The sequence below is a fragment of the Platalea leucorodia genome (assembly GCF_965183815.1).
Source record: "Platalea leucorodia genome assembly, chromosome: 9".
Taxonomy (NCBI): domain Eukaryota; kingdom Metazoa; phylum Chordata; class Aves; order Pelecaniformes; family Threskiornithidae; genus Platalea; species Platalea leucorodia.
Window position 1 is genome coordinate 3,166,597 of NC_138831.1, and position 249,180 is coordinate 3,415,776.

General features: G+C 51.0%; 3 protein-coding genes across 6 annotated transcripts in view; all 3 read left to right on the top strand.

Annotated features, from left to right (window-relative positions):
* The first annotated feature begins 551 nt into the window (after nucleotides 1-551).
* Nucleotides 552-18,753, top strand: TPRA1 (transmembrane protein adipocyte associated 1). 2 transcript variants are annotated; one of them, XM_082321808.1, is made up of 11 exons: nucleotides 552-641; nucleotides 5,212-5,414; nucleotides 5,567-5,699; nucleotides 8,217-8,303; nucleotides 9,929-10,001; nucleotides 11,028-11,107; nucleotides 12,302-12,412; nucleotides 12,836-12,896; nucleotides 13,947-14,049; nucleotides 14,684-14,764; nucleotides 15,852-18,752. In XM_082321808.1, the coding sequence occupies exons 2-11, from the start codon at nucleotides 5,224-5,226 to the stop codon at nucleotides 16,084-16,086; spliced, it is 1,155 nt and encodes a 384-aa protein (XP_082177934.1). In that variant the 5' UTR covers nucleotides 552-641; nucleotides 5,212-5,223; the 3' UTR covers nucleotides 16,087-18,752. The 2 variants fall into 2 exon arrangements, with proteins under 2 accessions (XP_082177934.1, XP_082177935.1); XM_082321809.1 differs by having other exon boundaries at nucleotides 577-641; nucleotides 5,215-5,414; nucleotides 15,852-18,753.
* CHCHD6 (coiled-coil-helix-coiled-coil-helix domain containing 6) lies at nucleotides 15,998-136,600 on the top strand. Of its 3 annotated transcripts, none has more exons than XM_082321810.1 (12): nucleotides 15,998-16,087; nucleotides 19,610-19,785; nucleotides 20,465-20,539; nucleotides 20,664-20,732; nucleotides 21,369-21,553; nucleotides 24,026-24,155; nucleotides 25,363-25,432; nucleotides 27,632-27,776; nucleotides 61,951-62,034; nucleotides 82,946-83,016; nucleotides 98,881-99,016; nucleotides 136,060-136,600. In XM_082321810.1, exons 5-12 carry the CDS (start codon nucleotides 21,464-21,466, stop codon nucleotides 136,081-136,083), a joined length of 750 nt encoding a protein of 249 aa, XP_082177936.1. In that variant the 5' UTR covers nucleotides 15,998-16,087; nucleotides 19,610-19,785; nucleotides 20,465-20,539; nucleotides 20,664-20,732; nucleotides 21,369-21,463; the 3' UTR covers nucleotides 136,084-136,600. The 3 variants fall into 3 exon arrangements, with proteins under 3 accessions (XP_082177936.1, XP_082177937.1, XP_082177938.1); XM_082321811.1 differs by lacking the exon at nucleotides 136,060-136,600 and adding an exon at nucleotides 119,490-119,734; XM_082321812.1 differs by lacking the exons at nucleotides 82,946-83,016; nucleotides 98,881-99,016; nucleotides 136,060-136,600 and adding an exon at nucleotides 64,512-66,719.
* A 41,571-nt stretch (nucleotides 136,601-178,171) lies between these two features.
* PLXNA1 (plexin A1) overlaps nucleotides 178,172-249,180 on the top strand; it is a gene marked incomplete at its 5' end in the record, with an annotated part of 105,299 nt that continues 34,290 nt past the window's right edge. Inside the window, 11 exons of the mRNA XM_082321352.1 lie at nucleotides 178,172-179,374; nucleotides 185,777-185,959; nucleotides 215,543-215,683; nucleotides 217,830-217,930; nucleotides 218,402-218,525; nucleotides 220,636-220,789; nucleotides 221,404-221,503; nucleotides 230,799-230,913; nucleotides 237,021-237,221; nucleotides 246,550-246,646; nucleotides 247,021-247,211. Of these exons, the coding sequence (XP_082177478.1) occupies nucleotides 178,172-179,374; nucleotides 185,777-185,959; nucleotides 215,543-215,683; nucleotides 217,830-217,930; nucleotides 218,402-218,525; nucleotides 220,636-220,789; nucleotides 221,404-221,503; nucleotides 230,799-230,913; nucleotides 237,021-237,221; nucleotides 246,550-246,646; nucleotides 247,021-247,211 (2,610 nt within the window). The remainder of the gene's footprint in view (nucleotides 179,375-185,776; nucleotides 185,960-215,542; nucleotides 215,684-217,829; nucleotides 217,931-218,401; nucleotides 218,526-220,635; nucleotides 220,790-221,403; nucleotides 221,504-230,798; nucleotides 230,914-237,020; nucleotides 237,222-246,549; nucleotides 246,647-247,020; nucleotides 247,212-249,180) is intronic.

The following is a 249,180-nucleotide window of genomic DNA, read 5'->3' on the forward strand; positions in this document are numbered from 1 at the left end:
GGGGCTGGAGCGTGGCCAGAGCAGGGCAGCGAGGCTGGGGCAGGGGCTGGAGCACAAGGCTGGGGAGGAGCGGCTGGGGGAGCTGGGGGGGCTCAGCCTGGAGAAGAGGAGGCTGAGGGGAGCCCTCATCGCGCTCTGCAACGGCCTGAAAGGAGGCTGGAGCCGGGGGGGTCGGTCTCTGCTCCCCAGGAACAAGCGATGGGACGAGAGGGAACGGCCTCAAGCTGCGCCAGGGCAGGGTTGGGTTGGGTATTGGGAAAAACTTCTCCCCCGACAAGGCAGTCAGGCCCCGGCACAGGCTCCTTTAAAGCGCGGCCGGCCCGCGCCCCGAGTCCCGCCTCCCGCCCCTTCCCATTGGCTCGCGCCGCTATTTCTTGTGGCCTCGCTGACAGCCCCTCTCTGCGCTGGTCCCTGATTGGCCCGAGCGGCACCGCTCTCGGGGACCCTCTCTCAATAGCGCCGCCAGGCCCACTCGAACAGGCGTCGGTCCCTCGGCTCTGGCGGCGCGGCGCTCTGCTGGTGCCGGTCTTCAGCGACGCTCCCTGGCTGAGGGGAGCGGCGGGGTCGGGGCCTGGGATGGCGGGGCTGGGCCCCCGCCGGTGAGCGCCGTCGCCGGGGAGGCAGGGCCGGGCCCGCGGCGGGTAGGAACGGGGCCGGCGCCGGGCGGGGGGCTTGCGGGGAGGGGGGCTTGCGGGGAGGGGGGCTTAGGGGAGGGGCGCTTAGGGGAGGGGCGGCGGGGCCTGCCCCGGCCGCAGGGCCTGGCTGCGGCGGGGGCCGCGGCCCTCTGAGGTGAGCGGCGGGGCGGGACGAGGCCCCGCGGGGGTCGCCGGGCTCCGGGCGCGGTGAGGGGGGAGCCTGGAGGCGCCCGCCGGGCTCTGGCAGCCCGCGCCTCGCTCCCCAGCCGCCGCCCTTTGCAGACGGGGAGGCCGGCAGGAGAAAAGCTTCGCGCCTTGCCTGGCCCTTCGGCTGCGGGCGGCGTCGGCTCGGAGGTTCCCGGTGACCCGGGCGGACCCCGCTGCCGGCTGGGCTTCTGCCCTGCCCTTTGCAGGCCTCCTGTTGCAGCGGGGAGCCCTCCTGTGGCCCCAGCGTCCGGGGCACCTTTGCCTGGCATAAAGGGTAGAAAGTAACTCAAGATTTTCCCCAGCTCTCTGGTTCCTTTAGCAGCCCGTAAATCAGACACTGCTTCCTTGCCAGCATAGAGTGAAGTGGCCGCATACTGCTACTTCGCTTCACTTGCCGCCCTCTTGCTTGTTGTCTGTGCACCTGCCTTCTAGCGGAGAAAAAAAACCAAACCCAAAACAAAACAGCAAAAAAACTGAGGTTACTTATTTCTGAAAGACATCCCTGAACTGGGGATGCTCTGTCTGATGGTTTTGGTTTGTTGTCGGTACTTCTGCTTTCGGTATTTTTCTTTGGCTGTTTTTAGCATTGCAGTTCCTTTCTTTTTCGGTTTAGTTCAGAATGAGATGTGAGAATGAAACGTGGAGAAAAGAGAGGTCCTTGGTCACTGGTGGAAAATCGCTGCCCTGTGAGTTCCAGGGGCGAAATGCGAAATGCCACTGTGGTGATCAGGAGTGACGTTTGAAGAGCCATCTTAAAAAGGAAGAGAAGAAAAAACCCGTGGCTTTTATTTTTATTTTTTATTTTGTTTCTTCTTAAGCATTTAAGTTGTTGAAGTAACGGTTGTATTTACGCAGGGATCTGGACAGTGCAGTTTTTTCTTGCACAACTACGGTGTTTTAAGGAGAAATCTTAACCCTAGCATGACCTGTACTTGCAAGATTTTCTGGTACTGTTTTCAGAAAGGAGGAAAACTTTCATTTTTTTATTGGAGCTGAAACTCTGGTTGTGTATAATTCACCTTTATGTGGTTGGGCTTTGAGAGAACAGGGAATTGCCAGTGATTTGTGCCCCGAATTTCACTGGGCTCTGATACGGTTATGGTGCCGTGAATCAAGAAACAACATCTCCTCGGTGAGAGGGGATCATTTTCCCTGAAGGTGCAGCTGAGCCTTCCCCTGCACTCTGCCACAGCAACCTGCGAGTCCTGTGGATGTGCTTGATCTGGATGCAACTTGGGAGTCCGGCACCTGGACAGAGGAATAGACCTCAGCCAAGTCAGGGTGACTTCAGCTGTAGTGTAGCAAACCATTTTATTTTGTTTTCTGGTGTATGGTAAATAGAGCTGCCTGCTAGAAGAAAAAGGGAGACCAGGACTGCGGCACTGGTTTCCTCTGATGTGGCTACGGGGTGACTTTACCCGCATGGTGTAGGTTGGGCTGGCTGAAGCGAACGGCCCCGTGGAGGCGGGGTGCGGTGAGCGATCTCTTGGATATGCTCAGCTGACTGGATTTATTTTGGACTAGACAGGGCAAGGGTTTGGACAGTGTGCTGTAAGGAGCAGTGTTGCTGGGGATGAGGAAGCCTAGCCGGATCCTTGCCATCAGGTCCTGGTCCTGTTGCCGCGGAATTTTTGCTGGTGATTTCGACAGGAACCGGACCGTTTTCCACATCCTTGCTGTAGGCCTTAGTTATTAGAAAAGCATGGGGATCGTGCTGTCTGGCTGATGGCTTTGGTTGCCCTTTCTTATCATGTTGGACGTTCTGTTGCTCTGTCTTTGTGTATGCTTCATCTTGGGAGGAAGAATACGATACTAATACCAGGCCGTAGCGAGCAGCCTGGCTGAGAGGTAAGCTTGATTCTGCTTTGCCCTTTGAAACCTCGTGACTGGAGCTCTGCTACGTGTGGCCAACTCCTCTCCTTATCAGCAGCTCGCTGCTGTTGCGTGATAGTGGTGGCTTCTAGGGAAAAAGAATGGAGTCTGTTTGTTCTTCTTATAAGAAAGATGTTTTTCCTATGTAATTCTTTCACAGCTTTATACTTGAGCTCTTGTCAGTGTGACAGGCAGATCGAATTCTTTATCCCAGAAGAGATATTAGGAGGGTGTGATGGTTTGCAGTTGATGATGTTATTCTGCCTATGCTCTGTGAGGTTTTTTCCTCTACTCTTTCTCAGCTTTTTTAAAAATTAGGTAGAATTTTTTCTGTATTGGCAAATGTGAACATACTTGTCCTTGCTGCTGCTGAGATGCAGTGGTGTTTCAGAGGATGAGAATGGAGCAAACTTATTAACAGAAAATCATTCTCAACGGTGTCAATTGAGAGAAGTGAGAAGCTGGAGGGAAGAGAGGTAAGTCTGGGATATGAAGGTTGTTTGCCGGAACCTCTACTAGAACTAGGATTTTTTGGCACGGATTTTGCCATCTCAGCACAAAGTTGATCTTTCCAGGTCTGCATGTGTTTATTTAACGTGAATGTCCCTTGTCCAGCACAGCATACAGCAGTGGCAAAAGAAAATTCCCAGCTCAGTGAGTACCTGTCAGCGTGGATGAATCAGAGGGGGGGTTTGTTAGCTGAGGGTGTTAGCTCTTACCCTCTCAGCCTCTGGAGAGAAAGAAGAGCCTGTGGCTGACAGTCTCGAGTGGTTTGTGGGGAAGGTGCTACCGAACTCTAAAAGCTCAACAGATGACACAGGGCTGTGCTGATTCTTTCCAACTTGTGAGTCACCCAGAACCTCGCAAGGAAAATACTTTGAGTCCTGTCAGGGAGGCTGGCAGCTTTTGCTGTGCCAGCCAGGGCTAAAGTCAAACAGGCAGATTTTTTTTTTGTGTGAATCCTGGATTAACTATATCACACAGACCGCTAGAGCACTGTCTCTGGTGATGTGCATCTTTAAGATGCCAGTTGATAAGAGACTTTTGTTTTGAATCTGTGTGTTGTCTGTGATGACTTCTTTGGGGAATGCCAGGAGAGATGGTAGGACCTTGTGTTTGTTTGCATTCAGCTTGTAGCTAGTCAGGTGCCTTAAGCGGTGGGAGTTGCTGTTTTAGGGTGGGAAGAGGAGAGGATTTGCACAAGGTGAAACATCAAATGAGGAGCAGGCTTAGTAAGATAAATCAGGTCAAAACTCTAGTATATAGTAAATCCTGATCTAAAGTACTGTGTGCCATAGTCCACTTAAGCTTCCAAGGCGATCGTAGAACCAACAGAGGAATAAACTGCTGCTGTTGTTTCTGCCAAAGCCACGGGCATGGGCATGAAGCACGTGGAGTTTTATGGATGGCAGAGCAGAGTTTCCCGTTAACTTCTGGAGGGACAGTTAATTTCGCAGCAGTGTAGGGCCTGGGGGATGGACAGATGGCGGAAAACGTGTGAATGTTCTCTTGGGGAAGGCAGTACAAAAAAGTTTCATCAGGGGAATGGGAGGTTCTATCTTCTCATCTTTCTGAGAGGCAGGAGAGGTGCAAGGTAGAGCAGACAGAAGAGCTGAGCGCCATGACTCTTCTGGTTCTGACCATAGCTCTCTGCCTCCCGAGAGTTTGACCTTTGGAAACCCATTAGACAGGACTGCGTCTGGTTCTGGATTTGTAAACTACCAGTGATGATGCTGATCTGTGTCTGAGAAGGGCAATGCAATTGAGACTGGTGGATGTAAAGAAGCTGGAGGACTTTATGCTAACAGGGTTTTAGGTGCTGTATTTTCACAGTGTTACTGTTGTGCTTAAAATAAGAATAGTTCTGGTGTCTTGCAGAGGGTCAGAAGAAAAACGCTGAATCTTGGCTTTTGCCAGTGTTGGTTTTGGAAGATAAGAGTCGGTACAGTCCCTTTAGGTAAAAGTATGTGAGGCTTTCCCTGCTCTCAGGCTGGGGGGGTTGGTAACAGCAACAGGTTTTAGGCAGGGGCCTTCACATTTTCTTTGCAATAGCTGAAACCAAATAATTGACTGTAACTAGAGCTAGAATGATAATTAATGTTCTGGTACAGCAGGGTTTCTGTCTCCAGGTTTCCTGTCTCTGATGATGCCATGTATTGCTGCTCAGTCTTGATTTCTTCTATGAATCTGCCAAAGCTCAAAAACCCACAAAGTTTAATCCAGCATAGCATTACACTGTTTTGAAGGTGCTTGTTACTCTGATACAAGATAGTGTTTTTGTTCTGTCCACCCTAATGGCTGTGTGCAGAGTAAGGGCAGGTGGCATTTCGTTGTGTAATACCGTCTTCAGATGATGGTAATTTGCTGTAACAAGCAGGAGGCAGTTGTGCAGGGGCCTAATGGCAGGGATGTGTTTTTTAGCTGTGACTCACAACTGATTTAATGTTGCTTTTTGTCTCTGCTGTGGTTGTCTTGCGCTGTGTTTGACCTGGACCAGAAGGCAGGCAGGATGTTCCAGTCCATGATGTCTGTGATGAGATTATCTGTGTCTGACAACGTCACACATTCGACTGCCCTGGTGACAGCACCGGATAACGTGACAACTTTGTCCCCGACAACAACGCAGGCGGTCAATGACACCAACATCACTGTGCCGCACAAGTGCCTGTTGTTGCTCTATGAGGACATTGGGAAGTCCAGGTGAGACGGAGGAAGGGGGACCACGGTCTGACCCTGGGCTGGGGGAAAGAGCTTGCTTTCTCAGCGTTTGGTTGAGAAGGGACTGGGGCTGGTGCCTTCCCTTCTAGATGCTGAAGAACAGGGAAAAAACCTGGTTTATTTACTTTTTGCAGAGTCCGCTACTGGGATCTTCTGCTCCTGGTTCCCAATGTGCTTTTCTTTATGTTTCTTCTCTGGAAGCTGCCCTCTGCCAGGGCCAAAATCCGGGTCACTTCCAGCCCAATCTTCACTACGTTCTACATACTAGTGAGTACCGCTCTGTGCTTTCGAACTGATGAGTGAGTGGCTTTTTATTACCGCTCATGAACAATATCACTGAACTAATGGAGAGAGAGCCTAGACCAGATCTCACAGGGATAAAATCTATTATTTTTAGTTGAAGGTGTACTACAAGAAGTAGACACAGATATTTTTTTTTTCACTGTTTGAATTCTGCTTTTCACAGATTCTGGGACTGTATCTGCTGGATTTGAATGGATTTTGTTCTCCTGTGGTGATTTTTTTTTTTCTTTTCCCTTTTTCTTCTCTTGTTGCTTTGTTGTCTTGGAATCTAGTATCTTACACTTTCCTTGCTCTGTGCAGTAAGTAGCACGTGACACAAAACCAGCTTCTCACCGAGGAACTGAAGGTGAAACACTGGGGAATAATTTGTGTTGAAAAGCTTGGTCATCTGCTGTAGAAGATGGTGATGTGACAGCATTTTGCTTAGCCTGGGAATATAGAAACCCAACCCTGTTAGTTTCTTTCCCATCCTATCAAAGTGGCTGCTGACTTGATGATGTTCTTGATACTTCTTAAGGTGGAAACAGAATGTATAGGCAGTACAGTTACAGTTCTCAGACTTCTAAGGTCTTGTCTGTTCTCCTCTCCCCAGTTTAAAAAGGCACAGGCAACTCTTGATCACATTAAGGTAGTCTCTTTAGTAATCTCTGAACACTATACCTATTAACTGTGATACTGCTCACAGGGCATGGTAAATGCAGCTAAGGACCTGGCTGAATTTGTTTGAAAATATCATTCAGAAGCTTTATCATAGGTGCTTTTTGAGATCCTGGCTTGCCTCAGTGCGTAGCATCATATGCTTGCTCTTCCTCAGTGAGATTAGTACAGATTGTAGAAGTAAATGTGTGTTTGAATTGGGTTAGGTGGCAGGTGTCCTTCTTTGGGCTGTGTATGGGTGCTGGCATGGCAAAACCCAAGAAGCATAGAAACCAAATCTGAGCTAGTAGCCTCAGCTGAATCTTTGGTGGGAAGTCTTGTTAGCTCTTTCAGGCCTGGAGGCTTGTGCACAGTTTTGGATAACCAGGTACACACACGAACGCTCCGAACTTTTAAAAATATTACCAGCCATTTCCAGTCTGGATTTAAATCTTCCTTTATGCTTCCAGTAATGCACATGACTCAGTAAGAAGTTCATGCCAAGGGCTTTGAAAAGCAAAACTCCTGAGAAACGAAAGGGAAGAAAAAAGTGAACTGACTTTATGCTGTTTACTTTCTCAAAATGAAATGAGAAGCAGAAAGTGATGAAACGGCCTTAGAGGAAAACGCTTTCTCTCGTTTTGATCTTCTGGAGTGTGTTATTGGGAAATGAGGATGCAAGTGTGTTCTGTGAGGATTTCCTTTCAAACGGCTGTTTGTCACGTCTTGAAGGAAAGCTTTCTTGTGGAGTCAGTGATTAAAGCTAAGTTAATAGATTGGGAAAAGTCTCTGCCTACTTAGAGAGGAAGCAAAAAGGGTGTGTTTTCCTCTCCAATGAGCTGTTGCTGCTCCAGAACACTTATCTTCAGGGGCCCTTTTTTGTTGGTGTCTTGTCCCAGAGTTTTCCACCCCAGGAGGAATGTTGTAGTATTCTTCTTTCGTGCCATTTGCATCCCTTCTTTTTCTAAGGAGGAAACACTCATAGGTGGCTTATTGGTCATTTCCGTTCTTCAGCCACCTTAGAATCAGCTTGAACTCTTTTCACTCTCTAACAGATTTAGCTGTCTCATACCTACATCGCTAGAATTAGCCTGTGACTCGGAGAATTTTAGCTGGAAAAATCTGCTTTCTTAGAGGATAAGCCTGCACAGTGGAGGGTAGGTATATCCAACTGAGCTCTTAATTGCATAGTACGGCTATGACAGCACAGGCGTTGGTAAATTGGCCTTGCTGAGCTCCATGCTGCCATGCTTAAATGGTACACGAGCTGACTTGGGCTATCCCTATGTTGCGCTGTGCAGCAGGGTAAGATGTTTTAAAGCTGTTGGCTGCAGCTGACCTTTTTCCTCTCTGTTCCTGAGCATTGCCAGTGTTGAGCGAGAGAACTGCAGATTTTAGTTTTATCGGAGATCTGAAGTGTGGTAGTCGGCATCGAGTGGCTTCTGTTATCTGATGTGATTGGTTTATTCAGTCATACCACGCACTTGATCTTGTAATTGGGAGGGATATGGGCTTTGTCTGTTTTTTCTCCTCTGCTGTCCCAGTGGACTGAGGGGTGGGAAGACTGGTTGCCTGTAAAGATACTGTTGTAAAGAGTGGATGAGACTTCTTCAGAGCTGTTTAATCTGACAGTTGAGGAAATTTGTTCCTTCCTAAATTCTAAGCCAGTACTCTTTCGTCTAACAGGCCTGAGGAATCTTCTTTGGCAAATTAGCTCTAGTCTGCTACAGGCAATCCTTAGTAGGCTTGAAAGCTGACCTGGAAATGGTATTCCAAAAGTGTTTCTGGTCACTACTGTATATGTGCCTTTTGACATGAGCTCACTTTTGGTATCTTTCTGTGCAGGTATTTGTGGTGGCTTTAGTTGGTATTGCCCGTGCTGTTGTCTCCATGACTGTGAGTGCCTCTGATGCTGCCACAGTTGCTGATAAGGTAGGTACGATGCTGATTTCAGAGGCTCTGCTTTGTGTAGTTCTGATCACAGCAATCTGCTACAGCTTCCCTTTAATGTGCATACAAGAATGTTGTTTTTTTGCAGTACTCATAGCTGTGTGTACTATGGAATCCTGTTCTGATAGCTGTATCTAAATGATCACAACATCCAGGGCTGTAAAACAATGGACTTCCTAAAATAGATGCGCAAATAGTGGAAGCAAAACTTCCCCGTTGCAGGTGTGGAATGACTCTGCTTTGAAAGAGCTAAACGTTCAGATACCTTTAGTGGATAGGCAAGACCTGGTCTTTGTTACTCTTGCAATATTTGAGTGGCTCTTTGAAAAATATTTAATTATTTTGTATTGAAAGCAAACAAACCCAAATTCCCTTTGGAGACTGACATCTGAAGGTCCTTGCAGCCGCTCTGAGCACCAGGCTCACCCTTAGCAAACAGGAAATAGCTTTGTGCGTGCTGTTCCGTTATAGTCATTTGACTTGCAGCGGAATATTACCTAAACCAAAAAGCTCTGTAACTCTTGAGGTCTTAGAGGACCAAGAGCCACCCACAGAGTACAGGTCTTCTGGCTTTATTCTCTGGGATCAGTGTGGTTCTTTTGCTTTTCCCTTTAACGTTACCTGTCAAAGCATTGTAATGCTCTGCTTGTTCTGAGTGGCTGGATGTTTGTAGCATTTTCATTCAGCTCTGTTGAATAGATGTAGGTCCAGGACTTGAATAATGGAGAAGAGGTGAGAAGGTGCTTTTCAGCTCTGTTGGTGTTGCTGCTAAGTGCACCTTGCTGGGAAGTCATGCAGTAAGAGGGATACTCTGTCAGTTTTTCCTGTAAACACATGTTCTATCCTGTTATGCTTATTTTGTTTTTTCTCATATACACACACACACTGTGTATTTTCTGAGATTAGAAGTGCCTCATCAAATGCCTCTCAAAATATCGTGCCTCTTCAAGAGGGAGTACCGTTCAGTGTTCAGAGGAAAAGGATTAATAAGCCAGAACCTGGGTTCTTGTTCTAGGTTTGGTGCTGATTTATTGCGTGAGTACCTGGAAAGTTGCCTCACCTGCTGGTTTTTTGGTCTTGTTTCACCAAATAAGACATGGGAATGAAAATGACAAGCTGGAAGTGGGAGGGCTTTAGAGTTGAATATGCTTTAGATTTAGGGATCAGCAGCTTTGGAGGAGTGCAGAATACTGAGTTTGTTCAGTCATAACTGTACTGCAGAATCCAGTGCTTTAAGAACTGGCCGTGTTTAATATTATACTTTTGAGGTCTTCTCGGGTTTGTGCTCCTTGGGAGTACAGCAGAAAGAACACATCCAAGAGAAGTGACAGATCCTCAGGTGTGGTGAACCGTGGCCACTTCCTCTCTCCGTAGGCATGCTATTTGCTTGCTCCCACACAACTGCTCTGTTTCACAGGTATGGACAGGGCTTGGAATAAACATGTAATTAGTATCCCTACAAAGCATGAGGAAGGTTTGTGGAAATGACCTGCTCCATTCAGAGGCTGCCATCCCCTGGAGCAGAGAGTGTGAGTTTTGCTTTATTAACTTACAACTGGTTCCTGGCTCTGTCTAATCATGTTTGTCTGGTTTCTGTTATCCCTCAGATCCTGTGGGAGATCACAAGGTTCTTCCTTCTGGCGATTGAACTGAGTGTGGTGATTCTAGGCCTTGCCTTTGGTATGTGTCAGGAGGTTTTTGAGTGCTTTGAATGTTTCCTATTCCCTTTCTTTTCACAGAGGCTGCATCTGTAAGTTTGTGGAGATGCTGATTCTATAAAGTGAAGGAGCTCTAGAATAAAGACAAAGGACAAATTGGGTAGTTTTAGTTAGAAATGGCTGAAAGGCTGATTATATTTACAGATCTATGGCTTGTGCAATTTCAGGGTTTATATGTGCTTTTTGTCCTGCATGCATGTGGTTAAGGAGCATACAGCTTAGGTGAAGATGACTTATGCAAAGATCAACAGTCTGATCTTTGCTTCAACCCCATTTTATTTAAGATGGTTCCTTTGAGGGTCCTTCTGTCCCCTCCTTGGTTGGTCTGATTCCATCCTGGCTTCATTCAGATGCTTTAGCTGTACCTGCAATCTGTAACTCTACTTTTTTCAGTTGTACAAGTGAAAATGCTGTTTGGAGCACCTTTTCCTGTGGGTCAGAGGTAGAGGGGAGGGCTTGGTAGGTGTCACTGTGTCTGCTAGTGGGACATCTGAGCACTAGCTCTTTCATCTTTTGAGGACTCAGAATAATTTAGGTTGGAAGGAGCTTTTGGAGATTGTCTGCTCCAGCATATTCCAGTGCAGATTTCTCTAAATTATGCGAGCCCTTCTCCCCTGCTCTAACCCAGTCTCCCATCAACTTTTTTTCCTGAGAAGAAACTTTACAACATCTCAGTGTACAAGATACTGGAGTCATTCCTGACTTTTTTTTTTTTTTTGTAACCCCAGTGGAAGGACTTAGTTGCTGTCTCTATGTTAGTGTGGGCAGCAAGAAAGCAAGTTAAAACCTGTTGTTTTGTAAGTACTATTTTGTCTGTGAAAGGCTCAGCTCTAAACAGGGAAGCGGTTTCTAGCAGTTAAGTGAGATTTAACCTTCCCTTGAAGGCTTCTGGAAATACAAATATTCTGCTGTATTGGTTTTGGAGAGAACTGATTTTTACCAAGGCTGGCATCACATCCTGAGTCACTTCTGTATTCCTTAATTCCAGGTCACCTGGAGAGCAAGTCGAGCGTGAAACGTGTTCTGGCAATCACTACCGTTCTGTCTCTGGCATATTCTGTCACCCAGGTGAGTACATTGGAACAGAAGAATTAGTCTTTGCAAAAGAGGGGACGTTGTTTGGAGTTGGGCAGTTAGGTGTGGGACTTCTATCTGGAAAGTGGCAGCTTTGCTCTTTGGATGAGGTTTTGGGAGAAGACTGGATGCCTCTGGCAATGTGTGAGGATCCCCAGAGCATACACCAGACTGTATCTCCTTGTCCTCTTTATGGCATGAAAGGCTCAGCCAAGGTGAAGAAATGAGGTGAGGTTTAAATGGATTGCTTTGTTTAGTGAATCTTGGAACAGGAGTAAGAGGTTTTTCATACCTGAGCCACAAGTTCTGAATCTAGCCTCAAGCGACATGAAGAGTAGATGGAGAGACCTGGGGTGTGCTTGCCAGATAAGGGCAGTGCAGTGGGCCTCTTGTCTCCCGACTCTGAGAGCTGAGAGCTCTTGCTTCCCTTCAAACTAGCAGCTGGCTTGCTAGCTCAGTTTATTAGCTGTGTCTCCGTCTCTCTGAACAATGCCCTGTGTGTCTGGGTTTATTCTTCTCCTTGGTATGTAAGTGGTCAGCCCTGTGTCTCTATACTTGGGGAAGCGCCAGAATAACACACAGATCTTTGTTCTGTGACCAGGCTCTTGCTCGCGGAGGCAGCGAGCTGATGATTACCACATGATAAAGCTGGAGGAGCCTCATTAAATATCAAGTGTTGGAGCTATATCTGGGTTCAGTAGTGCTTACAAGCACTTTTCTCTCTCCGCTGTCTGTAAGGTAGCTTCTGTTCATACCATTTTTCAGGAATTCAAGTGAATAGGACAGCATCCTTTCCCAACTCTCGCACAAGTGTGAGCTTTTATATTCTGGATGTTTCAGCAGGAGAGGTCTACTTTAGAGACGGAAGTAGACTGAGAGCTCCATTTCAAACAGACAACTGCTTGCATCCCCTATCCCTTCATGCAGTCTCTCTTCCGGAATGTCATTGATGCCGGTTTCCTTCAGATGCAGATTCCTGCCACTTTTTTCCCCTCACTTCTTGTCTTCAGTTTCTTCCTCTTTTTCTGTGTGAGCTTAACTTGGTCAAAGCAGAGCAATGGTTGGGTCTTAGGTGGCAGGGACAGCTGTTGTCTGAACTTCTTTAAACACAGTCTCCCTTGTCCAGATGCCCACTCTAGTGAGGATGCTGCCTAGAACAGAATCACGTTGGTGTCACTTCTCTCCTAGGGCACCCTGGAAATCCTGTACCCTGATGCCCACCTCTCAGCAGAAGACTTCAACATCTATGGCCATGGAGGGAGACACTTTTGGCTTGCCAGCTCCTGTTTCTTCTTTCTGGTAAGTACTGGGCATGTGTTACGCACTCTGATAGCTTCTTTGTATTTTCTAAATAGGGCAAGGAGGATGATTTGTGTATGATAAGGCCCTCGTCCCCCTCCTGCCTGATACCGTGCAGCATTGGTGCTTCTCGTGTGGCGGGAAAGCTGAAGCAATAAAGATGTGGTGGGAGCAGCGTAAGCTGTGGCAGCTGAATTCCAGCGGATCTCAGGTGTCCTTCGCTCCCTTGCTTCTCAGTGACCAGCCTCTTTGTGCTGGAGGGGGTGAGGTGGGGCCTTCACATCTGCACCGGGTTTAATGTCAGGGGTCTGTGCCCCTGTCCCGAGACACCTCGGGAGCGTGTGACACCACACACATCCCTGCAAAGATTGTGGAGTTCAGTTGCCAAGCAGCCGTGGAACAATTAGTTCTTTGTCTCAACAGGTCTATTCCTTGGTGGTGATTCTTCCAAAAACTCCTCTGAAAGACCGGATTTCTTTGCCCTGTAAGTGACTGTAGTGTGTTCCATAGTATAGATGGAGATGGTGCCAGGATAAAACACAGATAGGAGTAAGAGGTTCCTGTACCTGGTTGTGCTGCAGATACATCCCACTGTCCTGGGGTACAGTTACAGGGCAAAGGACTGATTAGTTATCCCTGGAAAAAGAGTATGTTCTGCCTTTTGGAGAGCAGAATAAGAGCAATTACATTGCTACTTCAGTAGCTAAACAATTACATTAAGAAAACAAGATTTACTGCCGAGTTAATGGTACAGATGTAATGTAAGTATATAATCTTCAGAGAGCCGTAAGAAATGGCTTCTTAACAATAGCTTCCTATGAAATGGATGTATGATGTTGAAGTGTACATGCTGGTTGGCCCCTGGGAAAGAAAGGCTAATTGGGAGCAGCTTAATAATTTTTATCTGGGCACTTCCTTTATTAAGATGCTCCTCTGTTTTTTCTTTTTGTTGCAGAATATCTGCAGCTCTTGAATAGGGAGGGAAGCTGTTACTAAGATGTTTGCGTTGGGCTGTTCTCTCTAAGTGGTGTTGGCATCTCTGTGGGTACCCTGAGGGAGTGGGTATGTGTGGCATGTGCCACACACCGGTGGGCCTGGGCCTGATCCGCCTGGTGTCCAGCACACCCTGCTGCTCCTGTCCAGGCCTCCTGAGCACTTTTGTTAGTGCTGTACGTCAGAAGGGCACAGATTCTGCTTCCGCTGTGGGGGTTTTGTTTGTTTTTCTTGCGTTCAGTTACGTGACTGAACCTGGGTTCCAGGTGCTTGCCTATAAAATCCTTGCATGTGTTGCCATGACCATGTGTTTTCAAAACCCATCGTGTGTGTGTATACACGTGCAGGAGGGTATGGCTTGTCCACTGTGCCTCTGCCAATCCTGCCAGCATGGGACAGGAAAATGCAGTCTTAATTCTTCAGTTCTTAAACAGACAAGATGGTGAGATGCTTCTGTTGTTTGCCATCTCCATCAAACAGCTTTGCACTGGGCTGGGGCTTATGAGGTTGAGCTTCATCTTTGTCCACGTCTCTTCCACAGCGAGGAAGAGTTTTTATGTTTATGCTGGAATCCTGGCATTGCTGAACCTGGTGCAGGGCCTGGGCAGTGCCCTCCTCTGCGTGGATATCATAGAAGGACTGTGGTATGTATGCTGGGGGAGGAGGCCTGCAGCCCAGTTTCTCATGTTGCGTTTGAGTGTCCTTCAACACTGCCTCTCCCAAGACACCAAACTTGTGGTGTGTTCCTGAGAAGGCACAAAGCTGTTGGTTCTGGTTTGTGCCAGAAGACCCCTGAGTGGTCAGGAAACTCACAGCGGGGAGGTCTGGGGAGCTGCATGCTCTGCAGTGGTCTTGAGGTGGGGAGTGAGAGTAATAGTTTGAATCCACTGATGCCTGGCCGTTGGCTCATGTTTCATAGGTAATAAGGGAGGAAATAGGCTGTTGGCTAGAAACAGCATGGAGATACCCTTCTTCATGTCTGGAGTCTCGTTCTGCAGGGATCAGTGTCACTTCTGTAGGTCAAGATTAGGAGCACTGAGACTGTGCTCTTGGTCAGACCTTGGGTCTTGGCATGGTTCCCTCAGCAGTGACGCGTGTTGATGGCCACGTCTGTTACTTTGCATCAGTTTCAGTTTGTTTAGCACAAGACTTTTCTTGTCCTCTGCTTGGACACTCGGGAGGCGAATCGGATCATTCTGGAGGGGATGCGACTGGTGTTACCCAGCTGTATTGTGCTCGAGTGCTGAATTCCTTCATGTTCCCTTTTGCCATTGACAGCTGTGTTGATGCTACCACGTTCCTCTACTTCAGCTTCTTTGCACCTCTCATCTATGTGGCATTCCTGAAAGGCTTCTTTGGGTGAGTAGCCAGGAACAGGAGTTTAGAGGGTATATATTGTCATTTAATTGTTTTGCACTCACGTTCTCCCTGTCGGTAGAATAAAGGCAGCGACTAGAATGCCAGTTAGGGAACCAGTTTTTAATTTCTGGCCTTGAAGTTTTTCTTGGGTGACCCAGGGCTGCTCACTTCTGTCGAAGACTCCTTTGTATGCAAAGTAGAGCTGGTAGCTATATTCCTCTCAAACATTTATGAGGATCACTTCTTCAGTGGCTGCATCCTGTTTAGTACAGGAAATTTTTCCACTGAAGTTGTTAACTAAAAGATTAGTGAGAGGTTGAGTCCCGGAAGGCTAAATGGTCTCCTGGGTGGGTTTTGGGATAGGTTTGTAGAAAGGATTGAGGGGTTAGGTAACTTTTTGGTTGAGGACTCCTCTGCAATGGGCCCAAAAGTCCCCAGTTAAAAGCACTCGGGAGTGCCATTCCTGGGTCGGGGTTGCCGCCGTGTGGCCACTCAGAGGAGATGCAGCTTGGTAGGAAAACCCGAGTGTTTTAGTGTAGGCTTTAGCTTTTCTTGTCCATAAGCAAGAAACAGCAGGCTTTAAAATAACTAAGAACATGAAGTACTCCTAAAATATCAAAATGTGCCTCTGCTGCCTTCTGAAATCAGAAGGGAACAGTGTCTGGAGTTAGAGATGGAAGCTGCTGATCCACAAGTGTTTGTATTTTGGTTTTCCTGATGCGCACAGATGAAACTTGAGGTGGACTCCTGTCCTGTTGGTGCCAGTAACCAGGCTGCCGGGGAGTCCGGTGGTGTTTGGATGCCTTTGCCCTCAGTAATTCAGAACTCCCAAAGACGAGAACACCTTTCCCACACTAGAGTCAGGATTCTGCTGTTTTTATTTCTCTTTGGTGACTTAGTCCAAAGGTTACATTTAGCATTAATTTATGGCAATTACTCTGCTAAGTATATTTCGGGACTGCAAGCTCGTGTGAAGAGTTTTTAGGGTCTGAATACCCAATTTCTTAGTGCTGCTGAGTTTGTTACGGATAAGCGGCTGTGATACTACATTGCTTAAACATGTATTTTAAATCTTTAATCACTCCAGGTCTGAACCGAAGATCCTTTTCTCATACAAATGTCAGGTGGATGAACCCGAGGACGTGGATGTGCACCTACCCCACCCTTATGCTGTTGCCAAGAAGGAGGGAATGGATTCTGGCTTCTACTCGAGCACGCAGATTGACACCACAGCCTACCTGGATGACGTGGCCTCTATGCCGTATCACGTGGGCAGCATCAACAGCATGGACAGTGACCGCTGGAAAGCCATCAATGCCTAAGGCAGGGCTACCTGCTTCACTCGATGCCTCATTCTTTTCCTTCCAAACTCCCTGATACCACAGCTGTTAGGATATCCATTGGAGATCTGTCCTCGGCTATCTGCCGTGGCTTTCCTCTCTTCCTTAGGATTTCTGAAACCTATTCTGGAATGAAGTTGGCAGCCCAAATCCTGTTGGAAAGAACATTTTCTGTCGCTACCTGAGAACAATGTAGAACAGTTTTGTTCATAAACCTGTAAACACTGAACCTTCCTGATCCTCCGTGTTCCAGATGTGAATATGACCCAGAAGACAGGCCTGACCGGCACCTCTGCCTTTGCAATGACTGAAAGCACTTGTCTGCCAATTAGAGGAATGGCGTTTAGCGATGAGGGTGTTGATTTGACTGCTATGTTGTACATATATAGAAGGAGTTTGGTGGTTGAAACCAAAGAGGGTCTTCCTGGGCTTTTTCAAGCAGCATGGTTGCCTGGGTCTTGTTGTAATGCAACAGCATAGGTGGTGATAGTGCTTGAAGAGGGAAGCTGGTCAGCTGGGCTCGTCTCTGGTTTCAGCTAATGCTGATGAAAATAATGAGTTGCAGTTGCTAGGGGTTAAAAGGAGTGTTCTGAGTGTGTGGGAAGAGAGGTGTGAAGAGGAATGAACTGGTCTTTGTGCCCTGGGAGCATTTTGCAGGGCTAGTAGCTAGCGGCATGGATGTGAACTGACTGAACAACAGGGAGACAGAAGGACAGACAGTGCCGCTGTCTGGCTGAGCTGAAGTAGCTGTGAAACAGTCTATGGAGGCTGTGCTACTGTGTGTCTGAACTCACGGGGAAATCTAAGTAACAACACTGAATCAGGGCTGAGTTTCAAGAATAAAACCTGTGAGGTAGGTGCATTTTCCATCTGCACCCTGCTTCGTGGCTCTGGCAGGGTCTTAGAGAGTGCTGTGAAGGAGGAAGCTGACTCTGCAGATGAAGGCTCCAGAGATGTTCAGGTGCTTGAGGCAGAGCAGAAGCCCATGATGAGTCTGAACTGTCAGCATTTAGTGACTGGAAACTCTCAAACACTGTAGGTGGGCTAGAATCAAGCTGGCTGCTGTTCTAAGTTGGAGGCAAGTGGGAGATGGATGTGTTTCTCTGACAGTGTCCTTCTCTCATGTTGCAGTTAAGATCCCCAGACTTCTGCTGGTCTGAATAGGTTTTATGGCTCGATATGTTGAAAATACTTAGGTGCATGTGGAGCGTGGTTCATTTAAAGACTATCTGGAACTTCTTATTAACCTCTTCCATGCCAGAGAAGGGACTACTGTTGTCTGAGCTGTCTAGCATGCAGTTTCAAGACATTGTGTTCCAATCCAGGGACTGCTCAGCTGAAAGCTGCATCAGGCTGGTTTCTGGGACATACTGTGCTCTCCAAGGATAACGAGGTGTATTCCTCTAGCTTTGGGGGTGCCTTCCTACCTGAGTCCTCCAGGTAGGTGGAGATCTGCTATAAGCAGTAGCAAGTTTCCATTCGAGACGGTAGAAGGAGGGAATTTGAAATGTTTGAGGACTGTGTGAATCTCTTGCCCCAACTCACTGCTTTTCCGGAAGAACATTGAGGGAAGAGTTTCTGGGAAATTGTCATGCAGGGTGCAGCGTGGAGGTGTTAGTTTGGATTGTGAGCAGGTAGGGGAAAGCATTTGCTACCAGGTGTTCCCACCATAGGGAAAGAAAGTTTGGGTAAGAACACAAAGTTTGTATTGGTTGCCAAAACTATGCAGGCCTTTTTGCTTATCTTTTTTGTTAATGAGCAATGCAGCCTCTCTGTTCTGCCTGTGGACTTTGCCCTGCAGGCCTCTAAGTAGCACTGGCACCTTGAAAACAAACAGGCCCCCCCCCCCACTTTTATTTACTTTTGAGGAAAAAAGGCTTCTGTTGGTCTATGTGTGAGGGCTGAATTGTCTCATGTAGGTCAACAAACAGCCTTTCACGTTTCCCCTCCGTGCAGTGACTACGTAAGGGCTGGAGAAGCAACTGGCTACGCCAGCCCTTGCCGCGTTAGAGAAGCGTTCCACGCTCCTCCCGTCACTTGCTGTGAAGCGGCCTGAGCCACGCTTGCTTGCTTACTCTAGAAGAGATGAATGATGTGGTGCCTGAATTGCCCTGCTCCTAAAGCTGCTTACAACACTGATCCCGAGCTGCTGTTAGAAAGTGTGGGGAAACCTGCAAAGCTCCCCTGGAGTTGGTGGGCCTTGGACAGAGCTGAGAGATATGAAGGTCTTAAAGCAGTTGAGAAATAAAGGAGCAACTGCTTTTCGGTCCCAAGGAGTATTTGCTGACTCTCAGCACCCTGCCTGAGAGGACTTATCTGCCCTCCTTGGTGACGTGAAGAGCAGGATATGAATTTGCCTTTTTATCGCTGAATTCAGTGCTGAAGGATCACCTGTGCAGGTGGTTGACGTGTCCATCCTGTCCTTCGCTGGCAGGACTCCAGCATTTCTGGAGTGTCCCACGTTCTGCTGCTGAGGAGCTTCTGCGCTAGGTCATGGACTGACCTTCCTCCTGTTGTATTTTTATGTATATATAATGCTTTGGGCCATATTCAAAATGGTCCTTGAGCAGAAGTGTGTTATGCGTGGGGGGGTAAAAAGAGAGAAAATATAGAATAAATGTATATTTTTGTTTGTAAAATAAAGAAATAAAATTAAGTTTGGCATAAATGGTCATACTTTCTTTCTCAAATCATCCATATTATGGAGAAAAAATAATTTTCAGATTTGTTTTTTAAATCCCTGAACACATATGGCAGATAATAATGGAATAACGTGATGTCCTTTTGTCAGAGATGGATTTTTTCCTTCTTGGAAGGCTGTTACTAGGACAGCTGATGACTGTGCAGGGAGTGGACTCCAGGTCTAAATAACTGTCGGTGAAGCTGTTGACTCTTCCCTCGGTAACTAGATCTTGCTGTTCCTGGGCATGCTTTGCATCAGGGTCTGTGCTATAGGATATCTTTCGCTGTTGCTTGGGAAAAGGCTGATGTGGAAGTTGGAATTGACTCTTGCTTATCTCTTTTTCTGGGCTTTGAAATGAACCCTGTGTGTCAGGACTAATTTTCTGGCTGCAGGCAGGATGTGCTAGCTGCTGCGTAACAGCTCAGCGTGCTGGCGGTAGTCAGCACCCGTCAGGGTGACTTGGGCGGGGGTGTACAGGCTGCGGAAGGGGGTGAGCTTCGTCTCTGCCTTGGGACTGGGTCGTGCCCTTGTACAACAAAACCTTTCCGAGCTCCTTCCAGGCTCCCTGCAGAAAACTGGGGATTGCCCCAGGAGATGCTACCGCTGGAGTTAACTCTGATGACATCCTGCGTAGGTGGAGAGGCGTTTGAGTTGCTGTACAGTTCCTCCACCATTATCACGACTGCTTCCACATCGGTGGCCCGCAGGCAGTGGGTCCTGCTGGGCACCCTTAGGCTCTTGGCGATCCCAGGAAGGCACGGCTGTAGGTGCGGTGTGTGGTTTAGTTTGTCTTTGCTCACTCTCCCTCCTGGATCTTTGCAGATGATGCCTGGATCAGGCACCTGGCTGGAGTTACACCTGAAATGTAACACCTGGCTGGAGTTACACCTGAAAAAGGCCTCAGGAAGGATGACGGGAATAACCAAAGTTATGGCAAGACTTCTGGTGGAGTAATTACATGGTTGAGAGCTCGCCAGCCTGGAAGAGCAACGGCGCAGGTCAGTGAAACCTTGAGAGGACAGAGGCGGCGAATAAGGAATGACTGTTTGCGGGCTTTTTCAGTACAAAAACTGGGTGCCATCAAATGAAGCGAGCAGGTGGCAGATGAGAAATGCGCAAGCGGCTGGTGAGAGCGTTCTGGGAGGAATCACGGTTTGACTTCAGCCAGACCTTTGCTCTTGCACAGTGTTTCCATACTGCAGTGCAAACAGCAGACGGTACTGCGATGCAGTGCCCTTGTCTTGAGAACTTGAGCGATGGGCCGAGTCCCCAGTGTATGAGGTGTTGCACAAATAACAAAAATATTCCTGCTTCCAGGACCACGCCGTAGAAGAGGCCTGGATATCTTGGGGGGCAGAGACTCCTAGGTGCTCCCTTAAAGCTGGCCAGAGTCCCACTGCTGAGTCAAAGCCGCGCTTGCCACATTAACTGCAGTGAAGAATAAGCATTAAACAGTTAAAACTGCTCTGATGCGCTACTAAGGAGTAGATAAGTAGTGTGTCGATACTAAGGCTTCGTTAACTGGCTGGTTACAAATGCACAAAGTTGTCTAGGTCATCACGTGGCCTGTATTTCTGGGAATGCAGATGCTTTGTTTGGAAAAGAGCCTTCAAAGCTGCTGTTTCTCGGTCCGGTGGTTGTGTGTTACAGATATTCTTTCTCTTTCCCTTGGTTTAGGCTGTGGATTGCCCGTGCCTGGCGATGGGGACTGTATCCGCGATGGCCTGACCGAGGTGGGACCCGGCACGGCAGGTAACGGCACAGTCTTGCTGGGACAGGGTGGCTGAAAGGAGCGGAGAGGTTAATTCTGCCCACAGAGCAGCTGCTGTAAAACTGACTACGAGTCGTAGACTGCAATTTTGGCTTTAATCACCAGAGAAATGTGAGCTGACGTGTCGGGGTGGTGAGCTTCCTCAAGGAGCATGGAGAAACCGTGTGTGCGAAGGTGGGGTTCCTGGTGGGGCGAGGGGGATGCCCTCGCTTTGCTGCGATGGGGGCTGCTTTGTCTCGATGCTGCCGAGGGAAAATTCCCTGGACGTCCCTGGGGGCTCCTCGGCCGTGAACCCTCCGCGCCCGACGTCTGGGTGGTTCCTCAGCCTTGGCGCTAGGAGATAAGCTTCGTGCCTCCCCTCTTATTTTCTGTGTGGGAAGGGGTGGTTTGGTTTTCTTCCTTCCATGATTTTGACGCAGTGAAGACCCGCTGCGAGCGGGGTGTATCGCGGTGGGAGCTGAGGGGGCGGTTGGGTCCTGCGTTCAAAGCCAAGGTGTGGAGGACGGGCACAGCCCTCGGCGTGGGAGGGCAGGAGGAAGCCGAGCGAGGCCAAAGGCTGGAAACCGAGCCCGGAGACGCTCTGGTGCCGCCATGGCTGTGTGGCGGGGCGGGGATGAAGAGGTGACCGGCCCCGGAGCACCGCTGTCTCCGGGGCCGCCTCAGGCCGCCCGCGCCCTTGGCACCGCGGCCCGCGCAGCCGCCGCCGGCAGACTACAGCCCCCAGCCTGCACCGCGGCTGGCCGCCAGCACCGCGCCGCGCTATTGGCCGTCCCGGAGCCGGCCGCCAATGGGAAGCGGGTATGTTGGCAGGTGGCGGAAGGGGGAGAGACGCTCTTCGCAGCCGCAGCCCGGTGTGAGTGGGGGGCGCGGCGGGGAGAGGCGTCCCCAGCGGCCGCCCCGCCGGCATGGGGGGCAGCGAGAGCAGCCACGGCGGCAGGAAGGTCTCCTTCGGGCTGGATGAGCGGGAGCAAGTCCGGGTGCTGCAGGGCATCAGGGTGAGGCGGCCCGCGGGTGTTCTGGGGCCGGGTGAGGGAGGCGGGGAGGCTGCGGGGGACGGGGGTGCTGGAGGGCGGGGAGCTGGGCCGAGGAAGGCCCTGCTGGGCTGGCCCTGGAGCTCGGGCAGGGGGGTCGGGGGATGCGGTACAGGGCTGGAAGGGCTGAGTGAGGAAAACCAGCAAGGAAGAGGGGAGGGAAAAAAAACGTGGAAGGCTGAAGGAGTAGGGGGTTGGAGAGGCGATGGGATGGCTGGAGAGTGGTGGGAAAGAGGGCCGAGCGCCTGAGCATGGCTTTTCTTGGGTGCTGACATGCCAGCCCTTTATCTCCCCTTCCGAACTCTGCTCTCGCCCCTCTTTCCTTCCTCGCTGCTTAATGACCCCATCTTAGAATCATTAAGGTTGGAAAGGACGTCTGAGATCGAGTCCAGCCTGTCAGCCTAACTGCCTGGTCCACTTCTGAACCGTGTCCCTAAGCACCACATCCACACGGTTTTTGAACACTTCCAGGGACTGTGATCGCACCACTGCCCCGGGCAGCCTGTGCCAGGGCCTGACCACTCTCGCCGTGAACAAATTTTTCCTAATATCTAATCTAAACCTCCCCTGGCGCAACTTGAGCCCATTTCCCCTTGTCCCATCACTTCTTACTTGGGAGAAGAGACCGACGAGATCTTGCCCCTGCCTTGTGCTTTGCAAGCAGTTTGATGCTCAAGACCCTGCGTGGCTCTGAGGGCATCCAAGAGGAGACACCTCTGCCCTTATTAATGATACCAAGAGCCTTGGCAAAGCACCGCTGTCTGATCATGCAGGGACATAAGAGGTTGTGGGGATTAGTGAGGATTAGGGGTGTTTCTAGGAGGGGCAGTGGGAAGCTGCTTGAACTTTGATCGGACATCTGCATATATGTGTTGTGAAAACAAGCCCTGGAGAGTGGTAATGGTATCATTAAGGAACATTTCTTCCCCATCAAGATTTCTCTCCCTATTTTTCATCGGTTATTTAAGGTTTTTTTTTTTTTATTACTACCATCATTTTTATTGCTGTTGCTTCTTCATGCTTTTATCTGCTTTTCCCCTAAGATTCGTCTGAAATGAGCTTGTAGAGTGAGTTTTGCTGTGGTTACTTATTTTTCATCCCATTTTGACTAATTATTTGACAAAAATTAACTAAGATTGTGCCAATCTCCTTTTTAAAGTGTTTGACAGAGGTAAGGTCATTCTTGCCTGATTTCTCTTTACAGGATGTAGGTGGGGGCCCCTTGAGGACTCACCGTCACCTGCCATAGATGCAATGTGTTTGATGCTTTAATTTAGTCAGCTGCTCCATCAGCTGGATGCTGATGGAACCAATGTGTGTTTGTTGTTACTGGTGTGCTTATGACCTCCAGGAGCTCAAGATGAAGATGCCCTGTGTATCTTATGACAGCTGATTAGGTTAAATGAGCTGTGGTCTTTGTAGGCCTTTCTGTTTGACTTCCTGAAGTAAAAGTTTCTCTTTTCCTTTTGTTTGTTTGTTTGTTTGTTTTGTGAAATGAAATAATCATTCCCCACTCTAATTACCAAAGAGGTTATTTGCTTTTTGCAGCTATGTATATAAAAGTAGTTCCACTGAGCCTGCTCTTAACTAAGTCTGGCTTTTTACAGGTTTGTGTTTTTAAAAACCAGTTCCCATAAACAGGGATTTGGCATGATAACAATGTATAATGTCAAAAACACTGTTAAATTGGATAGCAGTGGCACAGCTGAAGATGTGTCTTCTACTGTGACAAACGTAGGTGGGGAAATGGCCTCATTTCATTTTGTTCTGGAGCCAGAACAGTCAGCACAAACCTCTGACCTTGGGAAGAAGGGATCGATCTTGACGGTGCTGTGAGAAGCCCCTTGGACTGAAGTGCCAGAAAACTTTGAGTTACCTTTTCTTTCTTTTCCATGGCTTTGGACCCAAGTAAGGGAGTGAGAATGAAGTTGAGATTGCAAAACTGTTTGCAGCCTTATGTGAATGAGAGGGCTGTGCAGCTGTTCTCCGCTGTATGATTTGTAATGCTTCTGCCATGCTGAGCTGGGTTAGCAAGCATGGGGGGAGAAGGAGGACAGATGGACGGACTTAGTCTGCTTTAGTTCCTTTCCTTCCACTTCTGGTAAATACGTCCCTACTCAAGGGACTGGCTTGTTTAGCAGTGCCCTCCACCTTCCTTAGTATTTGTGGAAGATTCATTCTTACTGTCCAGTGAAGCCTTTAGGGTCAGTAGATTGGAGGTTTTATCACTTACTGATAGAGTATGGGTTTTTTAAATGTAAAGTCAACGTACAGATGTTGACCACCTGGATTTGAAGGACGGTGGCATTGAAATGAGGTAACTGGCAATACTTTTGCAGTAGCATGGAAACTAACAGATGGGGAGATTTTATCCTCAAATACATATGTATTAAGAGTTGACTTGGTTAATTTCTTTCCCGTGTATGTGTGTTTCAGCTCTCTGAAGATGTAGTGAACAGAATGAAAGAATCTCCTCAAAGTAAAAGGGACAACCAGAGATCGCCCCGTGCATCTGATGGCACAGCTCCACCTTCACCAGCTGCAGAAGGGAAACCTAAATCTCCAGGTACTGTCAGTCCCTCTCAGGTCTACGGACTTTTGACACACTTCTCAGCAGCGCTGCCACTGGATGTTATGTAGTATGCCTGTATCTTGTCAAGACTACCTTGTGAGAGGAGCTCTTTGATTAGCCTGTAACACTTTTATGGGTGTAGATATCAGCATAATTGAGTGCCTCGGATGTTACAGTCCTGTCACATCCTCTTTATGCTTCTGAAAGGTAGCCATGTCACCTGGCAGTTGGAGAAGTTAAAATGCTATGGTTTTAGTTCTGTCGCTGTGTGACCTTAAGTAAGACAACTTGTTTTTCTAGATCCTTTCCTTCATCTTTGCGATACCACCCTTCCCAGATACTTCAATGAACTTGCATCGCTTTCTGAATGTTTCTAGGATTTCAGATGAACGTGCAATAAGCAAGGCAGAAATTTTTTGTTTTATCTTTCATTCCTGGCAAGCTGACTTGTTGTGTCCTTTCCATGCACAGGGAGTATATTGTGGATGGGTGGGGGAAATACTGCTTTTTGTTTTTTTGGAATTAAGCTCGTAGGGAAGGATAGGCTGACTAAGCACAGCTTGCCAAGTGGCTGGTGAGAACTTGGTTTCTGAGTTTATCTTTACAGGTCAGAAAACTACTTGGTTTCTCTTGGTTCGCAAATATACTATGTTGATATATGTTATCAGTGGGGATTTGTTTAAGGCATCCAGACTAACATGAAGTTAGGGGGCCAGACTTTCGCTGTTAAAGATTTGTTTGCTGTTGGCCTATATCTTTCCTGAAAGTGGATTCAGGCTTATGGATGGCCTAAGCTCCATCAAATAATTTCATCTCCACTTGTGAGATCCCTTGTAATTACCAGGAAAACCAGGATAGGAGATCAATGGGAAGACTTAATGGAACTACAGGAAGGAAACGGAAAGTAGGACTAAAACCATGCTTACGTTTCAGTATAAACCAGGGGTTTGAGGTGTTAACATCTTTACTGAGAATTTTCTGTAGCGTGCCTTGTTGAAGACGATGCTGTCAGTGTCTCTTTCATGAATTCAAACTCCATTCATCAAACTTAAATTTTCTTGAGACTTTTTTAGGTATATTGTCTTTTTCTTTTGATGAGCTAACACGTATGAAATACTCTCCTCTTCTCGAATAACTTATGATGTGATGAAGGACTGTGTTTTGTACTATAGTTGCCACAGGTTTCTGTTCTTCTTTCTAGGAATCCAGCCACCAATGGCAAGTGACTCTGGTCAGAAGTCTTCTGCTGCAGAGCAGGATCTGTACAGGAGGTGAGGTGAAGTCCTTGAAAAAGACAATAGTTTAGCTCCTTTTGGACTATATATGTATATATGTGTTTTACTTCAGCCTGAGTGCAGTGACTGTATATTTTAATGCCTGAGAATCCCCTTTGAAGCCTTGTTCAGTTAAGGGCCATGGAACACTTTTTTTAGGGAAGCCTGTCCGTTAGCCAAAAAGAGCAATTGGGGGAGCTGCGGGCAATTGGAATGGTGTTTGGAGAGACAGGGATGACCAATGTAAAGAGCTGGTAACTACGCAAAACTTAAGTGTGATGAGCATTGCAAGACCAATAGAGCATAACCTTGAGTACAGTTGCCTTTTGTGGGACAAGTGAAGGAGTCTGTGCCTGATACTTCCCTTAGGGATTTTTGGAATCTCAAACATGGTGATGGGTTTAATTCAGTTTATACCTAAACTAATCAGATCCATCTTATGTATCTGATTCCATTCCTCCTTCTTTTCCTAGACTGGACATAATGCCTGTCAGCCAGTATAGAGTGCTATGAATTTTTCATCCAAGGTTATTTTATTCATTAAGATAGAAATACTGTGAAGATGGGGTAAGGGTGGAAAAATTGCAGAAGAAAACTGTCCTCTTTGTCAGAACCACAGCAGTCTCCTCCTAGTTCTCGGCATTGCAAGGCAGTGAGAACTTCAGTTCTGTGTAACTCAGTAGCTTTCTGTTACAAAACTGCTGGCCTGATCTTAAAGATGGTGTGTTCTTAAAGATGCTGTAGAGATCAGTCTTTTCCTGTTAACAATGAAAAGTGGTCTCTGTGTGTGGTGGTTTTTTTAGTATTACAACTGACTGGCCAAACTTGTTGAAGCAAAACCCTGTTGCATCAATCCCACTGCCCTTAGGAAAGCCAGAGATGCAACCAAGGAAGTCTCTGGAAAGCTGGTTTGCTTTCTTGGGGACTGTGGAATTGAAATTGCTGGCATTTTTCAGTGCTGAGCTGCCAAACTGCATCCCAACTACCTGATCTGGGAAAGGGGAGGTAGAGGCAGAAACGCAGCAGAAAGGTAAGCAGGGAAGACAAGAAAGGGAGGAGCAGCCCGTATTCATGTGGCTCAACTGTGAAACCAGAACCAGACCTGGATGGGCTGAAATGCCCCCGGAGAAAGTTTGTGGATGACACCAAGTTGAGGGGGTGGCCACTGCTCTGTGGAGGGCAACATTGCCACTCAGAGGGACCTCGGCAAGCTAGAGGCATGGGAGGAGAGAGGCTGAGGGAACTGCGATGGCTTAGCCTGGAGAAGAGGGGGCATCTAACTGTTGTTTTCAACTTCCTAAAATAGTAAAATAGAGACAGTGACAGACTGTTCTGAGAGGTACGCACTGAAAGGGCAAGAGACAAGGGACACAAATCACAGCAAGGAAATTCTGCCTGGGTATTGGGGCAGGGAGGGTGGCAGAAAACCCCAGTCAGTGAGTGCAGTGAAGCACTGGAACAGGTTCACAGGAAGGATGTAGAATCTCCACAGCTGGAGGTCATCAGAGGTTGACTGGAGAAGGCCCTGATCTAACCCTGAAGTTAGTTCTCCTTTGAGCAGGAGGCTGGAACAGATGACCTTCAAAGGTTCCACCTAACCTAATTTATTCTGTTATTCACTTCATGTTAATCTCGCTTTGCTTGCACGTGGGGTTTCCAGGGCTCAAATTGGACAAAGTTTCCTTCATGGCAATCTAAGATTCAGGTGTCCAGTGACCTGACAAGGCTGCTTCTCTCAGTGCTGTTGCTGCATGCATATTTTATGTGATTTTCTTTCCCTAGTAGAGCAGAAGAGCAGTATTGTCAGACAGGCTAACCCCTTTTATTACTGTACATCCCTTGATCTTTTCCAAAGCAGTGTCTATTTATCTAGCTAACTACTTCCTATTCTCACTGTTTTCAGGTGATAATTAAGCACTTCATAGAGCTAAATATAACTGAAGTATAAGCTTATATGGTGCTAAGTCTACAGTTGTTGCCAGAGCTGTACCTCACTGAAGCTGCAGGTCATGTTTAAAGATTGTTGGACTTTTGAATTCCTGCTGATAATGGAGGGGCTGTGAGCAGACTTTGAGTCAAATAGATTATGGATTTGTGTTTCGGCTCTAGGCAGGGATAGTCCATGCTAAGCCATGACCTCTGTTGCCAGAAGTCTGCTGATCACCTTCTCTCTGTTTGCCTTTGGCACTCGTACAGGTATGAGCGAGAACAGGCACTGGTCCAAGAGGAGTTGCTCCGGCTGGCCAAGAGAGAAAGGGAAGCAGCCAGCGAGGCCTTGAATACCGCCCTTCAGCGGGAAAGGAACAACACTAACGAAGAGAGGCAGAGAGCGGCCCAGCTGGTGAGTAACAAAAAACTCCAGTATGTTTCCATACAGTACAGGCTAAAATCTCTCTGCTTGAGAGGATTCGTTAAATGTCACTTGTGTGATGAACTTAAGAACTTTAATTTGGGCTGAAGCATGCATCACCTCCCACCTCATCACTTAAGCTTGGCTTACAGTGTAGCTGGCAAGCTAGACTTGCAGCATGTCATGTGGTGATGCTAAGGCCGAGCTTCCAGGGAAAGGCATAAGCAACGACTGTGCTGGGAACAGCTTTACCTGTGGCAGGTCAGTGTGGTGTGTCTATATGGGGTCGTTGTCTGAGCTAGAGAGAGCTCTTTTAAACTCTCAAGTGTATGAAATGAGTGTTTCAATATATACAGGATCAGATTCAGCTGATCTGATCTATCCTGAAACTTTGCTCTGTTTTTCTAAAGTATAATTGTGCAAATACCCAAATTAATAAAAAGTAATAATGAGTTCTGTTGTTTGAGTCTTTTAGGATGCTGGTAACAGAAGAACTGTTACAAAAGCGTCAAGTATTGTAACGTTTTGAAGAAGGCTTAAGATTGATTTTTAGGGACCAGGAAGCATAAACTCCTTTTGTACAGACCACTGACTCCCAAACCAATCTGTTCTTGCCCAGTAGGCAGACTTATTTTTGGGGATTTCTTGCTGCAGCCTTCGCTATGAGTCAGGCACCTCGGTGTTGCTGAGGTGACCCCTTGGGACATGGTCATACCAGTGCTGAGGCGAGCAGCGATGGAGGCAGAAGTGCAGTGAGATGGGACTGAGCAGAGCAAAAGGCTTATTTCACTACAGTAGTTTAGGGTTGTCATTGGTCCTTAATATTCACATGATACTATTTTATATTGTTTTCTTTTAAATACTAGCATTGTTATGGCAATCGTGTGCTGCCTGTAAACAATGCAGAGTTTGCCACTTCTTCCGACCTGCGGTGGTACGAGGTGTCAGGGTGGGACTGTGCTTGCCACAGTGAGCTCGAATTGCTCGCTCGTTTAGACTGTGATGTTGAAGCTGTTTATTGAGAAAATGAGACTCATGGTAGTTCTTGCCTGGTACATGCTGAAAGGATGGTCTAGGGAGAGGACAGACTTGAGTAATGATCGTCTTTATTGTGTTTCTTCCATCCTACTGATCTGTTGCATCCACTTGATTTAACTGGACAACCTTTCCACGAGCATGTTTTTTCTATATGTTGAATGCTAACAGGCATGGCTTACCCAGGCATGTGACTTGGCTGTGAAGCGTTTTGAGGTTATAATATGGAGGTATTTTAGGGGGCTGAATAAATGAGGTTTATGTAAGAATGGCCATAGTGGTTCAGCCAGAAGGTCTGTCTAGCGATAGCCCATCTCTGATGGTGATCCATAGCAGCTGCTTATGGAGAGCATGAGAACAGAGCAGGTGTGTAGCAGCATTTCCCACCTGTGTGCCCTCGCAACTTCTGCCATTCTGGGGTTTAGGGGCTGCTTCGACAAGAAGTGTTTTCACCTTGGTGGTTAACAGCCCTTGATGAAATTGTCTTCTATGAAAGTGTCCATTTGTGTTTTTAGACCCATTTGTGCTTTTTGACTCCATGGTATTGTTTGCCTGGGGTAGGATTGGTAGGTCTCTGAGATTGCTCTCCTGGATATCGCTTGTGAACGGCTGCTGTGTCATAGGAAATTTCCTCGTGGCAGATTGTACCCTAACCGCAGGAAGTTGCATGATTGCTGAGCTTTAGAGTAGTGATGTCTGAGGCAGGTGACTGCCGTTCCTCTGCATAGGACATCTGGGTCAGCAGATGCAGTATTAACTCTCTTTCCACTAGAAAGAGAATATTCTCTTTATGAATGCAATTAACAGACTTCTGCAAAGAGGGTGGGGAAGAAGCTGGTGGATTTATTGTCCAATCTAAAGATGCGGTCCGCCTCAGAAGTAGAGCCCTGCCCTCCTGCAGTGAGGCGCAGAGTAATCCTGGAGAAATATGACTAGCGAGTCAGGCAATATTTGTGAAGTGTAAAGAGGGCACCTCTAAAATGAGTTGGGACCTGACCTCTAACATACAAAAGCTGTTCTGTTATCTGAATTAGCTTTTAATCCTGCAGTGTCACATACCCAGATATTGCATACTTGATGCTCTGCAAAAATCTGATCAGGCTCTCCTTGTGTAACCCATAAAAGAATAAATAGTGACCATGGGGTGTTAGCTCAGAACGTGGTGCAAGAAAGAGAAGCTGTTAAATTTCATTGCTCTTTAACTATCTCTTGATCAGTCATAAATTTAAGATCCTTAAAAATGGAATAGTCTAGCCTGTCCTTGCAAAGATGAGGTCAAAGCTATTGTCTGTTGGCTTCTAGGTGTCTTCCTAAGCAGGAACTGTTTTTGCCAGCCGTTTAAATTACTGGGATCCTTATCAGACTTGCTATATCTCAGCTATAGTTTCCTTTTGGGCATGGTTACCTTATTGTGGTTGTCTCAATCCTACTCAAATCATATATGTCCTTTGTCTTCCAGTATTGTTTTCTTCCTTTATTTGGAATAGGGCTTGAATGTTTCTTGCTCACTCTTCTGCTTTTTTGCCCTAGCACATGAGGCAAATAATGGGTGTGAGCTGCTCTTTCATCTCCTCTGTCTCAGTCTTCTCTTTCAGGTGGAAGATAGTAGTGGAACTCTAGGTACCTAGTGGTAGTCCAGGTGCAGATGGCGCTGGAAATTATCTGCTTAAACTTGTAAGGGAATAACTTTCAGGGTAGTTGTTGTTGTGACCTACTAGGGAAGCCAGAGAAAAATGGGGCAACTCCTATAAAAGAAATAACAAATGAATAATTTGCTTCTAGTAGCACTTAATTTAGTAAAAATTGAAAATTATGCCATGTATAATTAGGAAGGCTTGGGTTTTTTGTTCTTTTTTTTTTAATATTTGCAGCCGCCCTGTGCCCTTAACATATCAATAGTTTGGGGATTAGTAGCTTTCTCTTGTACAGTTGTCTCCAGTAGTGCTGCAATATTCTCCTTTAACCTTACCACTTGTAGGCCATAAATCCAAATATGATAGCTGTATTTTGAAATGATTTAATTTTGATTGTGCTGAACGTCGCTTGTCATTTAATCTGTTCTTTAGGTTTTCATTCACTGACTTTTATTATTGGCAGTATTGCTGTGAAGCACTTCTTCAGTCTTTTATATAATGCACGTTCCTGAAGAGAGCATGGACTACAGCTGACCTTTGATAAGGAACTTGCTGTCAGCTCCTGGGGCCATTACTTCAGCGTTTATGTGGTAGGGTGCAGATTAAAACTTTTTTTTTTGTGTGTTTTTTGTTGCTTTTTTTCCTTGAAGTGGTGCAATGGTTACAAGAGAGATTTAGAGTTAAGTACCTGGTTCCTGTTCTATATTTTTGTCTTGATCTTTCCTTTTTTTTTTTTTTTAAGACTTTGAACAAGGTACTTGGCTTCTAGATACCTTAGGTTTTGAGTAAAACTCCTTGAAGTTTTAGTTCAAGAAGCAAAACAGCTCTGTAAGTAGAAACACTGCAGCATTCACTTCCCTCTTTGAGTGAATATGGCTTTTGATTAACCATGTGGGACCGGCTCAAATGGAAGCAGTCTGCTAAGCTGCTGCAGAAGAACTCTCACCAATTTGTATTAGAAAATGTTTTGTTTGTTTGTACAGCACTGCAGGATCATGGTGCTGACTGGACTCTGAATAATTTAATGCTGTGGGTACTTACAATACAACAAGGATTATATGTACAGTACTTCACAGCAGGGCCTAGGGTGTTTAATGCTTGTAGCATGCCTTAAGTCTCATGTGAAATATCCAAGAATTAATACAGCTATCTTTAAATCCTTTTTTATTTCTAGCATGAGGACCTTCCAAAGTTGTCATAGTGAAGTTATTTAATTGCTTCACTGTGTTGTGAATAGTCTCACCTTTCCCCTATATCAGCAATCTTTCCGTTTGCCTTTCCAATTATTCAAAACTTCCTCTCTCAACTTCTCAGTTCCTCTGGCTTGCTTGCTTTCTCCTTCTTACCAGCGAAAGAAACTTTGCAAGCAAAGCTGCTCTTTTTTTTCTCCTTTCTGCTTTTGTAATCTCCTAAGGCTGTGCCGCATGTGCGGCATATGCATCATGAGCCTCTTGGAGCCAGTGACTCCTTGCCTGATGGTTTTTGCTGAAACCTTTGAAACAAATCAATGTGGAATGGGGATGGAGAAAAGCAGAAGGGGGAGAATAAACGCGATTAAGCGAAGACATCTCATTACTACTCTAGAAAGGGAGGATTATAACTTATAAAATAGGAGGATCTCATTTAGGGGCCATGTGCGCCTGTGTTATCAGGACAGAAGGAGAGCAAATAGAATAAATGAAATTAATACTTTGAAAAGAAGCATTACCCGGATTTGAGAATTGAACTAATATGATTTGTGCAAAGCCCTGAAGTTCTTATCTCCCCATTTAATACCCCTAGGATAATGGCTTTGTCAGAGTTATTGACCAAAAGTCATCGTCTTCCTTCCCACTTTGAAAGAATGAATTCAGAAATGGGGTGATGGTAGGACAAACTTTGCACCATAATTAGCTTTTTCAGACAAGACTGATGGGCACTGGTTGCTGCATGAAAACAGACTGGACACAGAATTCCTAAGTTGCTGGGAAAGTGTTTCTCCAGCTGTCGATGATGGACAGCTCACCATTGCCCAGTGTTTCTAGTCGCACCTTGCTCACTGGCTTGCTGGATGGCAACCTCTGCTTTCTGGTAGCCCCAGCATCGCACCGTTGTGATTAGTGTGGCGCAGAATACGAGTGTGGGAGGAAATACGAGGATTTAAGGTTTGTCCCATCTCTGGCTGTCCAGTAGCTGATTACAATTGGTCATAGGCTGTTGGATTCTTTTAGGATGATTTCTTGCCCCAAAATAATCTTTTTGTTCTTCGGAGCCTCTCATCTCCCTTGTTGATTGAAGAGAGAAGGGCTGAGGGAAGAACGCGTGGTGGGGAATGCCTTTGATCAGGGCAGTGGGTTTTGATATTGGTGTCATCTTGTGAATGCGGGATTCTGAACTCCCGGGCTTTGCCTGTGGCATGCCCTGGACACTTCCACCCTTGGCTTACTGCATATTGGTCTGCTGACATTTTAACTGGTAAGTTTTTTGTCTCCAGTTCAAAGAACGGGGAGGTTAAATTGTTTACTATTTCTGAAAGCAGCATGAACAGCCCATTCATAGATTGATACAATGGAGAATTTTGGTGGTAGCAGGGGAGTGATTGTGGACTAGTGTTTTCTTTTTGGCCCTGTAGGGGTGGAGGAGTGATCCGACTGGCCCCTTCATGGGAAGGTTTCTTTAGGTTTCTGGTCATTGATGAAGCTTCAAGGCAATCTTGCCTACATTTTTTGCTGTGAATTGCCCGCTGTTGTTGAGCAGTATCAGCTGTAGATGCAGCTGAGCTGGTACTGAAGATGGTTTTAAAAACGGTGCTGAACATGATTTAGTTTTGTTAAGGCTTTCATTCACTTTGTGATAAGCTGGGGATCAGCTTCATCCTGGCTGATTAACGATAGGTAAGCATCTCTAGATTAGACTGGGTTTTTGTTGTGCGTAATCTCGTATCGTGGTGACAAGCTGGAGTGACCGGCTGGGGTCCAGTAGCAGCGTGGTGTTTGAAACTGTGACAGCGTGGGGCCGTCAGCGAAGTGAGCCTGCTGTTTTTGAGGTCAGGCCTCTACTGCCAAAACTTGTCACTTTTTCCTCCTTATTTATTTGAGTTGATGTAATGAAAGGTATTGTCTCTGAGCTTTGCGTTATGGTTTGGATACTGTGCACATCAGGGCCGGTTTTGTAGGTCCTGCTTGCTCTGCAGCTAAAATGTAGCACACTGAGCTAAAACCCTTCTCTTTTTCAAGTTGCAAGCCTGTGTGTAGGAAATCGGCTGGTTCTGGGAGGAGACATTGCTAATGCAAATCTTGGGTTTTAGTGTTTAGTGGTTCTTTAATTTCTGTAAATGTTGCTTGATTCAAGTTTTTTGTGGGTGAAACAGAAAACATGGATTTCAATCGGGAAGTATGGAGGCTTGTTTTAAATAATAGTGCAAAATGAGGAAAAAGCCCATTCAGTTATTTTTCTTCAAGTTTGACTTTCATTGATGTTACAGTGATTAGAAACAAGTATGTACATGTGTTTACTAAAGGAATGACACCATTTTTTTTTTTTCAGATTGATTTTTGTTTTCTTTAGAAAATGACTGGGGCCGTTAGTTACTGGAACATGAATTCCTGTGGGGGCAGTGCCTCCTGGTGAGCATTGTTCCCTGCAGTTTGGCTATCTGCAGAACATCCACATACTGTGTGTCAAACCCTCACGTACCTACTCCTCGTGCATGCAAAACCAGCTAGGGAACTCCGACTAGGTCAGCAGGAGCGGCATTATCTTGGGCTAGAAGTTGCAATGCAGTTGTTTTCGATTGCTTTCACTAATTGAATAAAACTGCCTTTTAAATGCATTGATACAAATGGAAAGATGTGTATTTTGGTTTAAGCCGTAATGATTTATTACAAAATGTTGCAAGCTATTGATAGGGGGCTTTAAATAGCTAGGCTGAGTAGCTTCAGACCTTGTTCCTTCTATCCTTCTCATTCTTGCTGTCTGAGCCAAGACATACTTTTCTAGACTTTCCTTTGAAGAAAATGTTTTAATGTGTGGAGTCTTTAAAGTTAGTGGTCTGTTATTCTACAGTCTCTGGCCACAACATCCCTCCTTTTCCCCCCCAGTTGGGTTTCTCTGTGGCTGCTACCTTCTACTATAGAAATGGGTGCATTTCTGCAGTGAAGGAATTACTTCTTTTTATGAAACCATTAAACATTTAAGGGATCCCTATAGAAAGTAATCTTGCAGTATTAAATGGTGGACTTTGGAAAGGTTTGCATTAACTTTTAGCTTGGCATGGTGAGGATCTACATGTCTTCTGCCTCCAGCAAGCTAATGACTTCTGGTCTCTGGAGCAGCAGTGAGATCTAAATTTAACTAGAGCAATTTTGGAGAATGCGTACTACAATGAACCCAGAAAGTAAAAACAAAGCCAAACCAAAAGAAAACCTCCTCTTTCTCCATCTTCTCTTGAGGGAAGGCAAAGCTGTTACCTGGCTAAGGATAAGATGCTGCGTATGTACTCCTTATTTTCCCTGCTACTGCTGCTATGATTTGTCAGACATCTATAGCATTTTTTAACAACTTCCAATTTCTGCAGCTAGTCTTTTATCTCCTGACTGAAGGTTAATTTGTGTTTGGAGAGTTTTTGCAGATTTCAGCAGCTGATGGTCGTCTGAGCTTCTCATTTTTGTAGTCTCTTGGGCTAAGGGACCTTATCACAAGGTTGGCCTCTTTTTAAATCCTACAGCTGCAACAAATTGAAGTTGTCTGTGGTGCTGCCTGCTTCCCCTGTCTTGCCTTCAATTCTCCTGTGCCCATATTTCACACTTTTTTTTTTTGTCTACCAAGTTCATATAATCCACAGAAACTTCTTCCAGATTCATTTGTCCTGACTTAGGGTTACTGTAAAGCCATTCCATCATTTAAGAAGCAAAAGATAAGATTAGCCTTCCTTTTCCCCTATCTATAACTACAAAATATTCAATTCATAAAGAAATAAGAGAATAATATGTTGATATTTTTCCAGGAATGGTCCAGCAAAGCTGGACTGCATCTTTTTTTACTGCCAGACTACTGTGGAGTAGCAGAATTCTGTTCTAATTTTGCAGCTAATTTTGGGGGCACAAGCAACAGAGACTTGGTAGTGCATCAGGGGGTTTCAGTAGGCTTTCCTTTCCCACGAGCCAGTATTGGTCAAGTCCGGTATGGTTTGTGGTATGAGATTGTCCTAGGCATGAAGGCTGAGAGTGTTATAAGAATGTAGTTCCCACTATTTGAATCTTGAATCAGTGATCCTTGATCACTGAAAATTTTCTTGATGTTTCTAACTGGAAAGTGTTACTTAAAAAGGGAGCAACATTGATTTAAAAGGCCTAATATAATAGCTAGGAAATAAGTTTGCACTAAGTGAAACACTTCGATTGCTCTTGCACTCTCAGATGACGGGCATGCGAGGTAGGTGACCTGCCACTGGATGTCATTTCCGTCTATTCCCTAAACGCCATGAAAACGAGCTTTGGTGCTTCTGCCACCTTTCCTTGGAACCTTAACGCGTACGTCTTGACGCGATCCTCGTTGGCGACAGAGGGGTGGTGAAGAAGATAGCTGAGATGGGCAGAGTGTTCTGCACCGGCGGCGTGGTGTGAGAGAGAAACGGTGCAGGGTTCTTTCTGGGTCTCAATAAGAGAGGCTGACAAGTGGCTTGGTAAAATGGCTGTTTTAATAAGAATAAAGAGAGGAGTATGGATAGCAAGTAAATCTTAAGTCCTTCCAGATGCAGGGATCCCTGCTTTCATGAGCGTTGGACAGACCCTGGGTGGATTTTCCCATGGCATGCTGTGCAGATGGAGAGGTTCCTCCTTTTTCGTCATTTGAGCAATTATATTCTTACAAGAAAACAACTCTGTTCATAAAGGATGTTCACGTGAGAACATCTTGTTGCTCTTTTAGATAAAGGCAAAGTCCCACGGGGGCTGGTACCACGGGGCAGCTGCCTGCAGGCTCCTCTGCTCCCATGCCGAGGAATCCGGGCAGCACGAGGCAGGCCCGAAGGCCGCGCTGCATCTGTATGTGCCGCACCGCGCAGGGCCGGCCTGCGCCTGCTCAGCTTAACTGCTCTGTGGATTGCCGCCTCCTTGATGCGCAGCGGTCTCCCGGTCAGGGTCACTACATTCCACCCCTTCATCCACGTACAGTTTACCTTTCTCAAAGAGAGGCAAGTTACAGATGATATTAGCAAGCTGTTCAGCTAGTAGGAGGTTCCTGATGGGCTGGAATGTTACCTGTGATAACGGGATAACACCCGTCAGCACACAGCACGGACCGGCACGGGGTATTCCAGCGGGTTCCCATACAGCAGCTGCTGATGGTTAACATATGGGCTTCTCAAGCCCCGAGTACCGAGCCCAACAGAGCAGACGTGTCCTGTTCAAGAGCACGTTTCCTCAAATACAATGTCTTCCACAGGTCTCCCGATACAAATAGCTTTGTTGGGTTGTGCTGGAAGATGAAGCTGAGTCTACATGGTATGATGGGAGAAATCAAAATAAGCACTGATGTTATTTCTTTATTTCTCACCTTAAAGAAAAGTTAAAGCAAGCTGATACAAAGAGTAAATTTCACTGAGGCTTTTTCCAGTTTATTTATACCTTCTGCTACAGTTGGGCATCCTCAAACCTGCTTCTATTTGCTGATGAAGTTTTATTTTCATTCTTGTTTGCTTCCCTCTCCCTCCTTCTTTCTCCCTTTGTCTTTTTACTTTCCCAAAACTGCAGGACGGTTTGCTCCTGCCGCCTCTCCTCGTTGGTGGCGTTATCAGGCACGCGTGCAGCGGGTGAGATTGCAAACGCCACCGTTCTCCGGGATTCTAAGCATCAGACAATGTTTTACACGGCGTCCCATTCTCTAGCTGGCTGGTTGGACATGATGTTGGTACCTTATCTTCACGCTGACACACACTGGACATTAATAGAAATACATTGCTGAGGCACATGTGTGGAATTTCAAGCAGCCTTTCTAGCTGTGCTTTAGATAGTCTATTGTGTGCTTAACCTCTTGGAAGAGGTTTTGATGAGAAACGCATAATGTTAACTCTTGGGCAGCTGGGTGGACTTAGAGTTTCTTATTACAGTCAGCATAATATCTGCCTAATTGCATGCTGCTTGTGTATTTTGGAGTTTCAGCAGTTTTAAACCTATCTTTCCATGAGCAATATTCCTCTTTCCTAATGCATATTTTTAGGGAAGAAATAGCTATGTGTTGCATGTGGGGAGGAGGTAGGAAATACGTGCTTCAGAGGGAAGGGAGCTGCCAGCACCCTTGTTTAGCTTTGTCTGAAGTCTGTCCCTGTATTATTTTTGGCTCTACAATTGCCTTACATCAAACTGAAAAAATGACCTGGATGCAACTGCTGCTATTTGCCAGGAATTCCTTCTGCTTTTGGAGCACATCAGAATTTTTATTGTTTCCTTTGTACTATATAGGTATACTTTCTCGGCTTGTTTGTTATGACCATCTGCAATTATCTATATTATTTATGAGCACTGAGTATAACATGATGGAAAGTAGCTTCTTAAAAGGGACTGTACTAAGGGAGAGGAAATGAGCTGATGACTTTTTTATTTTATTTTTTTTATTTTAGACAATGCAAATAGAACACCTGCAAGCTTATGAGGGAGGGAAGGAATTAGAGGGTTAGCTGGCTTTCTTTTTCCTGTCTGTGTGTTACATTGGGGGTTTGGAGCCTTTTTAGCCTCAAAGACTTTGTGATAATGGGCAAACTTGAAGGATGATGCAGTAGGAGTCGAGAGTAAAAATTGATCAAGCGCAGATAGAGCAGGGCTATGTATAATTACTGTCCAAAAGAAAAAAGCTCCATAGTTTAATACCTACTTGAATAGTACATTAGACTAAGGATACATTTGTTAAATAACCAGTGCTCTTCCAATTAGGGCTGAGAGCTTGCCACGCACATTCACTGGATCTTCAGCCTAATGCTTTTGCCATGGAAAAAGTGGTTCACTGTCTAGCAGATGACTTCGAGCCCCTTTTTTTTTCTAAACACATAGGCTCGTATCTCTGCTCTCTCCTTTTCCTTTCTCTCCAGCCTCTGAGCAGAATAGGTTTGTTCCTCAGTATTCATCTTGCTATAGCTGTAATTGGCACTGTCGAGCTGAAACTGGGACTCACCTCTGTAGCTTCCAAACTTCCAATACACAAATGGTTCCTTACAAAAGCTGTTCTCTTCCCAGCTGAGGACCTGAGCAATCAGTCATTTTTGTATTTTCATATGATATGCTCTTCTAGTTTACCAGCTAAATGTGGAAAAAGGGGGATTGGCAGTAAGGGTATGTGTTTGGGTTTTGTTTTTTGCTTTTTTTTAAACCAAACCAACAAAACCCCTCCCAACAGCCAAACAACCAACCACCACAAAACAAAACAGCACCCTAAAAAACCAAACCAATCCCCCCCAAACCACCAGCAACAAAAACTTACATCAGCTGCAAATAAGCTTCCATGTTTCTTAAATCCCCTTCCCTAATTTTTCAGGGTAAAAGAATTTTGTTTCAAGTACAAAACTTGAAAAAGCATGAAAGCTTTAAACCGCAAAGCAAACTAAAATTTTAAAGATAATGAATGTCAGTCCAGCCTATAGTTTTCTATCATTTAAAAAGTTGCCCCCCCAGCCAGCATGCATTTTCCTGGTCAAGGCTCAGCGTTTTGCAGTGTAATTTTTCTATGCTTTGTGCTGCTGAAGGTTATCATAGGGTTCTATTAAAAACCTACTTGCCTGTGATTTCTTGTTATACAGCGACCTGCAAAAAGAGGTGGTTCTCTGTGGTCAAGTAAGAACTCGACACTGTTCCTTTACTGGTAACAGAACTGGGATGCGTCAACACCTTCTCCCATCTGATGACTGTTCAGAAACCAGCTCTCGGGTCATTCTGCCCTTGTTCCAAATCATGATGAAGGTCTAAATGCAGTCTTGAAGCTGTTGCCAGCCACTTGTGTTTTCTTTTCTTTAGAACAGTTTAGAAGTAGTTCATCAAATTTTATGCATCTGGGGTAAAAATAAGAGTTCTCATTGTAGTTAATCGAGATAGAGTATCAGTTTGTGCCCAAATGAAGTGGGGACCATTAGCCGTGCTCCTGCTCCAATAATGTCATTCTGCCATAGTGGGCTTATTTTCTAAGGTTAATAAGGAATGTGTTAAGGCACCCGGAGGGAGAGGAGCTCTAATGGTCTTAACTGCCACTCTGCTCTGCGTAGATGGGACTAGTGGGGTTGATAAATACTTTGCTGCCTCAGGCCTTGCTCATGTGGGCTGCTCCCTTAGGAAAGAAAATAGTTCAAGGGGTACCATGGGCGTTCCTCAGTGGGATTGAAGCGGCTGGACAGAAGAGATTTCCTCCAGCATAGTCTCACTAACATGAATTTTAGTCCCTTTTAATTTCAGTGTTTTGCTGTCAAGTATCTCGGTGGGCAGGTAATGGTAGATGACAGATTTTTCTGACTACATGCATGTGCAAGCACAGGCAAAACTTTGCCTTGTTGTTTGCACACATGTTTAGAAGTTACATCTGCTTTCTGCACAAGAAATATGTCTTACTGGGCATTCTTAAGCGGCAATAAAAATTCACATCTTTGTAAGAGTGAATAATAAACTTCCATATAATTAGACTAATTTCGTACTGTTGCTCATTGGCCAGCAGATGTTGCTGTTGAGCTTGCTTAGGCTTCGCTGTAGACTTCAGCAAGTCATTTGCCTATTTTAAGAGCTATGATGCAGACTGATTTGGAACTAAGTTTCCTGCTTGATAATTCATGTCATCTACTGGTAAGTCAATATACTGTCCAGAGACTTAAGGTACATCTTGTGCACACATGTGTGTAAATAAATGATATTAGAATGTCTTTTTTGCATTATTTTTTTCGCTTCATTACCAACTCTGAATTCTTATGAAACTTTCCGCTTTGATTAGCAATGCAGTTTTGATTTGCTTGTTTTTTTTAAAATTATTTTTGAGGGAGGGAGTTTGTTGGCTTTTCAAGTGAGCCTTTAAAATGTGATGGTGCAAATGGAGTCTATTATACAATCCATAAACAGCATGTCCTCATTAATACCCCTTTGAATTTAGAATCTGGGAAAGTCTATTACCTGCCTCATGTGCAGAATCTGGGAGATTAATTATGTATCTTATTTGGGGTCAAAACCACCGCTCAGCCCGGCGGCTGCTCTGTGTATTGGTCTTGCAGACTCTCTGCTCTGCTCCTCAGTTCTCTGGGACGTGATTTTAGCTGTAGACCTCTTATTTTGGAGCTAAAGATTTTTAACGTGCATCTCGGTCGCATGCCAGCGATGATGCCTTCACTGAGTTCATACTTTTTTCCTGCTGTGTGGAGAGCACTTGCAAGGCGGCAGTGAGTATTTCCTGAGGGTGGCAGTGAAGGGACACCCATGAAGACTCCTCTCCGGGGGCGGACTGGGATCTGCTGAGCCCTCAAATTGCTTGCATGCCAATGAAATGTCTAAGTTTTATGCTTATTTGTTTTCATTCTGGCTATAGTTTCTCCAGGAGTTACTGTAATATTTTTCAGGATGAGTTTACCCTAAGTTTTTGAAGTTCATTGGTTGCTATAGAAATATATCATTTGGAGTTGTGAGGCCTGACATCATTTACGAACTGGAGATGTATGTTGAGTCAGCCTGCTTCTATCTTTCATTTTCTTGCCATGTTTCTGGGGGCTCGCTTTCGTGCTTAAATGCAAGGATGTAGCAGCTTGTGACGTTGCTGTGTATTCAGGCTGCTGAGGGGAGGACAAGGTTGTCGTGAAGACAGTGCAGGTTTCCACACAAATGATGCGGTTTGTTCTCAGCCACCTCAGATTTCTCTTTGGTCTTCAGCTCTCTAGTTGGTTTATAGTAGTGCTTCTTGGAGGGGTAGGTAACTGCTGCTGAGAGCAAGTTTCGTTTTGGAAGCGGTGAGAGGAGAGCGGCAGATGCTGTCCTAATGACATCTCATGCTTGCTATCAAAACTGATGTTGCTGCCTCCATTCCTCAGGTCCTCTTTAAGATTCGCTGTTTGGACCTACACCCTAGCCTTCTAATTAGATACTACCTACAAAACCTGGTCTGTAAAAATTGACTACAATATCTGTGTGCCTTTGACTATCTGCAGACTATGTAGACTGTCTAAGGAAGCCTGTACTGAAAAAACACTGATGGTTTTTTCAAAATTCAGCAGATGTTTGAGATGTATATGCAGTGCTTTTCTGAAGCCAGTATCTCAGGCCAGCCTTCACTGATATTGTAAGTTTCTGACTGATCTGAGTGATTTGGAGTTTAAAACATAAAGATGATCTAGCTGGCCTTGGACGAAATGAATTATTGCTCTGAGGGCAGAATCTTCTCTTGAGGGAGAAGTTGGTGGTCGGCTGGAATCCCTGCAGATTTTTAGGGGAGGAGATTTGTGTCTTTTCATCTGTTTTCAAGAAGGAGAAACAAGAGTTATAAAAACCACTTAAAGGTTCAGTTAAGATTTATTCTGGCTGCATAACTGCCTCCCATAATAACTTTAATATGCATCATCCTGAAACTCCTAATTGGCCCTAGTGTTGGCAGGGCTTTCAGACCCAGCAGAATCTCCAATGTTCAGCAGCTTTTAGGAAGGAATGTAGCCAGAGAAGCACAAAAGATGAAATGGCTGCCTTATAAATTCTGACCGACCTTGAGACTCCTTGTTTTAACAAGCAGGAGGACGCTGTTGAGAGCCGTCTAGGCCAGCGCGGTGGTGGGAGTGTGCGTAGGTGCGCGGTTGTTGAGGCAGGAGGAGAAGATGGGGGAGGACCTCGTGGGCTTGGTGGGAGGAGGTGGTTTTGTTGTCGGCCGTGTACCTACGTATCTTGTTTCTGTTGTTGGTTGGAGTCTTGTCTGTACTGAAGCTGATTAAACATCTTTTTTTTTTTTTTCCCTGATGATGGCTTGTGGGGGTGGGCTATGGAAGATCTGTGGGTTGAATTAATCCATCAGAGCTGGTATCTTTATTTAGGAAATGATCCCAGTCAGTTGTTCCTCTCTACTTAGTGACTGACTGGTACCTGTGTGGGTGCTCGTCAGATGGATCAGAGCCTGACTGACCGGGAGGCTGCGATGTTCTTTAGCTTCTCCTCTGCTCCCCGCCGTGCCGGGGCGGGAGGTGGAAGCCTGCCAGGCTGGTGCGGCGTCGCATCGTTTTTGTGAATGACTGAGGACTGTCATTCTCGCTCTCCTGGGCTGTCAGTTGGGCGCCTTTTGCAGACCCTAAATTCCCTTTAAAACAAAACATTTGGCTTAGTTTATTTCATTCCATTAAGTAATTTCACTGCTAATGCATAATTATCTACAGCAGTGACACTCGTCTATGCTTTAATTATTGCAAAGCTGCACAATTCCCACTCCCCCCTGCCTGGAAGTTGTCACTTGTGCAGGGTGGTTTTGCAGAGATAAGTGTGTAATACACGGCAGTGCTTTGGGTCTCACACAATACTCAGGCAGTTGCTGATTGCTAAATGTAGGCAATAGAAGAGTCAAGGATTTTGGTCTCTGTCTTCTATTAGTGGCTCTTATCCAGGTGGAGTGAGAGACGTTGGGAAGGAAAAAGCTTATCGAAACTTCATAATACGGGCTGGAAGATAGATGTGAGCAAGTGCTGATTGGAGGCATTAAACTTACAGGTGTTGGGAAAATTTGGAAGCATGAGTATTTGTTTTTCTTCTAAAGAAATGTAGGAAATGAAGCATCTGTGATCCTGGGCAGCAGCTGAGGAGCCCTGGTTGTGTTTGAGAGAGATTCATTGTATTTCTTTCTGTTGTTTTTTTGTTTTTTTCTTCTCCCCTCTCCGTTTGTTACCAACTCTGGTTTTGGTAAACACCCTCTCTGAGTGCAGAAGAGCCCAGTAAAAGTCTTTGATCCAGCCAGTCATTATGAGGAAATACAACTGAGTTACAGGGTATTTACTCCTAGGTTGGGAGAAGATACGTACTCGAGTGAAATAGCTGCTATTTCTCAACACCGCACTCTTGTTTGTTAGGGGGTGGCTTTGTTAATGGAGCACAAGGTCAGTCCTAGCTGAATAGAGAGCATGGGGCAACGTGATACCTGTGTCGTTGGAAGGTAAAGGTCTGTTTGGGAATAAAATGTTCTTTAAGAGATTTCTAAAACCTTGCAAAATCTGAATGAGGAAAAAGCTGGAGGGGGCTCATAATTGTGCTTGTCTGGTTTCACAAAGCTGAGAGAAGCGGGTTGTAGACACCTCATTTAACTTGCAATGATGCACTGAGGTTTGTGGATGAAGAACATCTGGAGCATGTGTCAAAAAGATAGCAAATCTTGAGAGGGACCTGATAGAAATGAGGACAGTATGAGGAAGCAAAGCCTGTTTATTATCTTATAATAGATGGAAATGAGGCCGTTTATTGGTGTTATCTGCTGGCGGAGACGTTCTGCCAACTACCTTTGTCTGGAACTCTGACCAAGACGTGCAATACGTAATTGTGTTCCAGCTTCCATCCTGACTTAATGCTTAGGATTGAAATTACTCTCTTTCACGTACAAAAGCATTGAATTCTTTTCCCGTATTGTTATGATGAAGGCAATTTCTGGTTGCTGACTGTCAGGAATGAGGAAGGGAGGATTATATAGCTTGTGTTACAACACGCGTCCTCAGTCCCTACCTATCTGCTGCACTTGGCTGGCAGCGCTGGCACATGTTGGAGCAAGATTTCTTTGCCCTAGAAGTACGTTGTGTGTTTTCCTTGGCCCAAGGACATAGCCTTAAGTATGTCACTTGAAGACCTCACAGCTTGCTGAGCTCTAAATCTTTCCATCAATCCCATACTTATTTTCTATGGTATTTATCACCATAGTGTTACTTTCCAGATAAGAGGACTGGCATAATATGGAGGTCAGTTTGATGGCTCTCAGGAAAGGATGTTATATTAAGAATTGTACTTCCTGCGGGAGGTTATATACTCACCCCACAGTAATTTAGTCTCAGAACTTTCTTTCTGGGAACCTGAACACCATTGACAAATTTCCAAATGTCTCTTCTCTAAATACTATTGGTTGAAATACCTTTCACATCTGGCAATGGATGCTCACATAGAAAGACTTTAAAGTGGCAAAACTAATACCCAGAACAATTGCTTGAGTTTTTGGTTTTGTTTAAAGCGTGCTTGAAAACGTTCCCATAAGAGCACAGAAGTAAATACTGCCTTCGTGGCTTTTTTTGACTCATCTTATAAAAAAAACTTGCCAGGTTTGAAGTTTCTGTGAGCCTATGTTAGTTGCTTCTCTGGAGCTGTGCTCTCACCTCTGTAATATACTTTCCAAGCAGGAATGGGATGAGATGTCACTCTTAAAAAGATTCGTTGATGCAAAGATACAAAGGAAAATGGGGAGACGAGGAGAGCTCCGTAATGGAGGTGCTGGAGCTTATTGCCTCAATTCTCTTGGCTGACATGAGTGAGATACAACACGGAGAGAGCATTCCTTATCCACGTGGCAAGGGAGATTGGTTGGGCATCCTGGGGGAAAGGGTGGGCGAATGATCCCCATGGGGCACATGTGGGAGAAAACGCAATAACAAAACCCACGGCATAGGCTGTGAAGCCTGGGGCTGGGGGTAAGAGGGAGAACGGCCCTTCCTGGCTCTGTGTGCATGCCTGATGCTTTTCCTCCTGTGAGTTTGTTGGCAGGTGTGGAGAGGAAGGATCCCAGCCTGGCAAGTCAGCCGCCAGCGTGGCTGATGATTAATTGCCCTTTTTAAATTGCAATTATGTCAGTCATAGAAGCCGTGAATGTTAATTCCTGATTTGCTGCTTGAAAAAACTGAACGATGATGAGATGGGTCCATTTTACTGATGTCTCAGAAGTAAGCGAAGTGCTGCAGCCAATAGTTACTGCTGAAAGGAAAGGCTGCTGTGGCTCGGCGTTGTTTTGTGTCTGTCTTGCCTCTTCTTCAGTGTTTCTGTTCCCTTCTTCAGAATCCTCTGGGTGCTTACAGCAAATTTTCCACCCGACAGTAGTAGGTGGCGGGCTGACACCTAGGCTGAGTTAATCACTGCAAGCAATATTAGTTACCTGGATTTGGTAGATGGCTTTCCACCATTGACTGCTGCTTCCCGAGACCCTTAGAGATTTAAGAATGAAATAGGGATTGCTTTTTTTGCTGCTCCAGCTCTTTCCCTTCATCTCAAATGTGTGTAACCTTTCATTCCGTTATACTTAGATCTTCTGAGATAATTTTCTGATTGTGCCATCTTGGGAGGATATTAACAGGCAAGCTTCAGTACACGGTGACTGTTTTCCTTTCGGTAATCTGCGCAAATACATGGATGATGAAAATCTTGGTTTCTTCTGTGGTTTGGGTCTCTGTTATCAGTCATGATCCTGTCCAGTATTTTCTGCGTGAATCAGGACAAATTATTGCATCTTGCTTGTGCTTTAGTTTTCCTGGTGTAGTAGTTATCTCAGAAGTGTTGTCATGATGTGTTGGTAGTCACTGAGATCTTTGAAGGTGAATAGTACGGTACGTTTTTAGAAAACAAAACCAAAACCCCTCAGAACCCTTGGGTTGTTTAGTTCTTGATGCCTTTCGGGGTTTTAAAACTTTGTTTCTTTTAAAGCTGTTCCAAGCTTTCGGTTACAAGTGACCTTAAGTACCTATGTATTCACTGGTTGCTTGTGGGGTTGGTATACGCTGAGCTATCAAACTGACTACTGATTTTTAAGGAACAAAACTAGGTGGTGGAAGTTGCACAGAAATTGTCTCCACTGTTTGTTCTTCTTTTAGTTGTACTTTTTGTGTGGCTGGTAAAAGTTGGCTGTTTCTGAAAAATTTTCAGAATGGAGGCACTAAAGAGCTGAAGGTGTTGGGCGTGTGAACGTGAGCTAATTACTTGGTATTTGTGGAAAAAGACTACCTGGTGAACGCTCTGAGATTAGAGTGCCTTTTTCTTAGGCTGAAGTGATCCTGCTCCATTTTGACATTCTTGGTGTTCTGTGTACAAGAGAAGAGGGCCTTGCAGAAGAATTATATCCCATCCCATGAACTAATGCATTCATATTTAGGGACATCAGTTTATTAATTTTGATCATTATGTTTAGCGCTTAACTTCGTAAGCCCCTGTTATCATTCTGTTTAGACATCCATCATTATAGTTACTGTCCCACTGAATTAAAGGTGCTATCTGATTCCCCTACACAAGCAAGGGATGGGACTTGCAGGCAACGGGAGGCCACTTCTAGTTCTGTGTCAGACTGCTGGGAAAAGACTAGAAGAAAATTAGATGCAGCAAAAAATAGGACAAAATATGTTTTCAGTTTTTGCTGAGTGCTGTCCTTTCCTGGAAGAAAGGCATGTAGCGGACAGTTAAGTACATTTCGGTAAAGACTTCTTACTGGCCTGAAAAGGCACCGAGGGCAGCCCTAGGACAGCAGGTTCAGTGCTTCGCTCCGGCTTTTCTCTTTTCCCCATTTTTCAGCTTTTATAATTGAATGGTAAATTGCTCTTTTTCATCGTACCCTTTCATTTTGGAAGGCTCCAAGCAGTCTTGTATTGCTCCTGTTGCCCTTTGAGGTGAAAATGAAGCATTTCATTTTACAAAACAAGGATGTTGACCAGACAGCCCTTTAACAAAGTTAGCTTTTTGTCACTAGTTCTTGTGGGTGTTATTTTTACCCTCCTCCTTCTTCCTGTTTCCCTGGTGCACTTTGCCTTAACTCTGGTGTAGGAGCTGCTTTGTCCAGCACTTAGTTAATGGCACCTAAGCCTGGTTGTCGGGTGAGGCAATGGTCACTCACTGCAGCTCTGAAGAGGTATCAGAGCTGCCAGCACCCCTGGCTTCTCAAAGCGCCGTTTTGTTGGTACGGAGGGTCTGCACTTAGAAACCCATCTGCAAAATGCAGAGTTTTCAGTAGTGTCTGGATGATACGTGAGTTTCCATTGCGTGGTAGGACTAGAGCGATCAAAAGCCTCACCCTCCGTTTCTGTTGCAGTAGTGTCTGTTTTGCCCAAAAATGGTTCAAAAGCTTTGTTTTGTCATCAGGAATTGAGCTTCAGTTTCAGATCACCTGCCCTTAGGATAGTATTCCCTAGTTAAGTGGGTGCGCTAAACATTTAATTAATTGAAATAGTTTTAAAAAAAAAAATATATATATATATATATTTGTACTTAGATTGGCTTAGTATGATTTGTTTCCGCAGGGCTCCTTAGCAGCACGCACTGCAAGCTCTCCCTACAAGACACTGCCGAGACACTCGGGTGTAGGTGGCAGCCCCACAGCCAAGTACGTAGCCTGCTGCACAATGGTGCAAGGTGTGCTCGCTCCTTCTGTTGACACAAGGTGCAAGTATCAACTCTTATTCAAGAAGTGCCAAGGGAAAGTCACGTTTAAAGACCGTGCAGGCTCAGAGGTGATTTCTGGCTTTAACAACATGTCTAATTATCCAGCAAGGGGGAATGGTATGATACTCCACTGATTTATCTCGAAAAGGAGTTTAAGGATATCTGGCCAGGAACCGGAGGTTCACATTCAGAAAGTTACGGTGTTTTGGAACATAATGTGCTGATCGTCACCATTATGCCAGTAATCTTGATTGTTGGGGACTGAGAATGGAAACTAAAACTTGAAATGGGTCTTTGCCTTGTTGCAAGAAGTAAAGAAGTGACTGTAACTTGTAATGTGACTTGAGAGAACAACCGGTGTTGTGGAAAGCTTGGGAGGAGAAGGCAGTCTGCTTTTGTGTGTTAATATGCTTTTTGTGTGTGCGTGTCTTTCCTCCAACATCACGGTATAGACCTTGTCCTTTTCGCTTGGCAATTCCAGTGCTTGTGCGTTCGAGGTAAGCTCTGCTTCCCCTGGGGCTGTGGTCTGCGGAGGATCCTGCTCCGACTGCTCGAGTGCTGCCGCCAGCACGGAGAGGAAGGTGGGGGCAGAGGAAGACGACTTCAGCCGCTGCCTGTCTCGTTTCTGTCGATGTAAAGAGCTTTACAGAGACGAGTAATATTTTGCAATTGAGTTTCTCTTTTAAAGCCACTCTGATGCTAATGTTGATTTAATAAGGTTCTCTCATTCTCTCTCCTTGCTTAATTTGAAACGTCTAATTTTGTGCTTCACAGTTCTGAACACAGAATTAGTAAGGGAAGAAGAGCCGGAGGCAGGGGGAGCGGAGTGCTGCACCAGAAGTTGCCAGGGGAGATTGATTCAATAGAGTGAAAAGGTGCAAAAGGTTATATGACCACAGTTCAGAACAATGCGGTGCTGGTACTAATGAGAAGGAAAGCTTGATCCTTTAAAATGTTTTAAGGTCTCTGTGGGTGTACAACCAACACTAAATGGAAAAGGGAGCACTGGAGTGTTGGTTTCTTCGAGTGGATTTTTCTTTTGATTTTATATGTATGTAATATATATTTATATGACAGGCAGGAAGGAGACTATTATGAGATAAATAAGCTTTTAAAGGTTTTTATTTTAAAGGTTGTTTTGATAGGTGTGGCATTATTTTTCAAAAATGCTGAGAGGTTATGAGAGCTTGTGAATTTGATCTTGCTAATTTATTTTGCCTGCACCTGAATGTTTTGGGTTTTTTTTCCTGCTTTGATTTTATGCTTGTGGAAAAAGCTATTGACATCCCTGGACATTTAATTCCTTTATTGTGTTGGGGATCAACGCCCCAAAACCACAGTGCCAAAAGATTATCTAAAATATTGTACAAATAATAGCAGTAACTCGAGCTTTTTCCTTTGCCTCCTGCTTTGTTAGTGTGCCTGTCCTCTGCCTCTTAGGAAACTACTCCTATGCAACAGAGCTGAATCCCAATTTGCCTCTTGCTCGAGTTGGATGACAGTTCTTCATGCAACCGAGCGGATGGTGTAAAGGAGTACAAGTTACATTCAGCTTAGTTTTATGATAAGCTGCCAACATGTTTCATTGAAAAGCTCATTAAATCACAATTAAATCCACAGGAAAAAAATAGGCCATCTCAGTGAATACTTGATAGATGAGGTTTATGGTTTTCAGTGCTGGCCAGGGGCATAATCTGCTCCTTGCTGTTGGAGCTTGGTGAAAGCTGTGGTGAAGTCCCACCGCAGAATTGCCAGAAAACTGTCCCAGGCACTGGAAGCTGCCTGTGGACGATGATCTCCGCCGGTGTTTCTTCCATCCCGTGGCCTTGGTCAGACAGAACTATCCCTTTCCTGCCTCAAACTCTTGTGTAACGTACTCGCCCCCCCTTCCTCTTCCTTCTCACATCGTTTTTGGTAATAGGAGCTGAACTTCTGCCAATGGCTTCTGCTGAATTTGATAACTAATACTGGATGGTACAGAGTTATCTCAAACATTTGGTTGGGGCGCACACTTGGCCAAGCAGGCCTGCGTAAGGAATGAAGTTTTAGGGCCAACTGTTAATATAGATTCTAAAAAAAACCTGAACCTGCCTTGGAGGGTTTCTTTTTCCCTGACTTTCAGTGCCTATAGTGACTAGTCTTCAGGAATATTTATCAAATCACTTGCCTGTCTGGTTATTTCTAGTCTACTGCACTGGTCAACTTATTTGATCAATAAATCAATCAACAGGTTCCTAAAATTACTTTTCATTGATTTTGGAGGTGTAGCGTACAAAAGGAGCTCACAGAAAGTAAATGATTGTATGTGCCCCAACTATAATTAGAGAGCAAACAGTGTGGAGATATGTTTGTAAATAGTATCTACTGCAATAAATACAGCAATCTGTCTTTAGGGTTCTATGATACTCGGAACGGGATTGACTCTTTCAATTTGCAAACTCATGAAGCATGAATCTTAGCTCTGTCAGGTCACCTGACTGCTATATTTAGAGCATACATTGTTTTAAAGCTAAATTTCAAGCTTCTTGCTTTTGATCAAAAGGTCCAAGAGTAAATAATTCTCTGGTTCCTTAGCATGCGACATCATTTTTGAGCTTCAGGAGCTCCAGTGAGAGTGAAATGTTGTTTTCTTTTCCTAAGGAAAATTCCTCAAACGGCTTAACTCTTCCTGCTGGACCCAGTCTATACCCTCTTCTTGACAGCAGCAACACCTGGTTTGCGATCCTTGCTGAGAGACTACCAGGTACTGCTCCTTCGTAGAAAGAGAGGGTGCTTTCCCCCCCGCCCCTGATTTTCCCAAGCCGTCTGCCTTGAGCAAGAGGGTGTTGCATTGCCCAGTAAATGGGCATGGAATCAGCATTGAATTCTTGTAGTTCTTACAAATGCTAAGCACTTCCACGATGTGGAAAACCGCTGTTTGCAAATTGTGCTATCAAATGGAAATCAAAATTTTGCTGGCAGTGACATAGATTTGCGAGTTGCTTTTGATACAATCATGCCCTGGAGATTGCAATGTAAGAATAAAGAATACAGTTTTACAATAGCCTGAAATCCTTGTTGTTGCTGGATCTACACTCTTTTTGATTTCATTATGATATACTCGGACTTCATTAAAAGATGCAACCTTGCAGCATTTTCTCTGATCGCAGCCTTGTGAGGAGCCGAGAGTGCATCTATCTGAGAACCAGTACATTCTCTGCCTAAAACACACAGTGGGTTGCAAGTGCTTTGGAAGCAAGAATCGGAGTCTCTGGTGGACATTTTGTCTGTAGCTCAAAACCACAACTTAATTGGCAGCCTTTTCATAACACTGACTGTGGCCTAGGATGTAGGGAGTGCTGCAGGCGAAGACCGAGGTACGTTTTTAGAACTGGTTGTAGGGAAATTTAGTGCTGACTGCCTGTCTCTCGTGATCATAAAAATGAGGGAGATAGCAGCAAAATTCCTCACTTCTATGTTTTGTCTTTTCTGGGCAGTCTCTGATTAATCTTTCTACATATTTTCACTGCATTTTACTCCATAGGTAACACCTTACTACAAGCATGACTGTGTATGTGTGCTAGCCCAAACCATTTATTTTAACTTGAGTCCCCTATGCTTTTTGTGGTCCTTTCCGTAAGGCTTTGGAATCCGTTTGATTTATACTAAATGTTGATTACTGTATGTCTTTCCCACAGACATCTTGGCAAACTGGTAGGTTGGATTCTGCCCCCAGAAAGACACCGAACGCCTAACGCTGTATAAAGCGCACTTTGCGTATGTCAGGGATGAAAGAGCAGGGAGAACAGGAAGATTCACAAGCGGGTGAAAACGTAAACCGTGATGTTTGAAAGCGCACCTGGCTGCCCACCTGCGGAAGGATTCATAGAGACTGACAGGGGATGCGTGACCATGACGGAAGGCTTTCAAGAATCTTCTTACTCAAGCATGTAATTAAGACAGTCTTTGCCTGTATTAAAAAGCAGCCCCAAAGTGAACTCTATTTCTCTTAAACTGCATAGTATTTGAGAGAATCTTTTTTTTTTATATAAAAAGAAATTAGATTTCTAATCTTGTGGCAGGAACTCTGTATTCACTGTACTATACTAAACCTGTATCCCTTGGCTGGTGCCTATAAATAGCTGGTTTGTTCAGAGGCAGGTAAAAATTGCTTGTAGTGTCTGGGAGCGAGTGTGGGAAGGGAATTCCTTCTGAACTCACATGGTTCATCATTTTTGCTGCTTGGAGGCACATGGGTTGATTTATGCATGTCATCTTGATTTTTTTTTTTTTTTTTTTGCAAAACAGTGGTCGTGTTTGAAGTACTATGTTTGACTCGGAAGCTAATGTATTTGGTATTTAAGAATCTGGCAAGAGAAAGCTATGTCCCCATATGCATGCACAGAAATGAGACTGGGATGTAGGCATGCGTAACTGTTATTTTCCCCCGTCTGTCCTATCCCTAGAAAGCCATATGCCACCCTTAGGCTAGCATAATGGGAGTCTGTATTAATGATTATGAGCTAGAAATAATCCAAGAAGAGTTGAGTGGCCTTTGATTCTAGCTTTATGAGAAGATACCTCATTGACTCAGTAGGGTCTGAAACATGTTCTGGGGTAGAAAGTCATAATCAATATAGAATTTCATGATGCCCTCTTTTGAGTTTTTTGGGTTTTTTTGGGGGGGTTGTTTGTTTGTTTTCTTGGCTAAATTGGTCAGGGACTTGGAGATTCTTATGTCTAACAGGCAGAGTAGGAATTTAAGCAAGGAGGTAAAAATTTAGAAGGAGTTGTTGACTCACCTGCTGTCAGACGTGAGTGTCTTGAGCATCCATCTCTAGAGAGCCTACACTCTGCAAGATTTCTGTAGACATGGCATGCCTTGTCTGTTGGCAGTCTACAAAATGAAAACTCTGTATGTATGCATGTAGAGAAGTGGTGATGGGAAAAGGAGAATGTGGGAATGGGCTGAAGTATTAAAGCGGGCAATGAAAGCAGATGGTTTACTTTGGATTTTATAAAATAGGTTTCTCTTTATTTTGTTTTAAATGAAAACTATCAAACTGTCAGCATTGCAAACCTATTTGCAGTAATGCCATAAGTATTAGAAGTGCAGTTGTCCCTGAATCATAAAAGGGCAGAGGTTTTTTCTGCTGTCTTCCTATCTCCACGTTTACAGAATTGTGGATGCTCTGTATACATTAGAGTTGAGCAATTTCACTCCAGCCTTTGCTCAACATTGATTGCTGTTCAGTTCACTCTTCCCGCTGCCTCTCCCTTGTCAGTTGGTTACATCTCTGACTCTAGTTACATTTAATATTGATGCTGCTTCAATTTTCCACTAAACTGGAAGCGTTTAAGGGTCTGGAGTGGATACTGAATGTCTAGATATATTCTTTAAATGCTTTAATTCCTATCATCGTGGAAAAGTTTAGAGCTGGATTATTGCCTTAAGAAGAAATGACTCTTTGCTCATTCAGTGATGAAGTCTGGTCATCAAGATGTTAGAATATGTGCTGCAGAGCTCTTCAGATACTGACATCAGTGCAAAAGTTGTTGCCAGCAGCTGTCTTGGGTTTTGGGCACCTGCTGCCTCTCATTTCTCGCATCTCCCACTCCATCTTCCGCTCCCAAAGTTGGCAGTGCCCCTAAAAATACTCTGTATTGAGTTCTTCAGTAGATGATCTCTACCAAGCTGGTAGTCTGGATTCCTGAGTCATTGGTCACGCTATAGTGAAACTAGATATATGACAGGTATTGACTGTGGCAAGGTAAGGGACATTTAGGGTGAAGCTGGCTCCAGTCAGGTTACGAAGGCATTGCCCTTCCTAAGGCCGCTGCTTTATCCAGCTGCTCCCTTCCTCCCTCGCCACCAACTGCAGAGCTGTTTTGATCGCTCACTGCCATTTTGACGCTTGCCCAGCCCATGACAGACATGAGTGATGTGCCCGTTATGGCAGTCACGTATGGGTGACGTGGTGTATGGGTTTGGGAAAAGATGCTGGAAACTGGCTGTGTGTGTGAAATACTGATTTGGCGCTGTATTCTCGATTTCATTGGAAGTTGGACTGTTGATAGATATGTGGGAAAGCATCCCCGCCTGAATAATCAGTGCTCAAATGTGAAGCTTTCAGAAGCACAGGCGCATTACTTACGTGGCTCCTGTATCTAGCCAGAGTCTTCTCCAAGTGGACTGTGTCATCTTTCCCCCCCATATAAACACCTAGGACAGGGGTTGCTGGTTTGGCCTGAGATCCTGTTTCAATAACCTTTTGCCTCTGATACAGTCAAGAGGAATATCTTGATTTGGTTTTGACCTGAACACTTAAGTACAGTATTTATTCAGCTTCCCGTGATTGCTATCCTCTGGGTTACCTGGGAGAGAAATGAACCCTTGTTTTAGCAGAAGAGTTCAGCAGTATTGACCGCGGGTGCTAAAAGATGGCCTGTGTCCCAGGGCTGGGATTATAAAACTCACAAGCCCCCAGCTGGGAGCTGGAAGTGAAACTCGTGTGGTTAGGAAGCGAGGAACCCAGGTGTTGCTCATTTCTCAAACAGTTTACTTAAAGTTTGAAAATATTAGTGGACACACTGTGTCCTTTATTGTCAAAGTTGGTAAACGTAGGTCTACAAAGAGATCTTGCCAGGTGCTTAGGAGGTAGCAAAACTTAAACCAGTAGCCCTCCTGAGTTTTCATTTTTGTATTATTTTATTATTATATTTGATTTAGTCTGTGCTTCACTCCAAATGTAGTTATTTCTTCCCAACACAGCAATATGTCCTACTGCATCTACAGCTGTTTTAATTTTCCTGTTTCCATTCAGTGGAGTGTGTCTGTCTATTCTTGGAGTAACAATTTTCCCCCCTCCTGAAAGGTTACAAAATGAAAGCCTTTGGTAGTACCTGCAGAAGAGAGGCCCTGTGGTTAGTAACAGTGTTATCCTTCTCTAATTCTGCTGTTGTGCGTTATATCTTAGGGGGTATGAGAGGGACCGCCTGTCAGGGGTAGGGCTGGGTCCTTCTCCTTCCTCTCTTCTCAGCAACTGGCCAGTGCCACTGCGTTAGTACCTCGTGTTCGTTTTGTCGTGCAAGCGTTTGTCCACCAGGAATGTGACAGTTAATGACTTGGGCACCCCAGGGATGACAGATGTAAATCCAGAAAAGAGCTGTTGGTGTGCATGACCTACCTGCTGACATAATAACGGGCACCATAAAGAGCCCTCTGTTCATCCTGTCCATCTGCTGAGGGTGGCCAGCCTTGCAATTGCTAAAATGTAAAACCAAAACTAAGCACATCTGTCCTCACTGTAAAAATCAGCAGGAAGAAAAATGTTATTCAAATCAGGCTTTTGTCAAGATGGGCCAGTGATTACTGGTGAACACCTGCTGTGTATTGGTTTGTTTGGCCAAGGACTTGATGGTGCTATATCAAACCTGTCTGCAGAAAGGGGAATTGGCTTCCCCCGGTTGAACTGTGGATGTTCGGTTCCAGCCCTCTCAGCTGTTGCAAAGGATGACGATGGACGACACAGGTAGCTGATGACACATCATCCCTCGGTTACCTGAAGTAGTCGCTCTGTGCCATTAAAATGACAGCAGATCCCATAAACACATTGCACTCCACCGTCTGCTCCCTCTGGCACTGAACTATGACCAAGAAGAAAGTTCTTCCTGCCCTGTCAACTCCCCTCAAATAAATAATCATCATAAAAAAGGCCAGCCTTTCTGAAGTTCCTGCTTAGCCAATGTGCTGCTGATTGAATGTAGCCCTGAGAGGGAAGGCTTGCAGCCCTTGACAACAAACGAGAGCTGCGGCTGCCTCATAAATGCCTTGGCTTCAGAAGGAGGTGGTTATGGGGATGAAACGTTTATCATCTTGTACTTGCTTTGCTGCTGCTGGGTTACTGTGCAAGTAAAAAGTAGTAATAAGTAAATAAGAGGTGATACCGCAGCCTGCTTCATCTGCTTGTCTTCATACTTAAATAGGCTTGCTGACAAGAGAAGGAGCAGGTGAAGGCGGCTTGGATTTGGCAGAGGTTTGAACTGTGCACTAAAGATGTGTTCAGTTGCCTCTGAAGGGGGATCTGGTTGGAAATCTGATCACTCAACTGGCTTCCTATTAGGAAACGCTTTTTGAAATTGTCCGGTAAAGAAGATGACTTACTTTGTAGGTCAGCTTGTGCATTCAAAAGCGCCCTTGCAAAAAGATACTTGTTCTTTGCAGGTAATTTGGAAACGGCGCAGTTGTTGGCCACCTCCTTTTGAGTATGCCCGGCACCGCCACGTCCATCGGTGCACGTTGTGGCTATCGGCATCTCTAACACTGACTCCCTGGAACTGGCTGCTTCACAGCTGCCTTTGCTTGGCTTCCACCCTACGGGGGCATTCGGCAGCGGTCTTTGGGGGCTTTGCTTTATTTTTGGGGCTGCATGTGCTTTTGTTTTGCTTTAGTAGCACAGTTCCCAACAGGGGACAGCACTGCACTGCTTAAGATGCTTGTCATTTTTAAGGAACTTTTCTAAACTTGTCATCCTGAAAGGTATATTGTGCAGCAGCAGGCGGCCTCCATAAATCACTGATTTCTCTTTTTCTTCTCTTTTGCCTTCCTTTCTCTCTTGCACTCTCTTTATTCCAAGCCTGCGGATTTGGACGCCTGGGTAAGCTCTCTTTTTTGTCTGGATCTTGCTTATTCCAAGTGTCATGTTGTTACTGCGTGCGTACAGATTGTTATTGCTGAGCACAGATGCAGGATTTTATTTTCTGTCATTACATTTTAAAAGGTGTTCAGCTAGAAAATTGCATATTATTTCCTCCATAAAGATTTTCACTGGTTCCTTTTGTGTAGCTTACAGCTGCTGAAACCAAACTTGATCTGGTGATGTGTGTTGTTGGCTAAGAGAGTAGCAGAAATGGGAGGAAATGAAGGTTACACCAGTACTGCTTTTCAAGGCCACAAGTCTGCATCTGGGTTCTAACACACAACAAAACCCAGTCACCTGCCCTCAACAGAACGAGAGAAAGGACAAAAAGCAAGTGATTTTGTAGGCCTCACGTGTCTGGAATAGTGACTGCAGGCGGCTCTGCAGTAGTGGTGATATTTCTGCTGATGCAAGTGGAAGTTGAGTCAAGGCTCCCCCATGGCTACTTGTCTGATACGAGCCTCCCCGTAAAGTTCTGCTGTTCGGTCTCGGGCGTGATGTGCGCAGGCTGCCTCTTGCTGTTTCAGTGTTGCCCTGGGCTTGGTCAGGAACACGCCAGCTAGCTAATTTTGGAGCTAGTTCTGTTCTTCAGTGCATTGCTGTCAATTCCTTCTTCTAGTCTTGGAGCCTTTAATAGCATTTGTTTTTTCTCCCCTGCCACCTGGACTGCTACCAGGACTGGAAGTGACATGGGAAAGCATGAAGTATAAGAATTTGCAGTTGTGAAGTGTGGCAAGCTGAGGTACCCAGCCAACACATCGCTGCTGTGCTGCTGCAGAGATGTTACTGGATACCTTTGGGGGAAGCTGATAGCTCCTCTCAGCGAAGACCAGACGATGTAGAAGCAAGGCATTTGGTAGAGACTTAAGGACCTTTCCGTTATCCTTGTAGCTTCTTTCCCTGGATTGCCTCCGACTGATTCTCTAGGCGTCATCTCACTAGTTCGTCTGTGACTGGTGAATGTGTTTTGCCAAGAAGATAAATATTTTTGCGATAATCTTGCCAAGTGCTGTGACTTGCCTTTGAGGAAGTTCTTTATAGATTGAGGTATGGACCTTTCCTTCTAGCTCGGCTTGCCCTTTGCAGAGTGAGGGTGGGTTTTTTTCCTTCTGAGGAGTCTTCTCCATGCCCTCTCCCCAAATCCCAGAATCCCAACAGTATTGCAGAGAGAGACAGCCTGATGGTAGCAGTCAGCTGTGGGCTGTGCTATTGCTGCACTTTATTCCTGGGTGCTACATTTCCCTACTGTAATCTGACCCTGCCAATAAGCCCTTTTTTTAAGCAGATTTCCTTCCTAGTTCTCATGTTTAACAAGGTGATGAGAAGGGACTGTTATTAAAAATAATAAAAATCTGGTGATATTTTGTGATGGGCAAAGCCAAAGCTAATCTGTGAATGGATGTAGCTAGAGCGAAGCCCAGCTCTAGAAGATCGGTTGCACAGTCTGATGTGTTGCACGTTGGTGTCAGTTCAGGACGAGGCTGAGAGTGTCTGGTTTGTTCATAGGGAATAAACCAATAATATTTCATTACCTCAATTAAGAGGCTTGTAATATATTTCTTCTGGCCTGCTTGTCAGCTAGCAGGCCGGTGCTTGAATTCTTTAGTTGAGCCAGTATGAATGCATAGCTTTAGAAATGTGCTTTCACAGTTTGTTTCTAAATGGGTGACTTGATAAAGGGAGAGGAGGAGGCAGGGAATCACACATGACTCTGCCCTAGCTCTTTGTCACCATTCAAAGCAGCACTGAGATAACCCAAAAAACTTGGGGCTGTGGAAAAAGCGTAAAGATAAAACGGAGGAAGAATTTGAAAGAGGGCCCAACCGATTCATGCCCATGCAAGCTGTAGTAGCATACTAGTAGTATACCTTTGCTGTCCTTTTGTAAGAATGCAGCGCTTGTAACTTCTGACACCATCACAGGGAATTGTGGAGCATTTCCTGAATATATCTTATTACCCAGTTCTTGTACAGAGGGCAATTGCCTATTGCATACATTCTCTTTTGCAAATACGTGCTGTCCCATGCTACTTTTCTAAGTTTTGAGTGCGTTTGTGTGTGCTACAACTAACTACACTCTTCCTCCCCTCCTTCTCTTTTGTTTCTGTCTTCATACTCCCTGGACATCACGCTCTGCTGTGTTCTACACTGCAGTTTCTTAGATGTCATCTCTGGGCTTTGGTCATCTCTTGCCTGATATGTTCAAGCTCAGATGTAGCTTCTGCAGCGTGGATGTGAAATGCCACTTTCTGATACGTGATTTTTCAAACCCATATGTTATCACGTGTGTCTTCCCTTTTCCTTCCTTCTTTAGTTCTAAAGGCGTTTGTGAAAAGTGTATCTGATGCTTTGTTTGGCACCTGCAATCTCAATTCCCTGTGAAATTGTAATCATCTCCATAGCAGCCAGTTCTGTCTGGGACATCACAGGCTTCTGACTTCAGGTAGGGAATAAGCAGCAGGACTAGAGGAACTCTTAATAAACATCCTGTATTCATACAAAATGTCCCTTGTTGCCTAACCCAGTTTGGAACAGTATTTCAAATGACACATGCTCTGACTGTACCATTCATACTTCAAACATCATCGTAAAGTGTACTAAATTTTCTAGTAATAACAGCTGGGGATAGAGGGAAACGGAAAGCAACTTTCAAGCAGATCTGTCACAAATAGAATGTTTCTCAGTATACTTCAATGCACTGGAACATCAGCAGCTCTTGAAAACAAGCAAGGCACTGAAAATGTTTTGAGTTGCGAGTAAAAGTTTTCTTTGCAAGCTCTTCATACAACTTATGGACAGTAAGTGGGACATAATGGGAGAAAGTACTTAGGGGGAAGAATGGTGAGTGTGCTGAGGTTGTAGTCTGCAGCTGGGAGATCTGGTTTTGATTCTTTGATATCAATTTTGAAAGAGCCTAGGGAAGTCACTAACGGAATGTCTGTCTGCTGCAGGGTGCGTTGGTGCGGAGGCATTATTCGCTGTGGGCATCCCAGCTCCAGTCAGGTCTGCTTGGGAGTCCATGGGTCATCGTCATGCAGATCAGCACACCTCTAATGTGCCTGCATCTCAGCACCCTACTTGAGAGATTAGGTATTTGGTTTGTGTTCCCTTCCAGAGCTGTCATATGGATAAATATGCTGAATTTCTTGGGGAATGAGGTCAGGCAAGCTCATAGGTTGAAAAGATGAGTGGGTGTGTGGGTACATGGATCCACATCTTGTCAGAAACAGAATAAAGCCTCTTGCCCACCAGTATTGTTACACGTATTGGTTTTATGCTCCCAGAATAGTCTGCTACCCCAGGAGAGTAGCACTGCCACATGATTAATTTATTTAGATTAAGCAGAAATTTTCTTGTGTTTTTAAGCATTCATCTTCAGACTTTTTTTTCGCCCTCCTCCTTGTATTACACTTCACATGAAAAGCACCTTCTATCTGAATTGTGCAGAGGGGTCAGTACTATGTTACTCTTCTTTCTTTTCCTTATTTATTTTTCTCCTTAAGGAAATACAAGTCACTTGTTTAATAATCTGATTTTATGGGTGTTATGCAGAAAATCAGCAGGAGAATCAGGGTCCTTTCGTCATCCACCAGACCACCCTGCCTTCTTACATCTGTTTCATTTCAGTTGAAATTGCTTAGTCCTTTTCTGTACAGAAGATGGATATTGGTTCGGAAGGATAGCGATGGTTCTCCTATCAGAAAATGGTAATAATTTTGGCACTCACAAAGTGCCCATCAGTGCCCCTACTGTTGCTGTGGTATCTCTTTGGTCAGGCTGCATGTATGGGGCAGCTCATGCTCATCCCTCTCCCCATCCTAGTTCAGCTGGTTTGCAGGCTGGAAGATATATAGCAGCTCTGGTTAAACCAGAGCCAGAGATTTTGCCTTTAATCGAGTGTCTTTGAGAGCAAGAGGATTTAGATACGAGTCTATAGTGCTTGTGCCTTACTGTGGCCCTGCTGGCTGGGATGACAAACGCGGGAACCAAAATATTTCCTTTTCCTTTAAAAGCAAACAGACACCACCACCACCACCACACCCCTACAACCCCCCTATTTCATGTACTCATTTGCTTGCTTACTTATCAACCGTCTCTCCCTCCCTAGCTTAAAATCTCTTCTAAGCCCTATTATACCACTGTATTTCCATCAGCAGGGGAGCAGAAAGAAGGAAATGCACAGCAACTTGCTTTCAGATGTAATTTTTCTCATTAACAATGGCTGTTGGCCGTAAAATGACAGGTTTGAGCCCACGGGGATGTTTCTGTCCCAGCTGCTTAATCATATTGGACCAGCATTTTCTGTGATTGTGCCATCATCATTAAAAGTTAAGAGCAATGCTGATGGGATGCTATAGATTAGCAGGGTTTGTGTTCATGTTAAACAGACTAATAATTCTGGGTTTGAAAGGTCTTATGCCTGGTGATAACTTATGTGGCCCCAGAGGGTTTTGGGGCAGGATGGGGGAAGAAAAACAAGTGTCATTCTTCTTGCTATTGTTGCTTGTTATTTTTAAACTGAAAAAGTTTGGTTCAGTTCCATCAATGCCATGTTTTCTTAATGCTAGTTCAGTTTAGGGGTGGGAATGCAGTGAAGTGCTGCTGGCTGTAAGGAGCTAAAAGGCAAAAATCTGTTGCTGTAACCACACCGAGTTTTGTTGTTTTTGGTTTTGGTTTTTTTTTTTTAATTGAGCACTGTTGATGACCAGGTTATGCTTAAGCATGTGCTTGCATACCAAGTTTGCTGCTTTGGAAGTGTCACACTTATATTTTGGAAGATGGAAGAGAAATTCTGACACCCGTCTCCTCTCCAAATCTGCAGCAGCCAGGCAGAGGGGCCCTGGGGGTGCTGGTGGTGTAGGCACAGAGCGCTTCTGGAGAGAGTGCCGAATTATCCGGGTAGTCTACGCCTGTAGAAGCAAACGCGTGGTCAGTGAGAATGTGTGTTGCCATAAAGATGTTACAACATAGCCTTGTATTTTGGATTTTCTTCATGATTGTAGGGATATGTTAAATCTGTAGAGGTTTTCTGACACTCCAATGGGCAAGTGTTTTATGAAGTGGAGGATTGGAGGTTTATTTTTAAGGTGAGGTGAAGAAAATTGAAGTGGAGTAATAAACATCATGATTCATGAAAAACAAAGACTTGGATAAGGTGGCGTTCTGAACAAGGCAGTAGGAAGATGTCACTTTTCTATGATTATATGTTTTCGTTTAATAAGGAGAAATAAAATCAAGGTTACGAGTTTGAGTATGATACTAGTAAGAGTGTTTCAAACTGGTGGGGATAATCCAACATGAACTGCAATATGGAAGGTTTGTGGTTCTGCTGAGAGGGATCCCATACACCAGTCCTGAGCAATGATTTTTTTTTTTAGTTCCTTCCAGTCCGCATCCCAGGTGCTTTCCTTGCACTCGTACTTTTTTTTTTTTAATTTCTTCTTCTGCTGATGCTCTTTTGTTCTTCTTCCCAGGCCGTGGAGCTGCAAGGCAGGGAGGCAGAGTTGAAGCGGCAAGAAGCCTTCTATAAAGAGCAGTTGGGCCGCATTGAGAGGAAGGTAAGGCTAAGGTGTCTTTTATTTTGGGCCTCTGCATGCTAATGGGATCGGATGCAGATCTGTGTGGATCCAAAGAGCAAAGAAACAAGAAGTGTTGTGCTGAAACCTGGGACTGTCAGCTCCCAGTATCTATCTGCCCCCCACCCTTACATAGTTAACTGATGAAAAAGCTGTACAAACTAAATCTTTTGAGCAACTTGCAGTTGAAAGATAAGGGGGGGTTTTAACTGATGATTTTTAAAAAAAGATTTCTAGTAGTTCAAACTTCATTTTCTGTTTTACCATGGGGTTTAGGTGAAAGCTAAATTGAAAAAAACAAGTGCCTTCTTTTTTTTATTCTTTTGTTAAAAATCCTTTCCTAAATTAAAAAAAACCAAACCACCACAAATCTTGCTATAAATATGAATTAAAGTTGTATTATTAATTTTTCTCTGGGGAGCCCGATAGTTCACAGAGTGGTGCTGGAGTGCACTGCCTGCTTCTTGCTGGATAAGCCTTTGAAATGAACATGATTTAAAGAGACACTGTCAAGCATCTTTTAAGCCTGAAATGACCTTTGAAAAATCCATTTAGGGATTTGAATCTCTCCCCTAAACGTGGGATTTGCTTCTCTGTTTAATTGTTTACCATGATGAGTTTTTAAAAATTGATGCCATAAAAATAGGAGCAGCCATGCTGTTCCTTATGAACTAATGCGTTTTTCACTTCCTGGCAAAATGAAATAATGTTATAAGTAGTCTTTATTTTTTAATAAATGTGGAGAATAATCTTCTCCAATTTGAAGCAATTAGACCTCCTGACAGGGAGTTGCGTACATCCGACTTGTAGTTGTGTTACGTGACTAAAAAGAAACGCAAACAATGAAAAAGGTGGGCTGTACAGAGACAGAGGAGTCAATTAGCCTTACTGCCAACGTGTAGCATGATGGTGAATATGGAACATGGGAAAATTGCAGATTATAGAAATGGTGGGATACTATCGGCACATCTATTCCCCTTCTCATTCCCTGCTACTGCACAATTGTCCATGCAGCATTTTTTTAAGCCATTGATGGTAAAACATGCCCATGAGCAATTTCACATGATACAATTTTGCAACGCTTTAATCCATACAGTTCATTAAAAAATAAACTATTAAAACTACCACTCAGTATTGCATTCAGATTTTTAAATTCTATTTCTAGATAATGGGGATTGTTCAGTGAAATTGCAAACAATCTAGCAGCCATCGTTCTAATTATCACAGTTGTCCATATGTTCATACGCAAAGGGAATTTTTTGCAATTTCTTGGTCTCATGCTGTGTGCTTCTATTATATTCTTCTCTCTGGATCTGGTTTCATGAAGCGGAAACCGCAGGGAAAATCTGTATGTGTGCCCGTCCTTTGTGGACAGTGGAGTGGGGAGAAGTTTGTGTCCAGGCTGCATTGTCCTCTTTTTGAAGTCTTTTGTTGTATTTCGTGTTTCCCTTTTCAGGTCCGTGTCCCTTGCTGCAGGGTAACTTTTTAAACAAGGTGGTGGATATTTTAGTGCGGCGTCTTCTCAGGGGAGTACGGTGGCTTGCCCATAGTCCTATTCAAACTGCAGAGCTGCATGGAAACTATCTTCTAGTTCTTACGTGTACTAAAGCAAGTAGATAAAAAGGACAGGTTTTCTTTCCTCTCTTGAAACACTAGATAGTTTCTGACCCTTGAACACTAGCATTTTGCTGGTAATAAAACAGAAGAATGCCTCCAACCGTTAGTCTCGATTGGAGTGGGAGGTGGGGGGGGCTAGGAGGGAGAGGAGAGAAATGTACTTGAAACACTGTAATAAAGCTTAATTGTATTAGTTTTGAAAAAGGTTTTCGATCTTCTCCGTGGATAATTTTATTCCTATAATGGTTGGAAAGATGGAAAACACAGCACAGAACAATCTTTTTTATTAGCTGTTGCTTTTATATAATTCTGCTTTTATTTGTTGAATACACGCAGGCCTTGACATATATTTATTTATTTTTCCTTCCACTGTGCTAAAACCTTCCAACTCAGGCTTAGATATATTTTTGTACATCTATGTGTATGTGTGTGTATACATTAGAAGAAAAGCTTGTCGGTAAGGGGATGAGGTGGGCAGGAGCTCTGAAATAGAAGTGTGCTTTCTCCGCTGTTGTCAGAGGGGGTGGGCACCTGGAGCGTGGTCACTGGTAGCTCGGGGGTGTTGGGCTGGGAGTGACTGGATGCGATGGCTCGGCGTGGAGGTGGAAAGCTGAAATTTCTCCTTCTAAGGACCAGGCTGTCAGGAATTCCCCCCCTCCTCCCCTGCTGTGCCTGCCTATAACCCCTGGTTGGCTTCGTCTCCACTTCTGCATGATAACCGAATTCAGCAGTAGGAGACTTAAGAGATTTGTTGTTGAAGGATGCTTTGAACTGTTGATGTTGAGAACGAAGTACCTTCCCGGTAGGATGCTCAGAATAATTGTGTTATGTACTCCTTACAGCGTAGTAGCCGCTGCACTGAATCAAACACGGAGACTGTCCTGTTTCTTCTGACAGTGGTCAGCTTGCAAAGACTTTGAAGGAAGATGCAAAAAAACCCTCACTGAAACAACAACAACAACAAAAAAAAAACTTTTGGAGAGCAACTTTGCAAGAGTCTTCCTAAGTGTTGTCAGTCGGAGGCTGACACATGCCCTGCTGCAAAAGAGTTTATTTTCATTCAGTGTTTTTATTCACTGTAATGGAAGTTGGATTACTGCCATCGTTCTTCGACGTGTCTCAGGCATTTTTCCTGAAGCCTTGTTTAGCTCTTTGCCTCCAATATCATGTGGCAGTGTGTGCCACAGGTTAACTTACATACTCTGTAAATTCTCGGTTTCAAATACTTTTTTTCATTTAATATCCTTTATGTGAAAGAGATAAAAGGAATTCTCTTCATTATTCATTATCTGTAGCCCTCTGTTCCCTATTTTACCTTCCCATTAAGCTAAGCAGTCCTCACCTTTTCAGCCTCTGCTTGTGTGAATGATTTTTTTTCCGGGTTTCTCATTCTACTTGTTTGTCTCTGGGCCCTTTCCCCCTTGCGGCTCTGTCTTTGAGATGTATTGACCAGAATTGAACTCAGTAGTTCCCTTGAATGCAGCAGATTGTGTGAATACATTATCCTTTTATTTTGTAATCTCTGAAAGAGTACTGTAATCTACTGGACAGAGCACAGAATTGGAAGCAAAAAACTGCTCATTTTCTAATAGCTGTTTCTCTTTTGGGAGTTTGAAACAATTACTTAGTCCATCTATCTCAGTTATTCCATCTATATGATGGAATAGCTTATAATGGGAGGGCAAAGTGTTGTGAAACAGTAAAGCTATAGAAATGCTAAAAAGGCTTTGCCTTTAGTTTTGCGTGAGATGAACTATGGGTGTACCTTATTTCAAATAGATCTTGAGAAACTCAGTTTCTCTAGACAGTCTTATTAAGATTTTCACAGGAAAGGGCATGCATGAGAAAATAATGTCAGTGTTTCAGCTTTTTGGGTTTTTTCCCTACATTTTCTATTAACGCACTGGAAGAAGTAAGAGGGTGAGTGCAGCAGTGCTGTGTCACGCTACAGATCCATCTAGTTCAGCACGTGGTCCTGACCGTGACCGAAAGTGGATGTCCAGGAATGAGCGTAAGGTAAGGGCAAGTATAGGGGATACTTGCCCCAAAATGCTTTGATCATCCTGGCTGGTCGTCTTTGAAACTTTTCCACATCTGTTTAATCCTCGTGGAGAGGTGTGACCCAGCGCTGTGCACACAGCGCTCGAGAGGGGTGGGCCATGAATACATACGGGAGCTGTGTCGGAATCGCGGTTTGGTTCTCTGTTTCTTTGTAGTCCCTAACGCTTGATTTGCACTTCTGACTTGTGTTGAGCAAATGCCACGCGCTACTGCTACTAGCAGCATTCAGCTATTTTGAGTGCAGATTTGAATGCATGAAGTAGCTATACTGGGATTAAACCAATGTCGTGGTTTGCTGTTGGGAGGTATTCTTCCCACTGTGCCCTTCGTTATCAGTTTGTCAGGGGCTGTGTGTGTTTGAAGGGCTGGTAGGGTTTGTTCTGCCTGCAGTGCAGTGCATGCTTTTTAGACTTTTTTTTTTTTTAATCAAATTTTATCAACAAAGTCCTTGCAGAGGATCAGGACGCTGGTGATGCCCTTGGTCTCCCTCACTTTAACTCTGGTAGTTTGTTGTAGTTGTGTGTGTTAGTCTCTTGGGTTGCTTGTATGTTTTTGTTTTCGACTGCCTGAAGTGTTTTGGTAATCGGGGAAAATTACAGGGAAGAGATCCTTTGAGCTGACTATTTCTTATATGACTGTGTAATTGCAGGATTTTGGAGCTGGTGATACAGACGTTCCCTTCCACACCTGTGTTTCCAGTGTGATTGTCTAATCTCCAATAAGTAATCCAGTAATGAGACCTGGGTAATTGGCTATAAGCGGTTAAACTTCTAACTCTGACTTGCTAGAGTAATTTTACATCTCATCAATGTAATTTGGAATTGTTTCACAAAAAGTGGGTCTTGTCTAAGCTGTTTTGAAGGAGGTTTTGTACTGTAGTGTTTCTCTGGGAAGAAAGAATGAGAGTTGGGCCTAATAATTTGTAAGGAAAACCTTAGAAACACTCAATTTAGAAGCTTGAGCTGATGGTCTTTCATGCATTTATGTTACTGAGGAGCAGGGAGGGAGGGAGATGGAGGGAGCTTGGTATAAATAGTTAACATATATACTGCTCAGAACCGGGATTTTTGTGAAGGATTCTGTGTAGGCATTGTCCTGCTTTCTCCAAATGGTAGAAACATCCTTTAAAAAGTATGATAAGAAAGAAATGCCGTCTCTCCTGGAACCCTTCAGAGGCCAGGAGATTTCACTTAGCATATTAGTTGTATCCTTTCTCCCAAGTAAATATTTGTTTGACTCCTTTTGCTGTTTGGCCTCTTGCTGGGTTTAACCTGACAAAGGTTAAGGGCAGTGCTATGGTATAGCAAAACACGGGCAGCTCTTTGGGGTAGTGTAAAACGGCAGAGAAAGGCTGAAGGTAATCTTGGCAGGTGAAGTGAAACTCCTTGCTATAGATGGATCTCTTCTTTGTTTGGATTTTCCTAAGCTCCGGCTCCCATGTTATCTTTTATTAGGCGGCTCTGGACTACTGTGAGCAGTGGGTACATTAATATGCAACGTTTTTCTGCTTGTAGTTTTTCAGTACAGTAAGTAGCACAAGAGGTATTCATAAGCTGTAGAGTATTTATGCAACTGGGAAAGGAATGCATTAAACAAATACTTTTTTTTTTATTAATAAAGTAGACTGCACCTTTTTCTCTGCTTAGCTTCACAAATCTTGTAATTTTGTGTGTGGCATTCACCTTGTTTGGTTTGTTTAAATTAATCTCCTTTTGCCCTTGCACTTACCATTTAATTCATGTTTGTAAAGCATTTAGGATGTGTAAAGAACGGGAGGCGAACTTATTTTTGTTTGTTATTCTTATTGGCCTTCATCCTTCTTGGAGCAGTCTCCCACTTCTGGTGCACCAAGGTCACCCCTACATGTGAGTCCACTGTCATTTCTACGCTTTTTGGCTAGTTACTCATCTCAAAAACCTCTGCGGAGAAAGAGACAGCAGCCTGGAAAAAAAAAAAGCCTTCCAGAATCATATGTTCATGTTGGGTCTTCATGGTCGATTTTCAGCAGATTCTGCAGGGCTGAGCAAGCTGATATCACCTGGCCAAGGTGGTGGGGATTTCTGTTGAAGGGGACGAGGAATCAGTTCCCTGAGTCGGGATCCCAGGCTGTGTCCATATCCACGAGATCTAGAGAGCACTCGCCCACCTTTGAAAAAGCAAGCCGTCTTGAGGTGTTACCTTCAACCGAACCCTCTGCCCTCGCAGTGGCAGTTAAAGATCCGGTGCCCTTTTCCAAATGAGTTGATATGTCTTGGCAGGCGTCACCGACACCATTTACTTTCTCAGTAAAACGGCCTGTAACGTCTTAGGGCTGCGTGTGAACTATTGCTGTGTGCAAGGGCTGCTCTGTTTGCCTCCAGCCACGCTGTTGTCAGCCGCTAGCTTGCTACTCCAGCCAGTGCTGCGGGGTGCTTTGCGGAAGAACAGCTAGCGTGACACCAAGGTCTGGTCTCAAAAAACGTGTTTCCCTTTCAGAAGTATCACTTGTCCCTGCCTTCGTGATCAGGCCTTATTCTTTACAATTTCCAGGTTTTTTTTCTTACCCAATATGTTCAAGTCTCTTCTCATCCCCTGCCCCTGCTGCAAACCTTTTCTCCCGCAGACCCAGCAGTGCTTGATGTGAACCTACAACAGCTGTGATCCAAAAAAGCAGTTTGCCTTTCAGACCGGTGGAGCAATATAACGAAGCATCCAGTTCATTGAACTGTTGATTTAATCTTCTGAACACAAGAAGAATAATCCCTGGTATAGTTTTCTGAAGTAGGCTGATAAGATCCGTCCTAATCATCCAGATCACTGCCCAGTCGCTCGGGCTGTCTGTCCAAGGCTGTGTGGATGTTGTCTTTCAGGTGGCGGTGGCTCTAGCAGTTTCCCAGGGCACAGCCTTTGATATTTAGAGAACTGAAGATTTTGTCCCGTGTGTGCATTAAATTTCTGAACGGGAACAAAATGAAAAAGGAACGAACCTGAAATTGTCATCTGAACCAGTACTGACCTCCCATCCTCTTCCTCTTTTCAGTTATTCACAGACATTAAATGTCAGGCTGGGGGAGGAGGTGGCAGTGCGGCATCCATAATTCCTTTTTTCCGCCGGTATCCGTTCGGGCTGAACAGCATCTCGGGGAGGCTGCCTTCCTAATGCTTCTCCGTCATCTCCCTGTCTGCGGGGAGAGGTCGCTTCGTTGTTGCCGTTGGCCAACGCGCAAACTGACTTCCAGTACCCCGTGCTCGATTCGCCCATTTAATGGCTGTTTTGCTGAAAGCTTGTAAAGTTTAGTAGTTAATATACCTGAGTACACCAGCTTTTAGAGATCAGATAAATTGATTGGTAATTTGATGAACTCAAAGAACATCTATAACAGGGTAAATAAAATGTGTTAGATGTCAGCACTGCCTCTCTGCCTTCTCTGCAGTGTGTATGTTCTCTCTTCAATATGTGTTGACTGATGTACAGAACATTACATCAAATTACGAGCAGCCTCTATGCAAACAGCAACTAAGTGTTTGCTTCCCCTTCGGTCTGGACAATTAACGTGGAGATGCGTTTGCAGTCTGTGTGCTGGAGGGTGAACTGTCAGAGCCTTACGGTGATTTTGTTTCCCTGGCATTTAGAGTACCTTCGCAGAGGGAGAGAATGATGCTTATGGGCTGCTTCATCTTGGAGGAATCCATCCTCAGGCTCGACTTGTGAAATAAATGTGGCAATGTGTGGTTTGAACTTAGTGTCTTAACACTGAATTTAGCAGCTGAATTTAGATAACAATCTGGTATCTGGTCTCATCAGTGTATCACTATGAAGACTTGTTAAAGGCAGAACAAAAAGACCTAGAATGTGATCTTGTCTCTTTGTTAGAACTCAACGCCAGAGCATTTGTCAAGTCTAGTCCAAAAAGAGCACAACAAGGGGCGCTTTTGTCTTACTTTTGAGAGCTTCCCCCATTATCTAATATTTCTGGTACCCTGCCCTGACATTTTTATTCAACTCAATTTCCCCTTCAGTTCATTCATTTTCTTATTGCCTAATAGTTTAAATTTGTTTTCTCCCTCTTTGTGCTGTTTATATGCTTGTTTATATGCTTGTTTATAAGCAGAATGGTATTTATAAATGTGTGTATATACGGGTAGCGCTGTTACCAGTAAAACCAGTGCTACTTTTCTAATGGAAAGCAGCACTCGCATGCACATACATACATACACGTGTGCAGACACACACTCTCACCTATTTTTACTGCAGCGTAGCTGTACCTTAGCACCAACTGCATTATCCTGTTGCAGTAAATACCAGTGCTGCCTGCTATTTCCGTGTAATTCGCCAACCAGTGTACAATTAATTTTTGGCCCTGTTATTGCAGTGTTGGCTATTTTATGAAACTGTAGAGAGTTAGCACAGTGAATTGATTAAATATGTTCCAGACCTTAGGCTGGAGTCTGTGTGTCTGCTGGGATTTGGATGATTGAAGCTTGCGCTTCTCTTGGGATATTCCGGATTTAGACTTAGTCTTGGAAATTGTTTCAGGTAGACAAAACTTCCTTGTGTGTGTGGAATCTGCTTGCATAAGAGCCTGACTTTGGGAATCTGAGATTTCTATTGCAGCCCACATGTGGCAGGGAAAAAGGCATCGCTATTGTGACTTAAAAATAAAGCCAAGGCCTGGGGTCGTTTTGAAAAGGTCCTTAAAATTATGGCTCTGCCCTTACAGGATATGCTGTCATCATGCTAATGGAAAATGTGGCTAAGAATTACTCTGTGAATTGGGCAGACTCCACAGAACATCTCAAATTTGTGCTGAATTAAGTAGTCCAGAGATCAGACTTTAAAAAGGGACTGCTCCGTGTTTACAGCGGCTGTACCTTCTGAAGTGAGCGTGTGTAGTCGTTTACTGTGGGTGTGTTAAATACATGTTTCATGACAGCCTAGGGCCACTTCTCTGAAGGTTTTTCCCCATCTGCCAGTCATTTTAAAGAAACATAAATAAAAGAGCTATTCCAATTTCTTGAACATATAATGCATGTTCCCGAGAGACCAGAGTGACTCAGAAGTAGCTTGTAAATAACATGTTTTAATGTTCTTAAATATATGTGCACCATCAGGCTTGCCGTGAGGTCTTGAGCCACTGCAAATGGTATTTGCTTCGTCTGTCACAGACTCTCCTGATCCCAGGATGATGAGTGGTGGGGTTTTTACTTGCTTGTTTTTGGGGTTAGCTGGTGCTTTGGCTGTATATTCTGCTGCACCGAGAATGATCCCAATGGCAGTTTGCCATTAAACACCTTGACTCAAACGAGGATTACCTGACTTGCTCATTCACAGTCCGGCCCCACTGTAAGTAAATACAAAATAATGGTTGAATTTGTATTTTCTTTTAAATAAAAATAATAAACATACATCTCGTACACGCTAGGACTGTCTGCCTTCTGTAGGGTCGAACCCTGACAAATGCGTGGAGAGTTTTGCCCTGCTCGGTACTCGCCGGTGGAGTAGCCATCAGATAAAAGATGCTGCCCTGCACCGAGGGCAGCGACAGCAAGGAACGGCCAGAAAGCACCGAGAGGCCACTTAACCTGTGTTGGCCTCCAAGGGGCCACAGAGGAGTGAGCGACGGGAGAAGGAAATGCGGGAGCTGAGATAAAACTCTAAGCCTCTGATTTGAGAAGACTTGTAATAACCAGGTTATTTTAAGAGAAGAGCTAGCTTTTCTTTTCCTTCCCAATTATTGCATTTCGGGTCTTTTTGTAAGGAAAAAGGCTTAATTCCTTCTCCTTCCTTCTCCCTCCCCATTCTTCTGAACAGAAGCCAAATTTTTGCATATATAATTTCAAGCTGCAAGGTTGCTGTGAGCTTGCATGCCTGGGTCAATCAAGGAGTGCCTGGATTTTTTTTTTTTCCCCCTAGAGATGTCTCGTGATGTATCGGATGGCATACAGAAATCATCTAATTTGCCCTGACATGCAGCAAGCCTTGAACTGGCTGGACCGTGGCTCTTGAAACAGAGAAGACGATTCATAAGGGCGTGTGAAAATGCTGTATCGTGTGCCCGCCTGGGCATGTATATGAATTTAACTTCATTTTTCATCATAGTTGTGTATACCACAAAATTTCCTTTGGCTGTTTAGGGGATTAAGTGCAGTATATGAGACCTTTCACCTTTAGGTCATTTGTTGAGATACAGCTTCCGTTAGCAGCAGCAAAAAGCCATTATTTCCTGACGGCTAATCACTCATTCGCGTGGCACCCAGATAACAGCTCTTCCTCCAGTTAGAGGCAAGGGTTTGTTGCAGGAAGAACAAAAAAAAAATAATACTAATTGTGTCCTAGCTGTCAATTTCTGTGCTAGGGAAGGGGCGTTCCGGCGAGGAACGCAGAGTTCGTCCTTGCCGATTGAAAACAGGACGGTGCTGGGTTTTAACTTAGTTGTGTGTTCACTTGTTCTGCGGAGAGAGGATTTGGCTCCAAGTCTGCAGTGTTTGTGGTGGTTGTTTTTTTTTTTTTTTTTCCCCCTCCTGATGTTCCCCAGCAAAAGAATGGTTCTGTCCCTTCTTTGCTTTCCTGTTGCCTGATTTCTGAGCCCAAGCTGTCCCCAGCTGAAGGGCTAGGATGTCTTGTTTGGACTTGTCCAGTAGATAGAGGTGAAAAACTACTACTTTTTTCATGAGCCTGAAAAATCCACTTATAACACTGTTTCCCAAGCCTTTTCTTGTTACAACATTTATCTACAGCAACAAACCCCAGATGATTACAGCTACTTATACCAAAATATCTCTTTTGGAGCTTTAAGCCTACTTTTATTTCTTCCTTGTTTAGTCCCAAAGTCAAGGTCTGTTGTTGTTTGCATGTAGTGTTCCTTACTGTTAGAGACGGCATTTGGAGATTAAATTCTGAGAGTAGTTTTAGCTTGCATCTAGGGGTGTATGGTACACCATACGTGTGACATTCTTTCATTTATGTTCCCGAGATGCCTTGGCAGCAAGGCTTTTTATGAGATTTTTCTGGTTTAATGTTAATAAGTAATTGTTCCTATTATTCTGTAATGGGCTAAAAGCGAGAAACCCCTCGTTCCCTTTCCTCCGCCTGCATTCTGTAATGACGGTATGACACCAAGCTGATGGTGACCAAATGCTATTGAAGGCCGTGGGTGCCATCATGCGCCAGGGCTGTGACAGTCATCGACTGTGAAGGAGTGGTCGCTGCCGGCGTAGGGGAACGAAGCACTTGTGTGGCTGCCTGCGCTCTCTGCGGGTGTTTGATTTTTGTGTTAATATTTACGTCTCAATAGCCCCGCCGTGAACATGCCTCTCTCCACCTGACTGGCGGTCTGCGGTCCTCCTGGGCTTCTCTTTGGAGACTTCACAAGCTCTTTGCCAGCTACAGAGATGTCTCTTCAATGCCTTATCCTCCTCAGAGGAGGCAAAACTGCTCTGTTAAAAACACGTGAAAGAGATCACTAAAAGCAGAGAGAATGAGACTGTCAAACGATGGAAGGGAAATTGCTTACAAATATTTTCTGATTTCTTTCTTATCCCTTTTACCATCCCTTCTCCTTTGTCCTCCTTGGCTTTTTTATCTTAGGACAAATATCGTATTTATTTTCTGTTTACTGTGTGCAGAATTTTAATGTTTCGAATAGCAAAATAAATACAAAAAGATACTAGTGTGCTCTTCTCTGGAATAACTGATGCCTTGCAGGGAGAACTGGAGGTTATGTGGCAGTGGTACTGTAAAGGCAGGCCAAAGGAATCTCTGCTAATCCATTTTCTTTTTCTTGTTATCAGTGTTTCATGTTATATTTTACTTTCCTTTTTAAGTAATAATCAATACCTCTTGGTAGAAATAGCCTAATAACATTTTTGCTAGCTGTAAAATAAATATACTGTTGCTTTATAATGTTTGTCCAAGTATTACTAATAAAGGGGAATGACATCGAGTTATCCTTGTAAAACTACTTTTGAGCTGTGGAGCTGGGAACTTTTTCCAGGTACTCATTAACTGAGGTTTCTCGCTCGCTGGAAGATAAGTGAACATTGTCCTCGTTTAAAAAGTGAGACCCTAATGCTTAAGGTTAGTATTTTCTATAATAGCTTTTGTTACTTCCCTTTTTGGTTGTCCAGATATGGTATATTTCTTCAGATGTGCTGATTACCCATAAGTTGAGCTTGAAGTTTTGAATAATGAGCTCCTGGGCTTCTCCAGACGGAGCCCGGAGCGCTTCTGGAAGTGTGGGTTTGTCTGTGTCATTAACCACGTACAGTGACCTGTAAAGTCCTAGCGGTCTTTTGGGCTGTAATCACTAAACCAGCCTCTCCGACAGGATGAAATGGGAAGAGAAGCTGCAAGCGTAGTGAGAGAACCCTGGCTGAAAATACAAATATCTTCAGAAAATGCTCTGGGAGTAATAATAATAAAGAAAAAGTACGGTGGCAAAATAAATTGCTGCTGATACAATTTTTCTTCCTCTCCCAAGTTTGCCTCTAGTATGGCACTTTTTCTCCCTTCGATAAATAAATGCAAAGATGAGAATCGCTGCCAAAAACTGTCACATTTCTGGAACTTTCAGCCCCTGATTATTCACATTAAGCCTCCCCCCCCAGCAGTACAGTATTCTGAATATGTACACCCACCATTCTGTCAGATCTGTGCAGTCTGCGTCTGGTTCATCTTCTGTGTCTTTGATGTGCTCCATAACGTAGGCAAAGAGAGGTCTGATAGTCTCTCTAAAAACCTGACAGTTTGTGTGACAATCTGTCCACGAATCCACAGGCTCCTTGTCAACCAAATGAGCCTTTGAATATCAGAGGTTTTCGGAACAGTGCTTGCAGCATTGCATATGCACGAAGGGGAGAGTACAACAGGCTTCCTTGTAACCTGAGAGATGTCTGCATTTTCCTTAATCATTCCAGGGACATCTCATCATTGCTTGCTGGCTGGTTCTCAGCCCCGCACATGTCGGGGTTATTTAGCAAAGCTTGATTTACTAGAAACTGCACATGGAGAATAATCTGCAGTTAGGGGTAGAGGAAAAACCCTGGGAGGGGGTGGAACTTGCAGGCGTTGGTATACTTCTGGTTTTTGGTGGTTTTTTGTTTGTTTGTTTCTTACAGGGACTCTCTTCGTGCAGCTCCCTTTGCCCATGCAAGTGCATGGATGTGATGCATTTTCTTCCAGTCCTCTTGCGCATCCTCCTGCCTCGGATCCCTCCTATTCTGGCTTCCTCTGGGAATCCAGTGAATGGCATTCCTTGGCTACCTGTTGTGGGAAAGGATGGGGTCATGACTGTAATTTAGGTTTTTAAAATTGGGACAGGAACTGTTAACTGGGCCAGCTGCTGCAGTTTATAAATGGGGCTTAGGGATATTCTCAGCAGAGAAAGCCGGGAGTTTTAGCTGCAGCGTGCCCGTCCGAGGCGGTGGGAGTTCTGTTGGAGGCTCTGTCAAATACCAGCTTTGGCACGATGGCATCAAACCTTAGCTATAACGTTCCTGCCTTCCCAAAATAAGTTCCTGTGATGGGCCTGACAGGGGAATGTACTTAGTATCTTTTTTTATATATGACAAGTACTTGATGACTGCCAATTTTCTGTTTTTTTTTAAATTATTTTTTTTCCTCTGAAGTACTGGTCAGCCTCCTAGTGAAACTTTCAGCTACGTACCTTGGCGCTCTTGATATTCTGGCAATTCCCTGATTCTCCGCACGCCTGTCGGTCTCCCTTGGGCAATGCCCGGTTGTTAGGGGCAGCATCCTGTGACCTAGGAGTTCATCCTGGTTTAGCGACAGATCGGCTGATGGGACCCGGGTATCACTGCGGGACCAGTTGTGCAGCTGCCCAGCCCAGGCACAGGGATTTAGCCGGCACTGCCGTGCCTTTAAAGTCATGGACACTACGTTATCTCTGCAGGTCAGCCAGGTGTAGGACTTCTCTGAAGCAGATACTGAAAAACGTTGATGTTTAATCAATGCCTGGGAAGCCTGTTTACCTGCACTTGTCAGGTATAATTGATTTGGGCATTTACTGTGAATTCCTCACCTAAGACTTCTCGCTCCTATATTAAACTTCCAGCTAGGAGGAGAGCGGAGCGGTACTCGCCTACAACAGTTTTAGCGTTAATCTGGGCCTTTCACGTTGCTGTTGCTGTCCTTGTCAGAAAGCCGGGTTGCCTGCTGACATTTTATGGCCTTTCTCTTTGAAAGTGCTTTTACTTTCCAGAGTTGGTGTTTAAAGAATTACTAATGCTTTATTTGCAATCTTTCAGAGTTGTGTGCTTTAAAGCAACCTCATATAAACGCAGTGTTTAATTCTTTCTGGTTTTTTTGCTCCTTCTTTCCCTTTTAATCACCTCCGTAGTAATAATTTCTTTGTGGCTGGCTGGCTTCCCGAGTTGAAGATAACATGAGGTTTTTCTGCGTGTTTCCAGTGAGGCACTTGGAGCTCCTTGGAGAAGTTCCTAACACCGTCTTTCTGTGAGGTCCCTGTTTTAACTGGGCTCTTCCCAGGGCACCTTCCTAGAGACAGCCTGGCTCTGCCGTGCCATCTCTGGGTCCGTAAACCCGCGCTTACCCAGGTGGAGGGTCTCGGTGTGGGACCTGGGTCTGGCAAGTCCTGGGGTGCGTAGCTTTGTTTGAGTCACTGGGTGCTTTAGGGGCTGTGGCTGAACGTTTTGTGCCTAGCTTCTTATCCACAGGATAAACCCAGCTGCGGTCCTTCTCCCCAGCTTTGCCTCCCTAAAGTTTTGTGAAGATTGGTGTTTTGGGGGATTTTATCTTTGAGAAGCTGTCTAGGTATGCTAGAGAATTAATATTTTGCTTTCAACTCAGGATAATATTGCAGTTGTGAGAAGATCTGTTCAAACAGGAATATACCTCTGCCCATGACTAGTTTAACTTTCCAGTGTTGTTACTGTGGACATTGCTCTTTTTCTGTCCTCTCTGAATCTTAATCCAAAATTTATGATCTCACAGCCTATTGCCGAAGGAAAGAATAGAATGACACAAATTCAATGCTCTCGTTTCATTATTGGTCTCAGTGGGAGGAGTGGATGAACCCACACATGAACAGCAAACAACAGAGCTGTGTTTAGAAGTTGGCTTTGGGTAAAAAAAAAAATAATCTTTTCTCTGTATCAGCAAGCTGTTTGTAGTTGCTTGCATCTTTCCTCTGTTACCTTTTGAGAAAAAACATTTGAATTCGCATAAAAGCAGTTTAACCCTTGACTTCTGTGCTCTCGTGGTACGCTTTATATGCATACTTCTCTTCCTTGTTAATCGGCTTCTATGTGTATGGGCACTTGCGCTTGATAGGAAGGAGAAAACGTGAGTGATCTCTTTTAGCGAAATGCTAGCTGATACCAACAAACAGGCTGAGCAGGGACTGAAGAGGAGCGAGCTCAGGAGGTGAAGAGGTTGCTTCTTGCAATGTGTCCTGAAATTCCCAAACTCCCTGTTTTGGACCAAAGTTGATAGCGGTGATTGATTGTGTAGGTTGATTTTAACAGATCCAAAGGGTCGTCCAGTGAACAGATCGGTTCAGCTCATCTGCCTCCGTACCTGCGGGAGGAGTGCAAGTAGATGGGGTAATTTTTCACATCTGTTAGGAGCCATTTGCATGAGACTTCTGAGCGATGAGAACGAGCAACCTGATTTATAGCGCGTGTGAACCAGCGACCCGGTGAGGTGCGTGGTGCCCGAGGCAGTGCTGTGAGCGAAGGCGGCTCCCGAAGCCTGCGCTAACTGGGGTTTTGCTGTAGCTCCTCGTGGCAGCAGCTGCGTCCTGCGCCTGTTCCCCGACCCCAAGTGCGTGCGGGCAGGTGGCGGTCGTGCTGCTTTATCAGGATGGTGTGAGGTCTTGTTTCTCCTTTAGAAGCAGCTGGAAGCAGGAATTTAAACGTCTCCCAGTTGATATTTGATACGTGAGAAGTAACCTTTGCTTTTCTTTCCCCTTTCTCTCCTGAATTTAGAATCATAGAATCGTTAAGGTTGGAAAGGACGTCTGAGATCAAGTCCAGCCTGTTAGCCTAACTGCCAGGTCCACCTCTAAACCATGTCCCTAAGCACCACATCCACATGTTTTTTGAATACTTCCAGCGACCATGATTGTACCACTTCCCTGGGCAGGCTGTTCCAATGCCTGACCACTCTCTCCATGAAGAAATTTTTCCTAATATCTAATCTAAACCTGCCCTGGCGCAGCTTGAGGCCGTTCCCTCTCGTCCCATCGCTTGTTCCTGGGGAGCAGAGACCGACCCCCCCGGCTCCAGCCTCCTTTCAGGCCGTTGCAGAGAGCGATGAGGGCTCCCCTCAGCCTCCTCTTCTCCAGGCTGAGCCCCCCCAGCTCCCCCAGCCGCTCCTCCCCAGCCTTGTGCTCCAGCCCCTGCCCCAGCCTCGCTGCCCTGCTCTGGCCACGCTCCAGCCCCTCCATGGCCGCCTTGGGGTGCGGGGCCCAGCGCTGAGCACAGCATTCGAGGGGCGGCCTCACCAGTGCCCAGCGCAGGGGCACCATCACCTCCCTGCTCCTGCTGGCCACACTATTCCTGATACAAGCCGGGATGCCATTGGCCCTCTTGGCCACCTGGGCACACTGCTGGCTCATGGTCAGGCGGCTGTCGACCAGCACCCCCAGGCCCTTTCCCGCCGGGCAGCTCCCAGCCGCTCCTCCCCACGCCTGCAGCGGTGCCTGGGGTTGTTGTGACCCAAGTGCAGGACCTGGCCCTGAGCCCTGTTGAACCCCATACAGTTGCCCTTGGCCCATCGATCCAGCGGGTGGAAGCGGATCCATCGATTTGCGGTGTTTCCTACTGCCGGGGCACACCGCATGTTCCCCCTGCCACCGCCTCTCGTGCTCCTTTCGGCTCAAGCGGGGCTCGTGGCGGGAGGTTTGCTGGAAGCTGGCGAGCGCGGACGTTAGGAGAGGGGATCGAAGCAACGCGTCTGTCAGGTGCGAGGCAGATTGTACCATCTAATCCCCTGGCTGTCGTCTGCAGCATTTGTCAAGGCCTCCGCTGTCCTGCTCCGTTTCATCAGAGGTATCACTAGCATTCATCTAGGCTGGCAGCATTTCAACAGCTGTTAATCCTCTTTGTATCTTTAAGCACTGTGACCACTGACAAGCTTCTATACTCTGAGGTGTCAAAATATCTCAAGATAGCTGTGGTGATGGTGGTTGGGGTTGTTGTTTTTAATCCAAACACCTTCTGATCTATTGACCCAGGCTGAACCCGATCGAGCAATCTGTGTCCTGGTGTGAGGTTTTTGCTGCTGCTGCTTGATGTTCGCAAAGAATTTTGCCTAAAATCTGATTAATTTCTAGTTCCTCACGCTCGCGTTGCTCTGTTTTACGTGTTACTGCAAGTAGCGCATGTTTCACTGAAGTTGTAAGGAATGTGGTTTAATGTCAATGTGAGAATGAGCTGGCAGGGTTTTCTCTTTATGCTTCAATTACTTTCCCTCCTGAAATAACCCTGAGAACTCCGTCTTCTGCTATATTGTTTTCTTACTTTCTTTGCTATATGTTGCGGAAAGGGCCTGGGCAGTGTAGAGAGGTGTAGTAGTGAGTGTTGGAGTTTCGCTGCGTGTTTGCAGCCAAGGAGGAATGTTGAATTAAAATGACTCCAAATTTAGCTCAAAGTTTTAAAATCGGTTCCCTTTGGAAGGGGAATTTTTAGTGCAAGGGTGTTTTGGGAGGAGTGGGGAGCAAGGGTATAGCAGCAAATCTGTTGTAGAAAAGCAGCAGGGTAAAAGAAAGCGGTTCTGTTGGTCTTTAGGCTTTAGTTATGTATTTTTATAACTTCTCAGTGTTTTTATTATTTGCTACGAACCATCATTTAATAGCAGGGGAAAATCTTTCAAACTAACATTTCTTTGTTTAGTTTGTTTGTCCTCTCTGGAGAGCTCTCTCCCCATATGACAATGCTCTGATGTTCTGAAGTTGGCTCCCCTAAGGCTCAGCTTTATTGAGAGAAGTGAAACATTTTAGGCGGTTCATTCATTCTTTCTGTGTCTCTTGTTATTTGAGCCCTTATGGTGTCCTTTGGTCATGTTTTTAAACTTATTTCTGCAACTAAGACTGCCAGGAGCTTTATTTAATAATAGTTGAGGTCTCATGTTCAACTTTCTTTTTGTGAGCTGCCATTTTATCTCAAGCATCAAATATTGTGAGAGTAAATTAAAAGCAGCGTTGATGTCTTGTAATTTTGCGTTGAATGTTCTCTCTTTTACTGTGCAACTGAACATCGCTTTATGAAGCCAAAGGACTTCACGAAGACCAGGGGCAGCTCGGGCTTTGTTTCAAGTGCAAATACCGCACCTTGATCCTGCTGAAGAGCCCTCGTGCGTGGGTGGCTCTGCCGGAGTCACAGGAGCCGCGTAGCTGGTTCCTGGCTTGGGTCCTCCTTTGCAACCTTATTATAAAGTCCTACATTTTTGTAGGCCATTGGAACGTTCTCCCCCGCCACAGTGTGGCAGGGTAAAATACTGAAAATGAAGCAGATCTTGCATCGTGAAGTCTAGATGAAGATACTTGGAAAATTGTTCTCTGTAAGTAGAAGCCCCAAATCCCAGATCCTGCCGTGACTGTGCCCCTGCCGAAAGGCCTGTCTCTCGTTTAGCCCATTTGTTGCTCACTTAGTGTTCAGGAGAAAAGCGAACGCGACTTTCAAAGTACGAAAGGGCCTAGAGGCCAAGGAAAACCTGTTTAACAAGTCTGGTTGTTGAACTAACTCAGGTTTAAATGGCAAAACTCTGTTTTTCTTACTCGGGGAAGCCTTTAAAGATACTGATTCATAGCATTGGAAATACTGCTTCATTGGTTTTTAGGGTTTTTGAGGGGGCGGGGGAACAAGGCAGAGAGGTCTGACTCAAAGGCAAGAGGCCCAGTTGGATCACATGTAAAGATGTTGCCTTTTCATTTTTAAAACTCAGCAGCTTTCATCTTCGGGTTGAAGGTCTTCTGTGCCCCTCCTTGATCTTCGCATCGTGCCATGTGCCTTGTGGTTTCTTTGAGGTCAGGTCTATCCTCCTTTCCCTCACTGAGATTCTTCCCCTCTCCGTTCAGGTTCTCACTTGCCTGCGTTTCATCAGTTTTAGGATCCGGAGCTATTTCATACTGGTTTCTTTCCCAGCTATTTTTGACCGTGTTAGGAGTCACTGTTGCAGATGGGGCTGACCAGAGTACTGGGCAGCTGAACCCTCTCTAATCAACCGGGCAAGGTTGTGCCACAGCCACTTTAATCGACAGGGCAACCAGTAAATGAGTCTGTTGGCTATTTTTTTCTTTCTTTAGGTGGGTTAAATGCCAACCTCATGCTGGGTCTCACGTACAACATACTCGCTCCTGTTTTCCTCTCCTGCTGCTGTTTCACTGCAGAGTGCTGCAGGCTAATAGTATCTGACGGGGCTACTTCCTATTGCCTGAAAAATGTTTAATTTTACTACCTTGCTTTCTCTCTTTCCCGCTTTCTCTCATTTTGATCTCTCAAATCCAGTCCCTTTGAGAAATCAGACAGTATGAAATATGAAAATTGCTTGGGTAGTAATTGGAGAAACGGTGAGACTTATGAAACCCATGGAGATAACGCTTACATCTACTTATTCACATTATTTAATTTTTAATGGCAAATTTAATTAATGAAGCACAGGTCTTGTGGTTTCATGTGTGAATAAGTACCAGCAGGGAGCTGAAAGTCGTGAGGTCTGTTTACAGGACAGAGAAAAAGGCTCCATTAAAATCTGAACTTTTCATTATAGGAAGGAGTAAAATGGGTTTAATAGCTTAGAAGTTTGACCATTATGTAACAAGTAAGTAAATAAAAACTTTAATGACAATTTGCTGGCAAAATGCATTTTGAAGTGGTTACTCATCCGTGATTTCTCAGTTTAAGTCTGTCTCCTAGGTCAAAGTTTGGAAAAGCAAAGTCTGTTCTGTGGGTTTTTTGGTATGTGACATAAATTCAGGCACCAGAGATAAAACGCTTAAATATAGCACCTTGAAGCCTAGGCTCTGAAAACCTGTATAAACCTTCCAATTAGCTAAGCTTCACACAACTTCAGTGGTACAGGCAGCTGTTATCCCTCGCCTGCAGATGGAGAATGGTGACTCGCCCAAGATTGCACAAGTGGCAGAACCGCTAATAGAACTTGAGTTATATCTGTCCTTTCCTTTTTCTAACCACTGAACAATATGTGGCGTCTCATCATGCGCAGGACCACAGCTGCATTTATGGGAGAATAAATGAAGAAGAGCAAGAATAGTATTCTATATAAAATGACCAAATTTGGGGAGAGATAGCAGCTAGAACCGGCCCTAAATGAATAGCTGTCCTCGCTTTCAATACCATTTTGTCACTTTTTTGATTGATTATTGCATATTTTCTGCATGTGCCTTTTCAGACTAAGGGCCTTGCAGATGAGTTTTGAATGAGGCAATTGCAGCTATTTCAGTATAAAGTCCAGAGGCTTTGCCTAAAGCAGCTTCATCAGCAGTTCAGTAGCACAAGACCTTGCAGCGAAGTCGCTGGGGGTGCGCAGCCATTCCTTTTTGCTGTTTGTGCTTGGGAGGCTCCTAAGGGCAGCCGAGAGGAGGAATTCATCCTCCATGTTCAGCGGCTGAGCAGTTGTGAACTAAAACTCTTTCCGTGCAAGCTCAGGAGAATTTAATGCAAACCTCTTAAGCCCTGCAGCAAGACACTCCAGACTCTGTTTGGCAGTGCCTTAACTGATACCTGATACGCCTCCCTGTGTTGTTAAAAGGGAAACAGGCTGCATAATTTTCTTTTAAAGAATAAGTAACGTAAGTAGAAGCACTGAAATGTAAAATGGATTTTCCAGTGCTAGCAGCCAATTTTGATACTTGCACGTCAGTAACTTACAAGATCCTTCACAGCAATTAATGAAAAAAAGAGAACAAAACACAACCTAACTCAAAATAACTCGGTGCTGAAAACACCTTGGCTTTGTGCTTCCATGGAATAATCGAGGCTGACGGTCGGTTGTTAGCGACCTCTTCCCCTCTTTCCCTTCGCAAAGGTGAAGCGCGGAAGGGAGGACACATTGTGGCCTTGATGCACTTTGCTGACAAGAAAACCAACTTTTAAGCATTTTTTTGTGTTCTTTGAACTGAATATGCTGTTTGTTGTTGGAAATCGTTATTAATTATAGATGATAACTTTGTGATGGGATAAGATCTGAGACGCCTTTAATTTTTAGAGCTGAGCATTATATTCTTTGTTTCAGAATGCAGAGATCTACAAGCTGACATCCGAGCAGTACCAGGAGGCAGCCACCAAGGCAGAGGAGTGGATAAAGTGAGGAGCCGTTTTTGTTCTTTTCAGCAGTTGCATTTCATAACGCTCTGCGTGTAGCCTCTGGATAGTCCCGTAAACGGAGTGTGAAGTTACCTCCCGTCGGGTATTTAGGGGGCTGAGGAGTTGTAAGCTAGCATCCTCTCTTTCTGTGCCAAGCTTGACAGAATTTAGTATAAAGTTGTTAGATCTTGCAAGGGAGAATGAGGGAGAAGACGTGGACTTAGAAAATTCACATTAAATGGGAATATTTGCTAGGGTTTTCAAAATGGCAATGGAACATGTTTAATCTGTTCCAACTTTGACCCAATGTGTTTAAGCTACACGTTGCAGCACTGGGCTAGTGTGTGGGAGTAGGAAGAATGGCCCCCCTTCCAAACTTTTCTTTGTCCAGGGAAGAAAAAGGTAAACAGCCTAAATCTTAGCCCTGTAAATTTCAATCAAACTAGAGCTGTAATTATCACGAATGTTTTCTTAGAATGGGTGAAATGATTTTTCTGACTTTTTTTATTGGCCTTGGCACAATTAGTGGACCTTTAACGTTGTCTTTTTAAATTGTGTCTAAATTCCATTTGTATTTGCCAGTAGTGTTATATAGCTTATTGTTCCACATGCACTAACAGCTGTCCAAGAAAAAATATTTTCTATAATTCTTTAATATTAATGAGTCCAAAGCAATTACACTGTCAAGAGCAGCATGTGGATCTCAGTTGGGTAAACAGTTGGCCAACACGCAGTAAACTGGAGTAGCAACATATGTAGTCCAGTTGGGTCCAGTCCAGACTGTATGATACTTAATTGCATAAATAGATAATATAGTGGTGATGAATATGTTAGTGGGGTGTGCAGTATATTGTGCTGTCTTTATTTAAAATTATGTTTGGCTGCCAAAGCATCACATAACCTGTTGTAATTTCACATTTTTGTTTGGACAGTCAAGCAATAAGTTGCTAAAGAAGCCAAAACAAGGCAGCTAACACATTGCCTGCGTTTTCATGCAGTTTTCCATAGTAGAATTCTAAATTCTGTTTTTTAAATAAAATTTAAAAAATTCATAGGACATAAAGTTCTGACAGTCTTTGATCAGTTCAGTCTTTTCTTGGATTTGCTCCTGCAGATGTGCGATCAGTTGTTGGGAACGCATGTAGCAATGATTTATCCTTGTGACTTTGTAAAGAAAGAGATTGGGACCTTGGATTATGTTCTTTACTTGCTATTACGGATTGTAACTAACTTATTTTTTATAGTAGTCTTAAGTTTGCTTCCTGAGGTTTCAGTTTCATTTGGTCTTTTCTGTTTCTTGTGGAGATGAAGACTGGTAATGTAGGAAACTCAGGAATGCCACCATTTCTCATAAAAGTTAGTGGCCGAGACCAGTACAGATGCTAATGACTTCTTTCTTTCAAGACTCAGAAAATGTGTTTATGGTCTCTTAGGGGTTCCTTCCCCTTTGCTTTGAGCCTTCATCATCTGCCAGTCCCTGGCTTCTGGCTGTATTGTACAATGCCCTTCTATTTGAAGGCCATATGAACTTGAGCCGTCATAAAGGGCCAGATTCCTTAGGCTGTCTTCCTTGCAGCCGAAAGACACACCTGCCCTAATGTGAATTTTGTGTGAAAAGATAATGTGGCTGGGGGATGCCTTGAGAAGGGACAAGCTGTGTGGCACTAGTGAAGCTGAAGGAGAAGGTGAACATCATACTTTCTACTTCTTTATAGCAGAAATTGCCAGCAATAGCCAGGATTGCACTGAGCTGCGTGTTGGAGTGCATGAACTGGGATTGATAACGCCCTTTGGTAATTGTACACGCAGGAAGAATCATTGCTTTGCCCCGTCAGCCTGCAGTGTACGCATCTCTTCCAGCAGCACGCAGTGATCGTTTTTGGGACCGTTGCCCTGGTGTACAACATGCCGTACAAACACTCTTGAAGAGTACACATGCCTCGCGTGTGGGTCATGATACGGCTGGGACAGGGACACGGAAACTTCCTTCATACGTTGGCGTTCATGCTTAATTGGTAGGACTTGAAGTCTGCATGTTGTGAGGTCCTCTTGTTAGGTGTCATACATTCAAGCCTTTCTACAGCCTGTTTAGGGTAATAAATTACAAGATCCTGTGACTTCAGTGGAAAGAATAGTTTGCTCATCCTGTTTTGCGCTTTCGTATTAGACATGCAAGCACAGTAAGTGCTCAGATAGGTAAGACTGATTTATGCAGACCTGGTAGCTTGGTTAACAGGAATAAACTGACACTCCAGCAAAATTACATGAACTGGAATATAGCCAAAGTATGAATGAAGCGCAGGTCTGCCTGCTTCCAGTGCTGGACCACGGCAGCTGCTGTAACGAAAGGAGTGTAACCAGGAGCGGTACTTTCTCCATCTGCAGAGGAGAGTGCGTGTCCTTCCCAGAGTGTCTCTTCTCCACCTTATTTCATCCCTGTTTCACTGAACTCTGACCTACCCTGGCACTTGTGCCTTGCGAGACCAATCTACCCTGTATTTGTTGTCTTCTGCCGTTGTATATCAGCATAGCTGATGGAGGAAGAGGGGAATAGAGCTGGGCTGTGTCCACAGCGAGTACCCTGTTTTTTGGAGTCCATGTTGAAGCAAAAATAAGAAATATCTGAAACAAAAAAACCCAGTGTTTTCTTGGCACTTATTGACTTCTGTAATTCCGTTATTAACACCTACAGCTCTGCACAAGTGGTCAAGTGTTCCACGGACTATTTCTTCTCCTTAGTGATTGTCAAACATTGCAGGACTTCAGAATATTGTACAAGCTTTCCACCAGTGACCCTTCACAGCATGCTTGTGAGGCAGGCAGGTAAACCTTCCTATCTCCCTTTGTACAGAAACAGAAGTGAAGTACTTAGTGCTGAGCTTCATACGAAATCACTGACACAGTCATTAGCTCTTGGTTTCTATTTCAAGGCAGGACGCTAGGCTTGATGCCTGCACGGCCTGACTTGTGCAATGGATTTTGTTCCTCATTTCTTCACCTGAACCCAGCCTGCTCCTGTCTCCGTCTTCCTCCCACCGCAGCGTCTCCTTCTTTGTTCTGGGCTCTGTCCAACCTGTTTCTTTCTCCCAGGAAGAAGATCCTAGCAACAAGAAAGCACCGAGCACAGCTTTCAGCACCTTAAGCAACTTGCCCTTGTTGCTTACATGCTGTGGTGAATTGGACAGTTGCCACGGACATATTGTCTCAATGATGTTGTTATAATTGCTGCATTATTATTTTTCTCTTTTGTTAACCAACAGAATTAAAGTCTGGGGACCTAGAACTTTTTTTGCCCCCTTCCTTCCCTGGTTAGCAAACTGTGCACATCAGTAACCACCCACAAAGGAGGCAGCGTGTAAATAAAAAGCCAGTGCTCCCCGCCCTTCACTTCGCTCCACGTCCTTTTCTCAGTGTTCATAGAGCCATGACTCAGACTGGGTTTAGAGAAGACAACTTGCTAATCCCCTCCCCGCTACAGAGAATAAAATGGCATTTCATTCCAAGCTCTATTAATGCGCTCGCTCCGGGGATAAAGCAGCACTCCCAAAAGGCAGTGGCCAAATTTTTTTTTCTGTTGCGTTGTCTTTGTCTTCTTTTGAGTGTTACATTTAGATTAGCTTCTGAGGATTAAATGTCATTACAGTCCCTGAATCTGTTAAGGGGAAGGAAAAAACCATCAGTAAAGAGGTTATGGCTTAGTGCAGGCACTCTAGGTTTATCCTCAAAATGCTGTTTTTTTGAAAATTTGATTTATTTTCTTTTGTGAAGGTTGTTTTATCACGTTTGTATTTTATTTTTGTAGTTGTTAAATTTGGATGCGAGAATTGGCATGGGTGGGGGTGTGACTGTCTCTAAAAGGTAAAGCTGCAGGAGTGGGGTGAGGGGATTAGGAAGCTGTTAAAAGATAAAATTGTTCTGAAGCTGAGTTTCCCTCTGAGATCTCCTTATAGTTTGCAGAATTGTTTCCGAAGCTGCTTACCGATGGCTGTGTTGCTTTGCGTATTGTGCTGAGAGGGCTGCACATGCTTTGCGCCGTTATCAAGGAGTGCATAAAGAACGGCGGTATCTCATCCTGATAGAGATCAGCCTTGAATCCAAGGCAGTTTTCCAGTGGAGAAACTGCCAAAGAGATTTACTCCATATGGGACTTAGTATCTAAGAGTTCCATTTAATGGTCCTAAGATCTTTAAACTTAATGGACATGAGAGTGTAAGGTGATTACGTTAGAGAAACTGGCACGCAGTGAGTACCTTCCTGGGCTGAACCTGGAGTAGAGAACCACAGGGAGAAAGTTCATAGATGGACTGTCTGCTGGGAACAGGGACTTTACGGCTTGCTTTCAGTACTCATGGAAATGAAGGTTTTATTGAATTGCACAGAATTTTGAGGCTGATAGCCCCTCAGTTAAACTGGCAACACTAACTGGAACCTAGAGGAACTGCCTTTTTTGTTGGTTTTTTTCTTGTTTGTGTAGATCTGGAAAGTTTATAAAATATTTATGTGGTGATAATTGTGGTGATACTTGAGTTTATTAATCTTGAAATCTACTATGAGGCCTCAGGTATTTCAACAGAGGGCTGTGCCCAGGAGTCAAGCTCTGAAATAGTTATTATGTGGACAGTCGTGAAGCCCAAGGAGAAGAAGGGTAAAGACAATATAGTTTTCAAACAAAATTGCTCTGGGATTTCTCCTATCATTAGATTAGATAAATGATTAATTCAGTGTTGAAATTAAGAGCCTCTGCAATAGGGATTTAAGAGTTTTCAGGAATGAAAGACTGATTACTGCTGGGAGCTCATCCCCAGCCTTATCTCAACATAGTGCTTTTGTGCCCTGCAATAATGATACCTTCACAAAAACCGGCTTGGCTCCATCCCAGTCCTGGTCTTCCCTCAGTGCTTAGTTTCTGTTAGTTGTTCCTGCTTCTGTCTGTGCTGGGTCTGTTTCACGTAATCTTTAAATAAAGAGATGAGTTATTAGTCGAAGCTTTGCTGTTTCTCACGTTTATAAAGTTGCTCTTAGTAGGAAATTGGAATATTGCTGTAAGAGGCTATAAGGCATGACTTTCCCCAAAGTTATTTCAAAAGAGTGAAAAAGAGTAGATGGGTCCATTTTGACTTTGTGTCATTTTACATGGTGTGAATTTTACTGAAAGGAAAACCTTCTGATCGTTTTCAGTTCTGCTTCACAAAGACCTTCATTCATTTAAAATAAGCATGTAAATATTTACTTTAGGAGTTCTGGAAGGCCTGTTGTTAAGCAACTGTTTGTACCAGTGCATTGATTTCCAAGCAAGGTACGTTCCCCTACTACTTCAGGAATATGGCATGCGGTAATAGAAGTCGAATATGTGTAATGGATTTGTGTAAATGTTCTAGTTGGGGCAGATTATTCTTCTTTTGAACTGAATTTTAAATCTTGCAAATTTATTAGATCGTATACTTCATCCAAGCTGTCAAATCTTCTTTCTGAAGTTCAGTTCTTGGGGATTACAAAGATGCTGGTTCTAAATAAGACTTTCCTTTTGCCCGGTTAGTAAAAATTATATTCTAATCTAGTATTCACAGGATCGTCTGCATGATGATATCATGCGTGATGAGGGATGACTAATAAATCAGTCCAATGAACTGAGTTTGCAGTTCTGTTAGTGCTGAGAAACTGGTGTAAAATATTAATATATCTTTTCAAAATTGCAAGAGCATTTCTTCAAAGGTACATTGGTAGGGCTTGGGAATTTATAAAGAGAGACCTGACTAGCAAAGACTGGAATAGCAAAGGGAGAGGTGCCAGAGACTCCATGTAGTCTATTAGGGATGTTTCCATTGCAATCGATTTTTACATGGAAAGCACTTGTATTCTGTAGTAATGTTGCCATTATAAAACCCTTAGATCAGGGTTTGTTGGCAGGCCAAATCCAGATTGTTTTCAAAAGCATGGGTATTTGTGCAGCTGTTAAAACAAACCTCAGACATGCTTTATGCATCAGCGTACATGGAATATTTCAGTTCAAAGCTCTTTATCATGGAGAATGCAGTGAAAATAGAAGCAGATCTCTGCCCTCAGATTGGGAATTACATATTCCACTGTGTACCATGGTGGAAGCAAGGTTTCTCCAGGTTTCATAGTATTTTGTTGTGTATTTAGATGTAACGCCAGGTCCACACCAAAGTCCAGAGCTTCTTGTGCCTTTGGTCCCCCCGCCCCTCTTGGCTTGAGTTGGGAAAGTATCATGAATATTAATTAATGACCCAGCTCAGCTTATTCCTGCTGTGTTTTTCTGCCTCTGTCTTCCAGCGTGTGTGGTGTATGGTGAGCTGGTGGCAGTGGCACGGGGTTGATTTGTAGAGGATCGAGGTTAAAGTTGTCTGGGGAAGCTTTCCAAAAAGAGTGGTGAATTAAAGATGTCAGAAGCAATAATGCCTGAGAAACCACTTGTTACCAGTGAATTAATGACTTGTTTGCTAATTAGCAGCCTAAGGCAAAGTTGAGGTAACGCTCCTAACAATCTGGTCATTAATTCAGTAGCAACTGATTTCAAGGGCAATGTTGCTATTTTGAACAGTAATTGTATTCCTGATTCTGGATTATACGTGCTGTGCAAAATGTCTCTACTTACTGTTGAGTCAGTCGTCTCCTGGAGTGATGGAGGGATGACAGGAGAGACCAAAGGCAAGTACCAGTGGGGGAAATTTGAGGAGAGAAATAGTTTGTTCTGTAGGTCAGAGCTTCTGTATCTCCAGCTTCTGAGGAAGTAAGGACTGTGGCAGGACAGCTGTGGATGCCTTCCGTCGTGGTCATCCAGCTGCACAGAGGAAGCTGGTGGTGTTTGATGTTGGCTGATGAGAGATTGAGGTCCTTTCCTCCGTCATAAAGGGAGAGAAAAACCATCTCTGCCATCAGACCAGGCTTTGATGACTTAATTTATTTCGTTATTTATTTGGTGTGATTTTGATAGTTCATGAAGTTACTCTGATAAAATAGGTTTCTAGGCTATGGGGTCCCATCAGCTTCTGGAGTCTCAAGATCCGGGGCTACTCAGCCTACTGTGAGACGACCTTGCTGGGGCTGGTTCTTCCTTCCTATCCTTTTCTTGTCCTCGTTAGTCCTGGAAGCATCTCTTGCCTGCCTGTCTGGGCCATACACATACCACACCAACCACAATCGTAACTGATTTGGCCCAAAAAGGTGGTGTTTGGCAGACAGGAGCACTTGCTTGTTCAGGGATGAATATCGCTTCTTCGGAGAGAGCTCGGCGTTGTGCTGACTGTGAGTGCCGCCAACAGCACGATGGAGCAGCCTCGAGTAGGCATGGGTCTCATTAACTCACCCGAGACATTTCATCTGCTCTTCTCCAAACTTAAAACCATGTTATCCAAATTATTTTCTATAAGGATTTTTTCAATTCTCTGAGGACTTCTTGAAATGATAATATTTATTTAAAAACAAAGAATAAAAATAAAAAAATCTCCCAACCTCCCCCCAGAAACAGACTTCAAGGCTTTGTGTGTGTTCTTTGAAAGCACCGTTTTTGATGTTCGCTGGGGGACGAGTAGCTGCTTACTGGGGATCTTGCTGAGTCAGTACTCAGCAAATTGCACAGCATGGTAAAAGGGGGCACTGTGGTTTTGAAGATGAGAGCATGTGGGCAGAAGCAAGGGGATTTTTTTTAATAAGGTGACTGTTTAGCTTCAGATCCCACCTGAACTTTAATGCTGGCAGCTTCATTCTCCTCTGAAAATTTGTTTCCGCAGCTTTGGCAAGATATGCCACTCTGTCAGTGCAGAATATACTCATGGACTCACATTTTTGTCCATCACTGATACCCCTTTGTGTACTCTGGTGTAAACTGTAGGGACCTAGTACAGTGCTTAGTGGCATTTTAGAAAAGTAACTGCTGTTCAAACGAGTGGTCAGGGTTTTCTTTTAAAAAGAACATTTTGTTAGCAGTCCGACATCGTTATGAGATCATCTCGCATAGGAAAAATTTGCTGAACCTGTCTGTCCCTCATGTCTCGCGGTTATATGAAATCAGCATATTACATCTTCAGTACTTTCTTTAGAAGACTTTTTGGGGAGAGGTTTAATAGACCAAGAAAGAATATGGGCCCAGCAGTCTCCTGGCAGGCAGTTCCCCAGCTCACCCCGAGACCTTATAGCACTACCACAACCCATATATTCTTAGGGCCAGTACTGCATGCATTCTGTAAGCTGCCTGCATTCCCTTTCTGACCTGAAATCTTAACCGGTTTTTGGATGTTGGTTTTTATCTGAAGAAAGAAAATCCCTATTCGGGTCACTTGTTGGGCTGTGTGTTGTTTTCAGATTCAGTTATTGCTTGCTATATTGCTTTTCTGCCTTGTGGGAGCTGAGCCAGCTTCCTTTCTGATTCAGAGAACTCCTTCCAGCAACAAGATTCTGACTCATTCCTGCTTGGCTTCCAGAGACCGTTTTGCTGCTAACTTTAGGCTCTTCATCTTTGCTAGTCAACTTTTAGTAGCTTGGCATCTTTGGAAAAAATGGTGCATGGCTTTGTGGGCAGGAGATCCAGTTCTGTTAACTTCTGTATCTCTTGGCAAGTGAAGGAAGAGGCAGTAGTTTTCCTTTCATGTTCCAAACTGGCGGTTTCTCGTAACTCAGTATTCTACCATCATAATCAGTAAAGAATTTACATCCAAATGTACATTGGAATTATCCACTTGTGGGGAAAAGTCTCTCATTATTCCAAACCACTTGCCATCTGCCATGCAGAATGCTAATAGGGATGATTAGTTATTGCGTTTGCAGGTTCAGTAGGATAGGGATAATTTAATTTTATATGGTTTTGTACGGTATTTTGCATATTGCTGCCCTCCTCCTCCCCCAAAGACCCACAGCCCACCACCAAAACCCCAGTGCCTGCAGCTTATGGCGTGCTAAGGAAGCCAGTGAAATTTGGTTGAAACTGCACTTGGCAAAGCACAATGAAGTATAAATTGAAGTCTTTTAGGATGATCCATTGGTCAAATGGGAAAGGACCGCTTGTGTGTGAGGATAAACCGTGTAGGGGGACAGGAGAGTCTGAGATACGTTGGAATAAGACGGAGAGCTGGAACCAGCATTGGATGGGTCATACAATCTCTTTGCATCCATTTCATCACTGAAATGGAGAGATTGTTGTTGTGTTTCCAAAATTAGAGGTTGTTACAGAGAACTGCTAAATTTTAGTTATTTTTCCACTTCAGTCTGTATGTGTTAGAGTTCGGGTTTTTTTGTTTGATGAAGAAAATGTGGTTGGGTCAGGCTGTTTTCACTGAATGCAGCACAGTGACACAAGTTGCTGACACTTGAGATTTGGACATTTTTGTTAACTTTTGTTTTCAGTGGTAGAATCTAATTACTTACAGAGGAGAAGATTTCAGAACAGCTTCTGCGTATCTGTGATGGGAAGGAAAGGAGGTATCTGTCCTGGAAAGGACAAGGGTGCACTGAGTGCACGAATTGCAGTGGGGAATTGCGTGGCAGCTTCAAACAAGCTGTCAAAACAGGGATGGAGATTGGGAGGTACTGGAGTGACAAATCTTGTAGGATCACAGAGTCATCCAGAAACTCATAGCACTTTATAAATATGCATTCATTAGGCACTCCCATGGACAAGGTAGGGAAAAAGAATCGGGTGACCTACTGTTGAAACGCAGCTGTCAAGGGGGAGGAAGAGAGAGGGGAAATGCTGCGGCTGTGCCGTGGCGTGCTGCAGACAGACAACGTGACAAGGCATGTGGGAAGGATTTAGAAAGACAGGAACACAACTGCTTCAGCTGAGATTTGGAGGTAGGGCCCCTCTTCCCATGAAAATTATCACGAGGTTTCACCTTTTCTTTTAGTACATCCCCTCTTACTCTACACAGTATGTTACTTCTACAAGCCTTGTATTCCATCCAGATCAGTGGCAAAGCCCGATGAGCAGTGTTTGGAATACAAGAGGCTGATCAGAAATATTTCCTTCCTGATCACATTAGTTTATCCTCATGAGGCGTGCAGTTTGTTTACAGTGCTACGTTATGTAGCTTAAATATTACTGAATTTTTAGTAGACATTTGGATAATCTATTAAGCTTCTTCCATCTCTTATTTCTCTTGCCAAACAGCTGCAACAGCACTCTTCCCTCTTTCATTCAAGCCACGTTATCAAGCGGACGTGCAGGATCAGGGAATCCCATAGCTTGTAGCGAGGCCATAGTGTTTGCTTTGTGATAGTGCAGCATCCTGCAGCCTATGCTGAAAGTTAGCTTTCCTGGCTGTTTGTTCTGTGCTGATGAATTTGTTACATGCGAATGAAATGCTTCAATTGTGTTTAATTTTCTGCTGTAAATGTCAAGGATGCAATAATGAGAGAGGATGGAACCTTTCTATGTGCTGTGTATTGCATCTGTCTGGAGTTATTTTTCTGACGTGTTAAAGAGAAGCCATCAGAGCCAACGGCTACCCAAGGGAGAATGCAGTTTTACAGGTCAGTTAACCACTTATCGGTTTGTATATATGTACAGTACAGCATGGCAGCACACCACATTTATGTGACCAAAGCAACACTGAGCTTAGTCTGAAATGCATGTAAGGTACCCTGGATATAGAAGCATGCTCACCAACTGTAGGACACGTCTCCGATTCCTTCCTGACATGCAGAAACGGCTGCTGTGCCCTGGGTTGTGCTCACAGTGCTGCCCGTGCTCCTCATTGCTGACCTCTGAGGCTGCCTGCACTGTAGTGACAGTGGTGACTAATGCGGTTTGCTCAGGTTGGCTCAGACACTGGTCTTACTCAAATAATGCAGCAGAAAGCAGCTAATCCAGTTGTTGGATTTTGCAGCCCACAGGAAATTCCAGGTTGCTGCCCCATTTAGGTTGCTGCTTGCGGCTGCGTGCTGGAGCTAGCTGCTCTACAGTTGGCTTATGTGAGGGACCCTGTGTGTCTTTGTTTTTCACTTTCTGAGCGGAGGTATCGAAATGTCTAGGTTTAGATACCATCAGTTTCTATCTTGAGTTTTTTCTCAGCTTGAATGGTTTCCCAGAGTAAAAGGTAAAGAGAAGATTGCTCTTAACTCCATCTGGAATTGCTGCTCTACCCAGTAAAGCCAAGTGGTGGTGTGGTACTCACTGTGGAGTTACTGATTTTGCACTAGTCTAAAGAGCTGCCAAGTCCTCAAGCACTGAAGTTGTATCTCTGCTTGGCTAGTCTGATTTTTTCAGCTGGGTGGAAGGACTAGCAAATACACATCTTCCAGCCTTCCCTTGCTTTCCAATACTGAGCCCATAATTCTTCTTCCAAAAAGGGAACCTGTCGGCAGCAACTAGCTGGTAGCCGTTGTGCTCTGTTTGAAACCTTCTGTCTATGGCTCTGTATCCTGATGATACTGCCTTAATAGCTTCTTGCAGTAAGTTTGTGTGTTTGTCTTTGGAAGCTGTGTTGCTTCTTGATTAATTGATGGACATTTAGACCAGCACCCTTCCTACTATCACAGAGCTTATGATGGAAATTCTCAAAGAACCTTGCTTTAACCTCCCAGACGCTTAGCACTTCTTCGTGGGGTTTATATCCATGTAGAAATGAATTTGCCAAGACAAATGAATGCAGTTATTGACTGGAGCAGCCGTTACCTGCCGCTATTGAACAGTTAGGAGAGGGTTAAGAAGAAAACCTCTTCTGAGCCACTAGATTGGCCCTGACTAAGATGAATGTCTAATTCACTCCCAGCGTCCTTACTGCTGCCAGTAATAAAAAGCTTGCTTCACATATTCACCCCACTGCAGACGTTTCTCTTAAATTAAATATCAAGAGGACATATACTAGCACGATTCCACGCCAAGCCAATATTATCAGATTGATGTCAGCAGTGATAATAGAAGAAGGATAAGTTGATGAGATTTCATTTATTAAATAAAGTAAGGGGAATACGCAGTGATAGAGAGGATTTGGTAACTCTCGGTGTGTCAAAATGCAGCAAGATCATGCTCGTTCTGTCTTACCTCAAGGGATAGCAGAGAGAAGGATGCCCTTTGTTTCATTTTAAGAAAACCTCTCCCTTCTTTTCGAGACAAAGACCTGATTTAGATCCCTCCATGGGAGGGGGAGAGGAAGATCGGAAATCATGGATTTCATGTCTACGTAGCCTTCCTTCCCATGGAACAGTGGCGAGGCAAAGGTTTCTTTCCCCGCTATGATGGGGGAGGCACTGCTAATGTGTTTTATTTCTAGATTCATCCTTTCCGTTTTCCCACCTGTCATCTTTTCTCCTTTCCTCTTCCTTTAAACAGATGAAAGCGTGTGTTATTGCTTTAATCTTTCGTATTCCATATGTCCTGTTTTTATTTCTGAGGAATTGTCAGAGCTCATCTCCCATACTTCCCTGTCTGCAGGTATTGTCCTAGCCCTTCCCAGCCCTGCCTTTCTCTCTCGCCTTTCTCCTAGCTGCTATAAATGAGCCTCTTACATCTGTTTTGATAATAGCAGTAGCAATCGCAACGCGTTTTATTTTAGACAGAGGCTAATTGTCTACCTTAGTTGGTGGTGGCATATTATGCTTAAAACTGTGACCCATTTTAGAAGAAAGGTCAAAGCATACTAGTCTTCTGCTCTTTATGTATTCAAACCTCATCCCTCCTCCACCATGTTCCTTCCCCCTCGTTGTTTAAGAAATAATAAAACCCCTTAAACGATGAGATGTTTACCAAGAGCATTGTAGTGGAGTGTCCAGAAGATGAATTTTTCTGAAGGTTAGTTAGTGCCAACAGCCTTGAGCTGGGCTGAGGTTGAAGGGAGGTAGTTGGCAAAGGTCCTCCACGTCCTTTGGAAGTCAATGTGCCATTGCTCTCAACAGAGATATTTGTAGTTAGATGCTGCTGGTCTCCATCAGGTTTTTTGTTTAATTCCTTTTCCTTGCAGATGTGTATGAGCAAAGCCAGACAGCTGTAAGGTGCAGCTGGTGTATATATAGGGCTGTAGTTCCCACTTGCGTGGAAATGTTGCAACCTGAAGTTGAGAGGCTTAATGCGAGCAGAAGAGTGGCATCCCTTTTGGTCAGACAGGGCAGGAGTAGTGATTTCCTCAAGCAATTGTTCACCAAAGCAGTTCAGATACCCTTTTCAGGCCAGATGGGTACCAGAACTGGTCTGCTGGACGTGGGTGGCTTGTGTACTCCTGTACTCTGCAGGATAAGCTTCCTTATGGTGAGTTCACGTTTACTTCTTGTCCCTTCGCTTCCTAGGTGACGCTGCATGGTGGGGCACGGTGACGGTTATCTCCCGAGCAGCGCTAGCTTCCCGCTCCAAAGCGAAATGTCATTCTCAGTGGGGATTTAACTGGTTCCGTTGAATTTCCAGTTCACTTGTGAATGCACTAATGTATTGGTTTGTGTAATTTGTATTGATAATTGCCTTAACCAACTTGGCGTCATGTTGATTAGTTTCTCTAAATCCGTTTTGAGAAGCTGGTGCAATTGATGCACAACCACAGTTTGAGATTTTATTTTGAAGAAATAAAGGAGAATATTCTTGTTATGATTCTGGGTACCTGGTATCCAGTAAATCCCCTCTGTGTTGTGGGAAGTGGTGTGTATGAACGCTGATTTAGGGACTCGCTGGACCACACGTGCTGCTCTGTGCCGATTGATCCCTTGCCTCTGGTAGGCTTTAGGTGGCAACACTCACTGGGTGGCTTCTCGCTTGCCATAGCATGGCTTTTAAAGACACCAAGGTGTCTCCTAGAGAAGAGGGCCATGGACTTTGCACTACTGTCTGAGCCCACAGATGGGTCCTATATTTACTCTAGGCAATGAAGACTGATGCTGTAGGAGGGACAGTGAAGGAACAGACAGAAAAACCCTGTACAATTCCTATCGCTCTCCATGCCGACAAAGGCAACCTCAAGCATTCTCCTAAATACTTCTCCGAGATGTTTGTACCGTATTGTTCAGGTCAGATGAACACAGACTGTTTTGTGGAACGCTGTACCTTTTTGCTCTTCCAGCTCTCTGCACGAAAATTACAAAACGCCCTTCAATTTAACATGGCTGAGTTTAAAAAACCTAATTTTAAAAGTCTTAACTTTTGCAATGAATTGAGGGATTTGGTGGTATTTCCTGACCTGGTATTGTTTGGTATCGTTTCCACAGTCTTGCTGATTTGATTAGAGTGATATTAAAGTTAGTGACAAAGCAAAATGCCAACATTATGAGTTTCTGAAGCTCTCCCTGGGTTCTTTTCTATTCCAAAATTTGAAGATTTTTTAGAATATGGATTTTTAGAGGCTTTAAAGGTGATTTGCTATAGAACATAGAAATTAGAAATGCACACTTGCCTCTAGGGACTGCGCATGGAATAAGTTTCTTCTAAAAGCTGTAAGATGAGTGAAGAGGTGGGAAAAGAAGTCTCTGTAGTATCTTTGGTGGTTTCTGATCCAAACCTCAGTGTTTTAGAGTGTGGCTGTCGTACTGTTACTGATAAATTCTCAGTCTGTCCGTGTATCTTGGCAGTAGGACTGAGGAGTGAAGAAATATCATTTGGAGTATGTCTCAACCAAACTATTTTGAGGGAGCAACCAGGTTGCTGATATGGAAAGGACAGAATTTTTTTTCTTCTTTTGGCCCTTCCACTTGCTTTCCTGACCACCTTACAAAAACGAGCATGATTTGGAAACTCATATCTGAGCTCTCCAAAAGCTTTTAGAAGATCTTGGTTTAAGATTTCATGTTTTTTAGAAATCTGTTCCACCTGAGAGAATGAGACCTGCCCAGGATCAGGTCATGTTTTCTTCCTGCCTGGTTACTGAAGCCCTGTTGCTGAATGAGCGCCTGTCGTTACGTGGAAATGAATAAATACATCATAGCACGGCATTAATGCCTGCCTGTAGCATCAAGCGTTTTGGAAGGAAGAGGTGCGTTTGATATTTGGGCACAGATCTCTCTAAGCACATTGGGGCAGAAAATGCAAGGAATTAAATGGATTTATGGTTTAGGAGGCGACATCTGAGGATTGCTACACCTAAGCACATGTTCTCTTGTTCTCTGGTAAAACATACCATGGCAATTGTGCTGCAGATTCCTGCAATTTGTGGCTGCCTGTCTGTGCAGCTGACGACACTGTCGTTACTGTGTTTGTGCCGTGGTTGCCGGTATTTTTTACAACGACCTTCCCCTTTATTGGTACTGTTGCTGATGATGTGCCATATGTACACGTGCACATTAGAGTATAAGAACATCATCCCTAATTGTTCTTGGGTAGCTGTCAATGCCACTTAGGGGGTGTGAGTACTAATTGCTTCAGAAATACAAAGAAGATGATACCTGGTCTTGCTGCTATTCTGTTTTTTCTAGTCACTAGAATTGCAGTGCTTCCAAACATGTTGGATTTTTTGAAGTGTTTAAATAGATGAGAATTCAATAGATTGAGGCGGCTTATTCAACAAGTCCGTTCAGTTCCTTGTCAGACTGTTACAGATCTAGCGCAGGCCCAGCCAGGATTCATGAGTTCTGCCAAAGATTTCCAATGTGAGTTGTGGAAATCGTTGAACCTCTTGGAAGTGATTTTTATTCCCGCCCTCCCACCCCACCCCTGACTGCAGAGGAGAGACGATGTTTTATCTAAGGGTAAAACAGCCCTCAACACCAACCTAGAAAGAAAGTATTCCTTCTTTCTGCTAACTACTCTGGATTTTTTGGCTGAAAGGCACTGTTGGTCATTTGACCCACTGTGGTGATTGCTGTTCCCACCAGTTTCTCTATTTTTTAGGGCTAGGTGACTCCAACACAAGATTAGTACGCGTGTCACTGGTAAAATGGTAGTAAATGGGTGAAAACTCCTCTTCACATATCTTTCTGTGCTTGTTTTCCCTGCAGGAGGAGGAACACTGATCCTGTCTGTGCAAGCCTGCAGTCTGAAATTCTGAAGTGCTACCAAGAAAACAAACACGAAGTGCTCAAGTGCTCGGAGCTGGCTAAGGAGTATCAGCGCTGCGTTAGTGCAGCTCAGAAGGTAACAAAAGCCTCCCTGCTGTACTTGCTGGCTTTGCTGTCTTGTTTTGCATGAGAAGTGTTTGAGAGCTGTGGTATCTGTTAGTCAAATTGCAATGTTCATAGGAGACAATTTTTCTTTGGGATCCGTTTTCCCACATTCGTTCCACATTTCCCGGTCGCACTGTGGTACAGCCCAGCTTCACTCCTGTCAGTGGGTCCTGTTATACTGAGCTGCCCCCAGAACAGTAGCACTGATGCTCCTAGGTTTCAAAGTCAGTCACAATAATTTTCCCAAGTTTTGCCTTCTTGGATGCTATATTTTGCGAACAGCAGGCAAATCCGTTTTGCCAGTATCAGCAACATTTTGAACGGGCTCTAAACATCCTCCTGTTATGGGACTTCGCCGTTGGAGGTCTTGCTTCCTTTCGTTGCTGCATGAGGAAAGCTTCTTTACTGGGCAAAGCTGCCGCCTGTTAAGAAAATTGCACATTCCTAAAAACTGTTCATCTTGTGCGGGGGGCCAGCAAGCCTTATGGCTCTTCCTTCTGCGGTGCAGAGCCCTAGTAGATTCTGTTGATGCCTTAGGACAGCGGCTGCTCAGTACCTTGGAAGAATTGCTGGTTATTGAAACAAGTGAAGGAGAAAGGAAAAACGAAGTATTTCGACGTTACAACTGGGATATGGTCTTGGGAAAAGTGAGTGGTAAGACATAGGCTGCTGCCTGGGATGTCTGGGGTGTAAAGGATGCTGTTCCCCATGTGAGAATTCAGTGGGTCAGGTGTCCCTCAAGGGCAGGCTTTTCTTTTTTTTTTTTTGGGGGTGTGTGTGTGTGTGTGTGTGTGTGTGTGTGAAAAATTCTCCAAAAGGTGCTGAGACTATAGTAAGGTGGATTTGGGGAAAAGGATGGAGCCTTCCGGGAATAGAAAACTGAGACTCCTCTCATGGGATTACTGATGCAAAGGGCGGGGGAGAGGCGGAGATTTCATAGAAGCCGTCTTTCTCTGTCGCATTAGCATTGTAAGGGGAAGCTGTATGCCTGATTTAAGTATAACATGAAACAAGCTGCCAGCCGGCTCCCAGAAGAAGCCCGACAGAAGGAGATGGGAAAATTGTCAGGATATATTAGACCAAATATTGTTGCTAGTCCTAGTGGAATTTTTTTCCTTCCTGTTTACAAAGAAGGTCTTTGTATGTCTGCAAATCAGCAAGGTTAAAGCTGCCAGGGAAAGGGCTTTTCTCTGATATCTTTGAAGTCCCCAGCTCCCAAAACGTGTGGTTTCTTTTTCTTTCTCAGCTTTAAAGTAAAGCGGTGCCTGCGCTGCCGCTGCACAATCCGTGCCCGCTGTCGCTGTGCGCAGAGCACTGGCGCATCTATTGCCAGCCTCCCTTACTTGATGCTTCCTCCTTGCCTCCTGTAAATCAGCCCTGTAGCCTTTTCAGTGGAGTATATCTTTAGCAAATGCATTTACCAATACATCTTTATTGCATGCAGTGCGGGTGGAATGTGATTACCAAAGAAGACAGATTGCATTAAACTTCAGCATATTTGCAAGCTGCGGCTCCAACCCGCCTGAGAAAGGGGCTGGGACGCTGCCAGCCCTGAGCCCCAGCCCGACGTTATTAAAGAGTAAATTGGAAGCTAAATGACTGGTAACAGCAGAGGGCAGTGAAAGATCCTATTAACTTGGATCTTTCTTGGATTTGTGTGGTGGTGGCGTTTTTTGGTAGATTTTCTTCATAATCAAAAAACCGGGGGTCGTCTTGCTTCCCAGAGTGTTCAGTGAACTTCAGAAATTTTTCCCCCACTGTTATAGAAACTTCCTGAAAAGAGCAATGCATAGGACATGAATTTGCTGTGGATGATGACAATGTGGCAGAAAATCTCCTTGCTATGTTTTAAGAAGGGGCGAGAGAGACTAAGGAATAGGTAACTAAACCTTGCAGCTAGGTATAGGTGCTAGAGGGTTGTGCAAGTACAAATTCAGATAAAACTTGTGTAAGGCAGTGCATCTTCTGTAGCTTCCTTTGTCCCAGAACAGCTCATCCCTGACAATTTGCCTCACTGCTCTGAGTCCTCTGACTCCTGAGATATACGTAACGATCACAAGCTGTTGTGGTTTTTTTATGAAGCATTAAAACTCCCTCCTCCCTTCCCCTTTTAAGCTGTTATTTTTCTTTAAGTTTAAATTAGCATCTTCTACCAAATGGCTTTGTCTCACGCGTTCCTCATTCAGGAAATTCAGGTTGGAGGAATGTGGGAAAGAGAGGCCAGAATCTCTTGATTTCTTGGGTGGTTTTTTCCTTTTTTCTAAACACAATTTGTTTTCCAGTACAGGAGGCTGTAATGAAAGCTGGATGTATGACTTCAGCTCACTTACATGCTGGTGATTTGTTGTTCTGCTTTTTACTAAAGATTTTATAAGGCTTGGTGAATATTCTTTAATGAAGCATCTGGTTCTCTGCAAGTTCCTTTTGATGGCTGGTAAAAACGTCTCCAGGGCATGGTATACATTAGGCTCAGAGAAAGCAAGCTCTAGATTTCTAGACTGAAAATTACAGCTTACAGTGGATGAGAATAATTCTTTGCATCTTCCCCCTTACTGTGTTGGTCTGAGACTGTTCCTTTGGGCACCCATTTCCCTTTGCCTATGGCTGTGCACATCTGTGAGCCAGGAGCTGGGATGCACCCTCAGTTACTTCTGCTGCACGGACAAATATATCAGGTAATCGTTTAATGGGTTTTGACATTTATTTTCTACTCATTTCCCGTACCGGCCCTCTTACTGCAACAGGTTACTTTATTGTAGTGCATGGTAGGGATATAACCGACATTACCTGTTTCACGTGTTTTCTGGCCATCAGGGCTTCTTTTGTAGTCAATAGGCACTGCTAGAGCATGGCCCATCTGATCCTAAAGCCGTCACCTGAAACAGGGCGGCTGAATTGCCGTCCACCAGTGAGTACGTCTGTCTGACGCTTGGGAGGCACACCCGGACCATGAACTCCAAAGTTAATGCCTGTAGTGGGATGTTCATAGAGTGATGGGAGCAGGATCCTGCTCTGATTGTCCGCCCTTGTAGCTCGTATGCTTTCAACTTGCCCTGCTCTCTAACTTTGCCGTTTATACCATCCTGAATGTTAAATTCTGGTTCCGTCTCCATTGGCTCGCTGCAGCGCTGCCAGCCCGCTTAGGCCGTGGGTTGCTTGCTGTGTCCCGTGCTTTGCTTATGTGGAAGCTCTCTGGCTTTAGAGTACGTTACTGTAATGTCTCCTGTTTAATTTGGGAGTGTTTTATCTTTTCTGGTGGTCTGTTTTCGTGGCTCTGCAGAACTTCAGCTACAGCATAAAAATTGCTGGCTTTAAATCTAATAAAAGCTGGGATAATGGGACAGCTGTGGGAGGGGCAGTTCCCATTGTGTCTTTTAAAATTGCCTGTAGTTTATTGACCGCAAGTTTCACCAAGAGCTACTGCTGCCGTTAGATAATGAGAATTGAAAATTGCTGCTGCTGTTTCCCCAAGGTTTTATCTCGTGCCAATGAAAAGAGGGTGTGGAAGGAAAAGGAGAGTGGGCAGTGGAAATCTGCGTAATTTCTTACTTTGAGTCCAGATGGAGGGGAAAAACAAATTATTTTTTTTTAAGTCTGAGTCCTATTACTGAATTGCTTCCCTCCCCCCTGCAAATATGCACTCACATGCAAGCTTTTCAGGATATTTTCTGACCTATTCTGCTTTCCTTACATCCTCTTCACGCCAGTAGGCAAATCCTGAATTTCCATCGAATGTTAGTTGGTGAATTTGTTACGTAATTGGTGGTTATACCAGGGAATCTCCGACCAGCTGCCACTTTAAAAATGCGGCCTCTGGTGATCGTATATTAACGTGATTTGAGATTTCAGACGGAACCTGCTTCTTGCGACTGTGTGCAGAAAAATGTCTGTTAGCGAAGAGCATGTATCCCTTTCTTTCCAAATGTTTTCTTACTGTCTCCAGGTGCCTGTCGTTCACAGAAGGACCAAGGTGAAATTTTTGCGCTCTAGCTCCTGGCCAAACCAAGCTATAAAGAGCTGCATACTCAGACACATGTATTCCCTTGTCGATAGGAGCTGTATACATTGAGCTAGGAGCCATTCATAATTCTGCGCTCTTCCTCCCTATTCTGCGTCCAGCTTCTCGCGAGTCTGCTATTCATAACAGACAAAGGTAAACCTACTTCTGTCAAGGCTTTAGGGCTTGTCTACATAAGGAAATTACAATGCAATAAACTAGTGAGCGCGTTTATGGTACAGCAGCTTCTCTGTATGTGAACATCCTCGGTTTGTAATGGAAGTGCAGGGAAAATTCGCACTGGTTTAGTGTGAGTCACTCTGCTATGCAAACAAGCCCTTGCAAAACACCGATGGACCAGGTTCCGGTGGAGGGAGACTTTTAACAGAACCTTGAATCAACTGTATTCCTCTTTGCCCTTGACTGTAATAAAAAGGAATGTGGTCAATTTACTGCTCCTACTTTGCCAAGTGATCCCTGTGAAAGCGCGGTTCCCGTTTGGCACACACAGCAAAGCACTGCATCGCTGCTGGAGGTTTGTCTCTAATCTGTGGGCAGTGGCCTAGATCGCTGAGAAGATGCCGCAGGTAGTCATCCAGCGTCCCATCCTGATGGAGCAGTTTCACTCAAGCATTTTGGATCCTGCTGCAGCGTGGCCTGCTGGGAGCTGTCGTTTCCGCAACCTGAATCTCTCCCTGCTTAAGAGAAACAGCTTCAGGATGCGTTGGATGCCACGGGCTGCACTGCAGGTATTTCTGATCCTTCTAGATCACGAGGCTCTGGTTAAAGAGACGTTTCCGTTCTGATGGATTGCAAAATATTTCATAGGTTGTTTATGTACTTATTGGGGTAGAGAGTAGCAGTCGGTGTGTGCAACTGGGGGAAGAAAGTTTTGGCCAGGTGTAGTGAGGTCCTATCTGTATTTGAGGAACACCAGGATTTCTCCTCCCCCAGGATTCTGCAGAGGTAGATCTTACCTGCTGAAGTCTCATCAAGGAGATTCAAATACATCACACAGTATGCTACTTGAGATGTAATATATCTCACTTGGAAGGCTTTCGGGTTGTTTGAGCTTTCTGAAATTCAGCTTTGTTGTTTCAGATAAATCTCTTTCATATCTGGAGCATGACGCACCCAGCCATCCTCAGCCAGGTGTCTGCCTGCCCGGCCTTTCGTCAGTTGGTCCTCGCTCAAAGCAAACGTACATATAAAGTGTTTTTTCTTGACTTCTCTATAAAGTCAATTCTTTTTTTTACTCTTTCTCTCTTCCAACTTTTATTTGTGCAAATGCTGTGGTGATAACACTATCAGAGGAGTTTATGACTCAATAAATGGCCCCCACAAGGGAGCTGGTGGAGAGGCTGCAAGCTGCAGGCAGCTGCTGTTTGTTTAGTCGTAAACACAGAGGAGAGCAGCAGTGGATTAACCGTACCCGAGCATACCCTGACCTGTTATTTGCAAAGGTGGAAAGGATCCATATTTTCCTTCTAATTATAAAGGATGGAAACAGTTATTGTTTTGATTTTTTTAAGGCAGCAGTTCTTGGTTCTGGTGAGTCTTGGGTCCATACACAACACTTCATATCCTCAAGAGCTCATCAGTGGGTAAACTAAAAATACAGAGTTGCCTGAAAGGACGTAAACTGCCATCTTAATATATGAGGCATGTCCCAGAGTAAGATGCTGGCCTACTTAAAATGGAAATGGCTGCTGCCTGTACCCGGTATTTAGGGAACTGGAGGCGTAAGTTCTTTAATTGCTCTGTGTCTCAGCACTCGACGAGGCCCTGGTGTTCCCCACCGCCTGGTGTGTCCTCAGCACTTCTTAACCCACGTGAACAAGTACCTACCTCTGTCTGCTGTTTGCAGTCCACATAAAGCCCAAACATGGCACCTCCTGGAGTTTGTCATTTTTGAGGAAAATAAGAGCATAAATAAGCTTAAAACTTTTCTGCTCACTTGGCTGTGCTTCAAGGCTCCTCTTCCAGAGATACTTAGCCCATACTTTGCATCGTCTTTTCCTCTTCAGTTCTTGTCTCCATTGCCTGGTCTGGAAGGAGGACTTCTGACCCCATTTCTCTTCTCAAAAACAATCTCTTGTCCAACAGTCCAACGCACAGTCCATGTGTCTTTATTTTTGGTTTTCTGGGTTTTGTTTGGTTTTTTGACATTGTTACGGCGAGGCAGAATTGCCTTTGGGTCTAATTTCTTGCTTGATGGTTCTGATATCGGGTATAGTGACAGGTAGAGTTAATCTAAATATGCATGTTTCACAGATGGTTTTGAAGGCAACTTTGTTAAAAGAGGGAAAGAAGTCAGAATACCATTACAACTTCTGAAATTGAACTATTTGCTATTTTGTTGCTTCTAAACTGTGGTCTGTGCTATAGTTGTTCTTGTTTTAAAACTGAGTTTGCCTGAACCTGTTCAAAAGTAATCTAAAAATTTTTCTATAATAAAAATACTGTAAGAACTAGCCACTCGGTTACGCGAAGTCGTAGCTGACTTGGCGCTGTGGTGTGGTGGTTGAGTGGGTGAACCCGAAAAGGCCCCTTTGAAGTTGGGTATCAAAATTTCAAGCAAAGTAGGGCCCAGCATTATCGGGAAGGGAATGTGTTTCTCTGATGTATTGTTCTTCCTCTTGCTCCCTCTAAAAATTATTTCTCTTTTTGCTTAAATTAATGACACCTGCATGGATCTACTGCATCTAACAGGTTTCCCTAATTGCGTGCTCTCTGTGTGGTGTGTTAGGCAGCATTTTCCTGAGAACTGTAGCCTGTGTTCAGTCGGGCTTATCTAGTCTGGGAAATAGTTGCTCGGGGGTGAGAGAGTGTTGTGATACATCATGCTGTTTTAATGCCAGATTTTTTCACAAAAGATTTGTAGCACTGTGTTGGCAAGTTGGAAGTGGAAATTCTTACTCAGATTAATTCCAGGAGACTGATGACCAAGCAGTCTTGGACAGAAAGAAGTTGATTTCCAATTTTTAAACTATGTGTTTTGCTGCAGAAGTTAGATTGAAACAGATCCACAAAAATTGCTGTCGATAGCAACTGCTGGTTAGAAGCACAAGGTCAGTGGTCAAATGCCTTCAGACTCCCAAGAAGTTCCAAAATAGCCCTGACTTCCATAACTTCCGTGCTAATGTTAGATCCATTCTCTGACAACTTGGCTATAACTTGGGAAATTATATCAGTGATGCCGAAGTCTTCATGACAAACTGGGAAACCAAAGATTTGTTACGCTCCTCGTTGGTCGTAGTCTGCACAGGATGGTTTCCAGCTACATGCAATTTGCAGTTTCTACGCACCATCCATCAGCTGTTTTTGTTAGCAGGTCTTGGGGCTGAACGCCTTGAGGACTAATAGGATTTAAAGCCTTCACCAATCAGCTGAATGTGGCTGTGTAGATAGCATGTACGGGGGTTATTCTGGTGGCGTTGGTCCCGGTCCAGTGGAAGAGTTGCTACCAAGCAAGCAAGACTGCTGTAACGCGCCCCTCTTTGCGGTGCCAAAGAGAACCCGGGAAGTTAATGAACGACGGACGAGCCCTCCTGTTAGTAGGAAGCCAATCCTTTTCTCCTCAGAGCTATGGCATGTTGGAGGAGAAGGCTTGGGGAAGTTGCCCTGATGCTGCTGGCTGGTGTTTGTTCTCTCCACAGAGCCTCTCTGTCCAAGACTGTGGAGCATTCATCTGTTACAAAACCTGAACTTGCTGGGGAGGTTTCTTTCTGCATCGTGCCTGCGTTAATTGTTTCTGGTTTTCACCCCCTTGTCTGCCCCACAGGCGGCCTTGTCTGGAGATATTTCCTAGTATGCTTGTGATGCTTCCAAAGCGATTTAAAGGTATCAGTCCTAGCTAGACCTTCTCAAGCCAGTTTAAGTAATCTTTCTGGACACCAATGCTTCAAATATAGGGACAAGGCATGTTGAAGACAGTGTGTTACAGTGATCTGAATATAGTGTGCCAGAGTTAGCTCTGCTGATGATCTTTTGTCTGTGGGCAAGAAACTTTCTTTTGGTTGTAACATCTTTTTTGGTTAGAGGCCTTTGGAGGCCTTCAGGAGTTGGTGAAAGGCTCTTAAAGACCTCTGCATTCACAGAAGCTGTCCAGAAAGCCAACACTTGTTATAATTAGTTTGTTACCTTTGTAAGGTGGGGAGAGCCGGTAATGAAGCCTTGAGTTTGGGTGGTGCTGCCATGTCTCGTGTATCATCTTGTTTCTGAAGCTGGAGAAGCGCGCTGCTCTACCACGTTAAGCCTGAGTGTCCGTCTGGAAACGGAGACAAAATTATTTTGACAATGTGTTTGCTCTTTGTCCCTGCTGAATGCCTGTTTGTCCTGTATAAATGGATTTCAGGATCAGCCAACCTCCAGCTCTGAATTAGTCTAATAAGGTATGGTAGGTAGGGTTTAAAGGTCATTGTGCAAGCAGCTGGTTCCCTGCATATATTAGGGGGAATGATTTTTTTAAATAATGCTATTGGAAAGCTGTTGATTGAACTTTTCAAATATCTGTACGCTGTAAAATCTCAGCTCTTCTACCCCTGTCCTTCAAGCTCTCTGCTTGCCCTCTGCCTGCTTACGTTTCTGTCATTTCTGATTGCCTCTACCCATCTGCCTCTGAATTCTCTCCCGCTCGGTTTATCCGTCCACATTTGCTGCCCACAAGGACTGGGTTTATTTTTCTGAGCAGATCAGCTGTTGGGTTACTTCGCTCAGCTATGTAATGGAAAGCTAAGGGCTACTTGGTTTGGTCTGTTAGTAAAGCATTATTACACTGTTCTTCTATTGGGGGACTGGGAGCTCTGAACAATCACCACTACATCTGCAGCACTTCTGTGTCTTTGCCGGTACCTACTTCCCTTCTCAGAATGAATTTAACATTGGTGAAAGAGGATCATGAGATTTATGTATTTTTTTTAACTCCTGAACAGGTTGAAGTGCGCACAGTGATCATTCCAGCTTCCTCTGTGGAGTGCGTACTTCAATCCTGACCTGATCTAACTGTTTCATATGGAAATGGAGAACGTTCTTCTTCATTTACTTGTTCCCTGGATTCCTCTTTGAGTTTGTCGGTGAGGGTGATTTCAAGTGTTCTGGTGATTTATGTGCTGTGGACACCGTCTTAAAAACTGAAAGGAGCACCCAGTTATCCAGGTCATGCAAGCCTTTGGCAGGTGGCAGTGTCCTTCTGCCAGGTCTGAGATGGTGCCTTCCCATTGCAGCTCCTTCCACCTGTGCCGACTCCTGGATCTTCAGATCTCTTTTCTGCTTGTTTGACATTTCATTCACAAGATATATCCTCAGGAAATCAGATAACTGAACAAAAAGCAAGCTTAAAAACTTGTGAGATGATAGCAGCTGCAACATTTTTCCCCTTTTGTTCAGACCAGACTGCTGTAAAACTTTTACATTTGCCTTATTTTCTGAATGATGTTTCCTACTCATGACTTGCAGTTGTTCTGAGCTTATTCTCCTCTTTAGTACTGTGTGGTGCCCCAGCCCAGCTACTTAAGCAATTAAGTTTCTGTCTAGGATGCACCTTTCTTCTTGAGATGTTACATTAACAGCACCTTCTTTCTGTTCTTGAGGTTTTTCTATGTAGCAATCTCTTGACTATTGTGGAATTAGGCAACTGATACTGAAGTGACTTGTGGGTTCTGCGTGGCTGCCTGTCAGGTAGGGGATCAGACAAGCGGTGCCCAGCTACGTGATGGGTCCCTGCCCTGCTGCTGTTTCAAAGGCACTCTTCGGCAAGATTCTCTTTGCTGCTAGGACTGTAAGCCTTTGGATCAAGAGTTGAAACTGTAGTTGGCAAAGTGATTATCTGCATGCTTCAGGACAGAGAGAGGTTCAGAAGAAAACTTTAAGTAAACACATTTTTGTGGTATAAAGTTCAGGAAGAACTGTGTAATTTAGAGGAGTATATTGGCGTAAGATTAAAAAAAAATCAGAAAGTTTCTAAATATCAAAGAATTGAGGTTTTTATCTTCTGGGTGAGGCAGCAGAGCAAGTAATATACTCTGTTTCAATTATGTACTTGATAGCTTTATGAAAGAAGTTCTTTGACACCATAGGGGAATTTCTGGTTATAGATGCGATACGGAGACTTGTCGATCTCTCCAAAGGAATTGGTAAGAAGACTGAATGACTTTTTGTTTGCCCATCTCAATGCCATTGTGATTCCATGTTTGAGTACTGCTGGTTCCTTTTCATGGGTGGAAGAAGGGAGAAAATGTATACTGCTTTTGAGGCACTGGCTGCAGCTAAACACAGTATGTCAGTAAATTATATGGGTACTTCTGATGATCCTCCCGACTCTCTGACACGTGACTACCGTCTTCCGCATCCTCTCATGGATTCAGGTGTACACCAACTGCTGAGTTTGAACACAAGAGGTTCCCTCGGGCTTTATCAGCAGGAACAGTTGAGAGCTTTTGTCTTCAGTAGTGCTGAAGGTGGCCTACTTGGAATTATCATCATTTAACAAGCGTCAGAATATTTCTGGGCCCTAGGATGTTGGCAGTACTGTTTAAGGTCCTGTGGCACATCAAAGTTGTATTTCGTCTTTTAGTACCAAGCCTAAGTGTGTTCAGGAGTATCCTGAGGCTCAGGAAATCTTCTCAAGTCTTGTAGAAGTAGACAGCCATTGAAAAATGTATTGGACGCTGTGATCCAGGTAGGATTCTTCCCGGCTGTGTGTACCTTGAGCTGACATGATGAGGGCACTGTGGTAGGGCTGGAGCGCACCGGAGGAATTTTTGTGGAGAGTTTGTGCTGCACCAGTGACCACTGATTATTGTTCTGCAAAAGCCAACCTTGAAGCATCTGTACAGACTCCAGATCGATCTCTCTGGAGCAGAAGCAGGTTCATCGCTGAGGACAGACAGGGTGTAATGTTCTAATGAATTCCCCTCTTTCCAGCTTTTACCAAACATCTGAGGCATGTGGGGGTGCTGCTTTGTTCAAGAACAACAACCATTTTGGAAGCTATTAAATGTGAAAGTCTTACTTTGTCCTAGCTTGTGCTGATGGGGGGGGGGGGGGGTTATGTGCACGCAAAGCTGTGGCATGAACTTGAGACAACAGAGTGCTCTGAAGTTCCTTGTTTAATGCAGTTTCAAACGTACGCTGGCTGGGAGGTGAGCAAGGGAGATCCCAGGCTGTGTGAGACAGTTCCTAGTGCCGCCTTGTTTTGCTGAGCCTTGGCATTTGCTGCAATAGAGCCCCATAAAATGCAGGGAAGTCTCTCTCCAATCACGTAGGTGTATTAGCAGGTTTCTTGCACTGATGGATTAGAGCCAGGCTGTGTTCAGTAAATGTGGATAAGTAATGAAAGGTGAGATTGTGTGCAGTGATCCCAGGTCTCCTTTCTCCAGCTGCCACCTCCTGTCTGTTTGCTGGGAACCTTTGCACAGGCAAACGGCTTTGCTTGAGAGAACAGGCTATGCGCTGTTTTCTGACATAGCCAAAGGTGGCTGACACGAAGCCAAAGGAGAGCCGCTCTCCCAGGGACCGAAATGTCAACAAAGATGATGTACTGCCTTACAGGGCCCTGACTTGCTTTTGTATGAAAGCTGAACAGATGTTGGAAGGTCAGGAGCTTTGCCATATACAGAGCAGCTCCTGGAGAGCAGGGCAGAGCCTGCTCAGGTGTCACGGGTAACGCTGTTCTGGGTTTAACGTGCCGGCACTTCCCCGGGATGTACGGCTCCCCCCTTGCCGCATCTCGAGTTTTGCCCTGATTAAGGAAACGGGACTCACGTAACCGCGTTGTGCGTCTGTGAGCCTGGTTTCTGTCCCGCTCTCTGCTTGCTCTGAACCTGCTGGCGAGTTGTGGTGATGTTCCTCAGAAGGCACAAAGGCTCTGAAGTAATAAGTTCCTATATATCTTGTGAAAGCAGGCAATTAGGTGGAGGGAAGGGACCCCAGCGGTGCTTGTGCAGGGGGGAATGGTATTGACTCACCCTTTATTAGACATCGGTTTGGTCACAGAGGAACTTAACTTCGAGACGCGAATCTGGAGGAATCCAAGTGACTTCAGTTCTGCTGCGCAGGAAACTGCTTATTTCCACTTGAGGACTCTGGCTTGCCTAAATGTTCGAGGGGCTGACGTGCCCTTACCACCACGATCAGCTTCATTGGAGGCACTTAACAAGGGTGGCACTGCAGCAACTGAGAAAAGAGAGCAGCCTTGGTTTTTAGGGACTGTTCTTTGGAATATGCCTTTTCTGTCAAAGTATAGATTTCCTTCTTTGCTTTTGAGAAATGGAAGCAAAGCCCTTATTGCAAGAGAGGGCTTTGGAAAGGGCCCAGCTTTCAGAAGTTAATAGCCTGATCCTTTAATGCACGTTCTCTTGTTTTAGGATGAGATAAAAGATATGGTATTAGGTGTGAGCAACCTGGAAGAAGAAAAGAGCACATGGATTTAAGGTAGCTTGTGGTCTTGCTTCGTGCACCCCTTTTTGTGGTGTTCAGCCAAATGTTTCGCGCTGGGGAAATTTAAGCTCTGGGGCCCAGAGCAAGTGCTGAGCCTCGCAGTGGTCAGCTCCTTGGTACCTTGTTTCTGCCGCTGGGTGTTGAGGCAGGACGGCGGTTGAGATGGGGGAAGAGGAGTTTTTGCAATGTTGTGCTCCTGTGACCAAGGACTAGTGCGAGAGACAGCTGTGTTTGAGTGGAACAGCCTAAGATTTGTCAGCTCACGGGTGGGCACTTGGTGGGCTGTGAAGTGGGTGGCTGTTACGTCTAGCAGTCCTTGTTCAGAGGTTGGTCACAGGGTCAGTGACTTCTGGCCATCTTTTTCAGTCCCCGCTGGTCATCCTTGTCCCTCTGTCATTAAGCCCACTTTGGCATGACTGACAGCAGCTTATTCCAAAGCTTAATGGGAGCGGGGCGTAATAGTTGTGGAGTGTGGTCATTGAGGAATTGGTCGTGTCAGCAGGTCTGCATGTGGGCTTTGGACAGTATAGCAGGGGATCGTGTTTATAAAGTTTTCACAGGCCCTGTGATACAGTGATAGGCTTTGAAGCGTGGTTTCCTCTGTGCTCCACTTTCCCACAAAATCTTCAGGCATGATCCATCAAGGAGTGTGAAATATGTTCAAAATCCCACTGCTGCCTTTTTCTCACAGTCAGCAGGGTTGTGCTTTCTTCTCCGGTGTGGAGTTGTTTACTGTTGAGACTAAGCAGTCTCTTTTCTTGTGATTCCTTACCTCTCTTTGGGACATGATGCGATCAAGAAAACCAGCTGTTCCAATCCGAGAGTCTGCCTCTGCCTTCGTGCTCTCTTGTCGATTGTGTTGAATCAATGAAGTGTTGCAATACTATAGAGAAAAGGGGGATGTGAAGAAATGAAGAGTGAGATCACACAGCAGGAATATATAGAAGAGGATTCATATCCTGTCACATAGTTCACAGTGGCTGTGTCTGGAACCAGATCTGCTATAATAACAGAAATCCCCTCATGGAAACTTGAATCTCGGATCCAAATCCTTGCTTCACTAAGTTGTGGGATCTGAGACTTCCTGCATGGAGAAGAGAGCTAGCTAATCTGAGCTTCTGGGGAGACCTGACAGCAAGTCCTGGCTGCTCCTGCTGGGAAGATGGTGGCTTTGATAGGTGTTATGGAAAAAATTATTTAAAGGAGGGAAGGAAGGGAGATAATCCCTGGATGCCAGCTGTATCAGAAGGATAAGGTTCAAAATACTCTTCTTGTAAATCCTGCGAATTGCAGTTCTGACTCTCTTAATATCTTGAGCCGCTGTCTCAAACCTTTGTCAATACGGGCTTTTTGCCTGCGACTCTGAGATTCAGTGGCATCTCTGTTCAGCCAAGAAAACTGCCAGGTTGTGCTTTGACTTTGGTTCCAGCTGTTCAGTGTGAAAAGCTTTCATTGCTGCTATGAAAAGCTTTTCTTAAGGGACAACATAAAGCAGTAGGAGTGTTGTGGTGCTTGAAGGTTGAAGTAGGCATCTTCCCTTGAGAAGAGTCTTCCAAAGCACAGCAGTCTAGTACGCTGTCGTGTGGATAAGAGGTTATAAGGATTGTGTGTTAATCTGTACCTGTCTGCAATTAATCTCCCCAGCAGGTTTGGGTCTGACTGATGTGTGGACCCATCGGCTAGGTACGTAAGGGAATTTCTTCAGTGGCTCTGAAATGCTCCAGAAGCCTCTAGGCTGTAACTGTGCCTGCTCTTCCTCGTGATCCTTGGTTCTTGCTCCATCTTTGTTCTTGCTTTGCTCTCTCTGTTGGTACTTTCCTTGGCTTCGTCAATTTTGATTTGTACTTGACCATGGTACCTGGTCCATCCTGACAACAGGATGGTAAGTTCACACCATGCTGTGTGTTTCACCTCAGGCAAGCTTGCGTTCTTCCTGATAATTGCCGTGGAATCAACAGTTGGAAGTGTTTCTTGATCTTGGCACAAACTTCTTGAGTGCCACTGAAGTTTTGACAAGCTTCTGGAATTGTGTTTTGAGCTGTATGAACCTGTCCTCCTGACTTCAGACTTGGCGTTTCTTATTTGCAAGTTTACGTCTAGGTATGCACTTGATCTCTCTCTCTTTCTCCCCCCCCCCCCCCAATAGACCAACAGTGTCTTAAGGCTTTCAAAACTGTTTCCTTGAGGTTAACTACCTGGAATCTTTGTCTTAAGCTTAAAAACACCCAAAATTTGCCAACCCTATTGGGCAGGATCTAGAAGCATGCAGCATTGAGAAATCCCCATGTTGGCCAACTGGCACTGGAATCAAGTGCTGTATAGCACTGCCAAATTATTTTCTCCGTGGTATCCTTGGTTTGGTTTGGGTTGTGGTGTGCCGAATTCAAGTTCGTTAGGAATGCCATGCTAGCGCTGGGGTGGGTCTCCATCAGTTCAGGGCAGTGCATAGCAAATGTTTGAGCTGTATGCAAGGCTAAGTTGTTGTAGGGCTCTTCTGTGATGTTTTGTGATTGAAACACAAGCTGTGGGCATTTCATGTGTATTCTAAACTGTCTGTGGCTCGGCGGTATCACTGTGAGTGAGTGGTATCTTCCTCACCACCTAGCATGAGCACTTCTGGCCACCTATAGAATTTTTCTTGTAATATGTACAAGCAAGCTAGACGTAGACTATTGCCTATTTTTGCTGCCTCCTCCTCCTTCTGTCTCTTTATTTACTCACCTCTTTCTAGAGTCTGGGCTCAGATTTTTCCTTTCCCCTCTGTCTGCATTTTTTTTCACCTGCTTCTTTCCAGTGTCACTGCACCCCCTCCCTCCCTCCTCTCTTCTCCTCTGTCCCCTTTGTTTGCATTCCTTTCATTTTAAACTCTGTATTGGAGCTGACACCAGGCTGCCTATTCCCTGCAGCACTGAACTGGCGGTTTGGAAAGAGGAGGCTGCAGTTCCCTCAGGGGGCAAGGCAGAGTTCAGTGTCTGTCTTATTTTTAAATATGCATCTGAACATGGCTGATCAGAGGAGCAAAGAAATCTTTGGGTTCTGAGTACTGGAAGTTCCTAAGGACGTAGAGTAATCCTCTGCATCCCCTATGTTCCTCACTGAACATGAAAGCTGCTTGGCACAGGGGAGTTTGACTCCAGGAAACATGGGTAAGATTCAGAGACTCCATGGAAGGAGGGTGGAAAGGTGTGGGTGCTTGTGTAAGCCTCACACCTTCTTTTTCTGCTTCAGCTTCTTTCTCATCCTGTCAGATTTATGCACTTTTTTTTTTTAACCCTGAAGGATCCCAAAGTATATTACCTAACTATACATCAACCTTGCAGGATGCTGTTTGCCTTGGGCAAGTCAAAGACTGATCATCACGCTGGTACGGTGAGGGGACAAGCTGGGATATCCCAGTTCCACGTTCTGTCAGTGCCATGACAAGGTACCAGAGATGGATTTGCAGGTTTCCCAGTATGAGTTGCAGCTCTGCTAAGGCAGGTTATGTACCCAGCTGGTGAATTTTCTAAATGGTTTTGCTGTGCAACTCTAGCTGCTGGCATGCCTTCAGGCAGGTGCAGTGATGTAGTCACCTAAAGGGCAAAAAAAAAAAAAAAGGCAGGTGCTTACTGGTCCAAGAGCTCTTGCCAGCCGATTAGGATCCGAAGTGAAGGAGAGCCTATTGAATTAAAGCTGCAGTCATAATTTTAGTTTAGACCAAATGTATGTAGTTTGGCAGAATACCAGGGTCCTGACTCTTGTAAAAATGTGTCACAGGGTCCCTCAGGACCATGGGAAGGCCAAGACTTGTATTGGAAACCTTCTGTCAGCCATGCTATTTTCTGTGTCACAGGCTACTTTGGTTTGGCATAGACACAGAGTAAGAACTACTCCATTCTGCAACATGTTGGACGTTTCTAATCCTTAAAGTGGTCAAACCTGGTCTATGTAGCTGGGGGTGTTCAAGGTGATTGCAGGCAAGAAGCGTGGGGGAGGCTGCAGGCTCATCTTCTTCGTGTTTCCTTTTAGTACCATTGGCTCGTGAGCAGCCTAACCCATCAGAGGAGACACCTGGCAGCATCAGGACTCAATGCCAGATGACTGTTAACTGGAGAAGTACAATGACCGTGTTCAGAGTAGGCTGAAGTAGGCTCTGCTCTGGAGAGAGAAGAAACATACAGACAGATTGAGGAGGCTACATCTTATTTCTTCAGAAATGCTATAATAATGCTGGAATAACAAATTCTTTTGATGGGAGAAAAAGTCCTCTTCTAAGAGGATCTCAGCGTTTATGCTGTCTAACTTCTTTCTTTGACTTAAAGAAAAAAGTAGTAGTTAAGACTTTCCAGTTGGAGACTGGTGAAATGATATGTGTGAATGATAGAAGAATTGACTGCTGGGGTGGATGGATTTGGCCTTCTGTTCTGATTCCGCCTTTTTTTGCCAAAGGATCCGTGTTTTTGGACTCTGATGAGGTGTGTTCAGTTGCTGTCCTTGTAACAGTTTGCTCAGTATTTATGTGGAAGAGGTTGTGCATTTGAAGTGGGTGAGGAACGGAAACAAGAGCTGGCACCGCGCAGCTGATTTCTTCTCTGCATTGCTACATATTCAGTTGTCAATTTTTTCTCTACTTTCTGAAAATTTTTGGTTTCTTGTTTTAAAATAGCTAGCAGAGAGAGGATTCATTGCCTACAAGAAGGACAGCTGGAGCCAGGTGGCAGATAGACCTTCCCCAGCTGTGTTCTTTCAGCTCCTCCCTGCCCTGAAGATGGGTCTGCTGGAGCTTTGAGTCCCCTGGATACGTGTGTCCGTGTGCCGTCCCGATGAGCAGCATCGTGTACACCACGGCTCATACACCGCAGTCCTGGCTGGCATTATTCTTCCTCTTAGGCCCTTCCTGAATAGTCAAGCTGCTCATTACAGACTGTCGATTTTCCTAAGAAATTACATACCACCGTACTCTTGCCAGAGCAGGCTGCGTGTACGGGGGAGCTCTGGATAACAGGGTAGTAAAATCGCCTGAACTGTCTGCTCCAAGGTTGCCCCAGTTGCTGCAGCCATTGAGGCTCTGCCAGCGCTGGGAGAATTCCTTGGGAAAGCAAACAGGCTGCTACAGCAATTCCAGTGTGATCCTCTGTGACCTTGCTTTTGCTGTGGTGGGGGACAGTTTTCAAAAAAGCAGTAGAAAGGCTATGCCCAAAGTCGCTTTCATGTGTAACTTGGAGCATTCAGGATTTGACCCTGGTTCCCTAGAGGTAAAAGGCTGCTGTGTTAACCCCACCGCTTCATCTCTTGCCAAGTCTGAAAATCCAGGTTCTTAAGAGGAGCTGTTACTTATATGACCTTCACGCGAGAAACAGTTTCTCTTTTAAAATGTTTTTTCCCCTTTATCAGTTATTCATTGAAGAGTCTCTTGCATCTGTAGAATTTTGAAGGGTAGCTATTATTTTACCATTTTAATTTTCCCAGCTGTTCAAATAATTGTTTTAACCTCTCAGTGCCTGGAAATGCTTTTCACATCCTGGTTGCTCTGCATTGTATTTCCTCAGTTTGTGTTTTAAATTATCAACAAATATTTTTCCCCATTCCAGATGGTTATTCTATGACTTTATGTCTTTAAGGCTGCATTGGTCTGAACAATGCTTCGGTGGCAAGGAACTCGTGAACTTTCACTCTGTGATACTGGGCTCTTACATCCTGGTTTTGGGGGTTTTTTTGCTGTTGTTGTTCTCCCTTCACCCCTGCAAGAGGAGCTCAGTACTTGAACATCCCATTAAGGCCAGAACAAGCTGTGGTTATTCTGAAAGATCTTGCCACTGGCCTCTTTGGAGTAATATTTCACTATATATAGGGAAGGGGCTCTGACAGAGACAAAGAAGCCAGCACAGAATACATTGTCTTCACGCAGTTTTACAGGTATTAAAGTCAAAGCATTAAATATAAGAGTGGTTTCTCTAGCCCCGAGACAAGGCTGTGGCAGCTGAGGACAAGGCAAAACCTCCCGCTGCTCTGGCAGGGAGGCTGCCGATTGAGGTGCTCCCAGCCCAGGGCGATGCTCCAAGGAGGAGGGCTGCACCTCGTGGGTCCCCTCTGGGGCAAAACTCTTCCACGTGGGAGCACCTCCAGAGCAGCAGTGTCTCATTTCATAGCATCAGTTTTCTTTTTGAGAGAGATATCTATTAGATATCTATAGATAGATAGATATAGAGATATATATAAAACTTTATTTTCAATGAGCGTTGCTTTTCTTGAGTATCTCTTTAACGGTCTTGCCATAGGGATAGAGGTGGAATTTGAAAATAAGTAATTATATTGTGATATTTTGGACACATTGCTGTAATTTCTCTTACATGCTCTTCTCACGTGTTCCAAAAGTTGCAAAAGGTGATTTATAATTCATCAAACTAAGCGTAAAACATCTGACTGCAAAACCTATCAATCTGATTCCATCTCTTTCTAGCCCTTTAATTAGGGAAGCCCTGCTGAAAAATGTACCCATCAGCTACTGAGAGATGGTGCATTCCTGGACCCTCGGTATAAATCTTGAGTTATCCAGGTGCCAAAATGCTGTCAGAACTGACAGATCTTAGAAAATACACCCACAGGCAGAACATTATCCATTATACTAGCACTGAGCAGTGGGCAGTAAGGAAAAATCAGCAGAGAATGTGTCTTTATCAACTTTAATTGGCTTTTCCCGTTGATAAAAATCAGTGTACCCGGCAAGGAAGAGAACCTATCTAGCAGTTTGATCTTTCCATCCCAGAGCTGAAGGGTGCAGTCCATCTCCACTGATGTGTGATGTGGACTTGTCTCAGCGCAGCTCCTGGCAGAGCGGTGAAGCCTACAACCCGCCGAGAAGGCTGCCAGTCTGTCCTCGCTGAGTGACCACGTTTAAACAAGCGTGAAGAATGAATTCCTCGGGATAAGTTGGATTTCATCTGTGCTCTAGTTGCTCAAAATTTACTTCAGAGAGAACCAAACTTAGTTAAACTTTTCTTCGGGTTCTGGCATGGGAGCACTCCTGGATTACGCCTGGCTGGGCTGTGAAATCGAGGATCTGGGCAGTGGATACGCCGATACGAAACGGAGACAGTGGACAAAGGAAGCAGCAACTTTGCAAGAGCTCCAGGGAATGGCACACGTAGAGGTCTGGGGAAGAGACCAAGCTCCTTTTGGGTCATTTGGCACTGCAGGTTTATGTGTAGCTTTACATCAAAGACAAAGGAGACAGCAGCTGTGTGGATTTCTCCTGGGAAGGCTATTCTGCAGCCTTGTTGCAGCGTCCTGCATTTACTGAATTATGTGAAATGTTTCAGTTTTTCCTTGGTGCTGCTTACATCTATTGCTATTAGATTTATGGCAGTTTTATTAGAGTAAATAATATAGTAAAGATGATTGCAAATCTATTACTATACTAGGGTTTTTTTCTAGCTGATTAATGAGAACAACTCATTATTTACGATCAATTTGGCAACGTGTAGCGCTTCTCTTGCTAAATTCTGCAGGGTTTCTGAGCATGGCTTTAAGTTTCTATTCTGCTAAGTCAAACGCCTCTATCTTATTTCCATAAATAATGGAAAACAGAAGTATGTCCACTTGGAAAAGATAGTGTAGGAAGTGAACTTTATTGCAAAAGTTTCCTTTCCACAGTCCCTGGTGGTCATAAAAGCCAGACTGTAAGACCATCACAGGGCTGCAATCATATAAATATCAGTTTAACTGTGTGTCCCTGGCACAGCAGGTTCCCCGGCGGGGTGAACTCCAGAGCCCGCCACTGTGCAAGCTGGAAGAGTATGATGGGCCTTATGGGGGGAAAAAAACAGTGTTGATGGTGCGGTTTTGAATTTTTTTCCTTCTGCTTATCATACGGCTAGGAGAAACGTAGTAACTTCTTGTGCTCAGAAGGTTTCTTTAGAAACTTGCAGCAAGTGGGAGGGAAGGTTAACAAAGTCCATTCTGTTCCTCTAATTCAATCTGCCTATTTACAAGCCCAACCCGTCAAGTATGTTGTCACTGTTCTTTGCAGCAAGAAGACGACTGAGGCTTTAGAAGACTCCTGGAGAATATATACAAATCCACGTGAATAGTCTAAAACATCATCGTTCCCGTGGATGCTGGCCATCCTGCAGTCAGGGCAGGTCTGTTGTGTTGATCCAAACGCCGCAGCAGTTTTACCAGGATGCAATATTCGTGACCGCTGGCCCTAAACTCTGGTGTGGTGTGGCTCTCCGTTGGTAAATAGCTGTTTTGTGCCTGTGTGAAAGAAGGGATTCCTGCGTGTGCAGCCCAAGGAGATGGTAAAGAATTGTAAGATTTATTACACGTTATAAAATAATAATTCCAGATGAAATAAAACTGTAGAAAGAGATCAGGATTTTGACATCTTGTTTTGAGATGGCAAAATGCTTCTTTGGTGGCCTAGAGTTACTGAAAGTGTTGCTATCCTTGATGCTTCATTTGCCAAGCCTGCAGCGTAAATGCGAACGGACAGTGCCTGGCTCTGGATCTGTGTCAGTCATTCCCTAAATGCCCGATGGTTCCTGAGTGACCACCTCCTCACCCGCCTCCTGCTTAAAAGCATGATTTTTCTATTTTTGTTTGTCTAAACCATTTGCTCTCTTTAATTGAGGACCGTGAGCCGTTGTGTCCGTAGTGCCACAGGATCCTTGTCGTGTAAGGGCCTTGATAAATATGTATTGCGTTGTCAAGTGTTTGTAGCTACTCTGCAGGTAGCGGTGGAGAAGCAAGCTGCATGCAGTTAAGGGTTGTCGTGTCTCCGGGGTCAATAAAACCAAGATGGCACAGGGGACTGTGGGAAGAGGAGCCAGGATAGCTGCCTTCAGCATCACCTGCTAATAAACCAGCTATTTATAGATCAGCTGAGGCTTTGTCAACTAGATCGTTAAATTAATATTTACATACTGGCTTCATTGTCTTGCACTGAAAATCTCATTTGCATCAGTGCTTGGACGGAAGCGCGGCTTCCCGCGCTCCAGATAGGCGGGTGTGTTTGATCAGAGGCCGCGGCTTGCAGCGTGTGCGTGAAACCCTTCCCGATAGAGTCTTGCCTTGCAAATCCTCTCCTCCCCGTAGCAGCAGTTTCCCATCCTTCTGTGCCTCTCATTTCTTGCAGGAAAGCTCACCTTTGTTCCCAAATGTCCACAACTCATCATGAGGCTGATCTCGCTAGAGAGAGAGATGAGCAGCATTTCTGCATAGCAATTCCTAGTTAATCTCTGCCTCTCAGAGAGAGACTTGAATTGTTGATGGCTTGTGGGTAATTTAATAACTAGCAGACAAATAGGATGTGTAGCTTGTAGTAACTTAGCCCAGATGCAAAATCCCCCATCCCTATTTGCATCTGTTTGAATGAATTTTAGTATAAAGGTTTGCTTTTTTTACATTTTAGCACCAGTGAAACAGCAGCGAGAAGAGCCACTGCTCAGTGAAGCCGTGTTGATCACAGCAGGCTCCACACCTGGCTAAGCAGTTTCAATCCCCCGTGCGTGCGTGTGTGTGTCTGCGCGCCTTTCAAAAGGGAAGAGTAATCTACTTGCTAGACGTGCGTGTCTCTCGTAGTCCTTGGATGACCTTGAACAGTCATTTAACTTGTGTTTATTTGCCTGTCTCTACCTGGGCAGATATTACTTCTGTGGTTTGGAGTGTTGAGGTTGAACGGATGTCTGGGAAACGCTGTGGATGAAAAGCGTTACTGAAACGTAAGGTATTCATACCGTCTCTTCAGACAGCTGATCAGAGTTCAGATTCACCTGCCTGTCTTGCTGTTTCTTGCTTCAAAGCCGTTTGGACACTTGGATTGTGCGGGAAGTCGGAAGGCAGTAATAGCGGGGCCGCGATGCAGGCAGGTGTCAGGGCCTTCGCTCAGCTCCCACTTCTTAGCGCTTGCAAGGCTGCTGATAAGGTCCTGTTATGCTGGTATTGTGTTATTCTTATATCTGTCTTTGGCCTGCGAAGGGTCTAACAGCATCTGTTTCTCTGACACCTCTGCAGGCTCTCTGGGCACCTCATTACTCTTTTTGGGAAGAGAACATTGCAATCCCCTTACTGTGTCTGCAGAGAGCAGAGCTCATCTTCCCGTGCCAGCCCGGTTTCCATAAAGTTGGAGCTCAGAGAGCGGGTTGCAGTTTATCTCTCCAGGTGCGTGAGGCACATAATATCGCAACGATAACGCAGTATGTGCTGAAACCATTCAACCTTTTATTTACTCTTTTTAAGATAGCAAAGCCTCAATTTCCTCCCCTTCCAAATCTCTCTTCTCTCGGCTCACAAGAGAGGGAGTGGGACCGGCCAGCTGTGGATCGGGTCCGGGAAACCTGGACATCGGTTCCTTGGTACTCCAAGTCCAGTGACTTGGCCTGTGCTCGATTCACCACTGCCTCTTCCATTTTAACTTTACTTCTTGCTGAAGACAACACCTGATTCTTACATTTTCAGATCCACCAGCTTTTTCTGCCTTCTGCTGATATTCAGGGGAGATGGCGATGTGGTTTTCTGCAAAATGTCAAGGTCTCTTCCTGGAGAGCTGACAGCATAGGTGTTTTATATGTACGCGGGCTACCGGGATGAGACATTCTTACTCGGAAACATTGGCTGAGACAGACAGACATTCCTCCTGCCACGGAGAGACAGGCAGGCACTCGCTGTTGCCAAGCCTTGAAGTATTTGGCATGTTTTCTATTGCCCTAGTTTTGTGGAGTTGTTCCTGAAGTTTTACAAGTATGTGAGAATCTTAGTTCTGGTTTTTTTATTAAAAAAAAGAAAAAGGAAAGAATAAATAAAATAATCTAGCCCTCCTGCCTAGACAATAGTGGTATGAGAACGTGACACAGGTACTTAAAACCAGAAGGCAAATGAAATAACCCCAGTGCATTTCTAAACAGTATTACAAGTCAACCTTGTGTATTTTGGGGAGTTTGACTTCTCTCTTGGGTTTTGAATATGTGAGGAGTGTGCAGTGCAGCTCGTTTTCTTGAGTGAGGGAGTATTTGCAGCTCTGTAAGAGTCCACGCATCTGCAGTGTCCCCTGCAAGCAATAACGAACCGACCAAAGCAATCAGTCTCCCCAAATTAGAAGAGCCCTGCATTTTTCAAATCTGGCTTGCATTCTAATTTGTGCTTTTTCGGTTGTTCCACTTTTCAAGCCTTCCTTTCAAACAGGAGGATCTCAGCCTCTGTAGTTTTCAGCAGAAGCCAAGATTTCATGTAAGAACATGATTCTGGGAAGTGGAGCTTTGACATTTTCATAGCTATGTCATATATCATCAGACTTCCACGTGAGCCGGCAACATCGTTTACACAGAGATGAATGTAATTATTCATGGAGGGGCCCTGTTCAGCTTCGTACCCCCTTGGTTGATCTGTAGAGAAGACTGACTGGCTCTGCCGGCCCCTATCCGTGTCCCTCCATGGGCTCGCAGGGACACGCTGGGCTTGCAGGCAGCTGCCCGCACGCTTTCATCTTGGTTCTATAGGCAGCCGCGGAGGCACGTGCTCCTGAAATCACCGATGAATTCGTAGGCACACGCTCGCACCTCTGCGTTGCCTGAGTAGAGGGACACATGCAGTCAGACTCCCACAACAGAAAGGTTTCCAATAAAGCTGAAACACAGAGGTATTGTTTGTCCAACTGCTGGCAAATGCACAGAGCCATTGTGTGGGGCCTGAAAGCCTTGGCGCTTTATTCTCTGCAGACTGAATGACAGCCGTGGGTAATAATAACACAAGATTAAAAAAGCCAACATTATAGGGGCATTTACAACCCGCTGAGAGAGTGAAATCTCAGCAAGGCTGAGCTGTGTCTCTAGCGATCCTATGTTTTTTACTGCTTGATAAGGAAATGATGGGCAGCTCTGGAGGAATGGCCGCTGCAGAGCATGTGAAAGGGGAGCAGGTTGTCCGCTCGGACGCTGCGGTCAGTGGGACAAATGGAAAAGCTCTCTGCAAATCGAGTGACCGGCCTGTCCCCCCTGTGCCGCGGGGGTGTGTGTGTTTGCACGCCTGTGTTTCCTTCCCAGGCTGGTTGAAAAGCTAAGGCTTTGGTAGCAGTCGGTAGATCCACTCAGGACCATTCATGTGTGAGAATGTAGCTGTGGACCGGTGGTGGATGAGAGATGGTAGGATTAGCCTTCCGCCTGCAGGAGCAGCCAGTCTTTCTGTGAACTTAAATTTTGGGAGGCAATAAACATTGAGCTTTCTGAAAGCAAATCACAGGTTTAGGTCACAGTAATGACAACTACCTTACACAATTTAAGCTCAACTGACTGATACCATCTTGCATGTGGAATTTCATTATGTTCAAAACAAAGAAACCCCACCCCACCAAAAAAAAAAAAAAAAATTTTAAGGGACAGTTCTTTATCTTAAACGTCAAGTCTTTAGTTCAGTGCTCGTTCTAACAGTTCTTTAACATAAAAGTGTTATAAAGCTCTCTGTGTAGATATAACTATCTAAAGAGCTTTAAAAGAGCCAGCTTTCCTCCGTGCACACATGGAAGTTGTATTCAGTAAGCCGGAGGCAGAGTACCAGCCCGTAGCAACATCATCTCAGGATACGCCTAGGCTGCAGAATAATGATGACATATCAAAGCCGGCCCTAACCTCGCTACCTCGGGTATTACCAGCAGGCGAACCCTGGCAGCGCTGAGCCGCTGGAATACGTACCCACCTGTTCAGGCAGGTTTTGCAGCTCTCTGCTACTCAGCAGGTTTCTGAGGCAGCGTCTTACAGATGTGACCTTGGACTTTGGTATTGACGATGCAAGGAGTGAAATGGTGGGAGGCATTTTAAAGTAATAAAGCACGTTTTAATAAGAATGCATGCTTACCTGGCTAGAGCAGGTGTAGGTAATGACCCTCCTTTTCCTCTCTAAAAACATTCTCATCCGTTCGAGTGTCTTGCTTTGCTTGTGCCGGGCAGCATGGCATGGAAATTGCTGGGCCCTGGGTGCTGTTTCTTGTGTGGGACATTATGGGGATTCAGAAATGCAGGCTGCTTCACAGATTCATTTGCTTGGATTAATGAATCTGTCCCTGCCTCCGTTTCCCCAAGAATAATGTGAAGTTACTTACGCCACAGGGATTTATGAGCTGCTTTCTATATTGGCCATTTTGCGGAGGGCAAAATTCAGCTCGGAGGGCTCTGCAGAAGGACGAAGTGTTTGAGTTTGTTCTGTTCTAATCCTGGCGACAGAAAATTGGCAAGTTCTTGCTTAAAGTCTCTTTAAACACAAAATATAAATACCCTTTGCTTGCCTTTTTTTTTGGTCCTTTCTCTCTTTTTCTTTCTCTCTTTTCCCATCCTTTGTGTTTTGTTTTCCTTTTAAATTTTACCTATCTTCAACTGCAAACTGTTCAGGTTGGGACCTGAGAGCTCCTCTGCGCTGGCACAGACCTGCGAAGAAGGCTGTGGGCTTGCTTTGTTTCTGCAGGTTGCCAGTATGGAATGAAATGTACGTTAGTGGTAAGGTCTTTGTGGGAAGAGGGTGTAGAGAGGTGTTGAGTGACACTAGAAAAGAATGGTCTAGGAGGGGGAGAGAGAGGGTGTAGCTAAAACTCAATATGATGCTTGCTTTTTGCCAGAACCTTTGCGGCAGAAGCATGGACGTATTCCCAGTCGACAGCTCCCTTGTCTCTCTCCCCCCCTCCCTTTTCTCTCTCCCCCTCTGGGGCTACTGTTTTAGGATGAGTTGGTTCCAAATAGACAATACTTTTCTAGCAGATAAACGGACACCGAAGCAGCTGCGCTGGTATCTGTCACGAACAGACATGCTGCATACTGAGGGAAATTACAAGATGGGACCAGCATCATTTGTCATATTTAAAAAAAAGAAAGCTCCCCCTCCACTTGAGCAGCGTCCACAAGACAAGCGAACAGCACACTTAGAAACTGTCGCTTTCTTTTCCAGTCTCTTAATACGTTTTCAAATACTCCCGTTAAACATTCCACCTTTAGGTCGTCTTTGTAAAGGATGTGTTTCAGACAGATGGAAGCAGGTCTCTGTCCTGACGCAGATGCAGGACCATACATTTCAGTGGAGGAGATGGGAGATAATTCTTTAGGAGGCTTTTGTGGCTTATTCCAGCATCTGGTATTCTACCAGGGTGCCCTCTGAAGAGGGAAAGGGGCAGGAAGGAGCTAGGGAAATGCTGAGCTTGTTTTTCACTTGGTAAAGGTTTTTAATCTTGAAAGAAGGATTTGGAATTTACGCAGGAGGAGACATTGATTGAGAAATAACGATGCATCTCCCGGTGTTCGCCATTCTCCCTTTGTTTGCTCAGATCCATGTTTCAGGTTGTAGGGCATCTTATCTGCTGTTCTCTTAATTGCATTGGTTACGTTGGGCGCCGGTGGGCAGTTGCTCGTAACAAATCCGTCTTGCTGAGATACTGGCCGCGATGGCTTCTGCGTTCGGGGCTGAGCATGCAGCTTCACGCGGGTTGCTGCCCGGGTGTGCCTGCGGCTGGGCATCCGCACGTCATTTCATGACTGAAGATCTCCGTGGCCTCCCAACCCGTCTGCAGCCTCCCCGTTGCGGTTCGCCTGCCGTGCCCGGCGGGAACGCCCAGTGCTCTCCCGCCCGGAGCGCGTCCGGATTCCCAGCCCAGCGCTCACGCAGCTTCCCTGCTCCTCCTCTCCTTCACGGTGGAAAAGGGGGAGTGGCGGAGTGAAATGCTTAGGGTTTCTGGGGTGACTTCAGAAACCTCTATCTCAGAGGTGTGGTTGAGTCATTTGACTGTCTCAGTTCAGGTCATTAACATTTCAAAACGCCTGTTAATTCTCTGTCTGGCTGCCTGAACTTGGTAGAGGATTGTCTAATTGGGGCTTGGTGCGGGCCAACCAACCAGGCTTCTCTTCCTTGCGATCTAATCGGATCTTGCAGCTCCTGGGACCAGATATTTCAAGATACTTAAAGATTAGCAAGACTTAGACGTAATTAATTCTTTAAAATCTGATATTCAAATACTGTAAACGCTCAGTCAGCAATAAGCTTCTGGTGCAGCAGGGTTGCAGTGCTGAGTCAAAGGGGCTGATTCTGCTCAAAGATATTTCAGTTTTTGGTTTTGTACCTGGACAGTGGAGGTGGTCTCCCAATAGAGCTCTGGGGTTTTTTTGGTTCTTTTTTTTTGGGGGGGGGAGGGGGGTTGGTTTTTTTGTTTTGTTTTGTTCTGTTTAATTTACCTGTAGGCTCTTTACTGGGACCCTAGTCTTTAGGAGATATTTAACAAAACCAGTTAGAAGTTATATCCCACACCTATTTGCAAACAGACATGAGCATTCCCAGTCCTCTCTTGGCTCCGTCGTTGCTGATTTTTGCCACTTCTGCCAGAAGAAAAGGAGAGCGACATCTACACCCATGCGGGTGAGATGAATATGGCTATCACACAAATAAAATTACTGGCTGCCGAATAGCAACCGCTTAATGAAAATGTGAACTGTTAAACAAATAAACCCAGTCAAGCTCATAATACTTCTGCGTGGAATTTCACTGTATCGCTGAGCAGAAATAGAATTAGGCGTAGAAAAAAGATATCTGGAGAAGTCGTCTCGGCCTGCCTCTGTGCTTGTTATACAAAGCTGGACTAGACAAGAGTGAGCCGTACCTTAAATGTGGACATGCTACCCTGACCTGGGGAAGAAATCTCTTTATCCGGCACAGGAGCCTGGTAAAGCAAGGCAGAAAGGGACAAGATAAAGCACTAGATTTCCTCTGAAGCCTAAATGCAAATTGTACAGAAGAATGGATCCCTTGAGAACTGTGTGATTTTTTTTTTTTTTTTTTTTTTTTGCATTTCTTTAGCATCTTCTGCTTGGTGAATAATTACCGTACCTCTGTGTGGTTGGTAAGTAGCATTACTCTTACATACAGAAAGGGAAACTGGGATGGGGATTTATCTACAGCTGCTGGGCGAAGCTGGGAGGAGTCTGACAAGAGAGCCTAGGCTCAGGCCCTCCAGGCAGGGCTTACCTTCCTGCAGCGCATGGGGAAACTGCGGGGTTTAGAAATGCTCCCAAGTGGCAGGTGAAATCCCCAGGATGAGAATTTAACCACCGCTATGGAGGTCCCATCTCAAAGGCACGGTGCCGGAGCTGAGGGGTTGTGAAGGGTTTTCAGCAGCTCTTTGCACTCTACCCAAGGACTGGCCTTTCCTCTACTTCCATCTTCATGACAATTCCCAGAGTTAAAGACATGCTCGTTAGAACCAGTGCAGGTTAGTAGTCTATTCCAGGATGAGCTCTGGAAAGGCAAAATACAGTATGTAAAGTTGGGATCAGCTTGTGAAGAAGCCCTGCAGCCAAGGAGCTGCTGTTTCTGCCTCCAAGCAAAATGCCATCCTCTCTCCCTGGCTTCTCCCATCCGCCCCGCTGGCTGTGAACAGTCGGAGGCAAGGGGTGGGATGGGGTGAACCCTAGGAGCTCAGCGGACACCTGGGCTTGCTCTTTCTGTCTCCTGTTTGTCTCTCCCTCCACCCCCCACCCTGATGGCATTTCTTCACAAGAAAGCATGTCTCAGCTAGGCTCGGTCTCGGACTTGTGTGGAGTCACCGGTGTACCGAAGGTGTATTGTGTCCGGGTCACGTGAAGCTTTAATGCCCTGTGGAATTAGAAACGTTGTAGGAGTTTATATTCTAAGTGTCCTTATTTTTCTGGGTGACCTTGTGAAATTTCCTTGCACCAGATCTGTATCTTGCTGTCCTGCTGCCTTTATCTAATTTGTTTTCTTGTGTATGTTACTGACATGCAGTGAAGCATAATTTGTTTGAGAAGTGGCACTTACAACAAGGATCCTGCTAGTAATCCCTATATACACAATGTTCCAGGAATAATTAAAGTCACAAACTTCAATCTTGAGGGATGCACAGGGGAAACCTATCCTGAAATGAGGCTTGGCATATCTGACTTTTCTACTTCCAGTGCTTTTTAGCAGTAGGATTTGCTATTTTTGTTCCAGGACTGAAGTAGATTTAAGTGGAAGTCTGACATCCTGAATTTACACGTCCTAACAACAGTGTTCATCAGTCAGTATTCTTACCGTATCCCTTCTCTACCCCTTCTCTCTATTAATTTTCTTCAATGGTCTGCAGGGATCATTTGCCAGCCTGATTCAAATTCCTGCATTTTGCTGGCATCTTGTTTTATAACATCTTGCATCATGTACTTTCCATTTCTGTAATCCATTTAATCCAAAATACTGGAATGGCTTTGCAGGTATTTATTGCATTTCTTTCTTCCTTGTGTTAGGAGATAACAGGTCATTTATACAACTTAATCCAAAGTCTCTCGGCTTCTGGGATTATTTTTTCCTTTTATTTTCCCACTGATTATCCTGGGGGCTGGTAGCAAGAGCAGGAATGAGAGCATGGTGAAGTTGCCTGTATTTGTGCATGCTGTTTGGTTACGCTGTGCTCGGAGCGCGGCTTGGCAGTTTAGCGGTTAAACCCCTGCAGCTGACGTCCCCCGGCAATAACATTGCTGTTGCCCGTCCTTAATTTTTGGAAGCGTTGGGCTTAGGGTTTGAAATAATGAAATGCTCTTGCATCAGTAAGTGGTTTTCCATTCCTTTTGGCTCTGGAAACGGATATTCACAGTTGGGTGAAGTTCATTTTAATCCTCGCAAAACCAGAGCTGGATTTGTACGAGCTGTCGTTGTTCTGCTTTAGAAACACTCTGTGCCTTCTGGATCCCTTTATCCCTCCCGGGGGCTAATCCACGAGCTTGCGAAACGCTCAGGGTGACTCCGGTTGCGGGATGGAGGGGCATCCACCATCACCTCCTTTTCCTCCTGCCTTGCCTTCTCGCGCTTGTACCAGAAAGGCACGGTAGTGTTTGTAGTGTATATTTTTCTGATGTCTATAGATAGTGGGATGTAATTATCTTCCCCTGAGGTAGAGTCATTATGCCGGCTGTAAAGAGAGAGGGTCACAGTCCTAATGGGAAATGATTTTAAAGCAATCTTGACCAAGTCTAGTGGAGCCATTTCAGACCACTTAAAACTCAGCCAGTCCTTCACGGCACTTGTGATATGTCCACTTTATGCGGTGAGAGGCAATGGGACTAACACTTGTCGAGGGATAAAGAAAAATCTATGATAAACCGCAGTGTCGGCTTTGGGCAAGCGTTGCGTGCTGCCACAGAGGGAAGGCGCAGACAGAGCCCGGTCTTTATTATTATTGTTCTTGATACTGGTTTGGAAAAACGCAAGGCACTTGCAGAAGCAATAAGCCAGTAGTCATGAAATCCGCCACCTTGGGCATCCTCTGCTGCAAAAGCTGCCCCTCTGCCCCCAGGCTTGATTCCTGCAGCGGCAAGAGGACCGCTCCTGTTTCCCAAGCAGGTGGCTGGGCAGATAGCGGCGGTGTCCCCAGATCAGAGCCAAGTCGCTGGCGGATGCGCTAGTGGTTTACCTGGGAAGTTCAGGCTTCAAACGTGCGCTGACTTACAAGGCAAATTTGGTCAGAGGTTGTTTAACAGCAAATACTATTTGGTGTTCTAAGACGTGAGGGGCAGGCAGACTTTCAGCATCCTTTGGCACCTGGTGGCGTTGTGGTCAGTAGCAAGGTGAGGAGAAAGACTTCGGCAGAGCTGATGGAAGGTGGCGGTCAGCAGCTGTAGGTCACACTGAGGGGCACGGACAGGTCTCTTGGGACCAGCCCGGGACTAAAAAGCAGACACTGCTTCACATAAGCGATTTTCTGTATTTCAGTCCTTTACAGAAGCAGAACAGGCAGGGCTGTGCGGGTTAGCAAAGCTCTAAGCTAGTACCCAGGAGAGCAAGAATAACTAGTAGTGAAATGCTCCATGTCTGATTTTCATCCTTTGAGCTCCTCTGTAACGTTATTGCAAAACAAAAATTGTTTAAATAATGGAACAGACCCAATGAAATTGTGCAGTGATGCAGAAGGGGAGAGGAAGGGTTATTTCCTCTCCTTCCATGACTTTTCTCCTCCCGCCTTGCTTCCCAAACGTGGGTGGAATCTGCATGTCAGGCACTAGCAACATCAGCCTGGCCTGGTGGCTTTTCTTAATGGTGAGAACGCGCTGAAATGCAATTAACACTGATTGAACAAAAACCGCCCTCAGTTTGTATGCCGATTAATTAACAGCCATCCTTTCAGCAGCGGCCCTTTGTAAAGCGGTGTTTGTTCCTCCTGGCCCCGGTATTTTCTAGCACATGTCCAAAATCAAAAGCACTGAGCGTGTTCCCTACTGCGATGTCTGGGGCTACCAGCTCAGCGGGGAGGTGCAGCCCCCCAACCGGGATGATTTTTCATGCAGTCTCGTAACTGCAGAGCTGCTCAGTCAGTGGCAAAACATTTCCTCTTAAGCAAGGCTAATGACGGGAGCTCTCTGCGAGTTAGAACAATGATCAGAACAATCGTCTGGAGGAAATCAATGTTATAATGCATGAGCAAACAGGTGAGTCTCGGAACAGGCAGAGATTAGTTCTGCTGGTAAATAACTTGGTGTTCGGGTGATGCGGAGCAATGGGAGGTGTCAGGGCAGAGCACAGCGAACAGTGTCGGCTCTTGTGAGTCGAGGGAGAGTGAGGAGCGGGGAGAGGAAACCAGAAAAACTGTTTCTGTGCCTTGCACTCCGTTGGTGGGGTATGCAGGCCGGGGGACTTCCACGTGAAAGCGCTTTCTGGGGTGCTCTGACAATGTGTCTGGTCAGCCTTTTGAAAGGCGTCTTTTCTGCTGTCAAGCCAGCTTTGAAGACGCCATCTGGGGAAGTAGCCAAAAAGTCATTTGGTGAACTTCTCTGCTTTGCAAAGCTCTCAACACCAGTGCAGAGAAGGGGGAAAACAAAACTCTCTTCATAGCTTTTTGAATTAATGTTTTTTGTTGCTGCCAGGCATACTCCTGCCCCTTCTTATTCCAAACCCAAGGACACCAACTGTTGGACTCCTGAAGGATGAGAGAGACAGAGAGGCTTTTCTGTGCAATAACTATATGGCACAGAAGTGCTGTGATCCATTAGTCAGCACAGCTGCTCCACAAAATAGCCAATACCCTGAATGTAACAGAACAAATTGCACATAACCAAAAAATACCTACAGCATACATCAAGCCAAAGTGACTCAAATGTCCCTCGCAGCACTTTGGGGTGCTAATAGCCCCGCAACAAATGCCTTATCGAGTGGAAAGGCCTTGAACACCCATCTTAGGACAGGTCAGGATTTTTGTATTTCGTTAGTGCCTCTTTCCAGACTAACTGAGATGAAAAAGTTGTGCGGTTGCGTTACTGAAGCCTGCCGTGTGCCAACAGGTATTCTGGTTTTGAGAGAGCTGCCTGCGCACGGCAGGGAACTTGGAACTATGGAGATTAATTTCTACTTTGTCACTGACACTCCAAATGCACAGAGTCATTTATCATGGGGATCTGCTTTCTGATTTCTTCATAGCTACACAGTGCCCATATGGGCGAGCGCCGTGGTGCGACTGCTTAAAGGAATATTAGAACAAAGGTAAGGCACTCACTGGAGGAAAATTGCAGAGGTTACTCCATGAGACTAAAGGCTGGTTAAATAAATATGTCTTAGCACAGCTGAGGCTTGGCAAACAGCGTCTCTGGCAGACACTGGGGGAGGAAGCTCTTCAGGGTCTGGGCTTTCAAGGAGGGAGATTCTTCCACTGGCTGTGAGCCTCCGGCGAGGCCGAGAGCCGAGGCGCAGAGCTAGCCAGCGACGGCGGGAGGCGGAGAGGATGGTGCCGGCTCGCCAGGCAGCTCCTATGCTGGGATGCAGACTGACAAAGAAGGAGCAGGAGGAAGACAAGAGAGCGGTGCCTTAGAAAATCTTGCTGCGACTCGCTTGCCCTGATGCTGGTACCAAGGCCTCAGCTCTCTGTTACGGGAGGAGGACCGTGTTGGGCGTTGACTGGACTCCCTGCTCAGCAGGGGTGAGATGTGTGGATCAGATCGACTTGCAGAGCTCAACCCTTTCTCCTTGCTCAACTGGAACCAGAACTGGAAAGCTACTGGCTTCCCCACAGCTGCTGCCAAGTGGCGGGCTGTGTCAGCTGAGCAGCCAGCCAATTTTGACCGCTGTTAGTTCCCAAACGGGGTCTCATGGTGGAAGAGCATGGGTTAGCAGCTCAAGGTCCTGCTTGCCAGGAGAGGCGTGGAAGAGCGCGCTGCGTGCCCTCCAGCTGGGTTTGCTGTCAGGACTGAACAGATTGCCATTCCTGTTCGTGCTGCAGCCACAGCTGTGAGGAATTGCCTTTGTGTGGACACAGCATTCATATGTAGAGGCGCTGGGCTGGAGCTCATCGAGACTGCAACCTGGTGTCTACCTGACATTGCATTGGCAGTGGCATTAAAATAATCTACCCTCCCTGTGCAAGAAGGGCGCCGGCCCTTCTCATTAGAGTGAGTGTGGAGTGTGCTCTGAGGCTGCTTGTTTCCTGACTCGTTATTCTGCTAAGACTGCAGCAGAGACCAGCTAATGCCAACTGTGGGGCAGTTACTTTGTGATGAGGCATCGAAGTTCTTCAGGCTGAGCCTAAACTCGATTAACTGCAAGTATCCTGTTGTGTGGGAATAGCATGCGATTGCAAGCTGCCTGGACTTGTTGCATATGCAGCTTGTCTGGTGCATATGCAATGATAAGGGCATGTAGGAGAGGTAAAGCTTCTCCTTCCCTTTCCCGGCTCCTTCTGCTCAAGGTAAGTGTTGTAGCAGCCTGGTAGCATCTTGCAGGGAGGATTCCAGGTTGGAAGGAAATGAAGAGGCGCCCAATCTGAATCGGCATGGCTGCAATGCTAGGTGGAATTAAAACGCTGCTGTAAATGGTTAGCTTAGCAAAGACGGGGTTTAGTCTTAGAGATACGGCGTCCTTCCATGCTATTACACAGCGTGTGAGGCATGAAATTGATGCAACTGTGCTTTTTAGTAGTTAGCCACAGGTTTATAAACTCATGGCCTAGGAACAGTGAAAACAATTATAGGCGTATTCTAACAAGCACAGACTTTTATATGACGGGCTAACAGACCACGAGGCCTGCAGAGCTTCCGCTGTGCAGCGTGCAACGGCCGTGTGACGCCCTGCAGCAGCTGGCAGAGGAGACCGCTGGCCTCCAGCGTTGCTCGCTGCTAATCGTGCCCGCGCCGCACGGCACGTTCTGCAGAAGGTCCGGAGGAGCACGGGTTCACAGCCAGCCAGAGGCTGCGCTTTCTTTGTAAATTGAACCTTAGCAATGTTAGAGGGTTCAGGAAGGTAGTGGTCTGCGCTGGCACGGCAAATGCTGCGAGATCTGGATTGGCATCTCAGCAGGAAAGTCTGAAACAGCTGGGAAATTATCCCTCTGTGCAGGCTGTTGTGCCTTGGGAGTGCTTCGGTTCCCCAAAAGTGCCAACCCTATAACCTTCACGAGCACTCCATGCCCCTGATGAGGGAGGGGACATTAATTAGTTGCTCCATCCAGCACAGGCTGGTCGTATATGTAATTGTATCAGGCCACTGCTGGGAGCAGCGTGGGCTGATCGACTGCGTCGGTACCTGCAGCTTTTGCTCACAGGAGCTTCCCTTGGCGAGAGCTGCGCAGCAGCAGGGCGTTAGGTGCCTGGCCTGCTGGCAGTCCATCGGTTCTGGGTCCGGTGCTCACTGTGCAAAAAGATTTTGAGAAAGTTGAGTCACCCAGAGTGAGAGGGAACCTGATGTTTTTGCACGAGGAATGTTTGTGAGCCTCCAGCTCGATGCGTCCCCGGTACGTGGGTAGGTTAGGCTGGAAAGAATCGATTGGTTAAGTGCTGGCTGTTTGCATTTTCTCCTGAAACGAGTACAAATATGTAGTTATGATTTTGAACATGAAATTGTGTACTTGTAACATTCTTTAAAATTACTTCAAAGAAAAAGGTTTTATTATCTTCTGTAAGGGTTAACCACAGAGTGGCCACATCAGTGGCTTTTTCACAAAACGTAGCATTCCTCGACACTTCACTGAAGTGTTACAGTGTGAATGCAGCAAATTACTTTATTACAAAATTGATTGCGAGTTGTTGCTGCTTCGCTCGTTGCAATTTGTGTGAGTGCTATTGGAGTTTTTAAAATGTATTGCTCTGTGCAAAACTTTTAAGTCACTAATGATGAGAAAAAAATTACCTGGGAAATTAGAGTCAGTCGAGTAATATTGATGGTTCGTTTGTCAGATTTCCGGATAAGCTTTGTCTAAATTATTTGGCAAACAATTTTCTCTTTATTCTTGAGTTCTTTGAAGCTTTTCCAGTTCATTGTTGTTAGAGATGGGGCTGTCTTTGGAGATGCATGGTCAATGTAGACTGAATATGCTGACCTTGCAGGTGTTAGGCAGCAGATATCAGCCTGCTGTGCAGAAGTAGCCCAAATGACATCCTCACCTTCTGACAGATATTGCCGAGTGTGCAATTGTCGTTATCTTGCTGTTCTCCTTTCTGATTCACATTCAAGGAAGCACAGCTTCTCTCTGAAGAAAGGCTAGTGTCTGGAGAGTAGAACCGAGCTCATGTCCAGCCCTAGTAAAAATGGGTGGAGAGACCACGTGCAGCTAACTTTTCAGTTGTCTTCCTGTAGTTGGCTTTAGCAGGGCCCTCTAAACACGGGTAAGTACTGTCTGCTCTGCAAAATGGAGCTGCACCTATCCAGAGCATGAGGAAAAAGTAGCCCGTTGATGGGCTCACCCTACGTGCTTCTGCAGTTCGTGGAGCTACACCAGCAGTTCAGTGATGGGGAGATGCCGTTGCTGATGCGTGAGAGCTGATTACCCAGGTTTTGAAGCAGGGTCCAACCCCCGATCCGCAGAGGCAAAGGTGTTACAGCTGGTGTGTTCTCATCCACTGCTGATGGCATTGTTGGTTTGATTTCTTTGACTTTATAGGAGTGACAAGATAAAAATAGGAAGAAACCATAGCAGGCTCTGCAATCGCCATCCTAAAAAGGTCGAAAGCCGCCTGTTTTTTCTACCCCTGGGAAGTCCACAGCTGGTACACAGATACCTGCAGGATCTGAGGATGTGTCACAGGAGGTTGCTGTGGGGACAAAGCACCATGATTTTGCTTTGAATTTTAGGAGGGTTTGGGTCTTAATAGGATAAAGGCTGTCAAACATGTCAGGAGTTAGGGCAGTCTCGGGGTCCCTCTCTTTCTTCCTCTCCCCTCTCTAGTGCTCACTCTTAGGTTGATCCTGTTCTGAGACGAGTGGTGTGTGCATGTTTGATGGCAGCTAATCCAGGTGCTCCCGTGTCCTGCTGGGGTTTGGCGTGGAGCTACACTTACTCCTGCGACCCAGCTGCTCGGAGGCTTGCCTGAGACCATGGCCTTTAGCTCCTGCTGTAGGCCACAGGATTTATAAACCCTAATCATTTGCGACTGACTACATATTCGTGTTCACAGAATCGGTCTCGCCTTTGATATCATGACCTGCTGCCTTGCTTCTACAATCCTCTGTCCCCTTGAGTGTCTTGTGTTTTACAGCAGGCGAAACCTGATGATTTTCCATGGGATTTTCACCCTACCAACATTACTCCTTCATTTCTGAAGGAAACAGCCCCGTGTCAACAGCTGCATAACTAACTTGCTGCCTTTTCCTTTGTCTCCTTTTTCCTCCAGGAGCTATTAGTTAATTCCGGATAAACATCAGCCACCAAAGAGCAGAAGACAAGGACCACAGATGCCCTTGGAAGCCCCAGCATCCTTCTGGATAGACACTGACCAAAACCGGTGCCTTCTGCCCTTCGCGGTCCAAGACAACAACGTGATTCCTCTTCTAATTGCCTGCATGTATCAGTCTCGGTGGATGCTCCTGGAGTTGGGAGGAGGGTCCCGGGAGAGGGGGACCTTATCGTTTCCTTTTTTTTATTGTATTACAATGTAAAGAATCATATTGACCCCAGGTGCTTTCAGCACAGCTTGTAGCTTGGAAGTTTGGCCAACTCGAGCCTGGTACGCCCTGTGCTAGCTTTGGTTTCACCGCCCCACATCTGAGTTTCAAGAGCTGTTATCTTTTTCTGTTTGCTCTGGAGAAAGGGGTCCGAAGTATTTGGAAGTAACCTGACTAGCTTGTTAGGATTAGCCGTTCCTAGCATGCTCCCATCGGTTACACCAGCAGGCGCCTTTCTTCCCTTCCAAGGTTCCCTCCTAAACAATAAAGTGTTTAATGGTCACTGTGTGCTGTGAGATACTTTCAGTCCCGTGAGTTTGTAAATTGCTGTTTTCTGCCTACTACCTGTGCCAACAAAAACTCCAAACAAGTGTGAAGAATAGAAATATTTCAAGTCACAGTTTATAAATCACAAAACTTGTTCATTTTGGTCCTGGGCTGAATGACTTTGGCTTATTTGAAAGGACTTGGAAGAGTGCAAAGTCCTGGGTGAAGGGAATGGGCGTTGGTGAATCATACTGAAAAACCTTTGCCTGCTGAATGCAGAGCCCAAGTTATCTTTCTTTGCACCAGCTCTCGTGTGCGGTTCCTGCTTTGTCTGCCATAAACCACCATCCCTTTCAGCCTTCGGCTCTGTTTTGAGCCCTCTCCTTGCAGAGCCGAGGGACAGCGGGAGCTGCGTGTGTCTGGCATCTCATCCTCGTAGAGGTAGGTGCGGCGGATTTGCAAAAGAGCTGTCAGCAGCCCAGGGGAGCAGGTCTAGCTTGGGAACTTGATTCCCCTTCCCTGGCTAAAGCTTCTCCTCTGGCAGAATTCGCTGCTCTTGTCCTCTCTGACTGTATCTGACAGTTTCTGAAGAATGTGAACATGGATTTTTGGAGGTCATGTCAGAGTTTAATGTAGTGTTTATGAAAATGGATGAGGGGGGCTGAGAATTGTTTTCTGTGTGATATTCTGCTTCGTCTCTTTTTCCTTTAGGCAGCAACTTAGTGCTTTACGTCTTCATTAAAGCAACAAAATGCCTTTCCTTCATGTGCAGAGCTGATGCCACAACCCTCTTCCTCCTCAGAAGCGATGTTTGCTTACCCCTGGCTCATCTCTGTTAGTCTCAGATCTTGCAAAAATTCCAGCTTTTTATCATTGCGCAGGTCAAACTTGCTGTCCCCAAGGGAGGAAGGGCAAGTTTTCCAAACCAAAGAAGGACGCTTGGTGTCCTCAGATCTGTTTGTAGCAGTATTGGCTGGGCTTTTGCTGCTGCTGCCGTGCCGGCTTTTGGATCTGCTTGGGATAGCCGGGTTCTACAGAGCCGCAAAACTTCTGACTCTGCACGCGGAAGTTCGGAGCACCAAGGTCTATCCCTGACTAGATTTTAAATTATTGTTGCTCTGAAGAGAAAAGTACCTATTTTGTCACTCCCTCATTTTCCTCTCCCCCCTACCCAATGTTGCCTTAGCATGTGTAATTTGCATGTCATTATTTCAGCTGCCCTAAATTGGGGGGGACGACTGTGATGCCAGGGCTGATTATTTGGCGGCACTGGACAATTTTCTCTGTTAGGCAACTGTAATACATTTCCATGTTCTTTTATAATGAGCTTTATTTACCAAATTGGCAATTCCTCTGTTGAGAAATAACTGATTACAGCATTCAGGGAGTTGCTGTCATCTCAAGATACGCAGGTGTCTGTGGAACATAAACAGATGTGATCGTTCAGACAGTGAACTCAATTGATAGAGGGTAGGGGGAAAAAATCAGCTATAAAATCATAAATGTAACATCTCCAGCTAATGTTGGCCAGGTGCATTGCGGCTGTTTTGCAGCCCAACAAGGACAAAGTGGCACTCTAAGGCCAGCCAGTACCTCCAGATGAGGGGCTGCTTGGTTATTAGCTGAAAATATCCCTCTTGCGTGTCATTGCACTTCAGCAGTGGCTTGCCTGGCTCTGTCTCTGGTGGTCTCTGAGGACAGACGTTAGCTCATCGTGTCGCCTTGAAGTGGGAAACTCCTCTGTCCTGCCACGTTGGGTTTGATTTTAGCTTGGTGATGAATGTCTACAAACTCCTTGGTGATGGCGTGTGTGGGGATTGTGGTCCCATCTGCCTTTCAGGCGTTTCCTAGTGCCCAGGAGCAGTTTGTTGCTGCTGTTGCCCTAATCATCAGCTCAGGTATCTGAGCCTGGGGGAAAAAAAAAGATGAGCAGAGATGTCGATAGGAAATTGCCAGAGATGAATTTCAGTTTGCAGAGCCTCAGCTGCCATCTGAGTAAAAAATGCACAGGTAACACCGCTTCTTGAGTGAGTGTTTTCTCTCCCCCCGCCTTTGCTGCTCCTGCACTACCGAGGCCCTTGCAAGAAGGAAGAAGCCCTGCATCTTCTCTTAGGCTCCTTCTCCTTCTGTTTCTCCTTGACTGCTTGTTGGATATTCGGAGCATGATTTTTTTTTCCATGCAAGATTGTGACAGCAGGTGTCAGTTACGCTCCAAAGTGGCAGCGATCGTTATTCCTGGAGCCTGGTGTCCAGTGTTGAATAGATGTCCTTATCACACAGCTACCGTCGCAGTTGGCATTAATGGGCGCCTAGGACAGCGGGATAAACAAGGTCTGAAGCCATTGTAGAAGCTGAATTGGAGGCAGTTTCCTCCAAAGGCAAGTTTGAGGTAGGGCAGGGGCAGGCAGCCACGCTGCTGTCTGTGCTGCATGTGCCGGATAAAAAGGAGCTCTTTTGTGTCCAGGAATATCTGTGACCTGTTTCATCTACCGAAACCAAACCTGCCCCCGTGCCAGATGCAGTTCAGGCGTGGTGCTCCATTCAGCTGAACAGCTGCATGTCCATTTTGCCTGCCCGGTTATTGCAGTTCTGTGTGCAAATTGGGTAATTATGTGTACAAATGCATCCGGTAATTCGGATGCAATGTGCACAATTGTGGTAATTTCATGTGAAAATACAGGCTTGCAGAGCGCCCGCTTTACCAGTATGAATTGTTTTAAAACTGGCCAGATGAATGGAAGGAACAACCTTTTCATTCACGCATCATTTCTTAGCGTTGCAGGAAGGAAAAAGAACAAAAACAGCGAAGTAGAGAAGATACAGCAAATAACAGGAGTGATAGAAATTTTCCAGTAGGCTTCAATAGCTTTTTAAATGAAACATTCAACAAGCACTTTGAGATGCCAGTGTGCAAGAACATCTCAGGCTCTCTAAGCACCAAATTTGTGATCTTGCATAAAAACACAACCCATTGCCTCCTGTTGTTAATATTTCACACTTGGCTTTGCAAGATGCTTTATCTAATATCCTCTCTGCATTCAGGCTGCTACCAACTCTGCCTTGTCCATACCGGGAGAGGCTGGAGGAGGAAGGCAATTGCCAAGCGTGTCTGTAATCTATGTGGGAGGGTTTTGTGCAGCTGTAGGGGGAGAAGAGTAAGTCTCATTTCCTATTTTATAGTCTGCTGAATCCTGTGATCTCATGCTGTGTGCTCCTTTTCCAAGCAGAATTTTTCAATTTGTCTTTCAAGTTGTTGTTATTTTTTATTTCCAAACTGGTTAGAAGTGTTTGTCTGTAGCTTGTTGATAAATTGTTTATGTCTGATTCCCTAAAACGCTTCATTGCCAGTCTCGTGCATGTCTCGGGACCATGTTCTTCTTCTCTTTGCCTGGTGACTTGGTCTTTTGGGGTTAGAAGCAGTATAGGTACAAGGAGTCTCCACTCATTCCTTCCCACTCCTGCTAAGAGTTGCTGTAACTAGATGCACCTGGATAAAATACAGCCTACAACCGCAACAGCTCTTTTTGCCACCCCAGGGAGCTGTGGCACCCAGCACCGTAGAGGTACCAGCCCTTTTTCGGGAACCCACGGGAGCCTGACGGGCCGTTCAGTCCTGTGGGGTTGTAGCCCCACGCCTGCTCCCCTTTTTTTTTAAATTTTTTTTAATACTTGAAGAAGATGGATGTGATACTCCTGCACTGAATCCCCTGCCCTCCTTATCTGCCAGCCTTATCGCTCTGCTGCTGGTGCGTGTCTTGGCTTCTTGTCGCTTCCCCAGTTCTGGGCTGGTGCCTTGGGAGGGTGAAGGGTGAGGCAGCCTGAAGTGATTAGCCTGGACCAGTAGTCATCTTCCTGCGGAGGTGGTTCAGGGCAAGCAACGACACCCCTCCATCTCCGGCTCTGGTACGTAATTACGCTGGCAGAGTGGTAATTGCACAGCCTGGGGCAAAGCCAGAGGGAGCAAATGGAGCAGCCGCTGGTCTCAGGAGGGCTCCGTGTCAGAAGAGTGTCTTGGATTTAATGACACGTGTGCTCTTGTCAGACTTTTTACAGAGGTCAGCACATGGCAGAGAACTTTCCCTTGTCGTCTTCCTAGGGAGAGCAGCAAACAAACTTTTGTTTCCAGGTTGAAGACGAAATCAGCTGCTCCCTCTGGGCTGTGTAACACGCTGCTCCCCAAGCGGGGTTCCCCTTGCGAGTGGCCTAAATTAGACGCTCTCCCCGCTCGCGCTCGGTGGAGTAGCTTGTGCTTGACCCAGCCATTTTGCCTGGGCGATGTGCTGTGAGATGGTGGTGGTGCTCGTGCCTGGTTCCTGCTGCCCTGGCCTGTGTTCCGAGGGAGCTGCGGCATGGAAGATTTGCTGTCCCAGGGAGCATAGGAGAAGGGGCAGTAGGGACCTGGAGTCTCATTTTGATTCCTACTTTGCATCTTCCTTTGTTTTCAGAAAGTTTGTTTAGAAATAAATATAATTTCTGATATCTTTGGAGCAGGTTTGCTAATTAGCATGAGCCCAGGCAAAGCCCTTCAGTTCACGTGGCTCTTTTTGAGGAGTTAGCGTCTGCTCACCTTCGTATGGATCCCTTAAAGCTTTAATTTCAAAATCCTTTTTGAACACTGAGTTAATAGTGGATTGACAGTTGCAGAGTAAGTTGTCTTCATTCCCATCTACTGGTAACGTTTATGGCAAACTGGTGCATGCAGTTCAGTCCGATGTATTTCCTACTTCCTTCGCTACAGAATTTAAAAAAAAAGTTATCTTTACTGTTTAAGACGAGGAAAGACTATTGGGTCACCCAGACTGCCAAGTGGGAAATGACCGAGGGCAAGGAGCAGCTATCGGAGGGCCGTTCAGCCTTGCCGTGGGTCGTAGCTTTCCGAGCATCGCGCTGGAAACTCGGAGTCCTCCTGGGTTCTCCGCATGTGGTCCTTCCCAGTTTCTTCTGTAACAAAAAGGGCTTGTTTTACCTGAGTTGTACCCGCTCTGCAGCAGCTCTCTTCCGAGAGCTGTGTGCTCGGGGTCTCTCCGCCTGCCGCTCTCGCGGGGCTGCGGTGCCCGGCAGCGGGGGGTGGACCTGGTGAGCACGCTTGAACTGCTTGTCCCTGATCCAGCGCGCTCCTGCTGCGGCTATCGCTAACGGCGTGCGCTCGCCCTTGGTCGGCCCTCGCCGGCGTTGGTGGGCGATACGGCTGAAAGCGCTCGGTGCCCGGGCCGCACGCTCCAGCCGTGCCCTCTGCGTGCCCGTCTGTGCCTGAGCCTCCTTCCCGAGCAGGGGGCAGAGCTGCTCAAGCTCTCCAGCATCGCTGAACAAGCAACTTGAAGGGCTGCTGTTCCCAAGATCCACCTCAGATCTAAGACGGCTCGTTTTGACCCCGTTGCATCATTAACCTGGGTGCACGTACTCGGAAGCGCGTGGGTGGATAACTCCAGCCTGAGAGGTAAGGAGAATATCTGCTGGGGCCGAGGGGGGCCGGCGGCACGCCAGCGCTCGGCCGCCCGCCGCTGAGCCCCCCGAGGCGTTCCTTGCTCGCAGGGGCAGGGCGGGAGGGTCTCTGCGTTGCGGCACCTGGTGCCGAGGTGCTCGCGGAGTTGGAATGGGTCTGTCTGGCGCTTTTTTTTTTCTCCTTACGGCTTTAGATCAGTTTTGTATTATTTAGTCCTTGAACTGCCTGAGCTAATTTCTGTAACGAGCACCAGCTGAGGGACGAGTGGCGCTCCCTCAGAAGGAATGAGAAGGGTGTATTTTTTCCCTCCTACGACCTCTTGAACATCCCTCCGTGTCTGCTCTCTCGGTGATGGAGTCCATCATCATTGTGAGTTTGATATTTTTTTTTTAATTTATTTTTTTATTTTCTGTGAATGGGGAGTGCCACTGTAAGTCAGGATTAGCTAAACATAACATTAAAAATAAAGCATGGCTATTAATTTAATGGGTTCCTCGTTACAACCATCATAAAACAAGTAAACAGGAACTCTGCCAGTGCTGCCGTGCATTCCCCCTCTGAGCGGCTGAACCAAGGGAGAGATCTGACTTTTTGTCATTTAATGAAGCTGTGTGCGAGCACGGCTTTTTAAAAATTAATTCTTTACTTTTCCTTCAGTAGCCTTTCAGCTGCCGAAGAAGTCTGGCTGGTGACTGCAACGAAGCTCTGTGGCTCTTAACAAGACGGGGGGGAAATGCCAGTTCAGGATTTAGCTTAAATCATATCAGCCAAAATAAAAGCTTACAAAAGGCAGAGAAATTGCTCTTTATGGGCTGCTTCAATGAAACAGCCTTCATAGTCCCTTTAACCCTTATTTACGTGTTTTTCTTTTGCAAGCCTTCTTTGTGTTGGGACTTTTTCCCTCTACTCCTTAGCTTCCAGCGCGCTGTTGCCAGCTAAGGATAACTTCCTCGGCTTGCAATTTATTGGATTGAATGGATCAGCGCTGTGCATCTGTGATGGCTGCGCAGGCTGAGCCTGGCCCCCAGGCACGTTGCAGGTATCCGAAGCCGCCCTTTGCCGTGAGGTTCGCGCCTGCTCCCAAGCACGGCTCTGCGACCGCATCTCAGGGCTCCGTGGTGGGAAGGCGGACGGGGTTGTCCAAACAGAGCATCAGTGGAGACCGGTAGGCTTACCTGCGTGCTGGGTTTGTTCCGAACTTAAATCGGGTGCTCGTGCAGTGCTGTGGGATCTTAAAGAGGTTACAAAGAGAGAAAATGCTCGTCCATTTATTTCAAGACTACATTCGAATTATTTTATATAGTGCCTTCTGGTACCCTGAAGTATACGTTCCCAGGCTGGAGGGCAGTTTAGAAAATGGAATATCCACAGTAATATATTCAATATACTCCATGGCTGCTTTCCCTAACATCCTAATGAAAGCCAGCCACGAGACCTCAGTGCCAGCTGTCGGTCCCCCCCGGCCGCTGGTTGGCCTGACCTCCCCGTCGCCAGGAAAAACGAACTGTGCCGTCTGAAGGGAAGGGTCGCGATTTAGTCTGTGGCCAAGCAGATAGAGAAGAGAAATCATGCCTCAGAGTCTAAGCTGATAATCTTCTTGGAAGCACCCTCAGACAGCAGGGTCTGGTTCTTCAGCTCCTCAAAGAACAAACCAGATGTCCTCTTTGGAGGCTGCAGGTGGTCCTGCATTGCTTGTTGCTGATATAAACTCAAGTAGCTTTATTCGAGGCTATTTGCAGCCAACGGATGGGGTTAGATCTATATAGCTGGTAGGAACCCAATGTCAAGGTGACGGTATACAAGTGTGGCATCAGGAGAAAGGAAATCCTTTGTGCCCGATGGGCCAGGTGTGTTGGTGTGGTTCTGCTGCTGGGTAAAAATCTCCGTTCAACGGTGCAAGGAATTGCACAGAAAAATGAGACCCGTGTGCATGCCGTATTTTTAAGGTGATCCGTGTCATCCTTCTGACCGTGACCTTGGTCGCTGCGCACCAGCGCTTAGCTCGCGGGATTGCTTGGGAGGTCCAAACTCGGCTCTCTGGGAAAACCAAGCACACCCATTAACGGGGAGGTTTTCGTAAGTTGTACTCAGAGAATCGTGCTCTAGGTCGCTTTCTAGGCACCCCTGGGACTGGAAGCTGATGCTCTGACGCTGCCGCAGACCTTGCAGCACCCCTGGGCAAGTAGATGACAACGTAATCACAGCTGTTCTCAGGAGAGCGGAATTTTGCCATTCTCGACTTGAAAGAAAATTAGATTTTAATAAGGAGTACAAGGTGAAAAGTTCTGAAAGCTGGAAGCCTTCAGCATCCATTGAGAACGTGGACAGTGGAGCAAAAAGCCCTGCTGCTGCCCGCAGTGCCCACGGGGCCACCCTGCGAGCGCGGCTCCCCGGGAGAGCTCCTGGCTCTCCTTGCTTCTCCTGGTCCAACGCAGTGATTTCCCTCCAGCCTTAGATTTTAGGTGAAGTAATTTATAAGCCAGTCTGTCATATTTCCTCTTGTTGCTCCAAATCCCCACGTATCCTCCCCAAAACCCTTCCCAGGTTTTCAAGTTCTGTCAAGGCTCTGCTTGAAGACTGCAAGACCTTTCATCTCATGGTGTCCCCGTGTCCAAAAGGGCCGTGCCTGGCCCAGGGTTGTCTTGCCCGTGCTGAACCTGGGGTTGAGTAGCTCATGGGAGCGGAGGGGAAATGCTCATGGGAAAGAAGCGGTTGAAATGTACCTTTGTTAACTCGGGGAACACGAACAGCCTTGGTTCTGGTTTCCGAAGGGTCCTCCGAGTCCTGAAAACTTGGGTTAGCGCGCAATGGCAGGTGAGTCTCAGAGCTGTGCAATAAATTGACGGACTTTTCCATATTCCTGGCCCTACGTGCAGTGAATTAAGTAGCGTAACGGTGCCCTTAGTTTAAACTTCTTAATCGCCAAGTCAGCGGTGATTTTGTAGCCCCTTGCTGTTGATGGAGATATTCCTGACCCCAGGGGTGAGCCATCAACTTCTGGAGAAGGCTCGGGGAGTTTCTGCCCTTCCTACAGCGCTTTGCAGGGCACTGACTACGGGAACGTCTCTGCGAACTGAGAAGCAAACCCATCCTGCCGACTCTGCCTCATTCCCCCCCTCCGACAAGTAATTGAGTGGCTGCACTTTATTAATGCCAATAACTTTCTAGTTTGAGCTGTTAGTATACAGTTTGATATTTATATTTATTTGTAACATCCAGACTTTGTACTGTCTGGATTAATCCTCAAACTAATCTGATGCTGAGCTATTATTTTGACAATTGAGTATACAATTTGACATTCACGCCGTACCTTGTGTAGCTAATTTATGTAACTCAATTTATAAATTACATAAATTGGTTACATAATTTACCACATACCTTGTACACTTCACAGTAATATTTCCAGCTTGCAATTTAAACAATCCTTATACCGAGAATAATTTACACTGAAGACTCTTGAATAATTTTGCAATCTATTCCCGGACAGATAAGGAGCCACGTTTGTTAAATAAACGCTTGCTGGTGTTGGTTTTCGCTTATTAACCACCTCGTCCCGGTTCCCGGGTAATCCGTAGCCCGCGTGTGCGTCCTTCTGGGCGATGCCGTGCCGGCAGGCCCAGTCCCACGCGGAGGTCCGGGTCTTCAGCTTGTGCCGTTCGGGAGCCTCCCGCCTGGGAACGATGAATTTCTCCCTCTGTCACCCAGTGGAAACCGGGCTTCAGCTCAGCCGACCCCGCCTGGAAAGCCAGCCCTGCTGCCTGCGGCCTCGTCCGGGAGTGCAGACCCCGGCTCCTCCATCGCCCACCCGAGCGCGTATGTGATGGATGGGGGTATAATCGGGGTGAGGGGGGTGGAGGGAGAGGAGGGGGCTTTGCACGTGTCTGGGAAAGCTTGTGGTGCAGAGGGCATCGCCATGGGTGGTGGCCCGTTATGTGTGATGAGTCCTCGGGAAATCTCTGCGTCACCCGGCTGGGGGTTAGAGGGAGACAGGTCCCGCTCCGAACCTCGTGGCACCGAGGTGTCGAAAGGAAGGAGTGAAAGGCGCAGGGGAACCCGTCGCGCTGCCGGCTCGCGGCCGCCCGGTGCAGGCAGCACCTCGGCCCCGAAGCTCCGCGCTTCCCTCCAGGGAGCCGCTGCCCCCGAGCAGCCCCAGCGCCGAGGCCCAGAGGAGGAGAACGGTGCTGTTCATCGCCCCTTAATTGAGCGGCCCGTGGGGCATTGAGTGGCCCGTTTCTATCGCTGCCGGTCGCTGGTGGTATGTGAGTTGCCATAAATGTTATTGTGGGGCTTGCGGCTGTAAGCCCGGCTCTCCGGCAGGGCCCGCAGCCCAGAGGGAGCACTGTGCTGCTCCTTACAGCCGGGCACGATGTTGGCCTGCTGCTAAAGTTGCCAGAGCTCCTGCTGCCCAGGTCTGGCTTGGTCCCCTTCCCCTCTTTTGGAGTCCCTGCTGTGGTCAAACTGCTCCCGCACGGGCAGCAGAGTGGCACCGGGGTGGCAAGGACGCGGCAGGCAGGGGCTCCTGCTAGCGCTGCCATCGCCTTGCCTTTCCTTGTCCTGTCGCTTTGCATCCTGCCGTCACTGCCTGGCTCCCCCGCTTTCCCCAGGAGGGGACACCGGTGACAAAGATGGTTAATTTGGCATCCAGCTGCTCCAAAACCCCATCCTACCCCCAGCTGCCCCTCCGTGCCTGACGCCTCCGAGCACTGCAGATACCAAACAAGACATTTGGGAGCGCGGGGACGGAGGTCGTCTCGCAGCCCTGCCGGCCACTGTGGCCACCAGCCTTTGCCCACCGATGCCCAATGCTCTCTCCCTCCCCATGGCGCTGCCCAGCTCTGCCTTTGCTCCTCCCCACCTACTACCAGTTAGGGCCAACAAACCAGTTGTTACACGCACGCAGCCCCGGCACGGACCCACGCGCCCCAAACCCGCGTGGGCGGCCCCCGACCCGGCCGGCTCCTGTAATCGCCTCCTTCAAGGCAAAACAATTAGGAGTCTTTGCTCTCCCCTCCCTCCCTTCCCCCTTCCTCTTCATTGTTCTTCGCAAAAAAAGGTTAATTAAACTCACAAAATATCCCTTTTCTCCCCCCTCCTAAGCATGAGACTGTTAATTTTCTCTTTATATTTGTATTTAATTAATTCCTGCAAAGGCTTCGACTATATTTTTTGGTATAATTTCTTCCTTTGTCTCTCTCTCTCATTGTTAATCCTTGCATATTCAGTTTTTCCCCTCCCTTTTCCCCTAGATTTGAAATTCTATTACCATTTCAGAAAGCAGGCGTTTGAAGAGAAAAATTGAATACCCGTCCAGTCTTGATAAGAAGGGACATTTGGTGCGAACGGTAATTTGTGAAGCAGATTTTCCCCCCGCCCCGCAGTTGGTTCCCCCCTCCCTCGCCCTCGGAGGACGCGCGTGGGCCACGGGGACGTGGGGGATGAGGTCACGGCGTTGCCCCCGGCCTTTGCAGCCCCTCCGTCCCTGCGTCAGGGCCGCCGTGCCCCAGCAGCTGTACATGGGGATGGGGTGACACGGTGACAAGCTGTCCCTGACACCTCCCAGGCGCCTTCACACCGCCCAGGAGCCGGCCCTGCAGCCCCACCTTTGCTCTTTTTGCACCGAGGTGATGCCGTGCCATCTTGCCCCCCATGTTTTTAGGGGAATCTGGACTGTGCGTGGAGGGCTCCCGCTGTTTTTGGGGAGGGCTCCTCTCCACAGCCCCACCAGCAGCCCTGAAGCTCCCCGGGCAGGGCCATGGGGTTTCTTCTCGGGACGTCCCTGTGCGTCGTGGTCTCTGGTTTTTGGGCACAGGCTCCTGCAGCTCCTGCATTTGGGACGCAGCCGTGGGCATGGCCGTTGCCTTATGCCCGTTCCCGCCTCACCCTCGCACCCCTGCGTAGGTGCGGGGCTGCCGTGGGGGTAACGCACCTGGTGGGGGTGGAAAAGCAGGGCTGGGGCTTTATTGGGGTTGTCCCCGTGCTCTGGGCTCGCTGTCCCCTCCCCATCGCTTCCCTCGGCACAGGGTCCCCTGGGCCAGGCCCCCGCCGCCCTGTGCCCCGAGGGGTGCGGTGCGCCCACCCCGGCCTCGGCCCTGCGGCCGCCGGGCGCCCGCCGCTCCGTGGGGCTGGGGGGCCGCTCCGTGGGGCTGGGGGGCCGCTCCGTGGGGCTGGGGGGCGGCTCCGTGGGGCTGGGGTCCCCTCCGTGGGGCTGGGGGCCGCTCCGTGGGGCTGGGGTCCCCTCCGTGGGGCTGGGGGCCGCTGGGCGGGCGGCGGGGCCGGGCATCCCTTCTGGCAGGCGGCACAAGGTGGCACTGTCGGTCCGCGCTTCTGCCGGTGCCGCCGCCCGGCTCGGGGCCGGGGAAGCCCCGGGGGGACCGGGCGCTGCTCCCGGGCCCCGGCCTCGGCGGGGCTCTGCGCTTGCCGAAAGCCGAGAGGCATCGCTGTGAGCATCCCAGAGCAGGCGCCGTCTGCCCGGTGCGGCAGAGGTGAAAGCCCGGCTGCGCCCAGCGGCGGGATATGGGCTGAGGCCTGTCCGGACTCGTGTCACTTGTGACCCGCAGGGGACGTGAATCCCGGCTCTGGGCCCCCGGGGCAGGTGCGTTAGCCCAGCGGCCCAAGGGCCAGGACCTGACCGCCGCTGCTGGCTGGGCGCTGCCCGGGGGCTTGGGGGCTCGGGGGCTCAGGGGCTCGTCCGCTGCCCTGGGACAGGGTGGGGGCTGCAGCCCCCGCCGGCGGTGGGAGCATCCTCGCCAGGACGCGGCCACAGTCCTGGCGTTGTTGCCCGGTGCAAACGCCAGCCCGAGCTGGATGGCAGCCGCTGCGGCCACCGGCGTTTCTGTGATCCCAAACAGCCCCCGAGCAGGGGCTGGGGGTTAAGCTCAGCTTGGGCGCCATTCTGCTCTGCGCCCCGCTTGGGCTGGAGGGTCCTGGGCCCCGGCGGGGCGGGAGTGCGCTGCGCCCGTGGGCACTGGAGGATTGAACAGGAGCCCGGAGAGAACACCCTGCCCTGGCACAGCCGCGGCCCTGAAGCGGAGCTGGCGGGACGTGACGGGGAGCTGATGCGGGATTTGAGAGCCTGGAGAAACTTTTTAGGTCCGGGGCCAGCAGCCCGGGGGCGGCGGGCAGGGGGCCGCTTGCCGGAGCTGCAGAGCCCCCGGGGAGCAGCGCTCTCCCCACCGCCCTCGCTGCTGTGTAAATCATGACGGCTTGGACTGAGCTGAAGTGAAATATTCCCTGTTTCCTTGCCCAAATCTGTAGTTTCCTTCTGGCTCCGAGGCTCTGGGCCATATTGCACATTTGAATTTAAAAGCAGACTTGTGCTTGGGCTTGTTATTTATTTATTTATTCTAGAATTATTATTTTGTTTAAAAATCAAGGTCCTTATTTGCTTCAGCTCGATGCTTCCTTCTGGAGCGGTGGCTGATGGAGCAGGGGGCAGGGGGCTGGGGGCAGGCGGCGGAGGTTGGTCCCTGGCCCCGGGGGTTCCTTGGGGACGTCTGGAGCTGGGGAGAGGAGGGTGGCGGAGGGGAGAGCCTGGGAGCCCGCTGCTGGCTCCCAGCCCTGAAAAGGGAGGTGCAGAGTTAAGGTGATAGCTGGGGGTGCTGATGGGCACCCTGCTTCCCCTCCCTGCTGTAGGATTTGCCATCTGCTGTGCGAGAAGCGGCATTTGCTCGCTTCGGGGATGTCACGCTGTGGGTGACACATCCCCGCGCAGCGTTGCTGGGCTGCCCTGGCTGCGCTCTGCCCTTGCCCGGCGAGCCTCGTGTCCCCGAGGGCTGGGGTGCAGCAGGGCGGGTCCGGGCTCTGGCGGTGGCCTTTTGGTTTGGCACCTCTTGGTTTCATCACCTTCCCTGGAAAGCCAGGAGGTCGGTGGCCGAGGCTGCGGCACAGGGTGCCCAAGTCCCCGCGGCCGCCTCTTTGCAAGGGCTGGCGGGCACCCTCCGGGAGCCGAGCGTGGCGGGCAGGGACCAGCCTCACCCCTGCTTTGGGGATGGGAGCAGCGCTGCAGGAGCATCTTTGGAGCGGGGCACTGGAGGGAGAGGTAGGAAGAAAGGATGGAGCGAGGCAGGAGGAGACAAGGGTGAGAGAGGGCAGGGGGAGGACGAGAGAAGGGGGAGTTGCACGGAGAGGAGGACGCTGGGGAAGGAGGGGTACAAATGGAGGAGTGCGGGAGCGGGCAGCGGTGCCGGAGGAGCGAGCCCCGCTGCAGGAGCAGCCACCCTGCGCCGCACGCCCCGCAAGCCCCTCTCCCTGTCGGGCTGCTAACGAGGATGGATCGCTCCTGCGCGGGGCCGTGTGCCACCACCGCCTCCCCTCCGGCGCCGGTCCCCGGCGGCTCCGCGGGTAATTTATGGCCATGTCGGTGCGGGCGGCTGTTTGCAGGTTGGCAGCTTCACCACCAGGCACCTGTGCCTGGGTTGAGGTGCTAAATAACCCCATCGGCTCCGCTCCCCATCCTGGCCACGCTGCCCCAGCTGAGCCGCAGGTAGGAGGGCAGCGGGGTGGGAGCCCTCCTGCCCAGCCCCCAGCCCCAGGAATCACTGTGCCCCTCTCGCCATCCCTGCGGGCGCCAGGGTCCCTGGGCAAGGGGAGCAGATGGCTGCAGCCAGCTTGTGGTGGCCTTGGAGCAACCGATGGGATCCCTTAATTACCGATGCTGCAATTAAATGGCATTCACTGATCGCTGCTAAGCCTTGCTACCTCGCTGCCTGCGGGGCAGGAGAGCACAGGCAGCCGGTGTCTTGCCCGGCGGAGGCCAGTGGCACTGCTGGCACCTCACTCCGTGCCTGGGGAAATATGTGGGGACATATGCTTCCCCAGTCTGCTCCATCCTTGGTGCATTTTGGCTGTCCCCTGGAAACGGTCTCAGAGGGTTTTAGCTGGGGAAGGAGGTGCCAGGGACACCGAGGCGGTGAGATGGTGGTTGCCCTGCGGCCCCGGCTGTGCTGCCATGAAAGGACTGGAAGGGGCAGGGAGAAGTCAGGAGTGGAAGGAAAGCCCCAGGGCCATGTGCTGGGTATTTCTGGGGATGTGGGCTCTGCTAGAGCTGGATCTCTGCCTTAGGGTGAGCCAAGTCACCCTGAACCCAGGCCGGCCTGGCCAGAGGTACAAGCCCAACCTATAATCCTTTGCCTTCAAGGACCTGGTGTTTCCTGAGCAGTCTCCTGGCTCAGGACAACTGGAAAAATGGAGCTGCCGCCTCCCCGGGGTCCCCTGGCTGCAGTGAGCCCTTCCAGTGTCACCTCACCGGTTTGCAAGGCGGGAGGACCCAACTTGACCTGATGCCCGCAGCCAGCATCACATCCTCAGGTGAGATGGCCTCAGGGATGGGTGGGTGGCCACAGGGCACTGGGGAGCACTGGGGTCCCCCCAGCTGCACACGGGGCAGGCCAGGGGACCGTGCTGGCTGCTGGCCTTGGCCATCGGTGTTTCGGGGTCCCTGGGGGAACGCCTCGCTTGCAGCCTGCCCCGGGGCCGGCTGCCGCAGCTCCGTCAGAAAGGTGATGTGTTTCTAGCGTGCCGCTTCTCGTGAGCAGTAATTGCTTTCCGAGGGGTTTGCTCTGTGCTCCCGAGCACGCTTCCCCGGTTGCTACACGGGGAAACGCGCGCTCTTCCCCGCTCAGCTCCTCGGGCACATCTGCCTTCAGGCACGTCCAAGTCCCCCGGCGTGTGGGTGAGGTCCATGGGGAGAGCAGGGGCCCGAAGGATGGAGGAGAGGCGTTTGGGGGTCCTGCCAGGGCTGGGGGAGCGGGGAGAGCCCCTGGGGGTGCAGGCATCTGGGAGGCGTCGGCAAAGCCCCTGCCGCGGGCCGGGGAGGTGCTGGGGCAGCGGAGGTGGTGCCTACCTGCATGGTGGAGGTTTCCTCCCTAACGGTGTAGGGTTTTACAGCCCGGAGCCCAGCGGTTGCAGCGTGCGCAGAGTTGTGCCAGGCTTTATTACAAGCCGCTTAATAACTCTGTACTGGATGGTTTGTTACAGGAGTTAATTTACCCTGCGCTGCTCGCTAATTTGGGCTACAAGGCTCAGCCACAGCTGCATCGGGCTGAGCCTCTCCTGCTTCACCGCCCCGGCGAAGTTTGCCCTTCGGCTTTGCTCCTCGGACCCGGTGGTGGGGCTGGCGGGGGCAGGAGGTGCCCGGCACGGATGGGCTGGGGTCCCCGCTGCCATCCCCCTCCTTGTGCGTGCCGAGCCCCGGCCGGGGCACGCAGCACCCCCTCCCCGGCCGCGGGCTCCCCGGGGTCCCCGAGCCTGCGATGGGGCCAGCAAAGCCCCCGGGCTCCGCTCAGGCTCCTGCCCTCTCCGGTCACCCCCAGGCAGCCAAGCTTCTTCGCGGCACCGCGTCGGGAGCCGTCCTTAAGAATACATATTGACATTAAAAAAGGCCCCTCTGTACCTATTAATTGAAGTCATTAAATTTAATGGGATGGTTATTGCATGTTAAATAAATACCAGCTAATTATGAAAAACATATTTGCCAAGGTTTAACTATAGAAAAGATGCCTCAATTACATGGTTATTAAACCTCAAAAAATATACACTTTTAATAATGAAGTGACATTTAAATAACATACATTAACTGTCTTATTAAATGTTGATTCTTTTCATATTTGAGGACTTTAATTTAGAGCATTTTCCCTGGCACTAACCATACGATGCATCATTAGCTGTCTTTCACTCATCATTTTGTAAACTTTTTTTATAAATAGGCTGAAGTGTTTGTATTTGCTTTTGTTTTTCCAGCTCCCAGCTCTCCCTTCGGGCAGCGGGGATGTGCCAGGGGAGCGTGCACGGAGAGTGGCAACTTCCAGGCGGCTTCTTCAAATCACTGAACCCCTTCCTAAGGATGGTGAACCCTTTCCTAAATCTGTCATCCCAAAATAGGCGGGCAGCCGAGCTTTTCAGGATTTCTGGCACGTCCTTATGGAAAGAACCACGCTGCGTCACTCTTGGTTTTCCAGATCAAATAAGTTTGTAAGAAGTAGCCGGGAGATGGGGAGCAGGGTCAGAGGAGGAGCTCAAGGCTGCAGTGGGAGCTCCAGCCTGGTGCGGTAGAGTGAGGTTTTTTCTGTCTCTGCCACCAAACCGTGGTGTGACCTCAAAGAAATCAGCATTTTGGGGTGCCTGCTTCCCTCCTGGGCCTCGGGAGACCTGCTCGGGGAGGGATGCTCCATGGGGACACATCCTGAGCTGCTGCGGCACCCGGCCCCGCTGCACGCGGGGGATCCCTCCGCAGCCCCCGCGGGGCACGGAGCGGGGTACGGGCTGCGGGGCTGGCGTGGAGCAGCACAACCGAAGGGCTTGCAGGCTCCTTCTGCTTTAATGCATTTATTGATTGCGGTGTATGCGTCAGGATATAATTTAGAAATCACTCTCCCAGAATCAATTAAAAGCCTTGCTAGTAATATAGGTCCCTCTTTTAGTTAAAGCCCCCACCCTTCCATCAAACACACACCCCTGCTCTGCTTTTGGGGGACTCCCATCTCCCTCCCAGCCGAGGCTGGGTCCCTCTCTGTCTAGGAGCGTGGGTGCCAGGATTGCCCGCCGGCAGACCCGCTGCTTTTCTGGGAATCGGCACTGCCCCAGCTGCCTTCCAAACCAGCCATCAGTTACGGGCTGTCAGGGAGCCAAGACCTAGCGTCTCCCAGACCCGCTCGTAATGCTCCCTGCGTCCGCAGCGAGGTGGGCAATCTGTGGCGAGGAGGCCCTGGTGGGCAGCACAATGCACAGAGGCACTTAAATTCATTATGAAGAAGTTAAGTCCCGGGGAGGCTCCCGGAGGAGCGGGGCTGCAGGCTGGGCACGGAGGCAGTCGGCTGCGCTGCCCGCTTTGGGCAGGGGCAGAGCTAAGGGGAAGCTGGGGAGGGGAGAGGGCTGCCAGCCTTGCCCTGCGGCTGCTCCATCAGTGTGATGAGTTGCTCCGGCGTTAGACCACAGCACAGCCCCTCGGGGTCATGCGGAGGGGCTCCTTAATGGCACCGCGGGCATGGAGATGTGGCACGTCCTCCGGCTTTCAAATCAAATGACTATTGCCACCGTGGGACAGCAATGTGGCAGCTGGGCCCATGCCGGCTCTTGAGGGATGGACGTGACGGACCTTCAGCTGCTCACACCCCGTGGTGGCTTTTGGCTGGGACACAGCCAGGGCTGCCTGGGCCATGGGGACGGTGTTGGGGGGTTTGGAGGCAAAGGGCTTCTCAAGCCCATCAGCTCCTCTTTTTCCCTTCCCTCCTCTCGTGCCGTTTGGCGTCGGCAGTGAGAGCGGGGCACAGCTCCCAGGCGAGGGGGGCTCAGACCCTCCGAAGGTGGCCCCGTGTCTCCCAACGCAGCGAGGCATCGAGGCGGGGATGGCGGAACCGGCACGAGCCCGGCGGCCTGCGCGGGTCCCGCTGGGTTACGGTGCAGGTCCAGCAAAGTGGAGGCTGGGCTTGTTTGTTTGGGGGGAGAACCTGAGATTTCAAAAGGTATCTTGCTCCACAGCGGGGGGATACACTTGTTACTCGAAATTCCTGTGCAACGGGGCGGTCGGAGCGGGCTTCTGTGGCAAGCGTCAACCCTTGGATTCTGAGTTTGGCTTTGTTAATATTATGGAGTTTATTCACAAAATGGAACTGAAACATCCTTTTACAATGGTAATATCTCTTCCAAGACATAGATCTTTGACCACGTCTAAATAATTTCCCTGTCCTTTTTTTTTTCCTTTTCTTACTGTGGTGATGAACTTTCATCAAAACAATTGCAGGTTGGTTTGGTTTTTTTCCCTGTAAAATGTCTTTAGTCAATCAATATTTTTCTCATGGAAAAAAAGTTGGGGGGGGTGGAGGGAAAAGGAGATCTCCAAGGTCGGGAAGACTGGGATTTGGGTCTTTGCTCTCTCTTTCCTACCCACTGTTATAGGTGCATGGACTAAAGTTGGAGCCAGAGCGAAACATCCCTGCTCCGTCCGGGCCGTGTTACACACGTAGTGGTGATGCCAGGCCTCCTCTGGCAGCAGCGTGAGGAATCAACCCAGCTTGGCTTCTCCCGGGGAGCTGGATACCAGGCTCTCCCGTCCCTCCCGTCCCACCAGCTGCAGAAACATGGTGGTGACTTACAAAACCATCTCAGGAGGTCTCGTGGCCGGGAAGCAAAAGCCAAGAGGCTGTGGATGCATTGCAGGCTGCAAACGCCCTGCTGCCCCGGGGCGAGGCTTGCGGGAGCTCCGTATTTCCCAGGGCCGGACGCTTCTTCCTCGACGAGGTTTGTGATGCTCCTCAAGGGATCTCTGTGCTGCAATATAGCATCCCTGTATAGGGAAATTGTCTTAAGTAATGGTTTCTGTGGGTTTTTTTAAGGTATATTTATCACATCTTTTATTGGAATAGAATTAAAGCAAAATTAGAAACTAAAATAACTTTAATTACGAACTTCATGATTCAGTATGTTGTAAATCCTTCAGCATAATATTGTGCCATAAAAATGCTATTTTGTGATAATTATTATTATTATAATTAATGTTCCTTAATTGCTAATGTCGCAGGCATGTGTTATCTCCCAGGTTTTCTTGCAGTGTCTCTGGAGGAGCTCCTCCGCGGGGGGTTGCGGAGGATCCAGGCGGGTGCCCGGGCGGGCGCAGGCTGCGTGTGCAGGGCTGTGGGTGGGTGTCCGCGTGTCCGAGCGATGCTGCCAGCTTATCCCACCCCGCGGTTTGCCTCCGGCCGGCCGCCGGCTCAGCGCTTCCCAGAGAGGAGGAGGCAGTGAGCAGCAAGCAGGGATAAATGTCATAAGCTGTGAATAACGCCTCTGACCCAGGCTTTGCTGTGGTCTCACACGCGCTTGTGGTCGGGCACGTGCTCCCTCCGCCAGGCAGAGATGGGCTGAGCGTGATTTGGTGTCTCTGCCTTTGGTCGGGGTGCAGATACGTTGGTCGTGGCCTGGCTAAGGGGTGAGAGCACTGGCTGGGGCTGGAATCCCCCTGGGTTTCCCCCTGCCTCCCTGCAGAGCCTCTGCTGTGCCCGGGCTGGCTGGTGGGCCTCTGGAGGTGCCCACCTATGTTCAATCCTATGGTAGCCCAGGGCAGGCGATTTGGGAGTTTCTGGAGTGGCTCAGGGCTTCTGCAGCAAAGTGCCACGCAGGTTGTTCCCGAGCATTGCAGGTCCCACACCATCCCCGCGGGCGATGCCCTTGGTGCAGCGCTCTCGTGGCTGCCCTCCTTGCCACCCTGCGCGCAGCCCTGCTCCTACCGCCCTGCCTCGGCTCAGCCCGCCAGCGGTGGATCTTTGTCATTAATGAGCTGCCATTGCTTCAGCCGTGTTATCTGAAGCGCTGCCCCAGTACAGAGGTGTTTGGGCTTGTGGCCGCCTGGCTGTTGAACAGCACGTGGCGAATTTCAGCCACTTCTCACCCCCAGCCTTGGGTCCAGCCTCTCCTCCTCATCCCCAGCCACCATTTCCAGAGCACCAAGGGCAAATTAAATCCCCTCCGGTGCCTACCAGGAGCCGTGCAAGACGTCAGCCTCGGGCACCGTGTCCCTGGAATGAAAATGAAGAGCAAACGCGCCGCTGCAGCCTGCGGGTCCTGAGGGGCCCAGCTCCTCGCTGCTGTCTCCGGCGAGGCAGGAGGATGCTGTAGGGAAACCGCTTCCCTGCGGGCTCGGCTCCTGCCGGCCATTAACACCCGGTCAAGAGCCGGTGAACCCCGCAGCGTGGGGCTGTGGGTGGGGAGGAGGTGCAGGGTGCGAGCAAGGAGAACGTGTCGGGGAGAATTAAGATGGGCCAGAGGGAGGTGAGGAGAAGGCAGCAGGATGGGAAAGCGGTGGGATTGATGCTGTGGCCAGACTGGAGTCGTTAGCATCCTTTATTAGCTCGGAGGACGCCGCTGTCTGGGAGGCAGCGGCAGAGAGCGGCTCCTCAGGCCCAGGTGCGAGGGAGGAGCAGGGAGCATAGGGATGGAAACCGCCTGATGCCAAGTGCGTGAATTTTTCATGTGACCCGGAGGCCTCGCTCGTACCAGCATGGGGCTGCCTGGGACCAGCTGAGAGTGGGAAAGCATGAAAAAAAGCCACCGAGCCACCTGCTTCACGGTGCTGGGTGTATATGGGATGAAGCTGAAACCAGGATGCATTTTTAATGACACAGGCAGGGCTGGGTTTCTTTAAATAAGACTAGACAATGAATATGTGCTCCCGAAGCCGTGTAGTGCACCACAGATGCATTATTTACAGCAGCTTCTTCCTTGTCCGTTTTAATTTTACATGGGCACTGGAGAAAGGGAAGGGACTCCTTGGTGTCTCATGGCCACCCACTTGTTCCATGTGACGAAGGTGAATTTCTGAGCCGCCGAAGGATTTGGTGTTGATCTTTCCACTGACTTGAGTCGTGGGGGAAACAGCCAGGCTGGGGATGGAGCCTGGCCCCTAGAAGTAGGGGCATCTATGGCCTGGGGTTCAGTCTGGCTGATGGATGCATCATCGGGTCTTAATTGTGTCATTTTCTGGCTTCTCCCCAAGCATGAAATGGAGGGGGGATGCTCTTAGACCACTGCAACCCCCTCTTGTCCCTACGCATTCTGAGCACAGCATCTCTCCTCCTGGCACTGGTGGAGGACCAGAAAGCCTTTGGGAAGCGGATGATGACACATGTCATCCTGATGGTGAGGGAGGAGGCGAATCTGCTCCTTGAAAGGGGTCCTCAGCTGGCCCTGGCGAGGGAAGGTACGGGGCAGGCGGGAGTAAGCAGCAGTGCGGTGGGCTATGGCGGAGAGGGGATGGAGGGACGCTCTGAAGAACGTGGCGTTTCCCCAGGAGGGATGCTCTGCTTGGTTCCAGCTGGTGACAGGCCAGCCAAGGTGGTGAGCACTGACCTCAGGTTGCTATTCAGCTCTCAACCATTAGGTTTCAGAGTTAACACCTTTTGCAATTAACAGGGAACCTCTTTATACCTCAATTGGAACCATCGGGTCAATTGCCCTGTCTTTTCCCGTCTCTGCAAGACTGGCCACGAGCCTCGGCCCACCCCAGGTAACACCGGCACAGCAGCCACGGCACACCGCTGCGTCACAGAATGCCCCAGGCACTAAACAGGCTGGTGATGGCACCGTGCCCTTCTGCCGGCTGCAATAAATCAAAACAGCCATATAGCCTCCACTGGCTACCACCGTGGCTCCAGGTGGGGTGGGCGTCCCTGTGCCACGGCCAGGGCGGTGATGCCACATCCACGGTGGCCGAGGTCCACATCTCGGAGACTCTCTGCAGAGCTGGGGAGTCGGGCAGTGAATTTCTTTCCTACCTTCAAAGTTGCCCTGACGCAAAGTCTGCGTATGGTGCATGCGGTGCGGGGACACCGGGATTTGGCTCAGCAAGGGCTGCCTGATTCCCTTGGCGGGGAGCCCTGGGGCTGCCGGGGGGAAGCACAAAGCAGTTCCAGTGCTCCTGAGCCCCTGCAAAGGTGGGATCGGAGTCCAGGAGCTGACGGACACGAGGCCACTTTCCTCAGCACTGCCGGGCCTGGGAGGGTTGAGACGGCAGCTTGACGGCTTGGAAAATAGGCTGAGATGAAAGAATATCAATACAGAGAGCGAGCTGTTCCTGCCGAACAGCCCCGGGGCAGCTAACGTGAAATGCTGGTTGTCTCGGAGGAGTTGACAGGTGTCTGCATCAGGCTTCCTGCTAATTAAGCGCCGTTGTGAGTCACGAGGCCGAGGGATGAAGGAGCCGGGAAGGAGCTCAGCCGGTGCAGGTATGGCCAGGGGGGCTCTCTGCAGGACCTCCCTGCCCGTTGGGGAAGGGCTGGTGCACGCGTGGCTGGTGGATATGCAGTCATGGGGAGAGGCAAGTCTTTTGGGAGCTGGGGATCAGCTTTGAGAAGAGCAGAGTGAGCCGTCCCAGCGGGTGTCCGTCCTCTCCCATGGCGGCTGTGTGTCTTCCCCGGGGTCCCATGTGCTGGCGCTGATGCCCAGACCTCCCGTTACAGACCTGGCAGGGTCCTCCAGGGCGTCTCCCACGACCGCAGCTCCCAGCGCCCATCCCACCAAACCTCTTCCCAAACCAAAGGGCGCATCGCTGCCAGCGTGACAGGCTGGGGAAACAGGGAGGCTCCCAGACCCCTCTTCCTCCCGATCCTTTTCGAGGCGACCCACTTTGTGTGCAGACCCCTTCCCTCCCAGCCCTGGCCCTGGGAGCTTCTTGCTGTAATTACCAGCGCCGCTGCCTGCCCACCGAGGCCTCTAACAGAAAATTCCCCATTTTAAGGAACATAAGCACAGCGGGGCAGAGGAAGGGGCCGCTGGCCAGGGATGCTTGGCAGACCCCACCGCTCCGGAGGGCGCCCGTAGCAGCAGGCGCAGGGTAAAAGCCAGGCTGGCAGGCAGCAAAGTGCTTTCCTTCTCGGGCAGAGCCAGAAACGCACGCCGCCCTGGTGACAGCCCCGGTGCCACCCCGGGTCCCTTCCCCATGTGCCTCTTCAGCACCTTTTGCCCGCTGGCCCCGCTTGCCTCTGCAGCTGCGATCCCCTGAAAAATGGCTCTATTCATTACCCGTTTTAATTTCACCCTGGATCCCCAGAGCTCCGCAGACACAGTTTGTTATCCTGGCTGTCAAGAAGCTTAAAGAGCTGCTGACGCTGCCTGGAAAACTTTGACAAATCCTCTGGTCGGACCCAGCGCTGCCTCCCCAGCCGGTCTGTTCCTGGGTCTTGATTAGCAAAGACGTCTGCAAGGATGGGAGGAGGGAAAAAAAACCATTGCTGACATCTGGTGAGAGCTGATCTCCTCCCGGAGCCCCTGCCCTTTCGGAGGGTGCCCTGGGACCGGCTGGGCAGAGCTGAGCTGCGGAGTTTGGGTGTGAAGGTCCCCAAAGCCCACGTTGGGGTTGCAGGCTGTTCTTTGGGCCAGCCAGATTTCACAGCCCAAAAGGCCTCTGGGCTGAGGCCGCGGGGTTTCTCTCATCCCTACCCGTCGCTGTTCGGCGCAGGGGGTTTAAACCGTGGTTGCGGTTTCTCGGGGGGGTCCGTCTTGCGATGGTCCGTGGGCGATAACCAAGGGAGGTGGCGTGTGCTTGAGGACCTGGGCACACCGTGCAGGAGTCCGCCTTTTACCAGAAATTTTTAGCAGGCAGAAACTGTGAACAGTTGAAAACTCATGAATTTAGCTGATTGTTTTTAGCCCCTCACCACTCGGACTGGGTTAACCCAGTGAGCTGAGCAGGAGAGCCTCCCCATCTCTCCGGGCTCTCTCCAGCAGCCTGATCCTCTCCCAATTAGTTTCTTTTTTACAAAGTAGTTGTCAGGCTGCTTTTAGAGAACAAAATGCCCCTCGGTCTCTTCGGTAACGTAGGGAAAGCGCACCAGACACACCGAGAACAGATTGTCTTTCAATGTAGTTTTGGTCAAAGTTGTGGGTAAGAAGTGCTGAGTCAGCTTTTAGCATAACGAGAAGGAGCCGGGTGAACCCCTCACCTCTGGGCTTTGGGTCCAGCTGCCACCGGAGCCATCTTCTGCCTCCAGTCCTTCATCCCAGCGCCCCGCTGAGCTCGGAGCTTTCCAGCGCCTTTGAGGTGCCACTCAAGCCGGCTGTCCTCGGGGCACGGCCGGGCTGTCAGCCTTCGGGGTTTGTCAGGGAAGGGGGGTGAGGATGCTCAAGGAGGCTGGGGAATGAACAGAGCAATTAAAGCCCCATGGGAAGCAGGATAAAAGGCCAGGCTTCCTGAGATAACAAGGGTCTCTCTGCGGGGGTGAGGTGGCCAGACCCGGGGGGAAGCCATGTGAGTGACAAGCGTGTCCCAGTGCCTGCGGGCACGGTGCTGGATGAGCCATGGGACCGGCTGTGTGAGCCCTTGGGTCACCGTGAGCCTGGGGCTGCGTCCTACCCGGTACAAACCCGGGATGCTCCCCGGCCAGGTCCCTCCCTGACCCTGCGCTGGGCTCCTGGCATGGGGGATGCTTGGGTTTTCTTGCTGTCTTTTTTTTATTCCCCTCTCTCGGGGCTGGACCCTCCTTGGTGGCTCAGGAGGGGGCTGGCGGTGCACCCGCAGCCGGGACGCCCGCTCTTTTCTCAGCTCCACCACCTTGGTTTCCCTCGATGCTGGCTGGATCTTGAAATCCATCTTTCAGCACAAATAAATCGCTCCGGTTTCCTTCCCACCGGTGCTGAGCAGGGGGACGGGGGAACGGCAGCGGTGGCCCAGGGGTAGGTGCCGCTGCATCGCTCGGTCCTGCCCTGGGGAAGAAGGATTCATCCCTCTCCTCCTGCCTCTGCACAGGAGACGGCAGCCCTGAGACCCAGGTGCCTGTGCACCGGTCCTGGGAGAGAGCAGATTTAAAAGCAGTGGTGGGAGATTGCCTGAATATCTCTCCCTTCTTCTTTATATGTTTAAGAGGTTTCTCTGTCTCGGTAACTCCCCTGAGAGACCCCAGCAGCAGCCTCTTTGGATATGAATACCTGACAAGTTTTAATGTGAAAGGAATTCACTAAATCTAGTCTCTTGGAGGAAGAAAAAAAGAAAAAAAAAAGAGAAGCGTTTCTCTCAATATGGGGGAAGTGATCCAAACCTCAGTCACTTCCCTGCCGGCAGAGCTCAGCGATTTCTTCTCCTCCGTCTCAAAAGCTTTTAAGTCTGGGCCCCATGTGTGTCTGTGCACAACAAGAGGTGGGAGAATGGCAGGCACCGACATCCCCGGGGGATGCGCCTGTTCCCGGCTCCTCCCAGCCTGCCGGAGATGGATGCTGGCAGGGCAGAGCGGGGGGATAACTGGGGAGCAAACCCTGTTTGTGTCGGAAGGGACCTGTTGTCCCAGTCGCAGGGACGTCACCTTCGCTCTCGGGCGGGCTTTGAGCAAGGTGTGAGCATTGAGGTGCTGAAGGTGCGGAGGAAGGAAAGAGCACCTCCGCTGTTGTGCTCAGCCAAATCTCTTATTTTCTGTCCCATCCTCCTTCCTACCCTTGCTGAAGCCTCTGACGGCCCCTTTCCTTCTCCGTTCAGGTGCTTAGGGTTCACCAGGAGCCCCCACTCTCCTCTCCCGGAGGACCTGCAGTGGTCTCTGTGCTGCTCTTGCCGAAGGCGGCTTCCCGCTCTCCGCGGCTTTGGGATTCGGTTCCTCCCGCCAGCCGTGGCAAGGAGCGGCGCAGGGGCTGGCAGCCCGGCCCAGGCAGAGGCAGGCACGCCTGCCGGGGTGCCGGCGGAGGAGGTCTGCGCACGCGAGGTGAGCACACGCCTTCCATCACGGGTAGGGACAACTCCCAAACTCCAACCGCGCGTCCCCATCTAAAGGGCAACGTGTGTCCCGGTGCTGAGAGCCGGTGGGGATGAAGATCTGGCCGGTTGACAACCTGGGTGAACAAGCCACCTCGCGCTGGTTGCCCACGGAGGGGTGGCCCCTGGTGAACCATAACCATCTGCAGCTCCATCTCCTGGTGAGCAGGCCTGGATGGAGCTGCTCCCTGCCACGTCCATCCCAAAGGGCGCTCATGAAATCGGTGGAGGTCCTGATTACACATGTTGTATTTATCTTTACAAAGGTCCCTTCCCAGCTGAGAGATGATGGAGCATTTCTGCAGGACCTACGGAAACACGCAGGACCCCGTTGCACGGGGGTGTGCTGTGCTGGGGGCAGGCAGGGGCAGGCAGGGGCAGGCAGGGGAGCCCCGCTGCCTGCGGGAAGGGAAGCCACGGCTGGCATGGGGAGAGGGAAAAGCAAATGGGAGGGCGAAAGGGTGGGGAACGAAGGTGACAAGAGTGGCCAGCACTGAGCGTGCTTAAAAAAAGACAAATTATCACCTCAGCCCCCCCCCAGTTAATATTTTTTTATGGCTTTTATTATTTTTTTTCCCCTTTGTAATTTTATTTTTAGGCGGAGCAGATGCGGTGCCAGTGGGAAGATGCTGAATGGACATCCTTACGCAAGGAAGTGCTGCCGTGGGCTGCGGGGGGGAGGCCGAGGAGGACCCTCCGCGCTGCTCCGCCCTCAGGTGGGTCCCGGTCCGGGTCCCGGTCCCCGCAGCCCGCCGCTGGTGCGGGGGGGCGCTCGGTCCCCACCACCGCCGTGGCCTCTTTAAGAGCTCCGCCTCCGGCGCCGCATCGCCCTTTTAAGGGCAGGCGGTGGGCGGGGAGGCCCCGCCCCCTCGCCCCCTCCCCTCCCCTTGGGCGCCCCCTGCAGGCGGCATGGGGCCACTCCCCTCTCCCTCGCGCCGCCGGTGCGGGCGGGCGTGCGCGTGCGTGCGTGCGCGCGCGGGGCGGCGGGGGCGCGCGGCGGGCGGGCGTTCCGTCGGGGCCTCGCGCCGCCGTCCCATTCATGCGGGGCAGCGGCGGCGGCGGCGGCGGCGCGAGCGAGGCGGGCGCGGAGGGCGCGGAGCCCCGGGCGGCGGCGGCGGCGGGGGCGGGCGGCGGCGGCGGCGGAGGAGGCGGCGGCGGCGGCGGAGGGGGCCCGGCGGGCGGCTCGGTGTGGAATGCGGTTATGGCTGGCACGGCGGAGGCGAGCGGGGAGCGGAGCCGTGAGTAACCCGGTTGCAACTTTCCTCCACGGGCGCGGCGCCTGCCTTTCCGCGCCCGGTGGGTTGGGTCGTTAAAAAGACGCGGATTTGGTTTGATCGCCCCCCCCCCAAAAATAGGCGGCGGCGGTGGCGGGGAAGCGGTGCGGGGCCGGGCAGGGCAGCGGCGGCCCGTCGGGGGGCGCGGAGGGGCCGCGGAGGCCGGGCTGGGCTGGGCTGGGCCGGGCCGGCGCCGCGCTGCTGCCGCCCGGGGCCAGCCCGCATTGCGCCCCGCGGCTCCGGGAGCGCGGCCGCGGGAACCGCCTCCCGCGGGGGGACGAAAACCCGCCGGGGACCGAGCCTTGTTCTTGATCCACCCCACGGCCCCGGGGGGGTTCGCGGTGGGGCGCCGGGGACCGTGCAGGTGCGGGCTGGACCGGGCGGGGGCCGCCTCCCTGCTCCGGGCTGCTCGGGCCGGGGCGGGCGGTCCCGCGGGGGTGCCGGGGCCGGGGCTGCCTCCCTGCCCGGCGCGGCGGCGGGGCCGGCCGCCCCTCTCCCTCCTTCCCTCCCGCAGCCCGCCCCGGCTCTCGGCGGGCTTGGCTTCCCCAGTGCCGCACCGCGGGGAGCCCGCCGCCCGCTGCCCGCCTGGCTCCGGCACCGCTGGAGACGTGAGCGGGGCGCAGCCTTTCCCGGCCGCCCTGCCTCGGGTCCCTGCCTCGGGTCCCTGCCTCGGGTCCCCGCATCCTCGGTGCCCCGCATCCCCGCTGCCATCCCCGCATCCTCGGTGCCCCGCATCCCCGCTGCCATCCCCGCATCCTCGGTGCCCCGCATCCCCGCTGCCATCCCCGCCTCCTGCTGCCCCGCATCCTCGCTGCTTCACATCCCCGCGTCCGTTCTCACATCCTCGCTGCTTCGCATCCCCGCTCTTGCATCCCCGCATCCCGCCGGGGTGCGGCATCCAGCCTGGGCTCGCCCCAAAACCCGCAGAGCCGCCGTTCCCCCCGTGCTTCCCGTTCCCCAGCAGCCGGCGGAGGGATGCCGGGGGGATGCTGGCAGAACGGGGTGGCTTTGCCCAGCGAGGCAGGGCACCCCGTGGGATGGCTGCCGTCGCCCTCGGTATAATCGTTACTATTATGATCGTGTTGTAGTTTTGCAGCGCAGCGCCTGGGCACCTCTCCGACCAAGGCGTGGGAGGCTGCGATACCTGCGTGCGGGGCTGCGTGCCAGTGCGTGCCTGCCACCTCCGATATTAACGTGGAAGGTGGCAAATAAAGCTGGCTGGCCGCACATTTGGCGTCCCTTACCCCTCTGCCTTTCCCATTTCTGCCCTGCGAACGCACACGGCAGCTCTGGCGTGCGAGCGGGGAGGGATTTGCAAAATCTCTGTGGCATGCTGAAATAAATCCCGGAATCCCTTCTTCTCCCTTGTCCTCCTTGTGGGGAAATTCTTCCTCCTGCCCCTGGCCGAGCGCCGGGTTGGGGGGAGCCAGGGGAGGGGGGCTGGTGTGTAAACAGGGCTTAACGTGAAGGTCACTGGTTAAAGAGGAGATGGATGGGAGAGAAAAGACAGGCATTAACCTCACTTGTTAGCTCCCCCCTGCCTCCTGCTTTGGGGAGGACAAAACAAAAGCAGAACCTGCTAACGGGGGGGATGAATATTCATGATCCTTCTCCTGTGCTCTGGGACACGGAGGGGAGAAAAGTTGGGCAGATGAGCTGCCTTCCCGAAGCTGCTTTTCCTCCGGCTGGCGAGAAAACCCCTTTTTGCTGAGCGAGGGCTGTGTTGGGGGGAATTACCAGTCTTTTACTAGATTTTTTTTTTTTTTTTGTGTGTGTGGTTATTTCTTTTGTGTGCGGCTGCAAGAGAAAAAAAAAAAAAAAGAAAAAAAAGAGGAGCCGAGGCTATTGACTACATCAAAGGTTATCCATTTGAAAACACCATTTTCCTCTGAACTGCGGCTAATTGCTTCCTGAACAATCTCAGGGTCTTTTGTATGTACTCAGTGGGTAAAATGAGTGACTCCATGTCTGTCTCTCAAGACACTGGTGACCGAACGGGATGGAAAGGTGGAGAAGCCAAGGAAAAGCAGCAGGGCAGAAGCCTCTGGGAGGATGCACGGATAATTTCTTAAGCGGCTGCGAGGGGTTTTTGCTTCTTCCTGCTCGCCGCGGCGCGGTCTGCTGGTGCCGGTGGATGCCGGTGTTGGCAGCGGCGCGGCGGCACGGGGCCGTAAGGAAGGCTGGTAAGGAAGTTTGGATTCAAAATACCCGATCGGGCGTGTGAGCCGGTGCTCCCCATCCGCCCGCGGCTTCGGCTGCCGGTGCCGCTCCTCCGAGAGCGGCGAGCCTGGATGCGCTGCTTCCCGAGGGGCTGCGGGGAGGCAGCGCCGGGGGCTGGCTGGCTCCGGCTCCGTGGGGTGGCTGGGCTTTCTGCAGCTGGTATCCTGAAGATTAAGGTTTCGGTGGTGTTTTTGTTAGCACGGCGATAGCGGCACTGGCGAGAGTTTTCCCTTCTTGGCTTATGTTTCTTTTTAATAGATGCATTGGATTTGCAGCGAAGCGGAGGCATCCACCTTCGTGCACGCTCAGGCTGTGCACGGAGCCGTGGAGAAGAGCACTTGCGCCTCTCCGAACACAAAGCCCTTTTCCCCTGCGAGGCAGAGGGCCCTGCGAGAGATAAACAAACTCCGAACTCCAGCGGAGACGGGGCCGAGGGCCGCGCCGGCAGCTCTGGGCGAGCGTTGTTTCGCCGGAGCTTTGCGCAGCCGAAATGGAAGAGGGTAATAAAAGCGACGCTGCTGCGTGCTGGCAGGGCTGCCTCCCCTCCTCCATCCCGGCAGCAGCCGGGGCCGGCCCCTGCCCTGCTCCCCGGGTGTAAATGTCACGCCGGGCAATTTATTTTGGTGGGTTTGCCACGTTTGACATCCGTTGAACAAAGGGAAGGATCCGGCCCTGGGATCAGGCTTAATGAAGGAAACTTGTACGTGTTTATTCTCTGGGCTGAGCACGGGTCAGGGCCTTTGTTGCTGCCTGCCTTGCTCCGGTTGTAGCACTAACCACCGGCGAGAGCCGGACTTGGCCCCGAGCTGGGAATTTCCGAGCAGAAGAGCCCGGTGCTCGTGCTGCCAGCTCCCTGCAAACCGAGGGGAGCCTGCCCACAGCATCGGGCTTCTGCCGAGTCCCGCGGGGCTTTGTTGTGACCGCCTCTCCGTGTAGGGTGTTTCGGTGCTGCGGTCATTTGTGTCCGCAGCGAGGGGTCGGTCGTGTTTTTCGGCACGGCGGGAGGAAGGTGGACCTTGGAAGAGGCAGGGCAGCGCGGGTGCTGCCATCCCTCTGTGTGGCAATGGGAAGGGGGGCGTGGGTCACCCCCGTGCCCGTGTGCCATCCTTGCTGCTTGCAAGCTCAGATTTGGTGTTGACCTGGGCTGGTGGGATATACCTCGGGGGGTGGTCTCTCCTGCATGGAGACCTTGGGTTGTTGCTTTCTGTGATCTGTTGATGCCCCTTCCAGATTGTGTCGTTGGGCACTTTTGTGCTGTATGGAAGAAACCAGTGGGCAGAGGGCTCCTGGCCAGTGCTGGGCTGGGGAGCTGCCGTGCATGTGGAGGAAGGTCCTGGGGACAAGGGCTGGGAATCACGAGTGATGGGGGGCTTGATTCAGTGTGGCTCGTGATCCCTCACCTCTCCTGGGTTTGGGCTGGGGCCCCTTTTCCCAGCAAGGTGCTGAGCGCTGTGGCTCCATGCAGAATGGGCAGGAGCGAGTGTTTGCCACCGTCCAGCGCTGGGGTGGCTGGTTTGGCTTCAGGCTGGAGACAACTACCACCTTCTCTGGTTGTAGCCCACGACACGTTCTGGGCAGCGCTATGGGGAACATCGCACCACAGATAGGTGGTATGTGGGGAGAACACGTGTGCTCTGACAAAGTCTCTGACCTGCAGCCTCAGCCATGCCCCTCTTAGTCCTGGCCACGGATGCAGCACGGGAGCCATGTAGATACCTCAACGCGGCCAATGCTCGGAAGCCAAGTTTGAGCAAACATCTTGTGCATCATGGAGGAGAAAAGCTCCAGCTAATAAATAAATCTGGATGGTTTCCATGCCAGGCACGGGCAGACATGGCTTGTCTCCCCTGTGCTCGGTGTGTTGTGTAGCCAAAACACGTCTTCCCACCAGCTTGTCGGGAGCGTGGCCGGGCATGGGGCGGTGTCCTTGTTTGCACTGCTTCTCTGAGCATCCCGTGTTCGCGGCTGCCTCCAGCCTTTGTTCCAAGTGGAAGCCACCACTTAAAACCCTGAATTAAAAACATTTAAAAGTTTATTTTCCCTTTAGCCAAGGCTTGGCAAACCTCCTCCTTGTTGCCGATGTGCCGAGATGTTTGAGTCTGGAGAAAAACTCCACGTCCAGACTGTTGGGCTCGCACTCTACAAATGCTTTTGCTCCTTTCTGCTTTGAAGCCTCTTTGCGTGGCGTAAGGTGGATTATTTTGGGTGACCCTCCTGTCCTTATGGTGCTGGGAGCTGAGTCCCCCCCCTGCCCTGTGGGCTGCTGTGTGATGGTCTGTGCCCAGGGGCCAAGACCCTTTTGAGCCGCCTGAACCGCAGAGATTTGTTATCGCTGGGGTGGATCTGGGGCCCGGTGTGAGCCACGGCGCGATATCCTCTTTGCTCCTTGAGCTGAGCTTGCAAGGGCTTTCGCTGGAGAAAGTGCCCAGGGTGAGAGCACGACAAGGATGCCAGGGATGGGCTGCAGGGCTCTGGGGGACCCGCTGTGCGGAGGCTATCTCCTCCCCATTTCTCCTCCTCCTCCCCAGCAGCCTGCGGATCAGCCCTGGGGCTCGGTGCCTGCCTCCCCGTCTTGAGCATCCCGCAATCCGCTGGCCAACTTGGCACGGAGACCCGGGAGCGGTAGTAATCCAATTTGGGCAGTTTAGCTGTACTTTGCTATCCGTGCTGCCGGCCGGAGCTCAGGAACTTTAATCTGGCTAATGACCCCAGCTTCGGGAGTTGAGTAACTGATGACCATTTGCTTGATTTGGTTTTTCTTTCTGTCGGCGGTGGAGGACAGAGGCTGAGGCTGTTTCCAAGTCCTGCCCCTGGTATCGAGGACAGTTTCCAGGTCTAGGTACGTGTAGGGACTGGAGGGCGAGGGCAGCGTGGAGGGGCACTGCAATCTCTGCTTTCCCTTCGGGACATCCCTCCTTCCCATTTTCCATCTGCTCCCCTTCTTTCTCCGGTAGAGATAAGCCCTTCTGCCGGAGCTGTTTTGCAACATACTATTATTTTCAGAAAGGCGAAGCCAAGAAAAAGAAAGCCTCTTCTCTTCCTTCAGTTGCCTACTGTTTAATGTACAAAATACAGGGGTGGTAATTGCATTAAAATGTATATAATTATACTGGAGGGAGGAAAAAAAAACCCTTGCTAATTGCACGGGTGTTTTGAACTGATAAATGTTGAGCGATTCGCATTTTCTTGGGAGTTTGGTGTAGCAGAGCCGTGGTCCGGCACATGAGGGGTTAGGAGCGGGGCTGGTTTCCCACCATTACCAGGAAGCCAGCTGGGATGCTCGCCCTCCCGGGATGCCGGGGTAGCGACGGTCGCGTCCGGGGCCCGATCCTCTGCTATCGCAGACCGTCGCTACCCCGGCATCCCGGCAAATCTTGATGTCGTTGTAGGATCCCCACGAGTCCCTTTGCTTTACGTGCTTAGTTAAGCAACTGCTTGCATGTCAAAATATTCAGGCTCTTGCAGAAGGTAAATCCCTGGCGAGAGGAGAGGCAGATTCCCGTCGGTGCTTGTGTTGGGGGGAAGAAAAATTCCTGCGTGATGTAGCCCCGTGTCCAGGGGTTGTTCCCCCCGTTCACGTCGTCTCGGCGTGAGTGGGCGCTGCTGGTGGCTGACCTCTTGGGCAGGGTGGGAGGAAGGCTGGTCTTGCGTTTCGAATGACACGATGTGAAAATCACATTTCCTTCTGCGAATGCCAGCCCTGTCAGAGCTGCCGATAACATCGCAGGTAATTATAATGGCCATAAGTTGTTTGCTTTGTGCGTGCGGCCGTGGTCTGTGTACAGGCGGCTGCTTCGCTCTTCCTGTGCAGACTGTTAGTTTCAACAGGGGAAGAGGAAAACCCAAAAATATTTTAGGAGGAGTTTAAAAATAATCTTCGAGCTGGGACGGTGGGCAGGATGTTTCACAGAATCATGTTCCCCGCTGGTCCAAGTCCAGCCCTCGGAAAGCTTTGCTGGGCGGTGTTAAGTCCTGTCTTGTCATTTTGGCCAGCTTGAGGACTTGCTGTCGGTCTCTGGGAGCCAAAGGGGGCCAGGAGCCGGCCCTGGGTTTTGGCTTTCGCGTTGGGTGGGTCGGTCCACCCCGTACCTGAGCAGTGGCAGAGCCGGGATGTGAGCCCAAGCTCAAGCTTACAGCTGCCGAGGCCTCTGTAAAACATTTCAAATCTGTTCCCCAGCGCCACAGCGTCGCACTCCCTCCACCCCCATTTCCTCCTCGGTGGTTTTTATTCCTAGAAGTGCTGGCATGCCCAGCCTGCCTGCCTGCCGCTGCTTATCTCGGGGTCCGGCTCCTGGGTGGCTGCATCCTTCCTGGAGTCACGGGGGGCTCTCCCCTCTCCGGCGGGACCAGAATCGGCCAGATGAGCCCTTCTGAAGTCAAGAACCTGTTTTTCAGGCTGATGTCATCGGGAAGAAATGGGGGAGGAGGAAGGCAGGAAGGCAACGCCGCTTCCGAGGGAGAGCCGCCGCCGAGCCTGTGACGCTGCCGGCAGCCTGGGCTTTCACCGACACCCGTTATTATTCCTTATTATCGGCACGGCGGTGGTGCCCGCGGGCCTGCCGGCACGGGTGGAAGAGAGGTCCTGCTCTGCATGGCCTCGTGCCTGCGTGGGTGAGAGGCGGGAGGGAGGGATGCATGGGTGCCAGGGGTGCGCACCAGCTTGCACCGGGACTCCGAGCAGGACGTCTTTTGGCTCACCGGGAGTGCCTTGCGCGGCTCTCTGGCCCTCTGTGGGGTGACAGCACTCGCTGGAGCTGCCATCCAGCCACCTTCGTTAGCAGAAAGTGGATTTTTGGCAGAGGTGCTTGGACAGCCCTCCCAGTACAGGCAGGCAGCTGCGTCCTCTCGGTTTTACGGCGAATAAGTAGATCCGTTATGCTAACGCCCGTCGGGGTCTTGGCCCCTTGTGCATAGCATCAGGCCATAGCAGCACGCCTGTGTCCAGCGTGGGTTGGAGCTGCAACCAGGATCTGCAGGGAGAGAAGCAGCACTGCTCTGCTCTCTGTCCCAGCCACCGCCTCTTGGGCAGTTCTGCGCTCACGCTTTGCAATTTGCTCTGCCCAGGTCGGCTGGGTAAGACCCCTTTGCCACAGGCAACCGGAGCGGGGAGCTGTGCCGGTGCCGCTGATCGGGGCGGCACTGCCAGCCGGAGGGCAGAGCGCAGGCACAGCCCCTGCCACGGTGCGTGCCGTGCCTCCGTTTTTATCAGATGCCCTGCACCCGTCCTGCTGCAAAGGAAGCCCCCGTTAGTCTCTCGGAGCAGTGTCCCCTGTGGTGGTGTTGCTGTGGGGAGGCTTTCGGGCTCTTCCCCTCTCTGCCCGTTCCGCAGCCGAGCGAGGCTCTGCTAGCCCTCGGGCTGACTTGCTGCTCCTGGGTCTGCTCCACCTTGGGCAAGTGGGGCCGTGCTGAGCTGGGACATCCACGGGGGAAGCGGAGCTGGGACCTGAGCCGATTCCGGCAGCGGCGCTCAGGGCAGCACGGCTGGGATGGGAAAGAGGGAAGGACAGGAGGTCTGGGGGGAAGGAAAGGCAGGCACAGCTTGGGGTTTAGCTGGTGAAACCTCATTTGGAGAAGTTTTGTGGTCTTTTTTTAGTCAGACCTAACTCTGGCGGCAGTCGTGCTCAGCTCGCCACGTGATGACACAAGCGCTGGTGTCAGCACGGGGCCAGGCGGAAGCATGGGAATTTCAGCTCAGCCAGGATTAAGCCAGCTTCGGAGCGACCTCCCTTTGCTGGGAGCAGAGGGGGTCCAGCACCCGGGAATCCTCCTGTGCCAGCGCGTCATTGCAAAGCGGGAGCTCCCATGTTCGTTCGGAGATCTGGGGGAAGCGCAGCTCTCCCGCTGGCCTTGCAGAGGCGGTTGGGAGCTGCGGAGGTGTGTGTGTGCGTGTCGGAGAGGGGAAAGTCCTCCCTGCAGAGCCGGGCTGGAAGAGGTGCATTGATCTGGGGAGGGTCAGGTCATCGGATTGTGTTTGTGGCTGCCCTGTCCTGGTGAAGGATGTGGAGCCGTGGGTTGGGGAGCGAGGAGCGATGTGTGGCATACCACAGGGAGTGAGATCAGACAAGGGAAGGGCAGCAGTGACCAGAGGACCTCTCCTTGGACTTCTCTGCTGGCTGTTGGGAGACCTAGCTTGTGGGTGACCTTCTGGCTCTCTGCAGGTCCAGCTGGACCAAGGTGACCTTGGGCTGGTTTTCGGGACATTTGCATGGGGCAATGGGGTGTGAGAACCAGGGTCTGGCGTGCATGGGCCAAAGCCAAGGTGGAAGGTGGCCTTCAGGGGACTTGGTCTGGACTTTGCTCTGAAACTGGGGACAAAATGTTGTTAAGTGGTCCTGATCGAGGTGGTAAAATTCACATCAGTCTGGGGTGTGAAGCCTTGAGCTGGCCTGGTGTTGGTAGCAGGAAGACACAGTCCCGTAGCTGGGGTCCTGGCGCCTTGGGTCATGGTCTGCAGCATGGCGAGAGGCGCAGAGGGGTTTGGGGTGAGGTGTTTTGCACCATGTGTGTTGATGGCCATGCTTCCTGAAGCAGGACTGGGATGCAGCAGGCTCTGTCCCCTGCGGATTGTCAGCCGCGGGCTGTGCGTTGGTCTCCATCCCAGGCATCGGTCGGTCCAGGTCTTTATATTACTCCCTTGGCTGCAGGAGCTCAAGGGAAGGACGGGGTGCACTGTCCTCCTGGGAAGTACACGTCCAGCTTGTGGGCTGCGTATAGAAAGCCTCTTGGCAGACCTTATATGGTCCCTATAGAGACTTCAATAGCTAGATGAGTTGTGAGAATAATGCAAAGGACAGCCGTCGGCTTGCACTTCTAGCACAGCTGAATGGAGGTGGAGAACAGCTGTAAGGTCCCGGTCCATGCTTGGTTTCTGTAGCAGGGATGAGCAGTCCTGGCAGGACCCGCTGAGACTGTCCTTGCGTGCCTGTTTGCCTTGGGCCCTTGTGGTTGGGGGAAGCCTGTGTTTCCGTCTCTGAAATGCTCGTGAGCCTCTTTGGGAACGGCTCTCTGCAGGGCAGCGTGCAGTCTCTTGATGGTGAGAGCACGTGGTGGCTCCAGAGCTGTTCTCCTTGGTGTGACGTGACTTCTTGTGGTGGACTGGGGAAGGGGAATTGCACGCTTGAGAAATGCTATTTAATTTCCTTGCTACTTGTTCTTTTATGCCCCTTTTTGCTGAGGGTCAAGCTGCTTCTTGAAGCCCTCAGGCAGTAGGTGGCTGCTTCTCCTTGTCGTGTTTCTTAGGACAGAAGAGATTGAATTCCTTGCCCAGAAGATCCTTGCAGGGCAGGAGTGGAAGCTGCTGTGCCCACGTGCGCTGCGGTGATGGGGCAGGAGGGGTCCTCGGCCCCTGCCCGGGCGATGTTAGGATCCTGGGAGGAAACTGAAGATGCTAAAGATACTCCTGATAGTAATGGAGACTGGAGCAGGGCGGCTTCAGAGCTTGGCATTGATTTCGTCAGGGTGTGGTTCGAGCCAGGTAGATAAGATTTGTAATGTTTTAACTCGCTGGCTAGGGAGAGACCCCAGCCAAATAGTTTTTAATGACTGTGTGTGGTGAAGGAAGGAGTTAAAGTTTAGCTCTGTTGCAGACGATTGCATATGTAGTGCAGCTCTAACTCGGTACCACCACCAGCCTTTCCTCATTGTTGCAAGGCTTTTCCCAGGCAGAAGAACCTAAAAATACACCAGCTGTATGGTGAGGCTGACTCTCCTGTGGCCTGCGGGCTTTTCTCTCCCCCGGATAATCTCCCCTCTCCCCGCTTTGCTAACTGCTGGCAGCCTAGCAGCTCGCGTGTTTGAAAATGGAGCCGGTTCCTTCTCAGACTGTTTCCTATTGCTGAGAGCAGCAAGTGACTTGGAGAGATTGCAGGTAAAGACCCATTAAATGCCATTTCCCCTTTCCGGGGTCGGTTATATGGGGGTTTTCAATCCCATTGCTTCACTCTTCCAGCCTCCCTTGCAAAGTGCAAGGCTGTAAAGCTCTTGGGGCAGTTTGCAGCCTAGTCCCACTGCTCGAGAGCGGCTTCTCTCCAAGACAAACGATGCTTTCCCTAGCCCTGGGGATGCAGGCCCGCCTGGGACCCCTGCGGCGCTCCTCCTGGGGTCTGTGTGATGGTGGCGGCGAGCAGCAGCGGCGATGTGAGCCCGCTGGGGTCTTGGCGATGCAGGAGTGGGGATGGCAAGCGGGTCTGCGGGTGCCAGATGTGCACCTCTGTGCTCATCGGCATGTTTTAAACCCCAGCTTTGGCTGTTTCCGCAAGGGCTGAGCTTCGCAGCCTAGCTGCCCGTGCTGACTCGGCATCCGTCAGTGCTCTGGATTCGCTGCCTGGATGAGTGGAGAGCTGGTCCTTAATACTCTGTCCAGTCTTTGCCTTTTAAGGTTAGTTTTTCCATCCCAGTGCTCCTGCTTTGCGCTATCAAAAGTGGTGATTATTTTCTCAAAGCGTGATCTCCCATCCCAAACCCAGGTTTCTGGCCGCGCTGCGGGACGGGGAAGCCCGCAGCCTCGGGAGATGAATGCTGCAGCCCCTTGCCACCTCTTTAGCAGCGAGCAAGTGGGATGCAGGCATTTGCAGGGCAAGCCGATGGCTTTTTGATGAAAGGCTGTTTTGAAGTTGGGGTACGTGAGTGTTCACCGCGGCAAGGCGGGCAGCCCCATCCAGGCCATGCAGCAGCCGTGACCATCTCAGGGTGGCCACTTTCGAGGTAAAACCATGAGCAAATGTCCTTTCTGGCGTGGGATGAAAGGGGCTGGGGCGGATTTGGTGCTTGCGCGATTGCTTCACCGGCTTTGTTTCTGACGGCAGGTTTCCTGTTATATGTTTGTGTATATATCTATCTATCTATATCTGTGTGTGCATGGAAGACAAACACAAGCCTGTGGTGCTGTCTCGCCGGTGGCGTGGCCCCACTGTGGGGTGAGCCAGCCCTGCACGGGGATGCTCTCTGGGATGCTCTGCACTGCATCGGGCAGTCTAACGGGGTGTATTTTTGGTCCTGCTCTCCCGGCTGGCACGCGTGCTTCCAGGCTGGGGTGTGTTATTTTATTGCAGCTCATTTCAGGGCTGGGCTTGGCTCCAGGCTGTCTGCTCGGGGTTTTCCATGCTTTGGGACCATGGTGGCGGTGTGCGCGGTGTCTGGCTTCCCGGCAGCACTGGTGTGGTGGTCCTGGGCTGGGTCCTCCCCAGGGCGAGGTGTTACTTGGGCACAGCGCCGTGGGATTTGGGTGGTGCGGTGCGGTTTGAAGTGTGTGCCGGCGGAGGAGCTGCCCTGCCGTTAGCTGTACCGTGACCTCTCCAGGAGTGCTGGAGGCGGTGTGACGGGAGGGAGATGCCCTTTGGCCCCTGCGCCGCTCCTCCCCGGCTGCTCCCGCGGGCAGGGAGCTGGGGCCATGCAGGCGCCTGTGCTCTGGTGCAGGGCTGCCTGCTGCCCTCACCGCTGCGGGGCTGGACCCCACTTTAATTTGATCCGAGTCTCAGGTACCCAGATCATTTAATCCTGAAGAAATCACACAAGCTAACCTTTCCTGCTGTTTTTTTTTTTTTTTTTTTAATAATCGCTGCAATGGTTGTAAGCAGGACTGGACAAAAGCCCCGCTGGCGTCAGGGCACTAGGACGAGATGTTGCTGCTAATGTATATTTAGGAGCAGAAATCTCGGAGGAGCTCTGCAGTGTCGTCTCTCTGCTCGCCCCAGCTCTGCCTCGCTTTGCTCTCGTTCCAGCTCCTGAGTAGCAGTTCCCTGCATTAATTTGGGAATCTCCTGTTGGGCTTTCTAGCCCTGCTTTGTGGCAGCAGCCCGACCTCCAGATCTCCCGCTCCCTGAAATAGAAGCGATGAATCATAGAAACACACTCAGAAAGTGGCTTCCCTGCCCCCCTCACCCGTACCAGCAGGGCGATGCTCTGGCTGGCATCCCCACGCTGCACCGAGCTCCCACTTTCACCTCCACCGCCTTCCCGGCTCCTCTTTCTTTCTTTCTTTCTTTTTTTTTTCGTGTCGCTGGCATGTGGGTTTCGTGTCGATGGTGATCTCCTTGTGAGGGAGCCGGCCACGCTGTTCCTGGAGGGGCTCAGCCGCACGGTTCGCAGCGGCTTGGTGAGAGCCATGCTGGCTTCTTGGGGTGGGAAACCTCCCAAAAAGCGAAGATGCTGGGCAGCGTGGCTGTCCCCGGGATCGTGCTCGCCCTGGCAGTGGTGTGGCTGCATGCTCTTTGCTAGGAGGCTCCCAATGTTGGAAAAGGTGGTAGGAATTAGGACCATGGGGATGATTTCCAGGGCTGGTGGCTTCGGGCTTAGGTTGTCTTCACACCCACAGAGCTTTGTGGCACCTGGCTTTGGTCTCAGCGTTGCTCATACGCTGTTGCCCAAACCTCCCTTGAGGCTGTTGCCTTGGAGGTGGATGTGTTGGGGGGCAGAAGGGAGCAGGGTGGTGAGATCTGCAGAGAGGGTTTGGAAGTGGTGCAGAAGCTTTGCCCAAAGCGCCGGGGGCCCAGCCAAGGCTTGCCCTGGGAAGGGAGAGGGGGGTTTCATGTTCATTGGTAGCGGGAGAAGGGGGAAGAAGCCTCTCCCTTCCCTCAGACCTCTCCCTGGCTGGTCCGTGGCTTGGGAAGGGGGCAGCAGAATTGAAGGATGCTATATGGGATGTTGGGGTACTGGTATGGCCCAGCCGCTGGCCTGGTGACGATGCAGCCCCCCAAGGTTTGCGTGGGGCCTGGCTGGCAGGTCCCACAGCCCTGCTAAGAGCAGGCTGCCGAGATCTGGGGTAGCCATTCGGCCCCACGCAGCCCTGCCGTTACGGCGTTGTGCAGCCGGCTGCCCTCTGGTGACACCCTGCCCGGTCTGGGATGCCGGCAGAGCCGCGCAGTCACCGCGGGCCATATTTCCTACCCGCGCCACTCCCTGGCGCGGATCCTCCTGCGGGTTATCCTGGGCTGAGTCAGAGATGGGCGATAAGGAGAGGGAGGCTCTCGTCCTCCACTCACTTTCGGAGCGGCTTATCTGCGGCGGCTGGGGTGGGGAGCTGAGGGCTGAGCTCATGTCCTGGCTGCGGACCTTGGGAGCGATGGTCCCACCCTGGGTGGACGGGCCGTGACGGTGTCAGTGGGACGGGCTGTGGGGGGTTTGCACAGCCCCAGGTTAGCCCAGGGGTGCTCGTGCCTGTGCGGGGGGATGGAGAAGACAGAGGGGGGGTGTAACTGAGGGGCTGGTGAGCAGACACGGAGGGCAGAGCTGTCTGCATCGGCTACCTGTGGCCATCTCCTCCCCACTGCCGTGGGTGCAAAGGTCACACTGGTGTGGGGTTTTTGGCTGGCTCCCTGCTGCTTTGCTGTTCCATGTTGGCGAGCCCCAGCCGTGGCACAGCAGCGTGCAGAGCTCTCCGTCCTCCCTGCGTGTGCCTCCTCGTCCCTCCGGAGCCTCTCAAGCCAACTGCCTGATGGCTGGCCCTGCGTTTCTTAATGCATATAAATGCCAGAAGGATGTGGTTCTCCTTGCCGTGCCCGCTTGCTCCCCCCCACCTCCTCCTGCCCATGGCCCTCCTGGGGTTTGTCAGGCAGGCAGGTGGCAGGGAAGGCAGGCAGTGCGCCAGGGCTCTCGGCTCTCGCAGCTCCTTTTAAAGGTGCTTTTGAGATCCTCCTCTGTGTAGGGGCTTAGGCTGTGCTGCTGCAAACTGGGTTTTTGCATCCACTCCCAGTGCCGCGGTGGAGCGGAGCAGGGGCAGCAGGCTGGGGGCTTCTCTCGAGGCTTGTTAGCAGCCATCCCCGGCTATCACTTCAGTGCTGCTGGTGGTCGTAAAAGCAGGTCAGGGCCAGCTACGCCCTGCCAAGGCGTTTGTATGCGGTAGGTGTGCTGGCGTGCATCACCAGGCCGCTGCCTGCGGGGACGTGCTGGTCTGGTGCAGCCAGCGGCTGCAGGCACGCCCGAACGGCTGCTGCTCTTCCCGAGGGGGCTTGGGTGGGGGCGAGGGCAGGGTGCTGCCCCTCGAAGGGGGCTGCTGGATGGTGGCAGAGGCTGGGATGGTGAGACAAAGCATATGGCAGCTCCTTGGTTGGGACGTGGTGTGCGACCAGGTGGGGTTGGCCTTAGCATCCCGCAGGCTCCCTTGGTCCCTGCACTGGGGACGCGTCTTCCTCCGGGGCAGGAGGTGGTGGGGGACGTTTTATTAGGCTGCCTGCTAGAAAAGCGCGAAGCGGCGGAGCCTCTGCTGGGTGGGGTGGAACAGGCTTGACACCATGCAGGAAAGCCTCCTAACCCCGCTCTTCTTGTCTTTCTCCCTCTAGGGCTGACCGAACTGGCTGTGCCCAGGATGCCCTGAATGCCGAGCGCAGCGGAAGCAGAGGAGACTGTGTCCCGTTAGCTCCTCCTCCCTCCCTCATCCCTCTAGTTTGGGTTTGTTTCTATTTATTTTGTGGCTGGGTTTGGGCATGGCCTCGGCTGGATGTGAGGCTGCTGCAATGTGGCTTCTTTGGCTCAAGCACCACTTGTCCATCAACGTTTGGACCTTACTGCTCTTGGGGAGCACCTGGCTACCGCTGGCGGAAGGCAGCCCCAAGTCTCCGTTTAGGACTTTCCCGGTTACAGACTGGAGCTTGACACACTTGGTGGTCCACAACAAAACCGGGGAGGTCTACGTGGGGGCTGTCAATCGGATCTACAAGCTCTCCAATAACCTCACGCTCCTGCGGACCCACGTGACGGGACCCGTGGAGGACAATGAGAAGTGTTACCCTCCGCCCAGCGTTCAGTCCTGCCCGCACGGGCTGGTCACCACCAACAACGTGAACAAACTGCTGCTGGTGGACTACTCGGGGAACCGGCTGATCGCTTGCGGCAGTGCCTCCCAGGGTATTTGCCAGTTCCTGCGGTTGGACGATCTCTTCAAGTTGGGTGAGCCCCACCACCGCAAGGAGCACTACCTCTCCAGCGTCAACGAGTCGGGCACCATGTCTGGGGTCATCATCGAGGTGCTGAACGGGCAGAACAAGCTCTTCATTGGGACGCCCATTGACGGGAAGTCGGAGTACTTCCCCACCCTTTCCAGCCGCAAGCTGATGGCCAACGAGGAGAACGCGGAGATGTTTGGCTTTGTCTACCAGGACGAGTTTGTCTCCTCCCAGCTCAAAATCCCCTCGGATACGCTCTCCAAGTTCCCCACTTTCGACATCTACTACATCTACAGCTTCAGCAGTGAGCAGTTTGTTTACTACCTGACCCTGCAGCTGGACACCCAGCTCACCTCGCCAGACTCCACCGGGGAGCAGTTTTTCACCTCCAAGATTGTCCGCCTCTGTGTGGATGACCCCAAGTTCTACTCCTATGTGGAGTTCCCCATCGGCTGCGTGCAGGACGGCATCGAGTACCGCCTGATCCAGGACGCCTACCTGACCAAGCCTGGCAAGGCTTTGGCCAAGTACCTGGGCATCTCGGAGCGGGAGGATATCCTCTTCACCATCTTCTCCCAGGGCCAGAAAAACAGGGTTAAGCCTCCCAAGGAGTCTGTGCTCTGCCTCTTCACGTTGAAGAAGATCAAGGATAAGATCAAGGAGCGTATCCAGTCATGCTACAGAGGGGAAGGGAAACTCTCGCTGCCCTGGCTCTTGAATAAGGAGCTGGGCTGCATCAACTCGGTAAGTTCCTGCTTGTCTCTACCCAAGCCAGGCTGTTTCTGGCTCCTGGTGGTGCTCTCTGGCTGAACTTTTCCCAGTGACCTGAGCTGTGTTTTTCCAGTGGGAGGACTGGTGCCTTTAGGGCTGGGTGCTCGGCTTGCTCGGTAGCATTCCTCGCGGAGATCACGGCTTCGGTGCGGGACAAGTATCTGGGTTTGGGTTGCATTGGTGCACATGGAGAGCCCCAAGCAAGGGGCCCTGTGCCAATGCAGGTGCCTGCTTCTGGTTCCCCTGCCCTGTGGATTTGGGGGGTGTCAGTGAGCTGGGAGGGGGGGCTGGGATGCTCAGTCCTTAGGGCATCTGCTGTGGCTCTGGTGGGGAGTCCCTCGCAGATGGCACACGTGAATTTGTGAGTGTCGTCTCACCTGGGGCTTGGTGGTGGCCGAGCGGAAGGTGTTGGGGGCATTAGGATGTGGGGGACAGGGAGCACAGATCTGATGGAGGGAGGCGGGGAGGTTGGCGGTCCTGGTAGAAGTTGGTCATGCTCAGCATGGAGAGACTACGTCCTCTCCATGAGGTGCTGGAGAGGACACAGGGCACAAGGCGCTGTCAGTGAGGTGGGTTTTGAGTGTGGCCAGTGCAAACTGTCATGCAGAAGTGCAGGAGGTGAGCGCTGGCATCCCAGAGCAGCAATTCCCAACCGAGGGAGCGCTCCCCTCTGTCCCCAGAGATGTGTCCTCCTGCCTGGTGCCCACATGGGCACGTCTGGCCCCTGCTTGTGGCTCAGCTGCTCTGTGTGGGCCCTGTGCGTGGTGGGGAACAGGGGACCTCCCCGCTTGGCTTGCTGGGTTTGTTTTCCAGCTGAACTATTACTATTGCTGGATTTTTTTCCAGGCAATGTTATAAACTACGAGTGGTTGCAAGGAGGCTACGGCTCTGGGTGGCGGGGAGGTCTTACACTGGGCATCACCAAGCTGGGCTGGGTAGTCCCCAGGCAGGGTCAGATAACTGGCAGAGAGGGGTTTTGGGGTGCCAGTGTCCGCATTTGGGAGGGTCTGGTGGAGGTCCCGACACCCCTGCTATTGCCCACCTCTCCCCAGCCCCGCTTGCTGGTGCTCGGCACCCGTCACCAAGCCCCTAGCCCTGCCCGAGCAGGGTTTTGGGTGCCTGGTGGTGCAGGCAGGTGGGCAGGGGGTCCCTGCAGAGCAGTCCTGCCTTCCCTCCCACCGTCCTCCCCGCAGCTCCGGAGGAGACAGCTAACAGCTGCCTGACAAAGTAAAGGGTTTGCTGTCAAGAGCGCTGGGCTCGCAAATCAGATTTTGGCTTTGAACTAATTCAATTTTGCTGGAAAATGATGAAATCATTACACTGCTGCCTGTTGGGTTGCGCAGCTGCCGGCTCCGGCGGAGGAGATGCTCGCCGCTTCATCCTGCACTCCCGGCTTGCCTCCCCCGGCACCCCACAGCAGCACTGTGCCCCCCGGGTTTGGGGAGGGGGCTCTGACCCCTTTGGGGGGGTTTCGTGCTAGGAGGGTCCTGGGATCGCTACCTGGTGGCCAGCTGGCATGAACAGGTGGATCTTGAGGTGCTCTTTGGGTCCTGCAGACATGGCTCTTGCAGGGTGGAAGGATGCGTGCCGGGATGGGGCGGCTCCTGCTTTTGAATGGGTTGGGTTGGGGGGTGCCGCTCTTCCCCAGGGGAGCCAGGTGGTGTTTTCTGTCCCCGTCTGCCTCCAGCTGCCGAGCAGAGCCCAGAAAGGCACGGCTGGATCATGAGTCAAGCCCTCAGCCCCCGCTGTGCCGAGCACAAGCCAAACCAGACCCCGTGGAGCATGTAACCTCCTCCTGGCAGGCATCTCAGTGCCCCTAATAAAATGCAGCCACCTCTGGGGTGGGTTGTGGCAGTGACGGATCTCTTGGTGGTGAGGGCTAGCCAGAAAATAAAGGGCATGTTGTTTTTTTTATTTTTAAGGAGGCAGAATGTCATTGCTTAAGTCAGTAGTTGCTTGGGATTTACACCCCTTCCCTATGGAAAATGTCCCAGGAGTTCTCGCTCCGCTCCTTTGCGGTGGCAAGGGGCTGAGGCTGGTCCATGCTGGAGGAGGCTGTGCCGATGCCCTGTTCCCAGACTTTGAGCAGCGCGGGGCTGAAGGATGCTCATCCCCCAGCGCTGCAGGGCAGCTCTGATTCTCTGGAGCCGGTGCCGGAGCCAGGAGGAGAGGCCGCCAGGCTTGGCAGCCAGCTCGGGAGATGTTAGCGGTTCCTTCCCAGTGCTGGCGAGCGGAGCAAATTCCTGTCTCCTGTTTCTCCCCTTCTGGGATCCAGCGATCCGGCAGCGGGAAAGGGAGTGACACCCCTTGTGCTGGCATGCTCAGACCCGTGCACGGACTCGCATGCATGGCAAAGGCACTTTGTGGGACTGTCAGGTCCATTCTCCTGCGCCAGCCTCGCTGCCTAAATCACTCCTGAGCCTGTCCAGAGGTTTTGCTGCTCGTGGTGTTTCACTGAAGAGGGGTTCGGTGTTGTGTAGCTCGGCTCTTTGCTGTTGCTGTGCAGTGCAAGGACTGAGGTCTGCGTGCCTGTGGCCAGATATGCTCAGTGCGTCTCCCCAGCACGCCTGTCCCCCCGTTCATGGGGGACGAGGGTCTGATGGAGCAGGGCTGGGAGAGGGCAGCAAGTTGGAGCTGCAGTGGAGATGTTGCAGCAGGGAACGATTCGGGGTTCCCGGAGTCCTCGACCCCCAGGCTGGCAGCGTGGGCAGAGCCAGTGCCCACAGCCAGCAGCATCACCCAGGGGGGAAAATGAGTTTTGAGTCCTTAGTGGGGCTTGCTGCCCAGCCTGCTGGCACAGGGCGATGGCTGGTGACAAACTGGCCCAAACTGGGCTGGGATAAGCCAGATCCTTCCCAGGGACAGCCAGAGAAATGCAGATGTTAATAAATTACCACGCTGGGATTATTCCTGGGCAGTGATGAACATGCAAAAAGCCTGGCATCCCAGCCTAGCACTTGGTCCCTGACTCCTGCAGCCTCCTCCCTGGCTCTTCATGTCCCCTGCATCCTCCATGGCAGCCCCTGGAGGGGCACGGGGGGATGGAGTGTGCCTGTAATGGTGTTAACTGGCGAATTACTGGCTAATTAATAACGCTGAGCTGCACGAGCCTCGCCTCTGCTGTCTGCTCCCTCATTGCTTTCGTAAGTGGGCTTGAAGGGAGGCAATGAGACAAGGCACATCAAGGAGACGGCCTGCTCCTGCTCGCTCGGTGCTGCGGGCCTGCTTTCCCCGCTCCGGCAGGCCGCTTCCCCCGGGAAATCCGAGTTTCCTGATCCTGTTTTGGGGAGGAGGGATAGTGCTGGGAGAGAGGCGAAGGCTGCAGTGCCGCAGAGGTGGGGGCCTGGGGTGTGTGGGGGCCAGGGGCAGCCGAGAAGGGTGCCAAAGGAAAGCACTGAAATAAAAACAAAAGAAAAATAATAATAATAAATAAAAAATACTCCCAACCTCCCAAAGCAAACAACCCCCCCTTGCAATGGGCTGAGGTCACAGTCCCTGCAAACACCCGTGCAAATGGGAGAGCGGGCAGAGCTCGATGCCTCCTGCAGATCCCAGCATCTGCAAGCTGAAACGCTGCAAGGTCACTGGCCCTTGCGTGCTGTGGTGCGTGTCGGTCCCTGCCGGCACCGGCTGGGGGACAGCTGTCCCTCTGTCCTTCCGTCCTTCCGTCCCTCCATCCCTCCGCCTCGCCTCTCCCCGTATCCCGCATCCACCAGGGATGTTGGTTGGTGCCATAACCCCTGTACCGCTGCCCTTGGCCCGACCTCGCCGTGCTGCCTGCCTGCGCTTTCCTAACGAGGCAGTTTGCTGTTAATGAGCTAATTGTCGGCGTAATTATTTATCGAGGTGGTGTCGGCATCGCGGCAGCGGCGGGCGCTCCTCGTGGTCCCGGAGCGCAGCTGTATTTGTCGTTTCCCAGAGAGTTTGTTGAGACAAAGCAGAGAGGAGTAAACACTGTAAACATCTCTCCTCTTGCATATTCAGCAGCCAAGGGGTTGGGGAAGCTGCAGATTGAATGTGGAGAGAGCAGAAACTGCACCCAGGGCTTGCCAGGGCTTAAATACCTTCATGGCATTGCCCTTAACCCCTCTGCTTCTGCTGGCCGTTGGGTGGGAGGTGCTGGGATGCTTCACCGGGTCGGAGGGGCTGTCGGGGCCAGAGAGTGTTTTTTTCCCAGCAAAGCGCTTGAAGGATCCCAGGTATCCGGATGGGAGCTGGGTATCGGCTGGAGCATCGCTTTTGTCTCGCTCCATGGTTTTGGGAAGATCAGTTTCTTGGATCTGCTGTTTTAAAATCTCTAGCCTGGTGATGCAGAGGAGGATGCTTAGTGCGTGTGGTGGCCGAGGGATAGGAGAGGGCGCTTGCAAGGCTGGGATTCAGAGGATGGGTGGAGAGGTCCTAATTCCCCCTCCCCGCCTTTTTCTGTGGCTGCAGAGGCGCCTGATGCCCCGCGTTCCTGTTTTGGGGATCCCCACATCTCTTGCACCTGGCTGTAGGAGTTCCCCCAGTTTAGGGAAGGATGAGCAAAGGTCAGATGGGGAAGGGAGGCTGTCTTTGGCTGTACACTAACTCAGGCACCCGGCAAAAACAGAAGTTAGAGTAACTGAGGAAGCAGCCCAGCATTCCCACACCGCCCGGGGAGGCCGAACGTGACCGGCTGGCATCATTCCCGGTCCTCCCGCGCTGGGAGGCTGGCACGGTGCAGAGTCCCCGCTGCAGCCGGGAGCGGGACCGCGGGCCTTGGGGCTGGCATGGCGGCACGGCGAGGAAGGCGAGCAGCCTGGCCGTGGCTGTGGGAGGCTGAAGGCGTTGTGGCTGCGAGTGCGTTGCGCCGGGGCACGGGAAAGCGCCTCCTCCCCGTGGGTGACCGCGGGTTGCTGGTGGCAGCCGGTCCGGGCTGACCCTCGCTTCCCGGGCAGTGGTGAGTGGGAATCGCGGAGCTATGTACTGCCCTTGCGTACGTGGAGCTCGGGAGCTCAGCATTTTCCCATATGCTCCGTGCACATGCTGTATGGATTTAAAACCTCTTGGGGACTGGCATGCATTTGGAGGCCGCTGCTTGCCAAAAAACCTCTCTCCCCTTTAAATTCAAAGTTACGTAAGGAACCTTGTGAAGCAGAAAAATCCTGTGGCTGGAGCAGGCTGCCTCCCAGTCAGCCGTGCCTGCCTCGCTGCCCTAACCTCCTGCACCCAGGCTCACTGCCACCCTTGGGGATTTGCCCAGAGCCCCTCGCTGCCTGGGACGGGCCGGGGGCTGCTGGGGGTGGATGTTGCTGGTGCTGTGCGACCGTGTGAGGCCACTGCCTAGTGTGGGACCTCCGGGAGGCCCATGTGCCCCCCAGGCCGGATACCCATGGCCAGGGTCTGTTGTCCTGCTCAGCAGGTCAGGGCGATGTGGTGAGGATGCTCGATGGAGGGGGCGAGCGCTGTGGAGCTGGTCCTGGTCCCGCTCCCCTGCCTGCATCCCGCGTTTCACGGGCGGCATCCCTCTGGCTTTGCCTTGCCCGTTGGCATGACTGTCCTCGCCAGAGGTCCCTGCCATCACAGCCCCGAGGGCAGAGAGGAGCCGCTGCAGCCCTGCCTCTGCCCGGGCAGAGCTTGCAAAAGCTTCTCCCAGACCTGCGGGCGAGTGCTGAACCGAGGAGGCAGCTGGCTGAGCCAGGCGCCTTGTCTGGGGCAAGGCAGCACGAAAAAAATGCGGGGATTTCCCGAAGACGTTCCTGTGGGAGGAGGAACAGAGCTGGCAGGTGGGTAGCGTTTTTGCTGGAGGCTCTGCTATGTGAAGTGAGGCTCTTTCAGGAGCCTTGACCCGTTTGTCTTGGCACAGCCTTGGCTGGGAAATGTTTTGTCTCTGGGGGAAGGCTCGGGCACAGGATTCGGCCCCTCCTGCCTTACTGCTAAGCCATTTTCTTTTTGAAGTCAGCGCCGGGGTGAGGAGGAGAGGAGCGTGTGTGTGCTGGGGAGCTCGTGCTGGCATCCCACGTGTCTGAGATGGCAGCGGCGGGGATGGAGGGGGAGTAGGGATGCTGCGCTGGCTCCCGCTGGGTTTGTAAGTGCTGCTCTGTAAGATGCAGAGTACTGAGAGCCTTGGTCTTGGTCTGCAAAGCTTGTTCAGATGCATAGAGGGGCTGCATGCCTTGGATTGTGTCCTAAGTGCCTTACGTCAGCGCGTAGGGAATTTTAGGGAAGCATCAGCTCATCCCTTCCCTTGGCTGGTGAGGTGGGATGGCTGGAGCAGGAGGGACAAGGGATGGGGCTGCCGAAGTTGCTGTAGCCGATGGGGTGAAGGTGGGAGATGGCTGATGGCCATCTGGGAGGTCCAGCATGTCAAGGCCTTGGCAAAAAGCTCATCTCTCCTCTGTTTTCTTCCAACAGCCGCTGCAGATCGACGACAATTTCTGCGGCCAGGATTTTAACCAGCCGCTGGGCGGGACCGTCACCATCGAGGGGACCCCGCTCTTTGTGGATAAGGAGGATGGGATGACCTCGGTGGCGGCCTACGACTACAGAGGACAAACCGTCGTCTTTGCGGGCACGCGGAGTGGGAAGATCAAAAAGGTAGGAAAGCCCTCAGTGATGCTGATGGGGAGGGATGACCGCTTGCCTCGCCGGCCCTTTGGGGGTGCAGGTAGGGCTGTGCCTCCATTATAGCATGACTTGATACATTGGGGGTAATGTGCAAAGGGCCAGTGAGGGGCAATTTCCCCTTGCTCTTCTCTACCAACCAAAACCTCTGTCTTTTGGAAGGGTTATAACCTAGGGAAGTTGAGTCCTGGCCGCTGGTGGATCAGAGCCCGTCCCCTTGTGTCTCAGGGCAGGTGGCTTTGCCCTGTAGCTGCCATGGGGTGGGTTCTGTCTGTCTGGGTCCGTACGGCTTTGCCATTGACCTGGGCAGAGTAGGCGGAGGTGGGTGCTGATGGCTCCAGCCCGGCGCGGGGCAGACTTCTCTTCCCGTACCCCGCCACGGCACAAAAGGCTGTTTGTTGGTGGCAATTAGCAAATAGCTCCGTGCGTGCCTTTCTCTGACTGCATCTCCACAGGGCACGGATTTCCTGTTATCATAACATCGTGCCTATAATTACAGCTGTACATGCCCTGTATAAACACAGCTTGCATTAACTGCATCCTCAGCCAGGGAAAGGCAGCGTGAAGGTCCTGGTATGGTCCCTGCCGGGGCAGGAGGACCAGGGCTTGGACGGGGGGTCCGGCCTGTTGCTCTGTGGCTTGCGAGGTGCTTCAGCACCCCATCCTGGGCACAGCACCCTGCATTTTTGCTGCTTCTCCTGATCTGTGCTGGTCAGGGTTCCCTGAAGGAGGCAGGGTGACCTCCCTGGCAGGAACCAGGAGCAGGGTGCTGTTGTGGGCAATAGTCCCTATACATCCCGCTCACCCTGCCCGTGTTCCCTCTGGGCGCCCGACCTGCCTGCAACCCTGCCTATTAGCAGCGCGTTTAGGGGCAGGGGGAACATGGGCAGCATGTGTTGGGGTGGGGGGCGGGATGCTGGTGGTCCTCTCCAGCCCCGCATCCTCTGCTTGGCTTTCTGCAGCGCTCGGGGAGGGGGGCATGGCGAGGGCTGAGCAGGGCTGCGGGGAGCTGACGGAGGCAGCTCATCCTCCCTTCCGGATCGATGAGGGATCCGGAGGGACCGGTGTCGCGTTGCTGGCGGCTTCTCCTGACGCTGGGCTCCAGATGGGAGGTTTTAAGTGGGGATGGGAAGGAAGGGGCACATTGGGAGGAGGGTTCACAAAGCCACGGGGAAAATGTTACACCTCTAGCTCCTTATTTATCTAGGGGGGCTGGCAGTTGCTTTTTACACAGCAGATTTGTTTTTTCCTCTCCCTCCTTTTTTCAGTGTTTTTCTGGTCTTTGCACCTTCAGAGCCACTTTCAAGTGGCAATTTAGGGTGGGTGCCTGGCTGGGGTGCAGGCTGCATGCTGCAAAGTCATGGCTGAGGCCAGGACTTGGAGCCCAGGTGTGGTTTGAGCATCCTCCTCTCCTGCAGGGCTTTCCCCAGCTTTCTTTTTGCTGGTTTCTAAACTCGGTGCCCCAAAGAGCTGGTCTGGCTCTCTGGCCCTGCAGGACACGAGGACATGGAGCAGGAGCTCCATGGGGAACAGAGAGGTGGGTCTCGGTCCTGTCCCAGCATGGGGATGATGGGCAGGTTTTGTAGACTCGTCCTGCCTGGAGCCCCCAAAACCTTTGGGGTCGCAGAGCTCTCCGATGGCAGTGTGGGAGCACTTTGCAGGCTCCGAGCCCTGTGCTGCCAGGTCCCCCCGTCGTCCCCTGCTGTGACCTTGGGGTGGGCGGCCCAGCCTTTCTGCGGCAGCCCCTGCCTGGCCGGCCCGGCAAAATGCTGCCTCAGCAGCCACCTGATCCTGCTGCCTGGCTGCTGGCAGGGCTGGAGGGAGGGGAGGGCTCCCCCCCTGCCTGGGGAGTGTGAGAGAGGGGCTCCTGATGTGTCCCCGCATGGTGCTGACCTGTCCCCAACCAGGGGATGGGATGCCTGGCAGGGGTACAGCAGCGTGGCCAAGGTGGCTCCCCCAGGCAGTGGCTGCAGGAGGGGTGCATTCCTCAGCAGCGACCGCAATCCCTCTGCTTTTAAACCGTTGGCGTTTCCCACCGTCCCCTTGGCAAGCACCTGCGCTAGGCTTGGCACAGCCTGGTGGCTTCTCTGCCCTTCTGCCGGTCCCCCCTGCCCTTGCTGGCACCCCCGGCATCTCCTTTGGGGAGGGAGGGCTGTGCCGACAGCTGGGTGCTCCCCCCCCATCCCCAGGAGCCCTGGAATGGATGCTGCTCTGCTGAGGGGGCACCGATCTCACCATCTGGGCTGGGGTAAGGTCAGGGCAGAGTCACTGCCGCGTCTGGATTTTCCTTGGATGGCAGCTCCCATGCCCAGCATTTGTCCAGGCTGTTGCGTGCAGACAGAGCCTCCCTTTGTCCCCCCCCAAAAAAGCCACGCGAGCCTCTGGCTGCCCTGCAGCCTCTCCCCGGCCCTGCCGCCAACAGTTGCCGCCGTGAGGCCGGGGTGCTGGGCAGCACCTGCTGCCACCGCAGCTGCAGGGAGACCCTACTTTCGGGGGGGTAGAAGGATACTGCAAACAATGTCAGATTTGCAAAACTGGCTGTGGGCTGGGATGGGGCAGCACCGGGGTGGATGGAGATACAGGACCCCCTGGGATGCTGAGCAGGTCGCAGCAGCAAAGCCCATGGCAGCCCGCTCTCAGCTTGTCCCCGCAGGGTTACCAGGCAAGCGGTTATCTTTGGCTGGCCCCAAGTTATGTGGAGGAGCCAGGCTTGGAAAGCCCTCAGCCCCACGTGCTCGCTGTCGTCTGTGCCAGCAGTCATGGGATTGGGGTGCCTGGGGCATTGCTGCCGCTGCCCGGGTGAGCAATGCGGGGATGACTTCTGGGGCTGCTGGGGCTGGCGGTGAGCCGCTTCCTCCGCGCTCCCGCGCTGGTGCGTCAGGGACCCGGCCTTGCACCCTGCGGTCTGAGGGGGCTGTGGATGGGGAAGTGATACGGGGGCATGAGCCACGAGCACGCTGCGGTGGGGATGTCCAGGGGATATTTACGCAAGGGAAGCGAGGCTTGCTTCCTAATGCTTGGCTCTTTCCTGGAAGCCACCTGACCTTGCTTGACAATCTTTGTATTGGGTGGTCGTGGTTTTCCCAGGGTTGTCTTTCCCATTTTTTGGGTGGACAGAAAGCTGTGTGTGTAATTGCAATGGGAGTGCTCAGCCACGTGCTGGAAAGGCACGGCTGATTCTGCACCCGTAGTCGCCTCTTAACCTGTGTGTGCCAAAGACTCGATTTTGGGTGTGCTTGAAGTGTTGTATGGAGAGAGGGAAGGAGGGCAGTGCTGGAGGGGATGTGCTGATGGTGCAACCCCGTCCCAGTAACAGCACCGTGCTGGGCTGGCGGCTCGGAGATGGGGCGGTGGGGCATCCTGGGAAGTGCAGCGCAGAGACCGGGCTGCCCTTGTTAGCTTGCCATCTGCTCTTCGTTATGCAAACAAGGCACCGCCTTAGGGCTCCGCTGAGCTCCCGTGTGGCCCTTGTGGGTTGACCCAGTTTTGGGTGCCTCCTGGTTATTTTTGGGGGGGGTGAGCGAAGCAGCTGGTGGCTCCCTGCCCATTGCTGTCCCTCTGGCTGCTGCAGAGCAAGGAGGCTGCGAGCTGTCCCTCCTGCCGCAGCCCTGCAGGAGATAGCCAGCACCACCTGGGCTCCAGGCACTGGAGATCCCGAAGGTGGGCTTGGTTGTGGGGTGGTGCAGCCAGTGCATCCCAGCCAGGATAACATCGGACCACACATCCCTCGCAGCCAGCCGAGCTCTCATTTTTTGGAGGATTATCTGGCTGCCCAGTCACCACCGTAATCTCTGCAGCTCCCTGCCCTGTCCTGAAACCGGCTGGCCTCGGGCGTGAACACATCAAGACATGTCTCCGTCGGGAATCTGCTCCCCCCCCAGGGCTCGAGCTTGCCGCAGCTTGTTTATTCTCTCCCACGGAAAGCACAGCTGAACTGGCCCCACGTCTGGCTTCTTTGGTTTCTCCACTTTAATAATAATAATAAATAACCTCTTCACGCTAAGTGGGTCATCCCCATCCCTACACAACGGGACGCGGTGCTCCTGTCCTGGGGAGGGTTGAGGGGCTCCCCTGCAGCCCCTTGTCCTGCCAAGGGCAGGGAGATGGGGTGCTTTGGGGGGCCAGATTTGGCACAAAGGGGGAAGCACCCCCTTTGTGTAGGCTTGTCTTAAAGCTTTGGAGAAGGATGCTTCAGTGCATTTGCAACCCTTGGTGTGTGTCTGGGCAATATGAGCTGAAAATAGGTGCTGTGGGGAAGGGGAGCTGCTGACTGGGGGCTTTTTGGGAATTTCCCTGTTGCCTGCTGGCTCTCTTCCCATAACAAAAGCCCCCGTGAGTTGGCCTCTGGAGTGTGAGGCACGACCCAGTCGCGGTCCACGTGAGCTGGAAGGAGAAGCCGTCAGGCTCCCTGCCTGCTCTGCCGGTCCCCGTCCCCGCGGGTCCTTTCGCGTCACCCTCTGCTCAGCGCTCAGGGTAAGCGGCTCCGGCTCAAAAGGGCCCCTTTGTGTCTCGGCGCGTGAAATCCGGCTCCCGGAGCACGCGGGAGGGCTCGGCCCCCCTTGTGACCCCGCTGCCGGCTACCCTGCTTACTGCCTGCACCTCAACAGGCTTTTTGGGGGGGGCAGATTTGGGGCGTGAAGCCTGCCCTGGCCCCAGCAGTGTCAGCTGGCGACCCTTGAGGACTCCCCAAGCATCGACCCCATCGCAGCCCCTGGAAATCCTCTCTCCTGCCCGTGTTGCTGCCTCTCCCCAGCTGGCTGCCCGGCACAAGGGCCTTTTGTTCCTCCTGCCTCTTCCCTCTGCCCTCTCCTGCTCCGTCCCCATCCCATCCCATTCCCTGGGGACCCCTCGCCCCCTCCCTGCGATGCACACAGCCCCCGTGGGCGCCTGCGCCCAGCCCCGGGAGGGAGATCCGCTCCTCGGAGCATGCGTCCGCGCCTCTCCCCGATCAATGGCAATAATTTTATTGACATGACAAGGTAGCCGACGGTTGCCAAAGTGAATCCATCAAATACCTCTCGTCGGCTCCCCGCCCCCTCGAGAGCTCTCAGCGGAGTCGTTAAGCTGTTTTAATCAAGGTGGAGGCTGGAGAGCTGGCGTGTTAAGTGGATCGGGTGGTGGGGAGGGGGCGGTGGAGCCTTCCCCGGCCCCCCGCTTGTGGCGGGGAGCGCTCGGCATCGCCTCGCTCCTGCTCAGCAGGAAGGGGCCCTGCTCGCCTGCGTCGGGCTTTGTTGAGCCGCCTGGCTCCGAACAGGATGTCTCATTGTTGGAGGAAACAATTAGAAATTCATCGTGAACCGTTGGCCTCCGGGACCGGCCGGGGCGGCGGGGCCGGGGCTGCAGACAGCTGCCAGCTCCGTCCTCGAGTGACTCCTGGAGGGGGACACCGCCGGGGTTCGGGCTCCTGCCTCGTGCGGGATGGATGGGGCTGAGCGTTTCCATGCTCCTGGCTCTCTGAGGGATGCTCCAGCATGCTCGCGCAGCCTCAGGGAGGGAGAGGAGGTGTCAGGGGGCTCCCTCGACCCAAACCCCACTCCCTCCACCCCCCGTGCCCCCAGGCTTTTTGACTCAGAAGCCATAACCCTCTTTTTTTTCCCCCCTCCATCTGCTCTGCTCTCCACACAAAGCCAGCAGGTGAGCGAGGGCTGGGAGCCTGGCGCCCGGCCAGCCAGGGAAGCAGCAGCAGCCAGCCCTGCTCCAACCTTCCCTGCCGAAAGCGCTGACGGTGCACGTCTCGCCTCTCCCTGGCTCCGGCGCTGGGCGCCCGCAAGCATCGCGCCGCCTAACCCCAATCCATCAGCCCACTCCGGCTGCCATGGAGCCGCCGATGGGTAAGGCAGCATCACTGCCGGGCTTTGCTGTTGTCGGGGCAAGGTGACTTTTGGGGAGCAGCGTGTTGCAGAAGCTGGAGGAGGCTCAGGGATGGAGGTGGATCCCTAAGACCCTGCGTCTTCAAAAGGGCTGCTGGGTGCGAACCTGGCTTCTGTAGTCACCCTGCAAAAGGGGTTTGAGGGCAAAACACCTCTTGGCAACCCCCTGAGTCGGCTCGTGCTGCCCCGTGGGGCGTGCTCAGAAGCTGACAGGTCTGTACCAGCCAAACACCGCAGCATCACCTTTGCAGAGGTCCCTGCAGACCATCCTGTGCCCTGGCAGGGGCTGCCACCCTGGAAATAGGGTGGAAATAGGGCTGGGAAAAGAAAAAGCAAGAGCCTGCAGGTTCGTGCCTGCATGCTGTCGCTGGTCCTGCCCTTGTCGTTGTGGAGCTGGGTAAGGCAGTGGTGGCTGTGGCTCAGCAGTGCTGGGAGAGCAAGGCAGAAGAGCGATGCCTTGGGGTTGTTGGTGGGGTCACTGAGCCCCCCTAAACCTCTGGGTGAGAGTTGCTGGGGGCCTGTGTTAGGAAAAGGGATGTGTGGACATGCCCGTTGCTGGGGACATGCAGTGCCGGCAGCGAGCACCGGGTTTTGCCTCCCGGCCGGCGGGGTTGGTTTGCTTGGTGAAGCATGAAGCTGCTGAGCATTTCCTTCTGCGTCTCTCTGCCCCCGAATGCGGGGCTGTGGCCCCTGCCTGTGACCCCTATTCTGCTGGGAAGAGCGGGAGTGCGACTCTTGCTTTGGACCTCGCCTCTTGCTGGGGACCTCTGCGGTGGCCCCATGGGGATGGGGCAGGGTGAAAAGCCACCTGATTGAGATGGAAATGAGCTGGGAGGCCCCAGCTCTGTTGGGTCCCTCCTGTTGGAGCCATTGTGTCTATTCACAGGCTTGAACACTGACTAATTTTGGCTTTTCAGGTGGGAGAATAGCCCCGACCTCCCACCAAAGGCAGGGGAGAAGAGGGAGGACAAGGGAGCTCTGCGGCTCATGCGGTTTGGGAGGCAGGGGCTGTGGGTACGCCTGGGTGGGAAGGGGCAGTGCTGGTGTCCTGCCTCGCCTTTGTGCAGCCCCATTAGCCCAGATTAATGGTGCCTGGGGGATTTGCCCTTCGCCCACGGCCTGCTGGAGGAGGGAGGATTCTGGAGGAGGGAGATGCATGTGCAACAGGGGCCAAGCTGGTTTCGATGTTGTCTGGGTCTCTGTGTGTCCCAGCACTGCCTCAGGTGACAGCGGGGAAGGTCAGCCATCCCCAGCCCCCGTGGGCTGACCTCCCTGGTCCTCCCCTACAAGACTGGGAGGAAAATCCGTCATAAATCAAGAGGGAGGTGGAGGTGCGGTATGGCACGTTGGGATGGAGGACGTGGACGCCAGCCACCCCTTGGTGGCCGCTGGAACCTGTCATCCATCTTCGAGGCTTTGATACATGCGGGGGTCATTTGTCGCTGCTGCAGGTCCAGGCAGGGATGGTGCTCAGCCCCAGGCTGCTCGGAAGAGCTGCTGTTTGGCCTCCGTTATCCCCTGCCCTTGTTAATTATGGGCTTTTCTGAAATGGAGGAGTAGAATGGATGCTAATGGCAGGCTGGTACTGACGGGGAAGGCAGCAGGAAGGTGCCCCATGGGATCAGCATTGTGGGGTGAAACATGGAGATGGAGGAGCCGGGGCAGGCGCTGGGTGGTGGTAAGGATGCAGACCCCTGGGACTGCACCCCTGTTTCTGACCTTGTTGGGTGGCGGGGTGTGGGACTGGAGTTAAACCCCACCCCATCGAGTACCCAAGAAGCACCCAGGGTGGGACCGGGGTGCTCAGCCTGCATCTTGCCTGGATCATGCTTAGCCTGCGTGATACAGGGCAAACAAACCCGGGCATCAGGGCTGTGCTCGCAATCCTGCCGTGCCTCGCGGATGAGCAAATACCTGGGAGCTCTGCTCGTCAAAGGACGGCAGAGCCGGAGCTGCGGCACTGGGGTTAGACATGCTGCCCGACTGGGGAAAGGGGTCTCCTAGCCTTGGGGGTGTGCGTGCTCATCCTGGCTTAGGCCACCACAATAAGGAGGATGCTTAGCATTTTACGTGATGGCGCTTTGTGATGAAATGAGTTCGATGGGTTCTTGCTTTCATCCCTCGACTGGACGCAGCCGCGTGGCTGAGGGTGAACCGGAGCAGGCTGGTGGGCAGAGCTGGGCGGTATAGCAGGACAGAGCATCTCAGGCAGGGGCAGGAGGGGCATCATCAAAGCCCCGAGTCCATGGGATGGACCGCAAGTACCGCATCCACTTTTCATTCTCTTTCTACCCAGAATGGAAACATTTCCCCTTCTTGCTTTTTTCCTCCATTTTGCCTTTCTCTTTTATCTCTCCTCCCCCACCAGTGCTCAAAATAGCTCTGGCTGCTGCACACCAGCCCCACATTCTTCCTCTCCTGCCCTTGGTGGGCCCCGTATCTCACCTCGGAGGAACTGTGTTGAAGGGCTTTGCACTGAATAAACCTCCCTGCATCCCCCCCAGCTGCTTCCAAGCTAGGAAATTTCCCCATACCCCCCCCGCCTTTCCTTAGCATTGCAATTGGGTTGAGACTGGAGGGGGCTGCAGGGCGATGCAGCAAGGGACGTGATGGGCAGGGGGAGTGCCATCATTCGGGGTTTGGTGCTGGATTTTGGGGCCCCCAGGCGCTTTCCCTGGGTGGCCCATGCTGTACCAGAGCCCATTCTGGCACCTCCCCACTCTTTGTGCACCCATGGACCAGCCGCCGACGCAAAACCTCCCTGTGGCAGCAAGAGCAATTGTCTACATGGGAAGCAATAGTGGGAAAGTTTTATTTAATGGATGCTTAGTTCTTTTAATGCCATTTAGCAGCTGGAGAGAAGGAAGAGAGCCAGCGCCATGTGACAAGCCGGCTCTCTGCAGACGGAGAACGGGCCATGGTGGTGGGGAGCATCCCTACAGCCTCGTGGAGAAAGGCAGGATGATCTGATAGCGCTTTAATTTTGCCATGCTTCGTGCTCTTGAGGGCAGCATCGGTTGGTTGCTTTGTGCCGGGACAGGTCTGGCACGGCCGGGGCGCTTGGTGCGGGGATGCAGGGAGGGGTCGTGCCGGTAGAGCTGCTGCTGGGGGAAGCATCTCCCTCCCGCCGTAATCCCCGTACGGGTGAAGGAAACAACGCCCGGCTGAAAAAACCCGCGTGGTTTTTATTAGCTACAACCCTAATGATGTATTTTGTATTGCTCTCCTGCGTGGATAAAAATTACCAGACCTTGAACAAAGGGAAAAAAAATAGTCTCTCTGACCTTGAAGCTGTTCGTTCACTCGTCTTCATTTCATTCCCCTCGGCTGGGGATGCGGGTCAGTTTTGGGTGCTATTTATAGTCCGCTTCACTTGACGGTTTTCTTTACAAAGCAAAAGGTTGTCACCTTTGTTTCTGATACTGCAGAGAGGAGCTGCTCAAGGGAAAAGGAAGAATAAATGAGAAATTTTTCAGTGTTCCTGTACGCGGCAAAGCTTTGTAATCTGGAAAGATCAAAAAGCCCCGGACTGCTGCGCTGAGCTCCTCATGCGGACGTCGCCAGGGTCCGTGCAGCCCGGAGGGGTACGGGATGGTGCTCTGCTGTGCCGGCCAGTGGCTGCTGGGACTGGTCGGAGCCTTTATCCGCTCCAAAACGGCGGTGCTTTCCCTTCCCGGGCAGCTTGGCTCGCCTCTCTGTATCTGGCGTGGTTGGCTTGGGTTGAAACAGCGCATTAAGCTTAATTCTTACCTTCTCCCTCCCCCGTGAAGGAAGCCACGGCTGCGTTTCCCACCTTCATCGGAGCCACGCACCCGGAGGAGTCCCGCTGCCGAAATGGCATCACCCGCCTGCACCTGCATCCCCTCCTCTGGCCCTGTCCCTGACTGACAGACTCGTTGAAACAACAAATGTTGCTGTAATTTAATTTTCAGGCAAACAATAGTCCGGGGACAATGTTAAATTCATGAAACTGGCTTAATGCGATGAAATTTAATGAAGCAATTTGTGCGCTAGCACGGCTGTGCGCAGCTCCGAGGTAGCGGGGATGCCGCTCCATCCCGCCGGGCAGTCCCGGGGAAAGGTTGATGCTCTGGGGATAAGGGGGGGGTTGTCCTGCTGCTCCCCAGGCTCTGTGTGCTCTTGGGGTGCAGCTTTCCCGTCCTGCTCCCCAAAGCTGCGGCGGTGCGGGCTGAGAGCCGGTGGGTCCAAGGTCTGTGATTCGGCTGGGAGGGGAAGGGTTAATGGGAGTGTTTTGGGGCAGGAGGAGGTTTGCTCTCTGCTGGCTCTTCTTTCCCTGGTCCTTTCCTCCCTTTGCCTGGAGCCCCAGGAAGGTCCCTTTACACCCCCAGCCCCCTTAGCAGGGGGGTCCCTGCTGGGGGGGCCTTTTGCTGAGGGCAGGGCCAGGGAATTGCCCCCCAGGGCTGGGCACCAGAGGAGGGTTTGGCAATGGATGGGTCCAGGCGAAGGGCTCCTGGCCATCCTTGCTGCTGGTCTCCAGCTGCTCCTGGAGACCTCTTGTCCCTGCTGGTCCTGGGGATGCCGCTTGGCAAGGGCAGGCAGCAGGCGGAGTGGGGAGAGGAGCCATTTCCTTGTGCTGGATCTTAGCGAGCGTTAGGAGCGATGCTGTGCTGGGAGAGCACAGGCTTGTCTTTGGGGGGGTTACGGTTCACAAAGCAGGTGAGAAGAGGCAGTTTGGAGGGTGGAGAGCCTGGCTGCTTGCTCCAGGGGTGGATTGGATTTGTGCCACCCCACCAGCATCCCTCGGGCACCCTGGCACCAGTAACGCGTAGGCTTCTGCCGTGTCCCAGGGGAGGTTTCCCTGCCGTTTCTTTCCCCTCAGTGATTGACAGAGCCCGGTAGATCTTAATTATGTGTCGGCATCTGCAGAACAAACCTGGTGCTGCAGTAGCTGGAGGCTTAACACTGGCAATGCTGCTCGCTCGGCCGGGCGGCTGCAGAGGTAAGGGGCTTCCTTGCCTTTTTGGGGCCAACTTGGTGTCCTTGCAGGATGTGACGGACCGCTTGAGCTGCGTGGGTGGGAGCTGGGGCAGTGGCGGATGAAGGGACGATTTTAAATGTACATGTGGATGATTTTGCTGTGAGCTGTTCTCCGGTAAAGCTTGGGGGAGAGGGAGCTGGAGGCACAGGGATGCTGTCTCCTTCGGAGTGGGAAACGGGACCGGGAGGTCCCGTTTCCCACTCCGAAGGAGATGGCATCCGTGTGTCTCCAGCAGGGCTTTTCTCATTTGCAGAAGTCTTCCTCAGCCCTCTTGCGTCCCCCCAGTCCTCCCCTGCCAAAACCTGAGCTCCACCAAACTTGTGTCACTGGTGATGCTCTTCCCAACCAGGACTTAAAGCAAAATTTCCACTGAAAGATGCAGCAAAATCTTTCCTAGAGTGTATTTTGGGCTCAGCAGGGGTGCTCACGGGCAAGCTTGAGGTTTGTAGAGTAGTTTGCGGTCCTGGAAGCTGTGAAGGCAGCAGGTCTGCTGGTCTCGGAGGCTGGGTCAGCGCCCGGCTGTTCCCTGGCTCCCCTGGCTTTTTGCTTTCCATTGACGGCGGTCAAAAATTAACTGGCAGCTGTTGAGCAAAATGCAACTGAAAAAATTCATGGAGTAAAAATATGATGCAGTTTTGATGTGTGTGTATATATATATATGTATTTATTTTTCTTTAAAAGCTTCCAAAAATAGGCCTGCGCCTTGGCCAGGGTGACTGCGCCTGTAATTAGCTATGGAAAACGGGTGTCTTAGCGAGGCTGGTATGTACGCAGCCACGCAGAAAGGCTCCGCGGCCCCGATGAGGAGGCCAGGGCGCAGGACCTCGGGGGCGGCAGGCACGGCTGGGGGGTGCAGGCAGCGGGCTCCCACGGCGCGCTCCGTACCGGCAGCTTTTGCAGGAGAGGGAGGGGAGCAGCCTCTGCCCCCCGGATGGCGATGCTGGATGGGGTTGGGCTGACTGCCACGGTGCTTGGTTTCCTTGGGGGGGTGATGCATTTGATGATATTTGTGAGAAATGAGCAAAATCCTTTAAAAAAACCCAAAAAGCTCAAAACTACACCTCTCCTGCATGGCTTGTGCCAGCTGATTCCCGCCCTGCGCGAGGGATGGGAACTTCCCAAATTGAATTCTCCGTTTATTTCCCCAGGGTTTCTTGGTGTTACTCTCCTTCTCTTTCTGGTATGTTTATGAGCCTCGAGGGATCTGTTTTTACACTCAACGTTTAAAATTAAAGATGTGTTTCTCTTCTAGCAGGTGAGATAAGCACTCCCCGTCTCAGCTGGGGGTTTCCTTCCTGCCTCTCCTTCCCCCCCGCGAATCTGCTGGTGGGAAAGCGCGAGCCTGGGGCTGGAGCAAATAACCTGGGAATGGGATGCCTGGGTTCTCCTCCCAGTGGGATGAGTTGGCTTCGATGCTGCAGGGAAGTGGGATGGCTGGGCTCTCAGTTTTGTGAGCTTTGGCTTCGTTCTCTGGTCGCTTCTTGTTTTAGGGGGGGCAAAATTGCTACCTTTGGTGTGGGGATGGAGGAGGAGGGAATAGGGGGGAGAAATGTGCTTGCTCGAGGTTCGAAGCGTGGTTCATCTCAGTGACTAAGGGCACGCTGCGTGACGATGTGGTACCACCGCTCATCTGCAGGAGGGCTCCTTAAACGGCGGTAACTCAGTTGTATGGCAGTGTCAACGTTTCTGGCCGGAGGCTATGTGGGGGCTGGCATGGCTGGGATGGCACCTGCCACCCGCGGTCCCCATGGCGTGCGCTGCTCGAGGTGCCTCGAGCGCATCCCCCTGCGCCTCGTCCTCCCTTCAGCCGCTGATCCCAGCGGTGGAGAGCGACAGCATCCTACCAGCTTAAGGAGGGGTGGGGAGCCGTGGAGGGGCTTCCTCTGTGCTCCTTCGTGGAGTCCAGCATCACGGCTTGCCTTCCCCTCCGCAGCCTCATCCTTCCAGACCGTAGTCGGGGATGCCTTTCTGCCTGACGCTTGCTCGCCTGGGCTGCTGAAACAAGACCTGGGCTTCATTTTGGAAATGGAAGCAATTAAGGAACACACGAACAGCTCTGGTCCTCCCTGACACCATATCTGCCCAGGTGGCTTTCGGTGCCTCCCTCCTGGGATGGGAGCATCTCCGCTAACCTCTGCTTGGCTTCATTTCCCCCCCTCCCGTGTGCTGCAGTGCTTGCACGAGCATCTTCATCGCCATGCTGCAAAAGCCTTGCCTATAAACCCAGCCTAAATCGCTGAGAACATTTTTTGGCTGAGACTTGGCCCAGTGTGCATTTCTGAGTCAGCACTGGAGGTGGTACCGCGTACCTGCGGAGCCGGGGTATTTTTCCAAGCATCTGGTGAGCTCCGAGTCTTGCCCTAGGCGTCCCTGCCGCGGGTGGCAGCTCTCGCCGGCCAAGGCTGTTGAGTCAAAACTGTTGTTTCTGACCCCCCTAACCTCCCTAATTCTGTTTGTGCTCGTGAGCAGGGAGAAACAGAGAGACAGAGAGAGAGAGAGCATTTTTTTAATGGCTCGCGAGTTTCTGGTGATGTTTTTCATCAGGAAAATGATAGTTGTATAGAAGCAATTAATTGGAGGAAAAGTTTATGGTAATAAATGTCAAGAATGTTTCAAGGATGGTTTGGATGAAATACTTTTTTTTTTTAAAGCCTCCCAGCAAAAACAAAAACCTTGCCCTATTTTGAACCTTGCCAAAGAGAAACAACTTCAAAACTTCAATTTTATTTTTTTTGGGGTGTGTGTAATGTTTAAGAGCTCTTTTTCCTCCCTCAGCCTGTGCTCGTTAAACAAAAGCATGTGTTTTCTTGGCGCGGTTCCCCAGAGGCAGCTCTGCCGGAGCGGAGGGCAGGGGCTGCAGAGGTGACGGCCGCACGAGTCCAGGCAAGTCCCGGTTTTCGGCAGGAGCTGGAGTCCTCCCTTTTTCGGCGGTGGGGACTGTGGTCCGTTTGCTTCCCCTGCCTGCGCTGCCCCTTTCTCCTCCGTGCCATCTGCGGATGGCAATGCCAGCAGCCAAAAGGAGGAGCAAGCTATAGGTGTGTGCGGAGTACTTTGATATCCTGGGGCAGAAGGTGATAAAGGAAAGAATTAATGCTTCAGAGCGATGTTAGCGCCTTGGCTGCCTCTCCCCATGCAGCCATCGTTTGTGGCTCGTGGGCTGTTGGTAACGCTGCTGTGCCTCTTGCTCCATAGAGCAAGTGAGGGCTTGGGGAGGTTTGCATGAAAAAAATGACATTTTGTGGGGGAGATGATTTCCTAGTGGGGGATGTCTGTCTCCGTGCATGGCCTGAAACGTCCCTGGGATGCTGTGGCTGTGTGAATCTGCCTCGGAGCTCTGCTCACCCCAGCGCGGCCGAGCCCTGCTGCGCGCTGCCTTCCAGCCGCAGCCGTACCTTCGGCCCCAGCTGCGGGACCCAGCGCTGGTGTGTTTTTCATAAAGGCTCTTAATCACATACAGGATGTTTCTGTTTGTTCAAGCAATGAAATCACACAAACAACCCACCCCCAGTTTGGCTTTCGCAGAGCATCAGCTGCTCGACCCAAGTCCTAGGCAGAGCCGGAGCAATCCTCCCCTCTCCTCCTCCGGCTCTCGACCCGGCAGCGCGGCGAGAGCGCGCCTTTCATGTTGTGGACATGCCCTGGAAAGGCGCCCGGCACCGGGGACGGGATTAGATTAGGGCTGGGAGCCGGGGCTGACTCATCGCTGGGGCTCGCGCTTGGCCGAGGCGGCGGCAGCATCTCGCGGGAGCTCGCGGGGAGGCTCGGAGACCTTGAGCCGGGACCGGGCAGGACCAGCCCCGCGTTTTGGGGGCTGGGTTGCAGGCAGGCTCTATGCGAGCGGCGATGCCGGCTCAGGCTCTCCCCTAAGAAAAGGGCGGTTGTTTTTTGGGTGGGTTGGAGGTGGGTTGCAGGCACCGTCTCGTTCCTGGGCGCTGGGGTTGTGTGTTTTTGCATTACCCCAGGCACCCAGCCCCGGATGGGGACATTGCAGAATTGCCACTGCGTCGTCGAAGCCCAAAGCGAAAGCCGTCCTTTGGGGTATTAAGCGGAAGGAGAGCAGGAATGCGTCAGGATGGATTGAAATAAGAAAAAAACCCTGACTTTTCTTGCCCCTGTTGCGTGCATCGGTCCCGTTGCTGCTGTTTCCATGGCAAAGCAGCGGGCCCGTAACCCAGCCTGCCCCATGCTCCTCGCCGTTTGGAGGAGCAAAAATCCTCGGAGATGATGAGAATAATTTAACAAGCCATTAACGAGAGTGGGGGAAAACAGCGGAGGAGCTGGAGCAGGGTCGGGGCTGGGGCGCGGGGAGGCAGGGCTGGTTTTTGGCAGGGAGCGGGTCACGTTGGCAGCCTGCTCGCCTCGCCTTAGATGTGTTATGAAGTTTTGGAGGTTGCTTGAAAAGTGTCTGGGGAGCGGTGGCGAGCCAAGCGGGCTGCAGGCCAGCTCGCAGCTAAACATGTTGTTGTGTAAAATTGCAGTCAATTAATTTAAGACCTGCCAATTTCAACTGCAAAGCGCTAGGAGGTTCTGTCAAGTTTTCAATGGGATAAAAAGGGGGAAGGGGGGATTAGTTTTCACTTGGAAGGGCAAATAGTGATCCTCTGCCCGATCCTGCGAAGCACCTCCTCCTCTCTCTGCTCCTTTTGGTTGCGGTAAACTTGCCGCCGCTGATGTTAGAAATCCTTCTGGCATGCGCCATCAGGGCTGAGACGGCTGAAGGATGGCAGCCAGAGCCCGGCAAGGTGCTGATGGCCATTTCAGGGCCTGGGGAGGCACTGGCTGTGGGGGGATGACCCAGTCCCCTTTGGCTTTGCGGTGCTCCTCCTCCGTAGCCCCGTGGGGACCAGTCCCTCTCCGGCATCCCGAGGTGGTCCTCCCCAAACTTATCTGATCCTGCAAGACTAGCCTGATCCTTGGCACATAGGGCAGTGCGCTGGCTGTCTGAAATAGAGGAGGAGCTGGAAAATGCTCAGGGCAAGCCCAAGAGATGCCCTGCATCCCCTGTGTGCAGCCCTGGAGGTCAGAGCGATGGGGTGCATAGGCTGGTACCCACCATGCGAGAAGGCAACCTGCCCAGGAGAGCTGAACCCCCAAAAGCTTCATCCCCCCGCTTCCGTGGTGGCAGCAGCTTGGTGCTGCTCTGCACAGAGCCCCTCTCTCTGGATGTGCCCCCCTGCCAGCTGCTCCCTGCGCCGTTGTCCTCTCGTGCCGCAGGAGCGCGGCACCTCTGGTGCGGGGACCCTGGCTGGAAACTCCGGCTGGTGTTTCGCTGCGTTTGCTTCAGCCTTCATGAGTACGTGCGTCTGCGAGCTGGCTTTTTTGATTCCTGCCCCCCCGCCCCTTATTTTTTTCTTGTTTTACAGCTTAATGAAACTTCTGAGAAAGTGCAGCTCTGCTTGTGAGTAAGAGTCATGAGACTGGTGGGGCGAGCCGGCTTTGGCTCTTTCCCTTGGGCCGCTTGCAGCCAGTGGTGGGGCTGAGCTCCTTTTCGGGGCTGCTTCTGCTGGGGACTTGTGCCTCTCTGGCTGTGCCTCAGCTCTCCCCTGTGCTTATCCCAGCTTGCTTTTCCCTCTCCAAACCCACTGTAGCTTAGATTTACACACATGTGTGCTTGCGTGTGTCTGTCCTTTCCACGGTCTCATCCCTGGGCTTTTGCTGTAGCCTCTGCCATCACAGCTCTGTGTCCCCAGGACACCCTCTCCAACCGCTGTTGCTTTCTAATTTTCACCAAAGGGTGCAAAACCACCTCTCCCAGACTCCTGGGGCTCCAAACCAGCTGCATACCACACCGCGTCCCGGTGTTTTGTGCGTTTCTGTGCAAGGGCTTTGCTCTGGCTTCAGTGCTGGAGCTACTGCACATCCCCATGGGGCTGCAGACTCACTGCTCCTCTCTGCTGGGAGGAGAAGGGATTTGGAAGTGGGTACCCCAAGAGCTGGGCTGTGCCGTGTAGGCACCGCCATCTGCGGCCTTCCCCAGAATCTATTTAGTGTAATTTCCTCCTGCTTTGCTGGGAGCTTGTTAATATTTCACTGGGACATGGGGGCAGCCTGCAAAGCCCGTGCTTCAAAGGAAGGCAGCTTTCAGCAGCTTTGGGGCTAGCTTTTGGTTTCCCCAGCTTTTGCTGTAACTCGTTCTGTGGTTTTAAAAATAGGTAACACACCACCCAGTGGGTGAGAAAGCCTAGGCAAAGCCCAGCAGGCTGGCCATCGCCTTGCTGAGCCGGGTTGTGGCTCTGGTGTCTGCTCAGCATTGCTCTTCCTGCTCTGGCTTTTGGGGAAAAAAAATACAGATTCAGTGTAGTTAAGAGAGAAGGACTAGGTGGATGTCTTGTGAGCCTGCTTGGGTTTGACATGGCTGGGAGAGAGCCAGCACAGCCCGGCTGTGTCCTACTGCCGCCAGCCCGGCGCTTAGGCAGGGCTCGCAGGTGGGCTGAGGTGGGTTTCCATTCCCGGCAAGGAGCTTTTTGGGAATGACTTTTGGGCTTTTTTGGGGAATTACTTTTGCCTGATCCTGGACTCCGCAAGTCAGAGCAGGATTGGCCCTCCAGGAGCAATAACAGAAGAATTACTGCATTGCATGGGCGTCTTTATGTGTTTTTTAAACCGTGCCTCCTAATTATAAATAATGGCTGTGATACGAGATATGATTATGATGGATGGTGATTCTGTATTCCGCGTGCATTAGCGGCTTTAACCTTGCCGGGGTAATTATGTCTCATTTCAAATTCTGATACTATTTATTTGAGGTAGGGGACTGGGAATTTAATTTCTACTGCTTTGTCTTTTAGTATTATTATTATTTGAAAAGGATACCTTTGCAAAATTGTTTTTTAATCATTCCCTCCAGTTGGCAGCACCAGTTCATTAATATTTTCGGGGCCCGTGCGGGGTTGTTTTGGAGATGTTTGTAAAGGTAGATGCTTTGGGGGAATGTGAAGCTGAGGGCCGATGTATAGGAGAGGAGCTTCTGCTTTCAGACACCTGTGTGCATCCCCTTGACTCTGGTCTTCCCAAAGCAGCTACCTTCGGCCTTTGGCACTAGTTGCTGCTCTTGACCTTCGTGTCTCTGCCAGCCTGGGCTCCCTCCTGGCATGAGGTCTCCGGGGGGGTCCAGGCAGGAGCAGACAGGGCTGAGCCATCGTCCTGCCCACCCCTCTCACTGTCTTTGACGGCACGTTTAATTAAAAACCACATCAACCCGAAGATTGCGCACGTGGTCCTTAATCAGTTTGAAGTCTCTGTGAGAATAAAGTAATTATACTACTCGTTTGGTTACAGTAATTAAAACTTTAATTAACATCATTTCCCACCCCTTGGCCTCCCTCTACAGATATTCAGGCATGCGATGGGTGCCTGCCAGGGTTGCATCTTGGGATAAAGCTGTTTATCCGGGGGCTGTCTGCCCATCCCCATCTCCTCTCTCTCCAGCATCGGGCCGGTGAGGTCCGACCGCGCTTGCTGCTTGCCCGTCTCTTGCCGGGCTGCTGGGTGCCGACCTGCATCCCCGGCTGGGAGCAGCTCCTTGGCCACGGTGTCGGCAAGTCGCGGCGGGTGGCAGCTCTGCTTGAGGTCCTCTGGCGGCGGTGGGGATGGTGGGGAGGGCGGCAGGTGTTCCTCAAAGATCTTCTCAGAACTTGGGTTTGAATGCGGCGTGTGCTCTGGTCTTGGCAAGAGCTGGGCTTTCGGGGAGCAGCCTCGCCTGCCCAGGGGTCCTTTATTTAGAATTAGCTGGGCTTTTCATTTCCCATCACACGGACCTGCAAAAGCCAGGGTTACAACAGTTTGTGGCTGGGTGCTGTCGCACCTGGAAAGCTCCAGGTGGGCTCCACCCCCCCTGCACCCCAGTTTACCTCCCGAGCGAGCCCTGCGGTCGCCGTCGTGCTCCGCGTTAGCTGACGGGACCTGGCGCTCCCCGACAGCCTGAAGAAGGGATCGCTGCCTGGGGAAGCAGGGCAGGGAGTTCTGCATCGGTGCCAAAGGAAATCCACGCCGTGTAAAATCTGAGCTCTTAAATATCTCGAGCAGCATCCTTGGGGAAAGCAATCTCTATATTTAAATCTTCTCAATCTCTCCTTCGAAATTGCTCCTATCCGCAGACTGAAGAGCCTAATTTTCTGAATGGAGAGCCCACTGCAGAGAAGTGTTTTTCATCACTCCAGGTTCTGCACAGTGGGGAGCTGTGGCCCCATAGGTTTCCCCTGGCTTTACGGAGACGCGGAGAAGGGTATAGTGTAGCCAGGGATGCGGCTCTCGGGGTTGCAGGTGCTGTAGGAGGGCCAGAGGTTCAGGGTGTGGGAACAAAGCCTTAAAATGCAAACAAAAGGTGAGAGCAGGGAATTTTAGCAAACACATCAAGAGCTCAAGGTAGAGCGAGCAAGAGGGTCTGAGTGTATTTGAAGCAAAATATTTGCAGGCGCTCTCCATCGCGCTGAGCCCGAAGCCAGGCTTAGCTGGCTGTTATCGCCGGGAACACCGAGTGCGGAGCGGTGGAAGATTTCCCCTCTAATCTTGGAGGTGCTTATGTTTGGAGCAGGGACTGTTTCGGGAGGAAAGGCAGAGCCTGGAGTTTTGATCGTGACGTGTCAATAGTGGAGATGTTGATCTAAAAAGAAAAAAATTTTTAAAAAAGCATGGCTGTAACTTTCTGCCTCCTCCTGATACCCCGGGTTACATTCCTATGAAGTATATCTTGCGATGTATGATTTTGGCATTGAATTTTTAAGAGACTCTGCATGTCCAGTCCTGCTGCCTGTGCTGGGTGTTAATATTTAATGTTGTCACTGTGCCCTGCAATATTTAGACCCTGATCATTTATTGCTTATCAGCTTTTCCTGGCCAGTCCAGTGTGATTTGTCCATGGAGATAACACACCAGGACAGCCCAGAGCTGTGGTAACAAGAGGCCTGATCGGTAGGAAGGGATGAAAGCCAGTGTTAAATGGGTGAAGCCGAATCCCCCTGTGCAGTCAGTGTTGTCCTTCTCCGTGGGTGGAGGTGAACGGGCAGCAGGTTTAGTTCCTATAATATCCCCCTTGCTGCAATGTATTGCTGCAGCAAATGGCTTTTGGTTTGTACATCGTGGAAGTGACGGCTGGTGCAGTTATGTGGCCGGAGCTGGGTGAATTGGGAGCTGCTGAGATGGGCTTGCAGAAGGCTTTGGAGTTTGTGGGGTTATGCTGTGGGATGCAGGGCTCCAGCGGGAAGTCTGAGGGTTGGATAAATCCAAATGCAAGCCATGGTGCCCCGCAGAGCAGCCTGGGAGGGCTGCCCCCACCAAAACGGGGGCTTGGCTGGTGTGGAATTTGTGCGTGGGGCTGCTGGTGTGGGTGCTGGGGTGGGAGGGGACCCGGCTGCAGGGGGACCCTGAAGCAGCCCTTCCCCTCGGGGTCCGTCCCTCCACAGCCTCCCCTGCATGGGCTTTTCCTGCCGCTGCCTCCTCTCTTTGCAAGGCTGATGGCCCCTGCCTTGTCCTCGGGCAGCTCCTCTCCTGCTGCTGTGTTGTTTTAGGGACCAGGAAGGAAACAGCTATTTTCCTGGAGCTGAGGGGGGAGGAAGGATCCAGCTGATCTCCAGCTGTGCCGCAGCCCCGGGAGCCTGTCCTTCCTCCTTGCCGCATCCCCGGCAAAGCCCTGCTGCCTCCTCCCTGCCTTTTGGGATCCCCTGATGGAGATCGGGAAAGGGGAGCATCCCCATTGCTGCTGGCAGGCAGCGGGGATTTGAGCCTCTGGCCGTAGGCATGTCCCAAGCGACCAGGAGGGTGAAGGTGGTGGGACAAGCCCTTGGCATTCGTGTTGGGGTTGTCTTGGTCTGGTTGCATGGCCAGAAGAGTGCCAAGGCTCGGGGAGGGGGACTTGTGCCGCCCTGTTGAGCTAAGGAGCATTGCTAGGAGGAAAATACATGGTGCTTTAGATTTGCAGGAGAAATAGCAACTTCTAAGCTGTGGAGGGGCTGGGGATGGTGGCTCTGGGTCTGTTCTGCTCACCAGCCAGGGCGATGGGCTGTGCATCGCAGGAGAGTGGTAGCCAAGGGTCTGGGCTGGTCCCCATGGGACAGAAGGATGCGATCTCCTTGGAGGAGCTGGTGCCTTGGCAGTGAAGGGATGGCTTTTGTTTGGAAAACTGAGTACTGAGTCCTTCAGGCAAGAGCTTTCTTCCCAGGGACTTCTCTGGGACGTTTAGGTATTAACTCACCCCAGGCTGGTCACGTGTAGTCTGAGTCCTGTGGGAGCCGGGAGGGTGACGCATCGCCATGGCTTCAGAGAACCCAGGGCCTGCAGGGACGCCTGGGATGCCTACAGTAATTAATAAACGGGGAAAAAAATAATCCTGTATTTCTCTGATGTGCTCTGCCCTTCACTGCTGTCACCCAGGGCTTTTTCCTGCACGGAGAGGAACAGTGGGATGCAGCGAGAAGGTCCCCATCCCATTTTGCTGTGTGCTTTTTCTGCCCTTACCTTCCATTTTGCAGGGCTAAAATTCCTTCCTCATCTGTTACTGGGCTTTCCTACCTCCGCAGCTCCCTCCTCTCTTCCTGTGGCTTGAGAAAGAGTGGGACTTGCTTACCTGCCTGCGCTCCCCTCCCTCGAGAGGGATGTGTCTGCTGGCACTGGGCTTTCGCTGTGCATTTACGCTGGAAAGGGCACAGCCGGGTGCGGGCACCCTGCTGCTGGAGGGGTAGTTTTGGGGTGCTCTATCGCTCCCTCCCCAGGGAACTGATGCCCCAGCGGCTGTGCGCCGTCCCCGGGGATGCCCTGGAGCTCCCGTCGGTTCTCTTTAGCAGCCGTGAATCGCCTCGGAGGTAAAGCCCTTGCATCGCATCCAGAGTTTGCGGGTTCGGTGGCTGCGTGCACACTCAGTGCACAGGTTATTTTGCATCGCTGTTGCTCAGTTGAGGGATGACAGAGACGGAGGACTGCCACCCTGCCGGGCCACGGCATCGCACGGAGGGGTCCCTGGGTTCCCCTGTCCTCTGCCCGCTCTTCCCCGTGCTGCTTGGCAGCTGCCAGTGCCTCCCGCCTTGTCCCCAGCAGCCCCCAGGGCAGAGGCTGCCCATCGATTCGCCTGCTGGGGGGCCCCCCCGACCGCCTCAGCCCTGAGTGATGCTGATTGGGAAATAATTGCAATAATAATAGAGATATTTTGCTCCTGAGTGACTAGACGATACGAACCGGGCGCTGAGCCAGGAGAGTTTTGAAGGGCAAAGCTGGGAAATCAATGGCTCGAGACCGCCGGAGCGGCCGCAGGGCCAGGGGCTGGTGGGGGACGGTGACGGGACCTGGGGCTTTGCTGGGAGGGGAGCAGGACAAGTGCCTTAACCCGTCCACGCCGTGTGGCTCCCAATGGGGGATGCTTGTAATTCCTCTCCCTGCTTTGTTGCCTCCATCGGTCCCTCCTGCACCCGGGTTTGACTCCAGCAAAGGCACCGCTCCCGCGCGGTGCCCTGGCACTCGCTCCCGCATTCCAGCAGTTCCGTTTTGGTACAGAAAGATTGAAAAGATTTTTCTGACAGTGTTTTAGTTCTGTCAAAATTACTGGAGCAGAGTGTGGGGCTGTTCTTCCCCATCGTGCTGATGGAGCAATGCGGGCAGACCTGCTCAGGGGAGGTTTTGGGAAGGTTTGCAGGTGGTGGGTGAGGGACCGGTCAGTGCCATGCCGTGCCGTGCCACGCTGTGTGGGCTGGTGCTGGTCTGGCCGGCTCTGTGGAGCCCACTCGGCATGGGGGAGCATCGCTCGTGTGGGTGGCTGAACAAGAGGAAAAGATGGAAATGAGTTTGAGTGAAAGAAAAAGGCAGCTGAGGAGTTTTGGGGAAGGTGGTGCTGTGTTTCGGGGTCCCGCTGGGCAGGGTCGCCCCCCTGCCTCCCCCTCTCTCCTATGGCAAACCCCAGTGCCTTCATGCAATTCCCAGCCCACCTCCCTGGAGAGGTGCAGCGAGTGCGTCTGTCCTCAGCCCGCGTGGCCGAGCTTGGGATGCTGCCTGGGGATGACGCACTGGTAATAACGTGGCTTCAAAACCGGTTAGATTAACCGGTGTCATATCTGTCAGTGTCGGCAAGTCGCTGGCATTTGTTGCTGTTGTGAGCATTGATTTAGATTAAGTACCTCCTTGTTTTTTGCTTTATTATACTGATATAATTAAAGTCCCAATATTCTCCGGCTCAGGGCGATGTTGGGCCCAGGATGAAAGCCTTGCTTGTATTCATCTTTATAAAATGAATGAGTTTCCCTGAATGGAAGCAGGCAGCACATCTCGCCCTGTTCCCTTGGCGGGTTAGCGATGAGGCAGGAGCATCCCAGCCCCATGCGAGGGGCTGGCGAAACCTCCTCCCCGCGGAGGGGGCCGGGAGGACGGTACCCACCTCTGCGGGGCCCCGGCATGCCGGGTTCGAGCAGCTGGCAGCAGGCAGCTGCCTGCCCGTCTGGGAGGAGGCATGTGTCTGATCTGCGCCCGGCTGGTGCATTCCTGCGCAGGCAGCTGGCGGGGCGGCAGGGAGGGTGGCCGGCTGGCGGGGAGCGGAGGTAGCCAGGGTGCCGGCTGCCAGCCCACCCCGCATAGCTGGGATGTTTCTGCAGGGCTGTCCTGTCCCCAGCCCCACGTGTGAGCCTCTGGGAGATGCATCCCCAAAACCCCGCCTGTGCCCTCGCTTCTGGCTGCCTGTACCCTTTCGGCTGGGTGTGCCGCTCGGCGTGCCCTGGTAAAGCATGGTCGGGGCTCTCCTGGTGGCGATTTTTTCGATGCCTGAGCAAAACTGGAGGCGTATCCTTGTCCCCCAGGATGCCAAAATTTGGTAACCGCAATACGGTGGGAGGGAGCAAGAGCCACTGCCTCCTCCCCGCTCTTGCACACTGGTGTCCCCCTCTCCAGCAGCACCCAGCCCCCCGTCCCCATCAGCTGTGCCCCCCAGACACAGCTGATGCCACAGCCCTGCAGCTGCTCCCAGACCCGCATTTCACTGGGCAGCCCCTGCCCCTTCCCGGCGTGGGGTGGGGGAGAGGTGTGCATCCTCCCCGGAGCAGCTGATCCAGGAACGTCATTTTTAAACCCTTAACCCTCCTTTGGAAACCGGAGAGGGGTGTGCAGGTGGCAGCTGCCAGTGCTGCTGGTCCCCGGGGGACGGCTGGCGGGGGGAGGCATGTGGAGGGGCAGCCGATGTCCCCGTCCCCATGCTGCCTGCTGCCTCGGGGTGAGCCCAGGCCACATGCCAGGAGGGGCCATGCAGGCTGGCATCCCAAGGGGGGGTCCCTTTCCCCCGCCAGCCGCCCCAGCTGGACACGGGATACTCCCTTTCCGGCTGTAGGCTCGTCGTCGTGGTGTTGTTTGACGCTACCCGGCAGCTGTCACCTCTGCCCCAGCGTGGCTGGGCTGTGTGGGTCCTCTATTGCCTTTGGGAGGTGGCCCCATGGTTTGGGGGTCAACTCTGCCAGGACCTGCTCCTCTCCTGGTTTTATTTGCTCTGCCCTGTGCCCTTTGGGCGGACGGTGCCAAAATCAAAGCAGAATGCTGGGGTTGTTAGCACGGCCCTGCTCCCGTGGAGGCGGGATGCGCACCCACTGGTTTGGGTGCGGGAGCTCGGGGCTTCAGTGGTGCCTGAGCTGTGAGCGCGGTGGCATGGGGAGGGGAAGGTTTTGGTCCTGGGCTCTGCCCTCTGCACAGGTCAAAGCCTTTTCCTCCTCCCAGCTCAGCGACGTGCCACGGAGCTGCTCACCGGCAAGAGGACGGGGCAGGAGGGGACCAGGGCGTGGGTGAAGGTGGGATAGGGACCTTGATCCAGCATCCTCTCCTTGCAGCCCCGTCTCATCCTCCCTGCTCAGTCTCTGTCCGCGATGGACATCCCTGGGGCTGGGGGACTCTCCGCTTCCCCCAGTGAATGTTGGGAGGGAAGTGGGGAGGCTTTGAAATGCAATCCCGTAAATAAGCCTTTCTTTTGCGTTGCCCGTCAGTGCCACGTGAGCCCCGTGGAACTGGAAAGGGTCCCCGTGAAAAGGCTGCAGCGTGTGTTTCAGGCAGATAAGTCCCTGCCTTTGAAGTGTGGCAGGTGGGCAAAAGCGCCCTCCTCTTGTAGCTGCTGCCAGCCGCTGTGAATTAATCACAGCCCTGTACAGATAAGAGTACAAAGCGTGGCTGAGCACTTCTCCTGCCCGGAGGAGGGGTCTGCAGGGGTCCGCTTGGGACCCAGGATGGGGGCTTGAGAGCTTCGGAGCGGGGGAGATGGAGGGCTGGTGGGAGAGCCCCGCGGGGGGACCGCCTGCGAGGCAGTGAAGAGCCCCCTCTTCCCAGCGGTGGGCTTGGGGGTGGTCCCCTGCAGTGAGACCCGGTCTCTTGGTGACCCTCCACGTGTGTCCCCGAGAGCTTGTTTTCAGTCCTGTGGGGAGCTGGTGGCCCACCCCAGCAGCCCCGGGGCTGTGGCCAGACCCCTGCCGACACGCGTTAAATCCGAAAGCAGCCTTGTCATGTCTGCGGCTGCCTTCCCTCTCTGCCTGGCGTCCCTGGCTGAGCTGTAAAGCCCTGTCCTCCGTTGCCGTCCTCCTCCGGACCCGCTGCCAGCGCTGGGTGACCACCAGGTCACAGCTACTGCCCTTCGTTCCTCTCACCGCCGTCTTTCCAAAAGGTGGCCCTGGGGAGATGCCTCTCTCTGCCTTGCACCCGTTGCTGGTGGCCGTAAGGATGTTGAGAGGTTTTCCCTGTGGCGGTTTGGTGAGCAGCAGTCGGGCAGCGGTTACGGCAGCAGGGAGGTGCCTCTTCATCTGGACAAGCCTGGAGGGCATCTTCCCCAGGGCAGCAAGCGTGCTGCAATGGGAGGAACCGTCCCTCCTCTGATGTGCTGTCTCTGCCCTCCTGGCGCTTTCACATGGGTTTCAGGTCCCAGCCTTGTCTTGTACTGCTCCTTAGGGCAGCGGCTCTTCACTACCGCTGGCTGTGGTGGGGCCTGGGCCCTGCAGAAGCTTCTGGATGCTCCAGCATCATGGTTTGTAAAGGAGAGCTGAGCTTTCGAGGGAGCATTGGACTCGAGGCAGCAGCAGGACCCGCTGGTGCTGTTGTCCGGCTGTGACGCTGCACGACTGCATGCTTCTTAGCAAGGTGATGTTGCTCTTCTCCAAAACCTGTATGGGGTGGCAACTGCCTTCTCCAGCCAAGACGAGACCATCCCCAGCAACCCTCTCTGGGCCTCCTGGGGGAGGACTTTGCCCCTGCCCAGCCAGGGCATGCTGTGCGCGGTCACTCATTACACCGGGGTGCCCGGGGGTTGAAGCATTGCATGCCGTCCTTTCCCTCATCGTTCCTTTGCCGGGGTTCTCCACGGCTGGCCTGGGAGGCGAGGGGCCTCTTGGTGAGGTGAGATGCCTTTGCATCTCCTGGCCTTGCGCTGCTCCACCAGCTTGCTTGGCTTCTGAGGGACCAGGTCTGAAACCTGTCCCTCTTCAGAGTGAAGTTGTCCTGGGTGCTTGCTCCATGGGGTGGGCTCCTCGCTTGGGTGGGGAGGGCATGCATGTGGATTTCTGGAAGAAGAAAGCCTCCAGGCTTGCTTTGAGATGATTCACCCCAGCAGGGAGCTTGTAATTTCTTGCCTCTGGTCTCCTCCATTTACTTAATGAGGCAGCAGCCCAATAAGCCGACCCTCGATCCTGCTCCTCCGCCTCGGCAGGGCCCCAGGGTCCAGCCGTCCCCCGGGGCTCCTGCCAGCCCCTCGCAGGAGGCAGCGCCGCGAGCCGCTGCCCGAAGCCAGCCCGAGGCAGGCGAGAGCGAGGGCAGGAATCCTGAGTGAGAAATTAGTGCGAGTAATTATTAGTATTGGGTAATTATATCAGCGTCAGGATGAGGAGAAAGGTTAATAGGTTTATTTATTTATTTATTTTTGGTAAATGTCTTTTCCCCCGGGTGGGAAGGCAGGCGGGGTGGGCAGGAAGGAGCGTGTTTCCGAGGGGGGCTGCTCTGATTAAACCGCATCCTCTCCTACCCCGCGGGTGCAGGGAGCGGGGGGGAAGCGGTCCCTCCCTCCCAGCGTCTGTAAGAGATCAGATGGGAGGTACCTTGTGCATCCCATGTGCCATGTTGTGGTCCAAACAGCCCGTCCCCTTCCCGCCAGCCGGGATGAGCAGGTTCCCATCAGGCTAATCCCGCTGTAAAGGCCCTGATGCCAGGTTCCCACCTCTGCCCGCACAGCAGCAGGCGTTGCGGGCAGTCGGGTTCTCCTGGCGTGGGATGATGTTGGGGTCTGTCTGCCAGTGATCTCGGATGCTGGGGAGGAGCAGCAGGATGGGTTTGCCTACACGAGCTAACTCAAAATCTCCCTCGTGCCCTGCCTTTTGGCCAACTAGAAAACAATTTGATTGCCAGGCCTTCCAAATTTCATTTTCCGGAATCGCAAACCCACCTATAGAGCATCCTTAGGGGGAGGAGAGGTGCCAGAGAGAAGGGTTCCTGCGTGTGCATGCCTGGGGTGGCCCCGTGCCCCCCATCAGAGCACCCTGACGTGCGGCAGGCTGGGCTTCAGCCCCGTTTGACTACTGAGAGTATTTTTAGGTTCTTCCTGGAGCCTCAAATTAACTGGAAGTGCTTCACGTCTGTTGTTTTTTTTAATACATCTCTTTCTCTTTCCCAGCACTGCGCAGTGCAATAATGTAATGGGGAAATTACCCCGCTAGTTAAAAATTACTGCCAGCGCGACATCCAGCCATAGATCTATTTTAGAACCAGGGTAAAACTATATCGATTCTTCTGCGCCGCAACTGCGGCCCATAAAAGGGTTGGAAAGGTGTGTTTGTCACGTTGCTGTAGGAAAGAGGGGAGACAGTGCCTTGCTGGGGAGGGGGATGCTCCCTGTTACCCTCCTCTGGTGAACTGGCTTGGACAGGACTTTGTAGGGGAGAAGCTGAGAGCCAGGAGGGGAGAGACCTGCGAGAGGATGCGGGGAGGCAGGGCTGGGTCCTGGGGGTGATGCTGGGTACCGCTGGGCAGGGGGTACCACAGGGCAGGGGGTGCCCATGGCCCTGTACTGCAGGTATCTGGGGCTTGATCTCCTCTGATGTTTGGAGTAGGAGCGAATGTGGTCCTGGACCTGAGCAGAGAAAGAACCACCCCCCCAAAAAGGGCACGCTTTAGGATGGGCTTCTGGCATCTCTGGCTTCCCCAGCACACAGTGGTACCCAGGGCGGGGGTGATGGGGAGCAGAGTCCATGTAGGGGTCTGGCAAAGGATGCTGAGAAGGCGGGTGGGTACCAGGACCAGTTTGGGTTATGGCAAAGGCTCTTCAGTCCTGTGGCAGGATGTACGAGGGGGTTTTGGCTGTGCCGTGGGCTCCTAAGAGTTAGCCTGGCCCTGCAAGCCCTGTCGCCGTGGCCTCTTTGCTCACTGCTGTGCAGGACTCGTCGCTCTCTGGTTGCTCAGGGGTCTCTTTCTTAATTAAATACATTTGTTTTGTAAAACTGCCTAAAAATAATCCGGGGCTGGTGCATGCAGGAGGCTGGCGGTGAATCAAAGGCGCCGCTCTAATTAAACGGGCCCCGGTTTGTTTGTGAGCCGCATACATTTCCATGCTAATCAGCTGCACACCGGGATCCTGCTTTCCCGGCCCGTATCCTCCTGATTGGGAAGTATGCAAATGCCGGCGGCGATTTATTACAGGAGGGGGACGAGGCGGCCGGGATGCTAGCGCGGCTGCCATGGGGGGCACAAGGGCTTGGGCATGGCTGTGCCAGGCCACGGGAGTGGGTGCGATGATCAGGGCAGGGCTGTGGGATGCATTTTGGGGGGTGCTTCAGAGCAGTGGATTTAGCCCCATGCAGTGGGGGGGGATCCATTTCGCGGGCGCTATCTCCCCTGAGGCTGCCCTGTGCTGGGGGACAGCCCGAATCCAGGGGTATCGCAAGCAACGGCATTAGCAGGAAGAGTCTCTTGCTCGTGGAGGTGGCAATCAGGTTACGGCAAGTAGCGCAGCTGAGTTTAGCTCCTGCTCGGTGGGTGCCTCCAGCCCCATGGTGCCTCGTGATGTGGTTATTGCTGGTACAGCCAGAAACCGGTGTGCTTAGGAAGAGCTTTAATGTAATTGCGAGCCGTAAGGGGATTAAAGCCTTTGCCACGTTCCTGCTCAGGGAACAAAGGCGCTTTCTGAACCTCTGTTGACCCTCAGCTTCCTTGAGACCCTCTTGACTTTCCCGGTCATGAGCCCAAGTGTTTCCTCTGATGGATGGGGAGATGGGAGTCCTGCCTGCGTCCTGCAGCGTCCTGCCCGGCCGGGGCTCGGTGCGGTGCGGCATGCGGGCTGCTTTCAGTACCGCAGCAGCAAGATGGGGTTTGCTGCTTTGCTGCAAGCTGGGCGCTCGTCTGTGCCATGCTGCGCATTGGAGGGGCTTTGGGGCTGAGCAGCAGTGGGGGAAGCAGGGCAGCATGTAGGGGGGTACAGCGTGAGAACCATGGTTGTGGCTTCCCTCCTTGGAGAGAAGTGAACACCATCAGCATAAACATGGGACAAATGCAGAAAAGGGAAAAAACATTGGAGTTTGGTCTTTTGGAAAGGGTTGGGATGTTTGCAGAGCGGCTGCTGCTTTGCTGTGCTGTGGTGGCTGTGACATGGCCACGCTGGCATGGGATGGAGGGGTGGCTTCCCTAACGGGGCATGTTCCCCATCCCACTCCCTGAGTGGGGGCTGAGGTGTGCGTGGGACCATGCTCACCCCCCTTGCTCTCCCCGCAGATCCTGGTGGACTTACCGGCTGAGAGGAAGCACCAAGCGCTGCAGTACGAGAATGTCGTGGCCCACGAGGGCAGCTCCATCCTGCGAGACCTGGTGCTGAGCCCTGACCGCCAGCACATCTACGCCATGACTGAGAAACAGGTAAGGGGAGGGAAGGGCAGCTCCTCTGCTCTCCTGACTTGGCAGCCCACGTTGCGGCCCCAGCCTGCAGTCCCATGTGCTGGGAAGCCTTTTGGGCAGCTCCCTGGTGGGGTCTGGCCTTTGCTTCCCGGGGTCAGAGCTGCCTGGGGACTCCTGTCCCAGGGCACAGAGGCAGCTCCTCCCTGCTCCTCTGCAAAACCACTGCCCCGAGGCACTGACCCTGTGGCCCTGCTGCTCCTCTCCTTGCTGGGGCTGTGCCCCAGGCATTAATTGTTTGCAGCAGCTGCTTGAAATCCCAGTGGTCCCCAGGGACCGAGGGCTGCCTGACCCTTCCTTGCTGCAGGGGGCTGGCTATAAACCTCCTCCCTGCTCTGGCCATCCCCTCCCGAGCAGGGTTTTTGCAGGTTAGCAGAAGCTCCTTGCTCCAAATGGCTTTTTCTCCTCTGGGGAGGTTGCTTTTGCACCTTGGGGTGGAGGTGACTGTGTGCCCCCAGACCCCGGCAGGCACACCTCGGTCCCTGCCTCTGCTCCTGCCGACCTAACCAGAGGCACAGACACAATCCAGATCCGGCACTGCCGTCCTGGCAGCGCGGTCAGGGCTCACGATAAGAAGTTTTGGTTGGCCTTGCAACTGTTTGCACGATCCCTGACCTGCCAGAGAGCTTGAAGGTGCTAGTTCATCCATCCATGGGCTGCATTGGAGCAGGTGAAGCAGGTTCGTGCCATGGCGGTGGTGCTTTTTGGATCTGGCATCAGTGGGGACGTGCACCGTGCCTGCTGGGGTGACGCAGGGCGGCCGTGCAGGGATGTGGCGTGCTTGCATCTCACAGCATCTCCACTGCTCTGCCCGGGAGGGGTGTGCGCGGGTGGGACCATGGCTGAGCTCGGCATGTAGCAGGTCTCCTGGCCGCCAGCCCAGGGGCTTGGGAGGGGGAAGGATGCTGGAGTAGGGCCGTGGATTTGTCTAGACAGCCCCGCGGGGAAAGCAGAGCCCTTTCCCTCCTCCTCCCAGCGCCTGTCTCTGTTTTCTGCTCTGCTGCAGGAAACACGCGGCTTTCCAGGAGGGGCAGAAACTGTGTTTGGGCTCCTCCGTGCAGCTGTCCTGGGCTGTGTTTCTGTCCCTGGCCGTGTTTCTGTCCTTGGCCTGGCTCAGCTAAGCCTCCTGGCTGCGGGGGAGATGTTGGAGACGTGGATGCGGGGGCCATGGATTTCCCCCAAGGGCCAACGTGGTTGCTGGGAGCCGGCAGGCGCCTGTGCAGGGTCTGCCTGGGGGGGATCCATTGCTGACCCCCTCGCCACCATCTGCCTGAAGTGATGTCGGGGATAAACAAATGGGAATGCTATAGGTATCCTCATCCGTATGCAAACTGGAGGGTACTGTTTGGCCAGCCTTATCCCAGCTCTGTAGGCATCATGCTGAGCCCATCCCCTGCTGGGCTGGGAGGAGAGAGGGCACCCCGAATTTAGCCTTCAATAGAGAAGTTTGCAAATTTTAATTAATGAGTGAGTCCTGCCCTGTGGGAGCAGTGGGGAAACTGAGGCATGGGCAGCTGCCTGGCACTGCCGGCTCCTCACAGCGGGTGAGCAGGCAGCTCCCTGCTTTCTGCACCCCCTCCCTGTCCGCCCCTTCTCCTCCCCTCTCCTTAATAAAACCCGCTTTCTTCCCTACTACAGCTCGGCGTTATCAGAGTGCTGGTGGAAAGTAATTAAGTGAACAGTTGTAACAGAGCTCGAAGGGCTTGGCGAATGAGGGGATTTTAATCAAATCTGGAGGAGCAATTAATAAAGGACCAGTAACCCTTTCAGAGCAGGGCTGCAGCAGCCATGGGGTGCCTGGCCGGCGCCGGGAGCCGGTGTGAGGCTGAGCCGGCACAGCCTGCTCCCACAACCCTGCAAAGATGCAGCGGTGGCAGGAGCTTGGTGGGGCTGAAAGCCTCCCTGGGCTGGAGGTGTTGCCTGCAAATGTGCTGCCTGGGCCTCGGAGAGGAGTGGGCGATGGTGGGGGGCTCAGCCTGCTCCCTGCTGCTGCCTTCTCTCTAACAGACCGGGTCAATCTGTGCTGGGTCTGTCTCTGTGGGGTCCAGGCATGGGCACAGCAGGGAAACACGCAGCCCGTCCTCCTTCACTCCCTGCCCGTTCCCCGCAGGTGACACGGGTGCCGGTGGAGAGCTGCGAGCAGTACGAGAGCTGCGAGCTGTGCCTGGGCTCCCGGGACCCCCACTGTGGCTGGTGCGTCCTCCACAACATGTAAGTACCCCAGGATCGTTCCTGAGAACCGTGGTTGGTGAACTGTCATTGGTAAACCGTGTCCGTCCCCACCACTGGTCTTCTTGGGGAGACCCCTCCTGGACTTTGGCCCTGAACCGTGGGGGGATGGAGTGGTCCAGGGGGTCCATCATCTCTTCCCATGGCACGCAGGCAGTGCTCACAAGCACCATGTGTGGTGCAGCTGCCATCAGGGCCCGCTCATCCTGCCCATGGGCTCCCGGGTTTGGCATCTTTGTGCCAAAAAGAACAGCTGAAGATAAAAGACCCCAGAAATCCCCAGTGCTTGGCACCAGGGGAAAGCAGAGCTCCCGCTCAGGCCTCAGGCACCCAAGGTCCCTAGCTGGGCATCACCTCCGTGCCAAAGGGTCTGTCTGGTGTGGCGTCAGCCCAGAGCCGCGCAGGACCCCGGGCACTTCTCCTCCTCACTGTGGTGGTTTCATCCCCCTCCAGATGCTCACGCAAGGACCGGTGCGAGCGGGCGGACGAGCCCCAGCGCTTCGCCTCCGACCTGCGGCAGTGCGTCCAGCTCACTGTCCAGCCGAAGAACATCTCGGTCACCATGTCGGAGGTCCCGGTAAGCCACCTCTGCTGCCCGCTGAGCCCCCCAGCCACCTCCTGCCCCTCTGGAGGCGATGGCTGGGGAGGCGGCAATTAAAAATAAGTAATGAGTATACGACAAATAGGGAGAAAGGGGAAGAAAGGTCAGAGACAAATAAAACATACTAAAGTGCAGGGCATTGATGAGGGCTGGCCTATTGATGGAGATGATAAACCAGCTGATGATTAGTCAGAAAAGACATAAGCGAGCAATAAATATTTCTCCGTAATACAAACACCGACATCAGAGATGCCATTCGTAGGCCAGCGATCTGTCTAGCTCAATAGCCTGTCTCTGACCCTGGCCTGCAGTGGATATTTTGGGATGAGACTTCGATGCACAGCTCGCTGCTCTCTCCGCGCAGACAGAGAGCATGATGGACTTCCCCGAAGTATTTTCCAGGCCATTAGCACCGTGAAGAGAGTACGGAACAGCATATACTAGCAATAAAGTTTTGAAAACTGCCAGGTCTGGATATCTGGCACTCAGGAGTCCTAAGAGTTGGCTGAGGAGTTCTGTGGCCTGTGGATATTTGTAATAATATGACTTTGTAATAATAAATAAGTGAATGTTGAGAAAAGCCCAGGAAACAGAAAAGGTGCTCCTTTTTTTCCCAAATGCAGAAAGGACCAAATGGTCAGAGGCCACTTAGTTTGACATCAGGTTTAGAAAAACTAAAGGAAAAAAACTGATGCAGGGTACAACTGATAAAGAATTAAGGATAGGAATATAATTAATGCCGGCCAATGCGGTTTTATGTCAAACAAACCACATTTTGTTCTTTGGTGAAATTATCACTCGAATTAGAAGAGGGACTGCGGAGATGTGATGTCTTTAGGCTTCTACAAGGCATTTGACTTGGTACAACACAACGTTCTGATTAAAAATTAGCATTATACAATATTGATAAAGCACGTGTTAAGTGGATTAAGAACTGGCTCCGTGACAGATCTCAAAAGGTCCCCATCAGAGGGGAATTGTCACTGGATGGAAACGGTTTGGAAAGTGCTTCTGCAGGCCTGACGTTCATTGGTGATGTGGAGATGAATGCGGGATGGCTGCGGATGGGACCTGCGGAGGGTGCTGGGGCTGGTACGGGGTGAGATTTCCTTCAGGGCGGTTGGGTCTGAGTGGGACTGGTTTAGCAGACAAATTGGGGCTTGATATTGCCAAGTCTAAAGTTAGACATGGAGGGAAAAGGCATTTGCCCGGCATCCTGGAAAGCGGTGCCAGGGCTGAGCCCTTGCTGTGGGGCTCTCGGTGCGCCTCGGGTGAAGCCGGGAGCCGGACGGCGTTTTCACTCTCGGGTGGTTATCTCCCTGACCGACGGCAGGATGCTGCACCGAGATCTGGTGTGGTCGACACGGGGATGCTGCGCTCGGGCTGGAGTCCGGCTTTGAAAGGGGGAGGCTGAAAACCTCCCGTAAACATCATGTAAATGAGTTGAAGGCTGGAGAAAATGCCTTGCAGTGAGAGACTTCCAGAGCTCAATCTGCTTAGCTTATCAAAAAGAAGATTAAGAGGTGACTTGATTACAGAGTATAAGTGCCTTTACAAGGAGCAAATATCAGGGACTAAAGGGCTTTTTAATCTATCAAGGAAAGGCATAACAAGAATTAATGGCTGGAAGCTGCGAAAAATTCAAATTAGAAATAAGGCAAGCGTTTTGTAAAGTGAGAACTGCTGACCCCGGGAATGACTTTGCGAGGGAAGAGGTGGATTCCTCCCCTCCTCGCCTCTGCCGGAGCAGATGCCTTTCCGTGAAACACTCTTTAGCCCGACGCTGTGCTTGGTCTCTGTAGAGGTGAGGCGTAATGGCTTGTGGTACAGCGAGGGCAAAGGATGGGAGGCTGTGAGTCATTCCATCTTTTAACCCGTTTACATCCTCTCTCCTTGCTTGAGCGGGGAGGTCCATGGATGGGGCTCGCTTGCAAAAGCCCGGAGCAGGTCTTCCCACCGCATGTGGGTGGTTGAGGAGGGATCGCACCCCTGGTCTTTTGTGTTGGCTGGACTTACACATAGCAGACACAGGGGAGCCTTTTTTTTTGCTAGTTTTCTTGTTGATGCTCTTGCCTCTCCTCCCCAGCTGGTCCTGCAGGCCTGGAACGTCCCAGACCTCTCGGCGGGAGTCAACTGCTCCTTCGAAGACTTCACTGAGTCCGAGAGCCGCATTGAAGACGGGAAGATCTACTGCAGCTCTCCCTCTGCCAAGGACGTCATCCCCATCACCAGGGGCCGCGGTGAGCTTTTTTTTTTTTTTTCCCTGGGGTGGGAAGAAAGCCTGAGACAAACCTTCCCCCCCTTGTTGCCCCACAGCCAGATGTGGAGGAGGACAGTCCTCCCCTGACAGCCATCCCTGGCCCCCGAGCAGGACCCCAGTTGCGTTCTCGGGGTGTGGGAGGAGGAGGACATTGCTGCTCATGGGGGACTGGTCCTTGCTCTCCTCCAAGCCATGGGCACAGCTGCTTGCTGACACTGTAGCGGTCCTGGGCACCCTGGCCTCGTTCCCACCTATGGACCATTCCTGGGCAGATGTGCTGTAGGTGGCCATGAGCTCTAGGATATTCTGGTGACCCCAGAACTGTTAAGCTCCCCTTCAGGACCACCAGTACAACCCAAGGCACCTGCCTCCATGACGGCAGGTTGCTGTTAGCTGTAGGGGCCCAGAGCTGTACTGGTGCTCTGCTGGGTGGGTGAATACTCTCTTTTGATTGCCAGATTCGGGAGATTTTGTTAGTAAACTGGGCTGACTGGTGATGCTCTGCTCCCTGCAGCCCATCGCAAGCCTTGGGCTGAATGCTGGGCCGTGCCCTGTGTCCCTTCTGACGCCTTTTTCTGCTTGGGTCTCTCCCAGGGGACAAGCGAGTGGTGAAGCTCTACCTGAAATCTAAGGAGACGGGGAAGAAGTTTGCCTCTGTGGATTTTGTTTTCTACAACTGCAGCGTCCATCAGTCGTAAGTGGCCTGGACTTCGCGAGAGTGCTCTGGGAAGAGATTGGTGGGGCAACGTGAGACTGGGAGAGAGAGATCTCAGCTTTGTGGGTGCTGGTGTTGCAAGAGGAAAGGGCATTTGCAGTGAGAAACCTCCTCCTTTTGCCCTTGTAAACTGGGATGGTGACCAGAGCACCCACAGTTCGTTTTGGGCATGTGGGAATGTGTAGTATCAGGGCAGAACGTCACTTAAAAACAGGGCTTTGGGTTTGGCAAAGCTTTGGAAGAAAAAGCGAGATTACTGCATTGCAGACTGTAGCAATCCATGTGACCGAAAATGCCAAGCATCTTGTTATTCCTGGAAACAGTTAATAGGAGTGACTTGGAGATGCAAAAGGAGAAGCCTGTGTTTTCCTGCAATGGTACCTGCTTCCCAGGCTTGCTGGAGAGCAAGCTGGGAAGTTACCGCAACACGGGTTGGAATATGCTGCATGTCCTGAGGTGTTTACCCAAGAATTTCCTAACTGGAAGTAATTGTGAATTTGCTTTCTTGTCAGACTGCCTTGAAATCTGCTCCACATAGGGGTTTTTAGGCAGTTTGAGATATGCATGTAATGAAATAGAGGAGGTGCGGGTTATTGATGTGCTGTCTAAGCAGGGTGTGTAAAGCCTCTAACAGCGAGCTCCTGATGAGGAGCTGCGGACGGTGAGCTGGAGTGGCGGGGAGATGGCTCTGCTGTGGGAAGGTCGGAGAAGATGCTGGGGTGTGTTTGGGCAAAGAATTTGGAGCTCAAGAATGCGAGCGATTTCATTACCCTGCCAGAAACTTCCCATGGATGGTGGCGCTCCGGCTGATCAGTAATTATAGATAAGCAAATGCAGAGTGATCTCTTTTGGACGGCTGTTTGCGGAGTGTCTAGGCTGGCTCGGGGGGCTCTGCTGCAGATGGCTTCTCCAAAGCCTGTTCGGCAAATGAGCTGGGTTTTCCTCTTTCATCAGGAAAAAGCAGGTGGGATGCGGGCACCCCGGCTGGGTACCTGCAGTGAGCTCCGAGGGGGATGCATCAGAGAGCCCCTGCAAACCTTGTGCACCGCGGGGATTTCTGCCCTGCCTGCTCTTTGCACAGGGAGCGGGTCTCGGCTCCCGGGAGCGGTGTGCCGGCGAGGGAGGAGAGAGTTTGCAAACTTGACTTTCTCCCTCACCTTGACTCCCGAGATGAGCTTTGTCTCCCTTCACATCGTGCGGTTTCAATAACATTAGCTCAGCTTTGGCTCGGGCTGGCTGCATGTCATTATTTTGCAAATCAAAAAGCAGATGTGACTTTTATTTTTCTAAATGAGAGAAAGACGACTTTTAAGTTCAAATGGCATCAGATTCGGTCCAGTTGGGGCTCCGGCATTTTGGTCCAGCGGGAAGAGGTGGTGAGGGAATTGGCATTTTATATTATATGCCTGACACAGGAGGGGAAAAAAAAACCCAACCCCCGCCAAACAAACCTACAACAAAGAGCCCTGACTGATTTATTACTACGTTGATGTTTAATTTTGGATGCATTATTTAAAAAGGCTAATTATGGATGCATTAATATTTATGGGCTCCGGTTGGAGCTGATAGAAAAGTCCATGTTCTAGGCTGGTGAACATTATTATTATTTTCTTTACGTCAAGAATTTTAGGGTTTGGAGGCAGTTTTCACTATGTGACCTGCAGTCGAGTCATAGCCAAAGAGCATGACAATACCTAGGATGATGCAATACTTTTAAATACCATTTGCAGACAGGCGTCTTTAATGGATCTCTTCGGAGTTAATAGCCTCTCAGAACCAGGTTTCATATTTTGTGGAGGAAAATCTATACGTCAGCCTGATAAATTCTGTATTAGGAACAATATGCTTTTCCACGAGGCTAATGTTTTTCCTGTGGAGATCTCTGATCACCGTGCATTACATTTTCTTTTTATATTTGGGCGGCTTTGCTTAGGTTGGGAGCCAGAGGCCTGCGTGTCGAATCATTTCTCAGCTCAGGATGAAACGTTTAGGTGAGATTTTTTTCAGATGGCTACGGAGAGGTTGGAGGATTATAAGGCAGCTCATCGCTCGTGTAAGCTGGGGTAGCTCCAGGGAAGCCAACACAGCTCCACCGTGTACACAGGGGAGAGTCTGACCCTTCTTATTTTCAGCAGATGCCTGGAAAGGCATCAGCAAATCGTGCCGCTAAAGCCCTTTTGCAGGCTGTGGGACTGATGCTGCTGCTGGGTGAGCATCCCGACTCTCTTGTTTCTCACTGCCCTGCAAAACTCTTCTTCTTCTTCAAGCTGCGCCAGGAGAAGTTTAGGTTGGATATTAGGAAAAACTTCTTCACCGAAAGGGCTGTCAGGCCCTGGCCCAGGCTGCCCAGGGAAGTGGTTGAGTCTCCATCCCTGGGGGTATTTAAAAGACAGGTAGACGTGGTGCTCGAGGACATGGTTTAGTGGTGGGCTTGGCAGTGTTAGGTTAACGGTTGGACTCGATGATCTTAAGGGTCTTTTCCAACCTTAACGATTCTGTGATTCTATGATTCTTGTGGGTTTTCAAGTACTGCTGGAACCAGGCTGGTCCAGGGAGGAGTTGCAAAAGGGAAGATATGTTAACCCCTTCTCCTGCAGGGAAGGAGGTTTACAGAGGAGGTTGTGCTGCCCGTATGTTTGGCTTGTGACGGTCAAGGCCAAGGGGTTGCCTTCCAGGTAGAGCCCTGTTGCTGTCCCATCGGTTATTGCAGGGCTTTATGGTGTCACCTGGTGTGACGGGACTGTCCCCATCGCAGACCAGCATCGCTGGCTCCTGGGGTGCTTCTCCGTGCAGGGTCCCTGGGACCCCTGGTCTGGGACTCGCACCCTTCCTTGTTCCAGCAGGGTCACTGGCAAGCTTCTGGGGGTCCCAGCTTGGTGTACCCGCACCCTGGCAGCCTCGGGGCTTCTGTGGGGCTCAGGCAGGTGTTTCCAGGCAATGGCATCCTTTGGGCATCTTGCTCGTGAAGGTTTGTGCATTTGATGCAGGGGATGTTTCTGGCTGAGCTGTGAGAGATGCGTTGAATGGGGGAGTGGAAACCTGGAGGTCAGTGCAGAAAAGTGAGTCCCTTGCAAAGGGGGATGTGGGTGGCTGAGGGTCGCTGCAGGCCCATGGAGGGGGAACAGGGCTGCCTATGCAGGCTCAGCTCCTGGGGACAGGCTGTGGCTCCTGCGATGGAGGACGGGATGGAAAACCCCATGGCAGGGACCGGGGTGGGTTCCCTTGAGGGTTTCCTATGGGACATCGATCAAGCGCAGGCATTTAAAGACCGCTCGGCGCCTTTGATCGTCTAATGAATCAGCCCGTGTCCAGCGCGTGCGCGGGCAGATGTTGAGGTCGTCTTTGTCAGCATTAAACTCCCTCTTCAAAGCATTCATGGGGAAATGAGTCCCCTTTCAAGATAAAGACGTAACACCAGGCTCCCTGCCTGCCTCCAGCAGAGCCCGAGCTTGCTGGCGAGGTGGGTGAGCGGGGAATCTGCCCGGAAAGCCAGCAAGGAATTCCAGGGAGTACCAAGATGTATTTCTTTCCAGTATATCCATGTTTGCTCTCTGGGTTTCTCCTCTGGAAAATGGTCTGTAATTCCTGTTGTGGTTTGGCTTTTTGGAGAGGGGGAAAATCACAGGTCAGCAGGTCTGACGCCGAGAGGGGATCCGAGCAGCCTGTAAACCTGTGCCGGTGCCTGCCTGCGCTGTGTCTCCTCCGGGAGGTGGTCAGGATGGTACCAGCCTCGTGGCTGTGCCTCGCTGCGGTGACGGTTGTGACACCCAGGTCCCATCAGTGGCGGGGTGTTGAATTTCTCTGAGGCTGGAGCAAGGGGCAGACATGGCAAGTGGTTCTAGCTCCTCCCGGCCAGAGAGATGTGGCTCTGCTGTTGCCCTGCCCCACAGGTCAGGCTTTCCCTATGAGCCTCCATTAAGTAAATGGGATTTTAATGCACGGCCCCAGGGGCTGGGAGCAGGGCTGGGCTGCTCTGGTGGCCAAGGAGGCACCCGGTGGCGCCCGTGGGATGATGCCAGCCCTCGTGCCGCTGGGCTCCTCGCTGCAGCCCTTCTGGCTGGCCGTGTCCCGGGCTGCCCGCACGCAGCACGGCTGTTTCTCCGCTGGCCCAGTGCTGCTTGTTTCCAGATGCTTACAGCTGCTTTCTTTTCGAAGACATGGACAGATGGCTGCAAGCAGTAGAGTGAGTGTATCTGAGTTAGCACGGCTGAGCTGCGAGGCGGTAACAGATCCCTGCGTACTCCTGGGCTGGGGCAGGTGGAAAATCCTGTAGGATTGCCCCAGAGACTGCTCGGGATAACCTGGTTTATGTCATGTTTGTTGTGAAGGAGGAGGCTGGTGCAGCAGGGTGTTGTGTTTCAGTGAGGGGAGGTGGCTGAAGGTGTTTCAAGTGAATTACATGTTTCTGGCCATCTTAAAAATGAGGGCCTGATTCTGCATCCTCCAGCCAGTGTGATGGGGGATGCCCTGGACCACCATGCAGCGGGTCTGCGTGCCCAACCCCTACCCTGAGAGTAAGGCCCTTGGCAAAACCCCGCAGGGACGGAAGAACACTGGACTGGAAGGGCAGAAACAGATTGAGATGGGCAGGGATGGAGGGAGGCGAGAGCTGATCTCCCACCCCGCAGCTCTCCCGGCTTTGGGTCTGGGCACCAGTTGGGAAGGGCAGGGCTGCTCCTAGGTCTGTGTAGGGGCCGGGGGGCGCTGACTGCTGCTCTTCAGGATTTCCCCCCCTGCTCCCTGGGGCAGAGAGATGGATATAAAGCCCAAAGCACAGCAGTTCAGCCCCTCACCCCTGACAGCTGCTGCTCCAGATGCGGGCTACGCTGGAGCTGCGTATTCGCTAAGGATGCATCCTCCTTGCCAAGAGGAGGTCTGAGGAGCAGTCGGGGGGCTCGCAGGCAGGCTGTGCTGTGCGTGTGCAGATGCTGTTTCCATCAGCACTGTGTTTATAATTTCTCTTCTCAGTGGACCTCCAGTGCTCTGCTCTTGGTGCTGTTGAACTTGCCCTCGTCCCTGTCCTTCGCTCCATGTCCTTCCTCCAGGAGCGTGCTGCTTCATGGAAATAGCCTCAGTGTGCGCGTGTGTGTGCAATGCTCGCACCCCCTGTCCCTCTCGTGTTTGCTGCTCGGGCTTATGGACGCTGGTTTTGTTTTCTGCCTTCCCCACTCGGTGCGCTGAAGAGCTCTGAACTCCTTCGGGATGGAGATCAGAGAAGGGAGCGGGCTCGTCCCCTGTGCACAGCAAGCCTGGGGCTGGGAGCGCGGGAAGGAGAGTGAGCGAGGAGCCCGGATCCGGTGCCGCTGGCTTCCCATGCTTCCCATCAGCTGCAGCATTGCTTCGGATCAGGCGTGGAGACAGCTGCGACCTCGCCGTGGCGGCAGGAGGTGCCTTCTGCAGAGCTGCCCGTGCACCCAGCGAGGAGCCGGTGCCCGAAGCCACCCCTGGGGCTGAGCTCGTCCTGCAGCAATGCTCATGATCCTGCACCCACCCTGGAGATGCGCCCAGCTCTGAGATGCTCCTTTGCTCTCCTGCCGCCCTCTCTGCACCGCTGCTTTTCTGCAGCCATGTCAGGTGTTTCCCTAGCATGGCCTCAGCAAGTTTAGGATCGGTTTGGAAAGTGGAGGAGAGGAACGTCGGGAGGTCTTGACCCGGCTGTGTAGTGAGTTGGGGGCAAGCGTGGAGGCTGTAGGGAGGCTCTGGCTTTGCCCCTGGCTTACTCAGAGGTGGGCAGAGCTGCCCTGCTGCCTGCAGGGCTGCCTGCTCTTTCTGGAGGAGGCTGCAGGCAGGCAGTGAGCCTGGACTTGTTTCTGGATGGGGCACTTTTTGCACAGAGTGATCCTGAAATGCAGATCTGAGGTTGGTGCCGCTCCTCTTGCACGAGGACGTTGGGAGGGAAGGGGGCACCGCTGGCAGGTCTGACCCCCTTCCCCCTGCCCAGCCTGGGCTTCTCCGCCTGGCCCCTGGCAGGGCTCTGGAGGAGGCAGATGGGGACCAAGCTGTGGGTCCGTGTCTGCGCTGCACCCCCAGCCTCGGTTTTCTGCCTGGCTGGGCTTCTCGCACTCCCGGCACGCCTCGGGGAGGGGGGGGAGACTTCAACACATGAAGGAGAGCCTCCCTTTAATTATCAGGAGTGATGAAAGCCTCTTAGGCAAGAAGTGATGAGGGAAGAGTGCCTGACCGTGGGAAGGAGAGAGACGGCACAGATGGCATCATGCTGCCAAGCAACCTGCTCCTGCGCTGGGAACAGACAGCAGCGACACACGGACACACCGGAGATACGGCCCCGGCCATGCCGCCCAGCCTGACCTGCAGCCGGGGAGCCCTGCCTCGGCTCCTGCCCTGGGTTTTGGGCAGCCTTGCAGGGAGTTGGGGCAGTCAAATGGACATGCCGAGGCCGGCAGGACCGAGGCAGGCTGGAAATGGGGTGTCACCGTGTTACTGGCACCCGGGCACTGACTTGCTTGCCACTTGACAGAGTCTTTGGCCAGCCGCGGGGTGCTGACCCAGCCGGGCTCTAAACGCAGCAGAGATGCTGTGGAGCGAGACACGTGGCGGTGAGTGCTCTTACAGCAGCGTTTGATGTCCTTATGGCAGATGGAGAACCTCGGCAGAAGGGAGAGTGTGAAATACATCTCTGAGGATGGGGCTTCAGAAATGGCTCGGTTGAGTTAGAAGCAGCCAGGAGGGCTGAAGTAGGAGGAGGGGGAACCACACACCTCGGGGTGTACGTGGAGGATAACGGGAGATGCTTTAGGTTCTTTGGCAAGCGGAGACCGGCTGGGATCTGCAGTAGTTAAATGGCAAACGAGACCCTTAGGTGAGGAGGGTCCTGAAATAGCCAAGATTTGGCTGAAGAACTGCAGAGCGGAGCTGCAGCTCCGGGGGCCGGGGTGCCCGGGGCAGGGCTGTGCCGGGTGCTTCTCCCGACTGCTTTCAGGTGGTGCAGAGGGAACTGGGGAGTCTTTTTGCAGACCCTGAAAGACCTGATGGCTGGAAAAATCTCTCCTTTGTGGAGGGCCGATTTCATGGGAGGGTTGGTGGTTATGCCCCAGCGCCTGGCTTGCAACTGCTTGGACCAGGCTCCTCTCTTAAATGACCTCTCTGTGGTTGTTCTACTTCCATGAGGATTAACCTCTGCTTTCCCTGCCCCGCTGCCTCCACATCTCGGATTTGCCTGCCCACCGGTCGCTGCTTGAGCCCTTATCGGGAGGGCAGGAGCGGTCCTTTCGCTTTGTTTGTGTCCCCCCCCACCCTCTGCACCTCCCTCCATCAAAGCAACCAGAGATGGGAGGCTACGGCTCTGCTTTTAAGTTGAATCTCTGCAGCTGAAATAAAATTGCATATATTTGCATAAGGAGCATCTCAATTAGCATATTTGTGGGTAAAGCTAAAAGGGCTGTTCATTTGGAAGTGAAAATGTGAGCGAAACATGGAAATGACTTCCAGCCCCCTTTGCAAGCAGCTTAATTAAATATTTCCTTAGAGTGTGCGCATGGATTTGGGAAGCTCTTGCTGTATATGTAATGATGTGTGAAACCCCAGGGCGGTGGCCCTGCGAAGCCTTAGGTGTGCGTTTGCACCCTGTGCTGCCTGCACCCTGCGCTGCCTGCACCCTGCGCTGCCTGCACCCTGCGCTGCCTGCACGCTGCGCTGCCCGCCGTCACGGCTCCCTCGTGCGCCGTCCCCACACCTCCAGTGACAGGTCTGCTGGAGGGCGAGGGATCCGGTGTGCCAGGCCCTGCCACCCGAGCATCCCTCTCTCCGGGAAGGTTTTCTTTCTGCCGCGTCGCACGGTGATGCTGTGTTTTCCCCATCGTTTCCCGGGGAGTAGAGGCAGAGAGGTAGCATGAGATTTAGGAGCGGGATCGGGCTGGGCAGGGCTGCCTGCCTCCTGCCAGAGCTGTGTTCAGGAGAAGATCCTGCCTTTGTTTAAATATAATTGCTTTGGGCCTGATCCTGTTCGTGCTCGGATCAGTGAGAGCAGGTATGAGCCTTCTAGGGAGAAAAATGGTGCTGCTGCTTTCTTTTTTTCTCTTTCTCTCTCTTTTCTTTTTTTTTTTTTTTTTCCAAAAAAGAAAATAACAGGCTGATTCTTTTTCTTGCCTTGGAGCTTATCCTTCAGCAACTCCCCTGCCTCCTCCTCGGGAGGGCAGCTTGGGCTGCACGGGACATGCCTGGTGCAGACCTGCCTGGTGGAGTCTTGCTGCATTAATGCAGGACCTCGCTGCTGCCCCGGGACAGCGTGGCCGGGGGGGCACAGCCCCTTCCATACCCAGAGGGTGAGGGCGCTGAAAGCTGCTCTCTGCCCCGGGGGCTCTGCGGGATCCCCTGCGCTTGCAAACAGGGATGCCTCATGGTGCTGGGAGGGTGTGCTTTTGGCGGGGGCTAGCAAGGGGACAGGCTGTTTTGGTGCTGCTTGTGTGGATGGTTGCACAAGGAGGGGACTCTCTATGTCCCCTCCTACGTAGGCAACGGGCAGCAGGTCCCTGGGACTTATTTCTTTGGAAAGAGGGGTGCAGAGCAGAGCACGGGGCTCCTGGCACCCCCGGGTGCCCCCAGCATCCCCCAGGAGGGGTGAGGAGAGGGGGACACGCACGATCCCACCGCACAAAGAGCCCGGAGAGGAGGCTGGGGAGAGAGACGGAAACGTCGCGGGCCGGAGGGAGGGGGTGGAAGCGTGCACGCACACGCACGCGCGGCCGCGGAGGGCTGAGGATGAGGGGGCCGAGGGAGGGGGTCACACACAACCTATTGTGAGCGGCTGAAAGGCACTACAGTCCCGAAATGTTAATCTGACCCAACCTTTTGCCAGTTATAATTTTCCTCTCAATGAGCATGCATTAATCTGGCCCTTTCTCCCCTGTTTCCCTGCGGTGCAGAGCTCTTGTTCTGCCTCCTCTTGCTAAAATCGCCTTTCAGGGAACCCAAATAAAGCTCCCAAAGTCTGGAGCTCGGCCCCACCCCAGGAGCGGGGCAGGCCGGGTCGGCTTGCCGAGCGGAGGGGGGAGCGTGGCTGGCCTGGCTGGGGCACACACCCTGCGGTGCCAGGAAGGCCGTTTCCCCTCGCCCTGCCGTGGGCAAAGCCCGGGGGTCCAGGGTGTGCAGGCATCTCCCCTCCCAACCTGCCGGCCCACAGCCCTCACCCCACACATGAGGGGTCAGTGATACAGGATCACCTATGGATGCTGTCCCACAGAAGCATCCCGAGAAGTGCCCCGGCGGACCCTGCCTCGCCATTGCCCTAACGCTGCCCACTTCTCTCTCTCCACAGCTGCCTGTCCTGCGTGAACGGCTCCTTCCCCTGCCACTGGTGCAAGTACCGCCACATCTGCACCCACAACGCCGCCGACTGCTCCTTCCTGGAGGGACGTGTCAAGCTCTCCGAGGTAGGCAACGCAAGCGGGCTCCCCTCTCCTGTCTCGGTCCTGTCACGACCCCCCTACCCTACACGGAAGGGTTTAGAAGAGGGCAAACTGCTTTGGAAACATTTCCTACCACCTTGCCCCGGGTGCTGGGGCTGCCTGGGAAGCAGCGAGGGAGGAGCGGGAAGCGCTGCCGGGACGGCGTGCCGGGGCGGAGAGGCTGTGGTGGCTGAGGAGTGCCGCTGTGGAGAGGCTGCTTGGGAAGCCGGGCACAGCCGAGAGCACTTTAGGCTGAATGAAAGAAAAAACAAAGGCAGAGACGCTAAAGCATTTTGCTTTGATGTTTTTGAAGGGAGCAAGCTTGAACTGTCATTGCAGAACAACTTGTTTCCAGAGAGGGGAAGGTTGAAATCCGTAAAACAAACCGTTTCGCTGCACCTCACACCTTCTTCGTCTCAAAGGCTTTGCTAAGAAACATGTTCTTTTGCGGGGGTTCATCCTGCACAGCAGCCGTGCCGCCCACGGGGGAAACCTGTCACTGGCAGGGCGCTCGCAGGAGGTCCTGGCGTCCCCAGCCTGTGGTGGCATCGCTGGCGGTTTGGGTTGGGTCTGGAGGTCTGGCCAGCGACTGCTGGCTCTACAGTAAGTGCTGATTCGGGTCCAGAAGGGAGAGTTTTGGGGAGGAGAGTTTCTCCCCTGTCCCTGTCCTGGAAGGGGGCTCTGGTTGAACTTACCTGGGTTTCCAGTTGCCTGTGCAAGGGCCCAGGGGGAAGGGTCCTGCTGCCTGATGGTTGCTGCTTGGAGCAAAGCCACATGCTGTCCTGACGGGAATGGCTCAAATGGATGTTGTCCTGGAGAAAGCGTTTGCCCAGATCATCTCGGATAAAGTTTGGTGTCTGAGCTCCAGCAGAGCTCAGGTCCCATCAGCCTTCTAGGCCAGGACTGGTCCCCAGGAGCAGAGGTGAACAAGAAAGGCTTGTCTCCACTTGACAAACCATGTGTGAAGGCAAGCAGCTGAGATGTCCCTCAAGGTCTTTGCCATCCTGGCCGGCACCGAGAGGAAGCCTGCGTCTGCATCGCCCTGCTCGGGAGGAGCCGTGAATCTCCATCCCCTGTAATTTGTGTCTTCTGATGTCTGCCCTCATCCTGGTGAGGACCTGTGGGCTCTTGGGTGTCCTTCTAGCTCAGGGCGGTTGTCCTCCCTGTGTCCCCCTGCTTCCGTGCTGGGCTGGGGGCATGCGTGGAGTCAGATGGATCCATCTGCGTGCAAGACGCCCCAGTTAATTTTTTCCTCTTCCTCCCCTCTGCCTCTGTCATCACTTGAGGAGCTATAGCCCTCCAGAAGAGGACAGGAGAGCTGGACCATTACTCAACCATTGCCCAGCCATCAGCAGCACCATCACTCTTCTGCTGGGGATGAGATGGATGGAGGAGCACCTTCCCGCGTACTGGGGCTGAGCTCTGCATGGCTTCCCTGCTCCTTTGGGGTGGGTTGACCTTGGCTGGACACTGGGTGCCCACCGAGCTGCTCTGTAGAGTTTTCCTGTGGAAAACCGGAGGGAGCGCCTGGTTCTGCTGCCTCTCCCGGGGGAGCTGCTGTGTCTGCGGGGGAACATTTGGGCTTTGCAACCTGCAAAGAGAGCTGCTTGGGTCTCATACTTGGGTGCAGTTTGGAGCCTCCATTGACTTTGGGAGCAGATGGATTTGCAGAAGATGGCGGTGTCCCTGCACAGGGCTGTGCTGGGCTCTCGTCATGATCCTTATTCTGGGCGTGCAGCTGAGCAAAGCTGCCTCTCAGCCAAGTGCATCGGGAGAGCTGGAAAAGCCCAACCATCGCTCCCACACGTGGGCAGGCGGGGTTGGCGCTTGCCATTTCTGCACAGCAACAGGCGAGCGCCAAGAACGAGACTCCGCTTGTCAAACAGCCCCTCCTGCCCCCGCGCCGCCGGCGAGCGTGCAGCTGCCTGGGCTGTGCCGCGGCCCCGCCGCCAGCGCTCCGTGCCTCTCGGATGGCACGGTGGTGGCTTTCCACTGCCCCTTCCACCGAACGGCCAAACCTGGGGCTCTGGTACCATCCCTCACCTCCCTGGAGGTATCATCCAAGTGCAAGGGCATTGCACCGTGCTCATGGCTACTCGAGCGTGTGATGCGTGGGCCAGAAGAAGCCCAGCCCAGCGGCCCCACACGAGGGGGTATTCAGTAATGTGAAAAGATGAGAAAAAGCTGTTTTCTCCCAGCTTGTGCCCTGAAGAAATCGGGCGAGGGACTGGCCTGTCCCAGGCATCCCAGAAGCCTGCTCTTGAGGTCGCGCTTCCAGCCAGCCCTGGCGTTGCTTCTGCAAATGCAACATGTGGTGTCCAGACCACTGGAGCCTGGTGGCTCTCGTCTGCCCGTTCCCCTCGCCGAGGGCGCGGTGGAGGCTGCTGGGCTTTCCGCCTTCCCTGCCAGGTGAACCCAAAAGCATCTGGCTGTACCCCTCCGGGGTGTTGTCTCTGGGACGCGTGCAGCTCTCCCACGGACCAGCTGCTTGGGAACTCGTGTCACTCCTGAGCGCGGGCAGGCTGCTCCCTGGCAGACCTTTTTGGCCGCGCTGGGACCTGGAGCGATGCCTGGCTTGAGGTTTGGAGCGCCTGGCTCAGCCTGTTTGCACGTTGGTGTGGCCTCGGCAGTTCGTGGTGGGGATGGCGAGACACCCTCAGACCAGCCACTGCTGTGGGCTGCGTGTCCGGGCTGGGATGAGACATCCCGTCCCCATCCCCGGCCGGTCCCGGTCCCCAGCAGGGCAGTGCGGCGAGTGAGGGGGACTCGGTGCCAGCCCATGGCACCGCTGGACAAGTTCATGGTGGACGTCCAGCCCCATCCCCTCTGTGGGAGGATGTCTAACTGGGAGGGTTATTTTAAGCAGGATTTGGTCTGTCTGTGTTTGTTGGAGTGTGGTGGGCACTGGTCAGGAGAGGCAGGGATGGGGGTTAACAGCAGCGCTTAACTCCATCTCTGACGGTTCCCACGGGTGGTTCACCACGGTTTCCTGGGTGGGAAAGCAGCTGTTTTGTAGGAAAACGCAAAGGGCGACCCATGGCACTCTGTCTGGGGTGTGTGGGGGGCAGGAACGGGGCGTGGGTAGGAGCCACCACTCATGTACATGTGCCTGGGAATGGCAGCAGCAGGAAGGATGTCCCTGCCCGCCGGCTGCGGTGGCTTTGAACCCTGGGCTCCAGAGATCGCCCTCCTCTGTGGCTTGCCCCGGGGTTCAAGGGTGGAGAAGGGGTGAGGAAGCAGCCCAGGCTGCTGTTTGCTTGTCCCTGCTCGCGGTGCTCAGCAGTGGCCACAGGGTGATGAGTGATGGGTGCTGGATTCTCCCATCCCAAAAAGCTGCTCTCCTGCGCCAGCCCCTGCTGATGCAGAGCTGCTGTGGAGGGTGAAAGGGTGCTGGCCTGCGGGGACCAAGTACGTTGATTCAGTCTAAGCAGGTTCAGCTTGTGTTTGTTCATTCCTCCACCAGTGGGAATGGCTGAGGACTTTGTGAGAGCCCCCCAAAAGCCAGGGTCAAGCCCCAGCCCCAGGCTGCCTTCATCCCCATCTCTGCTGATGGCCCAGCCTTGCAGCTGGAGCTGGGAGCTGGCAGAGAAACCCAAACCACAGCATTTGCAGGGTGACTCTAAAGCTCTTACCTCTCTGAGCAAACCTGGACACCCTTGTCATGTTCTCATCCAGCTAGAAAATCGGTTTTGACGGAGAAAATCCTGGTTGTGCAATGTTTGGGAGTGTGTGTGTCAGGGTCTTGCTTTTCTGCTTGTCCCATCCCTTTGTAGCTCCATGCTCCTGGGAGCCGGGGCTCTGCCGGGCGGGGGGGCTGGTTTTGGCAGGACGGGGAGCTCCGTGGGCTGCGCAGAGCGTTCCCAAGCGATGTAATTGCCGGGCAGTGCCGGAGTGAGTGGTTGGAATTGCTTGTAGGGGAAATGAGCTGTCCGGGTGCCCCCACCCCTCCGGGCACCCCGGGTGCCCACCAGCACCAGGTGCTTCCTGTTCGGCGCAGGCTGACATTTTTGCTGGATGAGACACTTCTGCCGGCAGATGCGGAGCATGTGACGTCGCGGGGGGACTCGCCTCAAACCGCGAGTCAGCAAAACGTTGCCGCCTGCCTGCCGGCCTGCCTGCTGGCCGGCCTGCCTGCCTGCCTGCCTGCCTGCGCAGGGAGAGGGACGCACGTGCCTGCCGTGCTCCCCGGGCACCGGTCTTGTGAGCATCCCTGGTGAGCCCAGTTGGGGTGACATGGACTTACCCACAGCCCCGGCTGGGCTGGCAGCAATAATTAAGGAAAAATGAGGAGGTAAAAGTGTTGGAGAGAGAGTGAGCTGGGAGCTAATCCTCGCCGAGCGTGTGCATGCCCTGCGGGGAAGGCGTGTGCCACCCGCGGGGTCCCCCTGCAATGCGGAGGGGGATCAAGCGGACGAGGACATCTCCATCCATCAGCACTTCTGAGCCGGTCCTGAGCCAGTGGGAAGCAACCGCCTGGCAGCGGTGGGGACCGCTCCTTATAAATGGCAGCGAGCACGTGGGGTCTCCCCGCTGTGAGCCCTGAGCTGATTCTCAAAGGGGAGGCAACTTCAGCCCCGCTTTGCAGCGGGGAGCAGCCGTGATATGGAGCAGGGAGGTGGCAGAGCAGTGCCAAGGATCCCCAGACTGTCCCAGCCCTGTCACCATCTCCGGGTTGGGGCTGGCACCGCTGTTCCTCACTGCTTTCCTTTTGTTTAGCATGTTTTGCAACTAAATAGTTTCTTCCCTTAAAAATTGTGCTTTTGGTGAATACAGGCTTGTGAACAACAGGAAACTTAGAGTAAAACAAGCTGGGTTTTTCAGTATTTGCTAAATGAAACAATTTACTGTTCATTTCTTTGCATTGTTTGAAAGTGAGATTAATCCTACCGGCTGAGATAAAGGCCGGTGCTGCGCAGGGTCCGGCCCCGCTCACTGCTGGGGGAGAGCTGCCCCCGCAGCCGCGCCGCGGCCGTCAGCAGCCTTGTGCGAGCGGGAGGGCGGCTGCGTCCACCCCCGGCGCTGCTGTTGCCGTTCCTGTTTTCGGAGCAGCTCGTTTCAGCACACGTTATTCCCCCTTGACGTTATTTCAAGCCGACGCTTCCAGGAGTCGCTGCTGTAGGTGCGAGACCTCCGCCAGGCTCGGCAAGGCTGGCGTGGGATTGCATCAGGCTGTTGTTGCCGAAGTGGCACCCGCCAGGGCCACGGAGCTATTTTGCTGCCTGAGCTCATTTATTTTTGCTCCATCCCGCTCCCCTGTGCTTTGCACGCAAGGCTTACTGGCTCCCCCGGAGCAGCTGGGAGCCTGTGGCTATTAAAAGTCAAGTGCTTTGCTCTTCCAACAGCTCCTTCCCCGGGGAGCGTGGGGGGCTGCAGGGTGGTGCCGAGCCCCTTGCCCTTGCCTTCCTCCCCAGCCTGGACTCACCAGCATCTCCTGGTTGAAGGTGCTGTCTTCTGGGCAGCCTGCACCCAGGCTGGTTGGAGTGATTCTCCTTCAAGCTGGCCACAGATAGAAGCAACAGCAGCAGCAAAATTCGCTGCAGAGCAGGTTCTCTGCAACACTGCAGAAGCATGTTGCAGTGTTAAAGGGGGAAAAGGCTTTTCTGTCCACTTGGGAAGGAAGGGGGATGGAGGCTGTAAAGGAAACAGGAGAGCTGAGAGGGTAGCCTGACAATGCACAGCCCAGTGGGTGTTAGCTCTGAAACCTACTGACTGCAGTGATGGTGTTAAAGCCCATCTCGTTACCAGTCGTTTCATCCAAACGTGCTGCTGTCGAGGTGCCAGGTTGAAGGTCCCATAGCTGAATCCTCTCCCCGCCTCCCGCCTGGATCAACCCGAGCTGTGGAAAACTTCCCACTGCCCTGCCACCAGATTCCTATGTGCTCTCCTTTTCTGTCTTCAGGGCTTTGGCCCGAGCAGCCATGAGATGCTGGTTTGGGCTTGGCTGCACATAAGGATTTACTCAAGCATGTGCTCAAGGTGGTATTTTCACAGCACGCTGCCCAGCCTGCCAGCCAAGGGTGGGGGTCCCAGGGGTGCTGGGGAAGGCTGTGTCGTGTTCCCCTCTCATCGTCTGCCTCTTGTTCGCCTTGCAGGACTGCCCCCAGATCCTGCCCTCCACCCAGATCTACATCCCCGTGGGCGTAGTGAAACCCATCACCCTGACGGCCAAGAACCTGCCCCAGCCGCAGTCCGGCCAGCGCAACTACGAGTGCATCTTCCACATCCCTGGCAGCACCACCCGTGTCACCGCCCTGCGCTTCAACAGCACCAGCATCCAGTGCCAGAACACCTCGGTGAGTGCACGGCTCGCCTCCGCGTGTGCTTCGTTTGTGGGCCCCTCGTTCCTGCCCTGCCCCGGGACCTTCCCGGCTCTTTGCACAGCCGGGTTTGCTCTCCTGTGGGCAGGTAACGGGGGTTTCTGGTGCTTGGGGGGTGTGGGGTGGGCTGCCCGACGCTTCCCCCAGGTGCACGGGGAGGCTGCTGCCTGCAGTCGTTCTGGATAGGATCAACGCCAGAGCCGCCCCGGGGGAGCCGCCAGGCTTTAGGAGCACTTCCAAGGAAATTGGCTTTGGAAAGCTGAAGAAAGTTGCCTGGGCCAGAGCCAGCTGGCCCGGACATGCCAGAGCCTTGCCTCCCTCTCCCCTCTGCCTGCTCTTGCTTCCCCCTGACACCAAGCCATCCCACTTTACAGGCAGGATTGAGCTAACACCTTCTCGGTGTCCCGCTGCGCACACTTCTCTGCATGCAGCCGTGCCTGCCAGCCCCACGAGCGCTTCCCCGCCTCCCCTGCAGCCCTTGTCCGTCCCTGGCTCCGACCGGCAGCTGCCTGCCCTCCATCCCGGCCCTGCTGCTGCATTGCTCCCTGCCTCTCTGTCCTTGCTCCCTGCAGCTCTGTCACTTAAGCTCTCTCCTGCAGGCAGCTCTGCCTGCTCTGCCCTCTCCGGTTGCCTTATCCCTAAGCGAGAGGGTGTTTTGCGGCCCCTCGGTGAGCTGTGTGCGTGCCCCTTGCTGCGCAGCAATCCTGTGCAGGGAGCACCAAGCCCATGAGCAAACCCACCCAGTGTGTTAATCGGCCCCCTGGGAGCCGGCGTTGCTCAGCTCCTTGGCTGCCCGCTGGGCTCTGCACCGACCTGCCCTCATCTGCATGGAGCCAGCTCCTCCCTTCTCCCTCCCATTTAATCCTTTTAAAATTTGTTTTCCGTCACTCACACTGTGAAAACTCATTTGCAGCACCGATCCCTGCTCCCTTGTCCTTTGGTGGCACGAGTGACATTTAGAAGCCATTGTAAATGAGCCCTGGCTGCCTCCCTCCTCCTGCGCTCCCGGGGCTGTGGAGCCTTTGGGCAGCAGGAGCATCCCGAGTCGCTGCCTCCTGCCCTGGGCGGCAGTGCCGGGGGGATGCCGTGCTGCCGGGGCTCTTTCTCGGCGACACACAGTTTGCGAGGAGCAGAAATGCTCCCCGTCCTGAGCTGCCAGCTGGAAATGTTGTCAGTGGATCTGTGCTTGGCCTGGAGGTGAATGCAGGCAGCGGCACAAAGTGCAGGCTCCGGGGAGGTGCAGGACCGGAGCGGTGCCTGCAGGGCTCTGCTGTAAGAAGCCGTTAGTGAGGCGGCTTAAGCAAAGGTTTGTCGTCTTGCTGCTGCGTTCGGGGAAGAAAAGAAGCCAGGTGGAACGCTGCCCAGCGGAGCTGGCTTGGCTGCTTGTCCCTGGTGTTGATCATGACCCTCACCAGGGCTTCACCACGTGGAACTGCCCCCGGACCCAGTCTTGCCTGTCGCCTGCACGGCGCCGTGTTAGTGCTTTGAGGGAAACATGATGGGTGTGTGTGCAAAGAGACATCTCCCTGGTGCAGGTCCCTTTGCTGGGTTCTCATTGCTGCTGGTAGCCAAGCTTGGCTGCTCTGTCTCCATCGCAGCCATGTAGGAGGTTTCTTGGGGTGCAGCCAAGCCACCCTCGTCCTGACAGGAGGCTGCTTACACCTGGTACCTGCTTGGTTGTCCGAGGGCTGTTCTGCAATGTGCCCGTGCCTGGCCCCAATGCCGGAGCACCTGCGGCTGGAAACGGGCTGGAGGAACCAACGCCCTGTTGCAAAGGGTGGAAGATATGGGGCCTCTTTGTCCCAAACAGAGAGCCCAGCCTGTGGGAACCCTGGCCGGGTGCAGACATGTGTGAGCACCCGGGAGGCAAAACCGCGTCTGCCTGAGGCATGGGAAGTCTTGTGGGGCCCTGCCCTGGCTCCCGGAGCCCCTTGGCTAGCCCAGCCTCCTGCCAGGTCTCCCCTGCCTGCAGCTGGCGGAGCCGGCAGCTCCCTCTTGCCCAATTCTCTAGCGTGCGGTTTGGCTTAGTTCATTCAAAAACAGTTTGGGACGGTGTGTGCTCAGGATGCTCCCTACAGAGAAGCGGCACGGCTGCACGGTGCCGGCAGCGGTATGCGGGGTGTCGGGGGAGAGGAGCCTGCGCCAGAGCAGAGCCTTTCCCCGACGGAGGTGGGGCTCAGGACAGGGGGTCTGAATCATTTGGACTCATTTCTCCCCAGTAAGTGCCAACTTGCAGGGCAGGAGAGAGAGGCAGAAGCAAAAACCATGGCCTGTGTTTCCCAAGGGGTGCCGTGGTTGCCAGCACCGGTGTCACGAGCTGCACGGCCTCTGCAGCTCTTCTCCAAAGGGATGGGACAGCTTGAGGTGTGCCTGCCCACCGTACGGTCCCCCCCAGAGCTGAGGTGACCGACACCTTCTCCTGGGCTGACATTGGTGGACGTTTGACCTAAAAAATTGCCAGGGATGCCTGGAAAGCAAAGCAAATTGACTGGAGAGCACAGAGACCGGGAGGTGTTGGGGGCTGCGTGGGCACGGGAGCGGGCGGGAGACTTGGCTTTCAGGAGCAGGGTGGCTTCATTTCACAGAAGGAAGAAGAAAGTTCTGGCTTGAAAGAAGCTGTCTTGCTTTCAGGGTCTGCTCACCTGCTTTCATGTTTGAGAGCATTTAGCCGGGCTGCTTTATGGTGTGGGGGATTCAGATTCCTGCTCCTGTGATGTGTCTCCTCCCCATCTTTTTTGCAGTCCGTCTGGCTGGTGGAGAGCCCTTCAGGCTCCCGCACAGTCACCCACCGGTGACCCGCCGGGTTCTTCCATTGTGATTCATCCGTTTGGTTAGGATTTGGGGTCTTGCCTGGTGTGGAGGACACTGGTGAGTGGAAAAATAAGGAAAGGATGACATCCTCCCAGCCAGCTAGTGAGGAATGGATGTCCTCGCCTAGGGAAGGCATTTAAGCACACTTTGTTTCCAGGAGTTCAATGGGATCTGAACAAGAGGTTAATTACTCTGCGGAATTAGGGATGCTTCCCTGAATAGCGGGTGAATGGAAGGGATAATAAGTCAAGCCTGCTTGAAACCCTTTGTCTTTTGTTTATTTTTAGTGCTTGTCAAACTCCAATGACTTGTTAGCACTTTGAAGAAAAGACATCTTGGTTAAATATTCAGCAGTCCATTCATTAAGGTTTGAGTGTCGACTATAAACATCATTTGAGACACCCAATAGATCTTCAGCAAACTCAGGGAGACCAGGCCTGCTGTTCCCCACGCATCCCAGGGCAAAAAGCAAGCAGAAAAACCCCTTTTCTTCTTTTCTGCCTCCTTACTTTGGTCTCTCTGCTCTTCAAAGGGAAAGCAACCCTAAAGGCTTTCCACATGCATTGTAAAGAAGCAAAAAGGAAAGGCAAGCCTAACTAAGAAAATAAATTCTTTGCCAGTAAAGTAGTTTTTTGTTAATTGGTTACTTTAAATCTTCTGGAGGCAGACATTTCCAGGCTTGCTTCTTGCAGTGGAGGAGCGGAGGATGGAGAAATGGTGACTTGTCTCTTAATGTGTGCGGATAACGCTACTGAGTTTAATTTTCCAGGCATCCCTGCCTTTGCCCATTCTTTCCCATCTGCCATCCCTAAACGGGGCTCATCCTTCCAATTTCTACCAAAAAAAAAAAAAAAAAAAAAGTTGGAAAGTACCACAGTCCTGAATCCACACTACTGCTTGTAACACTGGACTTCATCCGATTTAGTCCTGGCCTTGGCAAAATGACTGCAGGTGTTTCTTGCTGCCAGGGGTTTGGCTTTTTCTCTCCAGAATGTTCCTCTTAAGGCTGAAATAGCCCCAGAGCTGCTCTTTCCCTTTAAATGTAAAAATAGGAAGAACCCCGATCTCCTTTCCACGAGCATTTGAGTTTGTCATCTCAGCTCTTTAAATTAAGCCTCACGCCTCAATTATTTCCCTTTCCTTTTAACCAAAGCCCTGCGTGGCGAGGAGCAGCTGTGTCACCTCCCTGGCGCCCTTCTGGCTCCTTCCTCGCCGATCCCCCTGGCCCGAGCAGCCCACCCTGCCCACCCATTTCGGCTGCAGCTCCGGAGGTTGCTCCCCTCCGGCCAAGCTCGGGTCGGGATGTTCACCCGGGAGCGACTTATTCCGGTGACAAAGTGACGTGGGTGCAGAGCAAGCCGGGCTGGCGGGGTGGACATGCAAGTGGTACCCAGCACGGATGCTGAGGCCGGGGTGCCCAGCCGCAGGCGTGGATGCTGGGAAGGCAGGCAAGACCCTGTAGATTTACATTTTCTGGGTATTTTTTTTTATTGCGGTGGAGCCTGGGTGTTGCTCTGACATATTCCCAGGGTCTCGGGTTCTCACTTACACCCTGCCAAACTTCGGGCAGGAGGAATCCAGGCAAAGAAGCTTGTGTGCGGTGGGGGAGGAAAGGAGGAGATTTATGTGAAAAGAGCAAAAGGAGATCCAGAATCAGAGGCCAAGCGTTACCGTCAAGTTGTGCTGTTGTGTGAATGACGGTATTTTACTAGGCCTAGGGTGTATTTATAGAGGAACATAAATCATACACACATGCCCTGTTCTGAGCGCTGCGCACCTCCAGTATATGTATCTCTAATTAACCAGCCATGGAGAGGGAAACAGGACCGGAGCCCGCAACTCCAGCACCGTTCGCCAACAAAGCCGTGCTCTCCGTCCTAGCGATGCCTACATTTATCTTTCCTGCAGCAGTGTTTAAAGTGAAAAGGGAGTATCAGGAGAGTTTGATAGGATCCAATTAAATTCCAGCAGATAAAATAATGATGAATTGCACTTGAGCCCTGGCGAGACGCGATGTACATTACTGCCGTCCCCGTAGTGCGGGGAAGGAGTTGAGGTCATCAACTACAGAAAAATAGGACACAGCTGCAGCCCAAGCGCTCCTCCAGAAATGCAGCCCAGGGGGATGGTGCATGTGAGAGGGAGGGGGGTTGCAAGGGAAATTTGGTTGTGTGGGTTTGCTCGCAGCGGGCAGAGGAGCAGCCCCTCCGCTGCCTTCCTTGGGGAGCAGGGTCCCTCCCTTCCTTCACCCGCTGGGTTGTGCAGGTTGTGGCTGGAGTGGGATGGATGCCCTGCGGCAAGGGGTGGGATGGCCACGGGGCCACCCTGCCCCTGGGCTGGGAAGGGCTAGTGCCTTTGGCTAGTTGGCACGGTGTTTGCAGGAGCATCCCGAAGCGCATCTCAGTGCGATCCACCCCCAGATTTGGGGTGCCCCCTCGCTGGCTGCGGCTCTGTCCCCTGGGAGCGCGGCTTCCTTGGGGTGCTGTGAATCCCTCACCCCGAGGGGAGCTGGGCGCCTCTCAGGTCCCATCGCTGCCAGCGGGCAGGCGAGCGGTGGGCTTGCTGGAAGCAAATGTGAGACCTTCAGGGGAGGTGGCACCTACAGCCCTTGCAGCGTGCCGGGCCGGCGGGCATCCGCCACAGGGGGATGGGGCGGGTGTGAGAATCGGAGCCGTGAGAGGCACACGAGGTTGTCCGCTGTGGGAAGATGCCTGAGGTCAGTTTTGGGTGAAGAGCCTTGAGAAGCTCTTGGTGAGGAGTCTGCTTGCCTGAACCGCGTCCCTGCAGAAGGAGACCTTGCTGGGAATGCTGTATCCAGGCTGGTGGGGCTGGCGCGTCCTCCGTCGGCACCTTGTAGGCTCTTCCAGAGAGGGACTGAAAGACTGGCTGGGTTAGGTAAGGAGCCAAGAAGCTCACACGTCTCTGTTGCTGACTCACTCAATGACATCTTTTTCTCCCATCCCCTTCTGCGGGCCATGCTGTGCGAGCACGCTTCTCTCCTCTGGGTGCTGGTGGTTTGCTCTAAGGGCTGTGCCTGACATGTTTTGCTCCCAGATCAAACGTCCCTTTCCCATAACTTGTCCTTGCGGCAGTCGCCGTGCCGCACCATCCTTCGGCACAGCCGGGGGGTCCCGGGGGCCTGTGGAGAGCGAAAGGTGGTCTCCTAGCAGGGCTGCCTGGGTAGGCGCATCCCCCGCTCGCACCCACCCTGGCCTCCTCTCCCCTCCCCTCCCGCGGCTCATCCCAGATCGCTGCCAGCCACAGCAATTGATTAACCGGGAAGTTAATAATGGTTAAGTGTTTATTGGATGTTTAGCGCCGTGTTAGCCAGAAGCAGGGAGGAGCCAGCGTGATGGGACCTGCTGGCTGCCCGTGGGCTGTTGTCTGGATCCCGTGGGATGTACAGACTTGTAAGCAACCCCCCGGCCTGATCCGCACCGGTTGTGGGGTTTTCAGGGCTGGAAAGCAGCTGCTGCTTTGCTCAGCTGCTGCGGCCGGGCTACTGCCGCTTCCCCGGCTGTGGCTGTGCCGTGGGTGGAGAGGGCACCTTCCTGCCCACATTACGGCAAGAGCAGCTGCAGGGAGGTCTTTTGAAAATGTCCTTCAAAATAAGAGGTGCTTTGGAAATTAGAGAGGGATCTGATGGATCTCGGCATCCCAGGAGGCTGAGCCCTGAGCCCCTGCAGGCACAGCTCCTGCCCGCATGCAGCTGAGCTGCTGCTCCAGCTCCTGCATCCTACTGGGACCAGTAATGGCATCCAAGCCCCGGGCTCGCTGCCCATCTCTGCAGGGCAGGTGGGACACACAGACGCTGCGGACGCGTTTTTCACTGTTATCCATGTTCCCTTGGTGATCCCACACCGCAAATGCCAGCCAGCACCAAAACTCCTGCTCCTGCCTGCCGTTTCCCTCCGGGCAGCCCTGTGCTCCCGGCTGCCGAGGCAGCGACCCACCATCCACTTCAGCTCCACGCCCTGGCAAATTCAGCATCTTCAGCGTGGTGGTTTGGAGGAGGAGCCCTGTCCTTTCTCGGAGGGACACGGTCTCTTGTGCATGTGCTGTCTCAGGGCTGGTGCATGAAGAGTTAATGGTCTCCCTCCCTCTCCCCCTATTCTTCTTCCTCCAACCCACCTCCCAGAAGAACTAATTTCCAAAAGCAGCCGGGGCAGAGAGATGCAAATAAGTGTTTTGGACAGCTGCAGGCTGGATGCCTTCCCGAGATGCCAGGGCCCTAAATGAGACATGTCAGAGTACAAATTGAAAATGCCAATTTCACTTACGCTGCCACGTGGCTCGTCACAGCTAAATTCTGCTCCGGTGCCGCCGCCGCCCTCCCTCCTGCTGCCAGGGGATGGTCTCTGCTCGCTGCTGTGGGTCTGGCCAGCTCCTCATCGTGGTCCTGTCGGGGATGTCCTTGGGTGGGTGTAGGATAGGGGAAGGTGAACAGATCTGGACTTCCAGCCCGGTTCTGGCTCCATCTTCCCAGGCCTCGTGATAGGGATGTTGCTGAGAGGTCCTGGCTGTAGATGGTGCGTGGTGGTGATGTGGCTGAAGGTCCTCTGAGCAAACACTGTGAGAGGTGCCGTGTCCGAGAGGCTGCACGGTGGGGGGCGACGGGGCTCTTCCTCTAGAGGGGAGATGATGGTGGAGCTGTTGGATGCTCAAGGAAGGGTTGAGTTTGCAGTTGGATGTCTCGTGCCTTACAGCTGCTGTGTACAGTTGATCAGCAGCAGCCTTCTTCCTGGTGGAGGGCTGCGTTTTGGGGTCCTCCGCCTGCGTTTGGGTGGGGTGGCCCCTGGACATAGGACCACTAGCCAAAAGCTGTAGAGGTGTAACCGAGGACCAGGCTTGGCCTTTCATTTGCACCTTGTAGGGTCGAGGGAGGGGTGCATTGCCGTAGCCATGTCTCACATCGGGCGTGTGCCCCATTTTGGTGCCGTGTCTGGTGCTGGACTGTGGCTGGTGATGCTGCCCTGTTGGGAGAGATTCAGCACGGGAGGGACCAGCTTTGATGGTGAGGCAAGAAGGACCCAACATCTCTTGCTTCCTGCAGCCGCCTGGGCACGCTGGCTTCTCTCGTGGGCCATGTCCCTGCCTCCCGCAGAGGGGGTCGAGCAGAGCAGACCCGCCGGAGTGGTCCCTGACCCTGGCAGGGACAAATGTGCTCTGCAGCAGCTGGGGCAGTGCCGGAGGAGATTCTGAGGCCAACTCCTCCAGGTGTGGCACCAGGGCTGCGAGAGTTGATGCTTGGGCTGGCTGGAGGTGGTGGCAGGGCTGTGGCCAGCCCGGGGCCGGGTGAGCTGCTCCGGGCGTGTCTGCCGTTCCCTAACAAACTCCAGCAACCCATGAATCATTCATTTAATCTCTCCTGACACGCCTGTCATTTTCTCGGGCGAGGAGTGGGGAATCTCTTGCTGAAGGAGGTCATTAGCTGTCAGGGATGGTTCCGACTGCCTTCCTGCCTCCGTATCGATTAAACCTCTCCGCCTGCATGCAAGGACTGTGCGGGGAATATTGATGGGGCTGCCGGGGCTGGGGCTTGGGTTTTGAGGCAGGGGAGAGGGGTTTGGGTGGGGAGGAGGCGCTGGCTGCGCTGGAAGGAGCAACGGACGTGGGTACGTCTGGACAGCAGCAGGTGCTGGGGCCTGAATTTGGGGTCCTCTGGAGCTGAGGGGCAGGATCCCTCGGTGTCACCTCCCCGCATGGGAGCTTAGGGGATCGGGGTGGTGATGCTGGTCCCGGAGCGGGGTACAGCCGATGGCCAAGCACAGCGTGGGGCTGGAGTGGGGTGGCTGGGGGTGCGGCAGTGGCATGGGGAGGGGGGGAGGGATGCTCTCCCACGACCTTTCTGAGGGCTGGCATGGCACCAGGCTGGCGCCTGGCTCTGTCCCACCCACGTCCGCAAGGCCATGGCTTCGTGGCATTGCGTTATGGGTGATGGGGCCGGAGGGGACTGCAGGGGACCTCCTCCCACCGGGTGTCGGGGGCGGCTCTACCAAATCCGCTCCTGCCATGTGCCTAGCCTGTCCTCCTTGAGCTTCACTAGTGATGAGCGTGATCCCAGATGTGATCCCAAAGATACGACTGAGCGTCCCTGGAGCGGGGAGGACATGTGGGAGGGCTCGGGTGCCTGGCGGGGAGAGGTACGCATGTGCCGCAGAGACACCATCTGTTTCCTCCTCTCCCAGCAGCAGCAGCTTCAGACCTTTGGGTTAATGGATTTTGGGTCTATTTAGAAACCCTGTATTTTGCTTATTTATTTTTTTTCACCAGTCCAGCCTACTGGTTTGCATGTGCTGTGTCCAGTGCTTTGACCAGTGGCTCTTAGACCTGTCTGTTCCTAGCCAGCGAGTCCGAACCAGGCCCCCATCCCTCTCTTCTGTGTTGATGGGAGATATTCCCATAACGGGGTCATACACCTCTTCGTCCCCCTCACCGGGGCATTTCGCCTCGCCGATTAACGGGCTCTGCCTCCTTCTGTCCCCTCCTGCAGTATTTCTATGAAGGGAACGACATCAGCGACCTGCCGGTCAACTTGTCTGTGGTCTGGAATGGGAACTTCGTCATCGACAACCCCCAGAACATCCAGGGTGAGTGAGGGATGGGACAGGGGTGGGAAAGCAGCCCGGTGCCCCCCACAGCCTCCAGCCCACCCCTCTCCCCTGGCTGCGACCGCAGTTTGCACCAGTGCCTTGGGGGAGGGAGTGATGCTGCTGCTGCATCAATCAAATGGGTTTCTAAGCAAGAGGCTTTTCTCCAAGAAGCTTTGGGAGGGAGCCCAAAGCTCTGCCTTGGCGTTGAGTCCAGGGTGCTGGTGCCTCCTGCCCGTGGGGGTTTGTCCCCCTGGGAGCTGGTGGCATGCATGCAGCAGGAGGGGGCGAGAGTGGGTGCCCTTCTCCCCAAAACCCTGTACTTGTGGGCTGGGGGGGCCATGCTGACCCCCACGCTCCTCCTGCCATTGCAGCCCACCTGTACAAGTGCTCGGCCCTGCGGGAGAGCTGCGGTCTGTGCCTCAAGGCCGACCCGCGCTTCGAGTGCGGCTGGTGCGTGTTGGAGAGACGCTGCTCGCTGCGGCAGCACTGCCTGGCCCACGAGAGCAGCTGGATGCACGCCAGCAGCGGCAACAGCCGCTGCGCCGACCCCAAGATCACCAAGGTACGCGGGGACGGATGGGCGGTGATGTCCCATACCGGGGAACTGGGATGGGAAATGGAAGATGGGGATGGAGATGGGGATGGGGGTCTCCGGTGGCACCTCACGGCAGCCAAATCTACTCGGCGTTTAGGACTGAGCATCTCTAGTCACCAGTTTTCATTTCCAAGTCTAAAATCCTCTCTCCACCACCCCTGTGCACTGGGCTTTCTGGCCCGCCTCCAAGGTTCCCACCGCTCCTCCTGCGCACAGCCGGAGGATCCCGGGAAAGCCACAGCTCCGTGTGGCTCCTCCTCTTGTCATCATGCGTGCCGGTAGTTCGTCATCCCCCTTCCCTGACAGCTTTTATGACCTTCGTTTCATAAGATTGCGTATATTAATGTTCACATGCCTGTTGGGCCAGGCTCCAAGGGCACGAGGAGGGACTGGTGGGTATTTCTGCTGGATACCTTCTGTTTACCCGCGGCTGGCCGGGCCTCACTGGTGTTAATTACCGGAGTCTTAGCGCAGGATCTGATCTGTTTGGGTTTCAGTGTCTTATCTGATGGAAGCTGGAAATGAGAGTTGTGCCTTCCCCAGCGCCGCCTGCCTCTCGCAGGGGTTTGCAGGGTGGCAGCCGCGCAGGGAGAGGGGGGTGCCCCCTTCCCCGGGCACGTCCCTGCCTGCAAAGAGCCCTGCCTGCAAGAAGTACTGCCTGCAGAGAGATGGCTGGGGCTGGCAGAGTGTTGGTGGAAGGGATCCATTCCGTGGGGGAGCAGGGTCGAGCTGTAGGGCATGCTTCCCTATGAGGAGGTCCACTGTTGTGTGGGGGGCTGCAGGGCTCTGCGTCCCCAATGGCTTCCCACCATGCTCAGGTTGAACTTCCCAAAGCTGGGCCCCTGGGGATGGAGGGAGTGGAGACCGTGGTGGCCAGTTCGTGCCCGGAGTGGCCTTGCTGGAGGCTGTGCCCTGTTCTCTTGTCCTTGCGTGGCCAGGGCTGCGGCCATCCACATGCACACCGCTCACAGCAGCTTCCCAGCAGCTGATGGTGTCCAGCCTCGGTAGCAGCTCTCCTGCCCCTGAATTGTTAGGAAATTTTGCAATAATTGCAGGTGCAGCAGAAACGGATCTGTTAGCAGGTGGGCTTGACCTTGGTGCCGCTCTGCCCTGGGAGCTGGTGGTCGGTGTGGACGTGCGTAGCTGTCGGTGTGATGCTCTCCGGCAGCCTGCTCATGCCTGCTGCTTCCCACAGCCCCTGTCCCGCACCCTGGGCAGTGGGCAGGCGTGGAAATGGTCCAGAGAACAGCCTGGTGTGGAGAGGGCACCATGGGGAGGTGGGGGAAAAGAGGAGTCTCCTGCAATGATTTTGGGAGGACCTGGAGCCTCCTTCCAACCTAGCCAGCCAGGTGCAGGCGTCTTCACGGGTGGTGGGGCTCGGCTGGGAGATGACCATGGGTGAAGAATCGCTCGCCCATCGCTTAGTGGTAGGGACAAGCCCCCTCCAAACCTCCACGGGGTCCTGCCTGGTGCTGGCTGTGACCCTCAGAGCGATATTCCTTCCCTTGGGAAAGGAGACCACCTCGGCCTCAGCACCTCCTGGCCCTGCTGTGGCCGCTGGAGCCGGGAGCGAGCCCACTGCCTGCACCCACCGGAGCTGTTTGCTTGTTGATGTGAAAGGACCCTGTGAAACCAATTAACAGAAGAGCGTCAGTGTTTGTTGGGGCCAGGGGTTTGGAGGTGGAGGGGGAAAAGGGGAGGCTTGGGGGCAGCCCCAGCTCTCCTGGCCAGCTCCCTCCTCCCGTGTACCTTGTTGAGCCCTGACCTTCCCGCACTGGGCGGCCAACGATGTCATTTCATTCCCAGGCTCGTTTCTCCCCGAATGCATGGCCCTTGTCAGCTTTGCCGCGGAGGAGGAGGAATCTAACGCGCCAGAGCAGCTTTTAACACTCATTTAGAAACGCCAAACAAACAGCTGCTTCTTGCCAGCCGCCCC

What these genes read in the sequence shown, in the direction of transcription:
- TPRA1 (XM_082321808.1), top strand. Translation starts at nt 5,224, where the DNA reads ATGTTCCAGTCCATGATGTCTGTGATGAGATTATCTGTGTCTGACAAC. An exon ending in TCACTACGTTCTACATACTA is followed by an intron (nt 5,700 to 8,216) that starts GTGAGTACCGCT and finishes CTTTCTGTGCAG; the next exon opens with GTATTTGTGGTGGCTTTAGT. An exon ending in GATATCATAGAAGGACTGTG is followed by an intron (nt 14,050 to 14,683) that starts GTATGTATGCTG and finishes TGCCATTGACAG; the next exon opens with CTGTGTTGATGCTACCACGT.
- CHCHD6 (XM_082321810.1), top strand. Translation starts at nt 21,464, where the DNA reads ATGGGGGGCAGCGAGAGCAGCCACGGCGGCAGGAAGGTCTCCTTCGGG. An exon ending in GGCAGAGAGCGGCCCAGCTG is followed by an intron (nt 27,777 to 61,950) that starts GTGAGTAACAAA and finishes TCTTCTTCCCAG; the next exon opens with GCCGTGGAGCTGCAAGGCAG. An exon ending in GCGTTAGTGCAGCTCAGAAG is followed by an intron (nt 99,017 to 136,059) that starts GTAACAAAAGCC and finishes TTTTTCCTCCAG; the next exon opens with GAGCTATTAGTTAATTCCGG.